This window comes from Phlebotomus papatasi, chromosome 1 (assembly GCF_024763615.1).
Source record: "Phlebotomus papatasi isolate M1 chromosome 1, Ppap_2.1, whole genome shotgun sequence".
Lineage (NCBI taxonomy): Eukaryota > Metazoa > Arthropoda > Insecta > Diptera > Psychodidae > Phlebotomus > Phlebotomus papatasi.
Genome location: NC_077222.1, coordinates 9,553,484 through 9,833,194, shown reverse-complemented (window position 1 = coordinate 9,833,194; position 279,711 = coordinate 9,553,484). Strand labels below are relative to the sequence as shown.

The 279,711-nt window shown below is 33.1% G+C and overlaps 5 protein-coding genes and 1 pseudogene across 18 annotated transcripts; 4 read left to right on the top strand and 2 right to left on the bottom strand.

Moving 5' to 3' along the window:
- Window positions 1–1,064: 1,064 nt before the first annotated feature.
- LOC129798738 (two pore potassium channel protein sup-9) lies at window positions 1,065–8,658 on the bottom strand. Its single transcript, XM_055842050.1, has 3 exons — window positions 8,407–8,658; window positions 7,920–8,337; window positions 1,065–2,385 (listed from the first exon to the last, which is right to left on the bottom strand). The coding sequence occupies exons 2-3, from the start codon at window positions 8,332–8,334 to the stop codon at window positions 1,754–1,756; spliced, it is 1,047 nt and encodes a 348-aa protein (XP_055698025.1). The 5' UTR covers window positions 8,335–8,337; window positions 8,407–8,658; the 3' UTR covers window positions 1,065–1,753.
- A 6,194-nt stretch (window positions 8,659–14,852) lies between these two features.
- On the bottom strand, window positions 14,853–27,427 carry LOC129798731 (ecdysteroid-phosphate phosphatase). 2 transcript variants are annotated; one of them, XM_055842040.1, is made up of 6 exons: window positions 27,116–27,427; window positions 26,802–27,042; window positions 21,341–21,536; window positions 21,079–21,180; window positions 20,817–20,986; window positions 14,853–16,430 (listed from the first exon to the last, which is right to left on the bottom strand). In XM_055842040.1, exons 1-6 carry the CDS (start codon window positions 27,220–27,222, stop codon window positions 15,153–15,155), a joined length of 2,094 nt encoding a protein of 697 aa, XP_055698015.1. In that variant the 5' UTR covers window positions 27,223–27,427; the 3' UTR covers window positions 14,853–15,152. The 2 variants fall into 2 exon arrangements, with proteins under 2 accessions (XP_055698015.1, XP_055698016.1); XM_055842041.1 differs by lacking the exon at window positions 21,079–21,180.
- A 13,727-nt stretch (window positions 27,428–41,154) lies between these two features.
- On the top strand, window positions 41,155–219,293 carry LOC129798721 (uncharacterized). 13 transcript variants are annotated; one of them, XM_055842016.1, is made up of 7 exons: window positions 41,155–41,829; window positions 56,715–56,880; window positions 145,098–145,157; window positions 146,110–146,139; window positions 176,401–176,494; window positions 207,649–207,817; window positions 217,662–219,293. In XM_055842016.1, the coding sequence occupies exons 2-7, from the start codon at window positions 56,778–56,780 to the stop codon at window positions 217,818–217,820; spliced, it is 615 nt and encodes a 204-aa protein (XP_055697991.1). In that variant the 5' UTR covers window positions 41,155–41,829; window positions 56,715–56,777; the 3' UTR covers window positions 217,821–219,293. The 13 variants fall into 13 exon arrangements, with proteins under 13 accessions (XP_055697991.1, XP_055697992.1, XP_055697994.1 ...); XM_055842017.1 differs by having other exon boundaries at window positions 41,174–41,797; XM_055842023.1 differs by lacking the exons at window positions 41,155–41,829; window positions 56,715–56,880 and adding exons at window positions 135,908–136,025; window positions 137,029–137,288.
- Window positions 114,131–115,378, top strand: LOC129798724 (uncharacterized). The gene is made up of 2 exons (XM_055842032.1): window positions 114,131–114,872; window positions 114,934–115,378. The coding sequence occupies exons 1-2, from the start codon at window positions 114,609–114,611 to the stop codon at window positions 115,129–115,131; spliced, it is 462 nt and encodes a 153-aa protein (XP_055698007.1). The 5' UTR covers window positions 114,131–114,608; the 3' UTR covers window positions 115,132–115,378.
- On the top strand, window positions 115,378–115,960 carry LOC129798725 (uncharacterized; annotated as a pseudogene).
- Window positions 219,294–224,530: 5,237 nt separating the features above from the next.
- LOC129798716 (fork head domain-containing protein FD4-like) lies at window positions 224,531–228,396 on the top strand. Its single transcript, XM_055842010.1, has one exon. The coding sequence runs from the start codon at window positions 224,975–224,977 to the stop codon at window positions 225,833–225,835; it is 861 nt and encodes a 286-aa protein (XP_055697985.1). The 5' UTR covers window positions 224,531–224,974; the 3' UTR covers window positions 225,836–228,396.
- Window positions 228,397–279,711: the final 51,315 nt, after the last annotated feature.

Genomic DNA, 279,711 nt, shown 5'->3' with positions numbered 1-279,711 from the left:
CATTGGGAAAGTCGTAGAATTCCTTAATGTTAATCCGGGGAAGTCTTGAAGATCATTGGCCAATAGGATTTTTCCAAATTTTAAATAAGCCTTAGTGCCGATTATTCTGCTAATAATCTCACTAATAATTAATAGAAAGACGTAGAAGTATCCGCGGAAAGGTACATGGGAACTCACGGACATTTCTAATCTAAACGGTTACAGATAGAGTTCAAATACCGTCCATGGAACACCAGGCGGTAATTAAGCGTCAGATTCTTTATCGGAAGCTCATGCGGACTTTGAATTGTAAAATATATTTCAGAAGATTGCTGGAAATTCAGTGAAATTGCTGCAGCCGCTGGTTCTAGGGTAACATGTAGACAATGTCCTCGAGTGTCCGTGGATCTGTACGAATATTTTCCTGTCTTTTCCTATGGATTATTGGCAGAATTATCAGGCAGTAATGCCTTCGTAAAATCCGGAAAACACTTATTTAATTGAACTATATTCTTCGTGGAATTATCAGTGCAATGTCCTATAAGACTTCCATGGATTGAAAAGAAAAATGGATTATCTGACATGAAGGACATCGGAATTTTCAATTTGAATATTCTCTATGGCAATTTTGAGTCAAATTCTAGAGAATACTTTTATAAATCAGTAGAAAATTCCTCGGAGTTTTTTTTTTTAAGAAAATCCACTCGAAAAGTTGAAGACAACTCCGCGGAAATTCATACGGAGTATGAGCGGTTTTTTTGCGTAGAGGCTCTCGTGGAAAAATAGCGGATAAATTCCAAAGGATTTATGTTTGTGTTCCATTATGATGCCCCTTTATTTACCGGTCGAACTACGCTGGAATATTTTAGAACTCTTCCTATGTAATTCCATATCTAGATTATCTCCTAGACCCTAGAGTATCGAATTCTCCATGGAAACTTCCGCAGAAAAGACGACGAATTCTAATGCTTTTCTTGTCGACATTCTTTTAGCTATTGGATCTATGTCGTTCAAATAAACTTAAAGCAGTCTGTTATTCAATTTTAATTGACACCACGTGCTTCTTTTTTTTAGACAAGGATACGTATGAAATGAACCTACAGAATATCTTCTAAGGTCTATAATATTTTTGAGTCAAGTTTAATAAATGACAGATAAACGTCAAATACAAAGGACATTAATTTTCTCTTTCAAAATCCAATATTCTATACTTTTCGTGACTTATGACCTACAAACTACCCCTAAAAGCATTTTTGCAGCACATTGTTCCTCTATAAACAATTTAGCACATCTTTTTATTAGTAACTATTTGTAATATTTGCCACAACATTGCTATATCTATTTAAAAAAGGAAACAGCTTGGCTTTAAAAATAACACTTCGATTTCATTAAGGCGATTTTTAGCACTACAAATCCTGGAATATTTGACACTTATTTAAAGGGTATACCCTATAGCCATTTGATGCGGAAATTCCGTTGGAATTCCAGTGGAATTTCTGAGGATATTTCCTCATAATTTCCGCAGACATTTTTCTACTGGAATATTTAACTTATTCTAAATTTACCAATTTACTGGTTAATTTTATTGGCTGACGTCCTGATTTTGGCCCCTTATTTGATCTGAAAAGGATCTCAAATTTTTCTACAATTTTGTTAATTGGGTCTTTTACGTCGCGTTACCAGATAAAAAAAGATCTCCAATTGCTTCTGGGATTGACAAATGTTTATAAAGAGGGATTGTCCGTGAAAACTAACGCCTCTTCTTCACCGTATTTCACACAGATGCCCTCTCCAGGCTCAATGAACTGGTGATAATGTCTGTGGGATGGTAGCCGGGATCGAGGAGGAGTTCGTGATTGATACAGCCGGTTCCTCCTAAGCAAGTGCACGAGCATACGGACATTTGCTCGTCGATATCGGGCGTGCAGTAGTTGCTTTGCCCTCGGACCCATTTTTCACTCAAATTCACGTCACTCTGATACGCGAAAGTATGTCCAGCCGCGATCTGGGCTTCAGCTTCCTCGCGTCGAATGTCCTCGGCGTTCATTGTCATGAAGCGCAGAACCAAGAGATTGATGCTGGCAGCCACAACTGCCAGGCCAAAGAGGATGAACACGAGGCTCAGGGCCACGTAGCCGGGTTTGTTGATAAGCGCTGAGTCATTCTGAAGCGCCACGTAATCCCCGAATCCGATGGTCGTGAGGGTTATGAAGCAATAGTAGAAACTCTCGAAGTAGCTCCAGCCTTCGTAACGGCTGAAGACCGCTGCTCCGGTCGTTATGATGATTGACGAAAGGAGTCCAGTGGCCATCATTAGGTTCATTTCCGTCGCTTCGGTTTCCTTGCAGCGCATGTAGCGCTTAAAACGACGAATCACGACGGAGGCGAACTTATTCAGACGCTCACCTAAATTACAAGGTACGTAAGGAATATTTACTTGGAATTTTTAAAAATGGAGCCTAAAAAATTGCGGAAATTAGTTTTTGCGCCTGTAATCTAGGCAAAAGCATTTTTCAAATTTTTGACACTTAAATGATCATAACTCAATTTCTACTGAACCGATTTAAAACTTCTTATAGAAAAGTGAAAGGTCTTTGAACAGACAACAATTCTCTTTGGTCATTTAACATAAAAAGCTACAGAAATTATTTTTTTTTAAGAAACAAAAATTTCAAAATGAGCTTTTGGAGAAGTATCTCAAAGTTAATGGCACTGACACACCTTTTCAATTTAGTGAAATTCAATCGTTTTAAATTTTAACCTCTTACTCTTTCAAACTGAAATAAGATATGTTTGTCTCTTTCTGTCAAATGAAAATTGAAATTGAAATTTCAATTTCAATTTTAAATTTCATTTGACAGAAAGAGACAGCTGTATCTGATCTCAGTTTAAAAGAGTAAGAGGAAAAATTTCAATCGATTGAATTTCACTAAATTTAAAAGGTGTGCCAGCGGCATAAGAAGTTATTAGATGGTTAGAAAATACAATGAAGAAGAATAGAAGTATTAGCACTAAGAAAAAAAAGAGGGTGCGATTAACTTTTTTTCCTCAGAACTTTAACGCTTTTTGGGTGTAAAAATATATCAACATTTTTTAATGTTTTAATTTTACACCTTTTTAAGGGTAAAATTAACATGAAAAAATGTAACTTTAACCCCTAAAACACATAAAAAGGGTAATATTTACACCGATTTCGGATCAATACTGCAGTGTAAAATTAACATTTCCGGAATGTTATTTTAACTTTTTCGGATTTCTCTCAGTGAGAGGTAAAGAAAGTAAAGAAAAAGGGAAAAAAGATAATTTTTCTTAAGGTTTTCCACTTAATCTTCGAGTATTCCAAAAAAAGGTAAGACGGTAAAGGACATTTCCAAGGAGACGAGTCTTATTAAGTGGAAAAAAATATTTTATGGTCATTAAATATTGGTAAAAATTGTCAGTAAAAATTCATTTTGCCTTTATCAAAAATTTCAGCTAGCAGTAAAACGAACATAATTAATTATAAATCTTAAATTTAAAAAAAAAATGAGTCTTAGTCCATTACCGCGTTAACATCTAAGCTTTGATTTTTCTTATTGATCAAAATTGGTTGTAGACTAAATTCGATTTTATACCGACCAAAATGGATTTTTTACAGACCAAACTGAATCTGTGCTTTGAATTATTGACCTCCAAATATTATATTTTCAAAGACCAAATTTAATTTCACTGATTATGGCGCTGGCACACCTTTTAGTTTGGTAAAATTCTATGAAATCAAAATTCGCGTCCCTTTCCTTCTCAAAAGATCTACATAAATTTATCCCACTCTTTTGGACTCAAATTTGGACTGAACTAAATTCAATTTGATGTGATTTTCAAAAGAAGAAGAAGAGTGTGAAAGAGAAGAACAGACATATGCAGAACCCTTTAGAAAGAAAGACATGTGAATTTTGACTTTATGAAATTTTCCTGATCTAAAAGGTGTGCCGGAGGCATTAAAATCGGTTTCTCGGGAACTAATATATTTGCTTTTAGGCAATAAAATTAAATTTCATCTTCTCATTTTAAATTATAGACCAGTAAATTTTTTCAGAGACAAAAATTGTTTTTCATTGACCAAAATTGATTTTTCACTGTCAAAAAGACTCGTGTCAATAAATCTAAATTTCTACAGAATATTTTTAAATATCGCTCTTTGGAAATTACAAGGGGCCAACTCACTTTTTGGCGATTTTGAGGTTTTAATGCACTCAGACAGAGAATTTAATAAAATTTCAGATGATAGGACGGCGGTGGACGCAAATAATTTCCTGCCTGTAATGTTGCCTCTAAGAAACACATAGTTTCAAAGGCAGATTTCCATTTAAATAAATAAATAAAAAATAAATAAATAAAAAAAATATGAGTCAATAAATTTCGTTATTAAAAAAGTTTTTCAAAATTTTACTCTTTATGATTGCTTGCGCGGTTTTGTTTGAAGTCAAGGGGCACAAAATAGATTTATCTTTCAAATTTTTGTGAAACAAGGGACCAACTCAAGCAAGTTGATCCCGTGTCATTCTAATTTCATGAAAATTTGCGCGTCATTTAGAATGACAAAGAGCTAACTCATAAAAAACATATTTTGAAAGGTAAAAATATGTATGTTTCGATGTTTATGATAATGCTCATACAAATAGAAAAGAATTAAATTATTTTTAATAACATACTTAATTGAGATAATTATTTACACAAAGTTGAATCTTTCATGCTGTCTCCTGAAAAATGGCTCAGATTGAGTTGGCCCCTTGTAATTTCCAAGGAGCAATATAGAACACTAGATTTACTAATCAAAATTGAGTTTTTTTTTACCAAAATTAAATTTCTATTGGGCAAAATCGATTTTTCACTGACCAAAATACATTGTTTTATCAATAAAATGGAATGTGTACTGTTTATTTTAAAATAACAAATTCTAGATTTTTCACCTAACTAATTTTATTTTTTTACTGATCAAAATAGACTTTATTGGGCAAAATCAATTTTACCTGAACTAAAATTGTTTTTTTTATTGCTCCGGCACACCTTTTAGATCAGAAAAGATCATGAAGTCGAAATTCGAATGCCTTTTTCACATGCTTCGCATATGTTTATATCATTCTTTCGCACTCTTTTTCTTTTGAACATCACTCTAAATTCAATTTAGATCAATCGAATTTGGTAAACGAAAGAATGAAAGAGGCATATGAAAAGCATGTGTGCAAGAAAAGGATGTGAAATTTGATCTCATAAAATTTTCCTGGCCTAAAAAGTGTGCCTGAGCCATAAATTTAAATTTTAAATTTCATTTGGCAGAAAGATACCGAACTAATCTGATTTCACTTTGAAAGAATAAGAGGTAAAATTTCAAACGATTGAATTTCAGTCAATTGAAAAGGTGTTCCAACGCCATTACTGAGCAAATTCGATTTTTTACTGACAACGAATGTCAGTTTTTCATTAAACATAAATTTGTTGCTAATCAAAATTGATTTTATGGCTCCGTTCATCTTTTAGTTCAGGAAAATTTTATTAAGGGAAAGAGTATGATCAACATTATTCAATCCATTTGAGGAAGAAATGCGAATTTAGATTTAATGAAATTTTCCTGGTCTAAAAGGTATGCTGGAAGCATAACTGACCAAAGCGATTTTTTGCTGACCAAAATTGAGGTTAAAAATGATTTTTATGGCTCTGGCACGCCTTTTAGATCATGAGAGTTTCATGTAATCTAAATTCACATCATTTCCTTTCTTAATGGCCCCGACACACCTTTTAGATCAGGATAATTTCATGAAGTCGAAATTCGCATTCCTTCCTTTCTCACTTGATTTGTATATGTCTATCTCATTCTCTCGCACTCTTCTTCTTCTCTTAAACATCACTCCAAATTCAATTTAGCTCAATCGAATTTGTCATGAAAAAGAATGAGATAGTCATATGCCAAACATGTGAGAAAGAAAGGGTTTCGAATTTCGACTTCATGAAATTTTCCCGATATAAAAGGTGTGACGAAGCCATAAAAGCTTTGCATTTGTCTATCCCACTCTTTCGGATTCTTCTTCTTTTTTTGAATGTCAGCAAATTCAATTTAGTTCAATCTAATTTTGAGACCGAAAGTTCTATTTTATAAAATTTCACCTATCTAAAAGGTCGGAGGCATTAAAGCTCATTTTGAAATCACGGACTATTTTTGTTTTGTTTATTGACTAAAATCACCAAAACTAATTTCTTATTGATCTAATTTTAATTTAATACTCCCTCCGTTCCGAAATAAGTCGTACGTTTGACGAAAAATTAGGGATTAAGGAATGGTTTAAGAGAATGTTTTTGTTATTTGCAAATATCTTATGTATGAACTGTCCTCCATGTTCAAGGATAATATGGGGATCCTTTCACGATGGTAAGTTGAGGAATCGATATGTTGAAGTTGTCCATTTTTCGCGTTTTTTTCAAAGAGCTCCGGTAGATAGTTAATTACTAAAAAATGGACTGTGATTAACATTACAGGCTAGAATTTGTTCTAAATTTTTAGTATGCACAAGTAGAGCTCAACAGCTATTACCGATATGGGATTTTTATATTGCTCAAATTTTGCAGAATGAGCAATAAAAAGAACATCCTTTTTTATGTGTTCGAATATCTGAATGCAAAATGGTGAGAGATAGGGACTTGGGACCTTCAGTGGACCCCCATAAGTTGACCCTGGGACAATTTATATGTTTCTCTAAAACATATACAGAATTGAAGAAAAAAATCGCACGACGTGTTTTCGAGCAATCCCAAAAAAACATGATTTTGGAGGGGAAGGGGAGGGGTGGGGGGAAAATAAAGGACATATTAATGGTCCCAGGGTCAACTTATGGGGGGGTCCCCCAAAGGTTCCAAGTCTGTATCTCTCACCATTCTGCACCTAATTTAGATTAAAAATAAAACTCCAAAAATAATACATTTTTAAGACATTCGTTCCTCAACAAATCATCAAGACTGGACCCCAATATTAGTACTGGACATTAGCAATAGTTCTTTACAAGAGATAATTGTTGATACACAAAACATTTACCAACAAACTTTCCTTAATCCCAATTTTTTCCCAAACGTATGACTTATTTCGGAACAAGAATTTTTCCCAAACGTACGACTTATTTCGGAACGGAGGGAGTAATTTATTAGAATAACTGTAAAGTGGAGTATCAATCCAAATGTTTTAATAGTGTTTATTTCGAACGAAAAAAACAAACCTTTCATCTTATGACCGACAAAGCCGTCATTTTGAATTTTTCAGAGTAAAAATGAAATTACTGGCTTTTTGTTTATTGACTAAAATCACCAAAACTAAATTCTTACAGATCTAATTTTTATTTAATACTTTATCAGAATAAAGTTTATTTCGAAGGAAAGGTTAAGTAAACCTTTCATCTTACGACCGAAAAAGCCGCCATTTTGAATTTTTCAGAGCCAAATTGAAATTACTCTATGGAGGGCTTATTTGTTAACCGATTTCTTCAAATTTGGATTTAATTGAAAGGTCTTGAAATCCCAGCTATAAATATTTTATCTTTTCACCAAATTTAGGTTTATGTCGCTTTTCAACGATTTCTTTCGTTTTCAATGGCTTCAGCACACCTTTTAGATCAGGAAAATTTCATAAAGTCGAAATTTGAATCCCTTTCTCTCTTGAATGTTCGCTTAATCAAATTTGGAATACAAAAGAAGGAGATAGAGATATCTGAGAAGGAAGATTCGAATTTCGACTTCATAAAATTTTCCTGATCAAAAAGGTGAATCCAGAGCAATTTTCTCATTTTTGCGAATGCGATTCTAGGAACCGCAGGTTTTTCTTTTTATTAAAAAAAAAAACAAATTGAAGTGAATGTGATTTTTAACGTCGCGTCGCGTTCTTTTTGATAAATTCGCGGAATAAGAAAGGGCTGACTTACCGATGCTCTGGAACATGACGAGGCCCAATGGGATGCCTACCATGGCGTAACCCATGCAGAAGGCCTTCCCTCCGATCGTGACTGGAGTAGAGTGACCGTAGCCAATCATGGCCAGGACCACGGTGGCAAAGTAGAAAGCTCCTGCAAACTTCCACTGTGGTCCAGCCTTGTGGGGCTTATTCTCAATTATAACAATCTCTAGCATTCGGTAGTCTTCGTGGGTGATGTTGTACTTCTTCATGAAGTTGTTCCGGACACTCTGGAGGAATTCCCAGCGTCTGCTCTCCGTCTCAGACTCGAGAGCGTCAAAGACAGCAGCCCCAATCAGGAGGTAAGTGAAGGTGCACACAACAAGAGAGAGAGTACGTACATTTTGTCGCTTCATTCTGCATTTGAAGAGAATTCCTCCTGGCATTTCCTGCTTGCACGACATAATATTTTCCTTTGAATAATTTTCTCCAAAAAGTGCTTTTTTTGTTGGGCTCACCGTAAATTTTTCAGAGATGCATCATCTTTTCCAACTGCCCTCCCTTTAATCCAGTAAAATTCACTCGCGAAATCACTAAAAAACCTTCTGTATCAACTTTGAGCACTGAAATTTGGTTTTTTCGGGGAATTTTCAGGGCGGAAAAAGAGGAAAAATGAAGCTGCGAAAATTGAAGGAAAGTTTTTATTTGGCAAAATAATGAAAGTGTGTTATCTTTTGCTGAGACTGAGCAGAGGACAAGTATTGATTTTTCTCTCTCGTTGCCAAACCCTCACCCTCCTGCCCTGAGTTCACGAGCACTCCCGAAGGGGCAGGTCTTCCAGCGACAGCGATAGAGACGCACGCGATGGAGACCGTCCGGGAAGCAACAAGTGATCCTATTTTCAGGTATTTTTACTATTTTTATTTTCATTTATTTTAATTCCATCTTTCACAAATATAGTTTACAATTGTCGTGGGTGTTTTCAACACAAGGACAATGGAAAATGTGTATAGAAAAAAAGTAATCACGAATAGCCAGACTTTTGGCATCTTCTTTCCCAGAGAATAAGAGTGCTTAGAGAATACGACTTTTAATAATTAAAAAATTTTCAAAAAAGTAACTTTAGCATAATCACGTTTTGAAGGATTCTTTGAGGCTTTGAATTCACTTCAGAAGAGCATAACTTGATTTTTTTTTAAATCCCATACTTTGCAGGAAGGTTTTATTGGACTTCGTTGGAAAGTTCTGATAAAAGATAATTTTTGGCCACGCCCCCTTTACGAGTTATAATTGCCTAATGTCCAAATATGTACCTTTTTATTTTACAAAAAAGAAATTCAACAACATAGCGAAACATTTACTTATTTTTAAGGATACCGCCCAGTAAAAAATAGACCACGCCCCCTGGAACAAAATTACTTCAAAGAAAAAATCAATTTGGAAGGCTTTAGTATCCTCCATTCTTTCCAATAAATCTAGAAGGAAAAAGAATAAAAAAAAATAGGAGCCTTGAATGTGAACAATGCAAAGAAATGGTTGGGGCTTCAGAAGGGGCGTGGCTTCATTTATGACATCTCTTTTATTATTTCTTTTTCAACAATCTCAAGGAAAATGGGATGAAAATTAGGGGCTTTGATGACAATCCACAAAAGAAGCACCGCCTAACCTTTTTTAAATATCCGATTAGTTAATGACTTTAGGCAGGGCTTAAGGGATCCTCAGACTAGAGATTTAACCCAGTTCCCCTGCAGCCGATCGGCCGGAAAGTTTCACAGTAACAGAAAATTCCTTGGAATTTGTCTTCTATTTTTCCACGAGACTTTCCGTGGAAATAAACGCTAATATTCCGCTTGGAATTCTGCGGAGTTATCAGCTTTATTTCGCGTGGATTTCCCAGAAAAGAAGTCCGAGGAATTTTCTTGCAACATATCTGAGAGCTTTCCCTGGAAATTGATTCAAAATTTCCTTTGAATATTTCGAGTATATTTTCTGATATTTTTCCGACCAAGACTCCATGGAAGTAAACGCGAAAATTCTGCAATTATTTCTCGCCCTAACGCTATAATTCTTGCGAGCTAGACATACCCAAATGAACGATATGGTAGCAATATTTTCAACTCAAAAGTAGAACAATTGAGTGTTCGTCTGATAGATGAATACTCTCCAAGTTCTAAGCCGCCAATTGGCACTGATCGTCCATTTATTTGTGGATGTTTTTGTTTTGTGTGGAAATTCTCTATGTAAGTTCCACGAAATTTTTAATCAATTTTTGGAATTATTTTGAAGAAAAATATATTTAAAAAATCCACTGGAAAAGTCGTGGAATTCCGTAATATTAAACCACGGAAGCCTCTAAGGCCGTTGCATGGAAATTTCCAAGGATAATTTCGCGGAAATATAGAGGATTTTTCCGAATTTTTAAAGGGCTGACTGCCGATTATACGCTAATAATCCATAGGAAAAGCCGTGGAAATATTCGTTAGAGAAAAGTCCATGGAAACTCGCGGACATTTCTTATTAGGCGGTCCTATACGGAGTTCCGCAAACGTCCATGGAACGCTAGGAAGAAATTTAGCGTCAAATTCCATCTCGGAAGCTTACGCAGATTTTGAGCGGTAAAATCCAGGGAATTCCACGCGGATTTTTAGCGGTAAAATCAGCGGACATGGCAGAAAAGGCTGCTAGAAATCCAGTGGAATCGCTGCGGCCGTTGGCTATAGGGTCAGTTCCCAAAGGTATCAAAATCCTAAATAGTGAGCAATTTTATTTCTTTTTGAGAACTTAATAAGTCATTTATCTTTAATAATCCAATCTTAAGTTAAATTTTGTCAAAAAAGTCGTGATTGATAAGAAATTAGAGCAGTTAAGCCATATGGCTAAGACCTAGGTCTGAAGCCCGTATAAGGCTAATCTAAGGTCTAAGATTTGAAAGCCTGTAAAATGTTCAAATATTTCGCTAAAAAAAGAAAATCAACAAAATAACGAAAGAATAATACAGCCTGGGACGAATCCTGAGGCACCCTTCCCACTAAAAAATAGACCACGTCCCCAATAAAATTTCTTCAAGGAGCGAAAATGCTTTAAATTTCATTAAAAAAAACAATTTGAAAAACTTTTGTAAACAAAATTTATGCATTTACAAAATAAATTTGTTGTTCAATAAAATGTGTTGATGTCATATAAGGGGCGTGGCTTAATTTATTAAGGACAAGACATTTTTATTCTCACTTACTGTTAAAATTCTAGGTGTGAATAGTCCTGAATGTGGTGTATTCAAACCTTATTAAACACAGAAACATTGAAAAAAAATCTGAACGTTACAATTTTTGTTGAAGGGGGCGTGGCTTAAATTTTTACAACCGTAGCTTTGTGAGAAAGGCCATAGAGTCCTTAGCACACCAAAAATTTCTCAGAGAACACTCATCTGAATTCATTCCTTGAAGACCTCAAAAAAACCTTCTATTATAAGAAAGATAACCATTTAAAAAATTTAGCAGAATTTTAAAAATTTTCCCACCAACTTTTATCTTAAAATCTAGCACTAATATATCCAATATATCGTACAATATTTATTTTATTCATTTTTTTTTAACCAATTGTGATGCATATTTTTCTTGTCAAATGTTGATAAATTATTGTTACGTTTATTGTACTCTTTGAATGCTGTTAAAATTCACTTGATAGCGTATACTGGTTGGCGATTTGAGAGACATTTATTGAGGTTTTTTTTTTCATTTATAAATATTTATTCTCTTGCAATCGAGTGGCAAATATTGAGAGGCATAATTTTCAGTCGGTTCAATCAACAACTTTCGGAAGTTTGGCAAAGTATAGACTTTCGAAAGGGATGCAAAGGGATTTGAAGGCTTTTTTTTAATACAAAAAAACAAACAAAAAATCACTTAAAAAGACATCCACACTGAGAAAAAAATGTTTAAAATATTAATGTGGCAGTTATACAATAATTATGATGGCGTTTTCACAAATTCCACAATTTTGACCTCATCAAAATTCTCTACATATTTATAAATATTAATAAGAATTAGTTTTCTTTACCTTTTTTCACAAACTTTTTGATAAAAATGTTTAAAAAAAGGGAAATAATCGTTGCGAGAGTTACTAAGTTTTGCGAGAATTATGACGACAATTTGCAATTTTGCAATTTTGACCTAATCAAAATTCTCAAAATAACTTTTATCAATGAAAATGATTGAAATTGTAACCAAAAAAAAAGTAGGAACTAATCGGATTTGAACTCAAGACCTTTGAACCTGGAAGCTAACGCTTGACGTCAAGAGGGCACTAGTAAATTTAGGAGATCTCATTGGCGCAATAGGCAAGATTGTCGGCTTGACTCACAGCTCAGGGTTCGAATCCAGCCTGGTACAAAGGTCTGAATGTCTTATTTAGGCAATTTTTACATGACTCAGTGAGAAAAAAGTGTTTAAAATTTTCATTTGACACTTTATGTTAATTTAAACAACTGTTTGGGGCAGTTCTACGAGAGTTATCATGACGATTTGCAATTTTTGCAGTTTTGACCTGATCAAAACTCTCAAAATAACATTTATCAATGAAAGTGATAAAAATGTAACCAAAAAAAATGTTGAAACCCATTTGATTTGAACTCGAGTCCTTTAAATCTTCAAGCTGGCACTTTACGTCATTAACCAAAAGAGGACTTTAATACATGAAGAAGTCATTTATTACAGTTAGTATCTCAATTTTCAGAGCAATAGACCACTATTACTCTGTCAAGGAAAGTCATCGAGTCATCAAATTCTGATGAGTAAGAAACGTGGCATACTAAAAGAATGCTATTTTCCTTCAAAGTAAAGCAATTAAGAATGATTTCATAAATAGGACATGGTAAAAAAGATCCTCCAGCGAGAAACAACGGTGGCGCAGTGGGCTAGCGGATGGCGTTTATAACGCGAAGGTCTAGAGTTCGATTCTTGGTTTGACCTTTTTTTTATTTTTTTTTTTATTTATTTTTTTTATTGTGAAAATGACAATTACGGCCACTGATAAATAAAAATGGAGATCTCAGTGGCGCAATAGGCTAGACCGTTGGTTCTTGGGCTGATCGATACTCTACTTGACTCACAGTTGTGAGTTCGAGTCCCGCCCGGTGCAAAGATCTGAATGTCTAGAAAAAGACATATTTTCACTGTGATATAATGTAATAAAAATGCACCACCTCTGCCCAACAATTCCGGGAGCACGGAAGAAGCATCCACACCCCACAGGAAAGGCGCTACTGAGCGGTCTACAATGGACTTACAAGGGAAGTACTCGAGTCATAAAATTCAGAAATCATCAAAATCATCAGAAGATTTACATTCGGTACTCCAAAAATGCAATTTACATTACAATAACGCTACTAAATAAAGGATAAAATATATTTATTGTGGAAAAAAACGATATCGAATGGAAAAAAAAACGGACAGAGGCCAAGGATCGAACCCGTGGCACTTCCGTTAATAGTCCTGTGCTATACCGCTGCGCCAACGCTGCACACAGTGTCATACAAATTTTCTTTATTATGTGCTGCGTAAGGTGTCATTTTAAACTTTGATGGCCTTTTTTTAAACGAATTAATCAAATTTTGTACTTTTTTTTTTAAATATACCAAGTTTCATTTGATGACCTTCTGTGTATTTGAGCAAAGCCACAGATTTTTCCGAATTTTATGACTCGAGTACTTCCCTTGTTAGCTGATTCTTCCAATACGGGATAGAACAACAATATATCATGATTACATTGTACAATATCTCTATATGATTAATAATAATGAAAAAAAAGCATTAAAAAATGTCAATCTGAAAAAATATACGATGAAAAAAACAAACTGAAGCAAGAATCGAACCCGAGACCTTTGCGTTACAAAAACCATCCGCTAGCCCGCTGCGTTACCGTTGCTTCTAGCTTTAGGAGCTTCTTTATAATAGAAGTTATTTGAAGATTCAACAGCCTCGAGTTCAAATCCAATGGGTTCCCACATTTTTTTGTTCCAATTTTAATCACTTTCATTGGTAAATCTTACTTTGACAATTTTGATTAGGTCAAAATTGCAAAAATTGCAAAAAGCCATCATATTTCTCAAAGAACTGCCCCAAAAAATGACTAAAATAATATATAATAGGTGTAAAATCAAAATTTTATACACTTTCTCACCTGTGCTTCTGGCTGTGGGAGATTCTTTATTATATCCTTTTTATGAAATCATTCTAATTGCTTTATTTTAAAGGAAAATATAGCATTTTTTGGGTATGATACGTTTCTTATGATGCCTGTATGCGTCTAAGAACATAATCAGAATTTGACGACCCAATAACTTTTAGGGTAAGTGTGCCAAATTTCGGCCAGCTTGCAATTCCGGCCACATTTTTTATTCCTCACATTTCCATGAATTTTTAGTTTTTGCATACTCTAGAGATTATATAATGCAAAACATAACAAAAAAAATATCACTTCGACGAGCAAGATGATCTGAAAAAGGTATCGGAAGAATTCCGGAAGGGCAAGGAACTATGAGAATGAAGGTGGCCGGAATAGGTCACCAATGCTATGTCTACATTTTTTTTCATTTTAGAATGTATTAAAAATTATTTTTGCGGAAAATAAAGATGAAAAACTGTTTACAAGGCTCCAAGCAACACTCCTTGAAAACAAGTAACGAAAAATTCAATATGTAGGAATTAAAAATATTAGATTTCAAACTTGAGACTTTGGCGCTTACATGCAAATATGCCGAAATGTGGCACACTTACCCTATCGGTGATAAAAAAAGAGAGATAATGAAAGAAAAAAAAATGGCACCGAGCTGGAATCGAACCCGCGCCACCTTGATCTGATCTCCTACGCTAACCTATTATCCCACTTCTGATCATGTCGGCTACGGCCATCTTTTTTTTTATTGCTTTTCCGAATGTTTTTGATTTGTTTTCAAATACAAATTCGATTTTTTTTAAATTAGAATTCGTATTTAATATTTTGCAAAAAGAATTTTCAGTGTGGAATATTCTTTAAATAAAAAAATAGTGATAAATGCATATTTCTTCCGGAATAATTTCCAAAGAAAATTTCAAACCTGCTTTTGTTGTGCTGTTATTTCCTGTGGACTCACTGACTAGAATATCGAATGAAAATTTCACTTGATTGCTTCCGTCATTTGCTAATTGAACCTCCCATTTTTTTTGTAATGCTGAACTTATGTTACGAGGGCAGAATCTTTGAGACGAAATATCAGGCAGGAATGTATTTATCCGGAAAGGGTTTTCCAGTCGAAGCGTTGGTTATTGGTATGAGTAACTGGATAGCAGGGCGGTTCTGTCACCTTCCACTCAGTCTCTCCCACCTGTTCAGCCACAATCAGGCTGCAGTAGAAGACTTTCTGCATGAGTTTGGCGAGCCCCGTCGACATTCTCGGTTTCTTTCCGCAAAGATCTCTCGTGCAGGCATCCAGAGTTATGGCATGTCCTACAATCAGGATGTCTCCTGACGTCTTCTTAACTATCTCCCTGGTGATTGAGTCATTGCGTCCGTAGAATTCTTCCAGAGTCTCCGTGTAGTGATTGTGCAACTGGTCCATTGGGATATGAGCTTGGTAGTCCGGGGCAATGTTGTAGCCGGCGTCTGTGAGTTCCTGCCGGGAGCACCATTCCACGACGTTTTCTCCAGAATGAGCATGCCAAGCAAGCCATTCGAAGAAGCCCGGTTCGAGATTAATTGGCTGGGAATCCCTGAGATTCATCCCTTCGAGGACTCCCGTAGCCGTCTGGATGCATCTGTACGAAGGTGAAGCGTAGACTTCGGTAAAATTGACCCCGGCTTCCCTAAGACCTTCCCCAATCAACTTTGCTTGATACACTCCAACATTTGTCAACGGGGAATCCTTTTGCCATCCCAGAATCACATTCTTCCGCCTTGGCAGTGTTTTGGGCATATTGAGATCCCTCCGCGTGTAATTTCCAAGCTCATCGAAGCAGTAGGGTATCCAGGAACCGAACGTAAAGTCCACTCTTTCACCGTGTCTCATCACAAAAATCCGTCGACCTCTCCCATTTACTTCTGGCTTTTTGGCACTCTTGTCCACAGTCTCTGACAGAATGGACACATGGCTGGGATTGTTGACCAACTGTTGGAATGTCTTTGACCCATCCGCCCCGTAGAGGTCAGGCAGACTGTCCTCCTTTGTCCCAGAAACTTCCTCAATTGGAGCTGTGCTCTCGGACGAATTGTCCTGCTGATCCGGGATCTTGCCGTTGGACGCCTCGCCATCGTCCATGGCAACGTCCACGACAGCTGGACACTTGCACAGTTGCACTGTCCGATGCATTGTCCAGGCATCGGATTCAGCAGTGCGTTCTGTGTAATTTTCCGGGAGGAAGCCATTCATCCCAGTTAACCAGGAAATACCTTCGACCCAACCGTCTGAACTGTTCTGCAGAGCATCACTGCTCAGATAGATGTAATCCCCTATCATCAATTCCAGCTCGTCTGGTTCACGAGGAGTGTGAGGGTAGAGGATCTTGTTGACCTAAAGCCAAAGGAATCTCTTAATTTTACTTCTTCACATAAACGACATGGAGGAAGTAAACTTTTTTTAGTTAGGCTCCGCCCATTGAAATAGCCCACGCCTCCTTTGACAGACCTGTAGGGGAATTCTGTAACAACATGACAATGTCATATGACAAATTCAGATTTTTTTTATATTGTAAATTCGGAAGAATTAATCATAAATTCGATTAATATCAGTTGCTAAAAGCTTGATAGAGCTCCTTGCAATGGCCATACGATACTCACTGGGCTGTTATGTTGGCCTACATCCGAATTTCATCATAAAGAATTGTCATATGACATTGTCATAATGTTACAGAAGTCCCCTAGGGTAAATGTCCTAATTCAAAACCATTTCCAGATGCTTTGACTTTGACAGAAGATTCAACACTTTAAGTTCATTTTTTCTGAAGGAATTACATAAATTTGCTCCTTTACTCTTTTAGAATGTTACTGTTTAGTGAAAATTCTTTAGATATAATTAGAAAACTTCTTAAATACAAGAAAAATACGCGAGCGTAAAATGCTTCTATTGAAAACATATTAATCCAAATGGAGACAAGGGAAAGTTTCTAATTGGAGACAAACAAAACTTTGTTGAGTTGCTCTTGAGTGCAGGATTTGTTCTTATTCCTGGTATTTTCACCTTTCCCATCTAAAACAATAAAAAGAATCTCTCCAAAAAAAATCACATTTCCGGGGTTTCCTATTGAAGCATTTGTAGACATTCTTATGTGGTTACCGACGGAATATTTGTATTGTGAAAAAACCGGTTGTGGGCACTGTGTGCCCACACTGCCAACACCGGCCACATCTTTAGATTTGAGGACACAAAAGTCATCGATGGACACAGAAATCATGAAAGAAGGATGTTCCTGGAGATGCTGCATATTAAGAAGAACATCTCAATATTACTAAACAAACGACAGGATATTGAAAGATTGGCAGCAATTTATGCCGCCCTCATTGAGGCGGAATGCAACTCACAGTCCTCCAATTCTGATGATTGATGATGGTGGGGTGGAGCACACAAAAGAAATTTGAAAATTTGAATCTCTAAACGTCCGTTTTGAAAAAACTAGTATTCATTTGAACTTTGGACTAGTTCTCACAAAGAAAACCAAAAGAGTGAAGCTAAAATATTATAAACTGCCACAAAATTAGCAAAATATTAGAAATTAAAGTACAGTTCCCTCAAAATCCCATGCCCTGTGCATCCCTAGACCATATGACAAAGCAAGGAATTGTTAGATTTGAGTAAGTGAAAAATTAATTTAAAAAGAAAAAGAAAATAAAGAAATGCTCTTTCCCGCCCAGCCACTGAGGAAGGCTTGGAGACTGAGCCGAAAGCTTTGGGAAGAATCGTTGTTTTTCTGAGCTGCCCTATATCTCCGACGCTCACCGGTTTTTTCACAATACATTTGTAGACACTTCAGAAAAACCTTTATTGTTCACGAAATAGGTAATTATTTCATTTGAAAACTTCACGTACCATTAACAATAAAGATTATCACTTAATTTAACTAAAATTAGCCAGAAATATGACATAAATGTTAAACAAAACGAATAAACAACAGTCAAATTATTGTGTTTTTCATTGGAAAACATGGTCGATCGATAAAAAATTCGAAAAAGTTACACTTTTAATTTTTCTGAGAAATTAACAAATTCAAATTTGTGAATATGAATGGATTTTCGCTTTATTTGGAGCAAAATTAACTAAGTAATGAAACTGTGGTATAGAAAATATATAAATATAGTAATTTAGTATTGTATTTATCATGAAAACAGTGACGTTTCCATTTAGAGTAGCGAAAAATTTCCATTTGAAGCAGGTTTTGAATTAGCTTAATTTACCCTATCAATCATTGTTTTTCGAAATAAAAATTATTTGTCCCAGTATTTTCTTCAATTTTAAAGTATTCGGAATAAATCACGAATCGGGGATAATATACAAAAAGAGGGGGTGTCATCCCGAATATTTTTAATTCACAAAAACTTCCACAAACTAAATTTACTTTATTTGTTAAATACTTCCGATGAACCTACTCGAATAAATTATTCTTCTCTTAAAACAAAGTACAGAAGAAAAAGTTTGTAGAAATAAATTTCATGTAAGGTACGGATTTTGTGGAACATAGCCTGGAATGTAGATTAAGTGGAAACAATTTTGCAAAGCATGTATTGAGAAAATACTGCCACGAAATTATTACGTTTCAATACATCTTAGCAATAAGTATGTATAGTCCTAGATGTATCATATGTGTACTATGGGCATGAAACAATAAATATTATTATTATTATTATTGTGGAAATAAATTCCAGGGGCCTAGGTTTGGAATAGGTTCCACAGTAGAGGCGCTTTTCTTGAATAAACCGGTACTGTGGAACATCTAGAATTGAATATTCTCGTGCATTATGCAAAGTATCGTATGGTTTCACTTTCGCTCAGTGAGTGCTTTAAAAATCGTCCCTAAAAAATAGATGTTGTGGAGACCAATCCTAGATATGAACTTTGTGGAAATAAATCATGGAATCTAATTCTTTGTGGAATTAGATTCATCAAACATATTCTTTAGAAGTGCATCAAACTGATTCAGTAGAAATCAAAAACAGCCTTAAAAAACGTGTAAATCAGTCCAAGAAATGAATTCTGTGGAAAGTGGAAATAAATCCAACAATTTTATTCTGCAGAAATATTTATGAGAAATTAATTAAAAAAATAAACAGAATTCGACAAAGAAAAAGATAAATGTAAGGATTTTGATTAATTCTGGCGCAAAAAATAAATCCGTAAAACCTTTTCGGGGGAGTAGATCGTACTATTAGATTTTCAAAAATAAATAAATAAATAAATAGATTTTTTAAATTATAATTACACTGAAATATGTGTAGTAACAGGTTCTATTCAGTTTAAGGAAGTTCTTCTTATTTTAAATTGTTTTAAAATAAATTTAGGAACAAATTTTAAGAACAAATTTCGAATCGTAAAAACAGATTATGCTAATGTTAATCCCGCTGAATATCTTTTACAAGGATTAAAATAAATCTAGTGGCAGATTTTACTCAGTTTAAGGAAGTTCTTATTTTAAATTATTTTAAAAGAATTTTAGGAAAAGATTATACAAATATAATCCCGTTGAATGACTTCTACAAAGATTGAAATAAATCTAGTAGCAAATTTTATTCAGTTTCAGGAACTTCTTATTTTAAATTGTTTTAATAAAAAGTTAGGAAAATATTTAAGGAACAGATTTAAAATCTTAAGAACAGATTATGCAAATATGATCACGCTGAATGCCTTCCACAAAGATTGATATAAATCTAGTAGTAAATTTTATTCAGTTTCAGGAAATTCTTTTTTTTTAATTGTTTTAATAAAAAGTTAGGAAAATATTTTAGGAACAGATTTAAAATCTTAAGAACAGATCATGCAAATATGATCGCGCTGAATGCCTTCCACAGATTTAAAATTTAATCTAGTAGCAGATTTTTTTAGGAAGCAATTATGCTAAACTGTTTAAAAATAAAGTTAGAAACGGATTTTAAGAAAAATTTAAAGTCCTAAGAACAGATTATACAAATATAATCCCACTGAATGCCTTCTACAGAAATGGAAATATGTAAATCTAGTAGCAGATTTTATTTAGTTTGAGGAAGTTCTAATTTAAAATTGTTTTAAAATAAATTTAGGAACATATTTTACGAACAGATTTAAAATCTTGAGAACAGATTATGCAAATATGATCCCTCTGAATATATTCGACAAAGATTGAAATAAATCTTTTAGCAGTTTTTTTAGGAAGTTCTTATGTTAAATTGTTTTAAAATAAAGTTAGGAACAGATTTTAAGAACAGATTTAAAATCATGAGCACATGTTACGCAAATATAATCTCGCTTAATGCCTTCTACAAAAATTTAAATAAATCTAGTAGCAGATTTTATTCAGTTTCAGAAAGTTTTAATTTAAAATTGTCTTAAAATAAATTTAGGAATGGATTTTAAGAACAGATTTGGAATCGTAAGAACAGATTATGCAAAAATGATCCCGCTGAATGCCTTCCACAGAGCTTAAAATAAATCTAGTAGAAGATTCTATTCATTTTCGAAAAGTTCTTATTTCAAGTTTCAAATAAAGTTAGGGACGGATTTTAAGAACAGATTCAAATCTTAAGAACAGATTATGCAAATATAATCCCCCTGAACGTCTTCCACAGAGATTGAAATAAATCTTGTAGCAGATTTTTTTTTTCGGGAAGTTCTTGTTAAATAGTTTTGAAATAAATTTAGGAACAGATTTAAAATGCCTCCATAAAGAATCTAATCTAGCGAAAAAAAATCATTATAAAAAAGACAAGCTATTACCTGCTTCGTCGCGAGCCTTGCATCCCTTGAGTACAGCCTTAGTTCCCATCCTGAGGCAAGAGATGGATCCAGGTTATCCACAAGTCCTTTGAGAGCATTGAACTGAGCTTCCGGGAATTGATAAGCCAGTGTCAAGTGCAGAGACTTCACATGAGGCTCCAAAGAAATTGCTGCAAAACATTGCAAAGTCAAAGGGGAATTTCAAAAGAAAATGCAGTGAAAAAATGAAAATTGCAAATGAGGGTAAGGACTCGGTCCTTACATCGACTGCTGCGCGGGATGCACCGTGCCCCGGATGTGACTCCGCCACACCACGGAAAACACGCCACCAGTGCGTCCAGCTGCTCGTACGTGTCACTGATAACTGCCGTGGTCAGTTATCGAGCATTTGTCCAAAAAAAAATTGGGTTGGCACAAAGAAAAATTATTAAAATGCGTTATCTCTGTGATGCATTGTCTCAAGGCAGAAAAACTTGCGGTAGACGATTTCTTATCGAGAATTTGACAAGAATTTGGTCACTCACTTGAATTGGACACTTCCTTTACGTACTGCAGTGCCAGACGGTTGAGGTAGTTGGCATCTTCTTCGGCCACAAAGAATCCCATAAAATTGTGACTTGTATAGAGTTCTAGCTTTAGGGGACGATCCAAATTGGCAGCTGCCTGTTCCACAACTTGCTTCAGGGCACGAGAAAGCTGCGGCGCGCACTCATCTGGGGCCTAAAATGTTTCATTTGCATTTAAAAGCGTTTAGGAAAATATTTCAGAGATGAGAGCCGAAGAAAATTTCGCGGCGGGGGGCTAGTAGTAGGATTTTTCCGAGGATCTTTTTGTGATACAGTAGACTCTCGCTTATCCGTGGAGCGGGACCGAAATGTCACACGGATTTTGAGAGTGATACACATCAAATTGTTTGAAATCTAACGATTTTTTCGCTTACATTGCAAATTTATGGAGTGAATTCTGATCTGACTGAATCGACATTTTCTCTAAACATGCGTACTGTCCAAAAAAGTTACAATGAGAAAGAATTAACAGTAGGGGAAGTGCTTATAATTTTGGACAGTCTGCATATAAGCATCGATATCCTAAGTTTGAAGTGCCATATTTTCAATACTAATTGACTTTTCTTGTTACTCTCTTTTCAGAAGGATTGTTTAGAAACTTGGCAAGCTATTTATCATCTCATTTTTACTAAAATTAGTTTTAATACGTTTAAAAATGAATTGATATGTAGAGGTGAATTTGACTCTTATTTTGGACAACTTGGTTATTAATTTTTACAACTTGTCTGTAAATTTGGACAGATAATCCGCCTCAACAGGATGCCCATTGTTCTTCATTTTATGAACCAATCTTACCAAGTCCTCTTCCTGGTCATGTAAGGGAAACGTGGAATGTCACAAGACGCCCAGAAACTTTCCATATCATTCATTAAAGTGAGTTGACTTCGGTACTCCAAGTACGTGCGGATTCGCTCATTCCCTGCCCTTTCCGGGAGCCTTTCAAGGCATTTCTCACTGCATCTCTTTCGTAGAGATGATGCTCCTTCATTTCTCCAGGCATTTGTCCAACCTAGTCATCACAAAAGCTAAAGCTTCACGAAATTTCGTGAGAAAAACACCTGTCCAAAATAAGAATCATCACCTCACTGGTGAATGTCTTAAAAAATTTCCCATTTTTTACACGAAAAATATAATTCACAAGGCAAATCTCACTTCAGGTCAAATGTACAAATCATCAGTAACGTGAATCAACACAATACTCAATGAATATTCAATAATATCACTCAAAAACAGCGAACAAACTTTGTTAGTACTTCACCAAAACTAAATAAGACTGAAGTAAGCCACGAAGTTCTGTCATATTTCTCGTAAGCAATTGCTCACACTGAATTTTCAACAAAGCAATTTCAACTCAAATCATATTCAAATTTTAACGTATTTAGTGTTAAAATCTTCCAAAAAGAACAAATATTTGGATAGAATTCATTATTCATCAAATATTGGAATAAAAATCCATCATTTTAATCAATTTATTTTTAGTGTCCAATGTTATCCTCAAAGTGTCCAAAATAAGAAACTGGACAAAATTAGAAGCATTTCCCCTAGATAGAGCACATTTGCTTTAACAAAAAAACCCAAAACGGGGAAAATATGTCAACAAAATTTTTAAAATTCAACTGTCTCACGGATTTTTTTATGTCACCCGGAAAAAGAGTCCACGGATAAGCGAGAGTCTACTGTAATTTTTTAACAGTTGGGGCACGGATTAGATTTCAGTACTTAAAATGGACTACGCTCAAGTATTGCGATACAAAAGAATTATTATTATTTATCTTAAGGACTTCTTTTTCTTCAAGGAAACTGTTGATAGGTTTCTAATAATTCAACGAAAAAAAGCTTAGCAAATAAAAAAGCTTAGAATGAACTTTCAGTACGCATAATGATCACAATTTGGTGACTCTGCATTTATAAAAAAAAAACTACGAAATTCAAGGTGAAAATCCCGAAGTAAAAAGTTTTAATCGTTGAATTGTATAATTACCATGCCGCACAAAAGATATTGTTCGCGTTTTTTTTTATTTGATTTTTCTTCTGTAATGAAAAATTATGATTCTGATGATACGAAAAAACTTTGGAGTTTCAGTTTTTTTTTATACCATGAAAATTTTAAAAGTCATTTCATTTCCGAGAATGCGCAAGACATGTGAGACGAATATTGGTTTCGCGGCTGTTTTGGTCGGTAAGAAATAGTGTTTTAAAACCGCTCATAAAGTCTTGTAAATTCTTGTTGCCACATTTAAAAAAGTAGCAAGATGTTTCGCTGCCACTGTCGCTATAGAAATTCTTTGTGCAAATATTAACAAAGCCTAGTTTTTATTCTACAAAAAATGTCAATATTTCGGTAATTTGGAAATGGTTTTAAAAGTTTTTATTTCGAAAGCTCAGAATATAAAAGGGATAAGTCGCAAATGGCCAAACTTTACAGGAGAGGGATTTCAAGCTGAGATTTTACATTCTGAGTATAGGATTTTTAAGATTTGAAACCCCTATATCTTTGGAAATAATTAACTTTTGTGGATAATATTCACAGGGAATGTAAAGAGTGTCAAGGAGTACCCGAAAAGCTTAGAAAAACAAAAGAATTTTGCAAAAATCGACTTATTCGACTTATATTCAGAAAAGTCGATTTGATCATTTACTATAGAGAGCATAACGGCGTATAATTCTTATACTCCCTCTGTCCCGAAATAAGTCGTACGTTTGCTAATACATTTTATATGAAAGAATGTACGACATATTTCGGGACAGAGGGAGTATAATGTAATAAAGACCACTAATATCAGGGGCATGACGTTTCCTATGTTTCTCATGTGCTTCTAGTGTGCCGAAAAAACTTTGGAGTTTATTAGCTGTTTTCTGTCATCGTGGAATGTAATAACAAAAAATACATATACAAAATAAAAGTCCACTTAATATTGAATAGGCAACCGAAAACCGCAAATTGGCTACCTACGTTGTTTTGGAGATATCTCGTGAAATGTGTACGAAAACAGGGAAAAATTTACACTAAAACCGGTCGCATTTTTCAGAGCTAATGCCACCCTCTGATTAAAATCGTTATTATCATTTCACCAAATTGACAAATAATTCCAAAGAATAAAATGTCAATTTCATTTTAAAATAAAAAATAAAAACGAAAGATAAAACTCTGTGCTTTTCAGTGCCATCTGTTAAGGAATTCTAATAAAAATCAGATTTTTATAAGAGATTTACAAGAATACTGTATAACCCTCGTGATAGGATTAGTTATAATAAGGTATTTTGTTGAATTATTGAATGGTATCTTTACAGCCGTAAAGCATTTGTACAAATTAATTCTAGGAAGTCCTCTTTGTACTCTTTAGATTATGGTGTCCCTCAAGGAAGTGTCTTATCTCCTCTACTTTATAATATTTTTACATCAGACTTGAAAATAAATCCTCCTGTAAAAATAGTATTATATGCTGATGACACAGCTTTTTACTATTCTAATACAAATCCAGATGTAATCAGTACATTGATTATTGTTCTGATTGGCTAATTAAAATTAACATGGATAAATCTCAATCAATTTTCTTTACGACCAGAAGAGCTAAAAAACGTCTTCCAAATTCACCCATTCGGATTAAATCCATGGAAATAAAGTGGACTAAAGAAATTAAATACTTGGTATGATTTTGGATCCTAAGCTAACGTTCAAAGATCATATTAACTATACTATAAATAAGTCATTAAAGGCACTCAAAATACTTTACCCATTGATCAATAGAAAATCGAAACTCTCCACTCCCAATAAAAAGTTATTATATATTGCTATTGTATGCAGTATTCTTCTGTACGGTTGTCCCATCTGGGAAGTTTGTGCTAGAATGCACAAAAAGCTTCAAATTATTCAAAATAAATTCTTAAAAATTATCTACAAGAAATCATGGAACTTCTCTACAAACAAACTTCATGAGATTGCCAAAACTCCTCTTTTGCAAAACCAAATTTCTATGATTAAAGATAACTTTCTTCTGCAATGCAAAATCTCCGACCACTGGATTGTAAGTCAATTAGCACTTTAAACTGTATCATTTGTTAGTTAGTATCAGTTAGTGTTAGTTAGTATCAGTATGCATTTTATTTTCAATAAATTATTGTGAATAAACGAATTAGGATAGAAAATTTAAACCAAAAATATATGAAAGAATATTAAATTCTCTAACTTTTAGGCATAGTTATTTGACATATAAATTGCTCTATTAAAGTGGGAAAATTACTAGAAGATGGAAAAACACAGAAAAATGCACCATTTTAGGTGCCCTTTTTCAAAAAATCTTTAAAAAATATACTTCATTTTCATCGTAGATGCTTGATATGTTTACAAGAGTTATAGAGGATGAAATTTCGCGTCAGTTTAGCTTTATGTGACTACCACCGGATAATTAGAACCGGAGATATGAATTTTTGAATTTTATAAAACATCAAAAAACTAAATATGCTTTTTCAATGACCCTCTAACAAATTTTGGCACTCTCGTCAAAGACACCCACAATGTGTCGCACAGTGTAATTATTATCAGCAGATTTATATGGAATATAATCTTTAGAAACAGAGAATTAAAGTTTAAAATTCAAAAGGATCAGGGAGCGATAAAATTCCAATGTAACAATTTTCTAATTAGCCGAGACGCATGGTATAGAAATTAATTTTCTCTCTGCAGTTAGATTTTGTCATGAGAAATATTTATAAAAAAAATGCAGTAATAATGAAATAGCGTTTCTGTAACTGGAGAGTATAAAATAATTTTAAGCGCACTGTAATATTTATTTTAACGTGATCTCTGGTAGGTGTCTCGACTAAATAATTTCTTCTCTTTGAGGTTAATTTTTTAGCTCTTTATCGTGATATTTTGATTTTAATTTTTAAAATTTATTATGGACAATTTAGATACAACTTGCGTTAAGCTTTTGAATATTCAGCGTCTTTATAATTATCAAATTTGCACTTAAAAATAATTTATTCCCTTTTAGGTTAAAATTTTGTGTTTGAAAAATTATATTCATATCTTCTGTGTGGTATTTTAAATTAAATTTGTATTCTGTACTTCAATAGGCCTCGATACAATGGAAAAAGCGCTTATCACACTTGAAAAAGTAGACAAAAAAGAAATAGGCCGAGTGATTACAATCATGATGAATCAATTTCACTTTCTCAACTTCTTATCATTCCAAGTTTAATCTCTCCCTCGAGCAACTAGGAAAAGAGCAAATCATTGTCAATATTGGCTTTCACGGCATTTCACACAAATTTTCACGCGGCTCAAATTACCAAAAAGGACATAGCCGCCTTCTGCCGCCACTTCGACTCTCATCTCCAAGTAATATGAGTAAAAATAGAATTAGGGGCAATTTCTGTAGGATTTTCCAATGAATTTAAAAATAAAAGAACGACTTACTTTGAAGAATGAGACGAGGGTGATGTGGGGAGTGAAGTTGTGAGCCCCATTCCAGCCGCAGAGCTCTTTGGACTTTGCCCAGAAATCGTGCAATTGCTCCAGGAAGTGCCCTGTGGGACAGGCATAGAGGATGTACTCCCTGGGCGAACATTCGTCCAGGGAGGGATCATTGACGTGGGTCAGGAGCCAGTCAGATGCCAGCTGGACATCCCTATTCCCAGTTGCCGCAAGAGCCTTTTCCCTGCGAAGAAGAAAGCCGAAATGTCTCTAAACCTGGCCAGATTCACAAAGGGATTCCTTTAGTAGATACTCACGCTCTGTGCTTGGGAAAGCCCATCTGCAGGAGAATCTGGAGGGGCGAAAGATGTTGCTTGGAGATTTTCGTGGGAGTAGGATTTTTCCGAGGCGGAAGAGTAGCCATCGTCACGCTGCAGAGATTATCACGGGATTCCGAGTGAAAGTAAAAGTGAGACAATTTGACCAAGTTACGAGTCCGATAAGACAGTCTCAGTTCAAGTTCAAGAACGACACTCGCACATCGACTATCTCAAAAATAATGAATTTTTCTTCGCGGATTGACAGCTGACTCGTCTTATCAGAAATACCAAACAAAACACACTGCGCCATCTCCTGGCCAACACTCGCAAGAAAATGGTTTTCATATTAGGATTTGAAATTTCTGAAAATTTCGAAATATACGAAATTTATGAAAAGTTCTCTGAAATTTTTCAAACGGAATTAAATGATTGAAAATCAGATTCGACATTTTTTTAGGGTTAAATTGAACGGAAAATCTGTAAGAAATACTAATTTTCTCTTCAGAAAATCATACACTGAAAGAAATCCGAAAAAGTTACAATAACTTTCCGGAAATGTTTATTTTACCCTGACGTATTGATCTGAAATTGGTGTAAATATTATGCTTTTTAGGTGTATTAGGAGTTAAAGCCACCCTTTTTCATGTTAATTTTACCCTTAAACAGGTGTAAAATTAACATTAAAAAATGTTGATATATTTTTACAACTAAGAAGTGTTAAATTTATGAGGAAAAAAGTTAATCGCACCCCCGGTTTTTTTCTCAGTGTAGCTTCTTATCTATGCTCGATGTAGGTATTTTTAGGCCCTAATTTAATAGTACACTAAGAAAAAATCTGTAGCGTTGAAACAACTCTATGGCCGAGTTGAATTAACTCGAAGAATATCAATATAAATGTTACTTTTTTTCGTTGTAAATTTTAGTAAACAAAGTTAAAACTACTCTACGTGCGAGTTGAATTATCTCGTCGGATATCGATGTAATTATTACTCTTTTTCCATGTATAATTTCATCTAGTCTGAAGTATATGCTTAAATGTTTTCGTTTTAGGAATATACTTCAGTCGAGAAGATTTTCGTGTGACAAAGTTCATATGGAACATCAATTAGAAATATTCCTATCAGTGTTTCATGAAGACATGTGCAGTGCATCATATGTGATATCTCGGAATATGGGGAACTTAAGATCAATAAAAAAAATAATAAAGGAAATGATAACATAAAAAAAGCAAAATCTTCCCATTTTCAGATTTGAAAAAGAGTTATTTTTATTCTAAAAAAGTTTAACTCTTTTTTTTAACTCTTTAATTTAACTCTTAATACGAGTTATTTTAACTCTTAAAACGAGTTATTTTCATTCTTAAAAAGAGTTTTAAGATAAAGATTACTGATCGATATTTATATTCGTTTGGAAATATTTTTAAATTTACATAACTGAAGACATAAGATTTTTATTTAGTGATTAAAAAACGGTGGCAACATGTTCCGGCTTTGTGAAATGCTCGAACTCGTGAACTATATCAGAGGTGAGTAAGAACCGATTGAAATCGAACAAACGTCAAACGAAAATTGTACGTTAATATGGTCGAAACGCTAACTGGACAATCTTATTTTGACGTTTATTCAGTTTCAAACGGTTCTTGCTCACGCCTGAATTTGATGCTATACCTGAAAAGTACTTTCGCATCATTCACTGTTTACCGTTTCTTAACCGGTTTGAACTGATTTAGAAATAAGTCAAAAGATCGCTCAAAACAGTTTTGAGAGTAATAAAATTGATTTTCGGACAGAAATTACTTATTGGTTCGTAACTGGTTTACAATCGGTTTGAACTGATTTATAAATAACTCAAAATATTACCTAAAATGGGGTCGAATGAACACCTCTTCGACAGGGAAACCCTATTGACACTTTTGTCAAAATATTGAAATTTATTTAATGTAATCTAATAAAATGTAATGTAATTCACTAATGTCACTGAAGGTTCTCATTTTAGAACATAATACATCATAGGTTAACCTGTTATTAAAATTATCATCCACTGTAGTCGGTTCCGTTCTCACACAACACTGAAAACTCGAAAACTCACGGTAAAAAATTTTGGCACATATTTGTTCCAAAAATTAGCTCGTCCACGGATACCATAATTTTTGGCACAATCTTGTTCATTTTACGAGACTCAAAAAGATAATCAATATTACTAACGAATTTGTTCCAAAAAGTAGCTCATACACGGACACCGAAAATTTTCAGAATAAATTTGTATCTTCTAGCAGAAACAAAGAGATACCCAATATTAGCAACGAATTTGTTCCAAAAAATTACTCGTCTAGTATAAAATCGTATCCCTCCTCTCATCCGTCATTGAAGCGAGGACGACGCCAAATCTATGGCAATTTTCGTGCTACATGGTTTCACTTTTTTAATTCAAGATTCCCTTTCTCTCCTGCTGCCAGCACTCGCATATGATTTCGTCATGCACGCGTCTGTATAAAACACTCATAAGTTGATTTTTATTTGATGTTCTTTATGAATTTTCGGCACCGAAATCTATCTCGACTGAAGTATAGACCTTAACTGTAAGACGAAGACTTTTACACGAATTTGTTCCCGACAATGGAAACAAAAAGATTCCCCATATGAGTAACAATTTCGTTCCAAAAATTACTTCTTCCACGAACACCGAAAATTTTTGGAACAAATATTTTACAGATGTAGGAATAATATTGTTATAAAAAAATGTACCAATTTGTTCTTAACAGTGGGAACAAAACAGCCGAGTGCAAAAAATTCGAACAAATTTGTATAAAACGCAATCAACTAAAATTTGTAGACATTCCACCATATCAAAATGGTTCCAAAAGAAAATTCTAACAAAATTGTAACTATATTTCGTAGCAAAACTGTAAAGAAAACTGTTTGGAACAAACAAATATCTTCTCTAGGTACAAATTGATGCATAAAAAATTTGTTCCAAGGAAAATTTGTTCCAATACTTTGGTCAGTGTCCAAAAGTTTTTACCGTGTAGTTAAAAGTACTAAAGCTAAAATAAAAATTTGTGTTTCTGGTTGTTACATGGTTGGAAAAATTCAATAAAACAACGCACAGTAACTTTTGCTTTGTAAATACATTGTCCGCTTTGTTATTCGGATGGATTTTTTGAATTTGTTCAACGTTTCGAAAAATTATTACATTTTTTTGTAGAATTAGAATAATGAAGGTTTTAAAGAAGATTAAAAAGACATAATTAGAGAATTCTATGCTATTATACTTCATTTATTAAAACAAAAACGTCTCAGAATAATTCATTTTCATTGCTAAACATATATGCATACATAACCTCAAAATTATTTTAAATGTAACCATCAAAAACTGGACCGGATTACGTCTTTCTGGATTAGAGAGCAGACACTGTATGTTTTTGACATTTCATTGAGAGTGAATGAGATCTACACCTAGTCATCTCTCTCACTCTCTTAAGAAATTTTGAAAATATCTTTCTACACACAAAAGTTATTGTGAGGCGGTCATTATCTTTTTATTTTGCAATAAATATTTTACAGATGACAGCTTCTATTTTGTCATGCAATAATATTTTACTGTCGTTTTCGGAATACTGAGTATGTCGGGAAGAGAAGTCCAACATTACAAGTAGAAGGCAAGGCGTTTGTCCTTCTCATTGTCGTATTGATCGTATTTATAGAGCAAACGGTTGGAGATATCGACTTGAGGGTTCTGAGGTTCTGACTCCCTGAAAGTCGTCATTGTCAATATATTTATAAACCGTCTAATGATCAGCGCACAATAACTTTTGTTTGTAAATATGTTTTCATAATTTCCTGTGAGAGAGATCGAGACGACTAGATCTACGTTTCATTTACTCTCACTGAAATGTCAAAAACATGTTTACAAAACAAAAGTTATTGTGCGCTGGGCATAATTTACAAAATCAAAATTCAAGTTGATGAACTGGAAAAGCTCACGCCCTAGGTGTCGAGGGTTCGAATCCGTCTTAGGGCGTTTAAGTTTCTCGTTTTTTTTTCCAAGAAGATCAAGTTAAATGCTTAATAGTCAAAATGTCAAGAATATTTTTAACATGCTGAGATCTGCCCAACTCTTGTTAAGTTCTCAACTCTTTCTTTTGTGGATTTTCCACTTCGAGCCACTAGCACTTTTTTATTTCTCAACCAAAACAGGTGACTTTTATGAATTTCGGAAGGAAATGTAGTGGCAAGTTCCAAGTGAGGGAGAGTGAGACAAAGCTTCGTGTTGGTCGACTTCAAGGATGGCCGGATTTGTTGCTACAAGAAGTTTAATATCAAAAAAAAAAAGAAACTGACGAAAGAAGTGCTCGTGAGATTCTGCGTGGTTATTTCTGTTGCAGAAAAATATTCCACAATGGCACCAAGATGATCTCAAATAGATTGTAATTGCACAAGTAATTTGTCCAAGATCATAATTTGTCGGTGATTGGTTTTCTGTTGAGTGTTTGAATAGGGTTTGAATGATTGATGGCTAACTCGGCAAATTAATTAGACAATTTTGAGATTAGGATCGTTTCTTATGAAATTTATGTATCAACATTTCTCGGAGATTTCCGGACAAAGTTCAACCATCTCTGACGTCAGTTTGGCTAAAGCAGGGGATTTTTTCTAAGTTGGTAAAAGGAGACTTTGGGGAATCAATCTTCCTAAAGGATTTTTTTTATCTTCCAAGTAATTCGTCGAAGTGATTGTCAGTTTCAATCTCTTCATTAACTACTTTTTCGTATTTAAAAAATTTTCCATGCTTTTATACAATCACAGAACATTTTCTTTTGATCGTGTGTAAATGTTGTTCGACCTTTACATGACTTTTTTGTCGTTTGGTGATCTCTTAAAGACACCAATAAATAAGTCTAATGAGAGAGAGAGGCTGTTTACTAACGTCTTTTTTTCGTTTAACCGATGTATTTGAAAATATACACAAAAAGTATGCGGAAAAAGTATTTAAGAAATGTCTGTTTTTTACCTCTAAAAACTTTATTTATTATTCATGACTTGCGATAAGAAGCTTTTTCAATTTTTTTTGAATAAAATGTTCATTGAAAGAATACTTTTTTTTATCAGATTCTAAGAATTCTAGAACAAACTGGAATTACTAAATATAGCAATAAAATACGGTTTTTCATTGCAATGTTATGCAAAGTCCGATTTTATGGTCTTCAGGAATTGTTCTTGATCATTTTTTTACTTTAAAGAGGCACTTTTGCACATGAATTGCAAAATTTTTCGATGTGCATATTTTAACGCCTCATAATTTAATTTAGTCATTTTTTTTTTCAAGGTCTCGTTACGGAGTTATTCTGAGATTGTTATGCAATTTATTTGACTATTTCTAGAGGCTTCAAATTCGAATGGGAATTTCCCATTGAAATTAGTGCATTTAAACGGTTTTGAATAAGGCAATTTGCTATTTACGGCTAGGCTGTGCTTCATAGCGAGCTCAAGTTATGAATGAATCCAAGAGGATAGGGAAAGGTGGGGCAGTTCGAGCAGCGTGACTGTTTCCCTGAAGATGTTTGCTTCTTAAATTGGGAAATGATTAATTCGTTTGATGACTTTGGATCTACTAGACCATCTTCTCAAAATTTCTGTTACAAAAATTGATGTCCCTGTTCTCAAAATGTCTATTTAAACTGAAAAACTAGTTTCCCAAAGTATAATTCTTCACTGGAAAATACTGGAAATAAATTGCGTTTTGTTAGAATAACTGCATTTTACTTGTTTGGCAATAGTGGAAGGCTGATAATTAAGCTAAATAGCTGAACTAAAATTGTTATGATGTCTTCAATCTTATATTTCTGCACTGAAAAAAATCGTAGATTTTTTGGGGCAGTTTTGGACACAGATTTTTGAGAAACTTTATTGAGACAATATTAGTCCGTGACTAATTTTGCCCCAGTCTCCCCTAAGGGGTTTTCATGGAATTTATGATAAATATGAGTAAGGTAAGCTGGGGCACCACCGAACACGGGGTAGCACCGAACACTGCGATTTTCTAATCAGTTATTCGGCTTCAGAGGACAAGACCTATAAGGCACAATAATGATGCTTGTCTACTGAAGAAATGGTCGAGATAGTCCAAGTAGTTTCGAAATAAAAATTAGTGTTCGGCGCTACCCCATGTTCGGTGGTGCCCCAGATTCCCCTGTGTAAATTTAATACGAGTTGTAGACAATCAAAAAAATCGTTCGACTTGAAAGATCACTCTTGAATTTTTTTTTTGTAATTCGGATGACATTTTGAAGTCTGCTGCGTATCTTGTCAAATCATACGACATATGATAATGACGATTTTTCAATATCAAACACAAAAAAGTCTATAGAGCGTATTTCTTAACCATTTTGTTCAAGTATGAATTCTTTTGAAAGGTCTTGAATACGATACAAGTGTCAATCGGTTTTAACCTGTTCTGAAACAGTAATTTTCTGATAATTTAGTTTTATTCGCAAGAGCTAAGCTTCCATTTAATTAAAACAGTATCAATTGTTTAAATGAAAGACAAGCAACTAAAATATATAAAATCTAAATATGAACGAAGTTGCCCTACTATGACTGCTTGATTGAAACTCCGTTTCTTGCTCATCATTTTAAACATATTAAAAAGGTTTTTATATTAATTTAATTGTCATTTTCTTGTTGTATAAAATCAAAATAATTCATAATTCTAAAGGAACAATATATACTAAAATTTCAAACAGCAACAACATGTTACATATTACTGCTCGAACTCAAAAAGAGAGCAATTATATTAGATCAGAGCTAGTACCCCTATAGCTCAGTTGGTAGAGCATTCGCCTAGATAGCGAAAGGCCCCATTTCAAGCCTAGGTGGAATCAGAATTTTTTTTACTATCTCTATTTGGGTGAGATTTCTGGAATTGGGAATCACTATTTCTTATTGTTGCTTCTCTGCGCAAAAAAATACAAAAACTCTTGGACTTACGTACCAAGCGAACAGAAGACTGTTCAAAAACAATCACAATAAATTTTTTTCTAGGCAAACTAAAATTATGGGGAGGGGGTCATCGAAAATGCAAGACGATATCTTTTACCGTTTAGCTTATCATTTTGAAATAAACAATCAAAAATATAGACAAACTGAAATTTTTTCTCAATTTACTTTGCTTTCTAATTATAATTATGCTAAAGGGTAATACGGACTTCAGACCTAAGGATTAGCCGGATTAGCCAAATGGTTTAATTTCTTTGATTTCTTATCAATCAAGAATTTTCCGAAAATTCAATTTATTGAGACTTATTATTGGATTATTAAGCACAAATGATCAATTGCATTCTGAAAAACCACTAAAATTAATTGCTATTCAGGATTTTGAAACCTTCAGGAACTCGGCTAAACTTCTAGTCTGAAGACCGCTTAAGACCGTCTTCAGACTAGAGGTTTGGTCCAGTTCCCCAATGCCTTAAAAATCTAAATAACAAAAAAATTGATTTTTTTTTCAAAATATAATTAACAATTTTCCCTTTATATCCAATATGAAACAACAATTTCTTCAAAAATCATGGCTGATAAAAAATTATGGAATTCAAGCCATATGGTTAAGCCTTAAGTCTGAAGCCCGTATAAGGGTCTTAAGTGGATTTAAGTTAATCCTTGAGAATATTTAGCTTGTAAAATTTGGCAATAAAGGATTAGGTAAAGGAAATTTATGCACAGGGAGCATTAATATGTAATCACAATCCCTCAACGTATGTCAGTTAGGGTTAAAACTTTCAAGTTATTACAAGGTAAATATTCTTGAGGATCAGCCTGAGTCTATTTGGGTCTTAACACTCCTTTAAGTTCAAGGAACAATATTAGATATTTAGGAAGAAAATCTGGATTTTACAGACATTCGCTTCTCTTTAATATGCATTAAATAAAACCACTAAATTAAAATGAGACTTAAATTGAGGAACTAATTGGAAAATCATCAGATAACAGTCTGATTTATTGCCAATTCACTGAATGATTTGCTCTTCAAAATATTCAAAAAGCATTAAATGCAAAATATAGAAAAAAAAACAGTAGATTTATTGGATATGTTTTCTGCAGTATTTGCAAACAATAAATTAACTTTACTGGGAATAAGTGACAAAGTGTTACTTTCTGGATGCAAATTTTTTGGCAAATATTACTCATGTTGATGACACAAAGTTTGAACTAATTAAAAATTCATATCATGACTCACGTGAGATTCATTGGTACAATTTATGAGATAAATGAACTCTTTGTATGCTAAATTTGCCGCTTCTTGAGAATCTAATTGAAATTCTATTTGCTGAGAATGTTTTGGGGATCCCGGGGGATAAATTTTTATTTTCCATGTAAATTGCTTTCAATGATGAATTATCGTGAGTTCCGGCTTGATCTTGATTCACATGAAATGACAATATTGACTGTTTAATTTTTTTTTTTATTTCTTCCATGCCGATAAGACATCAAATACACTCTCGTTGATTAGTTCTGTGAAATTTTTGTGAAAAATGCTGTGGAAAAAAAAGTGTAAACAAATTTCTACGGCATTATAATGTGAATGGTGTCGTCAGTATTAAAATCAACACAGTTTTGATGGGAATGTGGCGGGTGTTATTGTGGGGAAATCCCAGAATTGCCTTCATTTGTGCTATCATTCACTTAATTGAATTAATATTTTTTAAGAGAGTGGCAGATGGGGAGTCGCCGTATCAAGTTGCCTTTAAATGAAGTTCAATTGACCGGTTTTTGTCATAAACATTTTTGTCTTGGACTTCTTACTCATCTATGAGCTGTGATTCTCTCTGGAGAGATGCATCTCTCTTGGCCAGAGGCATCTCTCAAAGGAGGTGGTTGATTTTTTTTTGGTTAAGTGGGGAGAACGATGTTACAGATGCTGAAGACGAAAAATCTGCCACTTTCACCACCTCAAATACTCTCCAGGAGAAAGATTGATTTGTTCAGAAAACCAAAAAAAAATATAATGACGAAAGAATATTCGCAGAGTGCTCGATGTCACAAGAAATCGAGCACTTTGCGAATATAACTTCGCCATTGATGTTGGCTGAATATCGCTGTCCATTATCGATTTAAATAAAAATCGTTATTCGTTCAAAATTTCAATTACCGGTTTATTACCGGTTCATTACCGATTTGAATCGGTTAAGACGGTTCAGAATTCCAAGACCTTTCAAATGAATGCAGTTTTAACCAACATTGGTTAAGAAATGTGTATTTTAGAAGCTTTTAACTTTCAATCTTGGAAAAGAGTTAGAAGTAATAATTAATTATCGATTTATCGGATTGGGAATTTCAAGACCTTTCAAATGACTCCAATCTTGACCAAATTGGTTGAGAAATAAGCCACCAGTTGAACAAAACAGACTGAGAAACGGATAATTTTTCGATTAAGAAAGCTGATGTCCGTTTTCTCTGTGAGTTCGATCAGTAAAATGGCTTAGGGCACAGACTTGACAGAATATTCACCCTCAAGCACTCTGCAAAATCTCTTTCATTTTCAAAATGTTGCAATAGATTGCATATTATTGCTCTCTCTCTCTTTAGGATTTGAGCCATAAAATGAGATCAATGCTAAATTCAAGCCATCCCAAGGAGTTGGTAATTTAGCTGGAAATTGATGATAAGTGGTTTTGAAAGGATTTTCCGCCTGACCAGCCTGTTATCACCTCAACTTGACCCTAATTCTTCCACATTGAATGAAGTTACTTCGCCGACCAAAGACTATCTTAAGAAGCTCTTCAGAGTCTCTTCAGGAGACTTTTAACCTTTCAACATCCACACAATCACGCGCTTTTCCCCTCTTTAGCCAAATAAAACTCAGGTTAGATGGAATGGTGCAAAGTTTAGCGATTTTTTTGTGCCTTGCAAACTTCTGTAAATGAGCTATGATGTGGATTTTTTTTCTACAAAATCTACACACTTAACTGGAAGAATTCGGTAAATTTGCACTGCTGATTGTAGGAAGAAACAAAAAATGTTTTATTGTTTGAGGTGAAAATCTATACCTCAAATTCCCCAGTCTTTTGTCCTCAGATTTTAGTATTTTTTTCGTGGTTGATCTGTGTTCAAACGACAATGGTCAACTCTCTTAACACGCGACTCTCGTGAGCAAAACAATCACATAAAAGTCTCTTGGACAGAGTTGAAATTTCACGTGTGATATGAAATAGATAAGGATTATGAGAGATATTAAATGAGCTAGTAAAATTCCCTATAATAAGATGGGGTAATTTGAAATCATGTCTAATTCGGAACTTTGAGATTTCCTAAGATTTTTAAATGGAAAAAGGGAAAAACAATGAAGAAGTACTCTCGAATGTAAAGTCTTGTACTTTTTCGTGGCTTTTCTTTTCTTTGACCGTCTGAAACAGTGAGAAAATCTCAAAATTCAAAGATAGATACTATTCCGAATTACCCCATCTTACCCTAAGACACAAAATAGTTTATAGAAAATATAAAAAAACAATAATAAAAAAATAAAATAAATAATGGAAAAATTAATAATGATCCATAGAAATTAAAAGTACTACACCAATCAAATACGATTTCCAGAAAATCATATCAGTCTGTTTATTCGTCCATCAGTGTGAACATGATCAGTATTATAAACTTTACGGTTATAGATAATGACTTGGATTTTCGTGGACTATGATCTTAATTTGGGGAATCAGTGGCGCAATAGGCAAGAGCGTGGGCTATTGGGCCGATAGATTCCCCGGCTTGACTCCCCAAATAGCAATTTGGAGTAAGATTTCCGTTGGATGTATGTATTCTAGATTCTAAAATCAGGTTCTATGACGGTCGTCAGAGAGTCGAATAATGGAAAGTGGGGAATAATATGACGGTAATTACAAAAGTCATTTAGCGTCAAATTAACTCTGAAATTACTCGCTCACGACTAAAATATGACCCCGACTTCCAGTAACTTCCAGTGTCCCTATAAAAAATCTTTCCCTCACTGGGTCTGAGGGGAAATTTCACTCGTCAAATGGTAAATAGAACTGTTCAGTGTTGTAAATCCGCAAAGTAATTGTTATTTTGGGGTGTTTTCTCAACAATATTATAGTGTATATTGAGAGGAAAAGCTCCTTCAGTAGAGATGTTTGTTGTGATTCGAAAAAGTTCAGTGCTGACAGGACTTAAGTGAAAATTAGGCATTTTTTTGCATGATAAACACACAAACTTTTTCTTGTAAAATGAAATTTTGTGGTTCACGAGTTTTCTCCGGTTTCTAGAAGTGTCCTGTGATTAAAAGTTTATGTTGAAAAGATCTATTTAGTGAAAATTTTAAAAGATTTTTTTGTCTTGTTGCCATCCAGCTGGAATATTTTCGACATGTCGGACGACTCATTCAGCAATAGTCGAACGGCAAAAATATTCGCAAATGTGAGTAGTGAATTAGAGAAATTTACATAGAACGTAGTAGAAAACGATCGAAAATGTGAAGAATTGTTAAGAAAATAGTGTCTACGGTGGTAGTGCAATACAAAGTTGTGCGAAGTTCACTGAACGTCTTCATTCAAAGTGCGTACGTCGATTTGGTACTTATGCGGTAGAGAAGGACGTCAAATGACAAAGTGCAATGTGAGTGGCAGACCTTTTTATTTCCTATAGAGAAGGATGGGCCAACGGTGGATAATATTCTTATTTCTTTAGAACAGAATGTCCTTCCGGTGATTGCCGATGTATTGAGTGCAATCCGAAAATAAAACATACAATTTGCCAGAGCTTTCGACACCTATCGTGTCTTCTTCAGTGGTCTTTGGTTAGTCTTATCTCAAGGTCATTAGTCAAGATTTTGTCTACTATGTGCCACATCAGTTATTTGAAATTAGTTAGAAGCGAGTTATTTTCTTTATTTTCTGGACAGAAAACAGGAGTACCAAGCCTTTTTCTGTACAAGAAAGAAAACAATTCCCTTCGAACTCTAATTTCAAATAACTGATATTGCAGAAAGTGAACAAATTGATTAATATTTATCTAAAGAAAAGACTAACCAAGAACCACTAAAGAAGACACGATAGGTATCGAAATCTCAGGCAAATTGTATGATTCATTTTTGGATTGCACTCAATAAACCGACTTTCACCGGAAGGATATTCGGTTCTATGGATTTTTAATAGAGTTGCCATCACTCCTGGAACTTATCGTATAATTTATTCTAAAATGACACACTACAGACGGGCAGAAGAAGCAATTCTTCTTGGCAATCACGATGCTGCAATCGCGAATTTGAAGTAGTAATCGTCCTATCTTCTCTAACTTTGCATTTATATACGATTTTATTAATTTTTTTGCAAATCTTCTTGCCCTTCACTTCCTCAGGATTTTATTGCATGGGTCAAATGTATGAATTATGTCTAGACGCCAGATTTAAAATTAAGCTCTCACACCTTAATTTGCCTTAATGAGTTTGAATGCCTTTTCAGGTACAAAACAGGCAAGATTCTTGAAGACATGTTAATTAGGATGGTAAAATATCGGCAGTTAACACTGCAAGGGTTGGCTCACCAATTACCCAAAAATGAAAACTGTCCCAAAGTACTCAGATAAATGATTGTTTCAGGTCACCGGTGATCCACTGGTTCCTAAACGGTTAAGCTTTCTAATTCAAAATTCAGTGGTAATGCTTGCTGTTTGGTAATTGGAAATTTTCGGATTGAAATTAAATCGGCAGTCTAAACCCCGAACTTAAAGAAAGGGCACTTATATATAATCCACTTTTGTGACACGGCTAGAGGCCAAACGGTAAGAGACATCGAGTTTCGGTCTTCGACGACCCCCCCATAAGTCAACATTATCTAGGACAGTCCTTTTTCTCTTTTCGGCCCCCCTCCTTCTCCTCGAAATTATTTTTTTTATTTCGAAAACGGCTCAAATGATTTCTTTTATTTTCGAATATGTTTTAGAGATAGTCAAGGCGAATATTTCGTCCTTGGACACCTTTGTTCGAAAATCATTTCGATATCGTTTCAACGAATATGTCGATGAAGATATCAATTAGAATGATTCTTGATCTCTAATTCTCTCCCAGGACTTAAATTAATGTGGTTATCCTTGTTCTGCTGACAGTAACTAAGGAGATTATTCTAATTGTCCGAAATGTATTGATCGAGTACCGGCCTTCCTTATCCAAATACTGGCTTCACTTTAATAATATATGTTGCGGCTACTGCAATGGTGGCAGGACTATTCCGGTAACTTGTGGCTTGGTGACTTTTGAGATAGACTGAAAGCGAGGGAGATGGCTATGGTGCTCATTGCTGTGTCTTCAGTGAGACACATAATCTATTTGCTAGTCCCCCCTTCACAATACTTTATAGTCCAGATATACTGGGTACCCCCTACCCTGGTCTTTGTCCTCCCGAATCACAGACCGGTCACAAAAGAGTCTGCAAACTAGATAATACAAACTTGTAAGACTAATCGGTTCCGCGGCTAAAGTCCCTGCATGACGAAGAGTCCACGGATAGGTGAGAGTTTACTATACAGATCAAGGTGGTGGATTGGTGTTGCCCGATTTCTCCGTTCATGATTTTGCCACTAGAGGCCACTAGATGCTGATGATACATTCAATTCAGATTGCATTTTTGTCGTTAGTGGTAAGCGACTATTCTGACGACATTCCGAGAGAATATCGAGCGACATAGATCATCGGGTAACCCCAACAGAAAAAATTCATCGCAATCTTCAATCTATCAACTAATCAGCTCTTCACCTGAGTATTTTCTTGTATGAAATCTCAATTTCGTGGTGGCTTTTTTGATCATCTCTCGCATCTCCAACGCAACCTGTGCAAGTGGCTGTGCCTGTGTTGGGTCCACTGGAACTTCTGGGTATAAGTCCAAAAAAAAAATCTCTGTACTCTGACCATAATGTTGGGAGTCTGTGAGGGGGCAACTTTCATGTGTGGTTTTCTCGCGCATTTTTTTTCAGTTGATTCTCTCTCTCCATTTAAAGTTGCCTCTCATGTTGTTAATATTGGTATGAATTTGTATTCCATTCCGATGCTCGGGCTTTTGCTTGGCTCTCACTCAGCCACATTGGCTATGACTAGTGCTTGTCAAACCGTCACTGAACAAACAACGTGTACTACTACGTGTGGTGTGATCTCTCAATGCACTATTTCCCGCAATTTTTTTTTATTATCAGTTTGTGATTTCGTGGAGTGGATTGATGGTTGAAAAAATTCAACTAAATCAGTGATATTTTGTGTGATTGAGGGAAGATATTCGTGAGAGGATTATTAGCTGGAAGATCAAATTGAGTGATAATTTGTTTTGTGCCTTTGTTATTTTTGGATTTGGAGTAAAATGATGTTTACCGGGGGAAAAATTGAATGTTTTTGAGAGATTTTTTTTTTGGAGACAAAATTTTTTGGTGGTCTCAATTTATTTTTTAGTGTGTGAAGAAATTTTTTGGTGAATTCTTCCATTCACTCGAGAAAACTGACCCAAGAGACACAGACCATATATTGAGGATTTTTTTCATCATCATCATCACGTGAATACATAATTACAAATTTGTCATTCTGTTCAGGTGTCGTTTAAAAAAAAAAATATTTAAATGAATTTTTGAAAGAAAAGTGCTGTGCGAGAAACGATGACAATAGAGAGACAGGCAACGTAAAAGGAGAAATAAGGTGATTGGAGTGATTGAGATTGCAAATTAGAGGTACACAAGAATACGTATATACCTGTGATTTTTCATAAAACCACCTTGACGTACCACCATGCCTTTTGGTGTCAAAGACCTTATCACTCTGTGCTCTAGATAAGGTTCATTAAATTCCTCAAACACTCTCCAAATGCATCTTCAAATGCTCTAACACTCCATTGTTTTATTTTTCTTGGAAGAAATCACTTCTACAGGTGCTCTCCCCAGGAAAGTTGAATGCATTTAATTTAAAACTGAAAGAGTGTGTTTGTGTTTAGGCCAAAGATTTTAAAACCCACTGCCACAGATTTTTTTCTGCCTTACTCCGGTGCCTCTCTTAAGAGAGCTTTTCCAATTAGAAATAACATCGTGATTGGCAATTAATAAAGCCAGCATAAGAAAAAATAAATGAAATAAAATTAGAAAAAATACACCTTCTGCATTATATGCATGCGTAAAGTGAATGGGTTTTTATTTCTTCACTATAATACCTGTGTGAGTTAATTTACAGTTCAATTTTCAATGATAACCAATTATTGAGTGAAACTTCCAGTGTCTATGAGCTTAAAGCTAAAACACTTGTGCATTTTAAGTGAAATCCACTGCGCTGGTTTCATCTCTTTTTTGCCGCCAATATCTGTTCTCTGTATTATTATATATGCTAATATATATATATTAGTCTAGTCGTGTTATAACGATCAATCCAGGATCATCTTGAAAAGATGATCCTCTTGATTGATGTATTTGGAAGAGATTTTTAAGAATTTAAATCAAATCTCATCTACTGCATTCTTTGCAAAATTTCATTTCCCTTGATTAGACTTAAACTTTAATGAAGTGTTTATTGCGATTTCCTTTTAAGGCACCCCTGTGTATAAATCAAGAAATTCAGCAACGCCTCCGTCTCGAAGATTGGCGACCGGTGCCGATCTTTACACCGATATGTGTCAATAGAGCAAGATCCATCTTAGCCATCTTAGCGTTGATATCTACCCCGTAAAAAGTTATATGGGACTTTATCGGCGTCCTCTTAATAAATAAAATTGAATTTGACGAAGAAAATGTATCTTATTTCTTTTGGAGTCTGACGGGGAACTTTATGCTCTCAATTCTTCCGGTGTTCGTCAGAAGGGTATTCCTCTTTTCAAATTAAAAGAATCTGTTTTTTTCTTTTCTTTATAAATATATAAAATTATAAATATATAAATATATAAAAAATATATAAATATATAAATATTCTTTATAAATATTTAAAAGTTTCTAAACTGGCCCACTGAAGAAGATCCATACCAAGGGTTGAAAGCTTTGGAGAAAAAACAGATTCTTTTAATTTGAAAAGAGGAATACCCTTCTGACGAACACCGGAAGAATTGAGAGCAAAATGTATCTTAGTTATCCTACGGAGTTACTGACAGTGTTAGAGCGATTTATATTTGTCGAAAAATGGGTTTCAATTGTCGCAATCATTTTCTTATTCGAACCAAATCTCTTTCCTCGAGCCATTTTAAAAGCTTTGCAAAGAACCTAAGTACGTAGATGTCGTTGCTATTCCAAGTGCAATTCGTACAACCGTTCTAGAACGTTTCCACCGTTTTACTGTTAAGCTGGTCATCAGAACTAAGACGGCGGTGGACAACAACTTAATACTTATTCGTCTATTAGCTTTTCTTGCTTTCAAGCGAATCGTGCCTCAAAAGCACTTATTTTTTTTAAATAAATTAAAAAGGAACTTTTATTTTCGTTGAGACGTTATTTTAGATCGATCTTTAGCAAACGCGGTACCTACTTTTAAAAGATCTTTCGAATACCCAAAGTAAATGCCAAATTTTGATTACAATAAACCTTTTGGTATCTTAATGGTCCCACGATCGAATTATGGGGAGTCCTCCGTAGGTCCCAAGTCTCTATCTCTAACCATTTAGCCTCTGGACTTGGTAGAGGATGGAGAGACCGGAGAGACAGACGAAAAAATAGCGTGACGTCAAAATACTCGAAATTTCAGAATTTGAAAATTCTACCAAAATAGGGGAAAGTGCACATGCTTTGCACGGTTTCAAGCATCAGAATGACTAAATTTTTCCTATATTTCTGAATAAATGTGATTCCTCAATATATTTTAAAAACAGGACACTTAACTTAGTTTTTTTAAATTTGGGTGCGATGAGTCATATTTATTGAAAAACAGGAAAAATTTAGTCATTACTAGGCTTGGGACAGTGCAAAGCATGGGAAATGGGCACTTTCCCTTATCACTCCTTAGGGAGTAAAGAGTTAAAATGAAAACTCAAAATCGAGGTATTATATCACTCTTTGGATATTACAAGGGGCTTACTCATTTTTAACCGTTTTTCGGGAGACCAAAGAAATTAGAAATTAGAAAAATTAGAAAAAGTTCTGAAATTAGAAAGGGGACAAGGGATCAGCTTTCGTGAGTGAGTCCCTTGTTTCGATTGTTTCACAAAAGTTTGAACGGTAAATTTATTTTGTTCCCCTATCCTTCTAACAAAATTGCAAAAACATCAAGACGAGTAAAATTTTGAAAAACTTTTCTAATACTATGCAACAAATTGACAATTTTTTTCTGTCTCAGAGCTCTCACATGGTACGTTTGATAGAGTCGAGTCCCCTGATTAAGAATATGGTTTTGGTTTTGCTCAATCACGTCTTAATTTTATTTAATTAATACTTTTATATTTTTCTGCTTTGCCTTACATTATTCGTTATATCTCAGGTTCTGGTGAACAGAAGTCAAAAAATGTGGGTACGTTGGAAAGGTCATTAGTTGTGCTTCAATTTTGATAATTACAAAAACTTTGTAAAACCACACCTTCAGGGTGTAAAATTGGAGTTTCTCTAAAAATTACCAAAAAAATGGTCCTAGAGTGAGGTTGTTAAAAATTGTATAAAATAAACTAAACAAAATATTAAAAATTCATTGACGATAGACGATAGGCACCACTTAGGAGTACAATTTTGCTCATCTAAGACTTAACGCTCCGAATCACTCTAGCCTCATTTGTTGGTGTTTGTCATTTTCCAAAAATATAAAGTACCTATTTTAGAGCAAATGCTCTAAAGATAACTGAGAAAATATCTTTTAAAACTTGTGTGAAACATACATAAATATTGAGATTCTTCTTTAATTCGATCGGGGGACCATCAACATAATTTTAATTTACATTCCCAATCAACATTCAGCCGCGAAAAGTAAATAAATTGTTAAATAAATCTTAGCTTAGAGTTACTGTTTAAAACCAGTTTCACCGCTCAAAATCGGATTTAAAACCATCTCGAGAATAGGGTAATTATCCAGTTTTTCCATAACTTGCGATACATTTGTTAGAAAGTCGGGATACTTTATAAAATTCTTATATAAATTTTCTTTAGTGGCGCCATCTAGGTATATGTCACTATGGTCGATTTTCTCAGCTAGTTTTATATTTTTACAATTTTTGTAAGGATACTTTTTTTGGATATCTTTTTCCTACCAATGAAATTAATTTATATTAACTTTAAGGGAAAGGTACCAACGGTCGACAGTGTTCCTCGGACTGTCAGGTTGTCTCAGTATCGTTTCAATATGAAATCAATTTTTAAAAATTATTTGCTACTTTTTTCTATTTTACTATTACATTTTATTATTATTTTTTTTAATTTTAATTTATATTTATTTGATTCTTTTGATATTAAAATATCCTGAAATTCTCTTTTATTAATTTATTTAGAAAAACATTGTTTCATGTTTCAGAAATTGTACACCTCGATCTACAAGTTAACAAAACGCTCAATTAAAGAAAAATCCTACTTCTTATAATAGCATTGATGTACAGAATTGAAATGATATTTGGATAAGTAACTTAAATTATAAATTATGTATTTACATAGTAGTAGTAGTCAAATGATGTGGAATGTGCGAAGAGAGAGAGCATATTGAAAGCTTTATTCTCAAGAAAAGACAATCTTTTGATCCTCCTGATTCATACGTGAGAGGGCATTTTTTTTAAATAGACAAAGCTCTGTTTTAATTGCCTGAATTTTATCATCGATTATGCAAAAAGATCATCTCAGTAAATGCGAGAACTATTTAAAACACTTTAATTTCGTGTGCTCAACACTTGTGGCGCTGAATAAACAAAACTGCCATTTCGAAATTTCAAATGTAACGGAATTCTTCTTTTCCGGGTTGCAATATTTTAATAATCTCATCTACTCCAAGATGATTCATACTTATCATTGATTTATTTAATTCAAATGGAAAACTTTTGGTGGAATATTGTACAAACGCATCATTGTGTTTTCATGTGATTTGTGACACATAAAAAGAAGAAATAAGGGGACAGATCGCAATATCGCAGTTGATCAGCAAATAAGCTGTGACAAAAGAGGTATAACATTTTTTTTTTCTTTTAGTTTTGTGTTGATTTCTGTTGCGATGGGGAGAAAGACTAAACTAAAAATGCTATTTATTGTATGTCAAGGCTCACGATCTCAATATTGTGGTGGAATTATCTATACGAAAACTTACACTCGTGTCTATCGCTCTCCAGGCATAATTAGCAAACTGATCTTTGGAGTGATCGAGTGAAAAAGAAAGAAAAGAAAGAAATTAGATTGGTGACACAACAATTCTGATGCAAAACAGTTTAGAGATTGAGAATTGCATATTGAGGTGTAGAAAGGCAATCGTTTTGGCTGGTACAAAAAAAAAAAGAAGTGCTACGAGAGAAATGTTGATCCTCCAAAATGTTTTAAGGCATTTCCATGGAAGAAATATAACGTATGATTTCAAGCACACACGAAACTTGCAATTCCACTAAACGTGCATAATTTTGAATAAATTTAACATTCTCATCGAGGTCGTTATTTTCAAAGATGAATGAATGTTTTCTTCAACAGATATACTCGTATACTTGTCTTATTCTTGCCAGCAGTGATTTAAAGAAAAGGTCTCAATTGATTCTTGGCGTATTCAGAAGTTATTGCATAATAATGGCTATACAGAATGAAGAAGCAAAGATTTTTATTGAACGGAGTTTTAATATGAGTCCTCAGACCAGGAAAATCTCGTTATTAAGATATAACAACTTTTTGGGCATTTAAACTATGTATTTTTTCAATATTTAGGGGCAGGTTGGGTATGTGTGCCAAATTCCGGCCAGCTTTTAATTTCGGCCACCTTTCTTGTTCCTCGAATTTCCATGAACTTTTAGATTTTACGTACTCTAGAGATTATACAATGCAAAAGAATAACAAAAAATGTAGCTTCGACAAACGAGATGACGTGAAAAAGACATTGGAAGAATTCCCGAAGGGCAAGGAACTATGAGAATGAGGTGGCCGAAATAGGGCACCAAAGCTATGTCTATATTTTTATTCATTTTAAAATGTATTAAGAATGATTTTAGAGTACATAAAAACGGTAAATTCTTTACAAGGTTCCAAACAACACTCTTTCAGAAGAAAGAATAAAAAAATCAATTTGTATTTGAAATATTACATTTCAAACTTGGGACTTTGACGCTTGCATGCAACTATGCCGAAATTTGGCACACTTACCCTAATTATCTGAGCTTTTTCCTGTTTTTTTTCATTAAAATTTAAAAATCCACTGAAATACAAAATTAGAAAGTGCATTAATAAGGAATATTTCATTAATAACTTTTAAAAACATGTGTATGAGGTTTTTGTCTCAGCTAACTGATTATTAGGTATATATTTTATATTTTTTAATGTTTTTTTTAAGATATTAGAATTCTTATAAACCAAGTTAAATAGTTTAAAATTTATTTGGAAATTTTGCACTTGTTGAAAGCCCTAAGGAATGTGATGGTAATAGTGAGTTAATGATAAATAAGACACTGTTCTCAGTCACATTTCTTCATCTAGGTAGCCCGAATGGTTAGAGATAACGACTTTAGGTATTCGATAACCCTGCTCAACCTCACTTCCTCAAATATTTATATTGTACAAACAATTTTGGTCAGTAATGGCTTTGGAACACAATTTAGAACAGAAAAATTTCATGAAATCAAAATTATAATCTCCTTCAACCGTTTTGGATATGTCTATCTTACTCCTACATGTCTTGTTCTTCTTTTGAATATCATAAAAAATTCATTTTTTTTTCAAATTAAATTTGAGTGGTGCCAAAGTATTTTGGCTTTCGGGATTTAGACCGGGACACTTCATTTTACCTACAGGTATTTTTGATGATATCAAATTAAATTATACTCATGTTGTAACGATTTAGGTACTTATGGTTTTGAGGGGTCCCGGTCAAAATCCCGAAAGCCAAAATCTCGAAAGCCAAAATCCCGAAAGCCAAAATTCCGAAAAGCCAAAATCCTAATTGGGCTAAATTCCCGAATGGGTTTAATTCGTGAATGGGTCACAATCCCAGTGAGAATCCCGACATTGCCAAAACCCTGGAAAGGCCAAAATCCCAAATGCTATTTTAAAGCCAAAATTCTGAATGTGCCATATCCCAAATGGTTCAAAATCTTAAATGGGTCAATATCCCGAATGGCACGAAATTAAAAATGAGTCAATATCCTGAAAAGCCAAAACTCTAAAACCAAAATTACATTTTTTAAAAGTGTCACAGATACTCCCAAGGTTATACTCGTGCTTGTTGGAAGCAGAGGAAAATTTTCTATGTTTAGGGAGATCATTACACACATTACTCTTCGTAATTCCTTTTTCGTGTTTGGGATTTTGGACCTTACAGGATTTGGGCTTTCGATAATTTGGTTTTCACTATTCTTGGCTTTCGGGATTTTGGCCCTTTCGGAATTTTGGTGTTCGGCAAAAAAGGAAAAATTTAATCATTACTAAGCTTGGGATCGTACGAAGCATGGTCACTTTCCCCAATCGGGTTTATCTTTTTTTCTGATATTATCCAAAATACTTTTATCAATTTTTTTTTCGGGCTTTCGGTCAAACAACCAAAAGCCCTATATTCTCTCCTAGGACACTTCAATAAATTGAAGTAATTCTGCAATGCTATTTCAAGCTCCAGAAAATTTGGTTAAATCCTCAGCGAGTTCGTGCAAAATGAAATCTCAGCATTGCAATAAAGTTAATATATAGTAGAGACCACTTTTTTCGAGGTGTTCCGGCAAAAATTACGAAACTTTAGCGACTTTATATTATTTTTCACGTCGTCTCATATTCGTATTTAACAATTTTACAGACTCGAAAAAAAACTTGCCTCAGTATTTTCGGAGAGACTCCTGAAATCGATTGCAATGAATGAGAAATGTGAATTGAATGTCTTTCGTATTTATTGTTCATTTTTATATTTTTACATACCCTCTCTATCAGTCAGCTCTGAACTATAAAATTTACTTTAGTTTGAGCAATAAAAAAATATTAATGTATTTTTTTTGTGTGGATGGTATGCAAAAATTCCTTGCAAGTTGCTGAATATGAGTGATAAAAGAATATCGCGGTTGACACGTTTCTGGAGCACTTTTTTTTCAGAAAAATAAAAACATTGCATGAGGGTTTTCTTGCAAAAGAGTTGAAAGTATTATAGGGGATTTTGTTTTGGAGTTTTTGGTGTTTAATAAAGAAAAACTTCTATCTCCTTATAAATCTCTGTATAAATGTTATATCGTGTTGAAATTGGAATTATGGGTGAAGGAAAAAAAAAGTGAGCAAAAGTGCAATATTTCAGCTGAAAATTACATTTTCTTTCTTTTTCACCATCAATCTCTCTATATAAACAAGGCATTTCATCACAAAATTCACCTCTATTCACGGTGCCAAAATATAAAAACCAAAAGTTATAAATTATATAATTTTCATTCAATTTCTCTCGCACATTAAGTTGGAGAAGTCAATTAAAAAAGGTATACATGACATTGCAGTGATTATGGTACATATTGGAGTTTTAAATGTAAATAGCAATAAAAAAGAGATATATAGCGTACAATCCGCAATCGGAGGCTGTGACTCAAATTAACCAATCATTTAACCTTTATCACTGTTTGAAGGTGTTTCTACTGAAGTCTATGATCAAACAACACGATCTAATTGTGAGTCAATAGTTTCTTTTTCTTTACAGTTTCACTCAAATCATTGTCGAACTTCAGTAAAACTGATACAACAATTAATTATATAATTATTGCGGAAGTCAGTAACATTGTAACATGTCTTGCAAATTTTATTTAATTTTACTTGGAGAGCTCTCAAGTAACTTCTTGGTCAATATGATGTTAAATATTTAATACCAACCAGAGTGATTTCTCTTTAATAAAATCCACTACATTATGGCAATAGTCTCGAGTAAATGCATTTTAAGAATTGAGGAATTATTCAAATACTCTTGGTGCTGTCATAAATTCAGTGATACTCGATAGAGAAGAAAAATCTTGAGATGAAGATTTATTAATTTGCACAAACATTGCAGACTTTCGTAATTGTTGATATTCAAATTGAGAAATAAAAAAAAAAACATTTTTAAAGTGTTTTAACTCTGAAGAATTCCCGGAATAGTAACTTATATCGTTGAAGTTATTATTCCGAATAAATAAATAATTTTATTTATTTATTTAATTCATTTGACTTTTGAGACACAAATCTCTTGAAAGTATAGTGTGGTGGCATGGGAAAGAGAAGAGGAGTAACAAGCGTCCATCGCCGTCTTAGGGCCTTGATAGACCTGAGGATTAGCCGAGACAAGGCTTAGCGTAATTACATTAGAAATAATGATCAAACTACACTTCCATGATTTTCAACTAAAAGTCGTCTCTCGGCTTAAGTCGTAAGTTTGTCTAGGACATTAGCGTTAGTCACCAATCTCCAATTAGTCTACTTAGTCCAATTACACTTGTTTGTTGTTTAACCGAACCGAATTTTCATTTTAAAAAATTTCCTAATAGAAAATAATGATGTACTAAGACTGTTGAGGCTAGAGGAGTTAGAGGGAGAAAGCCCGTCCTGACGAAGACTCTTCTAAACCAACGGTACCAATAACTGTTCAGCTAGGGTGGTAACTTGAGGGGTGCTAATGAGGGCTAAAATAGTGCCTAAAGCTGGGTGTTAATTAATGGCTCAAGGCTGAGTCCCCCTTACCCTGTGTCAGACGGGGTGCTTTACTGGATGTTTTTTATTGGAATAAAATACTACTTTCTGTCATTAGATTATTTAGTACATGTTTGTACTAAATTTCACAAAACGTTTGGATAGTTTCAATAATTTTTCATTAATTTTTAAATTATATTCTTTACAAATGTTGCACTATAAATTTATGAGTCTATTTTTGCTTTTAGATAAGGCTAAACCATTTACAGATTTTGTTAATGTTTATTCAAAAAAAAAAAAACAAAAAACGTTATTTTAGAATATTTTTTTGTGTCGAAAATACTTAGTACAGAATTATAAGTGAAAATCTAACATTTTATAAACATGAATATTTTCAATTTCAACATTTTTACAGTATTCTTTCTTAAGTTGCAGTGTTTTTCAGACAAAATGAAAATTTTTGTCATGGACTTTTTAGTACATGTATGTACTAAATGCCATTGAGAGAAATATCTGAAATATTTAATTATTCTCAGCGATTTTTCAGAGAGTTTTAAATACTGTTTGCTAAATCGAACTTTTTCTGTTGCTGGTTTAGTACATATATGTACTAAATGTCGTCTGCAAATATTTTCGACAATTATTAAAGTTTAAAAACATCATTATATATTTGTAACTTTTTTAGCTTCTTTCTAAAATTTCCAACATTTTTGTGATCAGTTTGTTTAGTACAAACATGTACTAAATATTTGTATTTTAACTTTCTATGAAGTGTTTATGTTGTAGATTATAATTCAGAGTCTCCTGAATGTCATTTGACAGCTTATCTTACAAAAAAAACTTTGTATTTCTAATTTTTCGTATTTCAAAGGTTTATTGATAATAAGCATGTTGGGGAGACTGCGGCAGAATTAGCCATGTATAGTATTAGGTAGTGGTATCTTGTAGTTTGTTTATGAAAGAATATTGAAGAAACCACTCTTTTTTCTAAATAAATACATCCCTTCCTATTCATTGAAATATTTATCAGCCTCATACAAACATTTTTTGTACAAATTATACGCAATGAAAAAAATCATTTGGTGGCTAATTCTTCCCCGGTCTCCCCTACTACATTTTGATTTAGATTTAGAAGAGGGGTCGGTCAAAGGTAACCACTGCACTTAGGCTTCTGTATTAGGCCCATTATGCATCCCTTAAAAAAATCCCCTATTAAGGGTAGTGTATGTCAAGCCAGTCTTTTCTCTGGATAAACTCCATCAAACAGGCCAGCTGTATCCCTGGCAATTCACTTTGAAGCAGTACTGCTTTACCATGCAACTTCCATCTCAAATTACATAAACTAGGGCAGTCACAGACAAGGTGTATCACCCTCTCCTCAGTCTCTTTACATCTTCTGCATATTGGATCGCATTTGATGCCAATCTTATTAAAATATTTTTTCAAACAATAACCGTTTAAATTGTTGGCAACACGCCGGGCTAAGTACCTATGTACCTATGTACTAAACATTACTCATTGAAATTTTCTAATTGGTCTATTGGGAAGATCCTATATTTCAGGCTTTTCGACTGTCATTTTGAGAGTCAGGCTTTAAAGAATCCTTTGTGTCTCCCATATTCCATAATTCACCCTTTTATTTAGTACAAACAAGTACTAATTTTGTTCTTGTCAAACTTTCCTTAAGTGTTTGAATTATTTTTCTTATTTTTCTTCCAAGTTAAGCTAGGTACTAATCCTTAAAAAAAATCTATCAAAATCTCAATAAGAAAATTTAGAACATGCATGTGCTAATTGTATCGTACAATGCACCATTTGCTATTACCTGTTAAATTTAATCCGGGGCTTATGACGTGCTATTCAGTAAATATTATCATGTAATAATGTTATCTCCCAAAAAAGATCATTTGTCAAAAATGACGTGACAAGCTGCTAAAATGTAGTTTAAATAGAAAATATGGTCAATTAGCGAATTTGGTGATAAATTTGCACACGAGATCACCAAAAAATTGGAAAGTAGCAATTTTTTTTGCGCTTCTCTAAATCCGTCAATCGCGTGATTTCTGGGTTGAGATTTCTCGGGAGAATTTTCAATGTGAAAACTGATTGAGTAAGTAATTGGTGGATACCTATGAGTACCATTTGAGCTTTTCCAATTTTTTTATGGATTTTTTTTTTCAATTGAAAATCTGAGCTTTGACCCGATCGTGTGAGCAAAATGCGTGATGGCGCCTTTTTGTCTGTTAACGCAAAGTCCATTTAAGCTCGGTGGATGCTCTGTGGTTTAGCTGGTGAAACAGGTTAATCTAATTGAGTTTCACCATTTGACTTGCTCGAGAGATCACCTGTATACGATCCTATGATCATCATAATAGCCCAGCGTGATTGAATGCGATATGTTTTTGTTGTGATTCACGACGGAAGAATTTACGTGGTTCGTAACTGTTTCTTCTCTCTTTCTATGATGATGTTTATACTTTGCCTAGGATGAATTCCATCCCAAGTACATAACAATTAATTACAGTTTTTTTTTCTTTCAATGTAGCTCTAAAAAACAGATAGGGAAAATGCAATGAAAAAAGAGACCACACGACAAATAATTGATGAATGAATGAGATTTGTAACCGCAGACCATTTAAAAAACACGGTTGACGTCACGAGCCTCACCCACGAAATGCAACAACCATTCATGGTTGGAATTTGCAAGAGATTTCGCAGAATGAAAGACTTCTGCTTAAAACCACAATTTATATGCAAGAAACATCTGGAACCACAATATTTTTATATTAAATGAAAGGGATTCTTTTAGTTTTTGAATAACTTTGGCCGCTTCATTAAACTCCGATTTAAATACAATTTGGAAAGGAGACATTTAAGCCCGTCCCTTCATAAAACAAGACACGCCCCTTTTTCGGAAAATGAGAAAATTCAGACTAGTATCATGAAAAATTGTCCCTTGTACAGTATTTCCAGTTTTGTTTTAGATTATTCGAAGTAAATAAAGTAGCAGTGAAGCCACGCCCAACTGAAAGCTACGCCTACTTCTTAAATAATCGCCCCTCCTCCATCCAATCATTAAGCTCCGTTTCATTAAGCATCGTGTCGTTTTCAGAAGAAGCAGAATTAATTTTCCTAGAAAACCTTTTCCACTATTACAATTTGGAGACGAAACATTTAAGCCCTTCCTTTCATAAAGCAAGACACGCCCCTTTTTCGGAAAATGAGAGAATTCAGACTAGTATCGTGCAAAATTGTTCTTTGCATAGTATTTTCACTTTTATTTTCAGTTATTTGAAGTAAATAAGGTGTGGAGCCACGCCCAACTAAAGCTATGCCTACTTCTTAAATAATAGCCTCTTCTTCATCTAATCTAAAGCTTAAATTTTATTATATCATCCCCATCGTCCCGGAGATTGTGGAAAATTCGGGATAATAAATTATCCGTAATAAATAGTTTCAATAAAATAATGCAGGATGTCCAAAGTGAGACCCCAGACCACGCCCACTTGAAGACTAGCCTTACTTCTTTTTTTATAATATTGCCTCTATCTTCTCACTTCAGAGCTACAATTTTTATCCTTACTTAGATAAATTGTTGAACGAATTATACAGGTTTCAGACAGAAGGTTCAGTCTCAAGTTCTGGAAGGTTTCACAATCCCAAAAAATAAATAATTTTAGTAGTTTTGCATGATCTAGGCTATATATATATATATATATATATCGTATGGTTGCGGTAAAATATTTAAAAAACAGGCATATAAAACATAAAATCACAATTTACAATTGCACGTCAAGATTTTGTAGCCAGGATCTAGGCATTATTGCATGATCTGAACTGTTTGCATGATCTAGGCTATTATTGGCCTTAACAACTATATGGTGGGAATTTAGAGAAGTTAAGTCAAATTGCTAAACTTTAAGTCTGAAACCTAAGTAGGGGAAAGTAGCCTGCTTTTGAATGCGGTAGCCTTTTGAATGCTTCAATTTTTCTCTTATTTCCCAGAACTAAAATTCTGTTTTGTTAATAGAAGTTAATAGGAAATAGTTAATAGTATTAAACATAGTTCACAAAATAGAATTTTTGATTTGAGAAATAAGAGAAAAACTGAAACATTCAAAGGCTGCCGCATTTAAAGGCAGACCCTTTCCCCTAATGAGATTAATATAAAGATTACTTTCAAATTCAAAAGAAACGTCCACATGGAAGCCACGCCTACTATTTGTATAAATAATTCTTTCCATCTAAAACCCCAAATTAAAATCCCCGTCTTTATTATTAGTCAATTAATGCACAGAGAAAAACTTGATTAGGAATTTGACTTTAAATGCATGCGCATTTGTAGGGGGCGTGGCCTTTTCTCAGAGGCGGAGATATTCAAGCTTCATGTCCTAGACACATTTACGACTCAAGCCAAGAGACGGATTAAGGAAATTATAATCCAAATAATGATCATATTATATTTCCATCGGTTTCTGACTAATCCGTCTCTCGGTTTAAACCGAGAAACGGCTTAGTTAGTGGGAAACTTGTAGGAATTTAGTTTATTTATTATTTATTTATTATTTTAATTAATTTTATCCTGCAGTATTTATGCGAAATCGGTGTAAATATTATGCTTTTTAGGTGTATTAGGGGTTAAAGTTATCCTTTTTCATGTTATTTCTATCCTTAAAAAGGTGTAAAATCAACATTAAATAATGTTGACATATTACACCTAAAAAGTGTTAAAGTTATGAGGAAAAAAATTTAATCGCACCCCCGTTTTTTTTCTCAGTGACATTAAGTGAAATCCGAAAAGGTTGAAATAACATTCCCGAAATGTTTATTTTACCCTGCAGTTTTGATCTGAAATCGGTGTAAATATTATGCTTTTTAGGTGTATTAGGGGTTAAAGTTACCCTTTTCATGTTAATTTTACCCTTAGAAAGGTACAAAATTAACATTAAAAAATGTTGATATATTTTTACACATAAAAAGTGTTAAAGTTACGAGGAAAAAAAGTTAATTGCACCCCCGTTTTTTTTCTCAGTGTACAGTTGGTCCAGATTCCCCTATGGAAATTTTTGTAATGGAATATTATTTCCTTATGAAATACTAAATATTAAAAAAAAAACCTTCAGTTGGCTATTATTGCAGAAGGGGCGTAACCTAAATTTCTATGTGGGCGGAGCTAATTTAGAAAATAAAATACTCTGCCTGCAAAACAACTTTTAAAACATATCAGATACAGAATACTGATAAGAGCTTCCAAATAACATGTTCAAAATTCTTATTATCAAATGACGTATGGTACTTTTATGTAGAACACTGATCTGATTGCTAATGACTCTTTATAAGGATTATAAATTGTAAGAGAAGGTGTCGATATAGAGGTGTCAAGTATGACTCAAAAGATATTACCATAATGATTTTATTTTTATCACGAGACAACACCTTCGAGGTGGAAAAAAAAGAGGCAACCATCTAAGAAGAGGGGATTAAACCTCATTGCACAATTATTTTTATTATTTATGACATACAATATTATTTCATGTCTCAATAAGTGAATTTTATTGGAATCTATTGGAGAGAATTATGTGAAAATTGCACGAGTCATTTAATTAGACTCTTTATGCAACAATAATCATCCAGCAATAGTGCAAATCCATCAATTGGATTTTATATTAATTTTATTCCCCACTTTTTTTCAATTCTACATTAAATTATGGCACTCAAAAGCGACTTTTTTTTCATGCTACAAGAGCATATTGTGCAACAGGTTTTCCATACCGACAAATGATCTATCCAATGACCTCTATTTGCAAAGAATTTATTCTGTCAACTTTCAAAGGTTCTTGCACAGGTGATTAATTGTTTCAATGTGGTAATTGCAGATTGTGCTTCTGAGGTGAATCCTCAGGACCAGAGATACTCAATATACTTGCGGTCCAGAGAAGATGCTAAATTGCACAGATCTGGCATGTGTCCTCCATCATCATCATTTTTATGCTCATTTGCATCACTTACGACACCATCTGCAAGATGACAATGACAATACGGGTGAGTTTACTACTCTTTTTTATTATTTGCCGACTTTTTACTTATTTTTAAAATAAGATTTTGTGTATTTTTGAGAAAATTCACGCTTTTCGGGGTTGTCTGTTGACGCAGAAATTCATTGTAAATTGGTCAGAAGAGATGAATGCACCTCCTTACTCAGATGAAGGCACTTAAAATATTTTGCAATGAACTTTTTAGTGGGGATTTTGCGCTGAAAATAAAATTAGTAGGGTTAGGCTTTCAGGTTTCGCACACACTTTGGCTTCGGATACTTCAATTTTTTCCCATATCTCTGGGAAAAAATGAAGTGTCCGAAGCCAGAGTGTGTGCAAAACCTGAAATCTTCTCTTAATCTAAATCAATTTAACCAATATTCTGTACTAATTCTGGTTTTTTAGCACTGTGTCAAGCAAATTATGTTATTAAAAATTAAAAGTTACTCTTTTCAACGCTAAATAGAACAAAATAATATAGAAATATTTTCCGCAATAAGGTTCGGGGATAAAGTGCTTAGTTTAGTGTAAGAACGAAAGAAGGGATTAAATTCGTGGAGTACTAAAAAAAGCCAAGAACCTTTTCGTGACTGTTGAAATGTAATAAATACTCCTACGTTTTGGTACATGTTCTAAATTTTGACCTTGATTTTGGCTAATCAGGGGCCTCTCGACATTTCATTTTTCCATACGTTTTTGCATATAAGCACTGAAAACTATTAGCAAGTTTTTTCCTAAAGAGAATTGACTTATCAGTCTGATATATTTCGAAATCGTGCATTAAAAGCTATCTAAAAATACATATTTCATAATGTTCGCCAAAATTATACAAGAACTATGAGCAAATTTGTTTAAGTCGCGGAGCAATAGCTGCAAAATTTTTACAAGGAAAAGTGAAAAATAGCTTCACTTTTTATTAGGCTTGATGGGCCCCTGGGCTAGTTATCAATCACGCACTTCTCTAAGAAATCGGTTGTACTAAACTAAAAAGCAACTTGTCACAAAATTATTCAAATTTATACAAATCTTTTGACTAAAAATGCATCGGGTTTAGTGCGATTTTTAAGTAATATAAGTACTAAATTCTGCGAATTGGTCTAATATCAATCTGGTTTAAAAAGGCAAGAACTATTTCCAGCCAATAATTATGTAGTAAAATAAATTAATACATGTATGTTCTAAATACTAAATGTGTTCTAAATGTTGAATACTATATGGAATGCATAGCTGCTTATCGGTTGTACTAAAATAGACAACCTATATGCTTTCTCAAATTTATACAATTCTGTTGACTAATCACATAATTTTCCTGAAAATTCATCAGGTTTAATATGAATTTGAAAACAAATCGTTAGTTCAAGATAAGTAATTATATCTGAGATTCTTTACAATCTCTGTTTTTTTTAGTCAAGGGTGAAATCCAACCTCATCAGTTCGTGAACGTTCCGTCGCGTACATATAAACACTTCATCTGTAGAGAGGTATCGAAAGACGGTTTTGACAAAACTCGGCTAAGAAATTAAGTATTTTTTAAAGAAATTACTAAGACAATGACTTAATTTTAAGGAGTTGTAGATTATTCAAATACTTTTAAAAATATTTGAAAATGAGACAAACTTCAGCTAGGTACTTAATTAAATCCTTTGTGAAAGGCCTTAATTAAGTAGTTTGTTTTAACGACATGAAAAGTAGTTTCATTAAGTACTTAATTAAGGACTTTTGACTAAGAACTTTTTAAGTAGTTACCCTGATGCTCATAAAACACATTTTCATGTCCTTATATATTTTATTTCTCGAAAACAAATAAAAAATAACTTTGAATAATAATATTCTGCAACCACAACTATGGTGGCTGGACTTACTATTTTCAGCCCGGTCACCTTTAAATTGAAGGTGAAGAGGGACGGGTGCAATGATTCGAGCTGTATACCTTCGTGGCACTTTATCATTTTGCCAATCCCCCATTGGTCAAAAGTTTAGATGAATAGGTTGTTACTAGCTCTGTTGAGTTCGTCGAACATGCACTTTTTTTGCAAGCTGCAGCTGATGCCGGACAGGGCTGCTTTTGTCCTCAAACCCTTCAGATAAAGTTTTTTAGATGCAATTGGAACAAAAAATCATTAGGACAAGTTTATGTGATTCAAGGGAAAGTATGCACTCTTTCGTCAAAAAAATGCCTTAAGTAAGACCTTAATAAGTACTTATTTATGTACTTTCGCTAAGCTCTTTTTTAAAATCATGGGCAGTGCGCTAGTTACAGGTTACCTTGTGTTAGCCGAGAAGTTAAATGTCGATAGGTGAATGGAAATAGGTGATCCCATCCCTACACCTCTTACACCATTTTGGAACTCCCCAAATTTTGATTTCTGAATAACTTCTATGGCATCAATGGATCTCAAATTTTAATTGGGCTTTGGAGCTTTTAAAAAAAATTTAAGCCCCTCCCCCGATACCTTGACCTGAGCTATAAGGGGTTTAAAACCTCATTTTTAAATGGCTAAGTACATGGGTTTCAGATAAAATTAAACTTAGTTTACGAATGTCCCGAAATCCTATATAGTAAGCAATTTTCTGTAGTTTCTGCTGATTTAATGGATCATTTGCCCCAGATATCCAATATCATAATTTAAAATTTTCCTAAACATCTTGCCTGATAAGGAATAAGAGAATTTAAGCGATATGGCTAAGTCTTAGGTTTAAAGCCCGTATTACTCTGGATATCAAGTGGATAAATAATTTAGAATTAAAAGCGTCTAAAGAACAGTTAAAAAAAGACAAAAATAATTAAATATTAATTGTTTTCTAACCAAAAATTGCCCAGAATACATTTACAAAATTATATAAATGTACAATATCTATGTTCATTATAAAAGAGGCTAAATAAAATTATTACACTTCACAAATATGCATTCTAAGATCGGAAAGCTTTTCCATATTGTTCATAAAAAATATTTATTTAACAGATTCTGTATTATTAATAATTAAGATGACCATTTTTGGTCAGTAAATTAGCAGACGCGTCAGTACAAAAATCAAATTGATCTGTTAATGCTATTTCGAACTTTTGAATAATTATTGATTTATGATTTCAAACGAGAAATTTTCCAAATGGAAAATTTTTCATCTCTGTCCCATTTAGAAGGTTTCGTAGCTTTTTTATAAATTCAAAAAAATACCTGATTTCGAGGTCAAAACTTTGAATTTGTTCCCATTCAATCAATCGTGATTGAGAATATTAGAAAACGAAACTTTATCAGGAAAGCAGTGATTCGCACTAAAGTTTATTGGGTAAATTTATTACATCAAAATGGGGGAGCTATAAAAATAGTTTTTATGTGTCAAGACTATCGATTGAGAATATTTTAAAGCATAGAGATTTTTCTCAGTTGATCCGCATGAATTTGCGTGAAGTCATTCAAATATCTTGACCACGTTGAACTTGAAAAATCTTACATTTTCCATATTTTTTTGAATTTTCTTTCAGTACCTTTAAGCTCTGTATTTTTTGAGATTTTATTTCATTAGCTTTTTTTCTGTCGAATTCTTGCAGAGGAAGCAATAAATTATTTTAAGAACAATAGCAGAAAGAATAAAACTGGTCACAAGATTTTTTTTTTGTTTAGAGAGGATAAAATGAAACTGGAAGTGATTCACTGTGATTCAAAATTAATTTACTGAACCCACCTGGCTAAATTGAAGCTCAATGGGACAAGTTTTAAAGTTCGTTTTCTCATGAAAAAAATATATTTTCATGTGTTGGAAGTCTTTTGTAAAAAAGATTTACCAGAAAAATCGAGAAATAGGAAGAAAATAGCAGTAAAGTGGGGTCATGTATTCAGCCTCGAGGTATCAGTTGGACTTAAATATTGGTGAAGGAATGTTGCTGCACTTTAAATAAATATCTATTAATGCGTAAATTTCTAAGAATTGAGTGTTTTTACTCCAAATTTGCACTATTATTAAAATATGGTCATGTCATCGAAAGATTTGTTGATGGGAAAACTTGAAAAACTCCTCAGATAGAGATGAGTTGGAAGGGAAAACTGGTTGAAAATCCGCACTGAGATAGCAATTTATTATAATATATTTATGTTAAACTAAAAACACTTTGAAACATCTTGAATCTTGATTGTTTTGAGTGATAAAAAAAACGAGGAACTTTTCAAGGTTTCTTTCCTGATGCGCTATAATTTTGCTAAAATGTAAAACATAAGGCAACATAGCAGAAAAGGTTAAAGTGAATTGATTTTTCTGGAGAAGAAAACCTATCTCTGTATTTTTCAAATGCCAGTTGTTGAAAATGTTAATGAATGGATGATTTAATTGAAAGTTAGAGGCGCCAGGGAAGTAAAAAAATAAATAAATAAATAAATAGTTATAGTTGGAATCCATTAATCATTCTCATCTCCAATTCGTCGACAAAATGATCTCTTTGTCATGCTTTGAGGTCAATTCTCAGTGCCTTTTTGTTAACTCCTGAAGTATTTATGAAGACAGACGCCTAGCACACAATATGTGAGTCAATGAAAGTAAATATGAAATTATCATAGAATAGCAAATGGGAGAGATTATCCATGAATAAGAGATCAAAATGAGTCGTTGGAAAAAAAAATTGCGTGGAGGCTTTAACATTGTGAAATTTCATCTGGAAATTGTTAGGAATAGAAATTCTTGTGGTGGGCTTTTATGACACGTGACCAAAAATTACAGGTGTTGTTCAATCTACTGAACTCTCACTATTCATTGATTAAGCTCCATTCACAATTATACTGGGAATTTTAAACCGCAAAGTCACGTGACAGAGCCCACAAAAGCATGATTGAGCAGCAGAAAAATGCGTAATTTGGCAAAAAATACGGAGTGGTTCTAACAAGAAAATTAAATAATCATTGGTTCTAAAATGCATTGCATCTGTATTATCGTGCACATAATTTACATGTGATTTAAAGATAGCAATAAAATATTTAATAACATAGTCATAGAGTTAATCGTTGCTCACGTGAAGTTTTTGTATCATATCATAAATCAATTGCTGCACAATATCGCTCAGTCAGCATTATGTGCTGGACAGACTTATGGCTTAAGCCGAGAGATGGCTTAACGTAGTTATAATCAAAATGATTAGGCTGCATCTTCATCAGTTTCCCACTAAACTGTCTTTCGGCTTAAATTTTAACTTTCTCTAGGGCATTACAGAGGCCTATGTATACATTTTAGATATATAATCTGAAGAAATGGATTCAAAAATTAAATTTCCCTGAATTTTTTATTTATTTTTTAAATGTCCTTAATTTAATTTTCACTCATTCCTGAGTATTTAAATTTGTGCACTCAGAAAAAAAGAGTTAAACTTACTCGAATCGATGTTAAATTACCTCATTTTCGTTGCGATGTGTTGTTTCAACTATTTTCAGAGAAACGCCCTAGACACACTTACGACTTAAGCCGAGAGACGGCATAACGTAATTATAATCAAAGTAACGATTTGGCTAAATTCTCATTAGTCAGAAACTGATGAAAATGGAATCTGATCATTATTTTGATTATAATTTCCTTAATCCGTCTCTAGGCTTAAGTCGTGAGTATGTCTTGGGCATAACTTTTACTCTTTTTCCTAAGATTTAAATGAAAAAAGAGTTATTAATAAGTCGTTTTAAGAGTTAAAATAACTCTTTTTCAAATCACAAAATGGGATGGATTTTGCTATTCTGTATTTTTATTTTTTATTTTATCATAGCCTTTATTAAGGGGTTACGTGCTTCGCACATTCTAAAAAGAAACAGCATATTTTTTGACATCTTTTTTTCTACATAATAAACTTGTAGTAGGACTGTTGAGCTTAGAGGAGTTGGAGGAAGAAAGCCCGTCCTGACGAAGACTCTTCTAAGCCAACGGTACCAATCACTGTTCAGCTGGGATGGTAACTTTGAGGGGTGCTATAACGGCGGCTAACCTCAAGTTACGATTTCGGTATTGTTCCGCTAGATGGGGTTGTGAGTACTCGACAAGTAATTCGGAAGGCACAATCGAATCGGCTCCTCAGTCGGTCTTCATCAGCGAAGCGAGGAGGACGCCTGATTCGTGGCTGTCTTGGAATTGGCAATGGGGAATTTGTTGCTGCAAACAAAAATTTAATTCCAGCTCTTAAGCATATAAAAGTATAACATTTTTACAATATTTTTTAAATGATAATTCAAGAAAGTATAGTTTAAATGTACTTTTATTTGCTTAAGAATTTAAATTAAATTAAAAAATTTTATGTTGAAAAAAAGTTAGAGAAAATATGGTGTTTTCCAGTATTTTTGACCAACGTAACTCCTTATTTTTTCTTGCTTTCTCGGTATATATGTTGCGAGGTACACGCACGTAATGAACTGCATACTGTCGTCATGAGACAGTGTTAGGCCTATCTCTATTTGATGCTCCGTATGAACTTTACCAGGCGAAAATCGTATTGCTTGAAATACATTCTTAAGGGCAGAATCACATTGACAATAAAATGCTCGCCGTAGCCTCACCGTATTTCATTAATTTACGCATTTTCACTGCAATTCTTACGCAAATTCTCGATTACCGTATTACCTTATCTCATACTCGGTGGCACTAGGTGAAAATAATATGAGAAAATTGAAGAAATAAAACGAAAATTCGATAAACGGTGAGCAAAAAAAAACTGTACGATTAATTTCTATAACAGTTTTTTTTTTCTCACCGTTTATCGGATTTTCGCTTTATTTCTTCAATTTTCTTATTGTTATTTTCACCTAGTGCCACCGAGTATGAGATAAGGTAATACGGTAATGGAAAATTTGCGTGAGAATTGCAATGAAAATGCGTAAATTAACGAAATACGGTGAGGCTACGGCGAGCATTGTCAATGTGATTCTGCCCTAAATCGAAAACATTTAAGCTTATACTTCAGTCGAGATGATATTTTACACCGAAAAAGAGTAATAAGTAATTCGATATCCGTTGAGTTAATTCAACTTGCAAGGAGAGTTGTTTTAATCTAACCTTTCTAACATTTACAACGTAAAAGAGTAATAATTACTTCGATGTTCTTAAAAAAAGTTAATTCAATTCGGCAATAGAGTTGTTTTACCTTTAAAGGCTGTTCAAGATGAACATGCACCTTCAATTACTATTAAATTAGTGAAATTTGTAACTCCCACTTTTTAGGTAGATAAGACCGAAAAATCAAATTTAATACATTTTAGGGTACTTTAAAGATATTAAATTACTAGTATTGACATGTAAGAATCCTTTATTCCTTGCAAGGATACTAAAATTTTCACTTTAAACTTTTTTATATTTTGGCCTATTCGAAGACGAAAATTCTAATAACACGCAAAAGGTTACCTATGCTTTTTGAGGATATGAAATATCATGAAAGGATTTAAGGACTCTTACCAACTTTTTAGAGATACAAACTAATAGTCAAGTACGATTTTACATCTTAAAGCATTATAGTTTAGCCAAAAACTAGGGGATAGTTTGAGCCAATTTTACACCAAAAATTCATAAAATTGACAATTTTTATGGGCTAATTTCTAAGACTTTCCTTAATATTTTATATATTTAAACTATACCAACTAATTTTTGGGTCCTTTAATTACAATATTACAAGAAAAGGATCAACTTAGATAACAAAATTATAGTAAATATTTAAGTTTTTCTTTAGTCTTACGAGTCATTTCATCATAAAAACATCAAAATTAGCCTAACTTTACGAGGATATTGTAGAGAAATGGGAATATACAGTAGAAAAATAGGATAAACACACCATTATAGAGATATTAAGGAATCCCATAAGCTAAACCTAACATCATTTGGTCCACTAGTTTACAAGAAAATAGCATTTAAAGACAAAGAAAAATCAGGTCAATAAGACAACTGATCGGCTAAAGTCAATGACTCTAGTGCATTCACACTCTGTGTCAGCAGCGGTCAGCAAATTTTTTCTGTTACAATTAAGAATTGCACTTTTGGTAATGACGCACATAGAATTTGTCAAGTGAAAGTGGGAGAAAGTGATTTTTGTATAAAAGGGTGAAAATTTTTAATAATAAATCAGATTGCAATATCCCAGCTATCGGAGTTTTTCTTCAGTTCAGCAGCACGAAAGTAAGTAGTGCTTATTTACAGATTGCATCTCCCATTGGCCAGATTAATCGGCAATACTCTGCCTAAAATCTATCAGCGGCCAATTGGCTCCCAACTGCCATAAGGACAACGGCTTCTCCTCAAGGAGCCTTACGATCGAGGGCAGATTTTCAAGGATATTTCTTGGGTAAATTCCTGTTGAGGAATTTATTCTCCAGAGGCATTTATTTGCCGGACTGCGAGATTGGGAAATTTATTTCCCTATCTCGAATTAAAACTCTCTCGAGGCACCCCCGGGGGTAGCCTACACAAGGGGGCATCACTGCCTTAAGCCCGGTGGCTCGAAAGAGCCGTTACTAGAGGCCGTGAAAACAGCCGAGAGTCAGTCCGAAAGGAGAACGAATTCCCCTGAAATTCCCAAGAATATTCTTATCAGAGCAAGGGAATAGTCTGACCGGATTCGGACTATCCTCTTCCTCTTGCTTCGGCTCTCTAGCTGAACGGAGCCGAATCATGGTCCTTCGGCCTACTTGAACAAAAAGTAGCCTTTTTTTCTTCGGCCTAACAAAGATTTGAATTATCTTACAGTGGCCTCATCATCATCATCGACCGTTCATCCCCAAGAAGAGGAACCCTACCGCCCGACTACACCGGACATCCCCAAGGAGGTTAAAAAGCAACTGGTGGAGAAGTGGCTTAGAGAGACATCCAAAAAGCACTCACCAAAGGCACTGCCCCGCATACCCAAGAAGACTGGTGACAAGACGACAAAGCCATCAGCAGCTCGCTATAAGTCTCCCCTAGAAGAGGTTGAGGGATTAAATTCTGAAGGAAGGAAGATCTTACCTCGCCAGGAACGAGCACCCAGACAACAACCGAGAGAAAGGAGAAACCGTCTTCCTGGTCCTCAACGGTACGTGCCGTTTCTGGAGACTCCAGATTTTAGGGAGGCTCAAGCCAGATACCAACACAATCAGTCGACTCCATTAAACCACCATAGGGACGTCCAACAACAGGAGTCGATCACGATAACCATCCCCAACGCATTGGGGAACTTGACGGCACTCCGCAATCTTCTCCCTCTGAAGACACCAACAACAAGTCAGAAGAAGGGGAGGAAACGAGCTGGCAAACAAGTGAGAATCCGCCAGCTCAAAGCCATAATTCGAAAATTGAAATCGAAAAAGAATTAAGGTGTAATTTCACACAAGAAAGAATAAATCTATTGGAAAATTACTCACTCTTCTTATTTTCACCATGAACATTGAGAGGACTATTGATCTTCAGATCAATATTATTGATTCTATTAAGAAACTTAGGGAAAATTTCACTAAAGATGGACCTACAAGACGAAAGAAAAAAGGTCCATCATACCACAATGAGAGATTAAGCACTCTTGAAGATCTTTTTTCTCAATTAAAGAAAAATGATGATGAGCTTCGTTCATGTCTATATGATGACCACGAATACATTTCTAACAATGTATTTGCGACAGCCGAAGAACAATATACTAAAGTGAAAAACATAATTGAAAAAGCCAAAATCAGCGATTTCTTGGCGATAACTCCAAGTGAGCATTCCAAGCCACTAACACCTCCAACACACACGACACATGAGACCTTTCCGTGGAACACCCAAGACACCGACAACAATGCTACACATGGGCATCGAGCTTCCACTTCAAATGATGCAGCCGATCACACTGCACCTACCACAAATATCAACAATACCGACCAAAGTAGGGACTCCAACCTATCGGATCATAACCCGAACAACCGCTCTCTATCAGACAGATTGAGAGATATCCTCCAAGTCTCTAACAACAATGATGAAACGATCTCCAACATTATCGATCCGCGCCAAAATAACCTACCAAAGCTCCCGCCAATTAAAGTGACAAAATTTTCCGGTCATGAGAAAGATTGGCAAGCTTTTATAGAATTATTCAACAGTGTATTTCACAACAACCCATACTTGAGTGGGGTCCAAAAAATGCAGTACCTTTTCTCATACCTCGATGAGCAACCGAAACAACTGGTTTCTCATTTAACTTTAACGAATGACAATTACGAGAGTGCAATGGACATCCTGAAGGAGCGTTATGAAAATCGTCGTCAGATGGTCAGCACATACGTCAACTACATTGTGAAATACAAAAAGCTATCCGGAGGATCTGCCGAAGAAATAATCAAATTCCATGATTGCATACAAGCATGCCTGGCAGGCCTTAAAAATCTCAAGTACAACGTAACAGCGTGGGATCCAATAGTAGTATCAATTGCAATGGACAAATTTGATACAGACACCAATAAAGCATTCGAGGAAAGTATCCTGGATGTTACTGAAGTCCCTACACTTAAGGAGCTTCTACGTTTCTTATTAAAAAGATACCGTATTCTTCGCGCATCTACCAAGGAGCAAAAATCCGCAGCCAAGGATTCCAAACAACGATCGTTTCATGTCACATCAGATAACACACAAAGCTGTTCCAAATGTAAAAAGGGACATCCACTAACTAAATGCGAAGAATTCAAAAAACTCAATCCCTTCGAACGAAAACAACACGCCAAGGAACATAACATATGTTTCAACTGCCTGTCTCACACCAAGGATAGTGAGTGCAGGAGTACCAAAACATGCTTCACATGTCGACAGAAGCACCACACTCTCTTGCATTTCGACAAGAAGACACCAACCAAGAGCAAGAATCTACATGCTCAAAGTTCCTCTACCCAAGATGCATCAGTAGAGGAAGAAGACGAACCACTCGCTATGTATGCTGCTACCAGTTCAATTATTCTTCCAACGGCCGTAATCAAGATACAAGATAAACATGGACTGTGGCAGACATTCAGAGCTTTGTTAGATACTGGATCGAGCGATACATTCATTTCTGAGAATGCCGCACAAAGCCTTAAACTACCCAGGCAAAAAGTTGCCACCAACATTAAAGGGATTGGAGAAATGAGTGCAGGAACATGTAAAAGCACTCTTGGAATCACACTTGCTCCTAGATTCCAAACAAACCAACGTTGGCACACTACAGCCCTTGTGATGCCAAAATTATCATCTTTTCTACCAACGAAACCACTCCACACTAGCTTCAACTTACACAAAACAGAAAAGTTGACTCTAGCAGATCCAAGATTCAACACACCCGGCAGGGTAGACATCATCCTTGGAGCCAACATTTATGCTCAAATCATTAAAAAGGAAATCAAACGGGACAAGGACGGACTTGTTGCACAAAATACTGAACTGGGTTGGATTATACTCGGAAGATCCAATCAAACTACCACCTCCAAAGACACTGTGAGTATGATCTCACTCGCAGAAATTGACCAAAACTTACGAACCTTCTGGGAAATGGACGTCGGGACCAATGAAGTCCAAGAACAGGAGGAAGAATGTGAAAAATATTACAAAGACACCCATCTCAGACAAAAAGATGGACGTTACCAGGTTCGTTTACCATTCAAAAGCGAACTAACTCTATCACTGGGGGATTCCAGAAGGCAAGCTTTAGCCCGATTCCTGTCAATGGAAAAGAAGTTTGCTCAAAATTCTGCATTAAAAACAGAATACGTTACATTCATGAATGAATATCAGGCTTTGGGCCATATGTCACACGTAAAAAACTACTCAGGACCAACAGAGAATGTTTTTTATCTTCCACACCATGCGGTATTCAAGACCGAGAGTACCACAACCAAAACCAGGGTCGTCTTTGACGCCTCTTGCCGAACATCATCAGGAGTTTCGCTTAATAACATGTTGCATGCAGGTCCTAAATTACAACAAGACCTTCCAGACATATTAACAAGATGGAGAAAATACTCCATAGTCTACACTGCGGACATTGAGAAAATGTTCCGTCAAATCCAATTGCATGAGGAGGACCGTGACTTCCATCGCATACTTTGGAGAGAAAACCCACGGGAGCCCATTCAGGAGTACCAGCTAAACACAGTTACATATGGTACGGCTCCAGCCACATTTCTCTCAGTGAGAACTTTACAACAGCTTGCCAAAGACGAAGGACATCAGTATCCAAAGGCAGCAAAGGTTCTCATGGAAGATTTTTACGTTGATGATATGTTAACGGGTGCACACACAATCGAAGAAGCTCGAATGCTATATAAAGAAATCCAAGACTTAATGGCATTGGGGAAATTTAACTTGAGAAAATGGACGAGTAATTCTCGAGAACTCATAGAAGAAATACCTGAAGATCTAAGAGAAAAAGGTATCATTAACCTGAAGGAAGACGAAACCATCAAACCTTTAGGCGTACATTGGAGCCCCGTTAAAGACCAATTTCAATTCACAATAACTATGCGAAGGAATGAAGTGCTCACCAAGCGCGGTATAGTCTCCGAGATTGCATCAATATTCGATCCAACGGGCTGGCTAGCACCAGTCATTCTTCAAGCAAAAATGATCATGCAAATGATATGGAAGGAAAATATTGGTTGGGATGACCAACCTTCCAAGGCAATTATCGACCTTTGGAAACGATTCAAGAAAGAGATACCTATCATTGAAGAACTCACAATTCCAAGATGGACTGGTTACACTCCAGAAGCCAAAGTGGAAATACATGGATTTTCGGATGCCTCCGAGAAAGCCTACGCCGCGTGCATTTACATCAGAGTAACAAATGGTGAACAAACCATTGTTCGCCTTCTCACAGCCAAAACACGTGTGGTTCCATTAAAAGGAAAAATCACACTCCCAAGACTAGAACTCTGTGGTGCCGTATTACTCTCCCAATTGATGAAAAGAACTATCCACACCCTCGACATTCAAGTAGATGCTATTTATGCTTGGTGTGATAGCGATATTACTTTGGCATGGATAGGCAAAGATCCATCTACATGGAAGACTTATGTGGCAAATAGAGTAATGAAGATTCAGAACAATTTGCCAAAAGACTGCTGGAACCATGTCTCATCCGAAGATAACCCAGCCGACATCGCTTCTCGTGGAATCAGAGCCACAGATTTACGGAAGCATCCCCTTTGGTGGGCGGGCCCAACCTGGCTACGCCATCCCCATCACACTTGGCCAATAAATAACAGAAACGAACATATTATTGAGGTCGAGAAAGCTTTATTAGAAGCTACCAACAGCCTATTTTCGTTATCCATGTTCCACAGTGAAGAAGATGTGGAAGAAGCCATGACTTCTATTGCGGAGCCACCTGACGAAAGAGACATCTTTCTCAATAGATACTCATCATTCAATAGAATGATCCGGGTCACAGCTTTCTGTTTACGATTCAAACGGAACTTGCAAAGGAAAATTGACAATCGCAAAAACGGAGCAATTAGCGAAGAACAATCTATTGGCAGACTGACAACCTCCGAATTACAGGATGCCAAATTTCACATCATCAAGATGATCCAACAAGAATACTTTGCAGAAGAAATCAATCTGCTCCAGAAACACAAGCCTCTACCAGCTAAAAGCCAGCTGAAAGATCTTCACCCTTTCCTTGAAGACGATATACTGAGAGTTGGAGGACGGATTCAAAATTCATTACTTCCCAAAGCAGCAAGAAACCCGATAATTCTTCCCAAATGCCACACCACGGACATTCTTATCATGGAGGTCCACAAGCAAATGCTACATGGAGGTGAACAACTCACCTTAAATCGACTGAGAATGGAATACTGGATTCTCAAGGGAAGAAACTACGTCAAGAAGATTCTCAGAAGTTGCATCACGTGCACCAGACATGCTCAGATCACAGCAAAACAACTCATGGGAAATCTTCCTGAAACCAGAGTCACCCCAGCACCACCTTTCAGCAAATGTGGGGTAGACTATGCCGGCCCTATCCTTACCAGAAGAAACAAGGGTCGAGGCAATATAAACGAAAAATCCTATATTGCCATCTTTGTCTGCTTAGCTACCAAAGCAATTCATATTGAAGCCGTCTCCGATTTATCTACTGAAGCCTTCCTGGCTGCTTTACGCCGATTTATGGGGCGTAGAGGAAAACCAAGCTTAATCCTAAGCGACAACGGAACCAACTTTGTTGGTGCCAAGCGAGTGCTTGACAAGGAAACAGCACGAGCTATCCGAGACGCATCAGAAAATGCTGCAACACAAGTAACTCAACAGGGAATTGAATGGAAATTCATTCCACCAGGTGCCCCTCACTTTGGAGGTATCTGGGAAGCAGCGGTGAAGTCTATAAAATACCATCTCATCAGAGTCGTTGGAGAGAATAAACTTACCTTTGAAGAACTTACCACTGTACTCGCACAAGTGGAAGCATGCGTCAACTCAAGACCATTGTGTGCTCTATCGAATGATCCAGATGATATAGATGCATTAACTCCTGGGCATTTTTTAATTGGAAGACCCATTGAGAGTCCACCTCAACCTGAGATTACAGACGAGGCTCCAACAAATAGATGGAGACAAATTACACGTCTTCATCAACAAATCTGGAAAAGATGGTCACATGAGTACTTAACAACTCTCCAACGTAGAACTAAATGGCGTGATGAGAAACACAATCCCAGAGTCGGAGAACTTGTGATCCTGCGAGAGGACAATAATCCACCTCTTAAATGGCCTTTAGCAAGGATTATTGAACTCCATCCAGGGAGTGACGGTTTAACTCGCGTTGCCTCAATACGACTAAAAGGCAACAAAATCAAGAAAGCACCAATTCATAAACTAATTGAATTACCCGTTCCTACATCTGAAGGAAATGAAGCTGAAGACCATCAAACTACTACCCTTACACACCTCCCTATCACAAGGGGCGAGCCAACACAAAACGAAGTCACTAATCACGACACGAATTCTCAAACAGAAGATGATCAATCATCGATGTCTCAAACGAAAGTTCCAGCCCGTCGCCCAGTGACTCGATCTTTGACAAAAACTGCATTGCTTACTTTAATGCACGTTTTCTTAATGTTTACGATGGTATTTGGCAGTAATTACACTCTGAAACAGCCTGACCCTGGACTCTACATAGAGAAATTAGGGATGGTTCACTTGAGTCGAGGAAAACTCAGAATGGACATTCAGCTACCACAAAAGAGTTTCTTGGAAGACAAAACAAATATATCTTCAGTCTTTAACAAAACCAATACTCTTTGTAAAGAGACTCTAACTCTTTCCGCTGAAAGTCACTGTGGGATGCTGATCCATCATCTCCAACACGAAAGAGATTACTTATTCAATCAGCTTGAAGAAATTGGAATCTTAGGACAATCCGTCCAACCTCTCAAGAGAAGGGTAAAGAGAGGACTCTTCGGAAAAATCATCGATTTCTTCCTCGGAAATGATGAAAATGAATTATATACAAGCTTGGATTCATTAGGGCATAACCACAATGCCTTATTACAAACTATGAATCAACAGACTTTGTTACTGAACACTCGAATCAGCCAATCGAACACGATTACAGAACAGAAATTAAGGATGTTCAGTGATAGAGCACAGAAACTCACTCAAGTAATTGATGAGATGAAACCGTGGAATATAAGAACAGACCACAATAAACTGGAAATACACATGATGGCAGCATATCTAGGAGCACTAAACTATCTAGAAGAGCTGAAAGAAAAGTATACAACAATTCGACAAGTATTATTGAATAGAGGAAATGCTGCAGAACTTGTTTCCCAAGTCCAAATTCAGGAGAAAATCACCTCAGTTCACCAAAAACTTGATGCCAGCCTGATGATATCCAAACAGTTGCCTCAAACAGTGGAATTTAGGATATCAAATGAAAGTATTGAGGTACAAGTTTACTTCGAAATCATTGAATCACAGCCATATGAGTTGATTCACATTACTGCAATTCCTCAACACTTATATAATAACACGTTTCTTATACAAGACATCAAAACACCTCTGGTAGGAGTAGATTATCACAACCAGAAGTACTTTGTGATGAAAGAAACAGATTGAAATAACTGCAAGAAGATGTATCAGAACACTCGAGTGTGCACGGTAGATGTCATCTACAATTTTCCTAATCATCCCTCCTGCACCATAGATGAGATATTTAATCGACACGGAGGTATGATTTGTAGACATAGAAAGGTTCAGATTAAGAATGTAGTCTGGAGAAGATTGATTGCTGAGAACTCATGGTTGTTTATGGCCGAAAATATAACAATGTCGTCAGTTATCTGCAGTGGCTATAGACAAGAATTACTACTGAATAAAACTGGTATTCTTCATGTCAAAAAGGATTGCTTCGTAAAAACTCAACAACTCACTCTGCGGTCCGACGTCGCATTACACTTACAAGTTGATGACATTTTTATTCGCAACATAACCATTCCAGAAGATGACAACGAAGAATGGACAACTGAAAAACCAATACTCTTGGAAACAACTGCAATCATCAAACCATCCGAAGACATTTTTGGTAAAGCTTCAGCACCTGTTCCAACGGTAGTTGCCATGGAAGTAGCTCCCGCTTCAAAACACCTTCCATATACAATCGGAGGAACACTTACAAGCATCATCATTATCATCGTACTTTGGAAAACCAGAGCATGGTGGATGACCTTCTTCAACAAACTTTTGTGTACTGCAACAAACCAGTCACAAACTCAGTCACCAGAAGTAGTCCAAAGAACGCCTGATCAGAACCCTCCTCTCGCTCAGAGATTGCAGGACATTCTGAGTCCGACTAGATGTTCTCCGAATGACACCAATCAAGAAACACCTATTGCATCAAGACGGGAAATTTATGGAATGGTACAACCCTCATCCAAACCAAACTCACGTCGAAGAACACAGCCTCCAGCAGGCCCTAACATCTTCAGGCCGCGGCCCCCAGTATGTTCAAGATGAACATGCACCTTCAATTACTATTAAATTAGTGAAATTTGTAACTCCCACTTTTTAGGTAGATAAGACCGAAAAATCAAATTTAATACATTTTAGGGTACTTTAAAGATATTAAATTACTAGTATTGACATGTAAGAATCCTTTATTCCTTGCAAGGATACTAAAATTTTCACTTTAAACTTTTTTATATTTTGGCCTATTCGAAGACGAAAATTCTAATAACACGCAAAAGGTTACCTATGCTTTTTGAGGATATGAAATATCATGAAAGGATTTAAGGACTCTTACCAACTTTTTAGAGATACAAACTAATAGTCAAGTACGATTTTACATCTTAAAGCATTATAGTTTAGCCAAAAACTAGGGGATAGTTTGAGCCAATTTTACACCAAAAATTCATAAAATTGACAATTTTTATGGGCTAATTTCTAAGACTTTCCTTAATATTTTATATATTTAAACTATACCAACTAATTTTTGGGTCCTTTAATTACAATATTACAAGAAAAGGATCAACTTAGATAACAAAATTATAGTAAATATTTAAGTTTTTCTTTAGTCTTACGAGTCATTTCATCATAAAAACATCAAAATTAGCCTAACTTTACGAGGATATTGTAGAGAAATGGGAATATACAGTAGAAAAATAGGATAAACACACCATTATAGAGATATTAAGGAATCCCATAAGCTAAACCTAACATCATTTGGTCCACTAGTTTACAAGAAAATAGCATTTAAAGACAAAGAAAAATCAGGTCAATAAGACAACTGATCGGCTAAAGTCAATGACTCTAGTGCATTCACACTCTGTGTCAGCAGCGGTCAGCAAATTTTTTCTGTTACAATTAAGAATTGCACTTTTGGTAATGACGCACATAGAATTTGTCAAGTGAAAGTGGGAGAAAGTGATTTTTGTATAAAAGGGTGAAAATTTTTAATAATAAATCAGATTGCAATATCCCAGCTATCGGAGTTTTTCTTCAGTTCAGCAGCACGAAAGTAAGTAGTGCTTATTTACAGATTGCATCTCCCATTGGCCAGATTAATCGGCAATACTCTGCCTAAAATCTATCAGCGGCCAATTGGCTCCCAACTGCCATAAGGACAACGGCTTCTCCTCAAGGAGCCTTACGATCGAGGGCAGATTTTCAAGGATATTTCTTGGGTAAATTCCTGTTGAGGAATTTATTCTCCAGAGGCATTTATTTGCCGGACTGCGAGATTGGGAAATTTATTTCCCTATCTCGAATTAAAACTCTCTCGAGGCACCCCCGGGGGTAGCCTACACAAGGGGGCATCACTGCCTTAAGCCCGGTGGCTCGAAAGAGCCGTTACTAGAGGCCGTGAAAACAGCCGAGAGTCAGTCCGAAAGGAGAACGAATTCCCCTGAAATTCCCAAGAATATTCTTATCAGAGCAAGGGAATAGTCTGACCGGATTCGGACTATCCTCTTCCTCTTGCTTCGGCTCTCTAGCTGAACGGAGCCGAATCAAAGGCTTTTTTTTAGTTTATCAATATATTTAAACTCTTCAGTATAGTAGCAGAAATGAGATGAAAATCTTCACTTTGTTGTATTATAATTTTTAAAGCAAATTGCAGAATTTCGTGTTTATGATTTTACTTACAAAATAAGTCAATTGTCATAAAGAATATGTTTTCGGATGTCGAAAATATTTAGCTTTCAAAGTTTGGCAGGAAAGAATTGGCTCAAACTTATTCCTAGCACACAATACCTTGTGTTTTGTAAACATGTTTTCAAAATTTCCTGTGAGAGTGAACGAGACGACTAGATCTAGATTCTAGATTTCATTCACTCTCATTGAAATGTCAAAAACATATTTACAAAACAAAAGTTATTGTGCGTTGGGCATAATCATACACTGATAACTTAGACAAAAAAAACTATTTTTTAATATATTTCGAACCGAAGACGGGTGACTTTGCACCTCTACTTTTTGTAAGCTTGACTTTAATTCTAGCACTCAGGGATGGTCTTGAGCGATCCGATCTGTTCCGTCGATCAGTTAGGAAAGCTTATGAAAAGCTAAGGTGCAAACCCGCATCTACGATAATTGTTTGTCAATATTCTTCGAAAACATATTAAAGAAATCACGACAGGTGTATCAATATATAAATGCAAAATATTGACTAAATTAGTTCTAACACTTTTAATTTACAATATTAGAAGTAATTTTAAAATATTTCTCATATTTTCCTTAATAATTAAAAAGTACTAGAAACACTGTAGATCCTGTTTGCTAAGTTCAATTAGACAACACCTCAGTATTTAAGAATTTTCTCTAATAATCACTTACATTGCGGAAAAAATAAATAATATTTGCCTTTAAGCATTCTTTTTTCTAATATTCCAATAAATATTCTAATATACTATAATTTAGTTTGTAACACGATGCAGGAGGATGATGGAAAAATTGGTTTTTCCACTTAATTTTACGACTTGTCAATGTGCGGTTATGTAACAAATATTTGCAATTAAGAATGCCACATATTTGCATAATAGATCAACCATAATTCTATATACCACTCACCAACTTCAATTGACTCTCTGCCGTCTTTTTAGCTTCAAATGTGCACAGAGAAAAAAAGTTCTACTGAAAATGTTCTACTGGAGAGAGAGAGAGATTATTGTGGTTTTTTTTATCAAGAGGAAATTTACATAATATTTTTTGCACGGAATTTTCACAATCCAGGATGTTGGAAATTAATGTGAATTTTTTTTCCAACACAAAACGAACTTAAAACATTCAATGATTTCGCCAAAATCTCTAACAATGCGTTTGAGTAAAAATAGAGTATGACAACCCATTGAGATATCCTCAGAAATGTGCGTTTGCTGTTTGGAAAAGAACATACCAAAAAGCTCCAAGTTTAGATTCTACCGAAAAAAAATCTATAAACCTTTAATTTAATTACGGCGTCGGTGCAAATTGGCAGAAGATGGTCTGACACGTCTCGGGGGAATTATCGCCGATTTAGGTCTCTCATTTATGTGATGAAAATTTGCTAATTTTCACTAAATGCCTCTCTTTCGTCTTCATTTTCTGCCTCATCTTCGTGCCATTTTCGGCCTGAAAATTTCAAAGAAGCACACACTGGGCTGATGATGTCCCCTTAGAATGAGGTAGTGTGGATTTTTTTTGTGATAATTTGTCTACTGTATACCATTCATGTTATACCTTACAGTGCGGAAGAGAAGTTTAGGAACAGAACAATTTTCATTGTGTGGTGTATATTTTGGAAAATCGGACAACTTGGAATTATTAAACTTTGAAATTTGTGTGTTCGACATTCTATTCCCGTCCGACTGTAATGTAAGGTTAATGATACCTTCTTAGTTCTCCGTCATTTCATTAAGAATTCTTGTCTAAACGTTCTTTCAATCTCTCCTACAGAGGGTCCTGGGATTATGCTAATTTTCAGGTTCGAGAAAAAAACACACGAAATGGCATTCGGCATCAAGAAAATGTGCAATGTGCATACCTGTAGGAGATTTTTTTCAAATAAGTTGCAGAAACGCCGTAATATATGCAAAATATTGACAATCGCAGAAGGATTCCGCACGGAGTAAAAATAGTTCAAAATTGTTCAAAAGAAATGCATTATAAATAGCAGGGGAGGCTGGGGCAAAAAGTAACAAAACGGATATTTTATTTTTTTACAAGCTACCCGAGCACCTCCAAAATTTCTAATTAGCACAGTTTTATAGAAAATTTACCGCTCTACAACTCTGTGAAAGTCATTTTCTTCTATTTTGTAAGGAAATATATTTATCGAGCCGTTTTCTAAAAAGTAATTTTGTGATCATTCTCAAAAATGCTCGGGCAAATAGTATCAGGCATAAGATACTATCATATTTTGATTTGCTTTGTTACGGGCTTCCGTAAATTAAAAAAAAAAAAACCTAGATAACTTATTTTCATAGGAAATTTATTCTTCTACACCTTTGTAAAACACCGTTTTCTCTATCTGAGCCAGAAAAGCGCATTCTAAGCTATTTTACAAAAATCACACAAAAGACTGCAAATCGTTTGACCAATGCAAACAACAAGCTTCCGCTTTGAAAGAATTTTTCAGGACCGAAAAAATGCCCGCGAATTAATTCCAGTGACACAGTAAAATTGCATATCTTCAGGAGATATCTGTGGGATAAGTTATAAAAACGCCGTGATGTATGCAAGTTGTTTTGGCGTTAATTTTTCTGTCTATTTTCAGCACCAACTATTCATAAGAAATGTATTTCAAATTTACCGCGTGAACAAAATTTGCATACATTTAGGGGTATTTCAAAAATTAATTTAAAAATGAGCTCCCTATAGTAGGCAATCATACCAAATTCTTTTAGTCCGTTTTCTCTCAAGCCGGAACTCCCTGTAGTTCTACTGTCACTTAACACAATTACAATAGGGGAAAGTGCTCTCCCTTCGAACGTTCATGCCTTCAAATAATGTGAATTTCTTTTGTTTTTCGTAAGAGATTTACACTAAATTATCACGTAATTATTAACAATTGATAATAAGCCAACTTATATTTAACAGAAATATGTAGGTCTCTTAGGAAAACTAAAAGAAAATTCACATTATTCGAAGGCATGAGCGTTCGAAAGTTCGAAGGCAGAGTACTTTCCCCTATTTATTATTCGAACTCGAACAGAAAGCTTACAATGCAAGCATTTTTAGTTTGTAATTGTTTGTTAATGGTAAGAGATATCGTTTCCTGGTTTTGGGTAACCCTTCCCAGTAGTAAACATTTTTTAGAGACTTGCCTTTAAAGGAAGCTGAACCGACCGTTAAAATTTCATTCCGCTAATCTAGGACAAATTGTCCTTCCAGGGATTAAAAGCAGTTTCAATGTACAATACTAAAGGTAATTTATGCAATTTCGACTGATCAATTTTATCCTGAAATTTCAATGTTTCAATTATTCTCAGTACAGTGGGACTGGCGGGTAAATGTAGCAAGAAAAGTATTACTGATCAAAATTTCCTTTAAATAACTATAAGTATTTTCAATAATGTTGATACTGTTGGAAAGGCGTTGGAATTCTCTATTACCTACATTTGTGGTTCCTTATATTTGAAAAAATTATAAGAAAATGTAAAAAAAAATTGACTAAAGTATTAGGGTAAAGTGGTACAAGTTGGACAAAGGTACAATTTGGACAGGGCTTTTTTTCTTGATAAATTTAGTACTTCATCTTTATTTGTATATTTTTAATGCTTTAGTTTTATAATTTGGTTCCTTGTGCTTAAAAACAAGTTTTGTACTGTTTTTATCAAGAAAAAGGCCATGTCCAACTTGTACCGGCGAATTGTCCAACTTGTAACACAATGTCCAACTTATATCACTTTACCCTACTTACTTAGGTGGCTACAAAGTTCCTTAAAGGAACCGAGACTCTCGCACTAACCTCTTTCAGTTCTGACGACTCTCCGTCAGCTCGCTCCAGAAACGTATAGCATAGGTCGCTGTCAAAGAGTCTGTCTTATCAGTGTCTCCTTGCAAGTTTTCGTAATAATCTTGAATACCCTTTGAAGGACCAGATCCCTTGATCGTTAGCCTCAGGTTCGTGATTTCCCACTGGAGTTGGTTACCGAATCTTCTATCACTCACCTGAGTGTACCGGAGCCTAACAGGCAACTATCCTGGAATTGAGGGAGGTTTTGTATCACATTACTACCCCATTTAGACCCCGAGAGAGATATTGTATTTTATTATGGATGCATTTGTATATCTGTTACTCGGAAGAATTATAGCCTTAAGGGAAAAATTGTTTTTTTTTCGGATATTGCATTAATATCGTCAAAATACTTTTAAAATTTATATTGCTCTTCGTGTTTGAAAATATAACAAAATGGTAGAGTTTGACCGTAAGGATTAAGATTGATAGATTCAACCGTTGGCTGGGTTAACAATTGTCGAATAGAGTAAAAGTTAAAAAGGCGGGAACTTAAGAAACACCTCCATTTCATATTATTGTGTGCTTATTAATGTTTGCCTAAGTTGCTTTTCATAGTCAGATTTTAAGTGTGTCCGACTTTAAGCGCTGTCCGATTTTTAGCAAATTACCCTACGTCGTACATTTTAGAATTTGAAAAAAAAAATAGTTTTTTGATTTACCTACCAAAAATGTGGTAGCTCAAATCGTGGGATGCGTCAAAAATTTTTCCAGGAACTGTACAGACTGTCTCTTCCAGGTAGTTTTCATCAAGGTAAAAATATAATGAAAAAGCAATATGTATATGTTAAGGTGGAATCAGGGAACACGAAAAATGCTTCCACGATCGTCTCTGGCCAACCACTGAACGCCAGAAATTTCTCAACACGCGTGCTGACTCCTCAATCGATTCTCAGCTCCTCAAGCTCGAAGTTCTCGAGAGTTTTGCTTGTCTGAGCCTGGAATACTCTTCAATTTCACTCCGATCGTCTCCAGTAGTTGTGAACTTTTCCGCCAATTCGGTCGTGTGGCATTCACTTCCGAATCCCCCTGAACTATATATATTGCTATTTAGTGGAAGTTTTCGCAAATTATTCCAGTTGTCTCGTTACATAGTGAAATTTTAACGACCTCATATTTCAATTTTTTTGTTCCAATAGGTATTATTTGAAGAAAAATAGAGAAAAAAAGAATTGAGTGGCGTGTAATTTTTGTGCAATTCACTATTATTTGCCGGGTTGAACGTGTGTCGGAGTGGTGTTTGTTGATCAGTTGTGAACTTACCATATTGGTGAGCAGAACATGTTCTAAACATTAGACCGAATGTTTAGAGCACAATTTTCCCTTTGCGTGCGCCGATTTCCACATCAAATTCAAAAAGCCAAAGACCAAAATCTCTCCTCCGAAAGCCAACTTCCTGTGTGATTTATTTTAAGTTTCCGATCAATTCGTTGCGGTGCGATAAAAAAAGCAACATACAATGAAATAGCAATATTTACTGGTTAGATCAACTATATTACTTTTTCCTTAAACACTCGATTATTAATTGCCTTACGGCATTTATTTATGCATTTTCTCTGCTGATCTCGATCGATGTTTTCTGGTGAAGCTTTTAAATTAAAAAAAAAGTTGAATCACGCAGAATGACGTATCTAATATCCTTGTGAAAAAAAAGAAAAGAAAAGAAGTATCTCCGTATCTTTTTGAATATAGTGTGTGTTATTTTTATCTCAAAACACCGCACTGATTGTGAGAAATTGTTGGAGGAAAATTCACGTGTGTTATATGCTGTAATATAAAGTGCACTTTTTTTCCCACAATTAGCTTTCCAATCTAACGCACTCCAGTTTTATTTATTTTTTTCCATCTTTATTGACTGATTGCCAAGGACGTGATGAATTTCCCAACAGGCTCTCATGTGTAACGAGCTTTCAATTAACTTATCGGTATTTTTCTTTATCAATTTTTCACCTCATTGAGGGGGATATAAGAAAGTCAGAGAACTGGTAATTTGGTATTAATGCCGATAAAAAGAAAATTAACTCTTTTATTCGGATTGTTTTTTTTTTTAAACAAAAACCATTTTTAGTTTATGCAGTTTTTGGAAAGAATGTGAACGGGTTTTTGTCGAACACGAAATTTTCCCTACAACCCTGACATACATTCTCTTTTCTCAATCATATCACTTTTCTTTATTTTTTTCTGCGGAGTATTTGCTCGAAAAAAGGGAGAAGTCTTTTATTGTTAAGTAATCTTAAGTGTTACTGAATACCAAGGTACTTTGGGAAGACACATGACAGTGTTTTTATTTCATAAAGGGTTTCTATAAGTGGATTATTTCCCATAAAGACTGATTAGCCCTTGTAAAAATTAAATTAAAAAAATATATTTATTTAGCAAAAGGTCGCATTTGATGGTAAAACCATTTTTTAACAATTTGGGATTGAATCCAAAGGGTATTGGGATTGAATTTACTAATGAAATTTATTCGTATTCTGCAATTTAAATGCAATATTGATTATGGGATTCAATGGGACTGATTTTTTAAACATTTTGGGATTGACTTTGTGTCATTGTGGATTACAGTGCAACATAATAGTGTAAATGAATGTAAACTAAAGTCCAAAAATAGTTATAACTATAATTCTATATAGAAAATGGTTAAGTAATCTTAATTGTTACGGAATACTAAGGTACTTTGGGAAGACACAAGACAGTGTTTTTATTTCATGAAGGGTTTGAATAAGTGGATAGAAAATCTGATTTATTTAACAAAGTATCATATTTGTGAGTAAAACGAGTAAAATTATTTTTTAAAAGAAGGGAATTAAATCTCAAAAGTATTGGGATTGAATCCCAAGGGTATTGGGATTGAATTTACTAATAAAAATTATTTTTATTCTGCACTTGAAATGTAAAAGAAAAGATGGAATTGATTGTGGGATTCAATGGAACTGACTTTTTAAACGTTTTGGGATTGACTTTATCATTGTGGATTGCAGTGCGACTTAATAGTGTAAATGAATGTAAACTCAAGTCCAAAAATAGTTATAACTATAATTCTATATATAAAAAATTGTGTTAAAAATACTATGTTCGTATATATACGGTCCTCAGAAAAAACCTGTTAACCCAATCACAAAATAAATATTTAAATTACTGAACCGTTGAAAGCGAATAAACGTCAAAATAAGTTTGTTCTGGTAGCGTTTTTGATCTTTGAAGTACATGTTTCATTTGATATTTATTCGGTTTTAAGTGTTCTTGCATGCCTCTGCTATAATAGTAAATTATCATCATTTTGCATTTCTAAAGATCCACTGCATATTATTTAGAATTGTGGTATTCATTTTTAAAATATTTTGGGTTATATCCAATTGTGAAATATTTTTTTAGAATTGTGAGATTGATATTTTAAACGTTTTGATATATTTTTTTACGCTACTTGAATCCCACTTTGAAATTCTTAGATATGTGAGAATCCTGAGATTTGTGGGATTGATTTAGTGATTTGATTTGTGGGATTGATTATTAAAACGTTTGGAGATCTATTCTTCTACACTAGTTGAGTCCCACTTAGATTCCTTAGATAAATAGGACTCCTTAGCTTTGCGGGATTGATGATTAAGACGTTTAAAGATTAATTCTTTTACACTAATTGAATCCCATTTAAAATATTCAGATATGTAGGACTTTTGGATTTGTGGTACTGAATTTTACGACATTTTGAATTACATTCTATTGTGGAATACTTCCTTTGGAAATGTGGGATTGATATTTAAGACGTTTTCATATATTTTTTTATACTACTTGAATCCCATTTAGATTGGGATGTAAGATTCTTTAGATTTTTGGATTTTTGGTACTAATTTTTAAATCAATTTGAATTGTATTCTCTTGTGGTATATTTTTTTTTTAGAATTGTGGAATTGATAATTAAGACGTTTGGAGATCAATTCTTTTATACAAGTTGAGTCCAAGTTAGATTCCTTAGATAAGTGGAAATCCTAAAAATTATGGGATTGATAATTAAGACGTTTGGAATTCAATTCTGTTACATTACTTGAATCTCAGTCAGATTCCTTAGATAAGTGAGGATTTTCATTTGTAGGATTGATTTTTAGGACATTTTGAATTGAATCCTATTGAGATATATTTTCTTTATAATAATGCAATTATGTCCCAATTAGATTCCTTCGATAAGTGGAAATCCTTAGATTTGTGGGATTGATTTTTAAGACATTTCTGATTGCATTCTAACCTGCAATAAAATCTTTAGAATTGCGGAATCCATATTTAACGACGTTTAAATACGCATTTATTCATTTACACTATTTGAGTCCCACTTGTATTCCTTAGGTATGTGGGGTTTCTGAGATTTGTGGGATTGTTTTTATGACATTTTAGTTAACATTTGGTTTGAATTCCATTGTGGAATATTTTCTTTGAAGTTGTGGGAATAACAACTGAAACATTTGGAGATCCCTTCTACTACACTACTTGAATCCCACATAGATTCATTAGATAAGTGGAAGGAAACTTTAGGATTTTTAGGACATTTCGGATTGTATTTTATTGTGGATTATTTTCTTTAGAATTGTGGGACTGATATTTAAGATCTTTAAAGATCAATTCTTTTACAATATCCGAATCCCACTTAGATTCCTTAGATAAGTGGGAATCTTTAGATTTGTGGGATTGGTAATACTAAAAAGTTTGTAAATCAATTGATTTATATTCTTACGTTCCACTGAATATTCCCTAGAGTCGTGGGATTGGTTTTAAGACATTTTGTGGTATTTATGGGATTGGCTATTTAGGACAATTTGGACTATATTTTTTATGGGAAATTTTCTTTATTACAGTGGTATTGATGTTAAAAGACGTTTTCGGATTAATTCTGTATCATTTAGGCATTATTGACAAAATTGTTGGGAGTGGCTCTAGAGTTGTGGCATTCGTTTAAGGATATTTATGTCGTATTTATGGGATTGGCTGTTTAGGACAATTTGGACTGTATCTTTTTATGGGGCATTTTTTTATCACAGTGGGATTGATGTCAAAAACGTTTTCGGATTAATTCTGTCACATTTATGCTTTGATAATATCGTTGGGATTGATTTTAAAATAGTTTTGGGATGGAAATAGTGCCTCTGGTGAAATCTCCGTTAAGTGACTAAGTTTTATTACTGATCAATTGAAAGACTTCAGTCCCAATGCTTGCTGATTAAATCAAATTTATTAATCATTTCTGCGGTTATTGATGACAATAATGAAGACAATACAAAGCTTCTTATCGCGCTGACCTCATAAATTTTCTCATAACTATTTTTTCTATTATTTCGATAAATGTTTTTTTTATCTTTCCATTTGTACTAAATACTGTGAAAAAGTTCTTGTAATTTTAAACTTACTTTTTGTCTACACTAGACTCTAGACTCTACAGACTTAAATAAAATTAATTTAATCTAAACTTTGAAATGTAACGTATCTAGTCTAATTACCTTGCTATTATCACGCGGTATGAAGTGCAAAATTAAACAGAAAAAAAGACCAGTAAATATTGCTCAATCTTCTTCTCTCACTCAAAAGTGATCTCTCTCTAAAAAAAAAGTGTGTATATAGATTTGCGGAAAACCAGTTTGTGAATTGACGTGAAAAATTAAAAAGGCATCGCTAAAAATATCGAAAACGGACAAAGAAACTTGAAATTAGCACAATTTTCCTTTTAGCATATGAAGTTTCTCAAAAATTGGTGAAGAATTGTGTGGTATTTAGCAATATCACTTGAATTTTTGCACAAAATCAGTGACAGTGAAAACAGCCAAAAACTGGATTATTTCGGATACAGTGTTCAAAATGCCACAATCACAGCGGCAGAACTTGGTAAAGTTTATCAAATACTTCAATCTCTATATATTTATCTTGTCAAATTGTTCATTTTATTTTTTAATTGCACCACCTTAAGTGTCGTCTTAAAATGAAAATGTTCTCTCCTAAACACCTTTTTTTATGAAGTCATACAGTTTAGTTACACAATTAACTAACCACGTGCTAGGCATAAGGAATATTTACATCACAAAAACTAATAAATACATATAATAAACTTCATAAGAAAGTTGAGTTTGTATGAGTTTACTGCATTTGTGATTTTATCGTGAGACAAAATAATGTCTGGTTTTTACGATTTGGTTTATTTAGAAAAATAGAGATGCACAATGGAGACGCCTGGTGCAAATGATTTCCCAAGCTTTTTCACGTGTTCCTTATCTCAATGGTGTTATACGATTAATGGTCGTAACGAGATATCAACTGCGAGAGATGATTGATATGCAGATGAATTATATGCTAATTTCACTTTATACTGAAATGCTTTCAACGGATGGAAAAGTACCAATTTTTATCATATTGACTTTTCAATATTTTATCTAAACAGTTGTATTTGTTAAATGTGAGGTATTGAAAAAATGGAAAAATACAGGAACCAGATGTAATGTGAATAAGTAAAAGCAACAAATAACTAATTGTTAAAACACTCAATAAGTTTTTATATTCAGAATATTGATTGAAAATCACATCAACTTGCAAACAAAGTCCAATAATGCAGATTTTTATGAAGTCTTCATCATATAAATCTTTTAAATTATTATTTTGACTGAAACGTAAGCTAGAAGAATATGTATTTGTCTGACGTTTGGTATTTAGTTTTAATAATTTAAAAATTTCATTAAGGTTTGAATCAGAAGAATACAGCGTAGTTATTTAACTTATTCTCCCTGTGAGTCACGCTCTCGAGTTATTGCAAAATAGATGGGACAATTGAGAACCTCAGTGAATACGTTACCTTAAATTTTACCACATAAAAAACATTTTGTTATCCTCAAAATGATTAAAATATCCGAGGGATATTCTAAGCTATTTATAAATTGTCAAAATCCTAGTTGATAGCTGTCAAATTACTCTATGACAGCGATGACAGCTGTCAAGTTGTCAGTCAATCCTTATCCTTTTTTCACGGAAAAAATATAATCATGATAAATCTTTTTTAATTTGAAATTTATATTATAGTAAAAGAACAAAGTATTCTCTTAAGAAAATAAAACTTTGAATTGTCAAAATGACATTATGCCATTTTGATATTTGTCAAACGGTTTGTAAGAGGTTTTACATCCTAAATTTACAAATCATTTATTTTTCTTTTATTTTTGGGACTAGTTTTAACTCAAAATTCATCTTTTAAATTAAAATATTACTTTGGAGGTTGGTTACCAACGCTAAGACGACGGTGGCCGCTATCACACAAACATTGAAGTCTTTGTACACCTATATCTCTGTCTAAATTTTTGCTTTCAAGAGCTCTAGCTCAAAAGCAGTATTTGAAATAAATGAAATGAAAAAGTAAATAATTAAATGAATTTAATTAATAAATAGAAAAAATGTACAATTCTGAATTCCTGATAAAATTCAGAATGCAAAATTTCTATGAACTTGAAAGATTAGAGGAAAAAAGCAATTGGTGACAGCAAATAGTGACCTATTGGGTTCTCAAATTTAAATTAAAACCTAATTAGAACATAATTTATCCAAAAATTATATTAATTTTTCATTCAGTAGATTCGCTCTTGGTTCTATTCGGTTCGATCTTGACTCCTTTCTTGCATCTTTCTGTCAAAAGAAAATTGAAATTTTGATTGATGATGAAATACTGATACTTGACAAGTGTCAAATGACAGTTTGGCAGCTGTCAATTTACGAGCTAATTGGAAATATATTTAATAGCGCTGGCATATTTTTTCAATTTCAATCGATTGAAATTTTACCATTTACTCTTTCAAACTGAAATCAGACATAATTTTATATCTCTAATTTTTAATTTTTATTTTTTCGTAAAAAGGCAACTATATCTGATTTTGGTTTAAAAGGGTGAGAGGTAAAATGTCAATCGATTGCATTTTACTAAATTGAAATCATGTCCCAGGGCCATTAAATATAACTCAAATTAGCTTGCAAATTGACAGCTGTCAAAATTGCATTGAACACTTGTTAAGTATCCGTACCTCATCATCAAGCTATTCTCTACGGAAAAATTCATAATGAATTTTGGCGAATTAAAAAATATTTTTAGGTGTTATTAAATGTTATATAGGCATTCAATGGGTCAAGTGGTAGAGCACTCGCTCTATGATGCATGTGTCCCGGGTTCGAATCCTCTTTAGGTCACCAGGAATTTTTCTGGCGTTAAAGGTGTTCGTATTGTATCCAGTAAACTTCATTGCACTTGATTCCACGGGCATGGGTTTGACAATCTCATCCCGTACAAGAAAAAAAATAATAATGCATGTCTAGAATTCCCCTTGTGGGAAGGCCCGATATCCGGATGACAGCTGTCAATTCCTAGAAAAATCTCAAAAAATATCCTTTCATACACGATCATTCGGATAACTTAAGAGTTCAGTGTATCTAAATTTAATACTCAGGCACGTTTCAGGTTACAAGAAAATTTTACAGTTGTTTAAAGTATATTACATTACTCTTGTCAAATGTAAATATACATAACAAGCAATTTTCCAAAGTTGCGTAATGTAATTGAATCGGTTTGAGGTTATTTAGACGTGACATTTAATTTAGAAAGACTTGAATTATCCAAATCATTACTTTAAATATTCCTGTTCTCAAATAATCAGCTGGCATCTGTGAGAATTGTAAATGACACCTGCATCTTGCATAAGTTCAATATTTCTGAGATCAACAAAGCATTTTACAAAATTCTGTAAAATGTACATTAGTTACAGAATATAAGTTATTTTAGTTTTCAGAAACTACAATCGATACTATTGGAAGGAAGTTATTATGTCACCCTGGTTTGATTGGAATTTGACAGCTATCAAAATTGCATTTAACACCTATCAAGAATCAATACTTCATCAATGATTCTGAAAATATGTTGTAAGTGTAGTATAGTTTTGCGTGAAGGAAATTTGATTTCTGGTTGGATAAAAATTTGACAGCTGTCAAATTTGTTTTTTGTGGCTTCGGCACATCTTTTAGAGCAGGAAAATATAATGAAATCACAATTCCCATCCCTTGTTTTTTTTACACGTTTTGCATATGTTAATCTCATTCTTTCGTTCCAAATTCGATTGAGCTAAATTGAATTTTTTGTGATGTCTAAAAGAAGAAAAAGAGTGTGAAAGAATGAGATAGACATGTGCAAAGCGTGTAGCGTGTGTGAGAAAGAAAAAGGTTCGAATTTCGACTTCAGAGAGGTAATTCACGAGCGTAATCCGATAAGTTTTTGATTGGTTACTGGGTAATATATTTTATAAAAATAATAATTTCTGAGTGCTTAAAAAAGGGAAAGTTTTTCGGATTAATATAAAATGGAGTGTTGTACGAGGTAATTAATTTTGGTCATGGCTAAATTTCCGATTAACCAGGGATGACATGTTGACTTATTTTCGATACTATCGACTGTCGATCCTGAAAAGTTTAAACGATAGCTGTACTTCCTGTGACTAATATGGATATTTATCAACAGCCACATTCTTTTGAGAATGTCACAGTAAATGGGTCGACAATGCGCAAAAAGTCGATATTCACTTAATCTAACAGATATAGATTTATCGATACTATCGATTCGATAGTGTCGAAAAGTTATCATTTCACCCCAGGCAATCGACAATAGAAATTGATAGTAACCACTAACCAGTAGTGACTGATTATTTTCAAGAATTTGATCTCAGGAAATCTTCTTGATCTAAAGGTTTACAGCTAGATAGTTGACAGCTGTCAAAATTGTACATGACACCTGCAAGAATCCAATATTTCATCAACAAAGTATTCTCTAAAGTTCAGTTAAATGTAATAAAATCAGTTTTTGGATTTTTTATGACTTTTATTATCTAGGACTGATAGCTGATTAGGTTAGATAACAATTTGACAGCTGTCAAAATTCTATTTGACACCTGTCAACTGTCAATTCAAGATCAACAAGCAAAACAATAAAATAATTCCAACCCATTCAATTTCAATTAGTCGCAAAAAGGGGAAAATGGCAAATTAAAATAAAAAATAAATCAACAATAAATACACAATGAAAATTATGAAAATGATATTGGCCTTGTGTATGAAAATTGTCTGTCTACACAGAGGCACAAAAAAGTGACTAATATTTTCGATGTCAATCATAAACAGTGAAACACTGATTTTCGCTTTTTTTCTGCTACAAGAAAAAAACGGGGAAAAAATGAAAATGTATTGGAAAAAAATTGTGAAAGAGTTTTATACCAATGGATAAAAATTCAATGTTGAAGAAAATGTGGGTGAAAAGTTTCTATCAATCGACGCAATTAATTGTGGCTTCAGTGCTATTTTATTTGTTTACACAATTTATATACACCTGCCAAATGGTTTTTCAGTGGAAATTCATGTAAAATATCTCAATTTACGGCTCCATCTTCTTCAAACACAAGTTTTTCTTACCTTTTTGAATAGACGCACTTTTCGCTTTTGTCTAATGAAAGGAAAATTAGTGATTTTAGGCATAAAATTCATTAGAACTTATTATTGTTTGGCGAGGAGGTTTTCTTTAATTTTTTATTTGTACTTTCATTAATATTCTATATTGACAAAGCAATAATTTTTCTTTAAAAATTTTGGCGTTCAATATTCTCTCGGACAAATACGGCTACGGTTATTTTACTTTTAGTTTGCTAATTGTACATGGGTGGTGTTTATAAGGAGTGATAATTGTACAATTATACAGAGAGACAAAAAACATTACGCACAAGTTTTCATTTAATGGAAAGCGTCATGCTAGAGTGTGATTTGCTAAAGACTTCTTTGGCAATTTAGAGAGCATTTACTTGGCAATTTATGCGACAAGTTCAATTATTTGCGTCATGCTAAGGGGATCGTTTAATTTCAAAATGAGTAACAATTTGGGGTTTGTGATAAGCCATAGCAATTATGTGATTTCTTCAAAAGGACCGCAGACGTGAATAGACTTAAGAATGTTAAGAAAGAATTGTCCGCAATTAATATTGTCATTTTGACTCATTTTCATTTCATTTATTCCTCCTTTCTGTAAAACAATCGTCTCAAGGGTACATCCAAAGATCATCAATAGAGACATTGAGAAAAAAATTCACTATGAGCTCCTCTAAATTCATAAAAAAAAGTCAAATAATTTTATTTAAATTGTACCGAGGCAACAGAGGCTTTTTTTTAACACATTTGTGCACACAATTTTCCTGAGAACAATAACAGAATAAGAAAAACACAGCCTGATGAATATGTTCAAAATGCTGTATTGTAATGATATGACTTTGATAAACACGTTTTTTTTCTATCCTTCTAAAATTATCAAACGATCAGCGTCATGTGCACATTTTTTTGTTGTTCTTGGTGGAATACCAATAAAATTTATTCTAAATATTTAGACATGTTAGAAAACCACGAGATAATTGCGGAAAGCATTGTAAATCACCCACAATTGGTTTCTATAGCATCACCTTCAATGTTTTGACTAGATAAAGGAAAAAAATCTAATCAGGAAATTCACTTAAACTTGAATACTGATTATGGTCTGAGTTTTGGGTAACTTTAAGCCTTATCATGGTAAATTCGAACACCTAATTTTAAGTGAAACTTCAAATCAAGGGTTAAACTTACCCCTGAATAATTTCTAATTCTTGTTTAAATGCAGGGGCCTCTCGACATTTCATTTTTCCATACGTTTTTGCATAGAGGCACTGAAGAGTATTGGCAAGTTTTTTCCTAAAGAGAATTGACTTATTAGTCTGACATTTCGAAATTGTGAATTAAAAGCTCTCTAAAAATACATAATTCATAATGCTCGCCGAAATAATACAAGAACTATGAAGAAATTTGTTTAAGTTGCGGTGCAATATCTGCAAAATTTTTACAAGGAAAAGTGAAAAATGTCTTCACTTTTTATTAGGCTTGATGGGCCCCTACTCAAATGGCTTAAAAATATACGATTACCAGTTGCACTCAAGAAATTAGTCAATTGAACATCTGAATCATATAGGATATTTGCCTTGTTTACTCTTAAACTTGTGCTTTATAATTAATTTTGAAATCAGGGGTTAGACTAACTCTTTGACAAGTTGCAATAAAAACTGAAAGAGGCTTAGAGATCCTTGATATGACGTTAAATGGGTATTGAAAAGACACCCATGAAGCAAAATAGCTGTCTTATAGAACCAAGTATTAAACAAGTCTTTTAGTGCACTTTTAAAAGACTATTCTATCACTGAGAAAAAAAGGGTGCGATTCACTTTTTTTCTTCATAATTTTAACACTTTTTCGGTGTAAAAATATATATAAACATTTTTTAATGTTAATTTTACAGCTTTTTAAGGGTTTATTAACATGAAAAAGGGTAATTTTAACCCCGAATACACCTAAAAAGGGTAATATTTACACCGATTTTGGATCAATAATGCAGGGTAAAATTAACATTTCCGGAATGTTATTTTAACTTTTTCGGATTTCTCTCACTCAGTGATATAATTTATTAAAAACCAACTACAAGTCTTTACAAGAAATTTCAAAAGAAAGATATACAGTCAGGAACTTCTTACAACAATGAAAATAACTCTGATAATACTTAGGAAAAAAGTATAGAAAATGTAAATTCGAATGGAAAAAATTAATTGGTATATTGAAGAAGAAGAAAAAAGAAGTATAAAAAACCTCATGGAAAACTTTTAAAAGACTTAAAGTGATAATTTTCTGTTGAAATTCCAATAGAAGCTCTTAAGATCCTTAAGAATACGTCACTTTACTTATAGTAATATCAGTGATGGAACCAAGAGCGTTATAAGCAAATAAAGGTTTTTGGTTCTATAGTGCCTTACTTGGGGAATTCTGCAAAACTATATCAAGAAAAAAATGTTTCTTTTGCAGCTTTTTATTGAATAATTAAATTTTTTAATTTTCAACTCATATTTTAATGTAATTTTGAAACCAAGGGTTAGACTAATCCCTAAATTTAAAATAACTTAAAAACATTCATTTTCTGTTAATTTTGTATAAAAATGTCGGCTCTTCTTGAATTCACTTGAGGTCATGTTAATTTTGTGATTTCTGGTTCAAAATTTGCCTTGATGGCAGGTGTTGGTCTAACCCTTTGTTAAATCGATAGGTACCCTTAGCTCAATTGAAATGAAATCGGTAAAGAAAATTAAAGCGAAAATCAACTAGTCTTTAATTTAAATAATTTTGAATTATGCCTAGTAACAAAACTTTTGATGTTTTGTATATTTTAAAACTCATGTGTTATTATTAATTTTGAAATCAGGGGTTTGCTGAACCCCTTAATATTTTCGCATTGTTTAAAATAACTTGAAGATCTAGATTTGAAGTTAAATTTGTATAAAAATCTGCTCTTTTGGAATTAACTTGAGGTCATGTTCATTTTGTATTTTCTAATTTGAAGTTTTCTTTGATAGAAGGGGTTGATCTAACCTCTTATTGCCTTGAAACATACCCTTAACTAAATTCGAATGAAACTGGTAAAATTAAATAAATATGAAAGTCAATCAGACCTAAATTTAAATAATTTTGAATTTTGTTTAGTAATAATAATATTGATTCATATATTTAAACCCTCATTTTATTATTAAGTTTTAAATAATGGGTTAGTCTAACCCCTTAATAAATTTATATCAAGTTTAAAACAACTTGAAGAGCTGAATTTTGAAGTAATATTTGTAAAAATTTATGGTCTTTTTCTGATTTTCTCTTAAAGTCATATTTTTTATCTGGTTTCAAATTTGGCTTGTCGTCAGGGGTTGATCCAACCCCTTGTTACCTAGAAACGTATTTTTAACTAAATTAAAATTAAATGTTGACCGGTTCTTCGACTCGACCGGTTCCTCTACTCGCCCGGTGGCCAATATTTGAATGTTTGATAATGAATTTCTATAAAATTGTCACAGATTCGTATTTGTATATGGAATAATTGACCTATTAATGTTAGATGATACGCCAAATATTAGTGCAAATATAAATAAATTGAGTAAATAACTCTACCGGTCTAATTGAGGAACCGGTCGACTTGAGGGCACTTTACCTTAGTCCTAAATTGAAATAATTTTGAATTTTGCTGAGTTTAAAGTTTAAATTAATATCCTTCATTTTATATTGCTTTAGAAATCAAGGGTTAATATGACACCTGATTAACTGAAAGCCTAATTTGGATCAGCTTGAATCACAAACCTCCAGATTTTGAAGTAATAACTTCTCACTTGATTAGATTCTTATATAGTGTAAATCCAAGTCCAAATTTAGGATTGCTTTTGAAATCACGGGTTGGTATTTAAAAGTCAGTTTTTCTCTGAAATTGCAACGGTTATAATTTGAAATGTACGAGTCAATTCCTTTCACTAGAATGAGACCGAAGGGATAACGTTCACACAAAGAAGGGGACAGACTTGAGAGAACTATGGATAGGGGGCGTGATCTAGACTTCGCGGATTGGGGACCGGATACTTAGTTATCCGGGGCCCATGGCTACAAGAATGACACTCGTTAAATTGGAGATCTAAACTTGATTAACTTGTATCTCATTATCATATTAATTCTGTATCTATTCCATCTATTCACTAGAGCCCTTAACTTGTTTCTAGTTACAGTAGAATCTCGCTCAATCGGTTCTTTTTCAATCGGGCGAAAAATTTTGTTGACAATTTTCAAGTTTAATTATGAAGCTAATTCGCTCAAATTCGCTGTAGTTCTTCCTATTTTAGCGTGATTCCTTATAAATGAGCGCTTTTTGTGGAATTTACGAAGGCTTTGACATCCAACATCTCTATAATATTTTATTTATGGCTCAAATATCCAGCTAGGAGTCTGTTGTATCTGACTAAGCTTGAACCTTGGTTTATCTATCTTTAAGATCATGATTTCTAGTTAAATTTGATATCAGATGTTTTTTGTATAGCTGTTTGATATAATACCTATCCATGAATAAACTGCAATACATGATTTCAGATTAGACCGTATAATTCAGGGGTAGGTCTAACCCCTGAAAGGGCATTATTTCAAGAAATATTTTTGTACTTATCACCTGCATAATTGTTTAATCTAAATCCCTTATTTTCAAATACAACATGGTTGAGAGTAAAACCCAAACGTATTCAATTCAAAGTCAAAAATTTCAATTTAAGCTTTAAATCAAGGGTTAATCTAAGCCCTATTGGAAAAAAGTGCGCAACTTTATCAATTTGTCTCAGTGCAGCAAAGGTTAAAGACATTCCCTTGATCGTATGATGTTTCGTGATTCAGTTTCATCCTGAAAATGTTGTAGACAGAAAGACGGGACAGAAAATAAGACAGAGAGATCAAAACACTTTCCGCGGTCAATTGTCAAAATTAGGGGTTTCTGAGTTATTGATCTTTTGTTCTCGTCGTTTAATGATCTCTCCCTTTTCTTCTTAAGATCACATCTTGCCAAATATATTAAATTGCGGTCAAAAAGAGAAATAAAGAAGTTTGAAGACTCTGTCGAGACGGGATTCAAGTTCGCACGTACATATGAATTTTTATGTTGTTGAACCTGAACATGGGTACATTTGCATAAAAGATTGCATGTATGAAAAACTGAATGCCGATTTATGTGACGACTGTTAGAAAAAAGTGAGGAGGATCGATAGAAATTGAGGAAATGTTGCAAGCGAAGATCATTTTGATTGATAGGCATATTGGCGTCATTCTCGTTTTTTTTCTGTGTAATCTTAAAGGTGTATCTTTTCAAGTACTTTTACGTGAGATTTAACCCCAGAAGAGGTCACTGAAATTCTATGGATAAACTTCCTTCTTTTTTGAGGTGAAAAATTACAATGAATTGGTGGGTTAATTGGGGGAAAATTGTTTCTATTTTAGCGTGAATAGTTTTCGCTGAACTTGGCATTGTCATTCAAAAGATTTGTTGGAAATGCTTTTTTTACGCATTCGCATTAAATTTACATGCGTTACTCCCAAAGTTAATTTAAATAAAACGTCCTCCCTAGACCTTTAAGTTGCCCTCAATGCTTCTTCATAAATTTCGTAAGGCTCTATAATACAAAATTTTCCAGAATTAACTCCTTATCTTGGGTTCTCAAAGTTCATTCAACGAATTTTTGCACTCTTTTTTTTGGACGGTACACTTCAAGGTTGAAAATTCATGGAATTTTTTCGCAAAGAATCCCAAAATGGTGCATTGGATTCATTCACGAAGATGTGAATAAGAAGAAACCACACAGAATGGCTTTTTTTTAAATTTTTTTTTTCTGAGTCTCTTTCATCAAGTTTTGCCTTTATTTTGTGATATAACTTTGATGAATTGACGAGGTGGTTTGTAACGAGTGAAGGGAACAAGACAACTGTAAGACTTGGAAGACTATATGGAGCTAATTAGTGATCAGCAAATGATTGTCCATCGTCTTTCAAGGCATCATTTGGCACAATGAAGGTCTGGAGCATGCGACAGAATCAATATTCAGATAGAATCTTAATTGGGTACACTGTTAGTAAAGGGTCCGTATGATAAATGCCTGAAAAAAAATCTCTTTCGCAACACTCATTAAATCATCCAAAGAACGGAATTGTATTGTTAATCATTCTTTTTGGTTGATCTTGACCTATTGATTCTCTTTATTTAAATGGTCTTCATACTAGAAGTTCAGGCTTTCAGACCAGTTTCCGAAGGTCGCAAAATTCTAAGTAACAAGCAACTTTAAGGGTTTTTCAGGATCTTATAGGTCACTTACCTTTAATAATCCAATCCTAAATTAAACCTTCTATAAAAAAAACCTTGACTTGGACCTCTACACCAAATGGGGGATCCTGGGGATCTTGGCTTAACCGTCACTAACAGGTGCTCTTTTTTGGGATCTAAACACCAAATAAACATGGGATCCTGGGAATCTTAGGATTTAAGATCAATACTAGGTTCAAAATTTCCGAATCCCAGTTTTCAGGATCTCAATACCAAGTTTACATGGGATCCTGGGGATCTTAGGATTTCAGAAGATCACGAAGTACCAAATTTCTGAATGTCGATTTTCAAGATCTCTACTCCAAATGAGAGATCCTGGTGATCTTGGGATTTAAGAACCTTATTAACTAAGTCTCAAATTTCAGGATCCCAGTTTTCAGGATCTCAATACCAAATGCACGTGGGATCCCGGGGTTCTTGGGAATTAAAAATATCATTAAGTCCCAAATGTCGGGATCCTGAGCACTTTGATTTTAAAGAACATAATTAAGCTCTACAGGATCTCGATTTGTAGGATTTCAACACCAAATGTGCATGGAATTCTTGGGATTTCAGAAGACCACTTAGTCCTAAATTCTCAGATAATGATTTCGAGATCTTAAATCGCAAGACCAAACGCGCGTGAGATCCTGGGGATCTTGGGTTTAAAGAGCATTACTAAGTCGCTAATTTCGGGATATCAACACCAAATGACCCTGGGATTCTAGGGATCTTGGGTTTAAAGAACAACACTAAGTCCCAAATTTCGTGGTCCTGGTTTTTTGGATCTCAATACTACATGCATATGGGATCTTTTGGATCTTAGGATTTCATAACATCGCTAAGTTCTAAATTTCTGGTTCCTGTTTTTCGGGATTTCAGCATCATATGCACGTGGGATCCTGGATATCTTGATTTTCAAGAACATAACTAAGCCTTAATTTCAGGATCTCGGTTTTCGGGTTTTCAAAACTAAATGTGCGTGAGATCCTGGGGATTTTGGGATTTCAGAAGATCACTCAGTCCCAAATTCCAGGATCATGGTTTTCGAGATCGTAAATCGCAAGACCAAATGTACGTGGGATCTTGGGTTTAAAGAGCATTACTAAGTCGCTAATTTCGGGATATCAACACCAAATGAGCCTGGGATCCTAGGGATCTTAGAATTTCATAACATCACTAAGTTCTAAATTTCTGGTTCCTTTTTTCGGGATTTCAACACCATATGCACGTGGTATCTCGGGCATCTTGATTTTCAAGAAAATAACTAAGCCTTAATTTCGGAATCTCGGTTTTCGGGTTTTCAATACCAAATGTGCGTGAGATGCTGGGGATTTTGGGATTTCAGAAGATCACTCAGTCCCAAATTCCAGGATCATGGTTTTCGAGATCGTAAATCGCAAGACCAAATCGACGGCTCCATTCCATACTATTCTAAGTCGACTTAGAATTATATTACTCCGAAAGATATGTTGTTCCTGGGACCGAGATCTACAACTGGTGAAAATTTGGTGGTCATCCGGCGTTCGGGTAACGAGATATTTCATTTTTTCGAAAAAAAAATTACACGGGCAGCATAGGAAATCGCCAACTTCAAATGGCTCTCCTGAAATGTTGTCATTCTGAGATAGAATAGTATGGAATGGAACCGTCGAAATGTATGTGGGATCTTCGGGATCTTGGGTTTAAAGAACATTACTAAGTCGCAAACTTCAAGATTCTTATTTTCGGGATTTCAATACCAAATCCAGATTAATCTGGGATATTTGGTGGTTCTGAAAATTCAGGACCTCTGAATATTCAGGGCTCTCAGATCCTAAAAAAATCTAAATCCCGGAATCCGATATTGAGAACCTTGATTCTGTATATTATTAAGTATTTTGATACTGTTCCTAATATCAAGGTCCTCGTAAAAAACTTTCAGGACAAAGTTAATCCTCATTAAAATACGTCTTTTGAATAATACTCATTGAGCATTGTTTTAAATGTCTCTTACTAGCTGCCCTTCATACCTATTGAGCCCCAATAAAGTTCGCTGTCTCAGTGTTGCTCGCATGAATTATAGCTACGTGTGAAAATTGTTTATTTTACGAATGTTCTTTGTAATTTCAGTAAGGAATCTTTGGCCCTTGACCAATCTATGATTTACACCGAAAACGGTTTACTGGGTAATCGATTGAAACGTTTTTTATTTAATCATTATTTCGATGGAGACTGATTGTTCTTTAATCGGTTTAGGAGCGGTATGGCTCCTAATCCGGACCAAGAATGACATGAACTTAGGTCAAAATCCCGTGTTTTTTTTTTGTTGGAATTATTTCGCAGGACGTTCTTTGGCTAATTCCTAAGTTTATGTAGGCCCTTAGGTATCTTTTCTGGAGACATTCAGAGAAAAGTATGCACTACAATAAAACGTTTTTCTTGCCTTATTTCATAAATATTTAACTTGGAATCATTACCAATATGAATTATTATAAAAATACTTTAGGTGATTCAATGTTTTTTTTTGGTTACCGGTCTACGCTTAACACAACTGACCTTATACTATTTAACCTCCAAAAAATTAAGAACTCATCCTTGTCATAACAATACACCCCGCAGTTCTAATTGCAGAATGTTTCAATCAAAACAGAGGCTAATCTGAACAACGTGAAATTCACTTTTTTATGACAATTGCACGTAAATATTCAATTTAACTCGTATCAGTCCATCTTTCATCTCTCACGATGAAAATGGCCAAATGAATGGGGAAACTAATACAAATGATTTTATTTTCAACCATGAACTGGCTGAATTTACAATTGATTGTGTGTACTTTTTTTTGTGCAAACAAAAAAGGCATCATAACAATAGGACGTTAAAATAAAAATTCCGCGATGCTGCATACACTCTTCCTTACTTTTGTGATTAATTAAGTCTCAATGTGCAAAAATTGTGACATGCAAATTGTTCTATAAAAGATGAGTTGTTGTGACCTTCTGACACAATGAATGTTACATTTTATTGATGATATTCACATGTAATACAGATTTAATTGTTGTTCAGAGGGAAAGACTTTTATTATCACTTCCGGGTGGATTTGTGTCCCATGCTAACTGTCTTATTATTATACTTTTTATTCTCATTCAGACAGTTGATGTTTTTTTTTTAATATTGGAAGCACATTTTGTGCAAAAATGTGAACTTCAGGCTGACGCACTCATCCTCGGAAATTGGCATGATTTTGTATTCTGAACACATGCTCTGGGATTTCTTCTCTCGAATGCCATTCACTGGACTCTGTATATGGTGGACAGGGCAATTCCGGAAGATCCACAATCAATTTCGCACTTTTGAACACTCAAAGAAATTTCTTATGGAAGAATTAATTGAAGTTTTGATAGTTAAATGAAGTTACTGGAGCTACAGGAGTTCGTCAAGCTTTAAGCTTTAAAACATGCTCAATATAACACTTATTAGATTTTAGGGCTTGATTTTACCAGTAGGCAAAACACATTAAAATCATACTTTATGGTTGTTATGGATATCATTCAAGCATGATTAACTTGAAGCCTATGGTTTTAAGTTTTTCTTAAATCAGGGGTTAGATTAAGCGCGTATAAAGTTTATACCAAATCTTGATCGATTTAAAACTTTTAATTTAAAGCCAAATTTGATATAATAAAATAAACTTCTGAAATTTGAGTTCAAATTAAGGCTACTAAATCAATCAAAATTACGTTTCAAATTTAAGTATGCTTAGTCTAACCCCAGATTTAACACTAACTTCAAACTAATACGTTTCAAATTAATTAAGGTTAATATTTTATTTGTTATTACTGCAAACTTTGGGCACTCAATGGGTCAAGTGGTAGAGCACTCGCTCTATGATGCAAGTGTCCCGGGTTCGAATCCGCTTTAGGTCACCAGGAATTTTTCTGGCGTTAAAGGTGTTCGGAATGCATCCAGTGAGCTTCACTGACCTTGATTCTACGGGCATGGGACTGACAACCTCATCCCATACAAGAAAAAATAATAATGCATGTCTAGAAATCCCCTTGTGGGAAGGCCTAGTTCCTTCATGGAATGTTGTGCCAGCATTATTATTATTATTATTATTACTGCAAACTATGTTTTTCATAATATTTTATCCACGATTAAAAATAGCCTCTAATTAGTAAATTCCTGTCCGAAAATTCAAGCTGAATTGTTAATTTGGTGTTCGACTAACCCCTAGATTAAAACATGTTAACACATATTGAAGAAAAAATGTGCTGAGCGTACCTTTTAGCTCAGAGTTCTTCTTGAAAAATGCTCAGACAATATTTGTTTATAAAGCTATACGATCTCATCCAAAACTTTCTGATAACAGCTCGTCCGATGTTTTTATTTTCCTGCTCTAACTTAAAGAGATAACAGTGTGTAGGGGAAAGTACTCTGCCTTCGAACGTTCATGCCTTCGAATAATACGAGTTTTCTTTTATTTTTCCTTAAGAGACTTACACATTTTTATTAATTATTAGTTAGCTTCTCGTCAATTATTGATAATTACGTGATAATTATGTATAAATGTCTTAGGGAAGATAAATAAAATTCACATTATTCGAAGGCAGGAACGTTCGAAGGGAGAGTACTTTCCTCTAATCAACTTGTTACGTTGCTTGAGCGCAAACCGTAATACGGACTTCAAACCTAAGGCTTAGGCTTAACGTCGCTAAGAGTAAGTGATCCATTTGATTCTGAAATACCCAATAAAATTGGTTTCTGTTTAGGATTTTAAAACCTTCGGGATCTAGGCTAAATCTCTAGTCTGAAGACCACCTAAGAGATGAGAATTTTCGATCTTCGGTGACCACTCCTAAAAGAAACTTTACCTAGAAACGTTTCTCTTATTTTTCCAAATCCACTCTTCCACTCCAAAATCGTGTTTTTAGGTTTTTTCGAAAATAGATCCAAAGATTTCTTTCATTTTCTAAATGTTTTGGAAGTAGCCTAGGCGAACTTTTCGTCCTTACATACCTATCTCCGGAAAATTCGCCATTTTAAATTTTCAAAGGTCAAGGGTTCAACCACGCAAGAGGGCTTATTTTCTAACCGATACACTTGAATTTGAATATTTTGAAGAGGTATTGAAATTTCCAACTTGACTCTATTGGTCTTAATCAGTAATGAATCTGTAAAGTAATCGTAAATGATATATTTTGTTTGACTGTGTTTTTTATTTATTTGTTTTGTACATTTTTTCGATTTAGAAGTTAGCTGGGATACTTTGTTATCCATTTTCATCTTTTCTCTATAGGAATACTTTTTGTTGCTCTTTTTTCGCTTCATAAAAGATTATGCAGTTTTTGCATGAAATTGTCTATACGTAAAGTTTGACATCGCGTCGATTTTCATAATATTTTTCTTCATTATCTTTTCTGAATTGAATTCTAAAAGACAAATTCTTTTCTTAGACAGTTACACTATATAAAAAAGTGTTTTTTGTAATGATTTATTGGAAAGAATTTAAAATGAGTGTCCGTTAGGACACGTGTTTGACAGCTTTTCCATGTCTCTCCTTAACTCTAAACCTACCGACCGTTTTTGATAGTTTTTCGGTCAAATGACAAACCGCGGTAGGGTTAGGATACTCAACAAATTTCTCTTGGAAAAGAGCAAAGAATTAAAATTTAAACACGGAAAAATATATTACATGCATATTTTAAGAAATTCATAAAGTTTGATGGTGACATTGTACCGTTTAAAAAATATGTGCTAATTTTAAACCGGTCAATTTGACCGGATCTTGGTGGGTTTAGTGTTAATAGATACTTTTTTTCTTTTCACAATATTGATGCTTTAATATATTTCGAGGATAGCAAATTCCAAAATATGAATATTCTATCTCCAGCACCTCTAGTACATGAGTTAAAACATGAATAACACTTGTTTTTCGAGAGCAGTTTCGACTTTTGGCCATAACTAGTTTAAATTTTTAAGTACCATATGAATATTCTATTCACTGAGAGAAATCCGAAAAAGTTAAATTAACATTCCGGAAATGTTAATTTTACCCTGCAGTATTGATCCGAAATCGGTGTAAATATTACCCTTTTTAAGTGTATTGGGGGTTAAAGTTATCCTTTTTCATGCTAATTTTACCCTTAAAAAGGTGTAAAATTAACATTAAAAAATGTTGATATATTTTTGCACCTAAAAAGTGTTAAAGTTACGAGGAAAAAAGTTAATCACACCCTCTTTTTTCTTACACTCACAAAAACACGCTTTTCTCACAAAAAAGAGGGTGCGATTAACTTTTTTCCTCGTAACTTTAACACTTTTTAGGTGTAAAAATATATCATCATGCTTCCATGTTGATTTTACACCTTTTTAAGGGTAAAATTAACATGAAAAAGGGTAACTTTAACCCCTAATACCCCTAAAATGCATAATATTTACACCGATTTCGGATCAATACTGCAGGGTAAAATTAACACTTCCGGAATGTTATTTTAACTTTTTCGGATTTCTCTCAGTGCAGTGTTCCAAAAGACTCAAAAATAGTGTACGCAAATAATTTACTACGCTTTTGAATTCCATTTCTTACTTTTGATAGATTTTCCAGAATAGGTGTAACACACGTATCAAAACATGTGTAACCTACGAACCCCATTTTGTATAAAATCAATCCATTCAAAAATACGCAAAATGCAATCATTAAAATATTCCATCATGGTGTTTTAAAAATGTTTTATTTGATTTAAATTGCCATAAAAAATGTCTGTGTGAAGTGCATGAAAAAGTCTCGAGCACTTCTTGCAAACCAATTAAGCAGCAATCTGAAATGCAGAGGTTCAATTGTGAATTGATGGTGACTGAATGTCTCCTCGGTACAATCTCTCGTACGCTATCATGGGTGATTTATGTGTAAAAACAAGGAATAAAATGAGAAAGAAATTCAGGCACTTTCAGCCAAGACGTTGCATTGATCCACACCTTTAAAAACTGAATTGTTCTACCATTGATCTTGGACTGTTGGTGCTTTTAACCTCATCGTTGGACGTTTTTTATTGTTGTTGTTGCTGTAGTCGTTGCTGGGCGTCTTCTAGAAGGTCTCTCCGGGAGTTTAAATGCTCGTGTGCAACAATGAACCTGAGAGGAAGATTGAGGTGTGGAAAATTACTGTTAAAACACATATTTCGTGTGACTGGTTTTCTGCATCCATTCTTCACGTTCTTGATACGATCATGATAAATTTTCATCATTGATCAAATATTGGGATGAAATTAATTTTGGTGAACCTCTATTTTGACGTATTGCAATGTGTATTGTCTCCATCCGATGTACACAGATTTATTTATTTTTTTTTTAAATTCTGTTTGATCTTACAACCAAACTGATCACGAATTAATTCAAGATCAAAGCACAATTCAATCAAGGTCTAAAAGCCATGCTATACACTGGGAATATGTTTTATTTGCTGTAGCATCAGGTGAAAAGAGATCGAGCGAGGAAGTTAGCGTCGCGGAAAGTTGTCTTTTCAAACCACGAAAACTATTTGTTTATGTTTTTTTTTAAACCATCAAAATCGCCAAAATTGATTCCTTTAATTTGATTTAAAGGCGCAAAACGAATTAATTATGCAAAGTGTTTAGTAGCAAAAAGACGCATGACACATTTCCATAGAGGATTTTCTTGATCATAGATGAGCAAAAAGCAATATGCAATGTTGTGGAAAATTTCTGTGTCGATTGGAATTATAGGTGATTGGTTAAAGTGATTACAACCCGGCTGACCATTGATAGATTTATACTTTTCATGATCAACAAAAAAATATTAAAAATTTATTGTCAATCATTTCATGCACTGTTTAATTACTTTATTTTTTCTTTTCTTAGGGGAAAGTGCCCATGCTTGATACCATTGGAAGCTTCGTAATGACTAAATTTTCTATGTAATATAACATATATGTGACTCATCGCAACCATATTTTAAAAACTATGGGAAAGTTGCCACTTTTTAAAATATATTGTGAAGTCACGTTTACCGAGAAACATAGGAAAAATTTAGTCATTACGAAGCTTCTAATGGTATCAAGCATGGGCACTTTCCCCTAATTCTCGTTAAAAGTGTAAAAAAATTGCTTTCGAAATATTTATTTTTAAAATTGAAAATTCAAAAATTCATAAAGTGAATATATACTGAAAATATTGCCAAATTAACAAAAAAAAGTTTGACAAAAGAATGTTCTTTTCTTGAAAAGAATTTTTTTTCTTGATAAATAGATATCCGGATAAATATTGTGGTATAAGTCAAGGGGTGAATAAGTGGCTCTCAGAGTGAATCGTGAGCGGCAATTGACAAAATTGTGCCGATCTGAAGCTAAAAATTGCCGGAGTGGCATTATTTTGCTAAGAATTCAACGGATCGCCACAATTTGGACAGAAAGCGACACTAAAATCTGTACATCATCGATACGATTTTAGTGAAGAATCGGAAGATTTAAATGAAAGTTCGCTCTTATGAAGCATAGTATTCATTTAAACTCGTGTAACATCATAAATATCTTAAAGACAATTCCAATGACAAACATGAATAACATTTATTTTTCGTAAGCAGTTTCGACTTCTGCCCATAACTAGTTTAAATTTTTGAGTATCACATGAATATTCTATTTAAATACAGTTCCATAATGTATTATTTGTATACAGTGACATGGATTAAATAAATAAAAAAAAATTAGTGTACTACACTTGGTATGCTGACCGGCACAAGATCGCCAAAATTCATGCGAAATCGGCAAATAGACACAGTTTGCCGATTTTCATGAACCCTAAGCGGTACAGTTATCTAGCTCTTGGTATAAGTTCTTATAACAAATAAATAAAATAATATAAAATGAAATTTTTAATAATATCTATTTTAATATTAGAATTAACTCAATTGGCAGAAGACACTGAAAGTAAGGCATTTAAAAGCCCTGAATATTTTGAAATTGGAGCTCCCGGGATTTAAATATTTCTCTTATCCTGTATTTAGGAATCCCGACAAAATAGGATTTTACCATTCAGATTTCCGGAATTGTGATACTAAGAACCATGGGGGCTCTAGGGTTTCCTAAGTCTCGGAATTTTCAGGAACCAGGGATTTTAGGGAAAACGGATATCCAGGGACTTCTGAGGACTTTCAGGATCTTTGAATTTTCGGTATCCCAAGATTTTTTTAGATCGCTTAGATCCCAGGGTTTTCGGAATCCCAAAATTCAGGGATGGTGACAATCTCAAGAGTTTCGTGGATTTTCGGGGTTTCGGAATTTTCTGGATATCCAGGGACATCTGAGAACTTTCGAGGTCCCGAGAGTTTCAAGGTCCTGGAAATTTCGGTATCCCAAGATTTTAAGGATCCCGGGTATCCCGGGATATTTGTGATTTTTCGGGGTCCAGGGTTTTTGGGATCCCAAAATTCAGGAATCGTGAAAATTTAAATATTTTCGGGGTTTCAGAATTTTCGGGATGCTTAGATTTTAAATACCGTAGTGGTCCCGGGATTTTTGTGGATTTCGGGGTCTCGGGATATTTTCGGGGTGTCAGGTTTTTAAGGATTCCGGAATTTTCGGGATCTCAAGAATTTAGGTATCGCGTAAATCCCAGGATTTTTGTAGATTTTCGGGGTCCTGGATTTTGAGGATCCTGGGACTTTTGAGATCTCTAGGCATTCGGTCTCTCAGGGTTTTTGAGGTCCCGGGTTTTAAGAGCTCCAGGATTTTCGGAATTCTAGTATCCCTTATTATAAACCTGGCTAAAATTAGTGTGGTTATTAGGAAAAATAAAATAAATGAAACGATGAATTAGATAAAATGAAAGGAGAAAATATGAATAAAAATAAAATGTTCAGTATTTTTTTAAATCACTCGGATAGGAAATTAAATTCAGTCCGTAGAAAAATAAAATAAACTAAGGTCCTAAAATTAGTATTAAAAAATGGTCAGTAAAAACAAGATTTTTTAACAGTTATTGAAAAATTATTTTTTTAAAGAAATTATTTAAATTTCCATAAAATTTAAATGTAAGGTAAAACGGGGTAATTCGGAATCTTTTTTTAATCAGAATTTTGAAAAAAGAATGACGAAGTACCTTGAGTGTAGGGCTTGTACTTCACCGTGGTTTTATTTTTTCTCTTTTCTCCGTTTGAAATAGTGAAGAAATCTTAAAATTCCGAATTAATTGTTCCGAATTATCGCGTTTTACCCTACTTCATTTTTTTCTTTTGTTAAGGATTTCATTGACTCACTAATTAAGCAGCATTTACAAAATAATTAAGCTGAAATGTTAAAAATCAAGATAAGGAATCTTCTTAAAGGAAAGTGGAGCATTTTTGAATTGGCATAGGGGTGACCTGGGACAGAATTAGCCAGCAAATTAAATTTTTCATTGCGTATAATTTGTGCAAAAAATATTTGTACCAGGCTGAAAAATATTTCAATGAATAGGAAGAGATGTGTTTACTTTTAATAAGTAATGGTTTCCTCAATATTCCTACTAAATCAGGCTACAGCATCCCACTGTCTAATACCATACACTGGCTAATTCCACCCCGGTCTCCCCTAGCTTTTAAATAAGGCTTTTTCTCCTATTTTTAAATGGATCGGAGCCCGATTAGAATCCAATTTAGCTTCACAAATAGTTTGTGAAGCTACAAATAGTTTGTGAAGCTAAATTTCATCATGGTATTGTCCAGTTGCATTTGAAATAAGAGAAAAAGCTCTTTTTCAAAGGCGTCCCAATTAAATTATGCTCCACTTACCCCACATATTTTAATACTAGCGCCAGGGGCATGACATTTCCTATGCTTCTCATATGTTTCTAGCGAGCCGAAAAAACTTTTGAGTTTATTAATTGGTTCCTGTCATTTTAGAATGAATTAGGAAAAAGTAATAATACAAAACAAAAGCCAATGTAATAACGAAGAAGCAACCAAAAACCCTAAATTGGCAGCCTACGTGGTTTTGGAGATATCTCGTGAAATGTGTACGAAAACAGGGAAAAAGTTACACTAAAACCGGTCGCATTTTTCAGAGCTAATGTCACCCCCCTGACTAGTGCCGTGCGGCGGACAATTTCTGAGTGAATTCTAAGCATTACAATATGACTTCTAATATCCCTTTTGTAAGCACTGCAGTGATTGCTGGGATACTTATTTCAAACTTAGGATAAAATTGGGTACATCTTCTCGGGATAAACGTTATTGGTCAGTAAAGAAGTCAATTTTAAAAATTTACTTCTCGGCCAAAGAAATTCAAAATGATTCATAGTCTATTAATTCTTCATTTACCATAAATATTTCACTATTTTTTGAGTATTTACAGTTTATGATTTCCGCTTTTATATTTATAATAAAAAAATTCTATTTAAACTGACAAATTTTTACGAAAAAACTGTCTAATCTTCTGTTGCCCTTCTTCTCAAGGCAAGAGATTGTGATTAATGCTTACCAGAATTAGTTTGTCCATTAATTTTGGAACATATTTGTGGTCAGTCGGGTATGGCAAAAAGCCCAGAGTATTGAGCGTGATCATCCAGAGTGAGAGAGATGTTGGATAAATGCTGCAAAAAAAAGCACATCGATAGAATATAATCAGTGTTTAATTCAAGGTTCTCCCAACTGTTTATATTTTAGCATTTTAGACTAATACAGCTCGATGATCGTGCAAATTCTCCAGGAGTACCTCCAATCATGCTTTTTATTTCTCTCCATATGTAATTCCATAGACTATAAAAATGCACCTTGCGCGCGACTATTTAATTCATTAGTGTTCTAACAGTTTATCCATTCCGAACACTTCCTTATAAACTGTGCAAATGAAGCTTCAATTATTAACTTCAATAATTATATCAATGCCATAGAAATATAATTAGCCCAGGTTAAAGACGCTTTTATGCAACCGGTTTCGTGGGTCAGCATCATTGAAGTCTTTTGAGATTATTTAAGCTACTACAAGTCACGTGAGGCATCTTCAATGTAATGCAATTTAATCTTAAAGAAAATGACCGTAAACCAAAAACAAAAAATTAAAGAAACAAGAAGCTCATGTCGATCATCTTCTTGAGATGATCTTATGACTCTGCACATTCTAATTAGTGATAATTAATGGGGAATTGAATGGGAAATTGATCTAATTGAGTGGACAAAATTGTGAGTCAATTGAGGCTATATATCACAAGTTATGTTAAAAAGTCATTGACGATCAATTATGACAATTCAGACATTTTCAGTACAGACTGTAAATCATCACTGTTGCTCGTGCCTTGATCTTGTGATGTGTTAATGACGCTGTAGCAGTCATTGTGCCCTGATAGGGAATTGGAAAAGCCACAGTCGCTATCACAATTATGGAAACATCTTTAAATTAACTGTTAAGAATCATTAATGAATAATAAATGTGTCGTTTCGTCTCTAGAATCAGTCATTTTCACGTGTTTTGGACATAAAGTAGAGGTATTTTATTCAGAAACATTTATATTGAATTAATGAAGTGATAAAAGTTTAACAGAAATCATCCTTAATGTGATGCTAAAAGAAATTTATTTTAAATAAATTTAAAAATCTTCTAGCTTTTCTGCTTTTCAGTTCCTTTGAGTATCTCTGTAAAAGCTGTTACATGGACTTAACAAACTAACGTTCTAAAAATACGTGAAATATTTTTTTTGCACATTAATCTTAAGAATGTAAAATACTTAATTGAACACGTGTTTAGTTTTTGCTCATAAACACTTTCTGCTAAAGGTGAAATTAAGAGACATCGGATACGTTTGACTTTCGATTTTTCTTTATTCTGGCGAAAATTAAAATTTTACTTGAAGAAAATTATTTTCATGGAAAAGACCATGAGTCATAACGTTTGTCCCATGTCAAGTCGTAAATGTTCTAGTGGACGTTATCAATTTTTATTTTCAACAGTAAAATTTTTACATTCAAACAAATATAATTAGCTTTTTTTTTTAATGTTTTACGTAACTGTCAATGTTCTGGATTAAGAAGTAGTTTTGCGATTTTAATGATTGATAAATGTTCAGTCAATAACTTCGTTTTTGATTTTTTAGTCAAATTAGAATTTTTTCACATAAATTACTCAAAATCTTAGTAATTTGAACTTCGTAATTCGAATTACTTAGTTACGTAGTTCGAAATGAATTATTTATCAAAATCAGGATATGAATACTTTTGATCAATTATTGAACTGTGAGTGGTACATCGGATGATCGGAAATGATTAAACGGTTTTATCGGCACCGATAAGCTTCCAATATCGGCAGATCGGCAGCCATAGTGCACCGTAAGAAACAAAATGAGTTATAGCTTTTAATGTCCATCGCCGGCTTAGCGTTGTTCATAATCAAGTTCCATATAAAAATATTACGTAATGCTGCAGCGAATAATCGTGTAAAAATTTTATGCAAAGGGAAATAAAGCCCTTTTCAATTGGGACATTTTTGAAATAGAATATTCTTTCCTTTATTTTCTTGTATAATGCTCTATATAAGGCATTACAGAACCGAAACTCTGACAATCTACCTATATCGCACTTGGTTTCGACTCTGTGGCTACTCAAAGTAAAGTGGCGCACTCCTAAATGGCTTAAGAGTTTCTTTAGGAATTTAAATACTAAATTTTCAGGCTTTTACAAGACATTTAAAGACTTGTCAAATTCGTTGTTCTATAGGGGAGACGTTTTACTTCTTGGGACTAGACCTTACCATGATATAATTTAGCTCTACAAATCAATTATGAAGCTAATTTACATGATGATAAAGACCACTTCCATTTAAAAATTGAATATATAACCCTTGTTAGGAGATACTCTTACCTAAAAGTACAAAGGATAGCTCAAAAGATCTCAATTAAAGAAGTAGATATAGTATGGCTTGATCTGATGGTTTTACCGTACCTACAATGAGAAAAAGAATCGCCTTCATTCAATCGACTACAATAAACACTTAAGGGACTTTTTCGCTTTGTTCTTGGCGACTTTTACTATTAGAATACTCTTTGGGTCTAGGGTAATATGGTACATTTTGGGAAACGGTACATTTTGGAACCTAATCTGGGTATTTTGGAATGGATCATAAATATCGCTTAAAATTATATAAATACTTGTTTTCCCTTCATTTTTAAGTTTTATTTGAATTATTTAACTTTCTACGTACCAGATATACATAAAACTTTTCAAATTAGATTTATTTAGAGTGTAAAATATGTGCGGAAATTGACAGTGTACCATTCCACTTTTTACAAAATCTTCAGTGTGGTCAATTGTGCCGATGTCAGCAGAAAAAGTGATAAGTTTTTTCACGATTTAAACTATTTTATCAGTGAAATTGAAACGTAATTTTGATAAAAAAGTAAAGTTTGGACCTTGTATTCGAAGGTCAGTGATTGTGGCATCCGAGTGGAAGTAATAGCTGGTTGGTTAGGGGTGAACTGAACTGAACGTTTATTTCTTCCTGGGTTTATATACAATTCTGATCCTAACATCAGGACCGCTACTTCATAGTCCTGATGGACTTTGCCACCTCTTTGTGGGTATTCTCCAATGGATGGTACATTGGACCCATCTTTGTCTCATACATTTCAGTGATCAGGTTGAATGAAATTTGTTCAATTTTTCAGTGTAAAAAGCAAATTTACAAAAGTAAACAATGCAGTACATTTTTGAATGTGGAAAATCTTCACATTATTTCCTGTTTTTCTTAATATTCCGATGCCACGGGAGCCTTCAAAAGGCAAACCATATACTCAGGATGATGTGGAGAAGGCTCTGAAAGCATTCAGATGTGAGAAATGTCTAAAACTCAGCTAAAAAACAGTGATGGAATTCAATGTGTCAAAAAGTACGATTTTCATCGGCAAGTGCCCAGTGAAATACCAGACTGGACTTCCCAAAACTTACTCCCGAGGGGGAGAAGGAACTGGTGTAATTGTTACAATCGGTGGCATCCAATAACCCAAGATCAAGTGTTGGACACCCGGTGTACGAATTCGCCATGTTCCAAAATGTACCATTTTTCTGTGTTCCAAAATACCCATATCATTCCAAATAGTACCATTTTTACTTATTTTTATTTTTTCCTATTTTATATAAAAAATTATGCCTTTTCAGAAATTTTTCGATAAGATTCTTATTCTTAATAAACCAAAGAATATAAATATTAATTTCAACAAAGAAAAAAATAGTTTGGGAAGTCACTAACGTGTTTGAAAGTTGAAAATACTAAAAGTTGGTCCAAAATGTACCACTTTACCCTACGGTACAAAAAGCGCGGATGGGGAAGCTTATCGTTAATTCACGATGGTAAATTACCAGCATCATTTTACAGCGCAAGATGGCGACAGGGTTACAATCTTGATCTCATCTTTGTAGAAGATAAAATTGCTCCTTTCTTCTATAAAATGTACTGCCGCCGATACCGCACTCTCATCATAGACCCATCATGTGCCAAGTTACGGCTGCCGTTAAACCCAGAGTTGTTCCTTTTCGGCGAAGGTTCAACTTCTACAAGGCAAATTGGCAAAGATTCTTGTCAAATGTTTTGATTTGGCTGTAAGAGGCATCGATCCAAAAACCGGAGAATAATGGACGGTTTGTGGAAGCAGTTAAAACGATGTCGAGGTTGTGCATTTCTAGACCGGGCTTATGAAGAGGATCTTTTTAGTGATGCATAATAGAGCTTGGTAGTGCACTTATCGATGCTGTTGCGAGGAGCCATCGAGAATGCTAGGTGTCGACTGTTGAAGGTTTCAATCTCACTCACAGTAGCCATCAAGCCTGGAGATTGATACGACACCTCGGCAACGACACCACCACCGACAAGACTCTTCTACAAGTCGCTTATCAATTGCTCTTCAATGGCAAATTTGGTAAAAACACCGCTAAGCCAAAAGTAATTTGAATGTCGCCTCCGAGATTGATCGCCTGTCCGCAGATTTTTGTGTTAACGAGCTCATTTCGTCTATTAAAGCGATGAAAAATAGGAAGACGGTAGGCATTAACGGCCTGTACGCTGAACAGATAAAGAATTTTAGACCCGTCACTGTTGACTGGATCCTTAAATTCTTTAACCATTACTTGTATCATCGCAAAATATCGAGTTACACTGAGAGAAAAAAAAAGTCTTAAAATCAGTAGATTTACTTTCTTAAAATAATTCGACCAGAAAAATCTTAAAAATAGTCTATAAAAGATTAAATTTAAATCGATTTAGTCATACTATGGTGTAATTTTAATATTTTTACATTTATTATTTTAATTCTATGTCAAATTCTTGTATTAAGAATATAATAACAATGAAATTAAGATTTTTTTCTTCTTAAAATAAGTATTTTTCGGGAAAATCTATTCTTGAAATAAAACGTGACTTAAAATAAGATTTTTCCCGAATAATATTTATTCGACTTATCAGAGTTTTAGAGTAAAATTAAGATTATTTTGTAATAATTACAAGAATATGCCAAAGACTAAAAATAAGATTTTTTCGCCTTATTTTTATTCCCTTACAAAAGTCAAAAATATAAAATTAAGATCGGTGCTTCATTATTTTAATACCTTTTCGTATACTAAAATCAAGAATAATTCATCATAAAAACAGCTTAATTTCAGAATAAAAGTAAAATAAGATTTTTTATTCTTATTTCAATTCCTCTCCAAATTACGAAATTGAACAACTTAAATTAAGAATTTTTCGGATCATTTTTATTCTCATACAAAGTCATGAAAATAAAATTAAGATTGGTGCTTCATTATTTTAAGACCTTTTTGTATACTAAAATTAAGAATAATCCGTCATGAAAACAACTCTCTTTCGGAATAAAAGAAAAATAAGATTTTTTTCTTAATTCTATTCCTTTCCAAAGTATGAAATTGAACGACTTAAATTAAGATTTTTTCGGATCATTTTTATTCTCATAGAAAAACTCATGAAAATAAAATTAAGATCGGTTCCTTATAATTTTAAGACCTTTTCGTAATCAAGAATAATCAGTCATGAAAACAAGTAGATTTCGGGATAAAAGCAAATTAAGATGTTTGTATTCTTAATTCTAGTCCTTTGAGGTGAAAAAGAATGACAAGTGAATGCAGAAATAAGTGTGGAACAATCGCTCTAATACTTCCAGAACGTGCGTGGTCATGCAGTTAGAGCGTCTTGCCCTTGATTTCGTGTCATTTTGCTCTAGTTCAAATCTCACAGTATTTCTTGCTAATTCTTCATTTAGGCTTTTTTTACTATTATCTATCACCAATTTGATAATTTTTATAGAAATTATAGCAAAAAAAGCCTCGATAACTTTTAGATGCGATTTTTTTCTAGAAATTAAAAATCATCTGAAAAAATCTTATTTATAGTCGTTCAATGTCGCTATTTAGTTTGGAATAGAATTAAGAATAGAAAAATCTTAATTTGTTTTTATCCTGAAATCATCATAATTTTATGGCAGAATATTCTTAATTTTAGTAGGTATGCGTAATTTCAGACAAAAAAGTTATGAATGTAGAAAAATCGCAGTTAAAACTGATCGAGGATTTTGTTGTTATCAATTCTATGAAGAAAAGTAATTAATTTGGTGTAAAAAAGGGTAAAAAAAACTAAATGAAAAATTTGCAAGTATTGTGGAATTTGAACCAGAGCAAAATGAGACGAAATCAAGGGATAGACGCTTTAACCGCAGGGCCACACATGCTCTGAGAGATTTGGAGCGATTCTTCTATATTTGTTTTTTAGCAAACTCTCCACTTGTCATCTTTTACCCAAATTGAACAGTTTTTTTCATCAGAAGCTCATGAATTATTAGCTCATCTTCGTAATTCCTATGAATAATTTATCGGCCATCTTGTCAAAATATGAAAAAAAAAAAACATGCAAAAATCTATTCCGCGTTCGAAAAAATATTTTTTCAGTCGATCGATTTCGCAATATGAAACGGAATAGAATTAAGAATAAGCAAATCTTGTTTTCATCACGAAATGTACTTGTTTTCATGACAGATTATTCTTGATTTTAGTTTTTTGACGGAAAGAGACGCTGCCGTGCGATCTATTTATCTCTCTCTCTCGTCTCCTTTCTTAGATGTGCGAGTGCGAAGGATAGAATTTCTTTATGACGTTGCACGAAGACTCCATTTTGCTTTTACCAGAGAGCTAAAGTGACGCGTGTGTTTTTGTGGTTGCGAAAAAAGTGAAAATTCACCAAATAGTGCTGTGAAAAAGTGAAAAATGGATTCTGAGAATGTCGAAGCGGAAGAATATGTCCAGTTGCAAGCCGTGGAGGTCTTTCAAGACTGGAAATTAAGTTCTAACGATATTGAGCGGCTCCTGCAATGTGGAATCAATTCATTGAGACATTTGGAGGTTATTGATTTGCAGACTATCAGCACGATTTTTGCAAAAGAATGTCTCCTGGGAGATGCTATTCTCTTCCGGCACATGTTGAGATCGTGGAGAGAAGTCAACAAGGTCAGTATATTGCAATCTTTCTTAATAAAATAACATTTTACGTATTTTCTGCCTTATTTGATCAAATTGGAGATCGCTCCACTTCCATCTCAGCCCTTTGAATTTGATGAATGCGACAGTGGAGGCGGAGGTATTGATGGGAAATTTCTTCTTCGAGAATTTTTCACTGAAGAAACTGATGGATCAATCTATAAGTGGACGGATGGTGATGAAGAATTACCAGAACACAAATTTTCTGGAGAAGACAGACCAGAACGTGGTGGCTGCAATTATAATTGACAATCACTTGAAGTATTCCTCGCATGTGTCCGTAAGAGACTTTAAGAGGTACAGCGCAGAAATCAAACAACTCTTCCCTTCAGAGAATGAAGTAATTGAAAATTTACTAAAATCGAAAATTCAATTTAAAAAAAATCTTTTCTCCCTTTCAGGATTTGTATTACAAACCACCAGCACCTAAATCAAAGTCCAACCCGACAGGCAAATTGTACGGGAGATTCAAAAACATGTCGGCGAAGTACAGAAAAATTCTTCCGAAACCTGCCGAGAATTCCAGCCCTAACGATAATCTCGTGGAAGAAGAAGGAAGCGCGGTTGTTTCCGCTCTCCAGGAAACTTCTGGTAAGTGAAATAAAGAGTGTTTGCCTGAATAGAAATGAATAGAAACTCTTATGATTTCGGATCTGGCGACTTTTATGGGAATTTTCACCTAAAATTTTCATAGCTGCTAATCTTTTAAAACCTACTTGAGTGAATACCCATACCCAAAATATGTGCCGACCACCTCACAGATGTTCTGCAGCATCATTTAAAGAATATTCTTTTTTTCCAAATATTGTTTTTTCTGAGATTATAAGTGATTCTTGGGAAGAAGTCATTGAAAAAAGGAAAATTACAATAATGGAAAATAGCAATAAAAAGCTTCTGAAACAGCTCAATGATTCGCAGACTAATCAAGGTATTTGTTTTTTAATTTTGCTAATAAAAATTATTTTATTTTGATTTATCGCATGAGGAAAATAAATTTGGTTATAATTACACATTTGATTCTGTTTTATCATCATATAATAGATTTAATATTAATTAGACGACTATTTTCGCATATATCTCAATTTTATTGTTCAAATAATAAAATTAGATAAATCATTTACAATAAAATTTGCAGATTCCAAAGACTGCATCATGATTCTACTGATTAACGCAGTAGTTCTACCTGAACGTTGACCAGGTAATAAAAGGCCAACAATTTGCGATGCCCAGAATGAAATGGTGGTTCACGTTACAAAAGAAGAAGATATTGATGAAAAGGTCGAAGAGCTGAAGCAAGAGGGATCCGGAATCAACCACCTCATAATCATTGTCGCTGGAGCTAACTTGGGACGACTAACAACGTTTCAGGTCATTTACAAGGAATCTACATTTTCATTGGGCAGTTTCAAGACTTGCGTGCGGAAGTGATCATAAAGATGAAGTTTCTCTTCTCGCTTGAGTACAACAACAAGTGCAGATACGCATGGGAGATACTGCAAGGTTTCTGTTATAACCTTTCCACAGACAGGATCTTCGATCTAAAGGTACAATATATCCTAGGTAAGCTCGAATAATGCATCTTATTTGCTGCATTTGTAAGCGTGTCATGACTCATGAGAGAAGAAAACCAATTGATTGATCACTTGAAAAACACGCAAAAACACCCACTGAATTCGAATATATGTGTATGGACACTAGCTGTAGGCAAATTTTTCAAAATTTTTTCGCCTATCGAACACACATCAAGAAACAGAAACGCATCATTATTTTTACGACCCCCAAAAAAATACAGAACATATCAAAAGGTAGCACTCCCGATCTCGAAACAATACCAAATGAAAGTTGTAACGTTGAAACTCTACATTCCAGACCAATTAGGAATTTATTGAACTTTGATTATATATGCCGTCAAGTTTGAGAGCTATCCAGCCAACAAATTTTATAGCTTTACATTTAAAATTTGTTTTGTATTTGCACGCAACTTCAAATATCATTAGAAAAAATGTCACTGATATAGAGAATGAAATAACCACAAATATTGTCGAACCCCTAATACAAGATTTGAGAGAATACGTGCCTTATATGTGTGCCGAGAGACGTTTAGAGTTTCATTTATATTAAAGGTTTTGAAAGTTCCTTTACATCAGTTAACACTGAGTATAAACTTTTGAAAACATTGGAAAAGGAATCTTTTTTTAAACCCCCAGTAGATTTTGTTGACGGTGTAGAAATTTGTCTATCAGAATCAACAGTATCCGATTTCCATAAAGTTCAAAGCAGCATACATGACATACATATTCAATTAAAAAATTTTTTTTGAAAGTGGACATAATTTGGATATAACGCTAAGTAATATAGACCATTTAAAGCAGTCACATTCATATAATCATTTTGTTACTTTTAAATATTGGGTGAAGATCGAACAAAAGTACCAAGATAAGACAGTGTTTCCCTTTCCCATCTTTCTTTATGCTGATGGTTTCGAAGTAAATAATAATCAAGGGCCGCACAGTGAATCAATTAGTGGCATGTATTACACAATTCCTGTCATTCCCAACTATTGTTTGTCAAACTTGAAAATTGTACTGGTAGCCGATTTTTTCAGAGCTAAGGGCCTATCACTATATGGAAACAATATTTGTCTTAAGAAATTAATCGAGGTTTTGAAAAATCTGGAATGTGAAGGCATTGAAATGAGAAGTAAAAATCAAACAAGGTGGATATATTTTGTGCTTGGACAAGTGCTTGGCGATAATTTGGCTGTAAAAGAATTACAAGATTTTTAAAAGTCATTCAATGTAAATAATTATTGCAGAATTTGACTTATGGAAAAAGTGAAACTAAATATGCTTTAAAGGAGGATGTAAAAAAGTTAAGAAAGCGCGAGCAATATGACAAGATATTAAAAGAAAAAAAAATTTCATTATGTATTAATGTAAGTGTAACATGTTCTTAAAATTATGAAATAAAAATCTTAATACTACATAAAAAATTCTTATTTTAATACGGAAAATTATTCTTGGTTCTAATCCCTAAAATCTTATTTTTACGTGGACAAATTCTTATTTTTAGTATATTTACAAATATTATTAAGAAATCAAATTTTCTTAAAATCATGAAGTTATATTCTTAAATTTATTCTGGAATTTTAACAAAAAGTTTAAAATCAATTCGAAAAAATCTTATTTTGAGTATATTCTCAATTTTAGTAGATGTAGGCATTAAAATAAGAATAAAGAAATCTTAATCGGATTTCATGACTGAATACACTTAATTTCATGGCGAAAATTCTTAATTTTAGTACAAAATTTCTCTCAGTGTAGTGACGATGACGAAAAGCTCATATGGTGGCAATTCCAAAGACCGGAAAAGATATCAACGATCCGAGGTGCTACCGCCCGATTTCTATTTTGTGCCACCTCCTTAAAATGTTTTGAAAGTATGCTGTTGAAAAGGATTGCACCTGCTGTAAAGATAGGCTGATCGGGGAGCAAGCTGGATAGGGGGAGGTGAAGCTATTTTGAGCTGTTGGGCTACATTGTTATACAATTTTTTCGCATATTTCTAATGGAAACTGGGTTTTAACATGATGTAAATTTGAATATACAAAATAATTGTGTATCTAAATAAAATAGTTGTAAGGACCTGCTTCATTTAGAAATAGGCGGAAAAGTCGTATAAAAATATAGGTCCACAGCTCAAAGTAGCTCCAGCTACGCCTACAAACTTTTAAAATAGTGAATGAACCTCAAATTTCAAAACTAAATTGTGTTCAAAATCACCCTATTGTACCCTATTTAACGGCTCAAATAGACTCAGGCTGATCCTCGGGCATATTTAACTTGTATAATTAGGTAGTAAAGATTTATCCTAAACTGTTATACACTCTGGGCTTAGGATCATCGATTAGAGGTCCTTTTTTTAATAAACTTCCTTTATTTAATCCTTTACTGCCTAATTCTAAATATTCTCGAGGATGAGCTTGAGTTTATTCGGCACTAGGTGTAATAAATTTATTGAATTTTGTAAATTATATATTACAGTTAATTATCGACTTAGCTATAAATGCTTATTATAGCACCATTTCTGATTCAATGCTTAATTTAAGCTCGCCATGTGTAATATTTACACGCGTTTATTTTCAATGAATTTCAATTGAATCTTTTGTTTTGAATAATTATTTTAAGCTGTCTAGTAGTACTTGAAAGTCACTCTCATTTACTAGAAGCTCTTTTTAGTTCAGTTATTCAGTGTTATGTTCACCGCAAAGAACAAAAAGACTATTAAAACTAACACCTGTATGATATCAATGAAAAATCCGCTTTTTCCTAATTTGTTTGCGTGAAGGGTCAAGGGATGATCTTTGGCATCATGATTTTTGTCTCTATCAATAGGCTGGTGTTTTATTAGCTTCATAAACTTGAAAATTTTTCATAGTGGCTGGAACTAGACAATATAAAAGCACGTGAGCATTTGAAGTCGCAAAAAAAATATGAGTTATTTCCGGCTATACACTCAGAAAAATCTATTTGAATTTTATGAAATAGGAAAATGTTTGGAAAAATATTCCTCCCATGGTGAATTTGGGTTGAAAATCTTCCTTGTGTTGCCCTTCAAGCAATGATCTTGTTCTTGGGAGAAAGATCACTCTTGGTTTTATTTATTGTTTCTCTAAAAGTTTTAATATGATAAAAATCGTCCCTCGGTGAAGTGATGATGTCGTATTGGACATTTTAGGTGCTGTCACCTTGGCACAAATTAAATGCACCACCGAGCTTTTGAGTTGAATCTTATGAGTTCATCAAATTCAATCAATTGACGTCAGTATCATAATTTTTGTGCGGTTGTGCTGATGTATTTTTAATTAGAAATTTATGTTTTGTCTTATTTCATTAAATTTTTCAATCATAACTGAAAATTAACCAGTCAACATCATTGGGGAACCGCAATTGCAATTAGCCATATAAGTGCAACTAATTTGAGCTTTTTGTTCACAAATTCCACTATTTACAATTCAATAATTGAGCATTTAATATCACGTGATATACTAATTTGTTATTGGTTTGTTCAGTAATTTTCTTGGACAATGAATTGCAGGTAAATTGTGCAAATGAAGTTTTAAAGTTTTTTGACAAACATTCCAAAAAGAAACAGTGTGTGTCTTACACCTTTTTCTTAGTGTGAAAACTAATGAAACTGATGTTTTTTTTGTCCCACTAAAATCTTCAGCGAACTCTTCAAATACCATTGACCTTTCCCACAAAGATGTTTTGTTATTAAAGAGATTTCAGTGTGATGTCTTCCTACTTTGTATGTTCAGAAATGACTTTTTCATTCACGCAATTTTCGTATGCATTCCCATTTTCGAGAGTGATAGGCTCGCTTCTGCTTTTTTTTTCCGCGGAGGATGGCTATACTAGCAATTATCAAACAACTTTCGACACTTTTTGCTACTGGATCTCACTGAATAGTCGGAGTGTCTAGTGCAGATTTCACTCTATGATCGTGAGACGCGTCTCACATTAAATTGCCCAAGTCAGATGCAATTTTCCCGCAATAATCACGTGTGTGATATTGAACTTCAAGAGTGTGTCTGACAATTTATCGATTACATACTGATACTATTTCAAAGACCTTTTCACGCATTTCTTTGTTTTGGTTTGTGGTTGAGGCTTTTCCTAAATTAGTATGTGAAATTGATTCCACCAAGTGGAAACGGTTGGGAATGTGGCTTCAGGAAGTTACCTCGAAAAGTTGCGCCTGTAAGCTAGGCAAAACTGTTTTATTGATTTTTGATACAAAAATAAGCATAACTGCGTTTACACTCAACCGATTTACTTTCAATTTTGTGAAAATGAAAGGTCTTTGAATGACTAACAATTTTCTAGAACCAGTGGAACCAGTAGAACATGTAAAACTACAATAAGCAGCGTTGTAACTTTCTTTTGGTTTTGTTTTTTGAATCCAGAAATTTATCTCCCATAAATATAGATGTGGGTGACTTTAGACCATCCTTAAGTTCTAGAATTAAGGAAGAGCTTACGAAAAGCAGGGGTATTGAGTCACCCGCATCTTCAGTAACCTTTAAGTAAAAGACACCGCTGATAAAACAATTTAAGAGAACATTGAACAAGTGTTGAAATTACTCAAATTTATAGTAGCACACAATTATTAGATTTATGGTAAATCAATAATTGATTATTAATTGGGTATTTCTGAAAATTGAAGAGGAAATCTTTCATTTAATCCTAGTAAATTTAAAAGTTGTTTAAGTAAAATACTCACACTTTATAAATTAAAATTTCGATAAATAAATATTGCGTTTGGAGACTTTGGTTAATAAAATAGATTTTTGCGAGTAAAATATCGAATTAGGGCGGTGTCACCACTTTTCGCCACCTATACTTAAATTGAAGAAAAATCATATAATACGGGCAATAAAAGGGAAATCAAGAAGAAAAAGCAACGCTGAATATATTTTTTAATAATATTGTCCAAAATAATTGAGTTTGGGCCTTTTTAAGTAGATGGCGAAAAGTGGTTATTTTTGAATTTTTAATAAAAATATTTTTTTTAGGTAATCCACCGTTAAATTGAGGGACTATTAGTTTGATTATCTATAGACAAGATATCTAAGTAACTTTGTGTCAAATTTCAGTTACTTTATAATAAGGGTTTAGAAATTAAAATTGAATTAATTTCAGTTTTTCCTAAAAGTGGCAATAAGTGGTTACTTCACCCTATCCTAGATTAAAAAATAATGTACTCTTGCAAATTAAATTTTGGTCAGTAAAAAACTTAGATCCTCCCAAAATGAGTTTAATTTAATATTCTAGAATTTTTTTTCTACTTACCAAATTGAATTTTTTATTGACCAAGAATAACGAAAAAGATTTTTTTAACTAAACAAAAATATTTTTTTCTGATCAAAATTGATTTTTAACTAACCTAAATTGTTTTCATTAAGAAAAAATGATGTTTTACGGCCCAAATATTTATTTTGATTTCAAAACTGACGTGTTTGATGTTTTATTCGCCAAATTTTCTATTTTTCATGCTAAATATATTGTCTATTAATCGAAATTAAAATTTGGTGGATCCAGTGTACCTTTTAGATCATGAAAATTTGATTAAGTCAAGATTAATATTTTTCTTTCTTGAAATGGTTTGCTTTTACACATTTAACTCTTTATATTCTTCTTTCTTAAATTCAATTTAGATCAATGCAATTTGAGTGCTAATGGCTGAGGCACAGTTTAGATCAGAAAAATTTCATTAAATAAAAATTTACATCTCTTTCTTTCTTGAAAGCTTTGTATAGGTCTATTCTACTCTTTCAAACTCTTCTTCTTCTTTTAAACATCACAATAAATTCAATTTACTTCAATCTAATTTTGAGCCCGACAGAGTGAGTGAATTTTTGACACACATTTTGAGAAAGAAAGGGACGCGAATTTTGATTTCTTGAAAATATATTGATCTAAAAAGTGAAATAGATATATGCGACATATTCAAAACATTTAAGAAACAAATAGATGTGAATTTTGATTTCATGAAATTCTCCTCAAAATTGGATTGAGCTAAATTAATTTCATGGATTTTATTAGATCTCCAACGCGCCTTTTCTATCAGAAAAATGTCATGATCCAAATTCACTTCCCTTTCTATAGAGTTTTTCATATGTTTATCCCATTCTTTTTCACTCTTCGCTTTTTTTTTGAGGATCACAACAAATTCAATTTAGTTCAACCCAATTTTGAGTGTGACTGAACGAGACAGACTTGTGCGCCATGTGTTTAATATTTATGGCTCCGCCACATCTTTTAGATCAGGAAAATTTCGTGAAGTCTATAATTTGAATCCCTGTTTTTCTCATATGCTTTGTATATGTCCGTCCCCTTCTTTACTTAAAATTCGATTGAGCTAAATTGAATTTGTTGTGACATTTAAAAGAAGAAGAAGAGTACGAAAGAATGAGATAGACATTTACAAAGCGTGTAAGAAAGACAGGGATTCGAATTTCGACTTCATGAAATTTTCCTGATCTAAAAGGTATGGCGGAGCCATTAAGATCGAAAGGTACGTGAATTTTGATTTTGTGAAATTTGCGTGAGAAAAAAAAGGTATGCCTGAACTATTTTTATTAGTATTTATACACTGTACAAATCAACAGAAAATAAATTAATTTGTTAAGAAAAAATTCAAATTTGATCAGAATCCAATTTTGAATGTTATGCCTCTAGCACACCTATTAAATCAATAAAATTTTCTGAAGACAAACTTCTCGTCATTTTCTTTCTCAAAAGATTTGTAAGTGTATCCCATTCTTGCGGTCTCAAAATTGGATTGAACTAAATTTAATTTGGTGTAACTTTCATAAAAAGAAGAAGAGTGCGAAAGAATGAGATAGCCATATGCAAAGCTTTTAACAAAAAAGAAGATGTGAATTTTAGATTTATGAAATTTTCCTGACCTAAATGTGTGCCGGAGCCATTATGTCCCCGGCCAAACTTTTATGTATTTTTCACGCTTCTTCCACATTCTAAACTTGATTCGTTTGATTGTGATGTTCAAAAGAAGAAAAAGAGTACAAGAGAAGGAGATAGATTTAAGCAATTCTTTCAAGAAAGGATATAATGTGAAATTTGATTTAATGATCCACTGTTTTACTGACAAAATTCGGATTTTCTAGTGATAATTTTCAACAAATATATTGGAAGGCTTTTAGACTTCGCATATACTCTGGCTTCGAACACTTCATATTTCTCAGTACAGTACTCAACTTCTTCTGCATTATCGACTGTTACTTCCTGTTGGTTTCTGTCTCTATTGTTTACCCCTGTCTCTTCTTACCTTCCTTCCTATTTAATTTAATTTTTTTTTTTAAATATTTTTTCTGAAATATTTTTAAATCAATTAATAAAGTTAGACTTTCGTTTGGTTTTCCACTGGAAAGATCCCTATCGATATTCTCGGAAACGTATCAACTGACGGAATTACAAAAGATCATTCGAGGTCTTTAATGAAAGAAAAACTCGACTTTTAACGAGCTTTCTGGGGGATGCCGGGAGGTACATTAAATTTATAGGGAGACAAAATGAAAAATGTTTAACAACTTTTTCAGCCTTCGTGTCAATCCGATCTAATTGCATTTTTGATGCAGCAGCAGTTAATTTTACGATCATGTCTGAGTCGATCATGATCTGTGAGGGAATTGAGAGCTTTTCAAGCTGCACGCTTTTTCTCGACAGCCACTCTCTTTTTTTCTTTACAGCTCAATGTATATGCATTTATTAATCTTGAAAATAGTGCGGATTTTTTTTTTAATAAATCAAAAACCTTTCCCCCGCACAAAGGAGAGTGAGCAGAAGAATTAAAAGACATGACTATAGACAATTCTAGGTCAATGAAAACGAATTACTCGTCATTGGCATTTGATTATTTTCGGGGTTTCAAATATGTCTTGTATTTTTTTTTTCAAATCCACCTTGACAGTGTTGCACAAGTTTTTTCAAATAGGTGCTGATGGGAAAAAATGGACAATTTTCACTTTTTTCATTGCGATGAAAGAAACTTCCGCCATAAATTTTCAAAGGGAAAAGATTAACTAATTTCCAACACGCTATATACGTCTTCTTGAATGCATATTTTAACATTCAGTGGCTGGTTAAGTTGCAACATTTGACGTTGTTGAATGGTTAGTCCAAGATGTTGATTTGATGATCGATTTTGTCACCAAAGTGCGTCACAGTGTGCAAAAATGGCCAAAGGTGGGGTGCCTTGGTTTGAGCAAAATGTTAAGGAAAAGTGAGAGGAAAACTGGAAAAACCTGAAGGGTGTACTACATACCATTGAGGAAATATTGAGCTACAAAAAAAATATTTTGACAAATCTATGGATTGCATCAGGTTATTTCCAGCGGAAAAATGTACTTTTGGTGGAATGCAGTCAATAAACATGGAATATTGCGTTATTCTTTGAGCTCCCCATGTCATAAATAGCTTGTCTTCAATTGACTTATTCATTTATCTTACAATTATCTTAATTTATTTGCCAAAGGCCTCTTGAAACATTGATTCATCGTGATAAAATACTTCTCTCTATTTACTCTCTTATCCACCTTTTTTTCTACAATTTTTATTTTGTTTAATATAGATGGATTGTGCAAAAAACAATTAAGCAAAAATTAGGCCACAATGTAGGTGTTGCAGACACAAGTTGCGAAAAAAGACCATTCAATTAATTATTTTAATTTGCAAATATAATAAATTTTGCACCAAACAAGGGGGTTTTCTTCATCATTATCATCAAGTCATATCTCTATCTCCCACCTGAATGACAAATGGAAGAATAACTTGAGAAAAATGGCACAAAAAGTCGATACACTTACAATAACAATAAAAAAACATGTCATTTCCACTGCTTAATGAATATCTTTGACAAAAAATATTTACTTTAATTGCTCGCTATTGACGTCACACAGCCACTATTTATTCACTTTTTTTCAAGAAGTTTTTTTTTCTCTGTAAACTATAAATTGAGAAATTAAATTATGAAAAAGCGAAAATGCTCACATGGTAAATGAGGGTAACGTGAAAAATTCTTCAATTCATCTGTGTCATTCAAAATGAACATTTATCGCTAAATTTTTGAATAATTTGTTTATTTAACACTTCACGTGGATTTGTTCAATTACCACAGTTTTTCTTGTTACTATTTTTAATAATGAAATTGAGAAGAAAAACCGGGGAATTACTATTGTTGCCCAGGAAAAAGTAAATTGAAAGGAAAACAAGGAGGAAGAAAACAGTTTAATTTAATCGTATTTACAGTCGAAAGCTGTGCAAACAATTTAGAGATGAGGTTTCGAAATTTCATGAAAAATTACATCTGAGAAAAGTACTTTGAAGACTTGGTAAATGACTCATATTTGTAAAAGTTCATTAGGGAAAGCGCGCTACCTTCGGACGATTTATGTTTCCCACAAATAATTTTTTTCCATGTGTTATAAATGAATTTTGCCCATTATCATAATATATTTTAATAACTAGTCCAATTCCTCAAATTTTTAGAAAAAAAGCAATGGGTGAAATCCATAAAAAACATAGAGAAAAAATTTAATTGTCCCAAGCTTGAGTTGTCCGAAGGTACGAAGGGAGGAATATTTGCAAGCTCCACACCACTCTTGCTTCGAAAATTCCATATATTTTCTGTTTTTTTTTTTAATGAATCTGACCTACCTATGGCAATCTATTTTAATAACTAGTCTTACGTTACGCATTTCCTAAAAAAAAAATGTAAAGATTCTTTAAATGAATATTGAAAAAATATGAAGTGTTCGAAGCCACAGTGTGTGCGAAGCTTGAAAGCCTTCCCCTGGTAATAAGACTGAATGCCGTATTTATTGTAGGTAGGGAAAAGCGCAGTACCTTCGGACGACTTAATCTTCGATCAATTCTTTTTTTTAAATACTATGTTTTAATGAATTTGATCCAATATAAAATTATACTTTAATAGCTAATCCACCGTCTCAAATTATCCTGAAAATGGATCAAATTCATTAAGAACGTCGAAAAACAATTGAGCTGTCCGAAGCTTAAGTCGTCCGAAAGTAGTGCGCTTTCCCCTACGAGTTCAGCATTTGAACATTTTCTCAAATTCATAGGTAATTCTACTAAATATAACTAATAATTTACGAATTATATTTGAAAGTGAAATTTTGATTTATTTAGCATTTAGTTAAGTAACTTTGAAAAAGCGATGACAAAACGTCCCAGGCTTTGCGAAATGCTTGAACTCGTGATTTTGATGCTATCCTTCAAAAGTACTTTCGCATCATTTTCCGTTTACTTGTTCTCAACCGATTTAAACCGATTTGTAAATCATTCGAAAGACCCCACAAAATAATTTTAAGAGTAAATAAAATTGATTTTCGGATAAAAGTTACTTATCGGTTCTTTACCGGTTCACAACCTATTCGAATGGATTTATAAATCACTCGAAACATTGCCCAAAATATCTTAGTAGCTAGTACTACATCATTGAATTTCATCTGATTCTCACACAGCTGTAGTTATCGGTTATGAACCGGTTCAAAACCGTTGGAACCGGTTCAGTTTTGTCGGGGATTCCAAATTCCAAGGCCCTTGCCCTTCCAACTAGCCCAAACATGACTCATTCGTTTGATAAATGCGCTCTCTAGAGCAGAGGTGTGCAAGAAACCGTTGAAACCGAATTAACGTCAAATGAAACATGTACGTCAATGGCCAAAACGCTACTATAATAAACTTATTTTGACGTTTATTCGGTTTCAACGGTTTCTTGCACACCTCTGCTCTAGAGTCTTTTTTAACTTTTGACATTGAAAAACCGTTATTGGGAATGATTCAACGGTATTTTCACACATGTTCAATTATCCGTCTGGGTAACCTTTAAAACAAAGGTGTGCAAGAACCGTTTGAAACCGAACAAATGTCAAATGAAACTTGTACGTCAAAGGTCAAAACGCTACCTGAACAAACTTATTTTAACCTTTATTCGGTTTCAACTGTTTCTGCACATCTCTGCTTTAAAACGTATCCAAAAATGAAAAAATCTCACGACGCGTTTTCCAGCAATCCCCAAAAACATAGTTTTGGAGAGGAAGGGGATTAGTGGGGACAAATGAGGTGCGAATTAACGATCCTTGGGCCGAATTACTTGGAGTTTACTTATGGGTTTCAAGTCGCTATCTCTAACCGCTTGGCCTCTAGAGCTGGCGACAGCAGGACAAATAGCGTGACCGTGACAACATTTCTCAAAAATCGTCTGAAATACGAAAATTTGTAGAGAAAAGTGGTCTTTTGAGGGGTGGAAAGTGGAAATTTTGGGAGGAGTGGTGAAAAAATTGAGGGATTTTGCTCGAAGGAATACCTCTTCGACAGGGAACCCCTATTGACACTTTTATCAAAATGTTGAAATTAATTTAATATATCTTATAAAATGTAAGTAGTATGACTTTTTTCTGTAGTATATCTATTCCTATAAAGAGACATCTTCGAATTTTATATCTTAATTGTTACAGAGTAAGGTGTTAGCAGAGCCTGAGACGAGTTTTTAACGAATCAATAGGTGTTCCTTTCACCCTATTGCTCTCTCCGTGCAGTTTCAGCAGTAAAACCCATATCGGTTTGGCCTCTAACCATGTCACAAGCTTTCGAACAAATAAAAGATTTTTGAAAAATATTTTAGAACAATACATCAATTATGAGTACTTTAGCGATTCAGTTCCAATTAAAACCGATGAAGTCAGATTGGAAATTTCAAGACCTTTCCGAAAAATCGTATTTTAAGCAAATTGGTTGGGAAATAAGCTCTCCAAGATGGTTTGACCTTTGAAAATTCGATATCGAAATATTATTCGGTCGTAGGTGTCTATGGCCAAAATATTCACTCCAAAATATGCTCGAAAATTAAAAAAAAAAACCTTTAGCAGCCGTTCTCGAAATAAACCAAAAAACATAGTTTTGGAGGGTTAGGAAGTGTGGGAAGAAAAAGAAAAAACTTCGAAAAACAAAAGGAAAAAAATATAGAGAAATATGAAAAAAGAAAAAGAAAAAAGTATCTTTTATCGTTTAGCCTTTAGCAGTGTCACAAATTGAAAAAAAACAGGCTATTTTAATAAGGCATTGTATATTCTAACGGAATAAAGTTGAAGTAGGGTCGAAGGAACACCTTTTCGACAGGGCACCCCTATTGACACTTTTGTCAAAATGTTGAAATTTATTTAATGCATCCAATAAAATCTTAGCAATATGACGAGTTTTCATTAATCTGCGTTTTTCGATAAGGATAAGTATTCGAATTTCGTATTCCAAATGATACAGAGTAGAGTGTAAATAAGTCCTAACACGAGTTTTTAAAGTTTTAATAGGTCTTCTTTTCACTCTATAACTTAGAGCATGTTAAAAAAGTTAATCTGCAACCTATCAGCCAGATTGAATTTGCTTACCAATGGATTTTTAGGAGTCATCGAACCATTCTTATTACTTTTCTCAATTTGAGCTTAAGTTTGTAGCAATAAGGTTCACTTATCCCTTTAGCAACCAACCTACTCCGAATTTTTGGAAAATATATCATATGGTCAATATCACAGATAATTACAATGTGGCGATCAACCTTCTGAGTCGAAACACTAGATCTGCCAGCAGCGTTTTCCAGATGTACTCGTGATTTATGTGCTTTATGCTTGTGCTATGTGTATATCCTGTCATGATTTTTTTCATAAAATTAAACAAATGACGACGTAAATCCATTCCGACATTATCTCTGAATGATTTCCCATCTTTTAACTTCTTGGAATTTTCCATTTCACCCTAAATTATAAATTAACAAAAAAATATTATATTCATTACTTATCATCGCTTTTATATACTTCAATTAATATTTGCAAACTTTTGAAATGTTCAAAGCCATCATTTGTCTCTTAAATGACTTAACTTCAAAAAATAATTAGACTAAAAGAAGTTATTTGTACGCACTAGACCATTTTTGAGTAAGTTTTGCAAAAGTGTCAAGAAACTTTTGGCCGATGAAAAATGCTCAACTTTGGGAAAAATTGTTTTTCGTATGAAATAAAAGTAATTAATTTATTTTGAAATGCATAAATAACTTCTATTGAATTAGAAGCAACCAATTTGCAAAAATAAAATTAAAAGCTATTTTTTCTATCATTTTTTCCACATGACTTCTCGAACATAGATTTTTCAAGTAACTAATTCGAGTATTTTGCAGAGCCTGGAATAGTTTACTACCCCTTTTTTAATGTAAAATTCTGAATTTTTTCTCAAGATCCTAAAAATTCTATGTTTAACTAGGATTTTAGAATTGGTCTTATATAGGAGTATTTTATAATAATTAAACCTGGTAACTTTTGTGTAATTCTAATAAATATTCTACTGCATATCTCATTTGTTTTGATCTGAGAATTGTTTTTTCTACGTTTCAAAGAAGTATTTTTTTTTATAAACCAGACACCTCAAATTCAGTGGCACCCAAGAAGCACATCTTGGTTATTTAACTGTTGGATAACGTTTTTTATATCTTGTTTGGTTGAAATAACCGTATTTTAACGTTGACAGAATGATAATTTCTGGTTAAGTTATTTTGTGCTACTTGGGTAGTTTTTTTTATAATTTCAAATCAATCTTCAAAATGTTATTTATCATATTTGACACGTTATTTTACCTATTAAATTTTCTGGTCAATTTTTGTTATTATTTTATTGAGCTCTAAACTTTTTACTTGGGATTTAAATTAATTGTTCCATCCCAGATTGTTCATTATTTTGATTAAAAAAACAAAATAAATAAAAAAATATACTGCTCCCTCTGTGGAGTTCGAGCAGTTACTAATAAAAAATGCAAAATACTTTATAAGATTTTCAATTTTCTTCAGTCTTACTAAGTTGTTACTAATGACCAGTGCACAATAACTTTTGTTTGTAAATATATTTTCAAAAATTCGTATGAGAGTGAGCGAGATGACTAGATCTAGATCTCACTCAATCTCATTGAAATGTCAAAAACATGTTTAGTAAACAAAAGTTATTGTGCTTTAGGCATAAGGCTTTTTACTTTGTTATCTTAGTACTTTCTTTTATTATTCGTAAATTTTTAGGAATTACAATTAAAGAAGCACAGAAAAGTAAATATTGTTATAATTCTTGCCATCATCAGTGCCCTTGGATTGCTTATCGAAATTTTCATTCATATTTGAAATGTTTCTTAATTTTCTTCAAAATTTCAATGCTTCAAGATGAACTTAAGCAAAAGTGAAGATGCTAAAAGAAATATTCCATTAAAAATGAAACAAACAATTTGCATTCACCAAAAAAGTGACTCTAAATCTCAAAGGAGATGCTGTCACAGATTATGACTTAATCTATTTGATTTTCTTATCTCAAGTGACACCACAATTTCTCACCGACATTCCGAAGGGCTTTCAACTGAGCTCTTCTGTGGCTTTTTTCCTCAACCTCCAACTTTAATAAATAATCTCCACACGGTAATGAACTTCAGGAGCGAAAGACGTATTGAAATATCTGCTTCATTTCTCAAATATTATTTTTTTTTATTTTGGTCAAATGAAGGATTGATTCTTCAGATGGCCACACCTGCACAATGACACATTATTTGATTTGTGAGGCAGCTTTAGAAGGTAATGACCTGAATTACTTTCATTTGTGGAATTTTCCCTTCTACTTTTCATTCTTATTTGATTAAGTGTTGAATAAGAAGGAAAAAAAATAGAGTGACTGGACTGAAAAAAAAATGAAATCACTGGATTTTATGATGAATGGCGATTCTTGGGTGCGAGAACAACAAATCACGCGACACTTTAATTCATTATCACAATTTACCTCAATTGAAATCATTCTCTAAAGCAGATTATTGAGGCTGACCGAGTGTTGTGATTTAATTTTATTGTACATTTCAATCTCCAGTGAATAATTTTCATCTCACCCTTTCAATTAAATGTTTAAGATTGAGGCACATGATGCTCTGAATGGACTTCCATCGAGAACATTCTGTATAATATGAGTAGTACGGAAGTTTTCCGTTGTCTCGTACAATATCATAATTCGCATAGAATGTTGATGGTTGATGACAGTGTTGATGGGCGGCAATTGAAAACAATTTGCCAGAGTTAAGCTCAACCAATTCCATTATAAGGTTCTGCTTGAAGAATTGCTATGAAATCTCAGCTGATATCAATTTAGAGAAACGTGATTTCACTCACGTTTTTATCACATGGCATCATTTATTCTGTCATGTCATCACTTGGCAATTTTTTTTGACGTCACTTTTTAACAAGAAGTATCCACTCTTTCTCCAGAAATCACTGTCTCTAAATTCCTTTCTGTACTTCTCGATGGAAAATATGCCTAGATTTACTGATAAATTGCTGGTATTATCTAATCAGAGGCAGTGGAGAAACACTTGGAGAGAAATCAAGTGACAATATTGACATGAATATCGGTCTCCCTTTCGTCTTCCAATAACACGAAGTAAACATTATGAGGGAATGAAGATATAACACGCTGAAGAATCAGCGATAAGGCAATTTATGGAATTCCATTGGCAATTGTGGGGAATTTTGCCGGTAATTTTCACATCACCGGGTGTATATACCTGTGTTCCCAACTGCTTCTCCCAAAGGAGTTTTGTGGAAAAAATTGTTTGGATTCTTTTAGGAAATTTTCCAAGAACAAAGTGTCAAGAAATTCCACAAGACGTCTGTCATGAACAACAGAATTTAGGTGAGGGATGAAAAGACTAGACACCAGACACAGTATTTCCTTGAAAATACAGAAGCGAATAAAAGTGTTTGTTGGGTTTTAGAAAGTTAACTGCTTTAAATTTGAATTCAAAATCAACTTGAAATTCTTTGACAGCTGTCAAAAGTTTCAAACGCTAATTAAAGAATACAAGTGAGGGATCAAAAGACTAGACATCAGACACAATATTTCCATGAATCTTTAGAAAGGAATAAAAGTGTTTCTTTAGTTGTAGAATATTACCTGATAAAAAATTGAATTTAAATTTGATTTGAACTTCTTTGACAGCTGTCATAATCTTCTAAAATGGAAAATATAGGTGAGAGATGAAAAGATTAGACATGAGATACAATATTTCCATGTAATTTTAAAAGCAAATAAAAGTGTTTTAAAGTTTAGGTTTGTTAAAATTGACTTGAATTTTCTTGACAGTTCTCATAATCTTCAAACTAATAGACTAGACAACAGACAGAAAATTTCTTTGAAAATATAGAATCTTTCAGTTTGAATATAAAATTGACTTAAACATCTTTGACAGCTGTCAAAATTTTTAAATTTAAATACAGTAAAGGGCATTGAGAATACTTTTTCAAATTCCTTCATTTATTCCTTTCTATTAACAGATTATTTCTTTTAAGACTAATGACAGCTGTCAAAAATTTTAACAATGAAAAATTTAATTTTGAATTTTTCTTATTCATAGAACTTTTAACAATCATTTACTTCAATGCGAGGGATAATGCATTTCTTATGAAAAATACACATAACGAAACAATTGACAGCTGTCATATTTTTAAACATTAAATAATTGTCTGAAATTAGCTGTTGAAAATTTTTATGTCGCACGAACGTGTAATTCCTGTCGCATTACGAAATTACATTGGAAATTTGTTAGTAATTATTTAAAGAAAATGATAATATATTTTACAATTTGTCAAAAAAATCCCACAAAATCACCGCATGAAAATAATAATAATAATATTTTTATTACACTTAAACATACACAATTGATACAAAATCCATAAAGCAATAAGGCATTAATCTTCTTGCGTCCGCCGCCGTCTTAGCGTTGATGATCGCTGTCGTAACATAACCTAAATTTCGGCAGAAATGTCATTTTCTGGAGAGTTAACATCTGTCAAAAAATGTGTCGCCGACCAGTTAAATATGGAATTACTTTCTATGTGTTGTCTTATAAATTACAATATTCTATAATTTGTGCAATAGCGATAGAGCATCCATTTAAACCAGGGTTGTGCAAGAACCGTTTGAAATCGAACAAACGTCAAATGAAACTTGTACGTCAATGGTCATAACACTACCTGAACATACTTATTTTGACGTTTATACGGTTTTCTTGCTCACCACTGATTTAAACAAAATGCAATAACTTAAGAATGACAGCTGTCATTTTGTAACTCTTAACAACTACAAAAAATTGCAACCATAGCTGAATTAATATGCAGGAAAGTGTAATTAATGTTACTAGTTTTTTTTTTTTAATATTCTAAAGATTTTTGCAAGTAGTATTTGACATTTTCTGCATTATTTGAAATGAAGTTGAACTGTGAATTTTATTATCTGTGGATCTATTTATAGACTAAAATATTTATTACCTTTGTTTGACAGCTGTCATTTTTGACATCTGTCAGATTATGTAATTATTCCCCGTGTTTCTGCTAGAAATTTAGATTGAGGTGTAATTATATTAAGCTTAGGTCAAAAGTCAATTAAACTCGGAAAGTAAGAAGAATCCTTCTGGGAAAATTCATCATGCTTCAATTATTACAACTCTGAAAATTTTATTTTGGTGTACTTATACAGTAAAAATTTTGAATTTTTAAGATACTGATTCTTTCCATATTATATTTTTTTCTCTTTTAATTTAGAAAGATACGTTTAATTATTTTTCTTGCAAAATTTAATGATTGTGTGACTTTATAGCTGACACATGTCAAAATTTTTGACAGACGTCAAAACTGGCATTTTAAGCTTATTCATTAACTCATCAAATCTTCATAGAAGAATGATCTTTGATTTTTTTTATGAGAAAGAAAAATCAGAAATTCTCTACATTTTAGACACAAGTCGTCAAAACATGGTCTTTTGACGGAGTTTTGACATTTTCCCTTACAGTAATATAGACGATTTCCTTTTATAAGACATTTTTTAAGGAGAACTGCTCCCAAATATGGACTGTTATATAGAATAAGTAAATGTCAATCTAATTTTAAGTCAATTAAGTTGTTGTCTCTCATTACTAGGACATACAATAACTGTGAAAATATGACATTTTAGTCCATATATGCATATGAATTCTAAATTCTAGAAAGATAATGTTAAGCTAAACAATTAAAATTTAAAAAGAAGTTTATATTTCGTACTGAAATATTCCTTTTGACTGCTCTGAATGAATTCTAAGCCTGCTAAATTTCGTAGCTTTATGACAGCTGTCAAACCTAGATTTTTTGTAGCTGCCAAAATGTGTATTAAATCAAAATATTTATTATCGTTACATAAGCATTCGAATTTTTGATAGAAAGGTAATGTTAAGCTAGAAGATCTACATTTGTAAAACAAGAGAATAAATCGTGCTAAATTTTTTTCGACTACTCTAAATAAATTTGGCAGCTATCAAATTCCGTAACACTGACAGTTGTCAAACCTAGAATTTTTGATACCTGTAAAAATTAATATTATGTCAAAATGTTCATTACGCCGTGACCATGACACAGTAACTGTCAAAATATGACATTTTATTCTGTTTGGGAATTTCAATTTTATATAGAATGACAATGTTAAGCTAGAGGATTATTCCAGAAAATATTTTTTACTAAAATATTCTAAACATTGAGAGAAATTTTTATTAAAAATTCCTTTTGCGAAGGGAAACACCTGTAGGTGGAAACGTAACGACTCTGTCAAAAATGCAATTTTTGACGAAGATTGCTCCTAATGTGTAGAAACTTTAAATGAGTTTGACAAATGTCAAATTCCGAAGATTTATGACAGCTGTCAAACCTAGGTTTTTGTCAGCTGTCAAAATGTGTATTATGTCATTACAATAACACACAACACTGTCAAAATCTGAAATTTTAGTCTGTATAAGTATTCGAATTTTAGACAGAAGGTACTGCCAAGCTAGAACATTAATATTTATAAAATAAGAAATATTTCGTACTGAAATATTCCAAAGACCTCTACACATTGAAAGAAATTTTGATTAAAAATTTGTGAAGGAAAACGCCTGTAGGTGGAAGTAAAGACTCTGTCAAAAATAAAATTTTTGACGAAAATTGCTCCTAATGTGTGGAAACTTTAAATGAATTTGACAGATGTAAAATTCCGAAGATTTATGACGGCTGTCAAACCAAGGTTTTTGTCAGCCGCCAAAATGTGTATTATGTCATTACTATGACAGAGAACAACTGTCAAAATTTGTCACAATAATTTATATTATAAGCAATTGAGTTCTAGGTAGAAGAATAAATTTTGAGCTGAATGATTCACAATTAAATTGATTGAAACAATTGGTTAAAGTATTCTATTTCACTACTCCAAATGAATTTGACTGCTGTCAAATTCCGTAGCTCTATGACAATTGTCAAACCTGTCTTTTGGCATCTGTCAAATGTTAAAACTAGCATTTTCTTCGTGAAAGAGTTTAATTTTTGGAAGTATCTGTAAATCCTCTTACATCACAATAGCGGGAAAAATCTTCAAGTACGTCGTACGATAAATAAATATTGTGTCGTCTGCAATCAGTTTAATCCATGAAAAGTACATTGGCGTAGATTTAAGTCAGAGTTTTGCACGATTTAGAGAAGGGTGTGCGCTAGGGAATAAACTTTTTTTTTGGGAGATACCTATAATGTTAACAAAATTGATGGTCACCATTTGATGATTGCCTGTAAATGTGTGCTATAAATTTTATTGAATTAATCTCCTATGTACTCAATTTGTGTGACAACTACAAGTGGTCATAGAGACGATATTTTGGAATATATATTGTTCTGGAAAGTCTCATGGGCTGTTATCAGTATAAGTCACTTCAGTATATTCTCGACATTTGTTCTGCCAACACTTTCAATTCCTTTTTCCTCGAGGCGGCTTTATTTTTATTTTTATTTATTTTTTTTGTGAAAGAAAAAAAGGAATTTTTAAGTGATTAGAAAGGTTAATTTCAAATGGTTAATCCTGAAGAATTTGATTGGTAACTTTTAGTGTGATGTTTTGCAAGTGATTTCGCGAATGAGTGTTGTTTTCTAATGAAGAAAAATTAGATCACATGGAGATTATATATGATCTCATTGCATAATTTCTCTTACTCTTTCCAAGAAGATGATCTTTTGCCATAAAATTTAAATTTATATTCTTGCTTTCTTTGCATCTTAAATTGCAGTTTGAAAGTCTCTCTCTGAATTTTACTTGAGCTCAATTTTACTGGCGATAGCTATCTTTAGTGTTTTTACGGTGATCTCGTAGCAATTTTGAGTTTGCTGAGTCTTTTGAATGATGGATTAGGTAATTTTGATAAGAAATCGCGACAAAGTTTGTAGCTCTGTGTCTTGGAAATTGTCCAATATTACTGTCTTACTTACTTTACCCAATATTGTGATGCAATTGAACGAAGAAATGGGTACCAATTGAGTAATTTTTCACCTCACAATTTCACCTTCTTGGAAATCTTGATTTGCATAATATTGAAGGTGACAAGATGGAAAATAAGGAAAAGGGGTGGATTGTTTAAACACCATCTCGATAAGATTTCCAGTCTTTCTTTTTGCCTCTGAAAATAGAAGAGATTTGCACATTTTGTCTTGCGATAAAATTGTCACGAGCTTCTTGATAAGCTTGATAAGGCCCCAATATAGAGAAACAATTGGAGCTTCAGAGTTTATCGCTTCGAGGAAATAGTCTTAAAAATTTTTGGGGATTATACTAAATACTAAACTACTTCAAAGTGGTATTATCCTACAAAACGAGCCCCTCAGTTACTCCATTAAAACTCATTTCCAAACACTCACAGAGATTACTCATTATTCTGTTACATGTTTATTTTTCGGGGAGGCAAAAAAAAATTGCAAATGAGACATAATTAAAAAGCTATTAAAGCTAAATTACTTTCTCCTCACTGAGGATCAAAAAAAAAAGCAAATGAAAATTGATAATTCTGCAGGAAATGGCAAGGTGACAGTAATTTGGGAAGAGCAGGTGAATTGTGTCCGGAAAATCAGCAAAAGTGCCACTAATTGTAAAGCTGCAAAAAGTGTCTCTATCCAGTTGCTATAAAAGATGTGTTGAGCTAGAAAAAAAAGCGGAAGTTTTCAATGAAAATAATTTGATTAATCGATTTTGTGTGTTGGAGAAACCATAAGTGAATTATGGTCAATTTGCCTGGATATCAATTGCAAAGGCAATCATTCAATGATTCATCAGGTAACAATAATAGAGATTATCTTGTGTGGTAGGAGATTATAATTTGGTTTAAGACGAATTGGTCTCTGTGTGTCTGATTAGGATTGATCACTGAGAAAAATTATTTAGGAAGTTTAAAAATGGAAATTTAAGATGACTTGCATTAAAGCTTTAAAGCTTGAGCTTTTCAAAAAAAAAAAAATTAAAACAATACCAAGGTGGTTTGAAGGTACTTTCTTTCAACACATTTGGTCAGGTTTTTTTTACTTGACCGTTTGGCCGATTAATTTTATATGGACTAAATCAGGGGGGTGATATTAGGTCTAAAAATGCGACTGGTTTTAGTGTAAATTTTTCCCTGTTTTCGTACACATTTCACGAGTTATCTCCGAAACTACATAGGTTGCCAATTTGGGGTTTTCGGTTGCCTATTGAGTATTCAGTTGGCTTTTATTTTCTATTTGTATTTTTTGCTATTTCATTCTACAATGACAGAAAACATCTAATAAACTCAAAAGTTTATTCGGCTCGCTAAAAACATATGGGAAACATAGGAAACGTCATGCCCCTGGACTAAATAGTCTAAAAATCTGTCAAAGAATTTATATAATACCGGTAATATAAATTTGAAAAGGGGTGGCAAAGCGTCCGAAGCTTTGCGAAGTGCTCAAATTCGTGAGTTATGCCCTAGACATAGACACACTTACGACTTAAGCCGAGAGACGACTTAGAGGAAAATAATGGAAATGAAGTCTAACCATTATTTCGAATACAATTACGCTAAGCCATTTCTCGGCTAATCCTCAGGTCTGTCAAGGCCCTTAGATGCTACACCTCAAAAGGACCTTTGCATCATATTTACCGTTTAACGGTTGTCAACCGATTTGAACCGATTAATAAATCATTCAAGACATTTCCCAAAATATCTTAGCAATAATATAAATTGAATTTTGGTTAGAAATTAGTTATCGGTTATAAACCTATTCATTATCAATTCAAAACCGATTGGAACCGGTTTAGTTTTATTGGAAATTCCAAGATCTTCCCAATGCCTAACCTCAAGCCTTAGAAAATCCAACAGAGGCAGGTTGGGGATTTCGTTTTTACCTATGAACGATTGGAAATTATAGGAAATGCCCATGCTTCGTAATATCCCAAGCTTCGTAATGACTAAATTTTTCCTATGTTGCTCAATAAATGTCGGGTACTATACCGACTCATGATCGATTAACTCTTTCGTCTCTTTTAGGACTCTGAGGACCCAAAGCAACATATGAATATTCTGTGAAAAAAAATGTTTTTTAATTATTCATAATTGATAAAAATCCGATTCTTGTGGATGATTACAAACTATAAGGATGTCCAAAAGAAAGATATTTTTTGTTGAATCTCAATTAATTCCTGAGCTTAGAAATTTTTGATTAAAAAATGGTGAAATTGGCTTGCAGCATATGCTGCGGTCCGGAAAGAGTTAAGACCGATGCAGTTGCGTTGGAAATTTCAAGATCTTTCAAAAAAAAAAAACATGCAAATTTAAGCAAATTTGTATTTGAGTTTGAGCAGTAATAGTAGGGTAAGTGTGCCAAATTTCGACATAGTTGCATGAAAGCGCCAAAGTCTCAAGTTTGAAATGTAATATCTTTAATAGAAATTGATTTTTTTCATTCCTTCTAATTTAGGAGTGTTGCTTAGAACCTTGTAGACAGTTTATCGTTTTTATTTACTTTAAAATCGTTCTTAATATATTTTAAAATGAATAAAAATGTAGACATAGCTTTTGTACACTATTTCGGCCACCTTCATTGTCATAGTTCCCTGCCCTTCGGGAATTCCTCCAATGTCTCTTTCACGTCATCTCGTTTGTCAAAGCTACATTTTTTGTTATTCTTTTGCATTGTATAATCTCTAGAGTATGTAAAAACTAAAAAATCATGGAAATTCGAGGAACAAAAAAGGTGGCCGGAACTGCAAGCTGGCCGGAATTAGGCACACTTACCCTATACATAGTTATTCTGGTTTCTATGGTCAAAAGGTTTTTGTTAAAAAAAATGGTAATAGAAAAAGTAAATAAAATCCATTAATTAAACTGATGTTAAAATGTGTATTAGAGCTTTCGATATAAGCTTATCAACATTTTGATTTGTCAGAGATACTTTTCTCTAACAAATTTGTTTTCGTTGTTCTTTTAATAATCTCTAATTAACTTTACTTTAACTTATTTGTTTCATTAAAATTTTCAATCAAATGATCATTAGTCTTTAATATGTCTAAACCATCAATATGGTCAGTAAATTTAGAAATAAAATTAATTAAATACTCATGTTATATTGATATCAAACTAAGCTTTATATAATTATTTTTTGAAATTGTTTTCAAGTTGAAATTGATTTAATCTTTTCTAGCACCCTTTACTTTTGTTGCTATCTGTTAATTATTAGATAACCAATTTAGAACCAGAGAATTTAGAAAAGCACTAGATTTTTAGTGTTGGAAAAAAAACAGTGGCAAAGTATCATAGCTTTGTGTAAAGCTAAAGCTCTTGATTTTATTACAATACCCCCTTTACCGTTTAGTACCGTAGATTCGGGTAACTTCCCCCTGCTGATCGTGTGTTTTTCTTTAATTCTAATGCTTAGGGGGAAGTAAGGCACCTTTGAAATTGGGATTTTTTCACCTATTTTTAAGTAAAATTGAGCCTTTTCGAGATATATTTTAGCTTCTCAATCTGTGTAGCTAAATTATATCACGATAAGGCTTAATTTTATTTAAAACTAGGTGAAAAATCCCAATTTGAAAGGTGGCTTACTTCCCCCTAAGTATGGTCCTTACCAATCAAGTATGGTAGGGAAGATCGGTATGGATTATCCTTAAATGCTAATTAAAGAAAAGCTTACGAAGCAGGAAATAGTCACCCCCATTTATGGTGGCCCAAGTTAGATGTTTCATAAAAATATTTTTTCCACTGCTCCATTGTTTATTACTCACCGATCGACAATAGATTATCAAAGCAATTTACAAATAATTCAAGAGATCAAAATATAATTTTTTTGGATTCTAATAGGTTCATTACCAATTGAAATTTATTCGGACTTTTCAGAGATTACAATAGCTTTCCAACAAACCTAAAGTTACCCAAATAGGTTATTGAATATGCTTTGTAGAGCATATTTAACATTTAAAGCTGATAATAAAATAGTTATATGAATGATTCAATGATATTTGCTTACTATGGTGAAGATATCCACCTGGAAGATTTTCTATACGTATATATATGAAAAAATGAAATTTCGAGCAATGATTTTGCTAGTCATGCTACTCAATGTCCTAAAGCTTTCTGGGTATGCTTTATTTTTTTGGTAAATAAAAATAAATTATAATAATCATAATAAAAAATTATATCCGTTATTTTTTAATTTTTCGTTCCTATATATTTATAACTTATTTATTATGAACTATATTGCTGATTATCCTCAATTCTGGGGTAAAAATGCTCAAAGAGTTAAGTAAAATATTAATTGGATTAATATTATGAGGTAACTGTAGTAATGTAACTGTAGTGACTATATTACGAAAATAAAAATATTATTTGAAGTGGATTAGTCATAAACGATCCAGATAGCGAAACGTCCGGATTAGCACACTTTTGACTATATGTCAAAATTAAAGATTTTCTATTCTGAGACAAAAAGACTAAAGATACCTTCATCAATTCCAATAATATGGCCTCAAAATTTTCTGTATTTCAAGGTTTAAAAGGTCCTCCTGATTATTCTTAAAATTAAAGAAAACTTAACGAAGCTCAAATGGAAATGCCGAACTTCTTTATTGTGAAATTTCCTACATTTTAGCCATTTTAGTTTAGAGAACAAAATGTTCCTCGCGGTTTTTTAGGACCAATCTTTTTAAGGTACTTATTATATAATTTTTCTTTTGAAAAAAAAAATATGACAAAATTACGGACTAATGATTAACTTAATGAGTCTCGTTAAAGCACTCCCTTGTTGAAGAGAAATCGGCAGCTCGTAATTCTTGTCTGAGAAAAAGCAATTTATTTTTTTTTTTTTTTTAGAAATTTAAAAGTGTATTTTATTTTACTTTTAAATTAAAAAAAAAATTGAAAATCTTCAAAACGTAACGTTTTTCAAGGTTTAAAAAAATACTTTTTTGAGACAAAAATTTTACTTTAACATGCTGTAAAAGATAACAAAATATACACCAATTCTTTGAGTTCAAAAGAAGTAAATTATTATTTTTTTATTTGATTAAGTCAATATTTTTTTCTCAATTTTTTCCATCATTTTGAAGAAATTGTAAAAATTAAAATTGGAGAAAACACGCTTTAAAAGTTTTTGATATTCTATCGAGCGCTTGCAAATCTACTCTGTGCCCTTTGCTTTCGTCCCTGTATCTTCGAAAATGCTTCGAATTGGCTTCTGAAATTTTTATGATATATTCTTAGATAGTTTATCTATTGACTAAAATAATAAAAAATATAGACTTCTATTGAATTTGTAATTTGGGAAATCCCCTTTAAAAAAATAAGACTCTTTAAATTCAAAATTAAAAAGGCAAGAACATTGAAAAGTTTTTTTTTCGCAGGGATCGGTTGCAACTCAAATTATTATTTGAATTATTGAAATATACAAAAAAAAAGTTTTTTTTTTTGTAAGATATAGTCAGTAACAGAATGTATATTCTAATGACATTAAATAAACATTTATCTACAGTGAGTGTCAATAGTTTGTTGCCTAATGGATGTTTGAGAAATCAAGTGAAAAAAACGATAGAAAAAAAATACTTTTCCAAATTTTTCTTTTTGCAGATGAGTTCCTTGTAATCCGTAGATATTATTTATAATTTTCAAAAAAAATAATTAATTTTATTTCATATCAAAAATAATTGTTTTCCAAAAGTTGGTCATTTTTGAAAAATCAAAAGTTTGTTGCCTCATTAAAAAAACTAATTCAAAATGGTGAAAACGTGCAACCAACTTTATGTAAACCGGTTACATTTTGAGCTTATGTCATTTGATAGGCAAATGGTGGATTTGTACATTTTTAATGCTGTCAATGGTAAATATATAGGTGTAAGAGTGATGATAAATAATAAGAAATAATCAGTTTTTTGATAATTCATAATTTAGGTTATAATGGCAAATTACAAAAAGTTGAAAGGTGGGATATTGTCCAGAGATACTGCTGGAAGGAATCGGCGTCGCTTAATTGCCAAATTTTATGGAAATTCATGAAAAGTTATACATAAAATGGTCAAATATTATAGTTATGAGGCACGAGTACATCTGAAAAACGCTACTGGTAGACCTAGGGTTTCGACTAAGAAAGTCGATAACCGCATTCTAGGTATCTCTGATAGTAACCCCATGATGTTTGCTTAAAAAATTCAAAGTCGGCTGGTTACAGAAGGCATACAGGCTTCAAATGCTTCGAAAATCAAACTCAAAATGAAAGAAAATATAAGAATAGGTACTTGGCTCGCAAGATTCCATTGGTAAGCAAAACCAAACTGCGTAAGAGGTTGTATTTTTACGTTTTTAGCATGCTCCAAGTGAATTTACAACCTTTTAACCAGATTGGTTTTGTTTACCAATGGAAACCTGCAAACCAAGTAATTATTCTTACCACTTTCATTAAATTGCGGTTGGTTTTGAAGCCTGTATGCCTTCTGTAACCAGCCGACTCTGAATTTTTGAAGCAAACATCATGGGGTTACTATCAGGGATACCTAGAATGCGGTTATCGACTTTCTGAGTCGAAACCCTGGGTCTACCAGTAGCGTTTTTCAGATGTACTCGTGCCTCATAACTATAATATTTGACCATTTTATGTATAACTTTTCATGAATTTCCATAAAATTTGGCAATTAAGCGACGCCGATTCCTTCCAGCAGTATCTCTGGACAATATCCCACCTTTCAACTTTTTGTAATTTGCCATTATAACCTAAATTATGAATTATCAAAAAACTGATTATTTCTTATTATTTATCATCACTCTTACACCTATATATTTACCATTGACAGCATTAAAAATGTACAAATCCACCATTTGCCTATCAAATGACATAAGCTCAAAATGTAACCGGTTTACATAAAGTTGGTTGCACGTTTTCACCATTTTGAATTAGTTTTTTTAATGAGGCAACAAACTTTTGATTTTTCAAAAATGACCAACTTTTGGAAAACAATTATTTTTGATATGAAATAAAATTAATTATTTTTTTTGAAAATTATAAATAATATCTACGGATTACAAGGAACTCATCTGCAAAAAGAAAAATTTATAAAAGTATTTTTTTCTATCATTTTTTTCACTTGATTTCTCAAACATCCATTAGGCAACAAACTATTGACACTCACTGTATCTGTCTAAAATTTCTCTGAAAGAAAACGATTAAAATTTATCTCAGAATTCATTGGTAAATTTAGGATGTACATAATATTTAAACAGGCATGTAGGGGAGACCGGGGCAGCATTAGCCAGTAAATGAAATTTTTCATTGCGTATAATTTTTATTAAAATGTTTGCACCGTGCTAAAAAAATACTTCAATAAATAGGAAGGGAGGTGTAATTTTGGAATAAACATTGATTTCTTTAATATTCCTTCTAAGACAAGCTATAACACCCCACTGCCTAATACCATGCGTAGCTAATTCTACCCCAGTCTCCCCTACAGTCTCTAAATTGAAGCTAAATGCAATTGAACTTAGAGGAAAGTGCCCATGCTTCGTACGATTCCATGCTTCATAATGACTAAATTTTTTCCAATTTTCTCAATAAATGTTACTCCGCAATATATTTTTAAAAATGGGTACTTTTCCCTAAATCAACAATAGTCTGTAAAATTTCCAGAATATAAATGATCTCTTTGGACTATTGGTCCGTTGGTCACGTAATTGTCTTACATCTCTTTTCATAAGACAAATTACAAAATTATTTCTTAAATATTACAAAATATGTAATTTCTTACAAAATTTCTTGGGTTTAATAACATTGTATCTCTGTGCCAAATTTTGCAGGAAAAAAATACTCATTATCTAACAGTTTACGAATGGAATATTTATGATTTTTTTTTAAATTAAATACTCTTATAACTGCAATATTTGGCCAAAAACTATTACTGCATTTGTTTCCATACATTAGTAATTTGGCGCCAAAAATTTTTATGATCCATGATATTCATTGAATTGTTTCTATCAGTGTCGAGGCATTGCGTCTCTGAAAATAAAAATCATAGATGTCTTTATAGTGTCCTCCAGAAGAAGAAATATTAGTCATAGCCTAAAGAGCATTTTCGTGTGATGTTATTAGGCAATTTTTCTGCCACAATAAATATAAATAAAATTGAGGTGAAAAGGACGTGACGATACTTGATGATGTCAAATGTATTTTTCACTTGACAATATTGTTCCAACAAAACTCGTGTACTTTGGTGGAATTTTAATGGCAAGCTTGAAGAAAAAACGGACATAAAATTCATAACCATGCGTCTCGATGGTTTTATCACGGAAATTTTTATTAAAAGTCTCATTATCGAATTTCACAATTGGCAATCTGTGTGTGGCCACTTGAATTTTTTACTGAAGAGTGCATCGTTTTTATTTATTTTTCTGGAAATGTCTCGCTAAGTTCAAGTGCAGGTTGCTTTACAAGAAATTGTTCAATGTCCAAATAAGAGGTGCTTGAATTTTATGTCTTTCTGACTGGAATATTATTTTTTTTTAATTATTTATTATTAATTAGTTAATTTTTGTAAGGTGGATTTGTGTTTTGGCAGTTAACTAATTTGCTGTTGAATTGTTTATCTTTGCAGGGTATGGAGATGGGGGTGACATAGACAACAATGACATTCAAGGATTGCTTAATGACACTGGTAAGTTCATTTATCTTTTATCCTTAAAGTCTACAAAGGAAACCTGTCATTGATTGTTTTCCAAACTTTAAAACATTTTTAATTGCACCTGTGAGCTTTGTGTAAACCTAACAATGCCAAATGATCTCTGCACCTGTTGCTGAAAACCTTTCAATGGCACTTTTTCAGCGAGCTTTGTGTGTAAGCACTTGATATGTTTTCTTTTAAGTCTCCAAAATTGGAGACTTTCCAAACATATTTACCCAAGACACACGTAAGCTTCCATCGGTACGCTGTAGACTTTTAAAGCCAATACACAAAAAGCTTTCGGATCATTTGGACATTTGCAGTGTTTAAAGGTGTTTCCATGGGAAACGGCGCGATATGTTGGAAATAGATGAATTAATTATTGATAACGCTGACCGGCGAGAAAAGCAAGAGATTAGACTTCCCTCTTTTCTGGTCGAGTTTGCGGCGCAATAGACGATAATAGTGGTCGCTTAAATATTAATCAAGGGAACGATGTATCGATTGACCAACTGATCGTTAATGCATTTGCTTTTCAAGTTCAAATTGACATTGGGACGGTAAAAGTGACCAACGAGGATTTAATATGATGTAGACACGCAAATAATATTTCCTGTTTTCCTGCGATTTTCCATTAAAATTGTCTGTTATTGTTGTTTGGGACTTTCACATGTTACGTAGTTTGTTTGATAAAATATCCATTAATTTTTATTGGATAAAATTGATACTCTTTATACCTTCTCTCTTTCCATTTTCATATGCGAGGAAATTAGGGGAAAAACACGTCTCATTATCTTCATTTAGTCATCCAAAACGCTAATTCCTTTGCCATTTGGAAACATCTAAAAAAAACAAAGATACATTTTTGCTAAAATTTTATCATTTTTAGTAGAAAAAAAAATAAAAAAAAACACAATTAAATAGCATAAATTTCTCATATTTTCAGATTCTGAACTATCGTCATTATCGCACCTTGGTAAGTGGAAGATCAATAATATAAATTGATAATGTCCAATGGTGCAACGACATTTTATTAATCCCTCCCAAAAAAGTTAAGATATACCCATGACAATGATTAATATGCTTGCAATCACCCTCTTTTGCATACGTACATCATTTTTTGGCTTTAACCTTAACATTAACATCCAAAATAACCTTTTTCTCAAAACGGATTTTTGCTCATTCACCTCAAATTTAATTACATAGAGTTTTATATAAGGCATCAACCGCAGAAAATTCTCCTGAGAGAAAAAGAAAGAAGCAAAAGAGATCTGAAAAGGGGTTTTGTTTGAAGAACGATTTCTTGTGAGTAAATATGCAAATCACATTGAAATGTCTTTGCCAGAACGCTTTTTTTGCCTCTCTTCTCAATCTCGATATTAACACTCTGATAACATGGAGCCTTATCGCATGATAACATGATACAACTGCATGAAGTGCTATAAATTATCATTTTTTTACTTAATTTGTTTCTCTTCTTTTTTGGCTGTTTTACTTTTTTCTCGCGTGGTTTAATTTAATTTAATTTTAATTGGGCTTTTTTTTGCACAATTTACGGCACACTCTTTTCCTTCCTGATAACCACGCAGGAAGTTGTGTAATCTTTCCAGAATTCTCGAACATCAGACTATGTCGTTGTGCTCAGACTCAGACTCGCCTTGGTGCCCTTGGAAGGGCTGCAATATTGAAAGTGATCGATTTATTGAATCTAGAACTCTAAAACTTTCCCATAAGGGTAATTTTTAAGCATGCCTTTAAGTGTTTCCCTGTACAAAGGATGAGATGGTTTTAATCCCATGCTCTGGGGAATTAAATTTAGTGAATTATGATCATGTCCCTTTTGAATTTTGAGATTTTCGAACAGTTTCAGATGGTCAAAGAGGAAAAGAAAATCTCAAATAACTACACGACTTTAAATTCGAGAGTACTTCTTCATTGTTTTTTCCTTTTCCATTTTAAAACTGAAAAAATCTCAAAGATACAAATTAGGCATGATTCCAAATTACCCTATCTTGCCCTACTTAAATATTTTTAATAAATAGAAAATTTCCTTTAACCTAAATAAGATTCGAAGACAGGACATTTATACGGGCGTCAGACCTGAAGCAGTCTTCAGACTAGAAGTTTAGCCCAGTTCTCGAGACTGCTAAAGACTCCTATAAACAGCGAGAAATTTAATAGTTTTTTTTTGAGAACCTTAATTAATTTGTCTTTAATAATCCAGTCATAAGTTAAATTTTTCCAATAAATCGTGATTGTTAGGAAATTAGAGCAGTTACGCCATATGGCTAAGTCTTTGGTCTGAAGTCCGTATAAGGCTTCGCCATATGGTTTAACCTGTTTGAATTCCTATCAATTAGGATCTTTTGGGAAAATTTGATTTAGGGTTGGATATTATAAGAGAGTAAATGATGAATTAGATCTCCAAAAACTAATAAAATTGCTTGTTATTAAGAATTTTGAGACCTTCGGGAACTGGGCTAAAATTCTAGTTTGATGATCGTCTTACGTAGTGCAGCTCCACGTCTTAACCGATCGCAAGCCTTCACCACTTACTATTTTTGTTTCGGGGAACCTGGAGCACCACCGAACATGGGGTAGCACCGAACAGTGATTTTTATCTCTAAACTATTTAATGACGAACATTTCTTCACCTTCAGTAGACAAGCATCTCCATAGTATATCTATGACTTCATATACACATACAGGTCTTGCTGTCTAATTGAAAAATCATAGTGTTCGGTAGCACCCCAGTTTTCCCTAATTGGTATTTTAATGATTCCACATTTATAACTCATGCTTATTATAAGTTACCATAATTTTAATTTATTTCAAATGGTTTTCCTGAAATGTTGTTACTTTGAAATATAATAGTAAGAATGGCAGCGTCGATTCAATCCTATTCATTTATTAATTTTTCGAATAATAACAAGCTTCTAAATATATTAAGGAAAATTTATGGTTAGGTATTTATCGATCTATGGAATTAGTTAGATATAATTAATTAACTTTGAAGAGCTAGTTACTCAAAATGCTCTGTTCCTGTTTTTTTCTTTTTATAGTATTTTTAATTCAATTTAATAATCTTAGGATAATCTGTCCTCTCTACAGTGAAAATATGGCCATTATGCAATGGTATGTGTCCTGTGCAGAATGGTATTTTACATTGTTCTCTCCTCATTGAGGGAGTAACTCTCTGGAATGAAGACCCTATAGGAAACAGCGGCTTATCCAAATTTTTTTGGTATCTTAGTCTGCTTTTTTTTCCTTTCTTTTTTTTATCTTATGTAAACTTCCTTTGGATGATGCAGATAGCTCATACAACCTGAATAAAAGTTTTAAACCGTTTTACTCTGGGGTTGGTTATTAACGCTAAGACGGCGGTGTCCGCTATTACATAAACATTGAACTCCTTGAAAATCCTTTATCTGCCATATTTTAGCTATCAAGAGCATTAGCTCAAAAGCAGTAGGGGAATGTTGGCATGGTTCGCACAAAGTGAACTTTCAAACAACGCAAATTTTCTCTTAATTTGCAAAAAGTTAGTTCGTCATTTCTTAGCCATTAGATAGGTAATTATAAAGCTCATGAGACGAGATGAGAAATGGTAAGTCAGTTCTTTGCAAACAAAGAGAAAACTCGCATCGTTTGAAGGTTCACTCTGTGCGAACCACGCCCACATTCCCCTATGTAACAATAAATTGATCAAAATTAATTTTAAAAAAATATTAGAAATGCAAAATCCGGAATAAAATGAAAAAAGAACAACTCATGTGGAACACGAGGAATGCATGGTAGCTACAATTCTAAGGATTAGCCCTCTATTCCGCTCGCGGGGCAAGTCTTTTCAGAGTACGATTCATCCTAAAACCTGAAGCAAAAGCCAAATAAGTGGTTGATGCTCAGATGATTTATATTTTTTAGTCATTTTCCTTCCTTATTTGTTTGATTAAAACGTTAGAATTTTATTGTAATTTTAGTTGCAGTTCTTATAGACTATATTAGATTTCCCTTTGCAAATCTGTGGTCAAATTACGGCTGTCGCCGTCCTTACACTACTGGTCTCTTCATAAAAACTTAGGCATACCCGCCAGGGGAGTTCGGGACATCAATTTTATTAGTTTTTCTTATAGGGAGAAGCGCGCAACCTTCAGACGACTCAAACTTCGCATAACTCATTTTTTATATTTTTAATGGATTTGACTCATGGAAGTTTTTAGGAAATTTGAGGCATTGGACTAGCTATTAAAATAATATTATATTATAATGGGTGAAATTCATTAAAAATATATTGAAAAAACTAGTTGTTGAAAGTTAGAGTCTATCCTTGACTATATAATGCCAAAATCTTGTTTTTAGCTTGTTTTTATGAAGGTATTATTTAATTTTTTTTTTAATTAAATATGCTAGTTTTAATTCTTTTTATTTTAAATTATGAAAAACTATTTTTATAATTATTTTTTTTATCTTATTTTTTATATTTCATGACGTATTTGTTGGTTGCGATCTACCGTATTTCCTTCAAACGTTTGCTTTTCCTTAGCTTGGTAACAACTAAATCACCTTGGCACCCGGCTTCCCTTTTGACGAGGGACCTCGGGTAGAGTCCAGAAGTACCTATACCTAATGCTTAGGCCACTTAGGCGATGCAAGACTTTACTGCACTATTTTTGTAAAAGGAGTTACTTAATATAACTCCGTATCCCTTAAGACACGTAGCTCTCTAAGAACCTCTCTTTAATTTAAGCCTATTTCAACCTGGGCTTAGCAAATTAAGTTGTCATTTTCTTTTTCTAATATTAATTAACCTTTCATACTTATACTTCATACTTAATTTTTTTTATTAAGGGCAGAATCACATTGACAGTAAAATTCTCACTGTATTTCGTTAATTTACGGATTTTCATTGCAATTCTTATGCAAATTCTCGATTACCGTATTACCTCATCTCATACTCTGTGGCACTAGGTGAAAATAATACAAAAAAAAACTGAAGAAATAAAACAATAATGCGATAAACGGTGAGCAAAACAAAACTGTACGATTAATTTCTCTCACAGTTTTTTTTGCTCACCGTTTAACGAATTTTCGTTTTATTTCTTCAATTTTCTTATAGGGGGAGGCTTTGATCGTTCGCACATACGCTACCTTCAGACACTTCATATTTCTCCCATATTCCTTTATGAATCTCACATATGGCTATATATTGTAATAGCTAACCTTAAATCCCATCTTTCCTGAAAAAATTGAGAGTCTAATCCTTTTTTCCTAGTTTCAGGAAACAAAAAATAAAAACAGGTCCAAAACTGTAATTTTGCTGTGCAATATTTCATACGATTGTGCAGAATTAATATCACTTTTCTGAAAAACTACTATCACAAAGGGTAGAAGGGTTATTAGGAATCAGATTTATGTAAAAATCTTTTAGGCTGAACAGGCACTTTTTGTGGGTGGAACAAAATTCACAAACTTGACTCAGATTCATCGATCGCATAGAGAAGACTGCTTCTTTCAGATATTTTCCAGGAAACTTCATTTTAGATACGATCCCTCATATTCACATCTATTGTAATCTACCGATTTGATCCACCACTAAAAAGGAAAACTTAAAAATCGTAAAGTTGATAAACAAGAAGTAATTTGACTCAAATAGGCTGCAGTTGAGTAATTATTAAGCAATTTTGCATTTCTTTGATATAAAAATATTTTTCAAGCTTGCACAAACTGAATGTGCAATGAAAGAATCACATCTGCAATAAGCTCATACAGTTTACAACTGGTTTTTTGACAATCTTTGACATAACCTCACTATTGTGTTGTTTTGCATGACAAAGAAAAGAAATTGTCCGTGAGAAGCTGTTTTGTGAAAATTTTAGCTTGTTCACCTGCTGAAGCTCAATATCTGTGCTAAATCCCGATTCCTGCAGCTGCAGGAACAGAGAAATCTTCAATGATGCGCATTCAAACGTTTTTGTGCATATCCGGCTCCGTGGAGGAATGGTGGAATCTTGTGTGGTCTTCTCGCTTGCAGAGTTTTAGTCAATTTTTAGCTTTAAAAACTTATTGATTCGTGTAAATTTGGTGATATTTGGACTTTTTAAGAAAGTATTCATCAGATTTAACCGTTTCGGGAGTGAAATTCTCGTAGAACCAATCAAAAAAATGGTTTTTAATGTCAATAAAACATCTCTCAGAAAAGTTCCTAAAAAGTGATATTAAAATGTTTTATTCTATATAAAAATGGTTTAATCAAGTAGATTAGAGTTCCCTTTAAACAATGATGTGCAACTTTTAGTGTCCGGTGCAAAATTTACGGTGAAAATGGGGTGTTCAATGATGGCGTGAATCGTGTGCGATAATAGAAACTTGATTCATCTATCGGATAAATCGCCATTAAATTTTCATTTTCCTCTGGAGGAAAATCTAAGGATTTCCTGGAATTTTGTTTGGTGGGATTATAAACCTTATAAGTAAGACATTTTTTTGGCATAGTTGGAGAATCCATACAGTTTGCATGGTAGTCAGAAAAAATCACTGAACTTGAACATCATTTTTGTATGCGAAAGTTCAAAGCCTCCCCCTATTATTTTCACCTAGTGCCACCGAGTGTGAGATAAGGTAATACAGTAATCGAGAATTTGCGTAAGAATTGCAATGAAAATACGTAAATTAACGAAATACGGTGAGGCTACGGCGAGCATTTTATTGTCAATGTGATTCTGCCCTTTTTTTTGAAAAGCAATTGTAAGAAGGTTGAACCGTATTTGTAGTGGCCTTTTCAGTGCACTATTTGTTGTCGTTTTTGCATCCTGTGAAAAAGAGCTAATTTTTCTTAATACACAAACAACAATTGAACAATTCAAATATTTGAGGCATATTTTTTATAATTTTGACAGTTGTCAAAGTCTTTAAATTAGGAAACAAAAAAAATATAAAACCAATTATTTTATTTTTTAGTTGGTAACTACGCTTTAAAAACTAGATTTTTTATTTTTATTACTTAATTTATTTATTTATTTTATAAATTTATATTTCTTTATTCTTTTTTTGAATTGTTTAAAGCCCTAATGAAGGCCTTTATAGTTGAATTATTTAAGCCCGTGTGAGTCTGTATCTTTCTCATTGTTAAAGTTTTTTTTCCTGTTTTTTGATACCTGTAAAAAAATAGGTTTTGAAATTAAACTGCAGGAGAATAACATTGTTAAATTTTTGTTCAACATTATTTTATCATTACTTATTCCTTCAGTTTGATTATGTTATTATACAATAATATTTTGTAAAATATCTTTTATGGATATACTTCCAGCACACTGCAGAGTATATGAAACCATGACTCAACCTTTGCAAAAAAAAATGCACATGATTCGGGGACTTAGGAATGTGTCTCTATGGATTATAGAAATTCAGTAGAAAAAAAATAATAATTTATTGGCGTCTGTGCATTGAGTTTTTTTTTATTGATTCCTAATCGGCAAAGACGAGCCAGAAGAAGTTGTAGAAAGTGTGTCAAGATTAAGTCACATGAAAATGCGCATTTTGCCCCTTTTTTTTAATTAATCTGCGGTTCCCTTTTCACATTTTAGTGATATTAGGTTCTTTTCCAACTGGAAATGCGCACAAAATTTCCATACAAACATAAACATTGAGGCAATTTCCTCAAGTGTTTGTTATTGTTTTATTTTTTTTTCCATAAAGGCCTCTCCCTGTGAACTATCAAAGGTGCAAAAGTTTGGCGCAGAAAAGCCTCAAGTGGTAGGTGATATTGAGAGGTGATTTATGCTTCTTCTGGGGTAATTTTGGGGGTTTTGGGTGACGCATTGGCGAGCCTCCATTGAGAATATATGAAAATGTTCAGACGTAAATCGTAAATTAAAGTACATCCATCTATTTTTACGCGGGATTCGGTATGAGAGATCAATTAACGTATTTTTTCTGAAGCTTACGTGGAATTGTATGAGTGAAAAAAAAAATGTAATTTTCCTCATTGAACTTACGAAGCTCATAAACACTTGCAAGAGGAGTATTAGAATGGAAAAATTTACTACAGTGAATTGTTGATTTTTCGCATAGATATACTCTTGGAGGTTTTTAGCATCACTTTTGTAAACAATTGGATCCGTAAATCACTCTTGTTTTTGAGATCTTGTGGCGCATTTATGTCTCTGACGTTGCGTGAAATTAAGACAGTGTATGGCAAAGTCAAAAAATATGCATGAAATCTCCTCAATTGTTCCCTTGTTGAGCTTCTGTCTCCGTGTCTGACTTTTTTTCCTCACTTTAAATTGGGAAAACTCCGCTGAAGTTGAGTGAGACAATAAAGCTCAAGATCATCTTTTATAAAAGAGTGAAGACTTCATGCATTGTTTGTATACTAAGCATTTTTCCCTCGAAAAACACATGTCCAATTACGCCAAAAAAAAAACTTTCAGTTTAAATATTTAAAGTTGATAGGATGGAAAAAGTTGGAAAAATCTAGCCAGGAAGAGTATTTCCTTTTTGTTTTTGGGCATCCAAATGATGAATATTTTAAATGAATTTTCAGTAATAGCAGTGCAACTTCCATAAGCTCTGAAAAGTTGTTCTACTACGTAAGAATAGAAAATTAGTAGAATTTTTAATGAGATTTTATTACGTCAAGAGAATTTCAGCCTCTAAAAAAATCTCTATGACCATTGATTAAACCTTAATTCTATTTGATACGGATCTTATTTTTTTGAGAATGTTTTTCGCAATATTTAACATACCAGAATGAGTGATTCTGACAGGTTTAACTTCAACTGAGATAGCGTTAATTTTAAAGGATTTATTTCACATCACCGTAATTATTCTCTGGATAACGAGGCATTTTTATGCATATCATTTGTTACATTGTGAAATTTTATAAAATTCAGAACATTTTGCAAGTGACAAAAAAATTTATAAAGCGCCATATTATTTATTTGTGGCAATTTTTATGAGACGTATTCGAAATATGCATGAGCTACACTGAAAAAAATATTTAGTGTAATTATTATTTGTAAGTTTTTGTGACTTCCTACTAGGAATTTACAAAATGTTTGTAAATCTTGCAACAAACTAATAAGTTTTTTAAAGTTTGTATTTTTTTATTGTTTTGTGTCCTTTTACAAACATTTGTTCGTACATTTTTCTTTGTCTGATAAAACTTTAGGAACAAATGACAAAATTATACAAACATTTCTTTGTGTATCTATTATGCGCGGCGCACAATAACTTTTGTTTGTAAATATGTTTTCAAAATTTTCTATGAGAGTGAATGAGATGACCAGATTTAGATCTCACTCACTCTCATTGAAATGTCAAAAATATGTTTACAAAATAAAAATTATTGTGCGTTAGGCATTACATTACTATTTGCATGTCTTTATTTTAAATGTTTATAAAAGAACAAAATATGCTCGTCATGTTACGAAAAATGTTTGCGAAAAGTAAAAACTTTTACGAACTTGTTTGTAGGTTATACGATTTACAACCATTTCGTAAGTCCCCAGTAGGAATTTACAAATATTTACGAACAATTTTACGAAATATTTTTCTGTGTACATTATTTATCTTGCAACATTTTGGCAAAAAAATAATATTTTTCTTGTGTTATTCAGTTAAATTTTTTTAAATTTACAGTATCGTCGGGAAAATCGCTTCAAAATCCTTTTGATTTTTTGCATTATGTGTAAGTCGAACGCTCTTGCCACTTACTCAGACTAAGATACCCGCTCAGAAACCAAATAAGAAAGGAAACTTGTCAAAACTTGTAGTAAAGCTTGAATAAGAGTATTTTATTCGTGGGATTTTTATCTTGCAAGTTTTTGATTAGAACAGATTAAAATGTAAAGAACAAATTAAAAAAATGTTCATAAAAAAGAAAATGGTTCTTTTCATTCAGAATTATTTATTTATAATACAAATTTAATGGAATTTCATTAATTGTTAACGTTATTTTTCGAACTGCTAGAATTAGGGTTACCTGACGCTGTTTATATTTATTATACAGTGCTGTCTCGCTATATGCACAGTTTGGGTACTTTTTTGTCAGTTCTCTCTCTGAATATGCACAACTTTTTTTGAAATTCCCAACGGTTTTTTCTTTCTTTTGATAAATTATCATTTTTTTATTGTTCTAGAATTTCCCGTGTTATTTTAAATATAATATGAGACAGAAAAAAATAAAATTAAGAAAATTAAAAACAAGAAAAATTAGTTACCAAGAAAATAATTGTCTTTATTACTTTGTCAAAATGTAAACAAATTGATTTTGAATGCAACCGACACAAAAGCTGTGCATATAGAGAGTGTGCATATAGAGAGACAGCACTGTACCTTGTTTGGCAATACATTATAAGTCCTAAAGTATCACAATTCCAGTCATTTTGATACTATTAAGTTCATTATTTGCCTTCCTGTCTGTTAAGGTATTTCAGATCAAACTGTTAGAATTGGTATTACCATGCGAACTTGATATTAATTGGTTGGTTTTGGGAAACTAATTGTTTCAGAGAATAATCATTTCTGCAATTATTAAGTCTGATTATTTAATAAAGAGGAAAACAATCTTATTTTCTCTGCCTATTTCAAACTGCTAGAATTGGTATTACCATGCGAACTTGATATTAATTGGTTGGTTTTGGGAATCTAATTGTTTCAGAGAATAATTATTACATCAATTATTAAGTCTGATTATTTATTAAAGAGGAAAAAATATGGTTTTCTATGTCTGTTTCAAACTGCTAGAATTGGCATTACCACGTAAACTTGATATTAATTGGTTGGTTTTTAATCTACTTATTTCATAGAATAATCATTAATGCAATTATTAAGTCTGATTATTTTTTGATATTTGCTGACAATCCTATTTTCTCTGCCTGTTTCAAACTGCTAGAAATGGTATTACCATGTGAACTTGATATTTAGTGGTTCAATCATTCAGTGGAATCAATCACTTCAACAAAAATTACGTTTAATTTTTTAATAAATCCAAAGAGAAAAAATACTTTTCTCTGCTTATTACAATTTATTGTCTAACTACTAGAATTGGTTTTTTAACCAGGTATAACTGAGAACTACAGCTTAATTATTCTATATTTATGAATTTCCGTTTATCTAAATATCATGAATTTTCGCATTTTTTAATATATTTCTCAAAGCCCGACAGAAGTGTATTTGTTTCTCTCCAACTGTTTTCGCTTAAGGTTAAACTGTTAGAATTAGGAATACCTTGGAATACCTTTTGAAACTGAAAATTCAAAAATGATATTGTACTTGCTGAACAAGCTTAGCATGGCAATTTTTAAATCTGTTTGTTTCTTAACATTAGAGACCTTGAAACTTTAGTCTTTACAACTTTTCCTATTTACCCCTAAACTGCTAGAATTATGGATATTCAGTGCAACTTAGACCTTAAGACTAATATTTTACATTCGTGAAATGCAGATGACCACACCTGTTTGTTTCACAAACCCAGAAATAGGTAAATCTCTATGTTTCTCTATGTTTCCATTTAATGTCGAACTGCTAGAATTAGGTATTCCTTCTGTAATTGAGACTTCAATACTGATATGGCATATAAATAAATTGATGAACAAGCGTTGTGCAGAAATTTCAACATTTTTACATGTCCGAAGGTTATACTGTTAAAATTTTTTCACCGTTCAAGTTTAATACACCCTCCGTCCCGAAAAAAGTAGTACGATTGCTAGTAGGGGAAACTGGGGCACCACTAAACACGGGGTAGCACCAAACACTAATTTTTATTCCTAAATTACTTGGACTATCTATACCATTTCTTCAGTGGACAAGCATCCCTATAATGCCTATAAATTCCTATAGGTTTTATCCTCTGAAGTCTAATATCCGATTAAAAAATCGCAGTGTTTGGTGCTACCCCGTGTTTGGTGGTGCCCCAGTTTCCCCTACATTTTATATGAAAGAATGTACGACTTTTTTTTGGGACAGAGGGAGTATTTAACTGCTAGAACTAGGGTTACCTAGTACCACGCATACTTAGTTCGTTACTCTATGTATTAATTAGTTTCTAAAACACCTCCCACAAGTTAGTGCAAAGGTTACTTAAACAGTAATTCTACTAGTTTCAATACTTGGTTACTTCTTCCAAGATACCTTTTTTATCGCTGTCTTTCAACTGCAATAATTAGGGTTGCCTAGTGGAGCCTATGTACATTCAATCATACTCACGATATTATCAATATATTCTTTCAAATTTAAAATAAACTGATAACTTATTGTTTGCACCTAATTAACTTGAATGAATCAACTAAAATCACTTTAATCTGTTATTGAATGTCTATCTATTTTTGATTGGTTGAATGTGGGGTATTGGCTCTTAATTTTTATTTTGAAGGTGACTAGCGATAGTGATATATTTTTCTCAAAGCACAAACAAACAGAATAACAGTTGTCAGCTGATGGTACAAAATATGATTTTCATATTGTTCATTTCATAATTCCATGTTGAAATTGCTGATGTTGGCTCTTGACGTAATGCTGCAATTCAGGGAATTTAACAATATTTTCTCTCAGTGTTTCCGAGACTTTCACCAGGCGCCTCCATTGAACCTCAGGGCATGGACTTTGAGAATAAAAAGGTGTCGGTGTGATGACTTTTTTTTGCGGAACACTGTCTAAATGTAATTTAATAGCTTCAGCGTGAGTTTGACGGACAGAATTATCGGTCTGGCCACCATTCTCTGACTTAACTAGTGAAAATGGGTGGCATGGGGAGAAAGAGCCGTCAAGCACATGAATACATTATGTAGATGATTACAGAGTATGATGTTCCAAACATAGAAAATAGAGATGTGAACCTCCTGATGTTTATTGTATAAATGTTCACAAATCACATTAATATGCTTGGTGTGTGTATTTTAATCTATCCACAATATTATAAATATATATATTTTCTCTATATGTTACCCACAATTTGTGACACAGACTATGCCTTAGCAACAGACACGAAGTTTCGTCTCCACGAGCAATTGGAATACAATATTTTAGTGCTGAAAAGACGTGGCGCGTAAGAAAAGCACTTTTACACGATCGATTTATATTTTGATGTTTTTCTTGGCCTCTCACACCCTCGAAATGAACATTTAGTTTTTTATCTCCAATCGTTCGACATAATTAACACAATTATATTTATAAAAAGCCAACACACATCCCAATCAATATCGACTGTTCCACTCTCAATTGTTCTATCTCAAAATTGCAACATCTCATGAGGATTGTTCGGAAATAAGGATATATCGCAAGGGCGCAATGGAAAGGGCACAAGTCGTTCTAGATAAATTAAGATTGCAGAGTTTGTTCAAATTCATTTCTAAAATCGTATTTCTTAAAAAGCGACTTCTTTTAAAAAATTTTAACTGATTTATTGAAACAATATAGAACATTTTTGCATATCGTCGCTTCCATCAACAGTAGGGGAATTCTGTAAAAATATGACAATGTCATATGACTTTTATGAATAGCCATTAGAAAGTGCTCTTTGAATCTCTTAGTAACTGATATGAATCGGATATTCGATTAGTTCTTCCCAATTTATCACTTAAAAAATTTCAAATTTGTCATATGACTTTGTCATACTGTTATAGAATTCCCAGGGGTGAATTCAGCAGACTGGTGAAAATTTGTCTTGTCCTATGCTCCTCATTTACCCTACAGGAACAGTAGAGCTGTAGCTTTTGTGATTTTTCTCACTAAAATTACTCACTGACATTCTCACTGGGCTGCTGAATATCCTCCCAGGGAGGGAATTCTGTAACCCTGTGAAGTGATCACCTGTCAAAATTGGTGAATGCTTCACTAAAGTGATCGCAAAAGAAATTCTGTAACTTGCGATAGCTTCGTGAAGGGATCACTTTGAGGTTATGTGTTCCACTTGTCAATTTTTCGGTGAAGATGATGTTATCACTCGGTGAAGCCAGTAAAAATTTTTTTCATACTGAGCTTGAAAAACAAGACCATATCATTTCTAATACTCAATTCTAGTGTTTTCCATAGTTATTTAGTTCAAATATTAATGAAAATCTTAAATTTAATAAAATTTCCAACACACTTCCCCTCTCTGCTTCACGCAAAGTTACAGAATAAGTTTTCTAGCAGTAGTGAAGTGAAGCCCATGAACCTTTCACTAGTGAAGCGTTCACAGAGTTAGAGAATTCCTACCCAGGATATGAATTCTGAGATAGTGAGTTATTCATATGATGAATTCACCGTTCTGAGATCTCTCTTTACGAGGAATTTATGAAATACTTACATAACGTGAGTGACCAACGACTCCTGTATATGTACTGTGAATGATAATATGAAAGAGTTGTTAGAGTGACTTATGATAATTCATGTCCAGTAGGGGAGTTCTGTAACAGTATGAGAATGTCATATGACAAATTCATATTTTTTATGTAGTATGTTCAGAAAAACTAATAGTATATCCGATTCATATCACTTAAAATGAACTTCACAGAACCATTCAATGCCCATTGAGCTTGTCCTGCTCCCGAATTCACCACGAAAATTTGTCATATGACATTGTCATATCATTACAGAATATCCTAACAGATCTGGCATAATTATTTGCCAAAATTTGAATAATATTGTCAAAACATTTTCTGGTGAATTTATTTAAATTTTACCAAGTTAGTTTACGCAAAAGATGGCGCTTGATTCTATCTTCTTCAAATTTGTTTTTAGACTGGGATATTTCTGATTTTTTCTCTAATTAAAAATTTTTTTGGGCAAATTTTAATGTTGTCCTGATTTTATTTAAGTAAAAAAACATTGTAAAGTTTGAGTATTGAACAAATTCTAGCCCGATAGCGAGTAATTGTGCTACTATTGTCCTGCAGGGGAATTCTATAAGAGTATGACAATGTCAGATGACAAATTTAGATTTTTTATGCAGTAAATTCGGCAAAACTATTCGAAAATGTGACTTATATCAAAAATTGAGAGCTTCATAGAGTTGTTTGTAGTGGCTGTTTGATAGGTACCGGCCTTTAATGTTGCCTTGTTTCCAAGATTGACTACGAAAATTTGTCACATGACATTGCCATATTGTTAAAGTTTCCCTTAAGTGGGCCCTGGAAAAACCTTATTATCCACTTTCCAAGTTCCAGAACACGGAAACCGGAATTCCCTTTCTGACTTTTCCAAGACTGCCTCATTAACTCCCCTCGCTTTCCATTAGCGCCTTCTCGCAATAATAGTGGTCAGACGAGAGATGCAAAGCTCTTGCAAAATAATAATAGGTTTTGATAGGGTACTCCCCAGTGATGGCCAGTAGATTTAAAGTCACCTCACAAAAAAACATTTTTTCAATTTTGCCCAGAGCTTTCGGTCCTAGATATGAACCTTCTTCAGCGATCGACTAAACTATGTTTTTTGTACTTTATGAGGATCGTAATTTTGTGTGGGATTAAACAATATTATCACTTTCAAATTATCAATTGGGAAGGTTTTTAGGAATTTGTTTTCACTGATTTTCAACTATTTTTAGCAATTTTTTTTTGAGGTACGGGTTTAGGTGTGATGTGGTTTATCCATCCAAAATCGAAAGCTCTGGACAAGATTGAAAAAATGTAATCGATTTTGCTTTGTGGTGGTTCTTGTCACAGCTGTTTGGTGGTTTTATGCCCAGTGCACAAGAACTTTTGTTTTGTAAATATGTTTTTGAAATTTCAATGAGAGTGAATGAAATGTATATCTAGTCATCTCGTTCTTTCTCATAGGAAGTCTTAAAATTACAAACAAAAGTTATTGTGCGTTGGTCATTAGAACACGGCAAGGAAAATAGTCAAGAAAGGAATCAACCCAGAGAAAAGTCGATAATGCAGAAAAACTTGAGCAGAGAGTGCGGTTCTCATTAATGTGAAATTTATATCAGAACTGTAATTCAGAAACGTAATCAGATAAGCTCTTCACTAGCTTACCGTTTGTAGAGCGAATTTCACCAATTTCCTAGAGTAGAGAAAAGTGTCCCGGCTAAAGGGAATGGTATGTTGCACGAGATAAAAGTGGTATTGTTCACGGCTAAGTTTCTGGTTTGTGATCAATAATCAATTTTATCTAGTTTCGTTCAAGAATTGAAGCTTAATTATATTTCACACAGTATAATTTATGCCAAATCGACTTAGAGTAGTATCAAATAGAGCTATCAATACGCTTTGAATGTTTTTCACAGCTCAAAGAGCATTTCTAGTTATACTTTACGATGCGAGAAAGACTCAATGAGAATTCGGCAAATAAAAAATAGACATGAGAGAGAAAGATTGCAAATCTAATAATAGAATCGGGCAATTGTGAGATTAAACTTAGAACTTTTGTTGGTGGAGTGAGTTTTTTATTTCGGAGAAAAATCCTCAAGTGTTTTCTTTTTCGTCGAGGGGAAAGACGGACGCCAAGACACACTTATGTGAATTCTTGCAAATTCAATTGGACATTTCAGCGGTCTATTGAGAGCATCGATAGCATTTTGAGGACAAGGGTTTAACAAAACTGGTTTTAATCCATGTGGGGTTTTCGTCCTTCCTGTCATAAAGATAAAAACAAATATGATTCGAGGACCATTCGAAATTCCATTAAAATTGAGTCCACTTTCCTCACTTAATCTTCACCCATTGACTTTTAGACCTAATCCCCATGACTTTAAAAAAAAATTGAGAGCAATTGTAATTGATAGGCTTTCTGGAGTGACATTGACTCTTTGGTAAAAAATTAGCACAATCACAATAAATGGTGTTGAGTAGTTGAAGGGGAAAATTACAATCGTCTGTGATAATTTCTGCACATTTAATGCTACATTGGCGATAATGGTCGGGTGTATTGAAGGATTCAAAATATAACAATGCTATAACATCTTAGCACCTTTCGTTGATTGCTCAATGAGTTACTCTCAAGAACAAGTGATAGCCCCAGGAATTTGGCTGCAATTGAGAAAAAATCTCGCAAGGGGTTATACATTGCATAATGGAATTTTAATCATTTTAACTCAAATGATTGACAGTGCCAACGATTTTACGATTTTGTCTGAAGAGGTAGCGGCTTCTATTTTGTATACACGATGCCACAACCAAACAATTCAACTGTAAAATGCTTTAGAGTTGTGGCAGTTAGTAAAATATTAAATTTAGAGTTGAGGAAAAGACATTGAGGAATTCCATTTGTTAGTCAAAGTTAATGAGATTCACTATTGGGCATAACTAGACGATGTTTTGACGTGCAATATTGTACAATAAACAATATTAACAAAATTTACGAGTATTTAATTTTTAAGCACTATTTATCCTTCAAAGGTGTTTATATCGAAATTGAACATTTTATGACAGATTGCTATTTATAAAAGTTATTTTGGTCGCTTAATAACTCAAAATAAATCGGAAATTCTTTTTTAGCCAGCTTGAAGTTAATGGATCACTAATAATTTCACAATTTACTCCCTAATAAAATATTTAAATGGAGATTAGTTAGATTACTTTCACTGAAATGAAATAGAAGAGAATTAAAAATTTTTAAGTAGTCTGACAAACAATGATTCTAAATTTACTAAAAGAATTGAAAAAAAACAAATTAAATATAATTATTCGACGAAAAAGAAATATTTTAGAGAAGAGCGGAGAAGTTCAAGCAACTGAAGGTTTTTTTAAAGACTCTTTTGTTCAATTTTTACAAACTTTTATCAAGCCAATTAGGTTTGCTAGTTTTCATTGGATAATGGCCATGTGTAAATACTGATACAACTTTATAAAGGAAAAGAAATCATATTTTCAAAAGTCTTACATGTGGGAAACTGCCCCCCCCCTACTCCTACAGCCAAAATCTTTCTATTAAATTTAGTAAAATTGATTAAATTACTACATTTTGTGCTATTAATCTTCTTGAAACGATATGATAAATAATTTAAGATTTATCACTCAATCTTTAACAAAAATAAAATAAAATTAAAGAATACAAAATAAAATAAGATTATAAATTGAAAGAAAAAACTAATTACTTACGAACTAGTATACACTCCAATCAATCGTACAAGTATTCTTTTTTTTTAATTTTTATTGCATTCGAATTGTCTCATTTTAAAGTGTTTAAGGTAAAGTGCCCTCGAGTCGACCGGTTCCTTGACTCGACCGGTCGTCAATATTTGAATATTTGATGGTGAATTTCTATAAAATTGTCACTGATTCGTATTTATTTATGGAATAATTGACCTATTAATGTTAGATCATACAACAAATATTAATGTAAATATAAATAAATTGAATAAATAATTCGGCATTGAATAAATGAGCAGTAAAAAGTTAAAATTGATCAGTAACAGAAAAATTTGAAACAGTGATATTATCGTACAAATTTTGGCAAAGGGAAAATAAAGGGCTTTTCACTCTATGTGGAACTATTTTAAATGTTAATTATATAAATTAGGCCCATTTTTGTAAAGATTTAAGTTTTTTACTGACCATAATTAGTTATTTTACTGCTCATTTTTAATTTTTTACTGCCCATTTAGAATTTTTTACTGCTCGTTTGTTTTTTGCCCAAATAATTCTATCGGTCGAATTGAGGAACCCGTCGGCTTGAAGGCACTTTACTTTATAATGTAAAATTTAGTATTCCAGAAAACGAACAATCCACCGGTAAACCAATTAAAAGTTCATGTACTCTCTTAACACATAAAGAAATCAATCATTAAAATAAATACTCCAAAATTGCAATTAGAATTTAATTGCTAAGTTATTACTGATGGCATCGAATAAACGAGTAGTAAAAAATAAAAAAATGGTCAATAAAAAAAGTTCTAAATGGCCAGTAAAATTTAAAAAAAAGCAGTGAAATATTAAAAAGCAAAGATTGAAGGGAGCAGTATTTTTATTAAAAAGCATCATAAAAAATAAAAAGAGCACAGTAAAAAAATGAAATGTGGTCAGTAAAAATTGAAAATGAGCAGTAAAAAAATCAAATTGGTCTAGAAAAATATTGGGTTTAGTTAGCAAAAAAGAATTAAAAATGACCGATGAAATATTAAAAATTACGAGTAAAATACTAAAAATGAGCAGTAAAATATTAAGAATAAGTAGTAAAATATTTTTAATAAAAAAATAGCTGTAGAATATTCAAAATCAGCAGTAAAAAGTTAAAAGTGAGCATTAAAAATATTCGACTTGATCAGTGAAAAATTAAAAAAATGGCAAGGAAAATACTAAAAATTATGAGTAAAATACTAAAAATGAGCAGTAAAATATTAAGAAATGAGCAGTAAAATAACAAAAAATGAGAAGTATAATATTCAAAATGATCAGTAAAATATTCAATTTGGCCAGTAAATAATGAGAATTTGGTGGGTAAAAAATAAAAATCGGTCAGCTGTTTCAATTATCTTGCCTAAAAAATAAAAAAGAACAACATAAATCAATTTTACACTTAAAGAAAATTGAAGATTCAATTCAATTTACATTTTCAAGGAATCTGCGTGATTCACACAAATTATTTAAAAGAGCCAAAACTTAATTAAAAAATTTTAGAAACTTTCATGGATTCTTCAATTTAATTCCTCATTGTTTTGGCACACAAATTCCATAAAATCAATATTCACATCTCTTTCTTAAAAGTTTAGCACATATCTTCTATCCTACTCTTTAGCACTCTTTTTTTTCATTTGAACATCACACCAAATTAAATTTAGTTTGGTCCTATTTGGAGTCCAAAAAGTAGGATAGACTTACGCAAATCTTTTGAGAAAGCAAAGGACGCGAATTTTGTTTTCATGAAATTTTACCGATCTAAAAAGGTGTGCCGGAGGTATTACTGCTCATTTTTAAATTTTACTTCCCAAATTTCTTTTTTTATTAGGATAATTTAGCTTTTAACTGACCAAATTTGATACTTTAGTCAGAAATTTCAATTTTATCTTACCTATTTCAGAAGCTAGAAAATTTTTACAAGTACTGTATAAAGTGATAAGTTAATCACAATAATATCGAATTTAACTCTTTATGCCTGTGGCACTCCTTTTAGATTACGAAAGATTCATGAAATCAAAATTCACATCCTATTTTCAAACGTTTTGTATATGTCTTTTCGCTCCTATGGCTCCGGCACACCTTTTAGATCAGGAAAATATCATGAAGTCAAAATTTGAATCTTCTTCCTTTTCACACGTCAGGTGACTATCTCATTCTTTCGAATTTTTCTTCTTCTTTTAAACATCACTCCAAATTCAATTTAGCTCAATTGAATATGGTATACGAAGGAATGAGATAGTGATATACGAAACATGTGAGTTAGATAGAGATTAGAATTTTGACTTCATTAAATTTTCCTGACCTAAAAGGTGTGCCGGAGCCATTATAATCTGAAATCTAAATTGAATTTCCAATGATACTCAAAAGAAGAAGAAGAGTGTGAAAGAATAAGATAGACATATTCAATATCTCTGAAAAAAGAAAGGGATGGAAATTTTGCCTTCATAATATTTTCTATTCCTTTCTAAAAGACATAGCAGAGGAATTAGAATAATGTTTAAACTAAGAAAACCCTAGTGCAAAAATATACAATTCTAATTTAAATAAAAGTCATTGACATTGATGTGGCGCAAATGCCAAATTTAGAAACTTATTTTTCTACACTCTAAATTACACGTAGTATAGTAGTCACAATAAACAAAACAGCAACCAAAATATTGTTTTTTCAGCAAACAGTTTCTTTCAATCACACCAACGACAGAAAAAAAACAATTTTCCACATGCAAGACTTTCTGAATAATTCTAAAATTCAGGTTAATAGAACATTAAAAAGAAGCAAAATGAGTATTTAAGAATACAAGAGTAGATGATAGATCCTCTTTTAAGTTTTCTTTAGCTCAAAATTTTTATTGATTTATGAGGCTTATTGGCTTGTGTTTTGAAGATTTTTTTTTCATGCTCTAATACTTTTCTCAGAAAAAAAGCGGGAAAAACGAGATCCGCGATGTGAAGAAACTCAATTAATGCCACAACGTACTTTCGACATTTTCCAAAAAAAACTCTCACCGCTCTAAATCTGGATTATTCTGGATAGGGTTTTACTCTCATATTGGGTTTTTTGTTTAAGTCAGATTGAGCTCGTTAGAAATAAATAAAAAAGTTTCGAGGCGCCAGATTATTTACCATGGGTTTCTCTCTCTCACGAAGTAGTTAAAATGGCATTCCCTGGCTCTTCTGTGTCCTCTTGCAAAACTCTATTAGATTTTCCGTATTGCAGTTGAGATTGCGACAAAGAACGATGATAAATAAATTTTTTATTGTACGCAATAGAAGTGAAAAGTTGTGGGATGTGTTGTGCCAAAATCTTTCTTTAGTGATCTTATTGATGTCTCATTAACTACGCATCATTCCCATGTTGTACACATCTTCATGATCAACAATTTGACATTATTTATCATTGTTTGATTGTCCTAAATGCCTGTCACGGAAGCAGCTGCGTGTTATCCGTGACTCATGCGTGTGCCAGTCCAATTAACCGAAAGTGACCAACTACTATCAAGACATCATTTCCCTCGTGTGACTTCCACCAATGTTTTGATTTATAGCATCAGAATTACTCAATGAAACACCTACGCGTATTTTGGCTTGTCTACTTCATATGATTTCCAGACATATGACTAAGAAGAGCGGTGTCGAAAGATGATGTATAAGTATAATCTCTACGGTTATAAGCTTAGCCAAGGGGTCAATCAATAATGGAGAATTCTGTTTAGAAGCTCCAGGAACTTGATGCATAGCGTTGTGAAGCTTATCACAGGGTTAAGTTCAATGCTGAGATTAAAGTTTTAGAGTTAGTGTTCGTCACATTCAAAGTTGAGCTATTCAATGTCGTCAAATACTCTTTTAGAAAAAAAATTATTTACTTAACCCATTCAGTCAATGTACCAGAAATACTTGAGATAGAATGTTCATATTTTGGGATTAGTTTCCTACAGATTAATAGATAAATTTTTTGAAAAGAATTTTTTTCTATAATGGGGGCGCAGGGAGCCCCTGTCAAACAACGGTTTCTGAATTTAAATTCTGTGCATTAATTCATTACAAACTCTATTAATTTAGGTAGAGTAACTATCCAAGAAAACAAATTGATAGATAGAATTCAAATCCGGAAAGAGAAAGGAGACCAATTTAAACAAATTCGACGGGATGTAGAATTTTCCGTCCGCCATTATGAGCAAAAATTTTGCATTACCTTCCGCGAAGCAAGAAAACAATAACAAAATGTATTTCCATCTCTATCGGACCATTTTCCCCAAGTAATTGAAGAACTAAAGTTACTAAAAATTCACTCCCGACAGCAATTCGGATAAAAACTGCCCAGGAATAAATCATCTAAAAGCACACAGTTTGCGTATGTTGTATAATACCATGGTAAGGAATGGGTTAATACATTTTGAAGATGAGTGATATACTTAATCTAAGACCGGCTTCAGACTGGAGGTTTAGCCTAGTTCCCGAAGGTCTCAAAAATCTTAATAACAAACAATTTTATTGATTTTTCAAAATCTAATGAATCATGTGCCCTTAATATTCAATCCTAAACAACAATTTCCTAAAAAATCATGCTTGATGAGGCATTAGAGGAGTTAAGCCAGATAACTAAGCCTTAGGTCTGAAGCCCGTATAAGGGCCCAGATAGACTCAGGCTGATCCTCTATGATATTTAGCTTGCAAAATTTGGCAGTAAAGATTTATCCCAAACTGCCATATATTCATAGGATCACGATTAGAGAACCTTTGCATTAATTTCCTTTACCCAATCCTCTACTGCCAAATTTTACAGGCTAAGCATTTTTGAGGATTAGCCTTGATCTATTTAGACCCCAAGACTAACTGAAATAATACTCTTAATACTTTAGAAAGCTTTTTTAATTTTCCAATTTCATTTACGAATAAGCCCTGTAGATATATAAGTTTAACAATAGAATACGTGTAAAACGAATAACCAAACAAGGCCTCAAATACGGGTTTTGGTTTAGAGATTTAGCCCAGTTTCCGAATGTTTCGAAATCCTAATTAGAAAGCAATTTTAGGGTTTTTCTTAAAATGATACAGATTATTTGGCCTAAACAACTAATTTATTTTAAGTTGATTTTTTCCCAGAAATCTTTTCTGATAAGAAACCGAAAAGCCATAAGGGCCATATGAGTTAAACCTTAGATCAGAAACCCGTATAAAGCTTTGATTTATACCAATTCTAAAATTCTCGATCGGGTGGTCTTATACTTCAGCGTTGAAATGGGATCCAGAAGGCCCGGAATACTTCTGGTTCATTCAGGAATATAATCCATTGCTTATTGAACCATTGAAAATTAAAGGCACAGCAATTGTGAATTATGCCAAATCCTAGAAGCCGGATTAAATAATGTTAAATTAACTGAAACAGAATTTTAAAATCAAATCTCGACCGATTTTGGTTATCTGGCGTATTTTAAAAATTAAATTTCTAATATTAGAACACCTCCTAGAAGAACAATGCGTCATAGCTGATGATAGTAGCTCTCTGAATGTGATTTTGAAAAGAAAACTCATTCTACTCCTAAAGATCACTCCCTAAACTTGGTTCATTCGTTCAATTTTTTTAGGCATCTTCAAACCATATTATTACTCAATTTGGGAGTTTTCTGGTAACTTAAATTGAAAAAAGCAAGGGAAGTATTGAATCTCAACTTTTTAAAAATTTTTGGAAAAAATATCAAGAATTATTTCCAGGGATTAGCAAAGAAAATATTAGAAAAATAATACAAATATTAGCAGAACTATTTTTTAAAGTAAAAAGTTCTTTCAAATAAGAAGTTAAAATCTCGGTAAATTTATTAAATGATTTCAAAATTCGTAATTCAATTTAATTAAGTAGATTCTACTAAAATTTATGGACAGCTGATAAAATTAGGTTAACAATCTTGCTCACTGTTTTCAACTTACCTAGCCCTAATGTAATGTAAAACATATTTTAAAACCGAAATATAAAACTAGAGAAGGAACATTTCCACCATTTGGTCCCGGAGGTTGGACTCAACTCTGAAACGGCGGTGGACGCATTGAGGGTGGGAAATGAAAATTAACTCAATTTAATTTAAATAAATTTAATTTAAAAAAATCAATACAATACTTTACTTATAGTAATGTCAGTGATGGAACGAAGAGCATTCTAAGCACATAAAAAGATTTTTGGTTCTATAATGCCTTACTTAGGGAATTCCACAAAACTATATTAAGAAAAAACTGCTTCTTAGGTTAACCCTTCGGGAGCGGAATCGTAGATAGGCTTAGTATTTAGAGTTAGTTCATATTGGATCGTCGTAAAGGATAGATCGTTAGAAGGAACGCTGAAGGTTTTGGAGAAACTTCTAGCGCCCAAGGCGCTCATCCATACTATTGCATAAAAGGGTCCACTCTTACAGATTCCCTAATGTATCTAACAGTTTTAATAATCTTAGATTGACTCAATATTTATATTATAAACAAAAAGGGATAATATTATAAATCTCAGATTAAATACGTATTTATTTAACCCCTTTTATAGGGGTTGTTAGGAAGTTCAATTTTTAATATCCGGATACCTACTATTCATCAATAAGTATTCTAAATTTAATGAGCAGAAAAGTAATCTCAGAAAATAATTTTGTCAAGTCCTAGGGAAAAGTGCTCATGCTTGATACCATTGGAAGCTTCATAATGACTAAATTTTTCCTATGTTTCTCAATAAACGTGACTCCGCAATATATTTTAAAAAACTGGCCACTTTTCTGTAGTTTTTAAAATATGGTTGCAATGAGTCACATATATGTTGTGAAACATAGGAAATTTAGTCATTACGAAGCTTCCAATAGTATCAAGCATGGGCACTTTCCCCTATGTGTTTCCTGGAACGATGAATAGTTAATTACTTTGTACTTCGTAAACGTAGGTTTTTTTTTAAATATTTAAAAATCTGGTGGAACATTTAATGCATTATTAAATTGTTTGCACTATTGAAGTTATACTGTAGAGGGTACGACATACTCGACAATTGTTAACCCACTCAGCTGATGTTTGAAAGGAAAACATTTAGTGGGAGGCTTTCAGGCTTCGCACATGTTCTGGCTTCGAACACTGAGTTAATTGTTTTCATGAAATGTGTGACTTAATACTAGCTATTAAAATACATTGCCTTACGTCAGTTTCATTAAAGAAATATGGACAAATATGAAGTGTTCGAAACCACAGTGTGTGCGAGACTTGAAAGTCTTTCCCTAATTCTCTATTACTAAGTTAAATTTACTATTTACTTAATTTCGAGAACAATTAGTGCTTATTCCAGGAATTACAAAAAATATAATAAATTAATAAATTATATTTTAAATCGTAATTTCTGAGAAATGAATTCATGCAGAACTATGCTTCGGGCTATTAAGCTTTGCAAGCAACTTGTGCACACATTTTTCTTAATATAAAACTTCAAGCCATTCTCAAACAATTTGAATATCCCCTTTTCTATTACCGGCTGTCTTATTTAGAGCTCAAATTGAGGATTTATCCAGCACGCGCAACGCCCAGAATCGCATTTAGTATTCATCCGAAACAGTATTTCACATCTTTGACGTCATTAGTCTGAAAATGTGTATTCTCGTGAATTCAGTCGATCATTGTCTATTCTCTAAACTTTTGCTATACCAAGAAACACGTTTGTTTTTTTTCTACACTCTTTTTCCAAACAAAATAACAGTGGGTTTATCTTGATAGAAATCCCTCAAACAAAAATCTTGTAAGTCTCGTCAGAAGTGGGATCAGTCAGAGGCCAGAAAAACCCGATCTTTTCCGCATTAATATTATTCTTTTCTTCTCGATGGATAAATACGCAGTGTGTTGAAATTGAATTAAGCAGAGAAAAAAAATGACTTTCGTCAGTAGAGATGCGATTTGACGTATCAGGGGAAGACCTTCTTTCTCTATGGCAAAATGCGCGAGAAAAGTGGGAGAGAGAAAATGGGGCCAGACTATTTATCATTTTACTTAATATTTTTTTTTCTTCTTTTTATTCTCCTCCCAGAACGATTCATATTCTTTTTGTTTTATTTCTCAGTGACTGATCCCAAAATGATTTCTGAGAAATTGGTTTTGAGCTAAAATTAACATGTCGCGTTCCAAGAGATACACACGAAAATCTTTCTTTCGAGACTCACTGGCTCTTCCTCAATGCACAATATTTTCCGCGAGATTATATAGATGATGTCAAACCACAGAGAGTTTTTCCTGGTACAATAAGAACATGTGAAAAACACGGATTTTCAATTTTATAGATGTTCTTTTTCTCTTTTTACAAAAAAACATGTTTATGGGATTATCAATTTTGTTTTTCACATTTAAACCAAATTAACAATTGCTGGGTGAGATGTGCGTCAAAGTTTTGTTGCTTTCAATTTTCCTCATGATTTGCTTTTTACATACAAATTTTCCTCGCCACAATAGCACTTTGGTTGGGTTTTTTGCAAATTTTCACCTTAATTCTTTTTTTTTACGTCACTTCTCACCCTCCATTTGACCGTGTAATTGAATTTTTTGACGAAAATTGTTCTTCTCAATTGAAAATTTTTGCACAGTCTCTGGGCAAGAAGTAGGGAAGGGTATGGGGAGGCCTATGAAAGATCGAAGGGAGGTGAAAATAGATTTGATACTTTGAATCTTGGTGCTATTCATGTCTCAAGCCCAAGCATAATTATAATCCTCTGGCAGAGAAAATAGATTGACTGAAGAGACTTGGTCTTTTTGGTCACCTTCCTCTTTCAATTGGGGACTCTATGTTGCAAGGCAGAGACTCTTCTGTCTCAGATTGTACCCTAAATTCCAAAAGTTTGTTAATTTTAAATCACGTGGAAGTGCTGTAAGAAGTTATAGATCTTGAAAGATTTATTGGAGGTATTATCGAGACATAAGAGGAATTTTTGATAAGCACTACCGTATTTTGTTTCAGATAGTACTATCTGCTCTCTTTTTTCTTAAGAATCGATGTAGTTTAAGGTCGCATTGGAGAGTTTGTTTTTAGTTTCTGAAAATTAAATTTAAAATAAAATGACACGCCTTTATTCAAGAGATTAGAAGTATATTTTAGTAAACAATTTTAAAACGATTCTTGGAATCCAGTAAGCAGTAGTTCTTAAATATAGATTTTGAAGTGTTTGTATTGAAGAAAGATATTAAATTAAAATGTTTATTGATTGTCAATAAATGGTTTTCTGTTTTCTATTGGTTTAAGGTAAATAGATTTCGATAAAATTGATGATTAGATAGTTCTTAAGTTTGATATCGTAGAAATGTTTCTCTAGTTTGAAGAAATAATTTTCAAAATCAAGAAAAAACTTTAATTCCTGTACTTTTTTTTAGGATCAGACAAATATTTTCTGAGACAAAATAGCATGACTTACAAGGCTTTCAGATTAGAGGTTTAGCCGGTTTAGCCCTGTTCCAGAATTTGTCTAAAATCTAAATAAAAAAAGCAATTAAGGGAAGAGCACCCCGGATCGGAATGTTAGGAGACATGCTTATTATTTAGTTGAAAATCTAAGCCTCAAATACTATTTGGTATTTTTGTGTATGCTAATCGGTATATTAGGGATCCATTTAACTATATCTGTGCATTTGAATTTTAAATTTTTACAACAAGTTAATAAAAAAATAGATGTAATTGCAACTATTTTTTCTGTACCTCGGATTGTCACGAATTTAATCAGGTATCTCTCGATAAATTGGTTTTATAAATTAAATTTGAACTATTGCACTGCATTCTTGTGAGATTTAAATGGGAAAAAGTACTTAATAACTTTTAAAAATTAATTTGAATTCGTGCAACAATATTGTAATTACCTGACGATACGAGGAACACTGTCGATCGCTGGTGCTCCTCCCTTATAGTGCTTTTGTAAGATCTAATGGATCAATTGCCCTTGTCTAATCTTAAGTCAAAATTTTTTCAAATGTCTTTCTTGATTAAAAAAAGTGAAAAAATAAAGTCAGATATCTAATTTTATGTCTGAAGCCTGTATTATGATCTGTTTTAGACTAATATGAATCTTTTTTTTGATTTTTTTAACTAAATTTATTTTCATCTCCTTAATCTTTTCCATCATCCATGCGTCCATTGCCGTGTAAGCGTTGGATTCAACTTCCAGAACCAAATGTTGATAATGACCCTTTTTCTGGTTGTATGTTTCGATTTTACAAAATGTTTCATTAAAACTATGTCAGTCAAAAAGAGAGAGCAAGGTTGCCAAGCTAATCTAATCAGCTTTTGGATAATTTTATTTTAACTTATTTTCCTTACTTTTTATAAGCACCACCACAATTTCTAAAACCAAAAAATAAATAAAAGAACTTAGGCAAAATAAGGAAAAACGAAAATTTCAAAGTTCGATATCTTCTAAGATGAAAGAGATCCAGGTTTCAAATTTTTGCAACGGATAGCTTTTAAGAACTTCATTAAATATCCGAAGATTCAAGGGCAATGAAGCCGAAAACTAAATAAACAATATTGGTTTCCTGAATAATAAAATATATTCAATAAACGATTTATTAATAAAAATACTCTTTCAAATTTCCGAAATTAAGTGAAAATAATTTTGGGAATCGAGCAAGATTTGAAAAAAATAATTAATAATTTTGATATTAAGAAGACAACTTCTCAAAATAAAAAAAAATTCAGATCAAGAATATAAATATTAGACGCATAATAAAAAATTAAAATTGAAAAAAAAAGATTTTCAGGATTATAAATAAAGTTAATATCTACAAGATTAGAAGTAAAACTTGAAAATTTATGTAAGAAATGTTTGAAAATAATACAAAAATTTATTAATAATTTTAAACATTTTGAAACTCTACTTCGAACTGAAATATTAAATTAAATATTGGATTAATTTAAATAAAAGAAATAAATAAAAAAATAAATAATTAATTTTAAGTAAAATTATATTAATAAACTAAAATATCACATTTTTAATGTTAGATTAAATTTTTAATTACTTAATACAAAGAAAAATAAAAGGTTCGTGGATAAAGAAAAAACTTATTGCAGAAAAAAAAAATTTTAATATAAAGTACAAAGGACAATAAAGTCAGCAGACGGAAATAGGCTCATTTTGTATGTCCTGATATAAGAATAAAAATTTACCGGGACCCTGAAAGATAAACGATGGAAGTTCTAGTAAAAACACCTTGTTATCCTTTCGAAAAAATACTATTTTGACATCGAATTATACAAGATCGATTGAACCGATCGTGATGAAACTCGGTAGGGAATTAGTGTATGACTTAACATTTATATCCACGGATACTACCCCTTCCCCATACCACTGCTTCCATTAACTCCCAAATAAAATGAGGACTTTTTTCACAATAACTCCTCTCTGAGAAGTAATAAAGATAGATAGATTGAATAGGGAGCATGGTATAATCTGTGGGCTGAAGACACCTAGGCTCTATTTAAGTCCCTTATGTCTACCCAACAAACTTCACTCCAATTCTTTTAAAAACTAGCTGAACTGCCGAACATTCCGAGCTGACGCTCTTTTGACATCCCCCAGTGTCAGGACTTCGAGAAGAAATAAAACACCGAAACTTGGCTCAGGATCACCTTTTCTTCTGGGTAGCCCCCATACAAAATAGAATCCTCTTTCGTTATAATTTTATATAGGGGGAAGAAGGGTACCATTGAATTGGGGCATATTTGAAATAGAAGTTTTTCTTTCATTTTTAGATTGAACTTGATTTTACCATGATATAATCTAGCTCGGAAAGCCAATTGTGATAAGGCTTAATTTCATTTAAAAATTGAGAAAAAGCTCTATTTCCAAGGTTTCCCTATACAGAGCCCTACTGCCCTACAGACCATAATTTCTGTATTTCAATGTAATAATTTTATTTTCTAAATATTGAAAATTTTATTCTAAAGCATTTAGTACAATGAAATTTAATTTTCAAATTCTTAGACTATCTTTGTTTCATTATGTTTTCCGATTGGTTAAAGCTTTGGATGCTTTTAAGCTCTAGCTTTGAGTGAGTCATAGGGACTAAATATTCAAATTAAGAAAAATAATATTCGGTTTATTAGGACAATTTTTATGAAGTAATCTTAAGTAATCTCGACCTTTATCTAGACCTAAATGAAAATGGGCTTCTACCTTTCGCTTTAAAGTAAACTGCGTAGGTCATTAGGTGTTCTGGGTGTTTTAATTAAAATTTATTTCAAAACAATCCTAAAAAAAAACTTTCCATTGCAATAATCTAACACATTTCTTAATCTTAATTCATTCATTACCACAATCTTACTTAATCGCTGGCTTCCTGCAAAATATCACGATTATGTAAAATGATGAACTTTCAAAATTCTAAGTTCTCAATGAACTTTCTGCTTAAGGCGTTAATCCCCTAAGTCTCTAAACTCGGCTGACAAAGCTTCCAAAAAGTCTCTGGATAACCATTGTCCATTGTTTTGACGCAAGTTTCAGGTGGATTTGCTTGATATTTCGTCAACTCACGTGATAATTTTCTGCAATTTTTTTGTCTTATCGATTAATCTGTTTTTTTTTTAAAGCTAACTTACCCATTACCATCTGGTGAGGTAGATAAGATTTTTCTTTGGTAGGGGGCTACAATGAACTAGGGCTTAAATTTGCAATGTGAGAGGAAAAGACAACGTTCAGAAAATTTTTATGCAACCTTATCCACGATGCCAAAATAGATTTCACTGATCCCGAATTAGCCCGGTGTGAACTGATAAATGGTTTTACGTGCTGCTAGTGATTTTCACCAGAACGTCTCGGTCGTGTGAAAATGAGATGGAGGGTCATTAAATTTTTCCCATCACCCAAAACTCTTGCCTCATGACTGTGACGTCGTTCACGAGGTGTGTATTTTTGGGAAAGGATGCAGAAGTTGAGGTTTAGTCTGACGTCAATTGTCCATCATAACAAGACCATCAACAAGTTCACCTTCCACAGTGGTTTCCGAGTGTGCGGGAAAATGTCGTTTTAGAGCCCAGGGTACCTTCTCTCGAAGCCATTTATCTCTGTCTTGCTTCTCTTCCTGATCTTCATTTTGACTGACCAAGTGATTGGTAGAATGATGACATAATTTGTGTATTTAGCGCAAGAACTTGCATATGGCATGATGCTTGAGACATTGAAAATGAATTTCTCTATTTTTTTTTCATTTCTTTACAGATGCTCCAGACGATGTTATTAATGTTGTTTATGGAGTTGTTATTGCCATGCTCCTTGTTGGTGTTATTATCGTCCTAGTCGCAGTTACAATCAGGTATTTATCTCTTAATGAAAATCCTCTATAACCTACAGCATTGACCATTCCTCGTGACCATTGGGACTTCGAACTTATGGGCTAAATGTCTGTTCAATCAAATGACTTTTCCCCAACCCACAAAGCAATTTGATTGATTATCAATTAAGACAAGATAATTTTGTGGCGGGAAATTTTCCAATGGGATTGCATCACGCGCCTCCAAAAGTATTGAGATTTTAAAATCTAAGGCAAATAAATCTGTTTTTATTGCTCTCAACTTCATAAACAGAAAAGTCTTCCTATAGTCTCTTAGCAAATTAGAGTTCAATAAGGTGCCTCAGTTATTGATCAATAATAGAAGTGCCATAACAAAATACCAAACAATATTAGAACCACCAACAGAGACTTATTTATTGATCACACATCAATTGATTTTGACGCAAGTGTCTCCTTTTTTTTCTCAAAGAATGATCATTTTGCTTGGGAAATGATGTGGACCGTAAATGATTAATGCTAATTGTAGCCAGCTTTTGATGGTTTTAGCACGTGTTTATGATTCTTTGTCGTGCTGAAAATTTAACCGTGAAAATACTTCTTATTTTTCTCTAAATCACTGAAGTATGGTTGCTCGATTATTTGTCATCATTTCTCCTCATTCTCAATCACAGTGCTAATTTTTCGGGTTAAATGTACCGATGAGTGTTTATTATCACCGTCAACGATGATCGCAAAAGCAATGGGTTGATCTACATGTTCTTTTTTACTAAAATATTAGGCAAATGGAGCTAGTTTTGTAGAGGGTGCTATGGAAAAATTCAACTTGATATCTCAAACCGTTTGTGCTATATAAGGAGCGGTGGCAGCCAAAATCCCAAAAGCCAAAATCCCGAAAGCCAGAATCCAGAACGCCAAAATCCCGAATTTTAAAAATCCTGAAAGGAATGAAATTATATGGAGGAAAATGTTTAGAATAATTTCCTAAGACACAGAAGATTTCCCTTTGCCTCCAGCAAGCGCGGATACAATTGTGGGAGTATAGCTGTGACACTTTTAAGAATTCGGGATTTTGGATTTCGGGATTTTGGCGTTTAGGATTTTGACCGGGACCCATAAGGAGAATAGTCTATGATTCGTTTCCGAAAATATCCTAAAGGAAATCTTGTTTTGGAAGGGAAGGAAAAAAAGTAAAATGAAGGTCATATTAATGATCCTTGATCAATTTGTGAGGTTCCCACAAAAACACTATGTCGCTATCTTTAACCGTTTGATCTCTGAAGAACTCTGTAAGCGTTAAATGAATCCAACAGGCAGATATAAAATTATTTCAGTGTTGAAATTAGAACAGAGGTCTAGTCAGCTAAGAATAAATGTAAAATTATTTTAAAAAGAAATATAAAACTATTTTATATTAATAAAAAACTTATCACAGCAACAAGATAGATTTGTGGAGGGGGGGTTGCCATAGACCAGAAGTCAGTACGGAGAAGTGCGGCACCTTTCATAGTGGAGCACCTTTGAAATTGGGATTTTTCTCCTATTTTTAATTAAAATTGAGCCTTATCGTGATATAATTTAGCTACACAAACAGATTGAGTAACTAAATTATTTCACGATAAAGCTCAATTTTATTTTAAAATAGGAGAAAAATCCCAATTTCAAAGGTGCCTCACTTTCAAAGATCCCCCACTTCCCCTATGTTTGAAACAAATGGTTGATTAAAACCATTGTAGACGGGTTTGGAATTTCAAGACCTTTCCTAAATACCCAAATTCAAGCAAATCGGTTGAAAAATAAGTCCTCCAGCAGCGTTGGAATTTGGTCTTAAAGAATTTAAAATGGCGCGTTTTACAGTCCTACATATGTATGAACAAAACGTGCGTCTGGGCTACCTCCAAATATATCCAAATTTGAAGGAGATCGTTGGAACCGTTTTCTAGAAAATGTAAAACGAACATGATTTTGGAGGGCAAAGACAGAGTTTGAGAAACACGGGGAAATGTTTCTAAATAACGTTTTTTTAGAGGGGGTCACCGAAGATCGAAAGTTCATATCTCATAAGGTTCGTTCTGTATTTAGCTCGGTAACAAGTTGAAAAACACTCGTTCAAATACTACAAAATATAGTGCTCTTTCTTTGATAAAGTTATTAATGCTCCTTTTTATTTATATCCATCATAATTCTTGTTCTGAGTGAGAGAAAAAAATCTAAAACTCATAAAATAACTTTGTGAAATGAAAAATCATAGATCAAAAATTTTAATGCAAAAATACAATTTTAAACAAAAATAAAAAAAATATTTGAAAAGACTTTCATTCTAAAATTTAAAGTTTTTTTTATTTGGAAAAAAGATCTCAAAAATTCATTTTAATTATAAGGAAATCGTATAAAAGATTCTAAAATTAGTACTTTATATCGCTTCGCAATAATCCTTATTAAAATTATAGAAGGACTTTAGAGTTTTAAAGCTGAAATCTTTTAAAGTTCTGAGATTTTTTTTAAATCTTTTATAAATTTTCTGAAAAAAAATTGATTGGCGCTATTTTAGTGAAAAATGAACACATTTTTTAGCACTTAACTGTTCTCAAGTGCTCCTGCATTATCGACTTTTCTGTCTGTTGGTTCCTGTCACGACTATTTGATCGTTTTAGAACACAGAGAGGTCTGGGGAAAACAGTCTAGAATACTCATAAAGGTCGATAATTGAGCAACACTTGAGAACAGTAGGGGAAAGTACGCTCTATTCCAACGTTCATGCCTTCGAATAATGTGAATTTTCTTTTAGTTTTCCTAAGAGACTTACACATTTTCATTAAATATTAGTTGGCCTTTTATCAATTGTTGATAATTCCATGATAATTTAGTGTAAATCTCTTACGAAAAACAAAGGAAATTCACATTATTTGAAGGCATAAACGTCCGAAGGGAGAGCATTTTCCTCTAGTGCTAAAAAAATTACTCAGGAGAAAGATTTTTCCTTTTTTATTTGTTATTGGAATGGCTCGTTAAACTAAACCTTTCATCAGGAAAATTTTGCTGATTAATGATACTATTTCTATGACAAACGAAAATAGGAAATCCTCAAAAAAGGAAAAAAATATTGTTCTCAAGTGCTTCTACCTTATCGACTTTCCTTCATGTCGGTCCGTGTCTTAACTGTTTTCTCAATTCTTGACCTGTTCTAAAGCCACCAAATAGTCGAATTATATAATGTCGTAATTATATAATTATATAGTGTCGATTATGCAGAAGTACATGACGAAAGTCCTTTTCCCGTTTTCATTTATCATTGTAGTAGCACCATAAAAATATTTTTTCCCTGGTCTATCATTCGAGATAAATGCTTTACTTAAATTTACACTATTTGGTAGACTAATTTTCAAAATTAACTGTATACTTAGTTGAAGAAAGATATTCATTTTCCCAAATGAGATGTGATTTTGATTTTGACCTCTTTTTGATACTATAGTAAGGTGGGGTAACTGGATCGTTTTCCGAAGAGTGCTTTAAACGTTTGTTTTTGGACTGATGAAATTCTTTTTTACTTCTTCTAAATCCACAGAATTATTCACTGTTTCATTCAGTAACATAATACAAAAAAAATATCAAAAATATTGAAGAAAATTTATAAAATAATGATAATACTGAAATAAGGCAGCATGCACTAACTTGGTCGCCTTTCGCTAATTCACTTTTAATTAAACCTTTGGATTTAAAATACTTTTTTCACAAGGAAAAAAACAATAAATGTTTTCAATCAACCAGCTGTCATTAGCGAAAATATCACTGATAGAAATTTTCAGTGAAGAACCCAGCTGGCACAAGATTTAAATCAGACGATTACAGTCACTTATTTAATAGATAAAAATATTAGGTATTTTTGCTTTTTCTCAAAGTTGAATAGTTATATTATGTTACTGTAGTGATTATATTACGGAAATAAAAATAAAAATATTATTTTAAGTGAATTAGTCATAAACGATTTAAATAGCGAAGCGCCCGGATTAGCACACTTGACTATATTTTCTGAAGCCGAATGAAACGTTAAGTCGGTGATGAACACATTAGGAATAGGTTTTAGCATGTCCTCTTAATCCGAGACACAAATTGTTCTACTGGAAAAAATCATATTATTTTTTTTTGTCAAAATATGAACATTTGGATTGAGCCACATTGTAGATTGAACCTGGCAACAGATAATTCTTTTCTTATGCATTCTCCATTTATTCTTTGGGAATTTTTGCCATCTGTAGAAAAGAGTGTGAAAAAGTCTTTTCACATTTTTCCAGCTGGATGATCTTTTGTATTTTCCTCACGTGGAAATTCACCTCAATTTAACGTGTTAATGAGACCTGCTATCACATGATCAATAGCCCCACCAAATGACATACATTGCAAAAGAGAATGGTAGAATTTGTATTATTGCAGAATTAATGGTTGTCTTCAATTTTCTATGGGGGTCTCTAAGGCCAAGATAGAACGGATTAACTGGGTTTTTGTTGAGTTTCCAACTCTGTCCACTTGTGATTTTGTCAATATTTTCTTAGTGAATGAACTAAACAATGCAGTAAAAATTGCACTGTTATCAATATCTGTGATTGCTTATTCCTAACAAATTTATTTATAGTTGCACGAATGCAATTTTCTGAATCATTTTCATGCACTGCAACATTTGTATATTATTTTCAGATAATTTTCTTTGATTGTTACTGTGGAAAATTTTCTAAATACAAATCATTTTGTGTTTATGTAATTGAATAAATATATACAGAGAAGGAGAAACGTTTGAAATATAAAATTGTGGATGAAGAAAAAAGTCGTGAAGGAAGAATAAAATCGAGGAGATATAAATTATTACCCTTTCTCTATTGTATATTGACGAAAGATTTTTGTATTAAAAAACTGAATGGCAGAATTATTTGCTGCCAATTAACAATTTTATCTATTTGCTTTGTTTGATGCGTGTGACATTGAAAATCCTTCCCCGGAACTCTATAAGCGACTATGGCTAAAAATTGCACTATGCTTCTCAACAACCAAGCACAAACAATCGCACCGTTTTATTTTAGTATGTAGGATGATCATATAGAGCTTTTATTGTAATTCTGGAACGTGGTGAGAATTTCTTCCTCATCTCTTAACGCCCATTTTCCCGCCCAATGAATGTTTAAGTGGGAAATGCTAGTGAAATTACTGACATATGTTTTCTAGAATTTCCTCTAAATCACCTTCCGCAGATTCTCCTATCTTCCTCATATGCAATTCTCATGTTTCCATGCTGAATTCTAAATGAGCCACATTGAGTAAAGCAATAATTCATTAATTGTCAATTGCAAGAACGGACAATTTTTGTACCAGACAATAAAACTTGATGATATTTATTAAGTGATTCGCATAAATGGCACAATTGCGATGGAATGGGCATAAGTAATTTTCCACAACTTTTTAGAATACGAAGAGGATCCTATGAAAATCTTGTTATTAGTAATCATTCTAGTCATTAGTTATTAGTAAATTAATCGATCCAGTCCTGATCAAAGCGAAAGCTAAATTCCGAACGCCAAAAATTCCGAAAACCAAAATCTCTAAATCCAAGATCCCCAATTGGCAGAAATTTCTGATATCCAAAATCTCGAATGGGTTGAAATACCGATTGGGTCAAAGATCAGAAAAGCCAGAATCTCGAAAAGTCAAAATTGCAGAAGGCCCATAATCCCAAAAACCAAAATACCGAAAAGCCAAAATTCCTGAAGCCAAAATCCTGAAAGCCAAGATTCCGAATTGGCTGAAATTCCCAATAGCTAAAATGCCGAATGGATCAATTTCCCAAAAGCCCTGAGTCCCTTATGGGTCAAAATCCTAAAAGGGCTTCAATCCTAAAAAGCTGAAATTCCGAAAAGCCAAAATCGGGAAAGTCTAAATCTTGAACATCGAAATCTTGAAATCCAAGATCTCGAATTGGCCTAAATTCCGAATAGCCAAAATCACGAATGGATAAAAATCCCAAGAACCCTAAGTCCCTTTGGGTCAAAATCTTAAAAGGGATTAAATCCTAAAAAGCCGAAATCCCGAAAAGCCAAAATCTCGAAAGCCTAAAATTTTGAACACTGAAATATCGAAATCTAAGATCACGAATTGAGCTAAATTCTTACTAGAAAAAATCCCGAATGGGTCAAAATCCCATAAACCCTAAATCTCTTACGGGTCAAAATCTAGAAAAATCAAAAACTTTAAAGAAACAAAATCCCAAAAATCCGAAATCCCGAAAAGATAAGATTCCGAAAGCATAAATCTTAAACACCAAATTCTTGAAAGCTAAGAATTCGAATTGGTCGAAATTCCAAATAGCCAAATCTCGAATGGGTCAAAATCCCCAAAAACCCGAAATTTCTTGTGGGTCAAAATCCTGAAAGAACCAAAATCCCAAAAAGCCGAAATCCCGAAAGCCTAAATCTTAAACACCGAAATCTCGAAATCCAAGATCCCGAATTGGCCGAAATTCTGAATATCCTAAATCCCTTAGGGGTCAAAATCTAGAAAAACCGAAATCCTGAAAGGATCAAAGCCCCAAAAAGTCGAAATCCCGAAAAGCTAAAATTCCGAAAGCATAAATCTTGAACACCAAAATCTCGAAAGCCAAGATCTCGACTTTGCCGAAATTCCGAATAGCCAAAATCTCTAATAGTTTAAAATAGAAATAGAAAAGTCAAAATCCCGAACGACGAAATCCTTAAAGGGCCAAAATCCCAAAAGCTAAAATCCCAAATTATTAAAAGCGTCGTAGATACTCCCACAATTGCATTCGCGCTTGCCTAGAAGCTTAGGGAGATTTTCTGTGTTTTGGAAAATGGTTCTACACATTATCCTTTGTATAGTTTCGTTTCTTTCAGGATTCGGAATTTTAGATTTTGGGAAGTTGGTTTTTCCGGAATTTTGCCTTTTCCGGACTTCGGCTTTAGGGTTTTTGGCTTTCAGGATCTTGGCTAATAGGGATTTCAGCTTAAAGTGATTTTGACTTTACTGATTTTCGAGATTTCGATTTTTCGGTATTATGACATTTGTGAATTTAGCTTTTCGGAATTTCGGTTATTTGGGATTTTGGTTTTACGGAATTTTGTCCCATACGGGCTTTCGATCCATTCGAAATTTCGGCCCTTTTGGGATTTTTCCGGCATCGATTTTAGGGTATAGAGTACAAGGAGGTAATTTTGAACCGAATAGAGTTTGGAATTTTGAGTTTCTCTCTTGTTCTTTTTCCCTTATTTTTCTGTTCAAAAGTATCCTAATGTACTCTACTTTCTTCAATTAAAGAATTATTCAATGGAATGAAATACTAATGCTGCCATATTATTATTTTAGTAAATTATTATTTGATTTATGTATAGCCTTTTGATTGAAACTTTAAAATTAAAAAAAATGGGAACAGTTTCCAGCGCCACTTGCGGGAGAAAATAGTGCCCTCTTGCGGAAGAAGTAGTTGTCGTGTTATCCTTTTAATAAATTCAACATTTTTATAATAACTTAATCCGTTTGGTAAAAATTCATAAATCCTGTCTGAATTTCAAAAGTACATAAAATCACCTAAAATAGAATTATGTTGCTTCCATTGCAATTGTGCGACGTGTTAGTGTTAGCATGATAGAGGTGGTTGGAATGGCAATATAATTATATAGAAGTCACATACTTTTTTATTTGTAATCATTTTACACCAAGTCAGTGCTATTTAGAGACAACAAGAGAGTTGAGCAATTAAAATCCAACATGATGGTTGTTTATTGACCTTTTTGAGTGTTGCTTAGCATCTCAATTCTCCTGCATTTCCGATTTTCTTCACCATCACAACAAACATGCAGATATACACCAGAGCAAGAGGATTTAATGACATGAGCAGTAAATCAATCAATTTTCCAAACTATAAATAGAGTCAGAGATTGATTTTTATTTTTATTTTTATTTATTTTTTCCTTCTGGTTTCTCTGGGGTGCAAAAGAAAAGACTGAAAAAAAAGACTCCGTAGCACTGACTAAATCAAAATGTAAATATCCGGAGGTCGACAGAGAAGTTATCGCATTTGCGAGGTTGATGCTTGTTTCTTCAGCACACCGCTGGAGATAATTTGGTATTGGGTTTCTGGCAATCTTGCACAACATCCTGGTTCATGGCAAAGCCACCGAGGCTCAATTTCAGCCTTAGACTGGATCTTCTTTACCCATTGAAATTTTAATTGTCTCGATTCAGGTTCTTTGGCCAATGCTTTATGATCACTTTCACTAAAATATAAATTAATTTTTTAGGTATAGTAAGACCTCAGTAGCTAACTGAATAAAGCACTGACTTTGTTACATGTGCAGTGTTTCTTGGTTGTTTAAATCTTGTTGTAATCCACGGGTAATAACAATTAAGCAGAATCATTTCATAGGTTATCAAAATTCAGCAAAAAATTTCTCTTGATAATGTCTCTATGTCTCTATCGATAACTCAATTAGCTGAGACTCTTTGCTATCTCATTGTATACTTCAGTCGAAACGAATATCTCAGTTTGTAAAGCCAGAGCGAACATGGTATCCGCTATATGGTAAAGCGATCTTCAGACTAGAGGTGTACCCCAGTTTCCGAAGGTCTTAAAATTCGAAATGGCAATCCATTCGTCTTTAATAACCAAATCTTAATTTAAATTATTACAAAAAATCTCAATTGATAAGAAACTATAATAGTTACGTAATATGGCTAAGGGATTTGACAGACTTGAGGATTAGTCGAGAGTCCACTCAGCATAATTATATTCTAAATAATGGTACAACTACATTTTCATCACTTTCCATTAAGCCGTCTTTCGGCTAAAGTCGTAAGTGTGTCTAGGACATAAGCCTTAGGTCTACAGTGCGTATAACATTACTTTGGAATATCATATATTGCAAGTTTCGTGATACGAATATATAAGGAAAAGGGTAGCAAATCGTTCCATGCTTTGCGAAGTGCTCAAGCTAACGATTGATTCGTAACCGATTCAAACCGTTTCATAAATAACTCAAAAGATCGCTCAAAATATCTTAGGAGTAATTAAATTTATTTTAGGATTAGTCAGTGGTTATGTACCGGTTCATTACCGATTAAGAACTGATTGGAACCGGTTTAGACTTCTCAGAAATTCCAAAGCCTTTCTAAATACCAAATACGATACTGTAGTTCACGGTAGTGCACTCTGAAACTACAACCTTATTGAAACCTAGGTGGGCACTTTGTCCATATATAAAAATATCCTTGAATCATTTCTAATAACGGTTTTTCAAGATCAAAGATCAAAGAAGTTCAAGAGAGCGTATATCCCAATCGAATAGATTCGTTTTATGCTCAATAGAAAGGTCTTGGAATTTCTGACAAGTCTAAATCGGTTTCATTCGCTTATGAATCGGTGATAAACCGATAATTTAATTTTATTAGAAATTCAATTGTATTTCTTGTAAGCTATTTTCAGCGAACTTTTGAGTAATTTACAAGCCCAATGCAAGTCTAAATCTGCTAATAGTAGATGTGATTTGTTAATTGCCACTTCGATGCATTTTGAGCATTATTCATCCGATATGTTTTGTTTTCAAACGGAATTTTCCACATTTCACTTTGACGGCTGGTCATATTCGAAATCAGTTGTGTGCGAAATGTGTTCTGTATGACCAATTAGAGACGTTAGAGAAAATCCGAGGATTACAATCGGTGTGATTATGAGAGAATCACACCTAACCAAGCACTTAACTGACTGTCAAAAAGCAGTGCAATAATGGTTTTCCGAGTGTCAAAAAACACGTATAAGAAAACAAATAGATGAAAGTTCCATCTAAGTAGTAATGTGCAAATTTTTCCAGTGTAATGTTTTAGGGGAAAATAAGGCCTACGTAAGTGGGCAAAGTGTTGTACGAAGCTGAGCAAACCAGAGCAATTTCGTGAAATTCACCACTAAATTTTCATTTGACTGTAGAGGAAAATCGAAGGCTTTCTAGGTATTTTGTGGATCCGAATTATGAACCTAATAAGTAAGAGATTTTTTTGACATAGTTGTGCAATTGATTTGGTTTGTGTGGTATTCAGAAAAAAATCTTAATTTTTGGACATCATTTTTCGTATGAAGCTGCACAACTTTCCCTACACTTTCTGAAAAAATTAGGTCAGATTCATTAAAGGAATATACCTGAAGCCTGAAAGCCTTTACCTTCTATTAACTATTTTCCGTTAACTTGGATTAATAAAATAGAATTTTCGCTTTAGGAAATGAGAGAAAAATTGAAATATGCAAAGGCTACCGTATTCAAATACAGGCCACTTTCCTATACTTAGTTTAATCCTTGAAGAACGATACCAATACTGGTGTCTTACGGTCTTCTAAAGTTATGTTTTTTTACTGCTCGAACTCCACGGAGAGATCAGTATATAATCCCTCGATTTTTTCACCTCCAAAATTTCCACTTTACACCCCGGAGACCACTTTTGTCAACAAATCTTCACGTTTCAGACGATTTCTGAGAAATGTCATCACGCTGTCCGTCTGTCCGTCTGTCCGTCCGGCTGTCGTCACTTCTAGAGGACAAACGGTAAGAGATAGCGACTTGGGACCTAAGGGGGACCCCCTATAAGTCGCCCCACGGATCGTTAATATGCCCCTCATTTTTTCCCCTCACGCCTTTCCTTCCCCTCCAAAACCATGTTTTTTTTTGATTGCTCGAAAACGCGTCGTGCGATTTTTTTTCATTTTTGGATATGTTTTAGAGATTACCCTGGCGGACATTTCGTTCTTATGGCCTCTACACACTACTAGAAATTTCTTTAAAAAATGTAGGCAGAAACGTCAGAATTTTTTAAAAAGGCAATTCTTGACGAAAATTGCTTGTAGTGTGTAGACACAATTGGACGAAAATGCCGTTGAATCATTCCTAATAACGCTTTTTCAAGGTTAAAGGTTTAAAAGACACTAGAGAGCGCAGTTATCAAGCGAATGGAATTATGTTTGGGCTCACTGGAAAGGTCTTAGAATTTTCGACAAAACGGAACCGGTTCCAATCGGTTTTGAATCGGTAATGAACCGGTTCATAACCGATAAATAATTTTTATACGAAATTCAATTAAATTACTCCTGAGGTGTATTTTGGGAAATATTTTGAGTGATTTCTAAGTCGGTTCAAATCGGTTGTGAACCGGTTATTTACCGATAAGTAATTATTTCGATTGGCTCGAAAAGCCAACATCTCGAAAGCCTAAATCTTGAACATCGATATCTTGAAATTCAAGATCTCGAATTGGCCGGAATTCCGAATAGCCAAAATCACGAATGGGTCAAAATCCCAGAAACGCTAAATCCCTTATGGGTCAAAATCTAGAAAAACTGAAATCATGAAAGGACCAAAAAGCCTAAATCCCGAAAAGCTAAAATTCCGAAAGCATAAATCTTGAGTAAGTAAGTAATTTAATTAGTAAGTAGTAATAAGTAATTTTTGTTCGAATATAATTTTTATCACTCTTCAAACTATTTTGTGGAACTTATTGGAACCTATGAATCGATTCAAATCGGTTGAGTACCGGTAAACGGTAAATGATGCGAAAGTACTTTTGAGGTATAGCATCTAAGTTACGAGTTCGAGCATTTCGCAAAGCCTGGCACGCTTTGCCACCCCTTTTTCTAAAAAGTCAGGAAAGTGATTTTGTCTGACAAACGACGATATTAAGTTTGCATTATTCCGCTATATCAAGAGAATTTGAAAGTAGTATTAGTTGTTCAGTATTATTCGAGATTGTTAATAGTCACACTTAATAACTTACCTATTCGTTTTTATAATTTCCGATTAACCGGAAAAGGTAGTTAAAAATCGACAAGGGGTACCTCAACCCTAATACACCTTTCGTTTTCCCCATTGAATGAGTATCTCAAAGAAATCTTTGAGGAAGAACAAGCTTAAGCGGTTTATTTAAAGTTTTATTAACAAACTTTTCAAAAAGACTATGAATAATAAAATTTTCAAGAGGGAACACGTTCGTAATTCATCTTGTTGTAAGACTTATTGGTAATCGAAAAGATAAATGTAGGTGTAATTGTGAAATGCATAGAGGTAACCTAGCAGTGTACCACTGAAAGAGAATAATGTGTTTGTGACGGGGAATTTTCTTGCATTATTATACCAGCAATTCTTGAGAATTTACAATTGATAGAATGGAATTGAATATAATATGAATGATAGTGAAGGGAAGGGGAGAAACTTGATAAGATATTTTTCTTTCAATGGCAAAATAAATAGGAATACCTCATTGAGAGAAATTCTGCCAATTTCCCAATCAATTGGCATGGAATGAAGAGAAGGTTGGAGTGCTCAGAAGTGAACTCAATTGCCCTGGAATGATTAATCAGTGACTATTTTCTGAAGAGTGAGATGTGCGTTTGAACTACTTTTGGAATTGTGATTAAGTTTCCTCTTCAATGAGACTTTGCTCTTTGCAGAATGATTAAGAGGTTCTTGTGTATATTTACTCAGTCATTCCCTCTGAGATCATTGTAAAATTTTGCAGTTAAATGATCATTTCCTGTGCTCGTGGCTTTTCTCACTCCCCCCCCTCCTTCTCTCTTTGGAGGAAATTTATGGAATTTTCTGATGTTTGGAGGAACGTTAACTGGACCTTCTGGAAGGTGATTTTTATTTAAATAAAAATCATATTGTTAAGGCCTTTCTGACGTCATAAAATTCAATTTAATAAAAATTCTCTCAACCATTCACTCTAAATTCGATGATCAATTAATTCTCCTCAATTGTTGCCCAATCAACAGATAGGGTCAATTGATTTGCTGTCTTGTGTTTGATTTTATTCAAGACTCTGCAGCATTTTTTCATATGGCGCGCATTTTCTGCCTCTGCGTGTCTTTTATTTCGGCCAAAAAAGAACAAGAACATTGAAAAATTGTCGGAGGTCTGTTTTTCCTTGATCAACACAAATTTGTGGTATCACGCAAAGTGTTGATTGTAGATGAATTTTGTGTGACAAAAACAATTAAAATTGGGGCGCCAGTGTTTATCTTTTTGTCAACCCCCCTTGAGCTTTTCTTTTCTGGAGCATTCTTTCTTTTGTTTTTGCTATTGTTTATTTTGAAGCTTGTCTCCAAATTCACCAGTAAATTCTTGTTAATCTGACGATAAGCAGATCTACTTAAATCCCACCCACGATGCTAATTCTTTTTGGGTTTGAAGCCCGCTTAATCGGTATTGAGAGTGAGAAATGGCTTTTTGAGTGCGATGCTAAACAATGCAAAATGTTCTTGTAAATAACACTTCTGTGAAATATTTGGTCACAGAGTGAATCACAATAATCTTATGGGCTGCGCACGAGATTTTGTTTTGATTTCAGAACGAAATTTGAGAATGGGGAAAAGTAATTGATGTAATGCTAAAATGCCTAGTTTGAAAACAAAAAAAAGTTAAACGGACAAATTGATTTTGTTCTAATTTTGCCAAAAGGATGTTATTCACCAGTTTGACAAAACTTTTCCTCACATTTAACATGGAAAAACATTCTTTTGACAAACTTAAGAAAATTCAGTTGGCTGCCGATTTGACAAAACTTTTCCGTACTCTGTACGGAAGAACATTCTTTTGACAAACTTTTGACAAAATTTAGTTGGTCGCCGATTGGACAACACAGTTCCGTATTCTGTACGGAAGAACATTCTTTTGACAAATTTTTGACAAAATTTAGTTGGTCGCCGTTCTGATAAATCTGTACGGAAGAACATCCTTTTGACAAAATTTTAACAAAATTCTCTTGACTGCCGATTTGATAAAACTTTTCCATATTCTGTACGAAAGAACATCCATTTGACAAATTTATATCACAATTCAGTTGGCTGCCGATTTGACAAAACCTTTCCGTACTCTGTATGAAAGAACGTCCTTTTTTACAAAATTTTAACAAAATTCTGTTGACTGCCGATTTGACAAAGCTTTTCCGTACTCTGGACGGAAGAACATCTTTTTAACAGAATTCAGTTGGCTGCCGATTTGACAAAACCGTTCCGTATTCTGTACTTCAGAATATCCTTTTGACAAACTTTTAACAAAATTCAATTGGCTGTAGATTTGACAAAACATTTCTCACAATTTTTTTTATATAGAAGAACATCAATTTGACAAAATTTTCTTGTTAATTTAGCAAGACTTGTTTTTTAGAGGAGGTCCAATAAATTTAAATAAATGTTGCTTGTTTAAATAAAATAAAATTCTTAAAATTCTTAAAAAGGAATATAAATATAATAAATTAGATGAGAAAAAACTATTTTGTAAAGTAGTTCGTAATTGTTTGTGAATTCCTACGGGGGACTAAAGAAATCTAGTACATTGTATAACCCTCTAACATCTAACAAGTTCGTAAAAGTTTGTATTTTTTCACAAACAACATGAGCAATTGACGAGCATTTTTGTTCTTAATAAACATGTGTTCGTACATTTTTTTTTGTCAAGCAAAACTGTACGAACAAATGACAAAATTTAATGGAAATTTTACAAACATTTACAAACAAATGTTTGTAAAAAAAACAAAAATCGGCACAAACTTTTTATTAGTTTATACAATTAACGAATATTTCATAAATCTTCAGTGAAAATTCACAAACAAATAAACTTTGAACCAAAAGAAAATTTTGGAAAAAATACACTAATCTGAAAGAGATTAAGAAAAAGTAAATAAAAAATTTCAAGTCGAAGAAAAGTATTCGAAAAGTATTTTACAAAAAAAAATTAAACAAGTTCTAATTGGGATTAAGATATTAAAATACAGAGAACTTAAAATAATCTTTAATCTGATCATAATTAAACTTTCTGAAGTCAATTAAAGTCTAGAATAAGGCATGAAATTCAGGGTTTAACAATAAATTTAAGTGAACAAAATATCAGTAAAAATTTATTAAAAATTTCAAATCAAATTTTAGAAAAATAAATAATAAATTGAATTGAATTTTGTTGTCAACTCTGTTTTTAATTCAATTTTTTGAATTTATTTTTATTGAATTTGTTATTCTATTGTGTCTGGTAATACTTTTCATTCTTGACTTGAATTTTTTAATCAAATGTTACTGATATTTTATTTATAAGACTATTCCTAGGAAAAAGTTAAAATCTAAATTTAAAAAAATTCAGAATAAGTTAAAATCAAAAATGAGAATTTTATCGGAAGTATAGTAATAGAATAATAAATTTAACAAAAATAAGTCTGAAAAAATGAATTAAACTCTATTGTCTTATCTCATTTCATTTACAATTTTTATTTATTTTTATTAAGTATATTTTTCAATTTCTTCTGATAAAATTTTTTATTCTTATGGCGCTGGCGCACCTTTTCAATTGAGTGAAATTCAATCGATTGAAATTTGAATTCTTACTTTTTCAAACTAAAACAAGTTTGTCTCGTTCTGTCAAATGAGAATTGTAATTTCAATTTCAATTTTCATTTGACAGAAAGGGACAGCTACATCTGATTTCAATATGAAAGAGAAAGAGGTAAAATTTTAATCCATTGAATTTCACTCAATTGAAAAGGTGTGCCAGCGTCATTAGTTTTAATTTTTAATCAAAATTTTATTGATATTTTATTAATAATGGCGCTGGCACACCTTTTCAATTGAGTGAAATTCAATCTATTGAAATTTTACCTCTCACTCTTTCAAACTGAAATCAGATATAGTTGAACCTTTCTGACAAATGAAATTTAAAATTGAAATTGAAAATGAAATTGAAATTTTAATTTCCGTTTGATAGAAAGAGACAGCTATATCTGATTTCAATTTGAAAGAGTAAGATAGATAAAATTTCAATCGATTGAATTTCACTAAATTGAAATGGTGTGCCAGTGCCATAACGATTTAAGTTAATTTATGGTTGAACCCTGAATTTTGTGCCTCATTGTAGAATTTATTTAATCTCAAAAGGTTCGATGTGATCCTAACAAGATTATTTCAATTAAGGCTTTAGGTAAAAGTACTAAAATTCATTAGAAGCTACTGGTATCAATGAAATTTTATTGTGGCTACCGCCGTCTTACCAGGTTTGACCTCTTCAAGAAATTAATCAAACGTTTTTCTTACGAGGTGAACATTTCAAACTTTCAGCGAAATTTATAAATTTTGTCTTCTTAATCATATTTTCTAAAATTTTAAGAAATATTTAAAATTAAAAATATATGATAAAACAATTCCTCCCTGAAATTGGGATATTGTTTTTCCTATTTTAACGGTTTTTGCACAGATACTCTTTCCACGCAAATTAGACCTTTGTGCGCAGTCTATAAGAAGCCAAAAGTAAGATCAACGTCTTAGTCTTCGCATTTGGGAAAATTTACTGTTCTATCCTGTATTTCGCGCTTGTTTTTTTTATTTATTTTCTCATATGCTTTTCACTTGATTCCGGGGCACAAATCGCCTGTGAAAATTGATGAAATTTGTCAGGAATTGTTGTTTACACTGGGTATGAGTTAGTGACCCAATAATGAGGCATCATGATGACGAATTGGTGTTGGAAGACGGCAGGGAGATTGTTGAACTCTGGTGATTCTCGTGTGAAATGGTTTCCTGGGCGCACAAGATGAAAATTTCCACTCCAAACAAAATCTCATTAACAAGATCAAAATGATCATTTTCTTCTTTCTCTACCAAAAAGAAGAAGACTCATGCAAATTGGCATGTTGAGTGAATTATTTAATCTTTCTCTATGGGATTTTTGTGTTGAATTTACAATTTTAGAAGAGATCGTGGGGAGATCACATTGGTAAGATCACATTAAAACGGCACACGCGTGGATCATATTATCAAAATGGATAGATCCCCTGAAGATCTTCCGTACAGTTGATATTGTTTGAAAGTTGACTGTCTTGGACGATGAAGTGAGACATGAATTTGATCGTCAGGCTGTCTATGTAATCAAATGCCAGGCAATTGGATCAAATGATAATGTTGTCTATGGCTTTTTTGTGGGTTTTGTCGGATAGACACTCGTGAAGGCCCAGAGACAGTGACTTCAGCACTTTTGCCCTTTTTTTGCATTTCCAACCACTTTTCCCACAATCAGCAATTAGAAATTTAAGCATTTGGAATGGAATAAGTGATCGCGATCAATGATCGATGACCACAAGGCTTTTTTTGTCACCCAATCACCTTGACTTCCTTGTCTCTGTCCATTGAGGCCTTTCTATCAATGAAAGTCGATGGAATTGGAAGAGAACATCTGGCCGAACTTTCAGTTAGATTTTGAAATCATTTGATAAAAATTTCCATTTTTGAATCGTAGATTTATTACGTAGCACTTAAGACACGATTAAACTGAACAAATGTTTGATTAACCTGAATTGATAAATCCAATAAAAATCAAGAGTATTATCGGTAAGCGGATAATTTTAGAAATATTTGTTGTACTGCAATCCAGAAGCATTTTATAAAGAAACACTAGGTTTTTCTTGTAAAACAATTATTGCATTCTGAAAATCAGAAGGTTTGTCAATGAGAATTTATTGAACCATTGTCGTATTTAGGAGTAGATCTTCTGAGATGAGATCTCGAATTTATAAACTGCCATAGATGCGGGTTACTTTACACCGCTGCTTTTCATTCTACCATTTAAGTTTGATCTTTTGACAAGCCTTAAATACCCTTATGGTCACTGGATCATCCTTAAGTTCTAAAATTAAAGCAGAGCTTGAAAAAATCAAGGGTACGAAATTACCCCATCTACAGTGTTCCAGAAAAACATTTAACATTAGGAAAACAAGATTGTAAAAACTAGGATCCTGCAGAGAAAACTCTACCAGTCATATAATAAAAAAAATTAAAATTAAAATAAATATTGAGAATATTAAGACAAAAAATGAAGAATATACATATTGTCTAGACATTAGAATTTAATTACTATCTTGGCAAGCTTTTCTAGCCGGTCTTGTGACCTAATAACTGAATTGTGAATTTCACAATCATAGTAAAAGTTTATCTTGTTTGAACTAGTTACTATTTTAATTAATTTACGATCATTGTTGAGAAATTGAAATTTTATTTTTGTTTTACAACTCTATAACTCTATTTTCATGCCTCTTTGTTATTGATTATCTAGATTCTAAAGCGGTCTTCAGATTAGACTTATAGTCCAGTTGTAGAAGATATCAAAATCCTAAATAATAATTTTATTGGCTTCTCTGAATCCTTAATATCCAATTCCAAGTCAAGATTTTCCAAATAATCTTGATTGTTATGAGTTTAGAGAAGTTAAGTCATGTGGCTAAGCCTTATACGGGCGTCAGACCTAAGGCTTAGCCGTGTGGCATAACTTCTCTAATTTCTTATCAATCAAGATTTTATGGAAAATTATCACTTATTGGACAACATGGGCAAATGATTCTCTAAATTAAAAAAAAAAATACAATAAAATTGGTTGCTATTTGAATTTCCAGACCTAGACCATCGGTAACTGGGCTAAACCTTAGGTCTTCAGCCGGTCTAGGTCCGATGCTCGAATAAACCATTTTGCCTTGATTTTGCGGAGTAATTTATTTAAATTTTTGAGATCGAGAAGGGAATCATTCAAAGAACTTTTGCGATGACGTGGTAGCCTTTTTCGGCTGCTTGAATCAAATGAGGTAGGCTCAAGCGGTCTTCAAATTAGGGGTTTAGCCAGTTCCCGAAGGTCTCAAAATCCTAAATCAAAAGGAATTTTATTGGTTTTTTCTGAATGTAATGGATCCTAAGTAAAATTTTCCAAATTGATTAGGAAGAATTTGAAGAAATCAAGCCATATGACTAAGCCTTAGGTCTGAAGCCTGCATTAGAGCGGTACGTTTCAGCTCTCATTCTTGTCTAATCGGTTTAACAATCTAAATGTGCTAGTGGTAAATTTTACTAGCAGGTTATACATTTTAAAATCCGGTTAGTTATTTTATAAATCCACAGTACGTGGTTGGTAAATTCTACTATTCAGACTTTTAATCCTGGATTATAAACTTTTAAATGTTACAAATAGGTTTTATCGGTTTTATTATTTCCGCATGGTAAATATTCTAATTCTAATATTCTCATACTAAATTTTACAATTAAACATTAATAATTGATATTTGGATTCAATCTCAAAGGTTTGGACTTGGATGGTAAAATCCTAAAGGAAGTCAAGATATTTTCTGCAAAAATTTAATAATAATTTAAATATAATAATTTATATATAATAATTTAAAAATAAAATATCTGCTAAAATTTGTGAAATCAAAATTGACATATCCTTCTTTCTCAGACGTTTTGCATACGACTAACTCTTTGACACTCAAAATTCGATTTAATCTAATTTGTAATATTGAAAAGACAAAGCAAAAAAGTTTGCGAAAGACTGGGATTGACATATTCTAAAGATTTGGGAAAGGAAGAGATATGAAATTTTCCTGATCTGAAACGGTATGCCAGCTGACTCATAATGATTCTCGAATTGATTGCATTTAATATTAGAGTAATTTGACTCATTACACGGATTTTATCGATTTTATCGATTATGACTTAAAAATATCTTGATGTTCCTAACCAAACTAAATTTTCAGCTGTTAAAATTATTTTTTATGACTGCGCCACATCATCTTTTAGATCGGGAAAATTTCATAAAATTAAAATTCACTTCTTTTTGTTTGTCAAAAGATTTGCATAAGTCTATCCCATTCTTTCGACCTCAAAATTAGACTAACCTATATTTGATTTGGTCTGATGTTCAAAAGATGAAGAATAGTGATAAAGAGTAGGTTAAAGATATGCAAAGCTTTTAAGAAAGAAAGAGATGTGAATCTTGACTTAATGAATTTTTCCTGATCTAAAAGGTGTGCCGAAGGCAAAATACTGACCAACTTTAATTTTTTGGCGATGTCACACCTTTTTAATTTAATGAAATTCAATCGATTGAAATTTTACTTCTTACTCTTTTAAACTGAAATTAGATTTAGCTGTCTCTTTCCGTCGAATAAAAATTGATATTGAAATTGAAAATTAAATTGAAATTTCAATATTTCATTTGACACAAAAGACAAATATATCTGATTATGATTGGGAAGAGTAAGGAGTAAAATTCAATAGATTAAATTTCACTAAATTGAAAAGGAATGCCAACGCCATTAATACTCATTTTTTCACTGTACCCTATTTTTATTTGTTATGATCACTTCGTATAATAATTAGTTGAGATCCTTTAAATTTTAGGAGGTTTCGTACTAAATAACTTACTCATTTCGAATCATATTAAAAAAAAAATGTTACTTTTTGGGAATCTTGCGTTTTCATTTTTTTTACAAACAGGCGACTTGTGAAAGACCTTAAAAATAAATTCAATTCTGACCGAATTTGCTCGATCTAATTTATCACAAGAAATTCAATTTAGATTTTAGTTCGAATAGTGCAAAGTGATTAAAGTTTAAGAAAGTAAGGGTTCTGAATTTTGACTTCATGAAATTTTCCTGATGTTATAGGGTATGCTAGGGACATTAAGATGGTAATTTCTACTGCCCTTTGATATGTTTTGGTACACAAATTGTCAAGAGGTGACTCATATTCATTTTAACTGAAAATGGCTTCTGGTTTCTCGGGTTTCACGGTGCAGTTTTTGGGTTTTTCAGGGGTTCTCCATATGAATCACCTATTGGAAATTGTATTCGATGTAATCCAAATTTTTCTCAATGACCACTACTAAGGCATTAGGCAAGGCAGTGACATATGCTTCATAGGGGAAGACTCTTAGACTTCGCAAACACTATGGCTTCGAATTCGAACACTTCATATTTTTTCTTCCACATTTTTTAGGTCTCACATTATTAAATTTAAAAGGAATATGTTTGGTAATATATGCCCGTTTTACTGTTTAATTTAGTTTAGGGAGTTTAAGCGTCGCTCTTAGACTGTGATTTTATGCCAAATAGGCGTAATTTTTAGAAGAACTTGTCAGTGGACTTGATTCTCATAATTTAAAGCCAAAGCAACCAATTTTAATTTAAAATGTGTTAAAAGAATTGTCGAATGTTAGTATTAAGACAGGTTGCAATAAACGGTTGGTCAAAAGTTTGTTGGTTGATTTTACTCTGGAGGTTGGTTACCAATGCTAAGACGGCGGTGGTCGCTATCACACAAATATTGAATTCCTTGAACATCTACCTCTAATCTGTCAATTTTTTTGTTTTTATTAGCTAAATAAAATAAAACAAATAAAAAAATATAGGAAAATTATGAAATATTCGAATACAGAGTGTGTGCGAAGCCTAAGAGCCTTCCCCTAATACTATATAAGCTATAAACAATTTTTTATGCTCTAAATCAAATCTTATGGATTATGATTAACCCCTCGATTAAAACAGTAGCGACAGTAGCTCAATATTCGAAAAGAAAAGTGCTGCGACAGTTCTTTGAAATTTTCCTGGCGCGTGCAAAAAACATTTCTGGAAAAATTCCATTCAATGTCAGTCTCAGCAATTGTCTGAATTGTATGTAGTTGACCTATGGTAAGTGTTCTCAACATGAATTCTTAAATAAACTGTAGGTGGATCTTTTTATGAAGCCTCCTTGGCGCTATTATCACCACAATTAGGTGAAAACTGACATCGCTCACCTGTGAAGCCCACCTTTAATGGGGCTCCCTCTCTTCTCTTTCTGGGTGACTCAGAGGTTTGTGTGAGTTGATTATATATATAGTTGTAGTATTTAGTTTTTTTAATGCGGACATTGTTGAAATTTAGTTTAGAGGAATTTTTTTTTAGCAAAAGCCCGTTGAGAGGTTTGTACGTACAGTGAAAAAAAAGCGCTGAAACACATGCAAATTGTACTTAGTGATACTACAAGAGAATTTTCATGGCACAAATAGCGACTGTGTGTAGTGTTATTGAAGTGAAAAAATATTACCTTGGTGAATAATTACGGTGTATATACCTTCCAATGCAATCAATATACGGTCACAGATATTCACGCCGTTTGCTCATGCCATTTTATATTAATGACACGAATAATATGTTGATTTTCAGCCCATGTATAGGGGGGCTTTAAGTCATTTTGTGACCAAAGGTAATATTCAATTTAATAACAATATTGAGACACATGGTGACATTTCCCGTCTAAAAATAAATCCATGTTGCCGTGGTACTTTAACACTTTTCCCTTTAAATAAAAATTCAATTTAGTGCGTTTGGACTATAAATAGATCGGCCCAGTATAAGGTTATAGTGAATTTGTATAAAGGTAAATCCGAAAAATAAGACGAAAAAAAAATAACGTAAGAGAGAATTGATGAATGAAGTTTTGAAGGAAAGATCGCGGAAAAACCTTTGAGTATTTTGGGCCATTTTGCGATTGGGTTTTTACGTTTGGTGTTTGTGGAGTTTTCTTGGACAAGTCTGGGTGTTGGGGTCCCCCCTTGCTCCACCACCAAACAAATGGCATCTAAAAAGACACACTAATTTATTCCACCACTTGGCGTTCCATCCACTCCATTCCGCAATTTTTTTTTTTATTTTATTTATTTTTTTTTATTTTACACTCTCTCAACCAAAGAGAGAAGACTTGCTATATACGTTTACAAAGTCAATATAAAATGCCAGCTCAGAGACTCGACCACTTCCAGTTGCTGTCTCTGAATCTCTTGGTGCTGTTCGCTAAAGAAGGTGGTTCGGTGTTGTGTGTGGTGTTTGGGTTTGATGAAGAAGTTGAGGTTGTTTTGGGTTTTGAAGAAGTGGCAATTTTCCACTGATTTTTCCCATTTATCAGTGATAGAAGAAAAACTGTGACTTACACACTTTACACGGATTAACTGGAAAAGTCCCCTCATCTAAATTCACCATGGAGGAAGTTTATATCTTACTTTTTGTCACCAGGTATGCTTTAAAATTGAAACTAAAACATTCTCAGTGTATTTCCCGTGTGGTTTTTTTTATGGTTTATTGAGAAAATTCTACACAAAAGAACCACAAACCATCTGAAAGACAAATCAAAAGAGCCACAGGTGTTTAAAATCAATAAGACATGAGCCAAATCAATCGGAAACAACTGATTTTCAAACACTGACATCTTTACCATCGGTATCCAATTCAAACGGAAACCTCCGGTTAAAGGTACAGGCACACTGACCGTGAAATAAGGAAACTGTTAGCTGAGACACATACCGCAGTGAAGGCTTCCAAGCTTCGAACACTCGAGTGTTTGAAGCTAGAGTTTAGGGGAAAGTGCCCATGCTTTACACGGTCCCAAGCTTTATAATGACTAAATTTTTCCTATGTTTTTCAATTAATGTGACTCATCGCATCCATATTTTAAAAACTATGGGACATTGTGGCTATTTACACCGCCGCATTAGATTGAGATTGAACTGTTCCAAAATCGAACTTCGGATAATTAAGTCTTAGTCTAAGGCAGTAATCTAAACGATTTCATTAAGGTCATTTAGACTGTCGTATTAGATTCTTACTGAGTGGTCCCAAAAACCGATTTTGGGACAATTTAATCTCAATCCAATGCGGCGGTGTAAATGGCCTCATTGTCTTGTTTTTAAAATATATCGCGAAGTCACATTTATTCAGGAACATAGGAAAAAATTAGTCATTATGAAGCTTGGAACCGATTAAAGCATAGGCGTTTTCCCCTACAAAGCCTGAAAGCTTTCCCTAATAGCTTCAAACTTTACCACTCTCACGTTAAATTTACTACAAATATTTTAGAAATCTCGACAAATTCGATGGTTAATTATTATAAAGGCACAATCACATTGACCGTCATTGTCAAAAGCCTTGTCGTTTGTCTCAAATTAACGTATTGTTATCATCAATGTGCTTGTTCATGGCATTATTATGAAATGTTAAGTGAAAATAATATGAAATAGATTAAGAAAATTATGTAAACCGTTGAGCAAAGTTTGAGTCTCGGCTAAACTGCACGATTATTATTAAAATTGTATTTCTCAACACCGTTTATTATGCAATCTAATGTAATATGCTATAACACAGGATAGAAAATGTAAACAAGCGTCAATTTCTCTAATAATTAGAAAAAAACATTGATAAGAAGAATGAGCGGTGTTTGAGTACCGGCTAAACTGTACGGATAAAACACGCACAGTTTTCAAGCTGTCAATGGCAAACGGGCTTGCCGACATCAAATCTCCTGCGCCACATAGGGCAGGGGATAACGGACAAACACACAAGTGGAAGGGGTGATTTGGATAACCCCATAATCACATAGAACGGCTCAATTTGAGAAACCCCATTGCTGTTCTCTCGCGAACGCGCTACGCCGCTTCACTGAGAAAAAAAGAGTGTGCGATTAACATTCTTTCCTCGGAAACTTAACATTTTTTAGGTGTAAAAATATATCAACATTTTTAATGTTAATTTTACACATTATTAAGGGTAAAATTAACATGAAAAAGGGTACATTTAACCCCTAATACACATAAAAAAGGGTAATACTTACACCCAGAGGCGTAGGAACGAAATTTGCTCATATAATATACTCATCCGTAATGGCCTCTACACACTAGAGATATTTACGTCCATATTAAAAAGTTTTTCCTACACAAGCGTAGGGAATTTGCTTCAATACGGTGTAAGTTACACCGATTTTCGATCAATACTGCAGGGTAAAATTAACATTTCCGGAATGTTATTTTAACTTTTTCGGATTTCTCTCAATATTCTCAGTGTTTCTGCTTGAAAAACTTTCATGTCGTCCAGTTTAGGTTACCACCAGGACGAAGGTTTTCTCTTAATTCTAGTGGAAAGACTTCCTTCCACAGATTGAGTCTGGCCTCTTCTGGAGATTGGCCAAGTGGTTTAATCAACCACGAAATCCTTTCTCCTGGTAGTTGACATAACTACGGACAAACCAGGGATCTCAAGAGTATTGGCTTTCTAAACCTCCAAAGACTCTTATAGTTCGAATTGAATATGCGTTTCTCGCAAGAATTATAACCTTAAAATGGAAAATAGCTTTAACCCTTTAAGGATGATTGGAACACCGGTGTCCCATAAAGAAAATATTTTTTCTGGACTACCTGAAATTATTTTTTTCTTATGTTTGTACATAATTGCAAAGTAGAAGGTTGAAGGAATCTAGGATATTTTTTACAAGTCTCCAGCTATTTGCTATATAGTAAATATTTAACCTTAAAAATTACGAATTTTTAAATTCTCATATTGAAAAATTGTTTTAATTATTTTTTATACTTACAATATTTTTTAAGCAAAACCGTTTTGAGAAAAGAAACTACAATACTTATACAGAATATTTTTCATTAGACTGAAAAGTATTATTCATTGGTATTGTCAGAAAAATTACTTAAATTTTTGGGCTATTTTTGTCCCTATCGCTCGTAGAGATAAAAATGCACTGAATCAGACTCTGTTGGATTTTCCATAGTCAGATGTAAGACCTTTTATTGATTTTGTTTATCGGTTAAATTTTTATTGTTAATTTTCGGTCCGAAAAAAGTGTCTCGTCGTTAAAGGGTTAAAATCACAATAGTATATATTTTTTCTTTTGAACACCTTGAAGAGTGAGAAAATATCAGAATTCTAAATTGAAGATGGTTCCAAATTATATAATTTCATCTTAAATAAAATTATATCAAAACGATGAACGGGGTTTGAGTCTCGGCTATTATGAGTGAACGATTGACTGATTTATTTCTCCAAAATATATTCTAATTTCGAGTTATTCCGTTTAAATAATTTGGAATTTCTTTAAAAATACTATAAAAATACGGAAATTTGGGAAAGTCAGCAAACATAACCTTTAGCAGAGACACATTTCATATAGCAACAAAATTCAATATAAATTTATTTTACACAACTCCTCATCCTTTCCTCTGAATTAAAATATTCTTTCCTATTTCATTTTACTGAATGGATACTTTATCTAAAGTCACAGAAGATTTTTTGTGTTTCAAAACCAAAAAGAAGTAAAATAGTCATTTTAGCGGAGACACTAAGCTTTATCATTTGTACCACGGCTCTCCTGTTTTTGTCGACCAATCTTCTTATTAATTTAATTTTTTTTTTCGGAATTACAGGAGTGCAAAATAGTTTCTTAAATGTAATAGAGTAAATTTAATTTTTTTTGCTTAAATGTGTCAAAGCTGTTTCAGTCATTTCTAAGATGCAAACCCTAATCTCAATATTTTTATAAATTTATAAAAAGCAACAATTTATTGACGTTAAAATTCTGAATATTGTTGAAAAGGATTTGTCTAATGTACCTTACTTATAAATTCAAAATCAAAATAAATTCTTTTAGAAGCATACAGACACCTAGCAGATATGGTGCATGTCTCGGCTAACCGTTAAAGCTTTTTGGAATAAAAAATATACTCTTCATTACCATTTTTCCATTTTTTTTTGTAACTTTTATGATAGTTTCGCATTCTTAAAGAAAAACATTTGCATAAAATCATATTTCATATGCCGCACACGGCTAGCGGAAGTATTTGACGGCCAGTGTGCTTCAGCCTTAAATCGCGAGCTCAATTTCGCGCATTGAATCTTATGCAAAAATTTTCCATTCGGCGCTTTTTCGTAACCATTGAATTGGTTTGGCATATATTTATTTAAAAAAGCGATTTGTATGTGTGGTCACGAAAAAAAAGCCAACAGATTGATCAGAAAAAAAATCAAAGAGGCGGGAGGGAGAGAAACCTGAGAAGAAAGTACCGCGAAAGAAGTTTCATCCAAATGGTGACCTCAAAGACTCCATATGAAATTTAGCATTTAACCACGATTTATTTCACATTGCAGTTCTTTTTTTTTGTACTTGCACAGCCTTTGATCGATGAGATTGCGAATTAATTTGAAAGTTTGGGTTGGAGGTGGAAGTTATACTTGGTGGGTTTTTTTGGGAGTTTAAATTGCAAGTGTCTGAGCCACAAAACTGATTGCTTTTAGTTGGGGAAATTTGATTTAGAGCGGAAGAATGACTTTGAAATTTATTTTTAAGTCAATTGTGTTCGGGTTTAAGTCACTGGTGTGTTACCTGCTTAATCTTTGGCTTACTCATCAACAAAACGTTGAGATTTCCTTGTTTAATTTAACAAAAATCCCACAATATTTATTTGGCTTTGTTTATTATTAAACTTTTTTACTATATCTTCCTTCTATTCTTAAACACTTCTAAAATTCCCAGCAATTCAAAGAACTTTTTTCTATATTTCCTAGATAATTCATTTAAATGTCACCTTAATTAAAGCTTTATCGGCCTTTTAGTGCTTCTTCAGAAGATATATACATACAAAAAACTTTCATACGCTTTGAGAAAAAGTTTTAGCTAATGTTGTTAATTCTTGTAATAATCTTTTTTTTTGTTTTGAAATTGTCGGAAACGTTAGTTAGTTAGTGAAACTCCTTATGAGCAATTCACACTAACGTTTGTTTTGAAATCATTTTATTGGCATTTTCCATGAGAACAGACTAGACAAAACACATTACTGGCCCTTACGTTTCTAAAATAAAATAGTAGAAAATTATTCACGATATAAATAATGAGATAATGAAATATTAACATAAATAATCATCAATTCGAGACAGTTCTCTTTTGGGAATTTTAGCTATTTAAAAGGTAAACGGGCTGAACGGAGAACATTTGAGAACAGATTTAATAAATCTGTTCAGATTTAGTTAATCTGTTCTAAAGTCTCATCTGAAATTTAGTTTTCAATATGAATGAGAACAGATCCAACTATAAAAAACCGTTGTGGATTAACATTGTCCAGACCAATTAAATTGCCACGACACTACTTTGAAAAATTAACCAACAAGAACTAAAAAAAAATAGGCATAAAAAATTGATTTTTGACATCAATTGAGAACAAACTTCAATATTTGAAAAAAGTTTAAGCACTTATCACAAGAAATTTCCCTTATTGAATATTTTTAGAACTAGAAGAACCTGAAAAGTCCCATTTTCAAATTTGATTTTAATTGCACTTTGTAACAGATTTAAATTTAAATAGGGTTAAAATAAAAGCTTTACCGAGAATCTATTTTGAGCGCCTATTTAAATAATTAGAACTTAGCAACTAATCCTAAACCTAGCAGGACTTGAAAATTTTTACATGTAAATTTGTTCATTTATACATTCATTGAGAACAGATTTGAATTTAAATAATGATAGCTATATATTAACATTTGCACGGTATGCAGATAAGAATTTAAGCCTTCTCCACAAAATTTAAATCTCTTTTGATCGCTGACTTCAATAAAAATTCCAAATATAAATTATTTTGAATATGCATTGAGAACAGATTTAAATAATCATTGCTTAAAATCTTATCCAAAAACTATTTGGGAGTTGATTTAACAGTTTCAAGCTTCAAAATTACTCATAGATCGAACACAACTTCAGAAATTTTTACAGGCATTGAATAAATGAGCAGTAATAAGGTAAAATTGAGCAGTAAGAAAAATATTGAAACGGTGATATTATCGTCTAAATTTTGGCAAAGGCAAAATAAAGGGCCTTTCATTCTATTTATTTTTTTTTATTTTTTTGCAACAATTTTAAATTTTAAATATATAAATAGGACTAATTTTTGTAAAGATTTTAATTTTTTACTGTTCGATTGTTTTTTGCCATTTTTACATGTAAATTTGCTTTTAAAACCCATTGAGAACAGATTAGAAATTTCAATAGTGTTCGCTATGGCATTACATTTAGCATAATGTTTATTATTTAAATTAGATCTTATTGTAAAATTTCAATCTGCTTTTAGAACTGATTTCAATATTAAAAACTTGAAGAATATTTTAATTTCAAATGTATCCCAAAAATTCTCTGTGTAAATCTATGTTTGCCATTAGTTGAGAACAGATTTAAAATTAAATGGTGTTCGTTTTGGATAATTGTTTGACACGATATTTGTGAAAAAAATTAAAGTTTTGTTAAAAAATATACTTTGAGAACTTATTTAAAGCAAAATACTCAATTTTAGAACTAGAAGGCCTCAATAATTTTGTTATTGAGAACAATTGAGAACAGATTCAATTCAAAATATTGGTCAGCGTAATTGAGCAAAATTAGATCCTATCATGAGAATTAAATATTCTTCTACAGCTGATTTCAATATCAAAAGCTTGATATCTTTTTTGTTTAATTAAACCAACCTCAAAAAATTCATCAGGTAAATTTGTCATTAGCAACAAGAGATTTTTAATTTAAATAATATTTGTTGTGGATAATTATTTGGTACCAAAAAAATGAATTAAAAGGTCTTTAGACGAAAAAAATCGGCATATATCTCATTCAATCCGATTTTGATTATTTAACACTTTATGGCCTCTACATGCTAGGAGCAATTTCTTAAAAAAAATGCCTTTTTAAAGAAAATTTCCCCTATCCTTGTAGGCAAAAACGTCAGAATTTTTAAAAAAGGTAATTTTTTACGAAAATTGCTTCTAGTGTGTAGACACCATTAGTAAGGAAAAATTAAAGATTTTTTAAAAAACTTCTTTTAGAATTGATTTAAATATTTAAGGCCTAAAAATCAATCTCAGAACTAAAATACCTGTAAAATTGCCTTCGCAAAAATTTGTTGTAACAGCAATTGAGAACAGATTTAAATTAAAAAAATATTTAGAATAATATTTGTAATAACGTAATTCGATTTCATTGCAAAAGTGAAATTTACGTTTAGAACTTCAATATTGAAGTCAATATTCAAATAAGGAAAAATCTTCAGGTAAATTTACTTTCGTCAAAAATTGAGAACAGATTTAAATTTAAATATTGTTCGTTATGGACAAACATTAGGCACGGTGATTGTAATTTGTAATGCTTGAGCTCGGCATGTGACTATAGTATAATAACCATTAATAATCAGGATGACATCAACAATTAAATCAGAGGATACATGCTAAGTCCACTTGTAATCACTCCCCATGGAGTAACAATCGAATAATGGAAAAATTCAACGCAGATCAACATTTTTTGCTCTATTCCAATTACTACGTGCTTATTGTAACACTTCGCCGTAATTAAATGTAGTCACCATTTTAATATTCTTCCGAAAAACACCATTCTGATTAAGCAAATAGTATGGCTTATTTTGAGGGTAAAACTCGCGTCATAGCACTTTTTTTTTTTACTTATTGCCCTTTTTGTGACAAGAGTGGATGGAAAAATTCTTCGATGAGGCATGAGCTTATCAATTTTTTTCCACCACAATTTCCTCTGTTTTTTTTATTTTTTCGATAAGAGAGGAAAAAGTCCCTGATGTATTGTGATTTCCCGGTGCAATGTTTGCATTTTAGGGGATTGTATATTGTTTCTTGGAGTGAGAGATTGGTATCTGTTGGCAGGGAAGAAATACAATCTTTTACACTAATTCATTTGAAAATGAATTAAACAAACCGTTTAACATGGGATATCTCTTCCCCTTTGGTTATTCTGGTTGATAGAGGGTAACAGTATTGTATGGTATAGAATGAGGCAGAGAATTTAGTTATAAAGAAGCGATAACTGAGTTGCGAAGTATATCTTCGGTCAGAAAACCGACTGGGAGTGACGTCAAGTGTTCGGGTATCATATATAAGCGAAGTGTGTGAGCTACTTCTCACCAATCCTGCATGTATAGCTAAAGCATTCGGACGTTATAAAACGACTTGTGGAGTAAGAGTTTAGTTAACTCAAGTTCACGTAATTTGATACAATTTCTCAGTGTTGAATTCAAAGTTGGTGCGTTTTGGCTCTTTGTTTTTATTAAAGAAACTGACCGAGACATAAACTTCCAACGCAGCCGGAAGTTTAAAAAAAAAAGTGATTGAGAAGTCTCGAAAGAAAAGAAAATATTAAAAAAGAAAGAACATTGCTGAGAAATCCAAGAGATTTTGATGGGAAGAAATTGTGAAGAAATTTGTGAAGAAAAGAATAAATTTGTGGTTGAACATTCGAAAGATTCCACGGGAAATAGTTGAGAATTAGCCCCTCGTATCCAGCGAGAGGTTGCAATTTGTTTTCCAATACCAAAGAGGATTAAAGTTAGACCTTTCTATTCTCCGCATCGGACAAATTTGCTCAGACACAATAAATTTGTGATTGAGAACAGACATTCAGCCTGTGATACCGAAGCCAATAAGAGGAGAAATATGGTCGGAAGCAACGGAACATTAATGACAATGCGACTTGTTCGCAGTAAACTACGGAAACGTGAAGAGAGTTCCAGTTCAGTCACCGTGGAGGCTCCAACACAGATTGTTCCGGCTGTGCCAGAAGCTCCAGTCACATACAGACAGAATCCATCAAGTGTCTGGGTCTTTCCACCATTGCCGCCCCAGCCAAATCTCTACTGTGCTAATAGTCAAGTAAGTTTAACCCTTATACTATGCCCTATTTAGCCCCTGTACCTTCCTTTACCGGTGTAAAAACTTCGGAATCTGAAAGGTTGAAAATTCGCCAAATATAAATTCTCTCTCTCGATGGATACTACCCCTTACTGGTATCAAGCGAACCCCTATTTTCTAAACTACTTATACCCTTATACATTAAAAAAAATCCGGAATTTTAATCAACTCATTCGGGACTGAAAATATCATGATCTTACCCTTATTATTTTTATTCTAGTTCAGTTGAATTCACCCCCTACATAGTTAGGCCCCTATGTCCTGTATTCCTGAACATTCCTGAATCTTAATCAAAAATTTGGAATCTGGAATAAATCATTAGGATCGGGAAAATTAAGGTTCATTACATATGAATTTCTAATATTTTCTTGTAAATCACCCCCTATACTAAGGTGAAGACAGACCCCTATAGTCCTAAATATTCCAAAATCTGGAACAAACAATAGATTTTCGGCAATACCTTAAAAAGGTCTGAAAAATGCAGAGATACTTGACATCAAAACATAGAGTAGATAATTTAATTTTAAAAAGTTTTATTTGAAATAAAATAAGGGGGATGAGGAATAATAGAAATAATAGATAATAATATTAGATCGATAAAGTAGATTAGATAGATAAAATAGAAGAAAAAGAAGTAACTCTACTTTAACTGAAAAGCATTGAAAAATTAAGCGTAGGCCTTTTTTGTTTTGAAATTAATTGGAATCTACCCCCTACTAGGGCTAAAATAGACCCCTATTCTCAATATCCCTAAATATTCTTGAATCTTAGGTTAAAATCTAGAATCCTAATTTAATAATTAGGATCTATAAAATTTAAGATTCATCGAATGAATATTTTAGGTAGATCATTAAAAACTACCTTCTATTAATACTGGGTTAGACCCAAATATTCTTCCTATACCCCTAAACGTTTCGGAATCCTAAATTATAACATAAAATTTAAGCAAAATCACGAGAATATTTTAAAGTAAATACTGGCCTGATATGATTCTTTTTTGGATTTATTAGAAAGTACCCCCTACTGAACTTAGGATAGACCCTTATTTCCTTAGTTTAAAAACAAATCAGGATTGGAAGTATAAATCCAGAATCTCAACATAATAATTATGTTGCATAAAATGAATATTTTCCCGAAAAAATATCTTCGTAGTTCATTAAGAACTTAGCCCTACTAGGATTTAGATAGACCCTTATCCCTTATGTCTGAAAGATCAAAAGCGGAAGTAAAGAATCTGGAATCCTAACAAAAGCATTAGGATCTTAATGTGTAAAGATTCACCCTACATGAATCCATCCCAATTTCTTCAAGACAACCCCTTACAAAGACTGGCCCAGACCCCTATCCCTTACATCTTTGAACAATTCAGCTTCCAATTAGACCCTTCGTGTTAAAAATGATAAAACTTGTTTTCGAATTTTCCCTTGTCAATGCGCACTTTAGTTATTTCCTGCTACAATAAATCCTTGGTGACTTGTGGCAAAAGAACAACCCAAGGAAAGACGACAAGTTCTTTCTGACAAAAAGAGGGAAGCAAAAGAAGACGGTAGTTTTTTTTTAATATCCCAAAGCGTCTGGCTCACAACTCCCCCTTTTTGTGAAAGACTGATTTTCTCATGGTATATTCTTTGAGGATTGAAAGAGGGGCAATGGCATGGAATAAAAAGAATCCGAACAAGAATCTCAAGGCAAAGAGATCCATATAAGATCCACAATGAACGATTGGGTTCGTTGATCTTCTTCTCTGTGTCTCCTTCCAATTCCCATCCACCTAGGAACAGATAAAAATCCAACTGCCTTTCGCTTCACATTTCGATGAAGAATAACATATTCGTTTTTGCCCAAGATCTCAATGGTGGTTGTTTTATTGGGGAGCATCGCGCCGTTCACCTTCCTCTTTCAATCTAATTATTGCTAACATAAATGACACGATGGAGCATGCCAAAGGAGACGACGCAAAAGTCAAAGAACCAGACATTGAAGGTGGGAAAGAAATCTTCTGAATTTCCTGGAAATTTTTACCCATTCTTATTTGTTTTCTTGCGAAGGCTACCCCTTAGGGCCTAACACGGTTTTTTTTTCTGGTTGTGTGAAGTCAGTTTTGTGAGCATGCGGTACGTTCCAAAAATATAATTTCTTGATTGGCTTTTTTTTTCGGTTGATATCAGTCGAGGACATGGTTTTTTAACCGCTGCACGACGACAAAAAATTACTGGGCGCCGGTGGTTTGAGCATGAAAAACTATCAAAGGGTTAGTCATTCCACGGTCGATGTCCTTTGAGTTTTGTTTCAAAAAAAAAAAGACTTGAAGTAGAACTGGACAGAGTTAAAAAAAAAGTCATTTGAGACTGAGTAAGTAATTTTCAAAACAAGCATTTTTAAATTTGAAAAAAATAATTGTAACTTAAAATTAAAAGAAAACTAACCTCTCATTAAATGATTGGTCGTAAAAGTGCTGTAAAATGAGCATGAATATTATGAAAGGACAATTTTTCGAAATAGTCCGAAGATTATGAAGAATACCTTCATTCTTCTTCAATTACTCTTTAAAATTTATCGCAGAAGTAAGGAAGTAACTCTTAAAGTATAAATTGAATATAATTTAGTCTATAAGGGGCACTAAAAATACTTATAGCTTCTCATTCACTTAGAAATTGCAAAGGAATTATGGAATGGGTTCCTAACAGAGTTTGTTCCTAGTTAAAAGTAATTGTAAAAACAATAAATTGAAAAATAAATAATAGAAGTACTAATTAAAATGGAGTTGTTTGTAGAATGTCAAAAACTTTAACAGAACATAACTGTATGTTCCTTTCAAAATAGACGGCAAATTGCAGAAGCTGGTTGTTTTATTAAGTCTGCAACGATCGTATTATAATTAAAAAGTCGTGAAAGTCCAGAACGGTATCTCAATAGGGGGTTCGTAGGGAGAAGGAATCAATCTTGATTTGATCAAGGAATGGGGAGTACCAAGCTCCAGGTCCTGGGTCCTGGGCTACTGAGACCGGATCATTAATTACTCCAGGTCCCTCTTATTACGGAAGAAAGTATTGTTTCTGAAATCGAATAAGTTTTATTAAAAAAGCTTTTAAACCCTAAAAACAAATAATAAAAAAAATCTTTCAAATTGTCACAAAGTTAATAATTAGACACTTCTTGCATGTCTTTTAAAATCAACTGCCTAACAAAACTATCAATTCTAAATAACATAAATAAAAGTATTTGGAAAAAAAAAACAAATGATAATTTTCAAAACTAAAACTTCTCATTATGTTTTTTTCTATATGTCCTTTAAAATGATTTTCAAAACGAATAATTTTGAAATTCTGAAAATAAGGAATTAAAGAAACTGTACCAAATTTCGGTTAGCTTGCAATTTCGGCTATTTCTTTTGTTTATCAATATTGTTGTGGTAGGTCCTAGGCTTGAAGGTCCACGCTCAATCGAATCGAGACTGTCTGTTATGTTCACGAACGTTTTCTTTTTTCTCCTGTTCCAAGAAAGGGATCTGATTAGCAACTTTCAAATAATGACTGTTGCAATTTAAGTACTTGAACTGACTTTCAAAATTCCATAAAGTTTTTTTTCATTCTGTGTAAATTGCAAAAGCAAAAACGGTCGCCTCTACGAACGGTATAATATAGAAAAGACCAAAGCAGGGTTCCAGAAGGGCAAAGACCTACGAGAATCAGGGTGGCCGAAATATTACTTAAAGTAAAGCCTAATTTTTTGTTCATTTTAAAAAGTATCAATGATGATTTTAGAAAAAAAAAAACTAAAAGAAATAACAAGAAATTTCAACTTGTATTTAAAATATTGCGTAGAAAACTTAAGGCTTTGAAGTTTGCTTGGAAATATGTCAAAATTTGGTAAGGTACCTCTGAAGTAGAGGTGTGCAAGAATCGTTTAAAACCGGACAAACGTCAAATGAGACTTCTACGACAAACTTATTTTGACGTTCATTCGGTTTCATACGGTTTTTGCTCACCCCTGCGTGCGGCTTTGACATCCTCCTCTTCGTATGCTATTCTTTACTTCTAGAACTTAATGATGGTCTTTACCGACCGAACCGTTCTTAAACATTAGAATTAAAGAAAAGTTTACGAACGGTAGGGATCAAAAGTCACTCGCAGGGGACAATGTCATCTGCATTTACGATATATCAGTGATCAAAACGCTACCTAGATAAACTTATTTTGACGCTTATTCGGTTTCAAACGGTTCTTGCCCACCTCTGGTCTGAAGTAAGGCTTCTTACTCGTTTTTCTAAATGGAAATGATCTTTATCGTAATGCAAATTAGCTTTACAAATAACATGGTAAAATGTTTATTAAAAAATAAAAGAACAGAAGCCCTATTTCAAAGGTGTCCCATCTCCAAAGTACCCCACACCCCCCTACAGTTCTCCTAATCCTGAAAACAAATAATTCCAAATAAAACAGTTATGGAATATTTATAAAACACCTCAATGTCTGAAGATTACACATTAATTTTTTCCTTTGCAATTATCTGAATAGTCATACAAGGAAATACTTTTGAAAACAAAACAAATAAAATTAAAATAAACGAGTTGGGTTTTTAAAATATTAAAAAAAATGTGGCTAAATCGTTAAAGCTCTATTAAGTGATTCATAAACTGTTGACTATTTCGTCCGGTATAAATGTTTTTTGTTGGTGCTTTCAATATTTTATTTGAACTTGATGTCAGGTGTGGGATACTCAATTTTGGTGTATTAAAGCTTCTCTAAAGCATCCAGCTGTACACATGTTCTTCAAATAGCCCAACAAAATGGTAAAACGATAAAATAATTTAAAGCGCGTGATATTCATTAAACATTATGCTGTTTGCACTGGTTTGTACATGAATGCGTGAAATGACGTACCCCTGAAAAATAAATACAAACACGAGAAATCGCTTTTTTCGTTAAATGGAATCGATTTTGGAGTCACTGTCGTGTATTTATTTAATAATTTCTCAATATTACTGTGAGTTGTTACACGCGTAAGATATGTAAGAGTGTGACTTGATAAGACCACGCTCAAAAATAGCATCAGACTTTTAGTTCTGAGAAAATTGTGGCCAAAGGCTTTTTTTGTCTAGTCTGGAAAAATGACACGGGGTCAATTAGTTGTAGACGGTTATTTTTTTTTTATTAATTAAGGGAAAGGCCAGTGTCTTCATTAATGTAGACTGCATTGAACTTTGTTCTTGATGCAATAAATTGGATAGAAATGCAAAATGCGCGAAAAGGTGTCACTTGATACGTCTCTTTGCTATGCTTTTAATTTGTTTGATTGTTGGAGAGAACTTTGGTTTCTGGCACATGCCAAAGTTGCCATTTAATTGCATAAAAGTTACTTAAGAGAATGGGTGATGGAGGTGAAAAGCTTTGAGGCAAAGAAAAATGTGGGACAATGCTTGGGGAATTTTTTGAATTTTGCTGAATGAAAGTGAAATGACGATAGAGTCATTGAGATTCTCTTGAATTGGCAAATTGGGCGTTTTCTCAAGCAATTAGCACCATTTGTTGATCATCCGGAGGGGAATGACTCACCAGACTCACTCTCAACTTCCATGAGGGATATGACTATTCTATCTGAGAATATTACGAAATTGCCTCTTGAGATATTTTAAACAGCTGCTATAGCTACCAGAAAAATCTCGATTTTTTTTTTATTCAACTGCTGCCCTTATCTAAAGCGACTTACGATGGGAAAAGAGAATGGACAAAAATTGAATGGTATTAAACTTTGAACTGCATTGACATTAAATTTCCTGTCCAGTTTTTTTCTTCTTCTTTCGACTTTGCCTTCAAACTGCAAATTTACAATTGGATGTCAATGGAATTTTAAAATTCAGTCCAAAGTTATTTGGAGATGGCCCCAGTCCTTGGTGATCAATAAATACGGAAACTTCCACTGGAGGATGATTTTTATGGGTCATTCTACATCTCCTGCTGATCGACGAAAAAGTCGTTGGCACAAATTTTAACGATTCATCACAATTATCGTGAATATACTCCGCAATCTTCATAATTTTCTGGGACAAAAGTCATCAAAAACGAAGAGACAAAAAATGCTAACGAACACGATCACCAAGATCACTCAAGGCGATCTTCACGGCATTTTTTTGCGCAGGAATAATTTCAATTCAATATTTAATCAATCGTATCTCCGGCGGATCAATCCACTTTGAAACCAGAAAGATGTCATTTGGATCACCTTTCTTTCATTTATTTTCATAGCCCAGTTCAATGGAGATCTTTCCAAATTAAACTCGATCACTGCTGACGATCTTTCTCCCAAATTTCCAATAAGAACATTGCTAATTCTGTAAATAAAGAAAAAAATATGCGATAACAAAAGAAAAATAGGAATTTCGTAAAGAAATTTTAATTGGTACAATTGAGACAGAAGTCAAAGAAAAGTAATAAAAAATGAATAGGAGGGGTTTCAATTTTCAGTTGATAAGTATCATAAATTTCGAAAATTATTCTGCAGTATTTTTTTTATATTTTTTAATTGTTTAATTATATCTTTTGTTAATTTTCAATCTATATGGGCACAATTGAGACAATAGCCAAATAAAAGCAATATAAAATGAATAATAAGTTTTATAGAACGTATCGATAGGGGACCCTCCGGTGATGGCCAGTGGATTTGAAGTCATTTCAAAAAGAAAAATCACTTTTTCAATCTTGCCCAGAGCTTTCGGTTCTGGATATGGACTTTCTTCAGTGGTCGACTAAAATAACTAAAAATAAAAGGACCGAAGGCTCTGGGCAAGATTGAAAAAGTGTTTTTCTTTGTGAAATAACTTCAAATCCATTGACCATCACCAGAGAGACCCTATCTATTCATATCACGCCAGTTTCTTCATCCAATTATAGAATGTATCTGTAATTTGTAAATTTGTTCATACTTTAAAAATTATTCCGGTTAATATTTACACTTATTTCGAATTACATTTCAAATTTGTTTAAAAAATAGTTTTTTTCTCAATATTATATTTAGTTTTGCAAAAAAAAAGAATTAAAAATTCTTGATTGTATTGAATTTAAAGAAAATATGCTTTTTAAATTCCATTTTCGAAAGATATACGTTTTTAGAAGGCGTTTTTGTAGGACAAATCATTTGTATTATAAAGTTAAAAACAGACCGAACTTCTTTTAGATGATTTCTAAAACCAGAATTAGAAATATCAAATTTAAATCCGTTTAATTGTTAAATATCTTCTAATACCTGAAAACGTTAGAAAACTTCATTTTCGAAATTTTAATTGTAGGAATACTTAACAGTTCACTGAAGCACTGATTTTTTCATTATTCTTTTTTTTTGTTAATTAATAAATTATTTAGTTTCAAAAAATTAGAGTTTAATTTACTTTCTTCTTAAATTCTGGAATAGTACATTTTAACTTTCTACTCCTCTCTTGTATTGAGAAATTAAACTTATTAAATATTCAGTGTTCTTAATTTCGAAAAAAAAAATTTTAACTGGTGAATAAGAATGAATTCTTCATACCTTTTTCAATTCCTTCCTTATTGTAAAAATTAGTAGCAAAATGAATTAAGAATCAAAGCAGAAAACTTAATATTCCCATTATCAATGGATTATCCGATTATAGAATTTCGAAAATAACTTGTTCTTACAATTTCTCAATTTCTTGATCGCATTCTTTATCTTGCTGGCAAAAATTCAGAAGAAATCTAAAAAAAAAAAATAAATAAAAATCCCGAGTTTGTATCATGTGAATTTTCGAGATTATTATCCTTATCGTTCAAGCAAAGAATCCATTAAATGCATTAATTTTGGCATTACATTCAAAATATTCTTTTATAAAGGGACTAATTTTTTATTTCCGAATTTAATCCTCAATCTCTTTCGGTAAAATGTAATCATAATAATTATTAAAATTAGAAAATTCCGAAAACAAAACCAGTAAATATTTGATTTTCGAAAATTATTTAAAATATTGTTTATCTTTGTTTCTTAATATCATGCATCAATTTAATTGAAGAAATTAAGACATAAGCTAAGGAATTAAAGTTTTGCTAAATTTTAAAAGGAATTATTCAATTTCGAAAAATATTCATTAATATATTACTTTTTCGAAAGTCATTTATGGTCAATATGTCAGAAGCTCATGCTTGATTTCTTATTGATTCTTTGAAAAATACCAATTAGAGACTTATATTTGACATTTTATTAATCAATAATTCAATTTGAAAATAATAACAGAGATCTCCACAAATTTATACTTATTTAACAAATATTCGAATTTTCGAAATTCCTTTAAAATATTATTCTTTTTTTCTAAGTTACTAATTTTTGTTTCCCCATTTAATCTTTAATCTTTTTGTGTAAATGCAGTCGTAATAATTATTCGAATTTACATTTAGAAAAGAGACTTGTAAATACTTGATTTTCGAAATTGAATTCAAATAGTAATGTTTACCTTTTTTCTTAATATTGTTCCTCGCCTTATTGAGAGAAGAAATATAGAATAAATCTATGGAAATAATTGTTAGTGAAAGTATTAATTCAATTATTCGTTTTCGAAAATATGTCATTGTTTTCCTTTTTCGAAATTCATTTAAATTGATTGATTTCTTCACCTTTTCTGAAAAAAAAACAATTTGATGCCTAATTTGGCATTTTAATTGATAATTCCATTCGAAACAACACCACAAATCTCTACAAATTTTTGATTATGTAGCAAATATCCTAATTTTCGAAATACATTTAAAATATTGTTTTTTTTTCAAGTTGACTAAAATTAATGTTTATCTTCCTTTCTTAATTTTATTCCAACCTTATTGATGAGACTAATAAAGACTGAAGCTAAGCAATAGATTGTCATTAGATTTTAAATTCAATTTTTCGATTTTGAAAAATGTTCAGTTAAACTTTCTTTTTTCGGAAGTAATTTAAATTCAAATTGTTCGAATTTTGGGTTTAGTCTCTTAACTTTTTTCTCAGAAAGTAACAATTAGAGGCCTATAGGGGGAGGTGGGGCTACTTTGAGCTGTGAGGCTATATTTTTTCGACTATTTCAATAGGAAACTGGGTTTAACATCATGGAATTTGGATAGACAAAACAATTGTGGAACTAAATTAATTAATTGCAAAGATCAGCTTCATTTAGAGATAGACTAAAAAATCGTTTAAGCAGCCCCACCTCTCCCTATTTGGCATTTTAATTGTCCGTTTGAAATTTAGTCTGTTTGAAATTTATTAACAGAAATCTCCACAAATTGATGATCATGTAGCTTGACTCATGATCATTCGGATGAGTTTGTGGCAATTAATTTACTGATCTCTCAATTAAGAACAATGCCAAATTGATGTGATCTTGCGGGGATTTTTTTGGAGATCTCTTTGAGTGATGATTTCTGAGGAATAGTGAATGCAAGAGAGATCACTGTTCCGAGAAAGAGATCTCGGGAGAAGATCATGTGATCTCTGAATGATCACTGACCGCTTGAACCTTCTTAGTTCTTGTGTGCTTCCCTGCTTCGTTGTCTCTTTTTGCTGGCACCATCAGCAAGGCATCTCCTGTTGTGTTCTCGTTTCTTCGCGCATTGTACTTGATCGGAATGAGGGAAGGCAGATTGTGAGAGAGTCTCCAGAGATCGTGGGCAATCTTCTTTGACACAATGTGAATGGGATGTGAGAGAGAATTTATTTTTGAGGAATTTTTCTACCTAAAAATCTTTCAATCCACCCTCAATTTTTCTATGAAGACTTTTTGTTGTACTGAAGAGTCTCTAAAAGAGATCCTTTTTTCTGGACTGTTTTTCAGGATGCACTCGTGCAGGCAAATGAACGGAATGGCCTGAAGGGCTTCAAGAGGCAACTCAGTGGACGTTTCAAGAGACTCATCTCGAGGAAACCTCATGAACCGTCTCCGGTGATACCGCCTGAACTCAAGCCACAGCTCAAGACGATCTACGTATACTAAGGATGAAGTTTTTTCTTTCGTTTTAGTCAGGGATCTTCAGGAAGGTATTCTGTGGGGATTCTTTTACATTTTTTCCCGATGGTAGTTTCTTAAGGAACTTCTTGTTTTTTTTTTATTTTAAGTTAAAGAATTCAACAAAAACAATTTTTACTTAATTTGCTGGTAGATGAAGAGTTTTTTTTTTCAGTTTCAAATTGCAAATTTAATCATCAGATCAGCTGAAGATTAATTTTTTGCAGAAGAAATTGGTTTTTTTTAACTGATAAAAAAATGACGTAGCAAAAGTAAAATTCACAGAAGAAATCATTGAAGACCAATTTAGAATTAAAAGAGAAGAAAATAGTGAAAATATTGAAGATGATGAAACGTTAGAACGAACCAAATTATTTTTGGGATATTCGTGAAGGACCATTAAAGAATAATTCTTTTTAAAAATGCTAATAAGAATTTTTGTTTTTCCTTTGATAATTCACACACAAAGACTGATTCAATGAAGCATCAAAGATGATCTGTTTTCTCTGCGGCAAATTCTTGTGGAAAGCCTTTTTATCAATTTCAAAAAGAATTTTCCCAGCTTTTGTCTTCTCGAGATCAAAAGCAATTTTCTCTAGAATTTTTCCCACAGAAAAGCATTCATTCAACAAAAAAATTGCAAGGTTTGATTGCAAAAGATTTTAAAGAGAATTAAGATAAAAATAGAAATAAACCTTTCTTTTTTGCATTTCAATTTCAAAAAAACAAAACTACGAGTAATAATCTTTGTGGAAAAAAAATAGAAAATGTGCACGAGAAATGAGAGAATAGAGACCCACTAAGTAGTGAAAACAATGCACAATTTTGTAGAATTAAAAATAGATGTTTCCTTGAAGAGAATAAAGTTTAAAGAAAGGAGGAGGTGGTCTATTTTTTGTGGACCAAAAATAAATCCTCCCAAAAAAGTGATTATTTTGCATAATAAAAGAAAACACTAAATAATTAAATTATAGAGTCGTTACATGATAATCAACAAGATACTTTCCAGCGATTAGAGTCAAATAACAAATAAGAAAAAAAAACGGAAAAATACGCTGAGAAAATCCCATATTGAAGAAAAAAAATAATATTTTAGAAGAAAAAAAAACTAATTAACGATTCACTCACATTGAGTGGAAACTTTTATCATAAATCCATTTATTTTCTCTTTAGTTTTCCCTTCTGCCTCAATATTAAGCACACACAAGACACAACAAAAGATAGAAAAAAGTATAATAACAAAAAACAATTATTATAAAGGAAAAAAAACTCCTGTATTTTTAGCTGAGGTAGGAGGAAGATTAAGAAAAAAAACAATCATAAGTTTTCCGAACTAATGTGTATTATTGAGAAATTATTCTTGAGAGCTGTTTAAATAAATTATGTACTATTTACATTAATTTAACAATACAAGAAAATTGAAAAAAAAAGAAACGAATAAAAAGCAATATTGATGAGAAATTGTGGTTTTTTTTATTGAACTTATATTGGACATTTCTTGTGGTTTTTCGCTGTCTTTGGATGAGTCAGAAGTGTTCCAGGAAAGGTTTGCCAAAACGTTAATTTTGTTTGCATTGATGAGGTAGCGAAGAGCCGTTGCAAGAGGTGAGATTCAAATGAATTTCCCTGAAAGTATGCAAAAGTGAAGGAAGAGGTAAGAGCCAAAGTGGCGACAAGAGGCGGCAAGATAAACCGCCGGCTACGCTTTACATTTTAGGCTTATTTTTTACGAGAAATTGAATTGCAACATTTGTGTTTTTTTTTCTATTTCTAAAGCCCTCCAAAGAAGCTTTTTTTAGGGGAAACCGGAGCAAATTGGTCTGCAGATGAATTTTTAATATAATTCCATACAACGAGAGGTAACCGAGAAAAGCTAAAGTTTCGTATGAGACTATTAAAATGCATTTTCTGGGGACTTAGCTTAGTCTCTTGTATGATGTTGCTGCACTTCTTTTTCTTTTTTTTTTCTTTCTTCAAACTGATTGTAAAGGAGGCAACCCTAATTTCAGTTAATAAATTAATTACTATTATTATAATTTGCAAAATAAAAATTGTTTCATTCAAACTCATAAATATATCCATGGATAAAAAGGTAAGTGCTTATTCTTAATAATTAGTATAGAATAGAATTAATGCTATCCCGATTTCTCTTATTGAAATCGTCGATTGTATCAAAAATTGTCGTAACATACTTGTTGGATAATTCAGTTAACCCTCAAACGGGTAAGACCGCCTCCAGGCGGTCTTCACAAAAATCACATTTACAGCGACAATAAAGGTTTTATTTATTTAAAAGTGCTATAGTGTTCTCGGTAATAGTCTTATAAACATCTCTTGAAAGTTTGAACTCATTTTGACTCTTCGTTTTGTTGCTATTCCCAGTTTTGTGTGACAGGTCAGAGAAAAAGCAACAAAAAATATTTGTGCAAAAAAAACTCATTTTCAATTTCCATAAAAATACCGATTTAAAGTTATCTGACTAAAATAAATTAATTTTTTACTGAAAAATATGTCATTCTACTTGGTATATTTTATTTAAAAAATTAGAAAAAACTAAAAATGTGAATTTTAGAAGCAAAAAAAGTTTCAAAAAATTTTTATATTTTCTCACCTAGCGCCTAAACTAAAAGAGATAATGAAGAATGGATGGTTTTTTTTTACTTTATTGGATCATAATTATCCTAGAAAACATTGTTTTAGAACTTTTCTTCGCATATTAAAGAAAACACCGTTAGACGGTTAATCGTATTTATAGTCTGTATCTGTATATTTATTAATTGTAATATTGTCATTCGAGGAGAGATGGACCACCGTTTTTCTATTCAATATTATGGAGACTCACGAGATAGAGCTATCCATGAATTAACTTTTCACATGATTTTAGGTGTAAAATGGTGTAGGGGAAAGGCTTATCATTTTAGACAGTTTCTAAATTTGGACATTTTGAGGATAAAAATTGGACACAAAATATAAATTGATTAAAATTATGAATTTTTATTCCAATATTTGATGAATAATGAATTTTATTGAAATATTTGTTCTTTTTGGAAGATTTTAACACTAAATTCGTTAAATTTTGAATATGATTTCTAGTTTATATGATTAATATGATTTAGTCTGGAGAAAAAAAAGGAGCATCATCTTTACGAAAGAGATGTAGCAAGAAATGCCTTGAAAGGCTCTCGGAAAGGCCAGGGAATGAGCGCATTCGCGAATACTTGGATTACCGAAGTCAACTTATTTCAATGAATCATATGAAAAGTTCCCGGGCTTCTTGTGACATTCTACGTTTCCCTTACATGAACAGGAAGAGGACTTGGTAAGATTGGTTCTTGAAATGGAGAACAATGGGCATCCTGTTGAGGCGGATTATCTGTCCATATTTACAGCCAAGTTGTCCAAAATAAGAGTCAAATTCACCTCTGCATATCAATTCATTTTTAAACGTATTAAGACTAATTTTAGTAAAAAAAAGACGATATAGAGTTTGCCAAGTTTCTAAACAACCCTTCTGAAAAGAGAGTAACAAAAGAAATTAATTAGTATTGAAAATATCGCATTTCAAACTTGGAACATCGATGCTTATAAGCAGACTGTCCTAAATTATCAACCATTACCCTATTACCAATTAAATGGGAATTTCAGTGGCGCAATAGGCAAGACTGTTGAATCTTGGGCGGATGAGATCTCTTACTCGATTCTCACAGTTATGAGTTCGAGTTCCGCCCGGTGCAATACAACTGAATGTTTAGAAAAAGACATTTTCACTGTAATAAAACGTAATAAAATGCACTGCCTCTGCCCAAAAATTACGAGAGTACGGAATAACCATCCACATCGCGGGGAAGGCGCCTCTGGGCGGTATACAAACGGACTTAGCACATTCTTCCAACATGGGATCAACAACAATATAACATAATTACATTGGAACAAATATCCCGATACGATTATAACCGATTAAATTGATTCACAATCATAAATCAATTGCGAACTAGGAAATTAGTTAAAAGGGTTGTATGTAGTAGCATTAGCAACATCAGTAACATACTTATAGCCTTTACATACTAGAGAAATTTATGTCCATATTGAAGCAAATCCCCAAAGCCTGTGTAGAAAAAACTCTTCAATATGGACATAAATTTCTTTAGTGTGTAGAGGCCATTACTTACAAATAAAAAGAGATTATAGAGAAAAAATAAATCAATTGCGATTACTTGATCGATTCATCACCGATGCAACCGGGTTCAAAATTTCAATACCTTTCCAAAAAATCCAAATTTAACCAAATCTGTCAAAAAATGAGCCCTCTAGAGTGGTCAACCTTATTTGAAATAGCGATTATTCCGGTCACAGGTATATTTGGACGAAATGTTCGCCTAGGCTACCTCTAAAACATATCCGAAAATAAAAGGAACCTATAGTTTCATTCTCGAAATAAAAAAAAACATGGTTTTGGAGCGGAAAAGTAATGAAGATAATGCTTTTATTTATTGGGGGGTCTAAGAATGCCGGAAATTGTTATCTTTTACCGTTTAAGCTCCAGTGTGGTGAGAAGTTGGTAATAAGTGAACTATGATAACTGCTCTCTTTGAGTATTTGAGAAAGATACATTAATTACGAGTACTCTACGTCATTACCGATTAAGTCTTTTAAAGATCTTTAAGATCTTTAAAAAAAAATCAAAAACGCTCCTTTTATGAGAAAAAGTTAGGTTTTGTTGAACCTTTCTGTATACAAGCTTAAAAATAAATCTTGCTTGCACCACTTGTGTACTTTTCTTGTGTACTTTTCTGTTTGGACGCTGGAAATCGAAATCCGTCCTTTTCGAAAACATCGGAGATCCTCTTCGACTAACTATTTTGTGCATCGTGTTATCACTCACTTTGAGAATCGATGCCATTTTCCAAATTGATAGCCTTTGATCTGTTGATCTGTATGTGAATGTGAGAAAATGGCTTCAACTTCGAAGGCTACTTGCCAGGGAATAGATCACCGCGGTCCTTGTCCATTTTGTCCTACTTTTTTTGGAAGTCCTCGATATTCTGGACGGGTTTAGCCTTCTTCGGGTCCTTCTTAATACTATCCCAATATCTCTCAAGGCGAAGAATATAGTTGTGCTGTTTGGTGGGTTCATCTTCTTGTTTACGAAACGGACATAATTTTCCTTGTATCATTCTTTGGTTCCATTTGAGATCTGGGGTATATCATGGTTTCTGTACAGAGACTAACAGGCAGTTTTGGAGACACTCCGTGATGACAATAAACGAGTTCATGGTGCCTTGCATCGCCTTGCCTTGACGTGCACATGTGCAGATCGCTGTACAAAACATGATTTATTTTCGGAAACTGTATTTTTGGTACATCCAGTGCCAGACTTTGCGGTGTAATATTGCTGTTCTGTACGAAAATTCTGTAACAATATGACAATTCCATCTGACAAATTTTCATGATGAATCCCGGAGCAGAATGACATTAAAGCCCAGTGAACATTGAATGGCAATTGAAAAGAGCTCTATGAAGCTTTTTAGTAATTGGCTATTCCATTGATTCCATTACTTCTTCCGAATTTACCACTTAAAAAAAAATTAAACTTGTCATATGACATTGTCATACTGTTACTGAATTCTTAAAAGGAAAATGGAAAAATATAAAGTGTTCGAAGCGAGAGTGTGTGCAAAGCTTAAAATCCTTCCCCTAATAAAGTTGTCGTCTCTTTATCTTTTATATTTTGAAAGCCTGACATTAATTTTTCTGATCTCCAGGTAGATAAATTTATAAAGACAAAAGAAAAAGGAAATTTAAATAATTTCATTCAATTTAACGATCCATTTTAAAATTATTTCAAAAAGCAGCTTATACTTTTTGATGCGGAAGCTTGAAGAGCTTATGCATGCTTCAAACATATTTCGTGAAACAAAAGCCAAGCATCGAGCAACTGTTTCTTCTCTGTTTCATGAAATTTGTGTCTCATCTACTAGTGAAACATTCGTGCAGTGTTTCCTTGCTGCATCCTCCAAGCTTTCACTGCTTCAATTCGTCGCTTGACTGCATTATCGACGTAAGCTTTTTGAATTGCGGAACGTTTGATATCTTTATTCCATTTTTGCGAATAATATTATTCCACAATATTCCAAAAAGAGAATACAATTTATTTTTCTTTACATAAATTTTTTGCGTAGCTTGATTTATTTTAATACTACTTGCTAGAGTTTTTTATGTGACTTTTAAGGATTTATAGGGCAATTTATTTATCAGGATATCCTGAGGCAAAAGGAAATTCTTTTTGTATTCCTGATGTATGTGTACGGGATGAAAATTGTTAGAGATCCAGAAGAAATTGGAATTGGAAGCAAAAGTGCTCCCAAAAAGGCAGAAACGCCAGACGATAAACATGTTGATTTATGCCATTTGCTGACTCCACCACAAAATCCCGTGTTTGCCCACGAACATCCATCATCGGGTGAGACTGAGTGGCGCTTCGGGGGCCGAAGTGGCGAGAAGAGCCCTCGCGAATCTTGTCAACATCCAACCCAAAAGTCATCCGAAATATATTCCGACTGCTCCGGAATTCACCAATCAGACGGCCTTATGGCTCAGCGGTGTCTGCGTTGACACAGCGAGGGAACCATTGTTCCGATGCTGACCAATCCCATGGCATCTCCGGAGGTGGTGGTGACTCCGCCCAGTGAGCGACACGAGAAAGCCCCATTTCAGCACCTCGGCAAATGCACGAGAAAAACCAGTCTTGAACAAACAACGAAGCTTGTCGGATGATTCTTTTAGTTCGCGCGAAGGATCATCTGTTTGACAGTTTTAGCGTGTTCCGCAATTCAATTGTTTTACGGATTCTGAGGAGATTTCGGAGAAATTTTCAATTTTACTGAATTAAAACTATTTTAGAGATTGGAATATAAATTGATTATTCCTCAAGAGTGTTCTTTTCAAATTGAAAGTGATTTTCCGGGAAATATTTGGTCAAGGACCCTTGAAGGACTACGGAAGGAGTGAACATTTTTCGGAAGAAGAGAAATCTTCCGGAAAAAAAGTGATAAGGTAGTGATGTACGATAGGATGTGGTGAAAAATGAGTGAACTTGATCCGGAGAGTGTGTGATAAAGCTGATAGGTCAAAGACGCGTTAAGATGCCCCGGCCATCGCGCGAATCGTATGGCGACCAGAAACCACCATATTCCTACATCTCCCTCACAGCTATGGCAATTTGGAGTTCACCCGAGAAGATGCTGCCCCTCAGTGAGATTTACAAGTTCATCACGGATCGCTTCCCGTACTACCGGAAGAACACACAGCGCTGGCAGAATTCCCTGCGTCACAATCTCAGCTTCAATGACTGTTTTGTGAAGGTACCGAGGAGGCCGGATAGACCAGGAAAGGGTGCCTACTGGACCCTTCATCCTCAGGCCTTTGATATGTTTGAGAATGGTAGTCTCTTGAGGCGTCGGAAGCGCTTCAAATTGCACAAATCGGACAAGGATCTCCTCAATGAAGAGCTAGCCGCTCTTGCCAATATCAATCGTTTCTTCTTCACGGGGCACGACAGCATGCCGGATACCTTGCCACCACCTCTACCACCATCTCCAGCGGCTCCGGCTGCCATGGTGAGTCCACCGTTGCGTCCTAGGACACCGTCACCAGCAGCCACCCACCTGCCCAGCGAACGGGCCACGCGTCCCAAACGCGCTTTCACCATCGAATCTCTCATCATGCCAGACCGCAAGGAGGCAGCTCCTGAGGATACAGCACGACGCCACCCGCCGCCACCACCTCATGCGCCGCCTGTGGGTTTACCTGCACCATTTCTGCAGTACCCACCCCACCCGCCACTCCCCTACGACCTACCCGTGCATCCGCTGCTCATGATGACAGCGCCTCTGGGTGGCCTACAACCCGCCTACTTCGGACAGGCCGTCTATCCTGCCCTAGCACTGCACCATCATGCTCCTGAGCTCGCCCGGGTACCCACGTCAGCCCTGAGAACAGTTTGAAGGCTGGTAGGAAGTCCTAGTCCAGATCCAATTGCCAGTAGGTCGGCCTATATTCAGTGAGTCTCTCTGTATTTAAGAGGAATCTGTAGGAAATCTGTAGAGAAGATCTAACTGGAAACTAAAGGGTTCAAACTGGAAGCTTAATCCTATTTGACAAAGCCTCCGCAAAAACCATTAAGTTGCAATTGTGATAAATACTTGTTTTCATTTACCCCAAACCCTTCGTTAGGTTTCCATTAAATTGAAGTGGCAGAAATGTCAAAAACCAATTTTATTTCTACACATATCAATTTTGTGGAAGTCTACAGATATTCTACTGTTCACTTTTAAATTAGATTTGACCAGAAATAATTGTGTATCTTGGAAATATTCGTATAATTGGAATTTGTTCACTGAAACAGCAAGATTTTTATTGCAAATACAGCACTAAACGTCAAAATTTTATATCTGAAAAACTCATAAATTTATTGTAAACAACATTTGATCCAATTTTTAAAAAAAAATAATATCTCTTCGTGTCAATAAGGAAGTAAACTGATAAATAGCATTGAATGATTTCTTACAAAAATAAGAAAAAAAATTGGAAAATGACAGATGCATGCAACTTTGCAGATCTTATTTTACAAAGCACATATTTTATTAAATCATAAATCAAGGAAAATTGAAATTGAAATTGCATTTCATCTCATAAAAACTCCGTATGAAATGTTTTCAATAGTTATGCTTCACGTTTCATGACTTTTATTTAAAATAACATAGTCTTTTTCGTGATCGTTATATTAACCTTGTTACAGTTCCAAAACTTAATTGTTAAACCAATGGAAAAAAATGCTGTCAAACAAATTTTCCTCGTTGCTTGAGTCAAAAATTCTTATACCTGCTATGACAAATGCTGATTCAAGCGACAAGATAGAAACGGAAAATTTCATCAATATTTCTTGTCTTAATAAAAATAAAACATAAACCTTGAAACATTTGCAATGGCTGAAATTTTCCTAGACAAAAGTATTAGTCATTCTGTTGGTATGTATTATTCAAAATGTACATAAAAGGGTTTACTTTGCAATAAAAAAATTTATTAAAATGGTCTGTTGCAAAGTTGCCAATTAGTAGAGTTGATACACGCGACGATTTATTCCAGGGATCAATATACAAATACAAAACCCCTGACTATTTTCTCTAAAAAGTTCTTTAACAAAGTCAATAAATAAATCAATAAATTTTGCAGAAAAGATTTTATATCATTCGAGGACTTTAGAAGATAAAAAAATAACGAGAAGATATGAAACATTGGTAATTGTTGATATTCTTCATGTTTCTATCTTTTAGTCAAGGGGTGATTCATACAGGAAAACCGATGTCCGTTGCCCGAGAAACGATTTTCTAAACCCGAGAATACCCGAAAATTGTTTCGTGAAACTCCAAAAACCCAAAAATTCGTGAAACCCCAAAAAACCCAATGAAAGTTTCTTGAAATCAATTGTTTGACGAGCACCAAGAAATTCGAAAATTATTTCGCAAAATCTTGCAAATTCGAAAATTGCGAAACCCGAGAAACTCAGAAATAGAAGCTACAGAAAAGGTGCAAAACCTAAAAGAAAAAATTCTAAACGCCCCATAAAAGCAATTTTCTCGGAACTTTAATACTTTAAAAACGAGTGGGACCGGTGTCCCAAAAATAAGAGTAATTTTTTTGACTATAGAACGTTATTTTGACCTCTAAATAGTCCGAAAACTTAGTTTTTATTTCTAGGACTCCGGTGCCCAATTCGTCTTAAAAGGGTTAACAAACCCCACTATCCAACTGATCCCCTATATACGGTTTAACCCTATACGGGGCTTATAATTCACTTGGCTTATAATTGTTTTGTGAACGTGAAACCTGACAAAGTGTACAATAGCTTCGCTGAACTTGATAAGTCCAACAAATCTATCGCTTAAAGCCGAGAATCTCGGAAAAAGAAGTTTCACGAAACCTTCTAAACCGAAAGAACAAGTTTCTAGAAGCCAAAAAAACTGAAAAATAAGTTTCTATTGAAGCCTGAGCAGTTCACTAATTATTTTGCGGAACCCGATATAATAGAAAATTGTTTCGTTTAACTTGAGAAACCTATAAAATGTTTCGCAAAACCCGAGAAACTCAGAAAAAAGTTTCACGAAACCGGAGAAACCCAAAAATAAGTTTTACAAAACCAAATAAACTTAAAAAAGAGTCTCGCGAACGGTTGAAACATTCGAAAATATTTGTGAAACTCGAGAAATCAGAAACCTTTCTCAGTGAAATTAGAAATGAATCGCCACTGATTTTTGTGGTTTCCTGTCTTTTTTTTTAATAATTTTTATTTGTTTTTCGTAATAAGGAGGAATGGACAAAAATCTATGGGAACTGATTGAATCCTTTGCCAGATATGGAACTGGATCCACTTTTTATCTATTCGTGAATGATATAAGAATTACCAAGATCTGAGCCAAAAAAGACTGTCAGCAAGGGCGTAGCGAGAAATGGACAGGGAAAGGCCATTGCCACCCCCTATACGATATTCGCTAAATAAAAAAAAAAACACATCACTAAATAAAATTCAAGAACATTAAGATTTAGCTCACTTTAAAAATATTATGGGCATTTAAAAAAATCCGAAATCATTCAATTTTCATTAAAATTCCTAATTTCCTCCTTCGATTAAATTTTGTCAAAGATTGTTGCAATATTGTCCCGCAGTAAAGCTCTTTTAGGGCATCTTTCAAGCTTTACACATCTGATCCTAAATAATTAAAGGATTTAAATTTTTTGGTGAAAATCTTTGAAAGAAACTTTACAGAAGAGGTTTTTAAAAGTAAAGAGCATTTTCCATTCAATTTTTGAACAATTTTTCCGCCAGTTTCTTTAAGTGAAGTCTTCTTGAAGACTTTAGCAAGTTTTTAGCTTACGAAATTCACAAGGTTTTATCAAGATTAGGTTCAAAGTACTCTGGAAAAGACAGTTTTGTTAAACCGACAAATCAGTCTTGTTAAAATTTTTGTTACTGATTTGACAAAACTTTTTGTCACATTTTATATGGAAAAAACATTCTTTTGACAAACTTTCCTTGTTAATTTGACCAGGGGTCCATCAAGCCTAATATAAAGTGAAGCTATTTTTCACTCTTCCTTGTAAAAATGTTGCAGATATTGCACCGCGGCAAATTTTCTCGCAGTTCTTGTATTATTTCGGCGAGCATTATGAAATACGTATTTTTAGATAGCTTTTAATGCACAATTTCGAAATATATCAGACTGATAAGTCAATTCTCTTTAGGACAAAGCTTGCCAATAGTCTTCAGTGCCTCTATGCAAAAACGTATGGAAAAATTAAATGTCGATAGGCCCCTAATTTGACAAAACCTTTTATTCAGAGTAGGTTTTAAAACACACTAAAGAGCTTTGGTTTATTAGAATTTTCACCAAGAAAAGCTTTTTAAAGCTTTATAAAAATTTTAACAATTCATCGAACCACATTAAATGACAAAACTGGATTAAAATAAGATATATGTCGATTTTTTACAGTTAAATCTAAAGTCTTTTTAATAAAGAATATATATCGTCGGTTGCCTCAGCAACTGTGCTAACTGCATTTGCTTTGTGTCTGCATTCATTGCAAACGCCGCGCAGCGATGCGTTGCTTACAACGAATGCTGACACAAAGCAAATGCAGTTAGCACAGTTGCTGAGGCAACCGACGATATTTTAGGATACTTATTCTCAAGCTTAATACGAAACTCCTAGGACTCCAAAAGAACTTATTTTTTAACATGTTAACGTTTTTATACCTTTGCCTAAATTAATCAAAATCGGTGCAAATACAGATCAAAGAACGGACATTCCTTCTAAAAGATTTAAGATCAAGAAATGATATTGATTTTTCCCTTGCAAATAGCCCTGGTCGACGCGGGCCTGCAAACCCCAAAATGATCATGATGATTTTTCCAAAGCTGAAATCTTTTAAGCTTGGATTAAAATTAGTTGTTTTCTGTGCGATTTTACAAGACAACTCTTATTCTTTGTCTTCAAAAACCATTTTTTAAGTCTTTCAAATCTGCTTCAAATTTGGTGTCCTTCTTACTAAAATCCTAGGGTGGAATGGTAACTTCTCGATACTATCGAATTGATAGTATCGATAAATTTGCAACTGATAAATTTAGGTAATGTCGGATTTCAAAATATTATCGGACCATTTATTGTAGGGTGAAAGGAACACTTATTGACACTTTAAGATTTTATGTCAGGACCTATTGACACCCTACTTTGTACCATTTGGAATACGAAATTTGAACACTTATCCTTATCGAAAAAAAAGGTGTCGGTGTTTCATGGTGCCGAGATCGCAGGGTGCTAGTTTCCAACGAACCCTCTTTGTGCACGGGATCTACATTTTTTAACTCGATTCCACATGGTTCCAGAATGTCTGAACTCTCTCTGCGGTCTTATTATTTGGGTTGGGAAGTCTAAGATTTTTTAACTTCTTTTGCTTTAACTTTTCTCTCTATTTTTTCTTTTTGTTTTTGTTTTCTTTTTCATTTTCTTTTATTTGTAACTATACGTGAGGGATTTAGACAGGGGCATGACATTTCCCATATTTCCCATATGTTTCTAGCGAGCCGAAAAAATTTTTGAGTTTATTAGCTGTTTTCTGTCATTGTAGAATGAATTAGTAAGAAATACTAATACAAAATAAAAGCCAATTTAATAACAAAGAGGCAACCGAAAACCCCAAATTGGCAATCTACGTAGTTTTGGAGATATCTCGTGAAATTTGTACGAAAACACGGAAAAATTACACTAAAACTGGTCGCATTTTTCAGAGCTAATGTCACCCCCCTGGATTTAGAAGTCTATTGTATGGTTATTAAATAAATAAAAATTAAATTAAATAAAGATTTTGGCAAAAATGTCAGTAAGGGTTCCCTGTTGAAAATGTGTTCATTTGACCCTACCATTCTTAAAAGAATATGACTAAATATTTATATTAGCTACAAAGAGTGTAGCCATCATTTCAAATTTTCGGAATGGACGGTCAATACTATCGAAACGAAGTAATCATGTCACCCCTGGCTACGCCCTTGACTGTCAGTCTCTAATTAGGGGGAGGTGGGACTACTTTGAGCTGTGGGGCTACATTGATATATGATTTTTTCGACTATTTCTAAATGAAGCTGATCCTTTCAATTTATTTAGATCCACAATTGTTTTGTCTATCCAAATTACATCATTTTAAAATCCAGTTTCCATAGTTCCAGCTCAAAGTAGCCCTACCTCCCCCTAAAGGAAGTTCAGGTCAAAGTCAATATACAACCCAGGCTTTAAATTAAATATAAACCAGCCGAGATTCTTTACAATCTTATTTTTAAATTACTTCTTTAACTGCTCAATCTGGTAGCTCCCATGCAAAATAGTCGCCTTTTAAAGACCTTTAGCATACCAGTTCAATGTGCAATAAAATGAAATTTTTTTCGTGTGATGGGAAACACTCGGTATTTTCAGATTTCTTGGCGTCTCTTGAACATATCTTCCGCAGAAACTTATAGTCAATCATGTCAAATTTCTGAGATATCTCAATAATGAAGAATTATTTTATTATGTTTTTTAAGTAACAGTATATTTTAAACAATTTTTTTAATAACAAATGACACATTGACTATTTTCCTAAAACAAAACTTACTCTTATCACTTCTTTTTCCCAGTGACTTTAGATTATCCTCTATTATTCCTCTTTCCTTTATCATGACGTACGGAAGGTGGGGCTACATTGAAGCTGGGGCAACATTGAAAAAGCTATCTAAGGGAAGAATCTCATCCACGGATCACACACTGAGAAAAAAAGGGGGTGCGATTAACTTTTTTCCTCGTAACTTTAACACTTTTTAGGTGTAAAAATATATCAACATATTTTAATGTTAATTGTACACCTTTTTAAGTGTAAAATTAACATGAAAAAGGGTTAATTTGACCCCTAATACACCTGAAAAGGGTAATATTTACACCGATTTCGGATCAATAATGCAGGGTAAAATTAACATTTCCGGAATGTTATTTTAACTTTTTCGGATTTCTCTCAGTGCACTCTATATTTTCTCAGCTTTCCTCCCAGAGACGTTTTTTTCAACATCATGTAACTATCATTTTTTCCTGATACTTTTCAATCTTCATATGGTGAAGTGGGGCACCTTTGAATTGGGGCAGCTTTGAAATTGAGCTTTTTTCCCCTATTTTTAAATGATACTGGACCTTATTATGATATAATTTAGCTCAACAAATCAATTGAGAAGCTAAATTGCATCATGATAAGCCTCAATTCCATTTGAAAATAGGAGAAAAAAGCCCAATTTCAAAGGTGCCCCAAATCAAAGGTGCCCCACTTCCCCCTATCACTTTCTTCAGAGGTGGTTGCAACCATTTCCGATAGAACACTTTTCTCACATTTTTCACATAGAATATCCAATTTCGTAGTCAAGATGCTTTTCATAACGCAATTTAACTTTAAAAGTGGTTTGTCAATCTAAATTGTATCACGGTGAAGTACAGTTCCTCTGAAAAATGAACTAAAAAAAATTCGGGTTTTAAAAGTATCCCAATTCAAAGGTACCCCACTTTCCCATAATGACTAATTTCAGCGACAATTTACTCAATATTTAAACACGATACAGGAAACACGATGAAAGCGAATAAATACAGCATCGTTAGGCATCTAATTAAATAAACAACATTTAAAACTTCGCTTAAAAACAAGAAAACAAGAGGAAAGTCTTTATCTAAACAACCTTAAGTTTAATGATAGAAGGGACGGATATTAAACTCTGTGATTTTTTCAAACCAACATGCAAAATAAAACTTTTGTCTTTACTGTGATAAAGATAATTTACTGTAAACTTCATGAGCCATTGTTATTGCTATATCTTCGAAGAGGATCACTGAAAAGACTATACTTTATTTTTTAAAATAAGATCTCTAAAGCTGTGTGCAAATAAATAAGCATTATCTTTCGAAATCAAATGTTTCGTGTTTAATGTTTTAGTCTTTGAAAAGAAGTTAAAACGTAACATAACTGAACACTTACGACGTTGGGTACAATAAATTCAGATTGAGATTTTGTTTTAGAAAAGAAAAACTATCCAAAATAAAACAACCTACTGGAATTTGGATCTGCAAGCTTGAATTACTAATTGAAATTGATAGGGCAAAATTGTGAATCATTCATTTTAGTAGACCTATTTAAAAAATTGAAAAATTACGGATTTATGAGCATTTTTAATAAATTATTGTAGATTCTGACGAGATAATTGAGTGATTACAGGCAAAATATGAAGAATTAATGATGAATATATATTTCAGTGACCCTAAAATTATTTAAAAAATTAAGACTGGTAAAATATAGGGGATACATTGTAATATTCTTGATATCGTTGCTTGTATCAACAACTGTGGTAACTGTTTATTGTACATTTTTGTGGAAAATATTTATTTTTGTGCGAGATAACAGACTTTTGATTGTTCTTTTGATACTTTGTAATTCAAAATATCGTCGGTTGCATCGACCATTGTCGTATCTTCTTTTTTTGCGTTAGTATTTCAGGCAAGGGGCGACGTCTGTAGGGGAAAGTGCTATCCTTTCCAACGTTCATGCCTTCGAATAATGTGTATTTCTTTTGATTTTCATAAGAGATTTACACTAAATTATCACAGGATTATCAACAATTGATGATAAGCCAATTAATATTTAAAAGAAATGTGTAAGTCTTTTAGGAAAACTAAAAGAAAATTCGCATTATTCGAAGGCATGAACGTTCGAAGGTAGTGTACTTTCCCCTATTGTAGACGAACGAGCACCAAATGATAACCGATTTTAATTCAGATGCAAATATTTGTATTTTCATCTGAATTCTGCTACACAGAAAAAAATATTTTGTAAAAATGTTCGTAAATGTTTGTGAATTCCTATGGGGGAGTTACGAAATGCTCGTGAATCGTATAACCCACAAACAAGTTCGTAAAAGTTTGTACTTTTACAAACACTTATTTGTAAATGTTCGTAAATGCAAAAAAAATGTTCGTAAAATTTTGTGATTTGTTCGTCAATGTTTATTTTCCTGTCGAACATTTTACAAACATTTACGAACAAATGACAAAATTTTACGAACATTTTTACAAATTATTTTTTTCTATGTAACCGTAAACAAAAATTCGCGAGGCAGTGCCATTTTCAAATATTCGGTTAGCACTTTCTGTTCGGTAACTACTGACCGGTCAGCAAATTTTTGCTGATAGATTAAGCAAAAATATGCTGAACAAGCAGATTGTTTTCATCTAACTTTGCTCGCTAGGTTGCACGAAATGCAGATACGACAACGGTCTATGCAACCAAAAATATGTCGGGATTTAGGGGAAAGTATTCTCCCTTCGAACGTTCCTGCCTTCGAATAATGTGAATTTCTTTTATCTTCCCTAAGACATTTAGGGGAAAGTGGTCTGCCTTTGAATGCGGCAGCCTTTGAACATTTATTTTTTTCTTTTTTTCCCCAAAGCAAAAATTCTATTTTGTAAGTCAAAGTTATTAGAAAATATTTAGTTGTATTGACTAAATTTGGATAATAAGGTTTTTGCTTTGGAAAATAAGAGAAAAATTGAAATATTCAATGGCTGCCGCATTTACAACCAGGCCACTTTCCCCTATACATAATTATCACGGAATTATCAATAATTGACTAACTATATGGAATCCGGCCGATAACTTGATGCAATAGAGAAAACACGGAATTTCGACCTGGTTCATCTTCTCATTTATTTTCTAGCCTAGAATGGCTAGAAAATAAAGGACGAGAAGAACCAGGTCGAAATTCCGAGCTAACTAACTAATATTTAGTAGAATATGTAGGATAAGTGTGCCAAATTTCGGCATAGTTGCATGCAATCGCCAAAGTCTCATGTTTCAAATGTAATATATTTAATAGAAATTGATTTTTTTTCATTCCTTCTACTTAAGGAGTATTGCTTAGAACCTTGTAGACGGTTTATCGTCTTTATATACTTTAAAATCATTCTTAATATATTTTAAAATGAATAAAAATGTAGACATAGCTTTGGTGCCCTATTTCGGACACCTTCATTCTCATAGTTCCTGTCCCTTCGAGAATTCTTCAAATGTCTTTTTCACGTCAACTCGTTTGTCCAAGCTACATTTTTTGTTATTCTTTTGCATTGTATAATCTCTGGAGTATGTAAAAACTAAAAATTCATGAAAATTCGAAGAACAAAAAAGGTGGCCGAAATTGCAAGCTGGCCGGAATTTGGCACACTTACCCTAAGACCGGCTTCAGACCTGAGGTTTAACCCAGTTTTCGAAAGTCTCAAATTTTAAAATAGCAACCAATTTTATTGATTTTTCAAAATTAACCGGATCATTTGCCCATAGTGTCCAATCCTAAGTCAAATTTTCCCAACAAATCTTTACTGATAAGGAATGAGAGAAGTTAAACCATATAGCTAAGCCTTAGGTCTGAAGCCCGTATAAGTCTCTTAGGAAAAATTAAAGAAAACTCACATTATTCGAAGGCATGAACGTTCGAAGGCAGAGTACTTTCCTCTACTTTTTGCAGTGATAGATCTGATAGCACAGTTGCTGATGTAAGCGACGTTATTTGAGTGGAATAAATTCTTGTGTTCAATTGGTTCAATTCACAATTGAACCGTTACCCGACGGTAAATTTTTTCTCACAGTTCCTATGACATTTGCTAATTAACACGGCAATGGAGATAAGCTTCAGAGCTTCTGACTATAAGTATTAATAAAAATTGAATAAAGCAAAATTTAAAGATAATTATTGCCATTAACTCAATTTAAATGAAGCAGGAGAAGTCCAATGAGAATTCAATGAAGATTTTTGAAGCACTCCCTGTAAACGTTGTAAACAGTAAAAAGAAGTGATAAATTATCAAATAAGCTGACAATTTGAACAATTAATATAAGTACAATCTGCAACTACCAAGTTTAAACTTTCTAAATAGTAAAAATTGCAATAAACAATAGCAATTCGTCTCAGTGATCAAATGCACGATGAAATTTATGATCAAGTGAATGCTAAGAAGTTTGTGGAAGGATTCAAGGAGGATTGGGTGATTAGTTTTGAGATGCACATGGGGAAGGGCTGTTAAAGCTGAGGAGATTGTAAAAGTCTTTCATGATCTAATAATGATTCTTGGGTGAAACTCCCTTGAAATTGCAATCGTAAAGACTTCTTTTTACTGTTTTACGATATTTCGCGCTCTACATTTTCGCGGCTTTTTGTGTTCTTTCTGTTTATAAATGCATTTGGAGGAACTTCTCTCGAAAGAGATAATTGGTTAGAAGAGTATGAAGAGAAATTATTGTGGAAATAGTGTGAACTTGCAAGAGAATTTGTATACTTCATGATGGTCAACTAATTAGAATGATTAATCTAAATATTTTGATTTAAGATGAGAATTGATGAGAATCACTGGCATTTCTCTTTGGAAATTTCACTAAAACTATCAAGAAAAAAAAAGATTTTTTAGAAAAAAGAGATGCGAAAGCCAGAGAAAGAGAAAAATCCACTCAAATGAGGAGTCAAATGCGTGGTAAAATTGTGTGTAAATGTGGAATGATGGAAACAAAATTATTGAAATTATCTCGTCAGAATAAATTATAGGAGATCATAATTCAAAACCGCAACTTCTCTCACTCCAAAAAACCTACTATATATATAAATATGTGAGAGATGTTGTAGAAAAGAAATGAGACTCACCTGAGATGTGTTTAACATCTTCTCATAAGAAGGATGATGGGTAATTAGTGGATGAGAAAATTATGGCACCTACTTTGTGTAACTGAGAAAGATGGTATGATCGTCAGGATGACCAAGAACAAAACAACTTCAAGCTAAAAAAAAATCGTGTGAGAGTTTTTTAAATTTCTCGTAATTAATTTAGAGCTTTTGGAAATTGAACCAAAAAAAAGAGATGAGAAAAATCCGTGGGCGCATTTGTTCGACTTGTAATTGATTTTTAACGATAATTTGCGCCATTTGAAAATTGAAAACTCTTTGATTTATTGCCACCTGAACCACAGTTACATTATTAATGGGCGAACATCTCTCTCATTGAGCGCAAAACTACCAATTTTTCCACCCTAAATTGCCAGAGAGAAATCATTCCGAAAACTATCTCCTGTTTTTGTGTGTTTTAGTCTTTTTTTTGTAATTGAGAAATCATTGGTGAAGATTTATCGGGTGTTCCAGAAAAAAACGCTGAATTCAGAAGTTACCTTTCCAAGTGAAACTTACTTGCTATCGGTTCGAAATTGATACAAAAAGAAATCACTTTAATCCTGGGGTCAGATTCTGGACATAAATGAGAATTCTTATGCCTCTGGCATACCTTTTAGGTCGGTACAAAATCGGTCTCAAAATTAGATTAAACTTAAATTGAATTTGTTATGACTGGTTATGATGTTCAAAAGAAGAAGAAGAAGAGTGCGAAAGACTGGGATAGACATACTCAGGAGGGGAATTCTGTAACCCTCTGGCAATGCCATATGACAAATTGGATTTGAGTCTCCGGAGAGCTTTTTCGAAAATGCGATTCTGTAGCTGTGACATTGCCATTTCAGCTCACGTGGCATTGTCCGAAGTCACATATTTGAGATTTCTGGTAATTCAAATGGCAATGGATTTTGTTAAACAAATCAACCAAGACATTCTGTATTTTCATAAAATCATCAAGTGAAGGGATTTCATCAAAAAATCAATGAATTGCATTTTCGAACTCATATGATATGACCAAAAAGCTCTAGTGGCATTGTCAGGTTTCGAACTCACGTGTGACAATGCCACGAAAATTACAGAATTCCCCAGAAAGCCAAAGTAGTTAAGGCGTTATTGCGAAAACTTTCGGAACTATTCTCCAGAATATGACAATAGTCATACGAACATATTCAATGAGAATTAACATCAGCTAAAACATAACTTTTGAAATTTTTAATATGAAAAATGATTAATTAAATACCCTTAAGATATAGTGTAGATAATGAAAGCCGAAATAGTCAAGGTATTTATATCGAAAACTTTGTCTTTATTCCCAAGAATATTTCTCTCATGACTATTGTCATACAAAAAATTTGAGTGAGAATAGTTACGGTCTAAAAAAAGAAATTCAAATAACCTTACTCAATACGAAGTTACTCCTTTAAGCAATTCAAACAACGGTCATTCATTTCAGAGAAACTGTTTATTCGAAAGTTTTCGATTCGAATCTAAATTCGAATCGAGATTCGAATTTAGATTAAATTTTGCTCACCTGTATGGGAATTCTGCAATAGAATGACAATTATGACAAATTTAAAACTTTGGATGCATTAAATTCGCGAAAAATATTTTTAAATTCGTTTCATATCAATTACTGAGAGCTTCATAGAGCTCTTTGCAATCGTCATTCGACGATCATTGGCCCTTAATATTGACTTGATTCCCAATTTACGAAGAAAGTTTATCGCATGACGTTACCATATTATTGCAGGATCGCCTTACCGGTCACAGTATAATTCTGAAAAATACTTTTAAGCCGTTGGATGTCCTAAAACATGAATCAACTTATTTAAAATAAGATTGTTTTCGGTTGATCCTTTATTTCAAATGGCATAAAAGTGTATCACTTAAGAAGTTACCTTTAAAAAATAGGAATTCTAAAATATAAATGAAATTGACATACAGAAATAAAAGAATAAAATCTAAAATATTATCTGATCTGATGAGTGTCTTGTGTTAAGCGGTATTGAGGCTAGAGATTCAGCCTAGTTTAATTTAAATGTTTTGTTAGAATATTATTAATTGTCAGCCCTTAATATCCAATCCTGAACTAAAATTTTCCAAAAAATCCTGATTAATAAGAAATTACTGAAGATAAGCCATATGGTTAAGCCTCAAATCTAAAGCCCGTATAAGGGGTAACTTAGAAATTTTTCTTATTAATCCAATCAACTAATTTTTTGGAGATAATTGAATTTTTCTCAGATACCTCTTCTTTCTGGCGCTCAAAGGATTCGATAATAATGAAATACGTTATAAAATAACACCAAGAAAATCCAGAATCCTCAAATTTATAAGTGACTAAAAGATTTGAGAAAATTTTTGTGGATGGACTTTGTTTAAACTATTTAAGTGTAACTAAGAAAACTGAGAATCTTATAAACTTTATCCCTAAATTCTTAAAAAGAAAGCATTTAAATTAAACATACAGTACCTATCAAAATTAAAGATTTTGCATTCTAACTTAAAAGTTATTGTTGCTTGAATTATCTCAATCATTTCTCAAACTATTTTGTATTTAAAAAGGCTCAAAAAATGTTTAATTAAGGGAAACCAAAAAAAATGACACTTTTAAATTAAAGATTTATATTGGAGAATAATAATAAACTTTTAAAAAAATTATTTAAAAAATTACTTTAGAATTGGGAGGTTATTTTCTGAATTTAAAAATATATAAACAAAAAAGAGAATCGAACGAAATTGGGAGAAAATATTTTAACACTATGCAAAAAAGTCATTCGTTCTTAAATGGATTCTTAACAATTAAAGTCTTCAACTCTAACCAAACCGAAAATATTTTCCATAAAACGTGCCGGAATTTAAGATTTTGAATTGATTGACGTCGTAGGGGAAAGTACTCTTCCTTCTAACGAATAATGTGAATTTTCTATTTTTTTCCAAGAGACTTCAACATTTCCCACATTTCCATAAAATATCAGTGAACTTGTTATCAATTATTGATAAATACTTGATAATTTATATAAGTTTCTTAGGTAAAATAAAAGAAAATTCACATTATTCGTAGGCATGAACGTTCGAAGGGAGAGTACTTTCCCCTACTTGTGAGACAGATTGATTGAAAATTTATGGCCAATCGTGAAACGTAATACATAAAAAAATAGATACAGATTTATGGGAAAGTAGGGCTATTTTAAGCTATAGGGGCTACATTTATATGCGATTTTTTTGCATATTTTTTTTAACAAACTATAGGTCTTATATCAAGTATTTTATTTAGTACCACATTTGTTAAATAAAAACCTATTTCTTTTAGAAATGTGCGAAAAAGTCGTATGTCAATCTAGCCTCACGCTCAAAGTAGCCCCATTTCCCCTTACATAAGAGCTTTAACTTATTTTAAAATAATCTTGTCAAAAGAAAGTTCTAAATCTGAATTTTGCCCCAGTGAACACCAAACGTTAACCGATTTCAATTCAGCTGAATTTTGCTGACCTTGAAACAACACTCCTAAGGCAGTTCCATTTACAAATATTTGGTTAGCACTTTTTGTTTGAAAACTGCTGTCTGGTTAGCATATTTTTGCTGATCGATTCAGCAAAATTAGCTGAAAATGGAGCTTTTAAGCTAACTGTGCGTGATGGGTGATTTCTAAAATATTTTTAATTTCGAACCGTTACTTGTTAATGCAACTTCGTCCAAATTGTGATCTTTTTTATTCTTAAAGTTAAGGTAATGTGAAAGAATGTATTTTCGAGTTATCAAAAGTTCGATTTATTAATGAATTTAATTTATTGATAATCTTGTAAAAATGGTCAAAAATTTCAAATTTTCGAACAACTAGTACCACCAGCGCTAATGCGGCGAATGCGTGAACTCATGCTCGTAACTTCGATTAATTTTCGAAAACAATTTCGGGCAATTTTAAATGGTTTACTTCTGAATTCAGTAACATTGTAGCACCCTGTAAAAATCTCATCCAACACTAAAGAAAAATTAGCATTGCATTTTCATAAATTCTCATGAAAGACATTTTCATATTGTAAAACTTTACTGCGAAGGTGATCTCGTATACCTTCTCTCGTCAAAATACCGAATGAGTTTGTGTGTAAATAAATTATTTATGTAAATATGTATGTATTCCTGTCCATGTGCAATTACAATTAAGTATAAAATAGCCGTATTATGTACAATTAATGAAGAAAAAACAGAACTAAATTCAAACACTGTATTGAATGTATAAATAAGAAACAAGTTACAAATGGAATAAATTTGTTACAATATTTTAATTTAAAAAACATAAATTTGTCGGAGGCGCGTTTCATTGCAACAAATCCAGCGTTGTGGATTTTTCTCTGTGTTCTGGAAAAGATGTAGAAGATGTGCGCAAACAATTGGACACTTCATAAAAGATTACCCCTCCTGAGAACACGAGGTTGACTCTCTTCCGGTGAGTATGAACTTTGTTAAACAAATATTTACTAGGAGTAGGATTACCATCATGTGCCCCCATAGAACTGCACCAAGGAGAATGATTCACCAAATTACTTAATATCCATACGTCGTTCTTGTAACTTGTCTCACGTGAGTTACCTTTATTGAATCTTGAGGGAAATTCGAATTTTATTCCTTCAAATGATTTACGATGAGGGAGTTGGGGAATAAAATTTTGGGTAATATGCTCGGCTGAAGATATTGCACAAGAGTAGTATAAATTTTATTTTGACTTTAAGAGCTCTAAACAGTAGGAGAATAGTTGTGTCCGCTAGTGGTCAATCTGCAGTGTTGTCTCAATGAATAACCCATAAAATTGTCTTCGAGGGACGGTTCTTTACTCTGAATTAATTATATATTTGTCAAGAACAAATCACTATATCCTGCAAAGTGATGAAAATCAGCATATTTTAGCTTAATTTTACTATTTTGCTGAGCTTTTGATTCTCGTCCGGTAGTTTCAATTGAGGTATTTGAACAGTAAATCACTGCTTTATTTTGAAATAAACCTTCTAAGCTCTTAAATATATAAAAGTACAACATTTATATTGTACTTTCTGAAATTTTTGTTTATAAATTTTAAAAATTCAGCCGTTGAGGCGTGATTTTCGGAGACCTTTATTTAAAAAATAACTTACTTTTTGGAAGTCACTATTACTTCCGTCCTGACTGTCTGACTGTCTTGAGACGATCATCGTAATTCTAGCATTTAAGGATGATTTTCAATTAAACGATCTACTATTTCCGATAATTGAAAAACATCCTTAAGTAGTAGAATTAAAGAAAAGCTTATAAAAATCAAGGATGCAGAGCCACCCGCATCTACAGTACTCTAATTTGTAAGGATAATTATGAAATGTCCGTGGACGAGACAAAAGTTCAGGAAGGAATTTAAAGATATCGGGGAATTAATTTATTCGTGTCTTCACTCTTTTATTGCCAATGGATCAATCGCCATATTCGACTCTATGTCTCCATCATTGATGATTCCTACTATTTCTACTTCCTCCTTATTTATTATGCTTATTTAGAGATATTCATAAGGCGTTATGACGTAAAAATTCTATTTGAATTGAACCAATTGAACCAATTGAATCATTTCCAATTAAAAGTTAAAAAACCTACAGAGACCGTAATTCTCTACCCAATGGTATCTATTTGAGCTCGTTGAAAAGGTCTTAGATTTCCTGACAAGCTTGAACTGATTCCAATAGATTACAAACCGGTAATGAAAGTAATTATGATCCGATAACTAATTTTTGCCCGAAAATCAATTCTATTATTTTTAAAAGTATTTTGGGCGGTTTTTTGAATGATTTATGAATCGGTTTAAATCGTATAGCAACTAAATCACAAGTTCGAGCACTTCGCAAACTTGACAGCCGTCCTGCGGTCGCTTCGCCAGATCAAGAGGTCAAACGGTTCAAAAAAGCAACTTAGGCTCTTTGGGGGACCCCCCATAAGAAACCCTAAAAACCGTGAACCTTCATTTTCAACTTCATCCCAAGTTCCTCCTCTCCCCCAAAATCGTGTTTTTTTTTAAACTGCTTGTAATATGGATCTGTTTTAAAGATTGCTTGTCTGTCTGATAGAGGGTAAGGAAGCTTTTATTAGCACCCAGCTTTAAACAATTTTATGCTTCTTAAAAACTAAAATTTGAACGATTGACCTTAATTCAGGGATGGATCTCGTCATTTAGGGAATGGTGGGGCAGTTTCACATATTTGAATATTTTTCATGACTTATTTGCTACACGAATATGTAGGGGAGACTGGGGCAAAAAGTAACAAAACGGATATTTTATTTTTTTACGAGCTACTCGTGCGCTTCAAAAATTTCTAATTAGCACAGTTTTATAGGAAATTTACCGCTCTACAACTTTGTGAAAGTAATATTCCTCTATTTTGTAAGGAAATACGTTTATCGAACCAATTTCTAAAAGGCAATTTTGTGACTATTTTCGAAAATGCTGAGGAAAATAGTACCAGATATGGGGTATTATGCTCACCTTACCATGCAACAACTGCCATTCACACTTTACAATTCATTGAATATTTGAAATTGTAAAACTGTCATAACATGAATTGTATTGAAATTGAATTATCATATTTTGATTCGCTTTATTACGGGCTTCCGTAAATTTGAAAAAATACCTAGAGGACATATTTTCATAGAAAATTTATTCATCTGCACCTTTGTAAAACACCGTTTTCTCTGCGAGAAAAGTGAGAAAACGAGAAAAGCGCTTTTCAAGCTATTTTAGAAAAAAACATACAAAAGACTGCAAAACGTTTAACCAATGCAAACAACAAGCGGCGAGACATGGTAATGACGTTTCTTTTCGCCGTGAGACATCAGAAATTGCTTCGCTTTTTTGTTACTTTTTGCTCTATACCTTTTGTTACTTTTTACCCCAAGTGGCCATTTTTAATAAGAGGATTTCTGGAGAAAAGAACTTTTGTGGAATTCTAAAATAGATAGCGGATTCGTATTCAGAAAATCCAAATTATTTAGAAAATATTCACCAGTGCATCAATTTTGGAAAATAAGTAGGTAATAATTGTTTTCTTCTGCAAGGAAAATATTTAAAAAATAGGGCTAAAAATTTCGATATTTTTTATTTTCTAAATTCTTTGTTCGAATTCTAAGAAACTTACGACATTGAAGAAGGTCTATGGAGGCTATCTATAGAGAAAAAAATCAGCCGCTATCTTTTTTATCTTGGAAGATATTGAATTTTGAATTTTTCGATTTGTTACTTTTTGCCCCAGTCTCCCCTAACATATTCAAACCATTGTAGCAGTATTGTTGAACCTGGAAGAGTTGAAGAGAGAAAAACCGGCCTGTCGGAGACTCTTCTAAGCCAACGGTACCAAACACTGTTCAGCTGGGGTGGTAACTTTGAGGGGTGCTATAACGATGGGTAACTTCAAGTTACGCTGTCGCTATAATTCTGCTAGATGGGATTGTGAGTACTCGACGAGTTATTCCGAAAGCACAATCGAATCAGCTCAATCTCCGGGAGGCTAGCGATAAAGGGTGCTCCAGCATGTTTTGGTGTAAGATCTGTAGCATTTGTGCTACTCTACAGGGAAGACTGGGGTAGAATTAGCCACCAAATGAAATTTTTCATTACGTATAATTTGTACAAAAAATGTTTGTATGAGGCTGATAAATATTTCTGTGAATAGTAAGGGAAGTATATATTTAGAATAAAGAGTGGTTTCCTGAATATTCCTTCGAAGGAAAACTACAAGATACCACTATCCAAAACTATACGTGGCTAATCTGCCCCGGTCTCCCCTATTTCGTTAGTTTTTCTTATATATTCTTCATCCTAAAAGTCTATATTTTCAAAAATAATGTATGAGTGAACCTACCCCAACATGCCTTTCTTTAACGGCGGGGGATAATAAAGGCACTTGAATTCCAATGAAATCATTAAACATTTCAATTTTAATTTATTAATAAATAATGCTTTTGAGCAGGTGTTATTGATAGCAAAAATTACCTAAATAAATAGTAAGATTTATCAAAAAAAAAAAACAATATTTGCGTCCACTGCCATCTTAAGTTACGAATTCTAGCATTGGGATCTTTTGCTCCGCCCTCCTTTTTAAACTCAAATCACGGTTAGTTTGAAAGAACTTCTATGTCAGTAAAGAGCTTAAAAAATTGCAAAATTGAATAAATTTTAATTTATTTGATAATAATATTAAGTTGTAGTACACAAATTGATTCTCTAAATTCTAATAATTTACTGTTAACATCACAAGAAGACATTAAATATCAATTTTATTAGGAGTGGTCTTACAATAATGATCAGCCACTGTAGATTTTTCCTCAGGGAGCTAAATGATGTAGTAATTGTGCAGAAAAGAATCTCCTTAAGCTATAATACCAATTAAAAAAAATAATAAAAAAGGTAATTATAAGTGATATAAAATCGATATATTGTGGGGAGATGGCGGTAAAAAAAAAACAGACACGATTCCACGATCAAGGTGCATCTTGCAATATTGAGCAAAAAGTGGCACTTTTTCAGTAATCACATTAATTTCCTCTCAGTGTATATTTTTCTCACTTTGAAGTCACTCAAGGATTATTGAAATAAACGTGGAATACATTCAGAGAGCGGCGTCACAACGTGTCTGGGATTAATAAATGCACTTGCGCGACTCTAAACTTTTGCGATATCTCGAAGAGACGGAGAGTGATTTTAAATGGAAACTGAGTAAATACCAACCCACACGATTAGTTGTAACTAGAAAATGATTAGTTCGAGACACGATTTCTTTGCCATGTTTTTTTTTAATAAATATGAAATTATGGATAAAACAGCTCCGATAGACAGGCCAGTTATTAAATTCATACACACTTGTGCTCAAATATGGACTTTTTGCATTAAGAGGCAATCAATTTGTTAATTAATATTGACAAGTCACCAATATTTAAGATCATTTATCATCAAAATGTCCTTTTTGTGTACAAGATATGGAGTCATTCATGTTTCTCTCTTTTAATTTTTCTGAAGGCACCAAAGTGCACTTTTAACACTCAATTATTAACGTTTATGGGTCGAGAAATTTCTAGTTAAACACTCGTTTAAGATCTTTCATCTTGCGTGAGGTTTTTTTTTCAATTTTGTGAAATCAATTTAATAATCCGCTTAAGACACTTCTGAGGCTGATGCCCAATAATTGAAAAGCCAATTTCACGTATATGGTATCAGCCAAGGGGCCAATAAATCTTCTTAATGAAATGGCTTATTTACCTGAATGTACCTCTCAGGGATTGTTATGGCTATTTAACCAAAATGTTGTCGAGAAAAAAATCTGAGAATACAAAACCATCAGTTTTTATCAAATTATTTATTATATTAATATATTAAAAATTATTTTTAAATTTAATAATTTTACAGTATTAAGAAATGAAACGGTTAATCATGTTATACTTTTTTTAAATTGTGTTTTAACAAGATAATAGAGCTGAGAAGTAGATTATTGAGATTTTTTAGATCAATTAATCTTGAACCACAATCACAAGGTGTCCTAAGGTGCTGGACAGACTTACGACTTAAGCAGAGAGACAGCTTAACGTAATTATATTCAAAATATTGATTAGACTACATTCATATCACACTAAGCCGTCTCTTAGCTTAACCCTTTAAAGACAAATGGGACGTCGGTGTCAGAAAAGAAACCTAATTTTTTGTCCCACTTGTCTTTAAAGAGTTAAGCCGTAAGTCTGTCTAAGCCATAACGGATCAGAAAGACTCAGGTTGATCTTCGAGAAGTCTAGAGAATTATGCCCTAGACACACTTACGACTTAAGCCGAGAGGGGACTTAGTGGAAAATGACGGAAATGCACTTTAACCATTATTTCTAATATAATTACGATAAGCCGTCTTGCGGCTAATCCTCTTGTCTGTCAATGCCCTTAGATAAAGAAAACTTATACAAAGAACAATCGATGACTCTACACAGAAAACAATACTTCGCAAAATTGTTTGTAAATGTTTGTGAATTTCCACTGGGGCAAGTTTGTAAATTGTATAACCCACTAAAAAGTTTGTAAAAGTTTGTATTTTTCATAAACATTGCTCCTAACTTAACCACTTGACGAGCATTTTTTCTTTTTCTACAAACACATTTTTGTATATTATATTTTTGAATGTTTCACAAAACTTTGGGAACAAATTACAAATCCTGAGGGTTTTGCGAACATTTACAAACAAATGTTTTATTTTGCCTTCCGGCTGTTATTAATGTATTTTGAATAATCGGTTCCAGAATTTTTCACTTACAACCTGAGAGTAATGATAGATTTGAGCAAAATACGCTGCCATATGAAAATTGTATCAATAACAGATTTTGGTCCAATAAAATGGCTGCAAAACTGCAGTAAAATTATCAAATTCGGACTCCATTTGCTTTCAGCGAGGTCTAAACTATTGGATAGTCTTTCAAACTAATAAAAATCGATATCTTAAGCAAAATAAGCTTCAGAATATGATCACTAAGCCTTGAATTACCATGCTGAAAGGCCTATATACTTTTATAAGTTGACCCTGGGACCATTACATTCCCCTTATTTTTGCGATTTTTTCCACTTTTGTTTATGTTTTTAGAGATTAGGGTAAAGTGATACAAGTTGGACAATTCGCCGGTATAATTTGGACATGGCTTTTCTTGATAAATACAGTACAACATTTCTTTTTAAGCACAAGGAAGCAAATTATAAAACTAAAGCAATAAAAATATACAAATAAAAATGAACTACTAAATTTATCAAGACAAAGAGCCCTGTCCAAATTGTGCCGTTGTCCAACTTGTACCACTTTACCCTACTCAGTCAAACATTTCATCCATGTCCGAAAATATCGTTGAATTATTTCTAACAATGGTTTTTTTCAACGTTGTAAAAGGCTCTAGGGAACGTTTCTTTTCAACGGCATGTTATCGTGTTTGCAAGCGTGATGAGAAAGCCCGATCTTAGTAATTCTACTAAATTATGGCTATATATTATAAATTATTAAATCATCGGTATATAAATTATCGGTATATCGGCTATTCTGCTGTTTGGATCCGAAACAATCGGTTTTCAAGGGTGGAAAGGTCTTGGAATTCCTGATGACCCTAAACCGATTGCACTTGTGATACCTATAGAACCTATAACTGATATTAATCCGAAATTCAATTGCATTACTCCAAAGCCATTTAGTGCGATCTTTCAAGTGAATAATAAATCGGTTCAAATCGGTTGTGAACCAATAAATGGTAAATTATGCGAAAGAACTTTAGAAGTACAACATCTAAGTCACGAATTCGAGGGTTTGCGGAATTTTTGTTTTTTTTTTCATTTTGTTTTTTACACTTTTGTTTTTCCCAGTTTATCTTTGGAATCTTTGTCTTTGGTAATCTTTGTTTTTTGGAAAATTTGTCTTTAGAAATTTTGTCTTTCATATATTTCAAACAAGTATATTTAATTAAATTAAATAATTAAATTACAACGGTGTTTTGGGAAGTTTTTGGTTTCGTCCTTTGGCGTAAAGGGAAATTTTCTGTGTTTCGGGAAGTTTTTAGTTTCATCCCTTGGGACAAAGGAAAATTTTCTGTATGACAGACAAAATTTCCGATAGTTGTACAAAATGTATGAAAGACAAGATTTCCAAAGACAAAATTTCCAAAAAAACAAAAATTACCGAAGACAAAGATTCCAAAGACAACCTGGGAAAAACAAAAGTGTAAAAAACAAAGGTTCCCGATCCCGAATTCGAGTATTTCGCAAAACCCTGTACGCTTTGCCACCTATCTTCATCATAATTTTCAACTAATTATCCTTATCGCTCTCACTGACACTTCAGGAAGATGTTTACGGTCGATCTTAATGCGTTCTAAGACTATATCCAATTCAATTCAATTCAATTCAATTTATTCAATCTTTAGGAACATACAGTTCAGAAAGAGTGTTGTACATGGTGAGACCTGAAGCCATGGAGCGTGGTATGATCCTGCCATACATGGTGAGATCCTGCCATACATAGTGAGATCCTGAATTTGATTCAGCCACTGTGCCCTGGGCTGCCCCAAAATCGATGTTCCACCACAATGTCTTGTATAGCATTTCTGGGGGATCTTTTCTCATTCACGCGCTGAACATAACTATACCATTAAAGTTGTAATCTATCAACCCCAAGAAGCAACTCCTTGATTCTTAACTCCTTATGAACGGCTGCGATCGTCATTTGAACTAGACGCGTGATTCCCTTACCCGCCGGGAGGTACCTTATGTCGATAGCTTTTCCAAATCATAAGTCATTATCCAAATGTCATGACCATAGGTGAGAAGAGGTATGAACAGTTTGAAAACCGATAATTTAGCGGAACGACAAAGCTTCAGCCAAACTTCCTTATTATTGCAGAAGCTTGATCGATTCATGACGAGAGTTCTACGTTGATCTTACTATCGTTCGTGAATAAAACTCCGAAATACTTGAATTTACTAGAAGGGAACCGGAATTCGTCGGGGGAATGGAGTCACTCTTGGAAAAACGACAATCCTTTCCAAAGCTTTCGGCTCGGTCTCCAAACCTTCATCAGTGGTCGAATCAATTAGGAACTTTCAGAGTTTTGTCTCTTAATCTGTCTAAAGAAGGTACAGGGCATAACAGAGGATGTGGGGGCACTCTACTAACAAAAACAGTTCAATTTTTCTTATAAACAATTTGGCACAAATTTAAAAATTTCTCAACTTCTTCTGCTCTGGCAACTTCTTAGTAGAGTGCCCCCACATCCTCTGTTATGCCCTGTACTTTCCTTAGACAGATTGAGAGAGAAAACTCTGGAAGTTCCTAATTGATTCGACCACTGATGAAGGTTTGGAGACCGAGCCGAAAGCTTTGGAAAGGATCGTCGTTTTTCCAAGACTGACTCCATTCCCCCAACGAATTCCGGTTCCCTTCTAGTAAATTTCCCTAACGTCGGTTTTTTCAATACAATGAAATACTTGAACTTCTCCAACTGTTACAATGGGACTCCACTTGGGCAATCCCCTAAATTTTTCCTTAATTTCCAAACTGGTCAAATTGGAATAGCATCACCTCAGCTTTTAGAAATCTTCCATTTGGGCACTAAATATAATTTAGCTTGATTTTTATAATTTTCAGCATCAAAAAACGAGTATCCAATCAAATTACTGTGTTATGGGCGTTATAGGCAATGTAGTAGACCCCCTGGTTGAAAATCATGTCACGATCTTTCGCACGCATCATCTCCACGCGAAAAAGACGAAGTGTCCAAAAGCTGATGATTTCCCCATCAACCCAGAAATTGGCATCTTCGGCGCGAAATCAATTAGTTGATGTATGTCTGACGGGCAGAAAAATATTGCAGGGGTCGTGACTAAATGATTGAAAAGTTATTGGGTGAAATTCCCTGTAATTACATTGCGACAATTTTTATTTGGAGAGAAATCATCAGAAAAATTGGCCTTATCGCATTACTTGGTCAATTGGTGTCTCTACCATGGATATAATCGGTATTTTTTTTTTCAATGAAAATTACACTGTAGCAGTTGCGATGGGAGCTTTTAATTTCAATAAATTGAGATGGGAGTGACAAAAAGTCACCTTATCTGCTCAGAATCGAAATACTGGTGATTTTTCCATTACAAAGAATAACCAGGTGAATATGGAAGGGAAATTAATAATTACGATGTGGAAATGTTTTGTGGGATATTATTTTTTTCTTTTTGCTGGGCCTGGGAGATGATATAGTACTAGTGAAATGGGTCTTTTATTGGTGCGGGGAGGCTTATTTAATGATGTGAAAATATTTGCTGATCAACACGTGCTGCTTTTAGTAAAGCATAGTCAAACACTAAATGCCAAATATAAATCTTCTGGGAAAACTAAGCGAATTGTGGAGATTTCTTTGCATGGATATTTTTGGGCAAAAAAAAATACCTCACAAAACAACCCTTAATGTGTTAATGCCTAAAATAACATTTGAATGTGATGGAAGAATGAAAATCTGAATTTTGACGGAGGTAAAGCACTGAAGAGAACAGAATGATAAATTTAGAATATGCACGCAAGTTTGGAAAACCCAAGAATTTTCATAGGAAATTCCACCTTTGGAGGTGGTGGAAAACATAAAATTTTTGGGTATACTATTTGAATAAATTTCACACCATAAATTAACACTAATTCACATAAAATTCCGCCCTTTTTTGTCCTTTGGTAAATTTTCTGTAATTCCAGGACTATACATCCTTTTGTGTACACATTTACAGAGAACTTTTTACCAATTAAATTGAGATATTTTTTGTCCATTTAACCAGCCCTCAACTAATTTGCCATTCTTCTTTCAACAATCTTTCCGGCAAAATTAGCAAATAATTAGCGAGAAATCCTCATTATGCAGACTTCATCAGCCGAATAATTGCACTGCAAAAGGATCTCCCAACAAATCAGTCTTTATTGACTTCTTCTTTAGCACCTCCTATAATCCCCAACAAGACTACTTAATCCCACAAGTAAAGGCAAATAATGGCTTTTATGATGCATATAAAGCAAAAAAAAAATTGCACAACGCTCAATTGCACATTTAAGTGGAAAATTCAATTAGTTGAGGAAAAATCCAATTTGTTAAGACACTTTCAGTGGATTTCTCAATACAATTTTATTAAATTATACAACAATTTTAAATCAACCAACTCATTTCCTTTCTTAAACAATTTGTATACACTTACTTTTTCTTTTTCTTTGTTGTGACCTGGATGCAGTGTAGCGATTTTAATTGTCTAGAAATTGTCATGAAAAGTTAGGGAAATCAATTCAGACGGAATTTATTATGCAAAGGCCTGTGAAGAAAGTCAATCAAGAAAATTGATTATGTCTATAAAAAGAGATGGCAAAACGTTCCAGCTATTTGGTGCTTACCGGTTTACTAACGGTTGAATTAATTCATTTATTAAAAAAGTAGTTCAGAATTGAAAATTGGCAATATAGTGTTTTAGCATGAGTTAACATACTTTGTCAATTTATTACCGATTTCAAGACCTTTTCAAAAAGTCCAAATTTATTCAAATCGGTTGAAAAATAAACCTTCTAGAACGGTTAAGCTTTATAGTTCAAAAATTCAAGATGGCGATTTTTTAGTGTAGTGTCGAAGGAACACCTCTTCGACAGCAAACCCCTATTGACACTTTTGTCAAAATGCTGAAATTTATTTAATGTATCCAATAAAATCTATTTTTACGTTCGTATATTTTCGAGTTTTTCGATAAGGATAAGTGTGCAATAAGTTCAAACACGAGTTCTTAAAGTATCAATAGGTGTTCCTTTCACTCTATAGGGTCCAAAATATATGCAAGAAAAAAATTAATGAGTTTAAGGTCATCCTAAAATAATCCTTTGGTCTACTTATACGGGCTTCAGATTTAAGGCCAAACCATATGTCTTAATTGTTATAATTGCTTATCAATCAAGTTATTTTGGAAAATTTTACATAGGATTAGATTATTAAGGACAAATTACTTGTCACATTCAGAAAGAGCAATAAAATTGGTTGTCATTTAGAATTTTGAGGCCTTCGGAAACTGGGCTATACAGTAGACTCTCTCTAATTCGGACATTTGGGACCGAAATGTCACCCGAATTAGAGAGAAATTCAGGTGTCAAACTGTCTGAAGTGCAACAATTTTTTGTTCACCTGAATGCAACATAGTCAAACTTAAAATATGTCAACAAAATTTATTCGAATTTACCTGCCTCCCGAATTAAAAAGTAACCCGATCTTCAAATAGCCGTATTAGCGAGAGTTTACTGTACCTCTACTCTGAAGACCGTTTTATGGGGGGGGTCACTGAATACCAGAAATTTGTATCTCTTACCGTTTACCCTGTCGATGCGTAACAAGTTTACAAACAGAAAAAACAGTCTTAGAAAAAGAATTTAAATAGATTTGAAGTAACCACATATTATTCGGCATGAAATAGGGGAGACCGGGGTAAAATTAGTCACCAAAGCCACAAAATGGAAATTTTTCATTGCGCATAATTTGTACAAAAAATGTTTGTATAAGGCTGATAAATATTTCAATTACTACACAGTAAAAAATTTTAGGCTGCTTTATCATTTTCATTGTAAATTTTACATTAAACGTGTAATTGTGTGTACTGGTACACATTCATGTAATTTCTACATATTTTGTCTGAAAACTGCGTAATGTTACACGAAATCTGTACCAAAATGTACTGTACACAGCTGTGTAATTATTCGCTAATTTCGACGTACGGTGAAAAAAGACGTAATATAAAACAGGAAAGTGAAATTTGATACATTCAAATAGATTTTCGAATTTTTCAAGACCTACTTCTGTACGGAAAGAATTTGTTCATTAGTACATTTTTTTCTATCTTTAAGCCAAGACACAAACCATAAAAATTCATAGTCTTCATTAATTGTGGCAATTAACGATAATCACAGAAGGTGTTTTTTTTAAGGAATCACACCTTCCAAAAATTTGTTTCGTTCTCAAAAATCAGAAATAGGTCAACAACTCCCTGAAGAAAGCTCATCACAGTTGAGCGATCTTTCAGTTTCAAACTAAATGGTATAATGTCTCGGCTTAATGTTTCTTACTTTTAATGGAAATTATTTTAGAACAAGAATCACAATAAATATCAAGTACTTGGATTCTCTTTAGACCATGGGCTCAGCCATATGGATTATAAATTCTTTATTTTCTTAGTAGATAAGTTTTTAAGAGAAATTGTTGGGGGAAGTGGGGCAGTTTTAAATTGGGGTACCTTTGAAATTGACCTTTTTCTCTTGAGGCTTATCATAATGAAGTTTATCTTCAAAATTGATGTGCAAAGCTAAATTATATCATGGTAAAATAAAAAAAGCCCTATTTCAAAGGTACCTGAAATCAAAGGTTCCCCATTTCCCCCTACACTGAGAGAAATCCGAAAAAGTTAAAATAACATTCCAGAAATGTTAATTGTACCCTGCATTATTGATCCGAAATCGGTGTAAATATTACCCTTTTTAGGTGTATTAGGGGTTAAATTAACCCTTTTTCATGTTAATTTTACCCTTACAAAGGTGTTAAATTAACATTAAAAAATGTTGATATATTTTTACACCTATAAAGTGTTAAAGTTACAAGGAAAAAAAGTTAATCGCACCCTCTTTTTTTTCTCAGTGTAGTTACAACTCTAGAGGAACTAATCCTAATTGCGGATTAATAAGGACTTTTAATGTTTTTAAATTTATCAAAAACCCTATTACCGATATTTTCTAAAATCCTAATAAGAAATATTGATTTTCAGAACAATTTCACATTTTTAGAACCACTGAAATTCGGATTAAGTTACATTTGGCTATAAAAGAAAGCCAAGACAAATTTGCCACTGCTGTGAAATAATAAAAATTTCTCATTAGGACAAAAAACACTAATATAAATTCTTTAATAACTTATGCTGTATGCAGGTGCAGTTTTCTACGCCTTGTTAGTAAATAATTTATTGCATTATCTGGTTGAAAAAAAAGAACTCTCTCAGTTTAATATTTATAAAAAAGTTGTTTAAGAATTTAACATTTATTCTCAAAGTTTCCACAATTACTTTGAACAAAATTTAATTTTGAAGGCGTTTCCTCATTTGGAGTTGCAATGCGGTTTATTTTTATTATTTTTTTGAATGGGCTTTTGGCATAATCATGTGTTAAAAGTATCCCAAAAAATTGTCTTCTAAAATGCAAATAAGGTTGAGTACATAAAATCGGAAGGGCCGTTTTTTTGAACTGTCCGCGGTTAATTTTGCTGCTTTCAAACACTTATTAGCGGCACAGAAAGTGATAATTTCCTAAATGTTGGGCAAAATTTCAAGAACCAATTAACTATCGAGTGCTGAGAACAAAAACTAACGATGTTGTTTGTTGATGCGAAAAAAAGAGAACTAAATGTGCACCCTAAAACGAACACCGAAGAAATTTGGGCAAAAGTTCCGGTAATGAGATGGAGACGCCTAGTACTTACATAGCCCTAAGCTCTGGGCTTTTTCATCTTTTATTTCTCATCCATATTTCTGTTGCAATTATTCACACTTCTTCACGCGATTATTATATTACGTGTTTACAGACTAATCATCAATGTATTATTATCTAAAATGTACATAAACGATTTATTGTCGATGTTGGAGTATTAAAATGGTATTCAGGAAAGATGATGGAGAAAAAGAGCTTTGAGAAGGAAGGAGAAAATCGCGTTTGAGCGTTCATTTCTTATTAAAAAAAAAAGTCAACTGACTAAAAAGACCGCCCTTTGCCTCCTTTGTACCTCCAATAGTCGTTTTTGTGCGATTGAACACCGCGAATAGCAATAAAATAACCTTTAAGCACAAAATACCTGTTCGGAAATGCCAATAAATTGGTTAAATATGTACTGCAAATAATATATTGGTTTGATTTAAACTTTCAAAGTGCCTCGCATGCACTCTGTTCTATGTAGAAAATTCTTCCATTTGGCAAAAAACACCTCTCATTCAGCCCATTCAGTCTTTTATTTAGGGGGACGAGATGGCAAAAAAGAGTGTCAAAGCTCCCCTGCTTTGCAGAATGCTCGTATTCTTTGTTTTCAATGCTTTTTCCCAAAAAGGTATCTTATCAAATACTTTTATATGATAAATCAATTTTGAAATTGATTTTAAAAGTAACTGAAAATCTATTTAAAGCTAGCAATTGAATAAAAAACAATTTACCTATTCATTTTATTGGTTCAATATCCATTTGGAATATTTTATACGTATCTAGGATACAAAGACCTTTCAAATAAGTTAATTTATTTTCAGTTGTTTAAAAAATTAGCTTCCCAGAATCATTTTAACCTTCGACCTTGAAAAGCTTTTATAAGGAGGGTTCCAAGGTTATTAGCATATACAGTACGACTCCAGTAGTATCAATGTATTTGGTATTTATATTTCTTAAAGAGGTAAGTAATTGAGCCAATAAGGCCAAGGAACATATGGGGAACTCAGGGAAACCATGGAAAATCCATACATTTTTCAGGGAACCCGGAAACCCTAACGTTCCTCAGGGAACTACGAGAAACCTGGAGCACACATACATTATTTCAGAAAACTCAAAGGAAATTCACAAGGAGCCCAGAAACCCTGGGTACTCTTACATTTTTTTTTTCAGGAAACTCAAAAAAAATCCACAAGGAGCCCAAGAAACCCGTGGTACCCATACTTTATTTCATGAAACTCAAAGGACACCCACAAGGCTTCCAGAAAACCCAAGGTACCAATAGATTTTGTCAGGGAACTCAAAGAGACCCACGAAGAGCTCAGGAAATCTGTGGTACTCATACATTTTTAGGAAACTCAAAGGAAACCCACAAGGAGCCCAGGAAACCCGGGATATCCATACATTTTTTTCAGGGATCTGAAACGAAACCTTCAAGGTACACTAAGAAAAATAATCGAGTAAAATTTACTCGTAACGATAATGAATTAACTCTTTTTCATTGTGATTTTCGATTAACTATATTTTAGAGTTGATTTTACTTCTATTTATGTGTAATATTTGAAAGAGTTGTTTTAACATTTTTTTCCTAAAATTTACTTGACGAAAAGAGTGTAAATAACTTTTTTTTAAGACTGAAAATAACTCGTTTTAAGTGTATAAATAACTCGTTTCAAGAGTTAAAAAAAAAATCGTTTTTAGAGTTAAAATAACTCTTTCAAATCCCAAAATAAATATGTTTTGCAATTTTATGTTTATTTTTATTTTATAATTTTCTATATTTATATTTTCTTGACCTCAAGTTCCCTATGTTCCGAGCGAAATATTACGTATAATGCACGCACATGTCTTTATGAAACACTGTTAGTCATATTTCTAGGTGCTGCCTATATCGCTCCTTGGAAATTGCAAGCCAGTATGAAAGATTTGACTTTGTGTAAATAATTAGCTCAATTTAATGACCGACCAAAAACAATTTATTTCTTTTCTATTTGTATGAGCATTAATATAAACATCAAAACATACAAATTTTCAGCTTTTAAAATATGTATTTTTACGAGTTAGCTGCTTGTCGTTCTAACTGATGCATCAATTTTGCTGAAATTAGAACGACAAAGGATCAACTTGCTTGAGTTAGTCCTTTGTTTCACAAAAAAATTGAACGATAAATCTATTTTGCGCCCCTTTACTTCAAACAAAATTGCGCAAGCAATCAGAAAGAGTAACATTTTAAAAAACTTTTCTAATGACGAAATTTAATGACTTATATCATCCGAAAATTTATTAAATTCTCTTTCTAAGTGCATCAAAATCTCAAAACCGCAAAAAAGTGAGTTGGCCCCTTGTAATTTCAAAGGAGCGATATGCACTTTGTCACACGAAAATCATCTTGACTGAAGTATATTCTTAAAACGAAAGACTTAAGCATATACTTCGGTCGAGTTGAAATTTTACATCGAAAAAGAATAATAATTACATCAATATCCGACGAATTAATTCAACTCGCATGAAGACGTGTTTCAACTCTATTTACTAAATCGCTATCTGCAACTGTTTGACTTATAGGTTAAAAAAGCAGGCGAACAAAGAGACAAACTTTGCAACATGATTTTTTGGCTCATCTCAAAATCGAAGAATTATATCTCTGGAGTTGGAGCAATAAATGGGAGAGACTTGTGAGTTGGAAAAAGTCAAAACACGAGAGACATGAAATATCCACGGAATTGGGCGAGAAGAGTGAGGAAAAAGCTCGATGAAAGGAAATTATTTATCATTTTCTTTTTCATCATTTCTCTGGAATTCAATAAAGAATCAGTATTTAGAAACAATAGATTCTCAAGAATATCACCCACCCTCAATCTCCTCATTCTCAAGATTTATTCTATCCACTCGTTTGGCTCCCACCATTCTCTTAAGGAGTGCAAAAGCTGGGGAAGGAAGGGCCTATGAAATTATTAAGATTCATTTCGCGGCAAATAGACGCGACATGAAATATGCCACTTTGCGGTATTTAGTGTTTCACACTAAATGAAAAATCGTGGCAACTGATAATAATTCATCCCAATAAATTACTTTATTTAGTAACGATACATTTTCCACATGGCATAGAAACGACAGCTCTGTAATTTCCACCCAATGTGCACCTCCTTTGCAGCTCCACAATTCATTTGGCATTGGCATGAGACCAAAAATACCCCAATGGATCATCCACTAAATATTCCTCCTTCAGCCACGACGAAACTCTGGGCTAAAAGGATCTTCAATTTCAGGGAATCTTGGGTATTTTTGGAATTTCTTTACTAATTAAAGCAGAACAGGTGATAAAAGCTTTACAAAAGCTTTGGAAAGCTTGGCTTTATATGTAGCTCATATTGATCAGGTTTGCTTGAAGATGATTTTTCCGATTTTTCAGCAGTTTTCGCCACTTTTTTAAATAAATTTTAACTAACTACGAAATCTAATATTCATTAGCATATTAGAATAAAAGTATCATTAATTGGAAGCCTTACTTTAGGTGACGAAAAGAGCTTACACCATTCCATTAGAACTTTATCAAATAGGATTATGTATAATTAATTTTTTTGAAAATATTACGTCATTTTTCACCTAAATTAAAAATACTAATACTAAATTAGAAAGGTGCAAAGCCATAATTTGCCTCCTGAATAATATAATTTCAAAATATAGTCGGATTACATTAAATTAGTTGCATTTTTCGATGATTTTAAATAACTATTTCAAATGAGGCAATAAACTTTTGACTTATGAAAAATGATCAACTTTTAGAAAATAATTTTTTTATAAAATAAAACATATATTTTTTCTAAATCCGTAAGTAATATCTACGGATTATGACCAACGCACAATAACTTTTGTTTGTAAACATTTTTTCAAAATTTCTGTGAAAGCAAGCGAGATGATTAGATCTGTATCTCACTCACTCTCATTGCAATGTCAAAAACATGTTTACTAAACAAAAGTTATTGTGCGTTGGGCATAACTCATTTACGAATAGAAAAATTAAAAAGAAAATAAATAAATAATTTCAATAATCTTTCCATCTGGTTTCTCGAACATATATTAGGGAACAAGCTTTTAACATCTACTGTACATATAACATACATCATGAAAATCGTGCTTATTATTTCCATCAAATTGACAAATAATTTCATAGAAAATACTCGATTTTCATTTTGAGAGAAGAGACAAAATTAAATTAGAAAACTACATATTTTCAGGGCCATCTGTTGATAAATTCTCATTAAAAACAGATTCTATTTAAAATTTTACAAGAATCTTGCACAAAATAAAAATATTTTGCAAGAATTCCTATGGCTACAGTGATAGTCAAACATCTTATTACTTTCTCACATAAATCAATTTATTTTACAAATTCTTTATGAGATATTCTTTAAGAGTAGACCTCTCTTTATTTTCGAAATTTCAATCTTTCTGTATTTTACTGCTCGAACTCAAAGAGAGAGCAGTTATATAATCGATTTTTTTTCAACTTCTCACTGTTCTGGAGCTTAAACGGTAAGAGATATCGACTTCCGGTCTGCGATGACCCTTCCTCAAATGACATTATCTCGTACCCAACCTCTTTACTTTTGCCCACTCCCCTTTCGTACGTTCCCTATCCCTCAAAAATAGGTAAAAAATGAGGTTTTTCCAATTTCGTAAAAAATTGGCCCAAGCTTTTTCAATGATTTTTGGATATGTTTTAGAGCTGGTCCTGACGAACATTTCGCCCAAACATACCTATGGCCGGAAAATTCGCCATTTTGAATTATTGAAGGTCAAAGTTCAACCACTTTGGAAGGCTCATTTTTCAACCGATTTGGTTAAATTTGGATTTTTTGGAAAGGTACTGCAATTTCGAACCCGGCTGCATCGATCTTCATCGGTAATGAACCGGTTAAGTACCGATTTCTGAATAATTTTACATCCTTAATAATTGATATTCCCTAAAAATAAAGTTTTTTTTCGAATTTTCTCAAAATTGGCCCAAGCTTTTTCAATGAGTTTTGGATATGTTTTAGAGTTGGTACAGACAAACATTTCGCCCAAACATACCTATGACCGGAAAATTTGCCATTTTGAATTATTGAAGGTCAAAGGTCAACCACTTTGGAAAGCTCATTTTACTTTTTGGTTAAATTTGGATTTTTTAGAAAAGTATTGCAAATTAGAACCCGGCTGCATCGGTCTTCATCGGTAATGAATCGGTAATGATTCCAAAAGATTATGCAAAAAGCTAATTCACGGTGAGCTCCATCTCGTATCGTATTTTCGTTTTATTTCTTTAATTTCATTATTATATTATTTCAATGAAAATGAGTAAAATAATGAAATACCGTGAGCATTTTACTGTCAATGTTATTCTGCCCTTAAGCCAATAAGACTTCAGGCAGAAAGGGCACAAAATAAGCAACATACTTCCCAAATAATTTATATAATATGACGATAAAATAACGTAAAAATTACCCTATTTGGCCTTTTAGGAAATTCCTCAATAAAGTCTAAAAGTAAGGGGAATGTGGTGCACATTTGAACTAGGGCAGCTTTGGCATTGGGCTCTTTTCTTCTATTTTTAATTGAAACTGGTCACTATGATATTATGATATTATTTAGTTCTATAAGCCATTTGCGAAGTTAAAATACATTAATAAATAAAGCTTCCCCAATTCAAAGGTGCCCCACTTCCCTCTACATAAATTTGGTCAGTTTGTTCTATGCATCAACTTCATAAAATTTTATCTGCAAGTCCAATTCTGGTTTCCTTGACCGTGAAAGGATTTTAATTTAAAATCGCGCAATCTCATTACTATTCCTCTATTAATCTTTTCAATCTTTTCTGTTAAATACAGTGTCTAAACACTGATTTTCATATTTCTCAAAGCCTTACTAAAAATAATATTTAGAAAAAAAAGAATAACCAGTTTATCAAGTATAAGAAAAAGTCACACGGAGAAGTTTTCTTTATTGAAATTCCGCCCCGTTGGTGAATTAATGTATAAAGTGTGGGAATAATTATAAATAATGGAATGTAGCAAAAAAAAAGGAACACAACACATAATTAATTACAGAGCACATGTAAATATTTAAACATGGAATGAGATCAATATTTAGCACCATGCCACATGAAGAATTAAATGGGAGGCCATAGGGAAAAAAAAGAGACGTGAAAATGATTTCAGAAGAAAAGTCCATGTGCGAGAGAAAGATTGTATGTTGTGTGTATATTTAAATAAATGAAACAACAAATTCGCGTTTAAAGAGGTAATTATAATCCAACGCCCATTACAGACATGAAGCTTAGATAAAGGTTTCCTCGCGCAACAACCGCCAAAGTGTTACGATGAAAATACTGGGTGTTACTGGTGAGTAAGAGAGAGCTTCAAGAAAAAAAGAATCCCAATGTGTTAAAGGAATAAACAAAAAAAAACGAGTGAAAAGATCTTGAGATGGAAAGGTAAAAAGAAAAATATGAAAAACAGAATGGATGAGGTACAATATCCCACTCATTTCTCATTCCCGGTTAACACAGCAGTTGGGCTTCTGGATGATAATAAAAGACGAAACCCTTTTTCCATATATTTGCGGCGGATTCTGATCATCATTTTGTACAATTTATACAAAAGCGCACAAAAGTCTTTCGCGCGCCATGAAGGAGGAGCTGCCGCCGATGGTGATGTCAGAACAAGAATTCCGGCGAAGAGATTTTATTTGATTTCCAAGTCACAAGTCTCTTCTGCCTCTTAGCTGCCACAACAATTAAATAAGAGGCTAAAGAAATGAGAACTTTGTGGCGTGCCTCGATAATAATTAACTTCCAACCGTTTATGAGGAGGAACTCTCTTTCTCAAACTGCAAAGTACCAAGTGCACACAAAGTGAAAGAGAAAAAAACTATATATGCTAAATAAACATTTTCATAATTAATATGTCGCCACGAGACGCGTGAGGAGTGAAAAATGTACGGTTTTTGTCCATGTCTAAGTAAAAAAATAACCGCCTGTAAACAAATACCAATTACATACTCATTATATGTTAATCCTACTCCCTATTGTGTCCTCGACGAGCTTTTCGACAATAAACAACCCTTATGATTGCCAGGTGTAATGTAATTTAAAATTCATAAAATGACCTTTACATGCAAATAATATTTCAGAAAAATGGGGTTTCCATGGGTTAAAAGAAAAAAGCTCTCCGTGTCTCCAGTGCACTAACATTTTCCCCATGGCAGGGAATTTTAACATAAAAATGTAGTTTTATTTGTACATTTAATCAATCATGTCATATCACACCATTCTTATGTGTTTTAGCAATGAAAACAAATGTTGAAAATCACTTCACGTTGTGCAATTTGCTCCGATGATATGTAATAGAGTTGGGAATTGCAATGAAAGAGTTTTTCTAGATAATGATTAGGAATGTTATATTTAAATCAATTCGATTTATTTATAAAAAAATAAGCGATTATGTAGAAAGACGACAGACAAAGCAAAAAGTACAGCATTTATGCCCTAGACACACTTACGACTTAAGCCGAGAGATGGCTTAAAGTATTTTTAATCAAAGTAATAATTAAACTTAATTCCCATCACTGTTCCACTAACTAAGGCCGTCTTCAGACTAGAGGTTTAGCCCAGTTCCAGAAGGTTTCAAAATCTTAAAAACAACCAATTAATTTGGTTCTTTAGAATTCAATAGATTATTTGGGTTTTATATTACAATTCTAAGTCGAAATTTTATGAAAAATCTTTATTGATAGGAAGTTAGAGAAGTTAAGCCATATGGCTAAGCCTTAGGTCTGAAGCTCGTATAAGCCATTTTTCGGCTTAGCCCTAAAGACGAATTAGTTAGAAACCGGGGGAAATATAATCTGATTATTATTTTTATTATAATTACGTTAAGACATCTAACGGCATTGGTCGTAAGTGTATCTAATGGCGTCTACACACTAGTAGAAATTTCTTTGAAAAATGCATTTTTAAAGAAAATTTCCTCCATTCCTTGTAGGCAGAAACGTCAGAATTAAAAAAAAATTCGAGTTTGTAGACAGCATAAGGCATAAGTTACGAAGATAGGTATCGTTTTAACGTTTTGAATGCTACATCACCATATTGACTAAAACTTTACTGGATTGACAGCAATCTGAATTAACGGAATTTTAGTTTTTAAGTCCCGCCGATATTATAAAGTGGCTATTAAGTATTTACTGCAGTATATTTGTATGTCTTTTGGTAAAAATTGAAAATAGTAAGTGAAAATTAAAAATTGGTAAGTAATATTTTTAGCAAAAGGAAAATTAAGAATTTATGGCTCCGGCACACTTTTTAGATCAGGAAAATTTCATGAATTCGAAATTCACATTCCGTTCTATCTCAAACCTGTTTCATATGTCTATCTCACTCTTCTTCTAATTTTAAACGCCTCAACAAATTCAGTTAAGCTCAAGAAAATTTTGAGCGTAAAAATGAGTAAGATATAATGTGAAACTTGTGAGAAAGAAAGCGATGTGAATTTTGACTTTATGAAATTTTCCTGATCTAAAAGGTGTTCCGGAGCCATTCGATCCATCTTCATATTTTACTTATCAAAATGCATTTTTGTACTTATCATGTTTGAATTTTTTACCCACCAAATTTGGTGATTTACTTACCAATTTGATTTTTTTCTTACCAGAACCAATTCAGGTATTTGATACCGAAATGTTACTCGAATTAGAGAGAAATTCTGGCATCAAACTGTTTAAAAGTCAACGATCTTTTGTTCCGGTGGCAGCCAAAATCCCGAAAGCCAAAATCCCGAAAGCGAAAATCCCGAAAGCCAAAATCCCGAAAAGGCCAAAATCCCGAAAGCCATAATCCCGAAAGCCAAAATCCCGAATTTTTAAAATCCTGAAAGGGATAAAATTATATGGAGGAATATGTTTAGAATAATTTCCCAAGGCACAGAAGATTTCCCTTTGCCTCCAGCAAGCGCGAGTGCAATCTTGGGAGTAGCTATGATACTTTTAAGAATTCGGGATTTTGGCGTTCGGGATTTTGGCTTTCGGGATTTTGGCTTTCGGGATTTTGGCGTTCGGGATTTTGGCTTTCGGGATTTTCGCTTTCGGGATTTTGACCGGGACCCCTTTTGTTCATATGCACATTCATATTAAGTTTGCATACTCATATTTATTGTAAATCTCATGAAACCCCACTAATAATGCAAAATCACATCACAATTACGACAAATCATAGCGAATAGGAGCATATTGTTTTATTTGATAATTATCAAATCAGCTTGAAATACGTCAACAATTTTATTTTCAAATTTAACTACCACCAGAAACCACCAGATCTTGAAAGAATCGACTTAGGGATTCTACTGTTCTTACTAAAAATGTTTTATCCTTAATTATTCTGTGCTTTGAAGACTATCAATTTTTGTTTGTTTTTCTCATCATTTTGAAAATAATGGGATAAAACCTTTATGTTATTAAATCAGTACCTAAGCACAATGTTTACAAAAATTATTAATTACACAACTGTTCTCATTTTATTTTATAAATTGCTAATATTTTTTAAGAAAGTCTTATTTTTGTTAATTTCCTAGCCGTTGTAGTTGTCTATCGAATTAGCATAATTTTAATAATTTACTTGTAGTTTCATCAATACAATAAGATATTTAGCACTGGGAAAATTCTAAGATTCTTCTGAAAGTTTTGCTTTAAATTCTGAAGGTATATAAGAGGGATTATTTCAAGTAAGCTCATAGGAACGTCTTCCATAGCCAATAATTAACAAAGGCAAAAAACAAACGAGCAGTAAAAAATTTAAAATGGGCAGTAAAAAATTAAAAATGAGCAGTAAAATATCTGATTATGGTCAGTAAAAACTTAAATCTTTACAAAAATGGGTCTATTTTATATATTTAACATTTAAAATAGTTCCATATAGAGTGAAAATCCCTTTATTTTCCCTTTGCCAAAATTTGGACGATAATATCACTGTTTCAAATTTTTTTGTTACTGATCAATTTTAACTTTTTACTGCTCATTTATTCAATGCCATTAACAAATACTTTAAGTTGTCGAACTTGAAAGAAAAAGTAGCACTGAAATGTTGTAATGAAATCCTTGCTCGATTATATTTTTGTTTGTTTAAATAAAGTCTTCACCACTATCCAGAGCTCGAAATTGACGAGTCATTGCCCCTCGGCCGGTATACTACTGAATTCCAGGCTGAAGCCACATCAATGCTAAATGGGGTTCATATTCTCTGATAGCAGAGTGGCTATACTCTCCATATCAAGACATAACTCCCGCTCTTCGCTACGCTACACAGTAAAACCAAGTTGAATTCTATTAATTGAACTGAACTAGTTGAAATTTCGAATAGCAACCACTGAAAAAATTAACTTTCAGTGGAAAAATAATCAATTAAATTGCAGAATTAGTAAAATTCAACCCTCGGTAGTGGCCGAAATGCAATAGTAATAATTATTATATTAGTACGAAAATGAAACAACAAATTCAATTTACTGGTTGAATATTTCAAAGATTATCGTGTGTAATAGAATCAATTCGATTGTCGTAGTAATTTTTTAACCGATTATCGCAGCAAAAAATTCAACTTTCAACTACTTTCGTTTGAACTCATTCTTCTTTTAATATTTTGTGTAATTTCAGTGGAACTTTTGGAGGAAAATTCAACTTACTTTGCTTTTCAACTACGAAAATTCAACTTGCGTACTTTTCAACTTTGCTTGTTACGGTAATCGTTGCAAGTTTACTACAATTATCAATGCTTTCCTATTACATGCGATAATCGTAGTAATTATTTTTTACTATGTAGAGTTCGTGTGCCAGAAAATGTTAGAAGCGGTCTCACATACCTCTGAGATCGGACTACATTGGGTGCCTGGACAGTACGGCATTATCGGTAATGAAGAGGCTGACCGCTCTGACCACCTCGCGGTGGCAAAATTGAAGGCTGAATTTACTGGCCCCGAGCCTACTGTGGTATCTCCCAAACTGTCTTTACAACACCAGACGAGTGCTGCTAGGTGAGTCGGTACCAGTCTGGAATGATCTACCAAAACTTAAGCCGGCCTCTCTAATGGAATTTGTCCGTAAGACTCCTATAACAAGGGATGACCACAGAAGAGAATGCATAATGGGCCCACATGGAGGCTTGGATACATTGGACGAGTTGGCGAGAACGTGATACACGAGAAAGGTGGAGCGACTACTACTGAAGCTGAGGTTGAAGCCGAGAGAGGAGCTGAAGTTGCATGGATAGACAATACTCTGCCCGAAACATCTATCTATCTGTTTATATAAATAAAATCTTAAAAATTCTTGAAATACTAATTTAAATCTATGCTAGTGTCTCAAGTTTTAAATAACTATAATATTTTTTTTGCAAATAGAGTAGATTGTCTCAAATTCGGAATGGAAATGCCATCTGAATAATGCATTATTCATTATTTGGAGATCTCAGTGGCACAATAGGCAAGATCGTTGTTTCTTGTGCTGATCCCCGGCTTGACTCAGCGCGTTGTGAGTTCAAGTCCAGCCCGGTACAAAGATCTGAATGCCTAGTAAAAGACAGTTTTACTGTGATATAACGTAATAAAAATGCCCTGCCTCTGCCCAAAACCTCTGGGAGCATGGAAGAAGTATCCACATTGCGGGGAAGGCGCTCCTAGGCGATCCACAATCAGCAGATTCTTTCAACACGGAATGTACGACAATATGATTAAATATTAACAAATAGGTATATCCCGATACGATTAATAAATCATTATTTAAATTAATAAAATATTGCTAAAAAAAAAAAACAAAAAGAGCTTTATTAAATCCACTTAGATCTTTTATCTACGTTTCTTGTTCAACTCTACACACCTACACCGAATCACCTTTTCGTAGCCGGTGAATAAAATAGCGCAAAGGTATGGTAGTTTGAGGGGCCCCTCTTTTAGTTTGCATACGCCTGGCAAAAATTGCCAAGTCCTGCAAATTCCATGAAGAGGTTCTCCTGAACTTTTTCAAGGGGTTAAATAGTTCCGGCTTCCACGGCGAATGCAAATTCCGTGCAAATTGTACAAACTTGCGTGTAGAATTTATTAGTTTTTCCAACTCCACCCATCTCTTCCACTGTAAGTTTTGCAGCCCTTTTCTCTGGCTATTGCAGTATTTATCGTTAGATAGGGGTGGTCTGTGAGTGTGATGTTCAAGTCAAAAGTACCTTCAGAATATCTTCACATGTTCCTTCCAGTTATAGAGCAAAAAGCAACACAATAATCATCAAATCATCTTCCGGAATCTGACAAGGAGTTGTGCTTTGGAGGAGACGTGTACGTTGTGTTGGGGTTCTGTGAAATGGATGAGCCCGGGAGAGGCATTTAATATCTCTGACGGATTGTTTCATCAAATCGAATCATGGATAGAGAATGGTTGAAATCGGAGCAAAGGGAAGCCGCCAAAAGAAACTTTTCCGCGCGCGCAACTTTAATGGATTTCTGACACATTTTACTTTTGTCCGGGAAAATCATGAATATTTAAATATTGAAATAATTTTATTGGATAAAATTTATTCAGCTTGTCTTGTCTTCTTTTAGATGTTCGTGGTGCGAAAAAAAACTTTTTTGAAGAGTAGATATGGTTTGAGATGAAAGAACTATATATATATAGATTTTTGGGAGAGATTAGGTGCGGAAAAAACTTGTAAATTTTTATTCTCAAAGTGTCAGACTAATGAGGTAGGGTTGGATTTTATAATTCCGACAAAGTGAATCTGAAATCGTTTTATTCAATGTGGAATATTTCTTGTGTTCATAATTAAAATAAGAATTGAAGTCTTTACAACCTGTACCCTAGTAAGTTCTTTCTCTTTTAAAATTCGGAATTTAATAAAGATTTTACAAAAGAATTAAAAATTAAATAAAAATTATGAATATAAAAAAGTCAGTACATCTTCTTCTTATAATCTGGTATGGTTTTGAGAATAAAATTCGAGAATCGAAAACGCAATTATTTATACTCAAAACCACAATACATTAAGAATACAACATTTGAAAATTACAATAAAATTCTAGGATTATGTAGAAATTTTGAATGAGAACCTGTGTATTTTTCGTCCTGATGAGAATAAATATTTCCGGAATAACAGTTTAAGGGTAAGGATGAACATTCAAAAATAAGAAAATTATTCCTGGGATCAAGAAAGGATTCCAAATACTAGAATTAAAATTAAAAAAATGTTCTTGGAGTAAGAAAAGTTCTTCTGGAATCAAGTAAAAAGCTCAGATAAAAAAATAGGCAGTAAAAATTTTTACGATCCGGAATAAAAAAGTTTATAACCGAAAAATTCTTAGAGATAATTTCTAGCATCAAGATCAAAATCAGTATGGAATTAATAATGTTTCGGAATGTTTTTTAAACAATCACAGTTTCCCTATTTAAGAACATTCTTCTTTATTCCTGAATTGTTATTGCGGAAGCATTTAAAAATCACGGATAAAAAATTCTGGTGTCCAGAATAAAACTTTCGGAATCACAAAAAATCTTAGATATGAAAAAGTAGATTTTTTGTGCCAAGATCAAGATATATATCCAGAGAAGAATAATATTCCGGAATGCGAATATAATAAACAATCTCTGGAATCGTTTTCTTATTTTGGAATATTCGTCTTTATCCTTGAATTATTATACCGAGTATTTTAAAAATGAATAAATAATTCTAGGGGCCAGAATTGAAATTTTTCATTCCAGAAATATTCTTACAGATGAATAAAACAATTGTTGGTACCAGAAACAAAATCTGAATGCAATGAATAATAAAATTCCGGAATGCGGTTGTCCCAGAAATAGTTTTATTATTTTAGAATATTCATTTTTATCCTTAATTATTATTCTGAGTATTTTAAAAGTGAATGAATAATTCTGGGGGCCAGAATTGAAATTTTTGACTCAAAAAATATTCTTAGAAATGAAGAAAACAATTTTCGCTACCAAAAACAAAATCTAGATACAATGAAAAATAAAATTTTGGAATGTGAATATCCCAGGAATAGTTCTCTTGTTTAGGAATATTCATCTTTATCCTTCAATTATTATTCCGAGTATTTTAAAAATGAAGAAATATTTTGAGGTTTAGAATTGAATTTTTGATTCAAGAAAAATTCTTAGAATTGAAGAAAATAATTTTCGCTGCCAAAAACAATATCTAGATTCAATGAAAAATGAAATTCCGGAATGTGGATACCCCAGGAACACTTTTCTTATTTTCAAACATTCATCTTTACCCTTGAATTATTATTCCGGAAGTATTTAAGAAACGATGAATAAAAAATTCGGTGCATAGAACAGAAATTTTAGAATCAATAAATATTCTTAGAGATGAAGAAAACAATTTCTGATCTCAATATCAAAATCTGGATGCAAAGAATAATGTTCCGGAGAATATTTCGGAGTGGAACTGGACGATAATTCTGAAATCTAGAATAAGGGAAACTGGGACACCACCAAACACGGGGTACCACCAAACACTGCGATTTTTTAATCGGATATTGGATATGAGATGATAAGACCGATAGGAATTTATAGGCACTATAGGGATGCTTGTCCACTGAAGGAATGGTCGAGATAGTTCAAGTAGTTTAGAAATAAAAATTAGTGTTTGGTGGTACCCCGTATTTGGTGGTGTCCCAGTTTCCCCTAAGGCATTTTGGGGACAAGAATAGAATTATAGAATAAAGTAAAAAGTTTAATTGTATTGCTAAGTAAAATAGAAATATAAAAAATATCGAATCTAAAACAAAATTTCTGGAATCAAGAATATCTGAGATACAGAATAGATTCTGAGATGAGGAAAAAATGCGAGATTAGGGAAATAATTTTAGGCATTCCTAAAAGTCCTAAAAGTACAATAATCTAGATTTCTGTATAAAATTTGACAAATTGTAAATATATGTTTTTTTTTTAATATAGTAAAGAGAGGTAATCCCGATGCTTTTCATAGAGTGCGACTTTAACGCTTGTTTTTGGACAGATGAAATATTTTTCCCCATTCCAAATCAATAGAATTATTCTTTGTTTCATTTAGAATCATGATAGAAAAAGAATTTTAACAATAATATTGAAGAAAATTGATAAAATTACGATAATATTAATATATGCGCAAGAACTTTAGTGCGATGCTTTTTTCTAACTCCGTTGAATTCGATCAAACTCGGATGCTCATTTTAAGGAAAAGTTTAAAGCATAAAAATGAGAAGATATTATTTCAAAAACATTTTTTTCAAGTTTTACTCCATCAATTCATTTCATTAATTTATTAATTTAATTAAGCTAAGTGTGCCAAATTCCGGCCAGCTTGCAATTTCGGCCACCTTTTTTGTTCCTCGAATTTTCATGAATTTTTAGTTTATACATACTCCAGAGATTATATGCAAAAGAATAACAAAAAATGTAGCTTCGACAAACGAGATGACAGATATTGGAAGAATTCCCAAAGGGCAAGGAACTATGAGAATGAAGGTGGCCGAAATAGAGCACCAAAGCTATGTCTATATTTTTATTCATTTTACAGTGTATTAAGAATGATTTTAGAGCAAATAAAGACGGTAAACTCTTTACAAGGTTCCAATCAACACTCTTTAAGAAGCAAGAATTAAAAAAAAAAATCAATTTCAATTTAAAATATTACATTTTAAACTTGAGACTTCTACGCTTGCATGCAACTATGCCGAAATTTGGTACACTTACCCTATATATATTTTTATTTATTTGAGTATTCCTCTCAATTCTTTGATTTTTCCTCGGTCTTCTTGACTGGCTTCTTTTCTGGGTCTTTTCTTTTGTTCCCTTCGGTATCTGGAACAGAAAAAAGAGTCCTGAACAATGCAATTTCTGAACCGACTTGGGTCGAAATGTAAACATTCACAAATTCACTTATTTCTGTATCAATTATTAATATATTATTAATATACTCTTACTCACCTTGTAGATTAATAACTAAGCTTCACTTTTATTAATAATTTTGATTGAAAATAATATTTCATAATCAAGAAAAAACACTAAACATTTTCCAGCGACGGTCAACAGCAAAATTTTCTCGGAAATGAAATTTTTAGTATACAACCCAGCTGAGACGAGTTTGAAATATATTTGTTTCACCCATTTATTAAACCGATAAAAATATAATTTTTGGTTTTTCTTAAAGTAGAATAGTTATATTATGTTACTGCAGTGATTAATTATGGAAATAAAAATATAAATTATATTTTAAGTGGACTTATCGGAGTTGAATCAGTCGCAGCATCCGAGTTTTGCAATCGTCGCAGTTACAAGTCCTGACAGTATAGAATCTAAAACAATTCCGGGATCAAGTTAAAACAATTTTTTTTATTAAAAAAATATATGTTGCATTTTTTTTAAATATTTAATGATCCTATTTTTAAATATTAAAAAAAAAACAATATATATCATTTTTTAATTAATTCCTCTTGCTAAGTGATGTATTGGAATTATGAAATTCCTTTTGTTAACGATTCGCATTACTAAGAGTATTTGAACCACTTTTGATGAGATGTTGTGTGAATAATAGTGTATCTAAAGAGAGACACGGCTTGATCCTTGATCTACCGAAAGAGCTTCAACGGTGTCAGAAAGGTGGAAGCAGAAGAGGAAGGTGAATGAGAACCGAAAGTGGTCGGCTAAGTACAAAAATCTCGAGAGAGAGATCGCAAAAGCAGAAATTGAGATGAGAAAATGGTGCAAAAGGATAAAAGGTGAAGGCGAAGGGCGATAAGAAATAAAAAGGGCAAAACATAGATATGCACCGAAGAGTAATAATTTAGCACGAAAAAAGGTGCAAAAATACAAATTTGTACAACGAAAATAATCCAAGATAATTACTAATTTGGACAGGTATTATTATTTTAGAACGGTGTGTGCCGGCAAAGGAGGGAAGGTCAGAAAGAAGCGAGAATTTCAGTTCAATTGTGATGATTCTTGCCGATTCTGCTGTTGATTACTGCTACTTGCTCATGGTACCTCTCTTCACTCTTTGATTCAACATTCCAATATCTCCTGCACTTCCATATTCATCTCCACAGCCTTTTTGGCACGGTGTACATCAACGACAGCAGCTGACAAAGTTCTTGGCATAATGAAAAGATGCCGAGCGATGCCTTATCTCAAGTCCAATCTCTTCGGGGGGATTTGTTGCATATTTTATTTGCTGTTGGGATCAGATCACTCATAATTATAGAGATTGATGGCAATCACGACACCTTTTGTCGTCCTTGTCGGCTCAAGAAAAAAGCTCCCCCAGCCAATAAGAGCTTTCAGTTGGACATTCTGCTTTAGTTCATCTTTCGGGGCTCACTCTCCAGCCGCATTTGAACCATCCGCATTGGGCCAACAGCCTCGAGGTGCCTAAATTAGCATTCTTGAGATCAATCAGTGGCAAAATTAGCCATACGAAGGAAGAGATAAATTAGCCACGAATTTACACGATATTATTGGATTTGCCCAGGCACTTCTTGCATTAACATGAATATACACCACAAAATCCAATAATATTTAGCACCTGAAAGCTGGGAATTGTTGCACGAAAATATTAAATTGATTCTGGAGATGAGAAGATGAAATATATCTCTTGAAGAGAAAATTATTTCTCTGATTTAAATTTCTCTGGTAATTTTATTTTATGAGCTTTTAAATTAAGTGCCAATTAGGAGATCATAATTGTTGGACTTTCCTTTTGAAAACTATTTAAAAAAAATTGACACTTTCTTGGGAGTCTCGTATTTAGTGTTAGATGCTGTGTTATTCATCCAGAAGGATCATGAAAAGCTTTCAGAGCTTTCAGTGCTTTTAGTACTAAAATTAGTACTGATCATATATTTTGATTTCTTACACTTTAAAATGCTCATTTTTAGATACTATTGTGTACTGATTAGTAAAGTAAGGGTACTAGGGTTACACAAGAAGGACAATCTGGACATGGACCTGTGTTAAAAAATTTAGTACTATGCAGTAGTTTGCGAAATTAAAAATATTGCAATTCGTAACAAATTTAGTTGATGAAGTAAAATTAGAACAGCATGATAAACTCTATAAAAAAACAATTAAACATATTTAAAAATTAAAAAAAAACAATGTTTAAGAATGAATTTTAAAATTTTAGTACACAATGCTAACTAAATTCATGAAGTAGATTTGATTTAAATTTTCCAGATCCAAAAGGTTTAGATTTAAATTGAAATTGTTTATTGCCTTCTAGAAATATTTAGAACACGAATGTACTAAATTTAGCCATTAAAGAAATCTTATAAATATCTAATGAAATCCAAGACATTCTAAATTTAGTACAACTTTAGCACAAATTTATAAAGTATCATAATAAGAAGCTGGCAAGTGATTATGAGAGAAATTATAGTGGGGAAAGAATATTTAACGATATTATGTTGACACTCGAGCATTTTTAGCACGAAATTAGAACAGGAAGAACTTTAGGTACCTTACGGATTTATCAAGAAGCTAGAATGTCTCTTTTTTTGCCTTTTCAAGTAGATCTTCGAATTTCTCAAACTCGACTTGTCTATGGTAAGAATAAATCAATTAAAGATTATTAAATACTTAGAACATGAATGTACTAAAAGAATTCTAACAATACTTAGAACACGTATATATAAAATTTAGCCATTAAAAAAAATCTTATAAATATCAAATGGTATCCAAGACGTTCTAAATTTAGTACAACTTTAGTACAAATTAATAAAATATCGCAACAAGAAGCTGGCAAAAGAGTTACTTATTGATTATGAGAGAAATTATAGTGGGGAAAGAATATTTCACGATATTATGTTGACACTCGAGCAATTTTAGCACAAAATTAGAACAGGAAGAACTTTAGTCATCTTACGGAATTATCAAGAAGTGAGAATTTCTCTTTTTTAGCTTTTCCATTAGATCTTCAAATTTCTCAAACGGAATTTGTGTAGGGGAAAAATAAATCAATTGTTAAGGATTTTAAAGCATTTAGAACATGAATGTACATGTACTAAAAAAATCTTTACTGTAAAATTTCAATTTCTGCATGAAATAATGAAAAGTAATAAGTATTTATCGTTCCCTATTTTCAATGAACGTTCAAGGCTAATGTTTACTTTTGAAACAGGAATTCATACTTGTACTAAATTTCAGACATATTTCTAATGTAAATAGCAGATTTCGTTTAGTACAATTTAATTAAAATACAAGATAACAACACTAAATGATGAAACATAGGTGATTCTTGAATCATTTTCTAGAGGGGTTCCTAAATCTCCTAAACACATATCTGAAACCCTTCTGCCCATATTCCTCACCGTCATTTTTTATATGACCATATTTTACTCTTTCGCTTTCTTTGATGATTTGATTCTTAAAATGGTAACACCTCTTCAAACAAATATCACAATTAATCCAAGATAATAATCACTGAATGGAAATTTGTCTCACTCTCCAAAAACATTGTTGGAGAAACGTAATAGTTGTGATGATTTGGGAAATGCTGTCTCATTGGAGATCTCTGGGCAGAGATTTTTGGTGAGGTTGAATTGTGAGTGGGATAGAAAAAAAGAGTACCGATTCTTTGGCAATTCCTTCGACCTGAATAAAGACTAATAACAATATAATAGCTCTCGGGAGGTGTCTGTTTGATTTATGACTCAATGAATGATCTCTCCCGGTTCGGCTGGACCTGAAGAAGTCCCAGGGTGAGAGAGGCTGATGGTCATGGAGTGAAATGCGGTAAACCACACAAAGTGGGAGATTGTAGAAGAAAAAAAAAACAAGAGTGCGGAAAGTGCAATAGTGGCCTCAACAATTGGGATTTATGGAGTCAAAGAGGCATCATCAATACCTGTGTTCGCACCCACTCTCACTGATCGATCTCTGGCCACGATTGGGACTGATTCACTTGGCCAGAGTATGAGCAACATCCCCGGGCTCAAAAGTGCCGAAAAAGATGATCCGCACAAAGAGATCCAAATCGATATCTCCAGGAGGTCAACACTAAATGATACTGAAAAGGAGAAGTGTTTGTGAATTCAAATAGAAGGTCATAATTAGATGATGGACTCTGATATGTTATGAGATTTTTGGAGCTGTAAAATACTTCAATGGAATATCTTGCCATTTGATTTTGACCACCGCGTGCCTCTTTCGCCACACGCATTACCATACCCATCGGGCGGCGCTTCTATCATCCAATGACGTATTAGCTTTTTAATAAGTTCTTTTCTTTTCATATATTTTAAATCTATATCATTTCCTTAATTTTTGAAGTTTAAAAAAGGAATTTAGGAGTAGTGCTTGTAATTTTGGACACTTTGAGGGTAAAATCGGACACTACAAATTGATTAAAATTATGGAATTTTCTCTAAATATTTAATGAATTATGTATTCCATCTAAATATTTATACTTTCTATGAAATATTATCACTATATTCGTTTCATTTTGAGTATGATTTGATATAAATACGTTTTTCGTGTTAAAAAAGACAATTTTGTGATAGGTTCACCATCAGTGTGTTTTTGTTGTTTATTTCGGACAGTTGTTTTATTTCTCTACATTCTATAAATTCTTAATTTTTGTTTTGACTAGGCTTTACCTTGCCTAAAAAACAAAGAAGCATCCCATCTACGATTGTGATACAGTGGAAAAAATCATAGAAAAATGTCAGAAGGGCAAAGGAATAAGGTAATCTGCACGTATTTGAAGTATTTAATTCAACTCTTTTCAATGCATTCTATTGAAAGTTTCTGGGCTCCTTAGGACGTCCTACAGTTCTTTCTCATAAACAAAATGAGGACTTCTTAAGTCGGGTTCTTGAAATGGATGAGCATGGGACTCTTACTACGAAATATAAGCTGTCCAAAATTATAATCGAGGTGTCCGAAATTACAGTCAAATTTTTCTCTATATTTTTATTCATTTTTATTTTTATTCATATTTTTATAATGGATCAAAATCCTTAAAAAAACATATTGAAAAAACTGATTTATTCGTAGCTTGAGTCGTCCGAAGGCAGCGCTCTTTCCCCTATACAAGAATTCAGAAAACTTTATCGAAACTCATACGGCATTTAGTGCTGCAGGCGACGATATATTCGCTGGACCAAAAGTGTTATTTGCCTTGTAGGAAAAAGGCCATCTCACAGGGCGGCAAGGTAGATCTATTGAAGTAAAAAAAATTAGAGACACGTAAAAATAGATGAAAGAGCGGCATTTGTGTGTTTTGAGTTCATTAAAACCATCAGAAATTTGATTTATTTTATTGCTGTCCGCACAAACTGCCAGATTATGAAAATTAATAGGGGAGTTTTTTAATTAAAAAAGCTTAGAAACCACACAAGAATCATCCACATTGTGAAGCGCCGAACATTTTTTAAACATCTCTCATGAGGTGTTTTCCATAAAAATACATTTTCCATCGCACGAATCCACTGAATTAGTCTTAATTGCACAAAAGAAATCAGTTGGGAGATCCAGAAATCTTCTACGGTGTTTGAATAACCATAAAATCTCGGTTTTGGGTGGAATTTCATTTTTGGTCAGTTGGTTTAGATTTAGGAAGTATAAGGCAATGTTTATGCAATTGAATTTGCTTTTATTTTCACAATCAAATATTTAAGTTTCTGGTAGAACGCTCTTATTGCTTATTTTTTCAGATTTTACATTTATGCATGACTTTGGTTTAGGTCTAGTTTCTTAATTTTAGCCGTAAAATTTTATTACTCATATTTTCTTTTAATTGTCACAGAGAGAGAGCGTGTATATTTGAGGCATAAAGATTTTTTTCTTATGATTTTTAAACAAAGTAATTTAGAAATTATATACAACTAATTGATATGGTATATATTAATATTGTAATACACTTCATAGAGTATAAGATTAATCGAAACAGAGACTAGGGGGAAGTGAGGCACCTTTTAATTAGCGAATTTTTAAAATAGGGCTTTTCTTCTTATTTTTAAAATAAACTGGACCTTATAATGACATAATTTAGGTCCACAAACCAATTGTGAAGCTAAATTACATTGTGGTAAGACTCATTTTCTTTTAAAAATAGAAAAGAAAGGCCCTATTTTAAAGATACCTCAATTCAAATATGCCCCACTTCCCCTTACTACTTAATATTTCTAGATTGAAGAAAACAACAAGTGAGTCATATTACTATTATTATTATTATTTTATTTATTAATTTAAAAAATAATTATTATTTAAGGATTCAATAATTATATTAATTATTATTATTATTATTATTATTAACTTTATTATTATAAATGTTGTTGATTATATGTTTAATATTAAGCTTGGAGTAAAATATCTAAAAATATATAATTCCTAATTTAAAGTAGGGGAGACCGGGCAGGTTTGGGACAGTGGTAGTGTGGGACAAGACAATTTTTTCATTAATTTTTGAAATAAATGAGATTTTATTACTACTCAATCGTAAACAATATTAAGATGTATCCTGACTAAAAGAATGGATATCCTCAGTTTTATTGTTTTAATTCTATGAACACTTTCCTAAAAATTGGTAAAAATAGTATTTTTTGATTTCTCATTTTTGCTCTTTGTATTTTATATCAGCGATTATAATCAAAACTTTTTTATCTCATTAGCTAGCAGTATAATTTGGGAACATTTTTTTATAAAAGTTTCAGAGATTATACGCTCTTGTTTTTTCCTTAAAGGTTTTAAATACTAAAAATACCCGCGGGGATGTTTGGGACATCTGAATGGGGATGAATGGGACGTTGATTTTCGACAAGATTGTAGGTGGCATGCAATTGTTTATTGTCAAAATGAACAGTTTAAACTAATTTGTTTTCCAAGTTCTATCGAGTACTTTTTATAAAGTCAATACCCATAAGTATCCTATAGACCGCAGAAAATTATGATACGCTATCGTGATTTTTTGGAATACTGTTTAAAATTCAAAACATGAAAAAGTGTCCCAAACCTCCCCGTTCTCTTCTATCAAAATCGGCGCGATACCACACAATGCATTTAAGAAAACAATTCGGAAAATTCTAAGAAAAGTTTGTCAAAAGAATGTTGTACCATATAAAATGTGACAAATGAACAAAAGGTTTTATCAAATCGGTAAACAACATCATTCTAACTAAATTTTAACAAGATTCATTTGTCAGTTTCACAAAACTTTTTTGTTGAGTAGATAGAAAGATAGATACACACACTGAGAGAAATCCGAAAAAGTTAAAATAGCATTCCGGAAATGTTAATTTTACCCTGCATTATTGATCCAAAATCGGTGTAAATATTAAGCTTTGTAGGTGTATTATGGGTTAAAGTTAACGTTTTTCATGTTAATTTTACATTTAAAAAAGGTGTGAAATTAACATTAAAAATGTTGATATATTTTTACACCTACAAAGTGTTAAAGTTACGAGGAAAAAAAGTTAATCGCACCAACCTTTTTTCTCAGTGTAGGATCGAGGAAGCACCTCTTTGACAGGGAACCCCTATTGACGGTTTTCTCAAACTGTTCAAAATTTATTTAGTGTAATCTCATAAAATGTAAGTATAGCCCTAAACCCTGGGATAACAAATTTATCTACATCCTAGGGCCCAGAATACGGAGCTCCATGCTCCATGTGTCCTATATCTAACCAATCAGACTGATCATCCCTCTCTCAACTTACTCTTTCGATCCCCTTCCAGAGTGGGGAAGAGATTTAAAATTTTCAAACCATGACCGTTGGAATATTAACAGAAGGACTGACTTCTACAATATGAAGTGTTTTCTGTAACATAATTATTACAGAGTAGGCTATCAATGCGTCGTGTCTGACACGAGTTCTTAATGTGTCAATAGGTGTTCTTTTCACCCTACTTTATTTCCAATCTGTAACTTGGTTAAGCCCGTCGCCGAATTACTAGCACTGGCCTCACCTGGAAAAAAACATAAACTCTTTATCTTAGTCTGTATATGCTACTCGTATCAAGTATTTTACTAATTATAAGATTTATGATAATTATTTAAGATAGACACAAAAGAGACAAACAAACAGATAGTAGGGGAAGGCTTTCAGGTTTCGCACATACTCTGGTTTCGAACACTTCATATTTTTTCCTTTTTTTGGGAAAAAATATTATGTGTTCGAAACCAGAATATGTGCGAAGCTTGAAAGTCTTCCCCTACTTATCAATTTAGCTTATTTTATCAAAAACGTTACAGTCAACATTCTAAATTAAACATAACGTTATAAATTTAGATAAAATCGGACGCAGGAAAGTGTATGAAAAGTTATTTATAATGCACTTCATTTCTAACTTTAGTATGTAACAAAAACATTGTGAATTTCACAGAATGGCTTAAAAAGCGATTGAAAAAGTTGTTATAGATCTTTACAGTCAGTACAATTTTTCTCACAATTACACGAATTCTTGAAAGAGAACTACTTTAAGTCAAATCAAGACTTTAACGTTTTTGTGATTGTATATATTGGAATGCCAGCACCAAAAAAGCCCTTCAGAAGCCAAAGGTGAGAGAATGAGTTGAAGTTGAGGGAAAATTGCGATATATAGTTCGCAATTCAGGGCCTGGAAGTGTTCCTCCCCCTTTGGTGGATTTCTGTTTATTCTCTAATCTTCACATTGGGGCCCTGATTGTGGTGTGTGCAAAGTGGCTTGTCGGCGCGACTGAGGAAAAGTCCGCCAAGCTGGATAAATACATCTGCAGAGAAAATTAGCCTGGTTTGTAACATTAATAAGCAGTTCTCAGGCATCATTCTTCGCGTTCACGCGCGTGCAGCATCCATTTTATTACACATTTAGAGCCCCATCTCTCTCCCCCATTCCCTCCAATATATTTAGCAATATCCGTGGAAGGTGCACTCTCTCACCTTCTTTCACTATTTGCAATCTTTTATTTTTCTCCTCCTTATGCCTCTACTTAAACCAGAAAAAAAAGAATTTAAAAAAAAAACGAAAGAAACTAAACATCTCCTCCCGCCAGGAG

Bases quoted from the DNA above. Each gene is read 5' to 3' on its own strand.
- LOC129798731 (XM_055842040.1), bottom strand. From the start codon at position 27,222: ATGGCTACTCTTCCGCCTCGGAAAAATCCTACTCCCACGAAAATCTCC. The intron at 27,043-27,115 runs GTGAGTATCTAC...TCTTCTTCGCAG, and splicing joins GGCTTTCCCAAGCACAGAGC to GGAAAAGGCTCTTGCGGCAA. The intron at 21,537-26,801 runs GTAAGTCGTTCT...GAAACATTTTAG, and splicing joins CCCTCGTCTCATTCTTCAAA to GCCCCAGATGAGTGCGCGCC.
- LOC129798724 (XM_055842032.1), top strand. From the start codon at position 114,609: ATGAATGCGACAGTGGAGGCGGAGGTATTGATGGGAAATTTCTTCTTC. The intron at 114,873-114,933 runs GTAATTGAAAAT...TCTCCCTTTCAG, and splicing joins TCTTCCCTTCAGAGAATGAA to GATTTGTATTACAAACCACC.
- LOC129798716 (XM_055842010.1), top strand. From the start codon at position 224,975: ATGCCCCGGCCATCGCGCGAATCGTATGGCGACCAGAAACCACCATAT.
- LOC129798721 (XM_055842016.1), top strand. From the start codon at position 56,778: ATGCTAAATTGCACAGATCTGGCATGTGTCCTCCATCATCATCATTTT. The intron at 145,158-146,109 runs GTAAGTTCATTT...TCATATTTTCAG, and splicing joins AGGATTGCTTAATGACACTG to ATTCTGAACTATCGTCATTA. The intron at 176,495-207,648 runs GTATTTATCTCT...ACTTGTTCGCAG, and splicing joins CTAGTCGCAGTTACAATCAG to TAAACTACGGAAACGTGAAG.
- LOC129798738 (XM_055842050.1), bottom strand. From the start codon at position 8,334: ATGCCAGGAGGAATTCTCTTCAAATGCAGAATGAAGCGACAAAATGTA. The intron at 2,386-7,919 runs GTAAGTCAGCCC...CTTGTAATTTAG, and splicing joins CGTCATGTTCCAGAGCATCG to GTGAGCGTCTGAATAAGTTC.